At 42.7% G+C, this 288,358-nt stretch overlaps 1 protein-coding gene and 1 long non-coding RNA gene across 13 annotated transcripts; one reads left to right on the top strand and one right to left on the bottom strand.

Moving 5' to 3' along the window:
• Positions 1-58,973: 58,973 nt before the first annotated feature.
• NFIB (nuclear factor I B) lies at positions 58,974-263,832 on the bottom strand. Of its 12 annotated transcripts, none has more exons than XM_035140574.3 (12): positions 263,191-263,832; positions 246,283-246,814; positions 145,797-145,850; positions 128,116-128,184; positions 125,715-125,835; positions 124,548-124,666; positions 108,890-109,018; positions 104,683-104,861; positions 92,311-92,476; positions 88,553-88,635; positions 75,388-75,476; positions 58,974-61,433 (listed from the first exon to the last, which is right to left on the bottom strand). In XM_035140574.3, exons 1-12 carry the CDS (start codon positions 263,206-263,208, stop codon positions 61,304-61,306), a joined length of 1,689 nt encoding a protein of 562 aa, XP_034996465.3. In that variant the 5' UTR covers positions 263,209-263,832; the 3' UTR covers positions 58,974-61,303. The 12 variants fall into 12 exon arrangements, with proteins under 12 accessions (XP_034996465.3, XP_088514570.1, XP_034996464.3 ...); XM_088658444.1 differs by having other exon boundaries at positions 92,338-92,476; XM_035140573.3 differs by lacking the exon at positions 263,191-263,832 and adding an exon at positions 252,850-253,004.
• LOC148683433 (uncharacterized) lies at positions 255,583-261,920 on the top strand. Its single transcript, XR_015947204.1, has 2 exons — positions 255,583-255,744; positions 261,686-261,920. It is a non-coding gene; the product is annotated as an uncharacterized LOC148683433 (long non-coding RNA).
• Positions 263,833-288,358: the final 24,526 nt, after the last annotated feature.

Below are 288,358 nucleotides of genomic sequence, written 5' to 3'. Positions count from 1 at the left end.
TTGTAATAGAACACTGTCAGAGGATCAATGCCTCCCACTTGGAAAATAAACGTTCTTGCATTTATGCAGCAGCAGGAGACCATTAACCTATGGCAATGTTCTGTTCCATGGGCATTAACTCTTAATTGTAAATCATTTTAAAACATTCTGTCAAATTAGTGATTATGCTGAAATTATTTTGTTAGGAATAGAGCATTAGAAAGGAATCTTAATTATCAATACACCCCTGTAGCGTGCCTGTAACATTCTGTTTTCGTTGAGTGAGGCTGCAGTGATATGTTTGTAATTGAAATTGTGGGAGGTAAAAGGGTCCAATTGGTCAACAGGAAGGCAAGTAATTTATTGCACCTTCCTTATGAGGATGCCGAGATCAAGGCTATGTTACCAATTTCACTGGAGGAAAAGAGCTTGCATGGGATACATTATCTTGAAGTCTTATCATCCTATTTTCCGCTCAGTGAGAGATGGGCCTCACTCTAGTTTAACCCCGCTCATTAGTACAGCCTTTCCCAACCTGGTGCCCTCCAAACATTTGAGTATAATTCCCAGAATCCCTGACCATTGGCCATACTGGCTGCAGCTGATGGGAACTGGAGCCCAAACCATCTGGACTAGCAGGAAAAAACTATCTGCAAACCACCAACCACACCACAAACTTTGATACAGAAAGAGACTTGCCAGCCACTCTGGACGGCTCTCAACATATATAAAAGCATAAGAAAACATTAAACATGAAAATACAGCATTTCCCTATATAGGGCTGCCTTCAGGTGTCTTTAAAGGTTGTATAGATACTTGTCTCCTTGGCTTGGGGATTCCATAACTCCATATCCTCCAACATTTCTCCAAAGAAAGTAGGAACTTCTTAAGGAAAAGCAGGGCATTCTAGGATTGAATCAGAAACTGGGGCTGCTTCTGTAAATCCAGGACTTTCCCTGGAGAGTAGGGACACTTGGAGGGTCTGCTATGCTCTGCTTCCCCATTTGGAGGTTGTATGCTTCTAAATCTTAGTTGCTTGACACATGGAAACTACAACTAATCCAGAATGCGGCAGCTAGACTGGTGACTGGGAGCGTCCGCCGAGACCACATAACACCGGTCTTGAAAGACCTACATTGGCTCCCAGTACATTTCCAAGCACAATTCTGTGGGATGCAAAGGGTTAAGTGCAGTCAAGTCACAACAATCCCTAGATAGTCCACTTGGAGGACTGAGGAGGAGGATATGACTAAGCGTAGTTTCCTCTTCCTTCACATGCAAATGAGTTGAGGAAGTGGCAGATAAATCCTGAAGGAAACAGCCATTTTCCCTCTCTTGGACCAGACCTCTTGGACTACACACATCTTAGTGAGTCTCTCCCTCAAGGCCTCCAGCCTAGAGAGAGAGATGAGATGGAGTCTCACTTCTTATAAGTGAACTTCACAATGTATATATTACCTTTTAACTAAGCAAGTCTACCTCTTGAGTGTGCTGTACCTCGAGATGCTTGTAAGTAAACATCTTTTATACTTTTAAGAGCATTGTGTTGTGTCTTTTCTTTTAAGAGGGAAAAAGGGGAAATACCAGGAAAATACACTTTATTTTAGTGGCTTAAATCAAGCCTGCGCAAACGTTCTTCTGCTGTGTATTTTGCAAAAGGGGAATGTTTTACTCTGCTAAAGTTTTGTGCTTGCTAGCGCAAGCGGGGATAGGATATATTAAACAATATCTCCTCATCCACATTCCTGAACATTCCCACAAAGGGTTATTGCGGCCCAGAGTTGCGTATTTTGTGTATTTTTGAAGGATTGATTTGGATTGTGATTTTGAACTCTGTAGGATTTTTCCAGTTAGGATTTCCTGGTTGAGCACATGGTCTCTTTGTTCTGCAGTGTGCTTGGGGGATTAACTACCCCTCCCCTCCCTCAGAGTTTACAGCACTGAGAAAGCTCAGAGGTAGTGAAGATATTTTTGAGATTTTGAATTTGATTTTTGAAAGATTTTTGAATTTTGGAAATTTTTGAAGTTTTAAGATGGCAAGCTCCAGTTTTGATAGTGAGGCAAGACCAAGTTGTATGCTGCTGGATGACAATAATTTTGTGCAGTGGAAGCAGCGCGTTTTAGTTTATCTTGCTGCTAGGCGTGTTCTGCAGGCCATTAAGGAAGAAAAGCCTACAGGAACCGATGCAGAAGCTTTAGCTAAGATAGAAGCTTGGAGTATTAAAAATGATGAAGCCAAGCACATAATTTTGAGCAGTTTGAGGAATGAGCATCTATCAATGATAAATTTTGAAGATGATGCATCTAAGATCCTAGAGGACATTGAACGCATTTATGCACAATCTACAGAGAGTTCCTATAGATACTTGTTGGATAAGTTACTCAAGTTGAAGATGAATTCTAGAGAAGAGTTTACAGAGCATTTTAAGAATTTTTCTGAGATTGTTCAAAGAATTGCCCTTACTCCCAGAGCCTTTGATGATGTGACTAAAGTAACGTTTATGCTTGCATCATTGGGACCTACGTTTGCTCCATTTAAAAGTATAATGGATCACACAAAGGATTTAACTTTTAATGAGCTTATCAACCATTTAAGAGAGGAATGCAGAGATAGCCTTGATTCTCAAGAAAGGAATCCAAGGAGGAAGGATAGCAGCTATGCATCCAAGCATTTTGGAAAGTCCAGACAGACATCTAGAGAAATAATTTGTTTTAAATGCAATGGGAAAAACCACATAGCAAGGAACTGCAAGAGTCAAAATGGGGATAAAGTTGAATCCCACCCCTCAAAACCACAAGGTGTTAAGAAGGGGAGTCATGAGCAAACCATGTTGATGCAGGAGAGGAGTTTAGCTGTCCAGGATTGTGAAAATAAGCGCAATAAGTGGATTCTTGACAGTGGAGCGAGTTCTCATTTCTGTTATGAAAAGGAGTATTTTAATGAGATTAATGGGGATGAAACCTCTGAAATTGAGATTGCTGATGGCAACATTGTAAAGGCAATTGGTTCAGGAACTGTGAATTTGAAATTCAACGTAGATCATGAAACAATTAATACTAAGATAACTGAAGTTAAGTTTGCACCAAAGCTTAATTGCAACTTACTCAGCGTGTCCAGTTTGGACAGGAAAGGTTTTAAAATTACATTTGAAAAAGGACAATGTATTGTGACTAAGCATGATGAAGTTTATGTTCAAGGCACACTAAAGGATGGTGTATATGAGCTTAATGTTTCAGAGAACCAGCAGAACCAGTCTGCAAAGGTGGCGCAACCAAGTCAAAAGGACGAAGGAAGTCTGGAACTCTGGCACAAGAGACTTGGACACAGAGACACCAACGTTATTCTGGAACTACAGAAAGGTGATCTTGTGAGAGGTCTGCAGGTAAAGCAAAGCAACACAAATACACCAACATCAAAATGTATAACTTGTGTTAGTGAGAAAGCAACTAAACCTTCTTTCCCACGTTGTGCAGAGAAGAGAAGCACTAAAGTATTGGACATTGTCCATACAGATCTATGTGGACCAATGAATGTGTCTTCTCTAGGAGGTAATAAATATATTTTGATATTTTTGGACGATTTCTCGAGATTCTGCGTAGCCTACTTTATCAAGGAGAAGAGTGAGACAGTGGAATTGTTCAGGGACTATCTTAACATGGTCAAGAACAAGTTCCAGCGAGCCCCTTCCATTTTAATGTCCGATAATGGTGGGGAATTTTGTTCACATGAGATGCAGGCCGTCATGGCTAGAGAAGGCATATCACACGTGACCACAGTTGCCTACACACCCCAACAAAACTCAATTGCAGAGAGGAAATTTAGATCCATTTTGGAAATGACAAGGTGCATGCTAAAGGAAGCTAACTTGTCACACAGGCTGTGGGGTGAAGCGGCTCGTTGCTCAGTCTATCTTCAGAACAGACTGCCCACAAAAGGCGCAGAGCGCACACCATTTGAACTTTGGCATGGAAAAGCCCCAAATTTGTCACATATACGTGTATTTGGAAGTTTGTGCTACTATCATGTGCCCAAGGAGCACAGACACAAACTTGATTCCAGAGCGAAGGCAGGGATCCTAGTTGGGTACGCTTCTGGAGGAAAAGGATATAGAGTCTTGGATCCGCAAACTGGCAAGACAAGTTCGCAGCATGTAATTTACTTCGATGAGCAAGGCAAAGTTGATACAAAGGACACTGCCATTGATTGTTCCAAGGAGCCACAGGATGAGGAATTTGTGATTTTTCCTTTTGAACCAATACAAAGTACTAATCCAACTTCTAGTGTCGTAGCACCCCCTATAGGTGACACCCGAGAAGACGTGGAGGTCCAGGCCCCTGGCAGCACCAGAGACGAAGATGATGACGAGCAGCTGTATGGGGATATGCCACTGCTGGAGGAGGATGAGGAAGCTGATGCGGTCGAAAGACCAGAGGTCAGACGCTCATCCAGAACCAACAGAGGTGTTCCACCATTACGGCTGTCCTACCTTACAAGGTCGGCGTCTCCACAGGAACCTTCCAAATGGGAAGAGATAGAGAGGATGCCACCAGATGAAGCCAGTCTCTGGAGGAAAGCTGCTCAGGAGGAGATAGATGCACTTCATCGGAACAGGACCTGGACACTCACAGAACTACCTCCTGGTAAGGAAGCAATTGGAAGTAAATGGGTGTTCAAGGTTAAAAAGGGTTCAGAAGGGGAGGTGCAACGCTACAAAGCTAGGCTTGTGGCACAAGGTTTTTCCCAGAAGTATGGAGAGGATTACGATCAAGTGTTTGCACCGACAGTTCGATACAGCAGTGTCAGACTACTTTTAAGTATTGCAGCATCTAAGCAAATGTCAGTTTACCATATTGACATTGCGACAGCCTTTCTTCACGGCGAAATTTCTGAGCAGATTTATATGAAGCAGCCCAAAGGTTTCATTAAACCAAATGAGGCACATCTAGTGTGCAAGCTGCAGAAAGGACTTTATGGTTTGAAGCAAGCAGCGAGGGCTTGGAACCAGAAACTCCATGAGATGCTGGTGCAGCTTGGGTACAAGCAAGGGACTGCTGATAAGTGCTTGTACACCAAACAAAGGAATGGACAGTTTTCGTACATTTTAGCCTTTGTTGACGACCTTTTAATTTCTACGTCAAATGAGAAAGACTATAAAGACATAGTCAAACACCTCAACAGGGAAGTAGAGGTCAAGGAACTTGGAAAAGTGAAATACTACTTGGGAATTCAAGTTGAGAGAGAAGAGGATGGATCGTTCTTACTCAGCCAAAGGCAAAAGATAACTGAACTGATTGAAAGCATGCAGATGCAGGACGCACACCCAGTTGCGACACCGATGGCCACAGACTTCTTGAAGAATCAACAAGGTTCGAAGTTGCTGCCAAACAACACGCAATACAGGTCAGCGGTCGGCAAACTTTTGTATTTGGTTACCACATGCAGACCTGACCTGGCAAGTGCAGTGGGGATCCTAAGTAGGAAAGTAAGTTGTCCCACTGAGCATGATTGGGCTGGAGTTAAGAGGGTTGTTCGTTATCTAAAGGGAACCATGGACTGTAAATTAAAACTGCCAGCTGTCAGAGACCCTAAACTGCTTGGGTACACTGATGCGGATTGGGCTGGGGACAATAAGGATTATAAATCCACAAGTGGCTATGTTTTTATGTATGGGGACGGAGCTATTGCATGGGGCAGCTATAAACAGAAATGTGTAGCTTTATCGTCCACAGAATCTGAGTACATTGCGGCTTCGGAAGCTTGCAGAGAGATCCCCTGGCTGGATCAGCTCCTGAAGGACTTTGGCGTGCCAAGAACGGGACCTGTCAGCTTGATGGAGGACAATCAGAGCAGTATGAAGCTGACACAAAGTGAAAAGTTCCTTGCACGCACCAAACACATTGGGGTCAGGTACCACTACATACGCCAGGTGATCGAGGATGGACTTGTTGAAATGTGTTACTGCAACACTGACCAGATGACTGCAGATGTCCTAACAAAGCCCCTGCCAAGAGAGAAGTTCCAGGATCTTCGTGGCAAGCTGGGACTCTTGGGTGGTTGATTAAAGTTATTTATGTATGTTTTTGTGTATGTTGTGAATTGCCTGAGAAGGGGTTTGTGGGATGCAAAGGGTTAAGTGCAGTCAAGTCACAACAATCCCTAGATAGTCCACTTGGAGGACTGAGGAGGAGGATATGACTAAGCGTAGTTTCCTCTTCCTTCACATGCAAATGAGTTGAGGAAGTGGCAGATAAATCCTGAAGGAAACAGCCATTTTCCCTCTCTTGGACCAGACCTCTTGGACTACACACATCTTAGTGAGTCTCTCCCTCAAGGCCTCCAGCCTAGAGAGAGAGATGAGATGGAGTCTCACTTCTTATAAGTGAACTTCACAATGTATATATTACCTTTTAACTAAGCAAGTCTACCTCTTGAGTGTGCTGTACCTCGAGATGCTTGTAAGTAAACATCTTTTATACTTTTAAGAGCATTGTGTTGTGTCTTTTCTTTTAAGAGGGAAAAAGGGGAAATACCAGGAAAATACACTTTATTTTAGTGGCTTAAATCAAGCCTGCGCAAACGTTCTTCTGCTGTGTATTTTGCAAAAGGGGAATGTTTTACTCTGCTAAAGTTTTGTGCTTGCTAGCGCAAGCGGGGATAGGATATATTAAACAATATCTCCTCATCCACATTCCTGAACATTCCCACAAATTCAAAGTGTTGGTGCTGACCTTTAAAGCCCCAAATGGCCTCGGTCCAGTATACCTGAAGGAGCGTCTCCACCCCTATCATTCTGCCCGGACACTGAGGTCCAATGCTGAGGGCCTTCTGGTGGTTCCCTCGCTATGAGAAGCCAAGTTACAGGGAACCAGGCAGAGGGCCTTCTCAGTAGTGGCACCCGCCCTGTGGAACGCCCTCTCACCAGATGTCAAAGAGAACAACAACTACCAGACTTTTAGAAGACATCTGAAGGCAGCCCTGTTTAGGGAAGCTTTTAGTGTTTAATAGATTATTGTATTTTAATATCCTTCTGGAAGCCGCCCAGAGTGGCTAGGGAAACCCAGCCAGATGGGTGGGGTATAAATAATAAATTACTGTATTATTATTATTATTACTGCAGGAGGGGAGAATGCCCTTGCCCTGCATACAGATTTACCATGGACATCTGATTGACCACTGTAAGAACAGGATGCTGAACTAGACAGGTCATTTGCCTGATCCAACAGGCTTTTTTATGGCCTGAAAAGTGCTCTCTTAGCACACAGCAAGATTATGGCCTGTAGCAGGCCATAATCTAATACGCAGTTAAACATGCTTACTCAGCAAAGTCAAGTTAAGCAAACCGTCTCAGTTTGCAGCCTGAGCTTTCAATTTACTTCCAGTGGCGGCTTGAGGAATCCGACACGTATGTGTTTTTTTATTCCCAATCTGAAGTCTGCGATAGAATTCTAATGGATATTCTGTTCAGTCTGAACATGTGTACATGGTGCTGGGGAGGGGAGGGGGAAATTATATTGCACACCCCTAATGCTTTGGAATCAAAACCGAAGCGGCAAAAAGAATAGCAAACTCCCCTCCCCGCTTTGTAGAGGCAGAACCACATATGGTCTTTTGTCAGGGGGCCCCATAACAGTTGGTTATCTCACATGCCTTTCATGCATACCTGCAAGCTTTCATGCTTGGCTGACCCTGAGATCTTTCAGCAAAGGCGTATTCTTAAGGAGAAAAAGAGAGGCAGTCGGGCAACGGCAGACCTGTAATGAGCTTTTATAATTCAGACCATCTAAACTAAAAAAATGCCTGTTGCGGCGAATGTACTTCAGCAGGCCTCTCCCTTGAAGAAAATATGGCATTCTGAAATGGGTTTTGTTCATACATAAGGAATCTGTTTTACTTCCAAAATGCCCTTTCTCAATATACTGGCCGTGGAGGGGCAGAGGCTGGGGGGGGGGAACCACACATGTTCCACTTGCACATTCATGCACATAAGCTTCTATTGTGAGATACTGAATGCTATCTTAAGGCTCCTATACTGGTTCAGTCTGTTTTCCAGTCTGATGTTTTCCTGGTGTGGTTTTGTCCCACTTTGGTTGTGTCTCTCTGTTTTATTGTATTACCTTTTTGTAGACCGCAGTGCATAGGTTGGTGTGCTTTATGCGGCCTGTTTGCTTGCAAATTGTAGAGGCCCAGTCCAGAACACAGAAACATGTTGCTTGTTGTTGTTAATTACAACAACAGGAGGTAGTTAATGAGCATGTACTATTAGAACAAGGATTTTTGCTTGTGCAAAAATCACCCTCGCACAATCCCTAAATCCGCTGCAGAAGCTTGGAGGAATCCTTAGGAAAGATTTAGCGAGTGTATTGGAGGAAGCAAAAATCATTGTGCTGATGGAACATTCAATTAATACTACCGTATATTCCGGCATATAAGACGACTGGGCGTATAAGACGATGCCCGACTTTTGAGAAGATTTTCCTGGATTAAAGATGTCTTATACGCAGGAATATACAGTACATTGGTTACAATCCCAAAATTAACAACGTGAGGCAAAAGAGACCACTTCAAGTAGCATATATATATATATTCAAGTAATATATATATGCTACTACTGTAGCAACTAAAAAAGAATGGCAACTTAAACTGGATGGAATACGCGCAGCTCACAGATTTAATTTACAGAATAAGAGAACAAGAAGAATGTACATTTAAAGAAGACTGGAAAATGTTTACTGAATATATTAGTGAAAATTGTGTTTATTTAAAAACACTGGTAGCATTAAGATAAATTCAACGGCATAAAAAAGTTTTGATGGATGTAACATTGGATTTATCGAATGGTTTAGTTCATGTAAAATGTGCAGGGATATTTGGTATGCAGAATTAACCACAGAAAGAGAAGTCAATGATTTAAGGAGTCAATGATTTAAGGCAGGCATCCCCAAACTGCGGCCCTCCAGATGTTTTGGCCTACAACTCCCATGATCCCTAGCTAACAGGACCAGTGGTCAGGGATGTTGGGAATTGTAGTCCAAAACATCTGGAGGGTCGAAGTTTGGGGGTGCCTGATTTAAGGTTATTTAAATGAATACTTTGAAATGTAAATTAGAACATTTCATTAAAAAATTAGAGTAAGAGGGATCACTTCAAGTGTAGGCAACTCCCCATTTCCATTAGGGTTGTGTTTCAGGTCACTGAATGCTTGTTTGACACAACATATAATCAGAACACCCATTGAAAAAGCCTGCAAAGACCCTGTTCCACCCCTTTTTGGTGACATTTTTGAGTCATTTCTGGGTTTGGCACGATGCATGTGTGTGCGGTCACAGACATATTGGACACACCTAAAATCCTCTCTGCCTGTAAGGGGCCCCGTATTAAAATAACAGACTTTCAAGACACTTGTTGAAATCCTATGCACACTTACAAAGGAGTAAGTCCCCTAAAGGAAAACATGCCTAGGACTTTCTGTCTAGTTGCATTCTGGACCAAAGAGTGTCTCTCAAAATGGCGAACTCTTGCTGATTCTTCAAGGCTTCCATTTCCATCTCTTTAATTGCTAGCAATTGTATGCCAACGTGTTTGCTCTCAAGCCATTGTTACACGGCAGTGTGGCAGGGATGCTTGGAGAACTGAAAATGTGCTGGCCATAAATAACTTTATCCAAATCAGTGGTGTTACACTAATGAAGACCAAAGGGTAGCAAGGAGGCTGAGGTTCTGCTTGTATGTTTTTATCTTTATAGCTTCACTTACATTAAGAGACTGCAGGGTAATCTAAAGGTCCGCTAAAAGCTTTGCAGCTTGTTTTATAATTTTGTCATCCATCTAACATGATGGGTAGGGTCATGCGGTGCACTGCGGCTGTAAAGACAGGCATTATCCGGTGCCCTACTTTGCAATATCTGTGCAGTGCAGGGTTGACTGCTACGTTAGAGTTAGCAAACCAGAACATTAAAGAAGTAAACAGACACTGGGTTTGTGCACATGTCATGGCAAGCCAAACTATGGCTTACCAAGACTGCATAAACTCCCACAGTGGGCTCCTGGAAAGGAGCCTGAAACTGCTTGACTCCTTTTAGCTCACTGCGGTGTGGCAGCTAAGCCAGAGTTTAGCTGCTGTCCTCCTAACCTGGGCTTGTGGATAAGCTCTCTGCTTCTTCACCACAAGTTGTACCCAAGAACAGACACTTGGCTGTAGCTCATGGTTATTAAAAAGAGCATGCGTGACCTGGTTCAGGTGACATGCTAAGCCAAACTTGGCCTTAGTTTAGCATGGCATGGGAATAAAAAAAGACCAGGAGAAGCAAATTAGAGGTGAACTTCTTCTACCCACATATTTTCATGGTCCCAGAAACAGTGACATAGCATGGGTTGCCAGGACCTGAGACTGCATGGAGGTTAAACAGATGGAGGTCGCATGTGCATTCAACTACCTAACAGTGTCCACATCACCCAGGAGACTGAAGCTGCAGAGATAAGAAGTCATTCCTTTGTCCTGGTTCGCACGGAGAAGCCGTTTTCAATGGAGCCCACTTACGGAAACGCACATCTGTATTGAGGCAGCACTGAGTGATGGAATTTTGCAGCCTCTAACAATTTTGCAACAAAAAAGCCCCTCTAACCCCCGCCCCAACACTATGCCACTGTCTAGAACAGGGACATAAAAAAAAAACAAAAACGGGCAGTGATCTACCCATTGTCATTGGGTAGACCAAAGTTGGTAAGCTTTTTTTTAGGTAGTCAAATTTGTAGAGCTTTTTTTGTAAAGCCAAAGTTGTTGAGGCTTTTTTTTGGGGGGGGTCACTGAGGGTCCAGAGATCAGGGATCTACTAGGATCTACCTAGAATGCCCCGTGATCTACCAGTGGATCGCGATCTACCTGTTGGACATGCCTGGTCTAGGAAAATGTATTTGGGATTACCATGTTGGGCGAAACAGGCCATTCACAAAGAATTGGGACCTCCCCCCCCCCCCCGCCGCCCTCCCATCACCCATGCTCAGTTCAAAATCCTGTGAGGAATTCAGTATGCCCAAGCATTTGATTTCGGCGAAATCAGACATTTCACAACGGCGACGGTAACCATTATGAAAGCTTGAACAGGAGAAAATGACTAAGAGTTGACTAGGAGGTTTGGCACTTCAGTAGACATTGAAATGTTTAGCATGCTCATTTATTATTCTCATCCCATCAGTGCACCTAGCACTTTTCATAGTTAGTCAAGGCAAACAGGCAGATCCCTGCCCCAAGGAGTTTATAATCTCTTTTGACAGAGGAATTGGAGGAGAGGAAATAAAGAGGCAAAGATAACAGAGAGAGCATATGTGGAAGTGCAGTTAATACGTGGGCTTATTTTCTGTCAGGGGTGAGCAGTAAAACATTACGTCAAACGTTTCGTGCAAAAGATGGATTTGAAAGCACAGAAGTGGCACCACCTAGATAACATTAACTACAGTGGTACATCGGTTTAAGTATACAATTGGTTCCAGAAGTCTCTACTTAACCTGAAGCGAACTTTCCCATTGAAAGTAATGGAAAGTGGATTAATCTGTTCCAGAAGGGTCCGCGGAGTACTCAACCTGAAGCGTTCTTAACCCAAAGTATGAGTGTAATTAGTTCTGGAAGTCCATACTTAACCTGAGGCGTACTTAACCTGAAGCGAACTTTCCCATTGAAAGTAATGGAAAGTGGATTAATCCATTCCAGACAGGTCCGTGGAGTACTTAAGTTGAAAATACTCAAACCGAAACGTACTTAAACCGAGGTATGACTGTATATTACTCAGAGGACTTGAGGCCTGTTACCCTCTTCAGTATTGAAGAGCTTGCTACATTCTGTGCAAGCTGCAGCTTCCAGCTATCAAAAAAGAGCACAAACGCAAACACTTTTTCAAAAACAAGAAAGAAAGAGTTATACAATCTGGATAAAGTATGCAAAGCCAGAAAAATTCCATATATTTACATATGTCCACTTCCACTTGTTCTGGAGAGAGACAAATAATTAGTAGTTACAAACACTTCAGGCTACAGACTCCGCTAACCTGGAAGTAGTACCTCCGGTTAAGAACTTTGCCTCAGGATGAGAACAGAAATTGTGCAGCAGTGGCAGCGGGAGGCCCCATTAGCTAAAGTGGTACCTCAGGTTAAGAACAGTTTCAGGTTAAGAACGGACCTCCTGAACGAATTAAATTTGTAACCAGTGTATTTGGAAACTGGACTCATGGAAACCCTGCTCAGCTCAGATCAACCCAGCTACACATACACAATTTCACCAAACTTTCAAGCTTAAAAGAAAAAGAAAAAAGAATTCTGATTATGCTGGAAGCTGCCCCTGCTTATAGCAATCCCACACTTGTACTTAGGATCGCAACACACAGAGTCCTTTTGATTTATGCTACACAGAGTGGCCACTTTTTCCTGAAAGCCGCAGAATAAACTCCCCCAAATGCTAAAATAGGCATTGGTTTGCTCCTAATTTGCCCAGCCTTGTGGTACAGAACCGATGGTTCTGCGAGCTTTTGATAACGAATACTTGGTTCGTTCACAAGAGCTGTTTTTCTTCCCTTGGTTTCTTAACATTAGAACCAAACAAAGCAACATGTTTTCCAATGACTTCCACATGACCGATAGTGCAATTGAACTGAAGCACTCCATTCATTCCCACCCCCTTCCATGGAATCCTTGCCTACTGAGAACAAATACAAACATATGTGGAACCAATAGGATGCAGACCAAGGATTTAAGAGCAAGCAATAGTGCAAGCCTATGTCAGAGTGTTCTCACTGACTAGATGGTGTAATTAATGGTCAAGTTGAGTGGCTGCATCAAGGTGCCCAGGGCCCTCTTTTGTCTTGCTCTGTGTTATGCAGATGGATTCCTGCTCTCAGTAAGTGCCACATTGCACCCTAGTTGTCTTTGTGTAAATGGAAGTCTCTTCTTAACCAGTGAGTAGATGGAAAATCTAGTTCTTAGGCAGAAGACAGAATCAGAATTCAAAATGACCTTAACAGATTGGAGAACTGGGTGCGAGCTAACAAAATGGGTTTCAACAGGGACAAATGTAAAGTCCTTTTCTTAGGCAGGAAGAACCAGATGCACAAATATAGGATGGGGGACACCTGGCTTACTAGCAGTGCATGTGGAAAGGATCTAGGGGTCTTGGTGGACCACAAGCTTAACATGAGGCAACAGTGTGATGCAACAGCAAAAGAAAAAGCTAATGCTATTCTAGGCTGCATCAGCAGAAGTATAGTGTCCAGATCAAAGGAAGTAATAGCACCACTCTATTCTGCCTTGGTCACTTGGAATACTGTATCCAATTCTGGGCACCACAGTTTAAGAAGGATGTTGAGAAGCTGGAATGTGTACAGAGAAGGGCAACCAAGACAATCAAGGGTCTGGAAACTAAGCCTTATGAGGAGTGTTTGAAGGAGCTGTGTATGTTTAGCCTGGAAAAGAGGAGACTGAGAGGAGATATGATCGTTGTCACATAGAGGAGGGAGCATGCTTGTTTTCTCCTGCTCTGGAGGGTAGGACTCGAACCAATGCCTTCAAGTTGCAAGAAAGGAGATTCTGACTAAACATCAGGAAGTATTTTCTGACAGTAAGAGCTGTTCGACAGTGGAGCGGTCTCCCTCAGGAGGTTGTGGACTCTCCTTCCTTGGAGGTTTTTAAGCAGAGGTTGTATGGCCATCTGTCATGGATGCTTCAGCTGAGATTCCTGCATTGCAGGGGGTTGTACTGGATGACTCTTGGGGTTCCCTTCAGGTTCTAAGATTCTAGATGCTCTTCAGTGGGCAGCCCTGAAAGCTTGCCTTAAAAAAACTGAGTGAAGCAAAAGAGCAAGACACCATGCCCAACGCCTTCCAGTTCCATAAAATTTAATGCAGTTTGAGGAGGATCTGCAGCAAGATGACCTCAGCTTCACATGCTCATTCCGTAAAGGTAAAGGTAAAGGGACCCCTGACCATTAGGTCCAGTCGTGACCGACTCTGGGGTTGCACGCTCATCTCGCATTATTGGCCAAAGGAGCCGGCGTACAGCTTCCAGGTCATGTGGCCAGCATGACAAAGCCGCTTCTGGCAAACCAGAGCAGCACATGGAAACGCCGTTTACCTTCCCGCTATAGCGGTTCCTATTTATCTACTTGCATTTTGAAGTGCTTTAGAACTGCTAGGTTGGCAGCTCATTCCGTACAGCTTAACTAATGACCATCTACCTGTACAGCTCATTTTTTTCTTTATTACTAGACTATTTTAAAAAAGAGTAAACCCCCAAAGAACAAGTGCCAGAACATCCCAAGCCTTGGTATCTTTTCAAAGCGAAAAGAAGCCTTCATCTGCTTGGAGAAAGTAGGGTTGCCATGTGTCCTCTTTTTCCAGGACACATCCTCTTTTTAAGGAGTAAAATTTCTGTCCGGGTAGATTTTTTTAAAAAATTGCCAAAATGTCTCTGGCTATACTTTCTGGATGAGACATAGACATAACTGGTGGTTGAAGACTCTCTTCCCTCTTCTCTTCTCCTGCCCCCCTCAGCAATAGATCACAGCTTCTATAGCCTACATATAGTAAGGTATATGTAGTAAAGTTAAGGGACCCCTGACCATTAGTAATATAGTAGGGGTATTTAAAATGAGAGTCGTCATAGTGCCCTGTTTTTTGTTCTTCAAAATATGGCAACCCTAGCAGTATACTTAACAGTAAAGCGGAATTTTAAAAAAATCAAAAATAACTTCTTCTTTTACTTTATATACTAGAAAAAATGAGTTTGGGGACTCAGTTTAAAGTATTGTTTATCACTGGGGATAAAGCCATTTCCCACTCCCGGGGAGATGACATTGCAGGATGGGAGCAAGCCCTCTCCACACGCACGGGGTGGGATAGCCCCTGCGCCATTGGATGGTCCTTGGCCACATCACCCTTAGGCCGCCCAATCCAGATGGTTTGGGGGCGTGGCATGGGCTATTTAAACTGCCCGCGGCTGAGGACTTGCCCCTGTTTTCTCCCCGCTCAGTCAGTTCTTTGGATCTGCTCCGTAGAGCTCCTGGTGTTTTCCAAGAAGAAGGAGGAGGAGGAGGAGGAGGAGGAGGAGGAGGAGGAGGAGGAGTTTGGATTTGATATCCCGCTTTATCACTACCCGAAGGAGTCTCAAAGCGGCTAACATTCTCCTTTCCCTTCCTCCCCCACAACAAACACTCTGTGAGGTGAGTGGGACTGAGAGACTTCAGAGAAGTGTGACTAGCCCAAGATCACCCAGCAGCTGCATGTGGAGGAGCGGAGACGCGAACCTGGCTCCCCAGATTACGAGTCTACCGCTCTCAACCACTACACCACACTGGTTTCCATCGGCCTCCTCCTTCGGTGTGGAACAGCATGCAGCAATCGCAGCCTATCTCCTTGAGCGCTACTGATTCCCCCCTTCCAGAAAACAGCTGTAGGTTTGGGACTTTGCCACACAAAGCATACACATTCATAGATATTATGGGATTCTCACATGTTGTCTAGGAAAGACTAGAAAGAGCCAGATATTATATCATCTAACCCCTTAAATAGCCACTGGACAGATAGCATCTCGTCAGGAGGTCCACTCCATCCAATGTAAGAATCAGGCCTTTAGCATGATGGCACTTAACCCTTTGGAATTCCTTCCCATCATATATCAGACAGGCACATCTCTATTTTCTTTCGGCGCCTGTTGAATATCTTTTTCCAATAAGTACGAGAATTTTTACATACATTATATTCTCTCCTTCCAATTTTTAATTTCCCGTACCATTTTTCCTTTCCCTTCCCACCCCCTCTCCCACCCATAATCCATTGGAAGGGTTCAAACAGTTGTCCTCAGCCATGGGCACAATGTCTTTAATTTCCACTGAATGTCTTCTGGTCCAGTAGTTGTTATCCATTGAAGATAGGAGTTCCATCTGGTCCTTATCACAGTAGACTTGGCCTTCCATGTTATTTCCTGTGACGTTACTGCCACGATGTCTGACTGAATAAATTCAAACAAATAATTAGTCCAGACCTTTACTGTCCATTTTTCTCTATCTTTCCAACCTAAAGCTATTGTTGCCTTTCCTGCTAGTATCATTGCTTTGAAGGTGTGCTGGTCACCTTTCTCTATGGCAGTGTTTCCTAGTATACCCATTGTCATAAGATTGAAGTCTATAGGTAGCTTCACTTTAAAAACTTCATTAATAACCTTAAGGATTTTATTCCAAAATCCCCCTACCTCTGGGCATTCCCAATACATATGGGAGAACCATCCCTTGGCTTGTTCACAGTGCCAGCAGTTAGGGTTCAATCCTGGTATCATATTAGCTAGCTGGGCCAGAGTTTCTATACCATTTTAGAAAGAATTTTAGTTCGAGCTCCCTAAATTTGCTTACTTTAATCTCATCTATTCCTTTCATTATCCTTTCGACCTTTGATTCACTAATCTGTTCTTCTTTACTCCATATCTTTTGAATAAGTTGGGTTGTCAGTTCTTTATTTGTATTTGTATTTTTATATAAAAAAATGTATTTTATTTAATAAACAAATAAATAAATAATAAACAAATAATTTCCAATAAGTCTCTCAAATAGATTTATTTTGTGTGTGTGTATCTCAGGCTGCATCTACACTGGACTTCCAATTGTTTTTATATATGTCATCGTTGATGTTTTTATTGTTAAATTGCTTTGGGGTGTTTTATGGGAAGCGATTCATAAATGAAGTGAAATAAATTATCTACAGATCTGAGTTACTGGAAAGGGAGGGCAATTCAGAGACTAAATAAATGATTACGAGCATTAATTTAGTAAGAATTTTGAATGCGGATAGTTTGGCTTGCGGACCGAGGTTAAGGATCTGTTACTCTTCGTTGTTGTGATGTGATTTTCTTTAAAAACAAAACCTGTCACCAGCCTGGATGACGAAACCTAGAAGCAAATAAACAAGACCCAAAATAATTTCACTTTAATCAATGCAATACTTATTTCAAAAATCAAAACGGAGGCTTTTGTGATCTGACTTTGCTCACAGTTATAAAAATAACAATCTGATGGGAAATGATGTAATGATTCAGGAATAACGCGCAACTTTACTGCTCAACAGTGGCTGTCAGAATCTCAATACATGTGCAGTTAAGATTTATGTTGATTTATATCATTTGTGAACGAGCCAAATTTTCAAATAAGGCCACAAACAGCAATACACATAAGACATAGCATATGTGAACCCCATTTTTATCACTGACAAAAGTGTTCCTGCTACTTCTTTCTTCCCCTTCCTTCCTTACGGGGTGTCGCCACTGCCAATATCCTGATGCTACAATATCCTGATGCTAATATGCCAGCTGGAATCGCATAACAATATAGATCCATCCCATGTACATTAAAGATGCTATTAGGTTCATAGCCTTTTCATAACACCAGGAAGAACTTTCATTACCCAGCAATCAGCATGAAATTAATCAATATCTTGTTTCATCTCATGCTGTTCCCTTTCTTCCAGACCTGCATATAAAGCAGGGAAATCTTAATGTCCCCATACACCATAGCTGTCAAGTTTCCCCCTTTTTTAACAGAAATTCCCTTATGCTGAATAGGCTTCCTCGTGAGAAAAGGGAAAACTTGACAGCTATGCCATACACATGCCAGATCACTTGTTTTCTTTGGCCTAAAGTAAAACAGCAGAATGTGGTTGTGCTTATATCCACTTTTCGATGCTAGGTTAAAGATTGGAAAATACAGTTTCTTTTTGTCAATTCTGTAATTATTACTTACTTTAAATATGCCCAAGCACCTGCCTCATGGGTTTTGCAGTTAAATGGTACTATTTATCACTCCCTTACAGCCTCCACTAAACCTACTGTTGGTATAATTACGTTTGCCATAGCAGCGACCGTTCCCCCTCATGACCACCATCTTGTAAGTTTCAACAATGACTTTGTGAGTCATGTGTCACCACTCAGCACATAGGCCAAAGGCTAGGGGCTTCCTAAGATTCTGGTAAATGGATTCAACTGGGGGCATTCGGGCTTCGACATTTATGTGACTGGTGCTCACACAGCAACGGTTGCTTCATTGCTGTTCTGTATGGCCAGTACAGTGGTACCTCGGTTTGCGACCGCAATCCATTCCGCGGAGGTGGTTCCTCGCCGAAGCAGTTGCTCCCCGAAGGCACACTTCTGCGCGTGCGCGAAGTGCCAATAGAGCGCTTCTGCGCATGCGCGATCCCTATTGTAAACACCCCCGGGTCCGCGGCAGTCGCTCGCCGAGGTAGGTGAAAACTGAGGTTTGACGGTATTGACTACACAAGCAAGGTTGTGTCACAAGATCCTCACCGAAAGGTGAGCAGAAAGCAAGTAAATCTTGGACAAAGCTTGACATAGGTATGGTCAAGCAAGGTCAATTTAGCTTCCTTGGCAAAAGGACAAGGAACATTTTTACCTAAACAAATAATGCAGCGGTTGGGCCCACAGGAATGCAGAGGCAACATTCAGGTACCACACACTTTTACAATGGGCAACCTTTTATGTCCGACATGGGGAGGTAACAAGTTGGCCAGACTTCCCAGAACTGGGACAGATTACTAAATTTAAAAGTAACACAAGTCACCACAATGCTCACTTATCACTTCTTTACAGTGAGTACTATTCATCTGAGGGTGAGTACATGATGAGATCCACAATTTACCACATCCTAGATCCTAGATGGCAGCTTCATGCTCTGGCACCGGGGGACGGAGAGCAGACAGGGGTGGGGCTGGCTCGCGTCCCAGGGGCATGGCACGCCGCCCGTAGGCGCGTGGCACACATCCTGGGGCATGGCGTGCTGCCCATAGGGGTGTGGCGCCCAGCGCAGAGGGGGGCCAACCACAATGGCACCCTGCCGACATCGCGTTGCGGGAGGCAGTGTGCTCCCCCTGCACTCCTCTTCCTCCGCCAGTGGGCATAGGCAAACTCGGCCCTCCAGATGTTTTGGGATTACAGCTCCCATGATCCCTAGCTAACAGGATGAGTGGTCAGGGATGATGGGAGTTGTAGTCCCAAAATATCTGGAGGGCCAAGTTTGCCTATGCCTGTCCTAGATGGCTTCCATTTTAGGTGGCTCTTCAGAATGTGAAGCGGGAATCATCATGCTTAGCTGTCGCAGGGTCAGTAAACATAGCTGTCTCTACATGATTCTCAGCAGCACACATGCGCTTACCCGGAGTCTGCTGCCAGGCAGCACATATGTGGATGTACTTGCAAGAAATGGTGCCCACAGATGGGCACTGAACATTCAAGCGCTGTAGAACCAAAGCAGTCTGGAAAAGAAGTGCTCCTTGGCTCAGCGGGTCCACCACGTATTATAGAAGTAATACAGAACACAGTGAATTATGCTTTGATTCAGCCACATAAGCTGCCTTGCTGGTGGATCCTCGAAATGCAACTGCTGAGAAACAGCTCCAGATTTAGGAGCAAAATTGGGCAAAATCACTCTCCACACAGTCCTGGTGGCTTCACTCATGCCAATGCAAGCCTGCCTTTGTTCACAGTTTGCCTTGGCATGTGGGCAAAAATCACACCCGGGGGGGGGGGGAGTGCATACAAATGGCAGCCCCCACCATATCGCTTCCATTTAGTTCTGCCTCCAATACACCGCTTGCAGTTGCTTTAACTGCTGCTGTTTCCCATGTGCACATTCAAGGCGTTTGTGTTGCTAGCTGCAGTTATATTTTTCGGCTGCCCCCAGAAATATCTGTGACCCCCACACCCCCTCCTCTGAAAGAACAAGCCCCCACCCTCTCGATCTAATTAAATAGCGGCTGTGATTTTTCTATCCCGCCATTGTTTTGACAAAGAGAGTATCACTTTTATAAATGTCCATCTTCCCCTTCCCCAAACAAAGGGTTTCCTGCCAATCATCCTGGAACACAGAGTGCCAGGTTCCTCAGACAGGATGTTTGCTAAAGCTGCCTGCTCAAATTGTAAAGCTCGGTACTTAATACTGGTGTGGAACGTCCAAGCATCAGAAAAATGGTTGGAAAAAGTTATCTTAGAGCGCCTTAATGGCTGTTGTTTTTATTCTAAAATAGCAACAGCTTATCTCAGTTCTGTGGACTTGTTACCTTCTGGGACAGCTGAAGAACAGGGACAGTGCCTGCAGCTTTCACTAGTACCTAAATCCCAAACCTGTTTACAAAACAAGTCTGTGAAACCTGAAGCGCTTTGCTCGGCCACGATGATCTTCTATTTCTCTTCACTGCCATCTGTTTTTTCACACACAGCTACTCCAAGAAGATGCTCAAATCCTGGCCATGGTGCCTCTCCGGGCAATTTACAGTCATAGCTCGGTTTAAGTACGCCTCGGTTTGAGTATTTTCAGTTTAAGTACTCCGTGGACCCGTCTGGAGCGGATTAATCCACTTTCCATTACATTCAATGGGAAAGTTCACTTCAGGTTAAGTATGCTTCAGGTTAAGCACGGACTTCCGGAACCAATTACACTCATACCTCGGGTTAAGTACGCTTCAGGTTGAGTACTCCTCGGACCCGTCTAGAATGGATTAATCCACTTTCCATCACTTGCAATGGGAAAGTTCGCTTCAGGTTAAGTACACTTCAGGTTAAATACTCCACGGACTTCTGGAACCAATTGTGTTTGTAAACCGAGGTACCACTGTACAGCATTATGTACTAAGGCCTGAGCTAAATGTGTCCCAAGAAATGTTGGGGTGCCACCAAGCTCCTTGAGTCAAGCTGCACTTCTGTAACATCTAGGAAAAAGGAATCCTGTGTCCTGAAGACGGGTCCCTGACTGCTTTGGGACGAAGGTTTGGAATATAAATGGATAAATACATCACTACCACCATGTTGTGTGTTTCACTGCCAGAGCTTTCTAAAGATGTGCCATGGAAATGGGCAAACACACCCAATATGTGTGGGGAAAATTATAGATCGCATGTGGGGTCATTAATAAAAGACTTGGCTGGATTCCTAGATTCGGAGCCCAGAACTAAACCCACTCTTTAGTAAGAGAGCCCAGGGAGAGTTTAAAAGTCACAAAATGTGTAGCAACAGTGAAGCATAAGGAATATAGGGTCTTAAGACCATTTTAATATCCCATTTAGTCCGTTCGCAGCGCTTCCCACTTTCCACCTCTCTCGCAATGAGCAGACCACACAGTAAGTTTAAATGCTTTACAAACTCCAAAGGTCAGGTTCATGTGTTATTCCATGCAACAGCAAGTAGAGCACAGGTAGAAAATTCTTGGGTCACAAAATGCTGAAAAATGCTTCTGAGAACCCAGATGTATTCACATTGGCTTCACATGGTCAAAGAGACTAAACAGGGAATCTTTACTTCCTTCTTCACTGGAAGAAGGTGTGATCTAACTGAGTCTAGCAATACAATTTTATAATCCTAACCCCTCCATACATTAACTAGCCCCCAGCTTGCTTGTTATATTTGACTGAGATTTCCCACAAGATGATGATACCAGGATGCGTTAACTAAACTTTAGACGGGGATTGGGGGGTGGGGAGGTAATGTGATACAGAGATGCTGTTTTCAGCTTCACCCTGAGCAACATGGCAGTCTTTAAGCTATAGAGGGCTCAATCTCTTAAAAGCCACAAAGGTTACAAAAGAACACCCAGAATACCAGGGCCCTTCCAGACATCCTTAGTTATTTATTTTTTCATTTTAAAAAAATATATGGTTCTCCAACATGCAAGCATATATTGCATACTCTGCATTTCAAAGCACTTTGCGTTACTTATTCTTTTTTTACAAGAAGAACAATGATAAAAACTCGTGAACCCTCCCACCTAGATGCACCAAAAAAAAACTTAAAATTGGTACTATTGAAAATTCACCAAAACAATACAGAGTTCCTATAAAGTGTAGGTTGGATTGAAGAGGAACACACAGTTCTGCGCAATCAGCAGAAGTATTATTTCTGACCTATACTATTTGGCAATTAATGAGGCAATAGACGTTCATAATGCTAGAAAACCTGGTCCGTATTATAACCTCCATTTTTTTCATATGGAATTTTTTGGACTCAGGCGAGCTACAGTGATTATTGCTCTATACGTTCCCTTCAAAATAATAGAGAAGGCAGCTTTTTGTCTCTGTGCCTCAAGGGATTTTATTCTCGGAGACCTGGAGGTCACTGTCCACATTGTGCTATGAAAGCGTGATTTACTGCATACCCCAAAAAGCCATATGGGAGAAGCTACTTTCCAGCTGCAGAGCAAACTGCTTTACAAAATGAAATGAAATGCTCAAAGCCTTAAAGCTGAAAGAATCCAGTGTGTGTGTGTGTGTGTGTGTGTGTGTGTGTGTGTGTGTGTACCTGGCCCACAGCTCAAAGGAAGCCACGTGTTTAATTTTAAGCTGAAAATATGAAATCTCATCTTTAAAATATGTTCATACTGCTAGCGAGGCGGGGAGAGCAAGGGCGAAGTGTCGTTTTCTATTGTCAGTACTGGACTGTTGGGTTTACATTTCAGAAGCTACACCAATTAGCAGGGACAATAAAATAAAACATCTGTGTAGAGAAAATATGAAGAAGTGTGTTTTGTTTATATATATAAAAAAATGCAACCCAAAGGCCTTTGGCTTAATTTAGTCCTGTTCTTTACATAAGTTCTTAGCGTTGCAAAATGTGGCACGGTTTGTACTGTATGTTCCCTCAGCAAACCAAACAGAGAGTTGTCATCATGGTTTTCGAGCGCACAAGGCCTCTCCTTTCTCATGTTTCAACTAAACGGTCTCCACTTGGGCTGAGGAACGTATCATATATCATAAATCACTTTCTGATAGATATTTGGCAACTAGTCAGCACCCCAGGCTACGCAATGTACAGTATGGAACATTTTTTAAGGTGGAATATAGGGTTTGTAATTGGAAGACTTAATAGCATCTCAAAACATTTTACTACTTCCTGGTACCAATACACACACACACACACACACACACACACACACACACACACACACACACTTTAAAAAAAATAAAAAGCTGTTTTCCCCATATGGTTCAAGGTTCTGTAAGATGCAAACATACTTAATAAGCCAGGGAACTATAAACCTTGAGGTTCTCTCCATAAAGCGGGGGGCGAGGGGAGAGGGAGAAACCTAGGGCACCCAATCAAATTAGGCTGCTTAAAACAGTTGGGTAACTACCATAACATTTAACTCTTTGGTATCTTTTAATCCTTTTCTTATTCAGGTCGGCTTCTCCTAACCATTTAAAGTAAACCCTAAGGATCTGGTTGTTTTTTTCCAAAACTTGAAAAATGCTTGAACCAGGAATGTGATAAGTTGCATTCTACACATGAGTTGAAAAAATCTGAGAGGCTGGCCCGTCTTTCGTTATCACACATTTGGGGGAGGGCATCAATTTTACACAAATTATCCCCGCCCCCAACTTTTTCTTTTTTTTAATAGTGGATGTAGACTCCACTCAGCTGAGGAATTTACAGTAACCTTTTGGGAAGGAAAGCAATTAATCACAAGCTGCAATTCAGAAAAAATAATGTAATACAGTACTTACATAATGTAATGATCATGAGGTCATGGTACAATACAGCAGAAATGTTAAAACACGGGGCTACCTAGTTTGGAGGGGAAGACACTAAGCTACTCCTATTCATCCAGACATCACAGAGCTACGTTTCTCAGACTGGTTTAACAGTCCATCTCTCTTCCAAGGGAACTCTGTGATTTGTAACTCCATGAGGAAATTGTTGTCTCCTAACAAATCTCAGAACTCTTAGCATGGGGGAAGCCATGATTGTTTAAAGTGGTATGATACTATTTTAATTGTACTGCACAGATGGAGCCTGAGTCACAATGTTGTATATGAGAGTTTACTAACAATTTGCACCAGGGTTTTCTTTTTTCTTTTTGTTCTGTAGCTTCTGTTCTGCCACAGACATCCATGGTGAGATGAAATCTTTGCTTCTCTAGTTCCTTACACTTTTTATTTTATTTTAAGGATTTTGATTGACACAAAGGAAGAGAAGGCTTTGCCCTGCCAGACCTACTATGAGGCAGCTTGTTTGTGTTGGCTAAGGGAATGGATTGTACTAGAGCAGGCAAACTGTGGTCCTCCAGATGTTTTGGCCTACAACTCCCATGATCCCTAGCTAACAGGACCAGTGGTTGGGGAAGATGGGAATTGTAGTCCAAAACATATGGAGGGCAGAAGTTTGGGGATGCCTGTACTAGAGGATGCACACATTTTATATTTGGAAGACCACAATATGAAGTTCAGCTGCCATGCATGTTTTTGGTATGGGAAGGCTAAAATATGAGTTTTGTGCACCATGCTATCAGGAGAAATTTGTACAGAGTCTGAGAGAAACATGGATAGATGGTGGGTGATCTATAGAGATTAGTTGGACTTTTCAGGGAACGAACCCAGATTGAAACCACTGGAAGAAGTAAGGAGCCAAGTTACTGATTGGCTTCAGTATCACCAATTACATGATATGTTTAAATCAGATAAAAGTGGTTTTTTGGACCAAAGCTCACAATTTAAAAAAGAGTTATTGACAAGGAAAAAATATTTTCCAAAATGTATAAACTGTTGAGGTCTAGAGTGGCCTCAACATATCAGATACCACCTTTCTTAGGTCTGTGAAAACCTATTAACTGAAAATTGACCATCCATCTCTCCTGGAGCAGAGGAGAGAAGTTAATTCTCAGCAGGTTTTAAATACTCACTCGAGCGCTGGAGTCAAACCTTTGAGAGTCATTGTTAATAGCCAATGAAATAAAACCATCTAACTTGCTACTAGTGATATACTGTAATTATGTACTGTTGATTGTGACTTTTTTGGAGGCTGCATAAATCATTGGAAAAAACTTGAAACTATATCCACGAGGAAAGAGCCATTCAGAATTCTAAATGGCCCCTTTAAAGTTTTCCACGGAATGGCCTTGATCATTAAAGCAAAGATGCTGACAAGCTAATAAAAGACCTGGGGTTTTTTATTATTAAAGAATAATTCATTTGTTATTCTTTGGATTATTAAGCTAAATAAATAAATACCCAGCAAAAAACAGTGGTGTGGGAATTAACATTTCCCCCAGTGGGTTGTATGCAACTATTAGACTTTGATACTGTAATTTTTAGGGATACATTCCAAGGACAGTTATTCTGTGTAACATTGATGTCCATATGTTTGGGTTAAAAAGTTGTTTGAGGACCAAGGCGTTTGAGAACCAAGGTACCACTGTACAGGGCTGGCTCTAGGGTTAGGCTGGGTGGCGCGGGGCGGCAGGGCGGCGGGTTGGCAGGGGGCGCTGTGTGGTGGAGCCGCGCAGAAACCATGCTGTGCACTGCGCCCGCCCACCAGCCGCGGGAAGAAACGGGGCGGGGCGGGGGCGCCGGAGCGATCTTCGCACCACGGCACCAGGGCGCCCGACCTGTTTAAGACGGCCCTGCCACTGTACTTTGTTTTGTGTTCTTATTCATGAATGTCGAAAAAGTGTGACCCATTTTTGCACTTGTGTTATTTCAAGGCTGCTCCCCTTTCCTTCTTCGGCCTCACAGTCTTCAGCCTCATATGCCCGCTGCTCCTCTGTAATCCTATTTAGCTAGATTACCTAGTTTTGGTTAATGATGTCAGCATGATAATACGACTGATGATTCAATGATATCATTAGAAATCCATAAGCAAATCCATTCAACTGAATGGTGGACAAACATTGTGCGAAGAAGAAGAAGAAGGCGGCCAAGGGATGAAAAAGTGAAACGTTGTGTCTAAACCGCATGAACGTTTGGCAATACGTTTTTTGGTAATAACTTTGGCAATATATTGGTCAACATTAGCTGGAATTGCTGGTTTGTGTCCCCCCACCCCCACCCCCAATCAATATAAGAGAGGGAATGAAATTGATCAGGCAAGCCCCATTTGATGATGAGATGGTGAACACTCAACCAGCAATTTTGTTTCCCATACAATGAACCCCCACCCTGTAAAAATGCGACTGAAAGCAATCTCTCTTTGGCTGTCAAGAAATGTTGAATTAGGGCAGCAAAGGGCAGAGATGCTTGGCAGAAATTAGGAAGTAGGAGGAATTTATAATAGCCCAATAAACAGAATCCAGATTAAAGCATTTTGCAGGCTGGCACACGGGACCTAAACAATCCACGAGGGAACACACAGCTGTGTATTCGAACAGGCGCCCATATGTTTAAAACCACGGCCGTCCAACAGTAACCTTTTTTAACCGTTCCTGGTTCTCCAAGCAGTACTGAGTTTATAATTTCATTGTAAAGAGTTTGTACAAATAAATTTGGTTAAAGTCTCAACATTTGGATTTGCCAGACAAAGCTCTTGGCACAACTAATCCCGCTGAAGGTTCAAAATGGAGGAAACAGGGTGGGATGTGAGCAAATGTTCCACACATTTAATTTTGTTTTGTGTATTATTAGAGCTATTTGCATATTGTCAGTTGCATCTCTCGGCTTCCTGTCACAATGACTAATGAGTCGGCAAGAGCATCCAAACTATCAGAGGCATCTGAGAATAGAATTTCTGATTATTTTTAGGGCTTCCTTTTACTTGGGCTTGATGGAGAAGATCTTTAATAATACAAGATTTGGGCTATCATAGTGGCTGAGTTATGAGGTGCATGTTGTCAAGTCCCCAATCCAAATCTCAGACTGGCTGTAAACTCACCTGAATGCCCTAGGCTACCAGCCCAATTTAGACATAATGTTCCTGGCTTGCCTAAACCACTGTTTAGCACACTCCCCAGCCCCAAACACACATGCTAATACAGAAAAGGATTGTCCTGGGCATAGAAGAACCTAAGCTACAGAATCTTCATTCAACCATGGATGGAGCTATGTAGAGACATTGGCTGGTTTTCCCCACATTGTGATTTTTGCATAGCACAGTCACACACACACACACATTATGACTTGTGATATATTGGTCAGGTCAAAAATTATGAAACTGATATCACAATATGGACTTGTTTGATTTTAAAAAAAATAACAAAAAAACCAAGCAGCCAAAGACAGAAGAACCATCTGAAATAATAATAATGATTATTATTTATTTATACATACATACATACATACATACATACATACATACATACATACATACATACCCTTTCCTCAGCCACTCTGGACTGCTCCCAGCAGAATAGGAAAAGCATAATAAAACATCAAACATTAAAAACTTCCCTAAACAGGGCTGCCGTCAAGTGTCTTCTAAAAGTCAGATAGTTGTTTATTTCCTTGACATCTGATGGGAGGGCGTTCCACAGGACAGGTGCCACCACTGAGAAGGCCCTCTTCCTGGCTCTCTCTAACCTCACTTTTCGCAGTGAGGAAACTGACAGAAGGCCCTCAGAGCTGGACCTGAGTGAAAGGGAGGCATTGTCCAAGGAAGAGTTTGGATTTGATATCCCGCTTTATCACTACCCTAAGGAGTCTCAAAGCGGCTAACAATCTCCTTTCCCTTCCTCCCCCACAATAAACACTCTGTGGGGTGAGTGGGGCTGAGAGACTCCAGAGAAGTGTGACTAGCCCAAGGTCACCCAGCAGCTGCATGTGGAGGAGGGGGGACGCAAACCCGGTCCACTAGATTAGGAGTCCACCGCTCTTAACCACTACACCACACTGTTACATCACTAGGGCTCCTGCACTTGAACTGAAACCAAAAATGCCTGCCACCACCATAGCAGCAAAAATCTGACAATGACATCTCCTTTCAGCTCAGCTCCTTGTGATAGTTTAGTGCAACTACGATTATTCTGTATAAATTTTGGCAGATTAAAATAATCCTTGCCCACACTGAGGGACAAAAAATAAAATAAAAATGACCCTACTTTCGAGTTTGACTCACATAGTAAATAGAGTGGCTTGTTTTCAGGGTTGTCTCAGGTGTTTTTATCTGAATTGCCCTCAGCCACACAATATTTTTTAAAACAAACAAACAAACAATTTAATAATTGTATTATTTATACCCTGCCCATCTGGCTGGGTTGCCCCAGCCACTCTGGGCAGCTTCCAATACGTATTAAAAACATAATAAAACATCAAACATTAAAAACTTCCCCAAATCATCGCCACCATCATCATAAAAAGCCAATACCCCTTCACCATCCTGTTATTTGGATATTGTCAATCTTTTCTCTCTCTTAATTTTCTGTGGTGCTGTTTGCCGGCCACCAAACTGATTAACTTTAGGGTTCAAACCCCCCCCCCCCGAAATCATGCACATAAGGGGTCCAATTTGGAGATTGAAAACAAGCTCAGTCCCACAACATATGGATGGTCCCTTGTTGTTGTTTTAGTCGTAATCATGCATCTTAGTGATTAAAAAACAACTGCAAAGGCGAAGCAGCAGCTGCACTCGGGGCGAATGGCAAAGCAAGCACAAGGCCTTTTTGCCAAACACTGCTCCATTCATTCACCTAAAACACTGACCTTGAAACCTCTCCCTGGGTTTGGGATGAGGTGTGAATTTAATCTCCACCTTCACTTGGTTCCCGAATATACATCACCAACTGTGTCACACCACGTCCGATGGACTTGGAGGAGGTGGGCTTGTAATATCAACATACATCCCCTGGAAGGTAGCTTCAGGGCCCTTGGCAGACTCCTTTCAAGCATGGGCTCTACAGTGGTACCTTGGTTCTCAAACGCCTTGTTACTCCTACAACTTGGAACCCAAACACTGCAAACCCAGAAGTAAGTGTTCTGGTTTGCAAACTTTTTTCGGGAACCGAACGTGCTCCGTTTTGAGTGTTACACTTCGGATCTGAGTGCCACACATCCGTTTTGAGTGTTACTCTGAGGTCTGTCTGTTTTTGCTATTTATTTTGCATTTTTGTTTTTGCTGCTTTTTGTTTTGTTTTTGTGGCTGCGTGGAACCCAGTTGATTGATTGTGTGACTGCAGTACATTGTTTATTGCTTCCATTTTATGGATCAGTGGCCTAGTTAGATAGTAAAATTCATGTTGAATTGCTCTTTTAGGGGTTGTTTTTGAAAGTCTGGAACAGATTAATCCATTCTGCATTACTTTCTATGGGAAAGTGCACCCTGGTTTTGGAACGCTTTGGTTTTGGAACGGACTTCCGGAACGGATTAAGTTTGAGAACCAAGGTACCACTGTATTTCCATCTTGCCTGCCATTTGCAGGAATGGGACCAGGATGCTACTGGCAATACACAATTCCCAGGGCAGCTTTTTACAAAAATGTATTGCATCAATACGTGTGTGTGTGTGTGTGTGTGTGTGTGTGTGTGTGTTTGGCCCCTTCTCTTTATAAAGGCTTGTGAAAGGCATCAGGGCCATTTTCTTCACCAAGTTAATTCTTGGGCTGTGCAAATGGATGAGGCCAATAGTAGCTCCATCTAAACTTGCTTTGAAAGCTATGGGGAAAGCTCTCCCTTCATTTAAGGTCCATTAGTGGAATCAAGTGGAGTCTATTTTAACTTCATCAAATCACTGACAACAGACAAGGGATAAAGAGGAGGGAAAGTATGTAGGACAAAGGAAGAGCCAAAAACCCTACAGTGTACATGTCTATTAAAACCAGATGTGTTTGCTGGCTGCACCGAGTTGATAAATGCTGGCGTAGTAATGATGACTCTGTAGCAGCAATTTTATCTCATGGGTCCATTCAGTTGTTTTCCATTGTTTTCATTTCACAGGCTCATTCACACATTCAGAATATATGGTTTATTGCAGTGCAAAGGATGTTGTGTTTAATGTGAACTCATTGTTTATGGTTATTATTAGCCTTGAGGGCACTAGAAGAAGGGGACGACAGAGGATGAGATGGTTGGACAGTGTTCTCGAAGCTACGAACATGAGTTTGACCAAACTGCGGGAGGCAGTGGAAGACAGGAGTGCCTGGCATGCTCTGGTCCATGGGGTCATGAAGAGTCGGACACAACTAAACGACTAAACAACAACAACAATTAGCCTCTCATATACTGATTTGCTTTAATGGATCAAGTTTATGCCACACTTGGTAGTGCAGCATTTATCTGATACAAACAAAAGGCATTTCACTTCTTAGATTAATAAGCGTTGATTCAGACCTGTGATTCAACAAGAGCTATTCAAACAGTCTGAATAAACGCTGGTGTTTTAGTTGCAGCCAATTAATACAACAGCAAGACTTCCCTCTTAAGTGCTTAAAATTGCTCTGTTTGCAATGGTAATGACATCCTGTAAATATTTGGGATATTACTTGCTCTGCAATCAGTAAATTGAGACAGAAAAAAAGGTTATTTTTAATAGCTTAAAATTGCTTTCATTAAGTGCAACCTGCATTGTTGTTCTTTCTGTGTGCTGGTTCTACAGTTTTTGCTCAGGGCTCCAGAAACTGGGGGCCAAGAGTGCAATCCTGCTCTGGTTGAACTGTATAGAAAAACCTGCGGTTGGTTTAGAAGAAGGGGAGCAATTCAAAGGAAATCAATAATGACATAGGAGGTGTTAATTTTGATACCCGGGATCCCCAAATCTATCATTCTGCTTTTGCAAATACTGTAAGTTTCTTGGTATTTCTAGGATAGTTTTGTTACAAATGGTCTTCTATGTTGGTCAGATTCACCAAACTCCAATTGTATCTAAACCTTCTCTTTTACATTGTGTATCATACTAATAACATTTTGTATGATATCTCTGCAGATGTGGCAAACCTTGTATCCCCTTTCTGGGAAAGTTGAAACAATACAGTTAGTTGCAGTCTTGGGTCTTTTGAATAAAGCTTACAAACAGTTTTTGCCATTTTCTTTAGGGTCTTTGCTGAAATACTTGGAGAGATTAAAACAAAATTAAAAATGTTTCGAGTGTTGTCATTTTAGCTGACACTACTCTGCCCTTTCAGGAGATAGATCTTTTGGAGTCTTTTAAAACCCTTTTCACCCTGGTTTAAAATTTGGCTTTAAATAATTGGGTCCATGATTTTGTATTTATTTTTAAATTATTATTAAAATACTTTATTAAATATTAAACATATTAACAATAAAATCAGCATAATTCAACATAACATAAATCAATACAAATCAAAAAAATCAATATAACACAAATGCAAACGCAAGTCAAAATTATACAAAAAACCAAACTTATTAGAAAAAGTAAAAGGAGAGGGAAAAAGAAAAGAAAGGAAAAAAGAAAGAAAAAGAAAAGAGAAAGAAGAAAATACAAAAAATAAAATTACAATAAACTTCCCAGCATTTCCATATCGATTCCCTATTATAATGAACGTTTACTATGCTTTCCCTTATAAACTTATCATTTTATACTTATCCATGATTTTGTAATGTTGATTCCCAAATATTTAATATATTGTGAGCAAATGTGTTTTAGTTTGTGTTTCTGCTTGCATTTCTGGCGGGACATTCAGGCATAATAGGTCTGATTTAGTTTTATTGATAGTAAAGGGACCCCTGACCATTAGGTGCAGTCGTGACCGACTCAGGGGTTGCGGTGCTCATCTCGCTTTATTGGCCGAGGGAGCTGGCATACAGCTTCCAGGTTCATGTGGCCAGCATGACTAAGCTGCTTCTTGCGAAACCAAAGCAGCGCAAGGAAACGCTGTTTACCTTCCCGCTGTAGCGGTACCTATTAATCTACTTTCACTTTGATGTGCTTTCGAACTGCTAGGTTGGCAGGAGCAGGGATAGACAGTCTAGCTATTTTCCCAAATGATTCGATTTCCCTGATGGCATCTGACAGCATTGTCTCCAGGTCCAACAGACCATCAGGGCAATATCATCTGCAAAGAGGTTCAATAATATTCTATGTCCATTTATTAATATTCCATTTTTTTTTAGTTCTGAAGGTTATAAAGTACACCCTTGTTTCATGCCTCTTTGTATTCAGAGCCTTGACTATTCACATGTATTACTGCTCTGCTATTGCTGTACAGATTTTTAAAAAATTAATATGAAGTCATTTCAAAAGTTCATTTTAGAATAAATAAACTTTTAAACAAATACTTCCAATTATCTTTTTCAAAAGCCTTGTGGACATCTAGAGATGTTATTGCACACACTGTTCCTCAGGCTTTTCCATAGTACCCTGCATTCAGCATTTTGCCTATACTAGGATCTGATCTGCTATGTGTCTATTTTTTAACAAATCCTGCTTGATCAGTGTGGATTATGTTTGGAAGTATTTTTGCCATTTTATCCGCTAATATTCCAGTGAATTTTTTTCATCTTGTCCATTTAATTAAATAGGCCTGTATGATTCTGGATTTCCTGGATCTTTACCCACTTTAAATTCTAGAGGCTTTCCATGACTTAGGAAGTGTCTTGCCAGCCAATACACTGTTAAACAATCTTTGCAAATGGAGCAATAGCATCTCCGATCATTTTTTATAGAAATATCCAGGTAAATCATCAATGCCTGGTGCTTTACGTGGATTATGTATCCATTTGTATAGATGTAAACCTCTAGAGCATATTTTGTGTATAGCTAAACATTTAGCTCTGTCCTCAGTATATTGTGTTTTATTTTATTGCTATGGCTAGTGGCTAATGCAAATAAAGTATGTACGTATGTGGTTTAAGTTTCTTGGTTGCTTTAGTTACATCTTCCAGTGTTATTTGTGCGACCAAAGTTTGTTTTCGTTCTCTAATTTTCTCTGACACATTAGTTTCTCTGTGTTGTTGGAATTAATTCAGCACATGCGTATACCTAGATGGACCACAGAATTTACCCTGCTGCATTCCACCCAAGAGAAGTGATTGAAGAGACGCAGTTAATGTATTGCAGACATTTCCCCATTGCACTAAGCCTGACAGTAGAGGACAATGATGCGTTTCACCTGGATACTTCTATATACCTTAGTGCCCGCACAGCACAGATGGAGGTCTCCTCATTATCTTTCCTTCCCTGAGTATTGGTCACATGTGTGCTGGTGAAAAAGGTGTGGTCTGTGCTGTGCAATAATAATATAATAATAATTATTATTTATTATTTATACCCCGGCCATCTGGCCAGGCTCCCCCAGCCACTCTGAGTGGCTTCCAACAAAACATTAAAATACAGAAATACATCAAACATTAAAAGCTTCCCTAAACAGGGTTGCCTTAAGATGCCTTCTAAAGGTCTGGTCATTGTTGTTCTCTTTGACCTCTGGTGAGAGGGCATTCCACAGGGTGGGTGCCACTACCGAGAAGGCCCTCTGCCAGGTTCTCTGTAACTTGGCTTCTCAGAGCGTGGGAACCGCCAGAAGGCCCTCGGCGCTGGACCTCAGTGTCCGGGTAGAATGATGGGGGTGGAGACGCTCCTTCAGGTATACTGGACCGAGGCCGTCTAGGGATTTAAAGGTCAGCACCAACACTTTGAATTGTGCTCGGAAACGTACTGGGAGCCAATGTAGGTCTTTCAGGACCGGTGTTATGTGGTCTCGGCGGCTGTTCCCAGTCACCAGTCTAGCTGCCGCATTCTGGGTTAGTCTAGTTTCCGGGTCACCTTCAAAGGTAGCCCCACATAGAGTGCATTGCAGTAGTCCAAGCGAGAGATAACTAGAGCATGCACCACTCTGGCGAGACAGTCCGCCAGCAGGTAGGGTCTCAGCCTACGTACCAGATGGGGCTGATAAACAGCTGCCCTGGACACAGAATTGACCTGTGCCTCCATGGACAGCTGTGAGTCCAAAATGACTCCCAGGCTGCTCACCTGGTCCTTCAGGGGCACAGTTACCCCATTCAGGACCAGGGAGTCCTCCACACCTTCCGCCTCCTGTCCCCCACAAACAGTACTTCTGTCTTGTCAGGATTCAATCTCAATCTGTTAGCCGCCATCCATCCTCCAACTGCCTCCAGGCACTCACATAGGACCTTCACCGCCTTCACTGGTTCTGATTTGATTTGAAAGAGAGGTAGAGCTGGGTATCATCCGCATACTGATGAACACCCAGCCCAAACCCCCTGATGATCTCTCCCAGTGGCTGCATGTAGCATGGGGGAGAGGACAGAACCCTGAGGCACCCCACAAGTGAGAGCCCAGGGGTCTGAACACTCATCCCCCCCACCACTTTCTGAACATGGCCCAGGATGTTGGTGTCAAAAGCCACTGAGAGATCCAGCAGAACTAGGAAACAGCTCTCACCTTTGTCTCTAGCCTGCCGGAGATCATCGACCAGCGTGACCAAGGCAGTTTCAGTGCAAGGCAGAGGTGGGACACAGTCCTGGTACTGTAGCTCTTCCCCATTTGCTCCAATCTTGCCCATGAATATGAAGGAGCACCTCACATTCCCCAACCAGCCTTCCCCAATTTCCTATCCCTACAGGAGTAGTAGGGGGCGCAGGTGGCGCTGTGGTCTAATCCACAGAGCCTAGAGCTTGCCAATCAGAAGGTCGGTGGTTCAAATCCCCGCGACGGGGTGAGCTCCCATTGCTCGGTCCCTGTTCCTGCCCACCTAGCAGTTCAAAAGCGCATCAAAGTGCAAGTAGATTAATAGGTACCTCTCCTGGGGGAAGGTAAATGACGTTTCTGTGCACTGCTCTGGTTGGCCAGAAGCGCCTTTGTCATGCTGGCCACATGACCCAGAAGCTGTCTGCGGACAAACGCCAGCTCCCTCAGCCAGTAAAGCGAGATGAGCGCCACAACCCCAGAGTCGTTCGCAACTGGACTTAACTGTCAGGGGTCCCTTTACCTTTACCTTGTATGATGATGATGATGATGATGATATTTTTATTATTTGTACCCTGCCCATCTGACTGGGTTTTCCCAGCCACTCTGGGCGGCTCCCAACAGACTGTCTTCTCAAAGTCAGATAGTTGTTTATTTCCTTGACATCTGATCGGAGGGCGTTCCACAGGGCGGGCTCCACCACCAAGAAGGCCCTATGCCCAGTTCCCTGTAATCTCACTTCTCGCAGGGAGGGAACCGCCAGAAAGCCCTCGGCGCTGGACCTCAGTATGGAGTTGCAGAAATTGCAGGCTGTGCAGTCAGTTTCAAGTACAGTTCAGCACATAGCTGTTAAATCTCCCGAAACAAAGGGAGTGATTTCTGTTGTTTGCAGAGAAGTAAAGTGATGTTTGTCAGGGGTCTTTGCTCTTTCCGTGTCAGTGGAAGCAGACTCAGAATCTTGTCATTCTGGGGGAGCGATCTTCTTAGGCTGATGTGTTAGAGGCCTGAAGAGGAGTTCATCTCCACCTCCTAAATTGCAGTGTCAGTTTTTTCTCCCAAGCTTAAAGGGAGATGCAGGGTCAGAGAGAGAGGAAAGGTAATGGTTTTTTGAACACAGTGTTGATGTGTATCACAGAGTTCTTCTTTTGCCTCGTCAGGAAGTGGGCGGTGTGTGGCCAGGAAGCTTGCAATTCTAAAGTAACAGGCCAAAATATCTGTAAAAAGGTTTCACAGGTGTTTTCGTGGTTCTTTGACCATTGGCTGTGAACAGGTGTCTTTGGACGTGTCTCTGTGGTTCTTGGAACCAGGCAGTTGTTTCAAGATGTCCCTAACTTCTAAACCTGGATGCCAGTCTGCAGGTAACAACAGCTATATCTCCACCAATCAGCTAGCCAGCTGAACCTACAAATGCAGTGAATTCCATATACTGTAAGTGGTGACTCACGTTTTTATTCCATATTCCATATTACTTGGACTCATACAAGTCCAATATGGGAAGCAGATGTGATCTCACACACTCACCAGCCTTCATAAATAAAATCCTATTTATAGGTCTTCCCCACCCCCTCCATTCCAGATCTCAAACAGATTTAACTCTAGGACGGACGGACAAGGTCATTTTCTCTGACGGAGTAGCAATTCCGCTCCACAGTGAGGGTTCCAATCATAAGCAACTACTCAGCCATTCCAAGTTGTATGCAACTGACTTTTACTCAGAGTATACCCATTGAAATTAGCAGCCAGGTCTAGCTTATTTTCATTAATTCCAGTGGGTCTATTCTGAGTAAAATTTAATTGATTACAGTCATCCATATCTATAATGGCTGCTCATGGGACAGCTGGGCCCAAATGGCATCTCAAAATTTTCGACCTATTTTTTCTCTAAGGTTTTGTCTTCTGATAAATTTCAGCTTGGCACTAGGATCATTTGCTAAAAGGCCTTTAAAAATTATCCTGAGCACTCTTGTATTTTGCTAGCGATTGCAGAACCTTAGGTGATTTATCTTATGCAGAACCAGAATTTAAAGAACCAGTTGGGAATTTAGGGACCAGATAGATGGCACCTGCTTCTCAATATAACTCATATAACCATGCAGATGTGCCGAGCACAGAATTTGGCTCTATGGTGACCTGCTGAGAAACTTGCGCAATGAACACTTCCATGCGCCAAGTCAGGGAGCCAATCTGATTTCCTCAGAATTGTGGTGCTTTCCCCAACAAATATTGCACAGCCTGGATCACGCAGAGCCAACTCCATTTATACAAGAGCTGGGCCATAAACATCCACATTAGGAGGGGGAAATAAGAAAAGTCTTGCTTTTTTTACCGTGGACTTGCAGATGCAGATGCAGACTTGCAGTATTCAAATAATCAGGGTCAATTTCCTCTCTGCAAGCCTCTCAGGTTGTCTGTCTCATAAACACCACTTTTTAGGGCCTTTTGAGCAGACCTCCCCAGTTATTATATCTATTAAAGTTACATCTGGAATCACCAGCGAAGGCACTAGGTTCATTAAAGTAGACATCATGAAGATACACAATGATGTGGCCCCTGCCACCAAAAGCTTACTAAATGCTAGATAAAGCATACAGAAAAGAAGGTTTTTTACACCAAGAACTCTGGCCAGAAATTTCAATGTTGGGAATAAATCCTACTCGCGAGTTACAGTCAATTAAGCTATGTACTCTGGTAAGACTAACAGTCTTGAACAGAACAAATGAATACAAACAAGAAATGAGCTTCAAGTACACTAGTGTATATGTAGAAAATCATAGTATATTACAGTGTAAGAACACAAAAGATATCAACTAATAATATCCGCAAATATCAGTCCGATTCCAAAAGTGTTCAAAATATCACATAATAACAAATAATACATAGATTACATCAAAATTCTCAATTGGCATGGCTTACGTTTTATAGTATCACATAGCATTTTATGGCATTTGGTTCCTTACCAAATTTTGATATTTTTGATATTACCAGCTGACGAAGACGTCCACATGAAAACAGGGCCCTGTCCTGGGTTCTTTTCATAGCTGCCAAGTTATCCCTTTTTTAAAGGGATTTTCCCTTATGCTGAATAGGCTTCCTCGCGAGAAAAGGGAAAACTTGGCAGCTATGGTTCTTTTACTGAATCGACTCGGCATTCCAGCTCTATATAAAATGACCCTTTTGAACACTTTTGGAATCGGACTGATATTTACTGATATTATTAGTTGATATCTTTTGTGTTCTTACTCTGTAATATACTATGATTTTCTACATATACACTAGTGTACTTGAAGCTCATTTCTTGTTTGTATTCATTTGTTCTGCTTAAGACTGTTAGTCTTACCAGAATACATACCTTAATTAACTGTAACTCATGAGTAGGATTTTTTCCTAACATTGAAATTTCTGGCCAGAGTTCTTGGTGTAAAAAAACCCTTCTTTTCGGTCAAAACAAAATAAAAAAATTCCTTCCAGCAGCACCTTAAAGACGAACTAAGTTTTTTTTATTCTGATATCTGAAGAAGTGTGCATGCACACGAAAGCTCATACCAAAATAAAAAACTTAGTTGGTCTTTAAGGTGCTGCTGGAAGGAATTTTTTTAAATTTTGTTTTGACTACGTCACACCAACACGGCTACCTACCTGTAACTACTTCTTTTTGGTGTAGCCAATTTATTTAAAGATAAAGCACACAGGCAAAGAAGCCATCACCTCTTTATTTCTTCAGCTACTTGTTTCCCCTTTTCCAACTCTGTGGTACAACAACTTGTGGCCCAGTCAGACCCACAGGGGCCCAAGGGGAAGCCAGCCAAGGCCATAATCACTTTATATTGTAAACCGCCTTGTGATCCATGGGTGCAGGGCGGTATATAAATCAAATAAACAAATGAGCATTGCCTGCCTAGCAATGTCACTAGTTTCCTCTTCAGCATTCTCACTTCTCTGTAGAGCAGTGTTTCTCAAACTTGGGTCTCCAGCTATTTTTGGGACTACAATTCCCATCAACCATGACCACTGGTCCTGCTAGCTAGGGACGATGGGAAGTTGTAGTCCAAAAACAGCTGGAGACCTCTGTTTCCCACTCTAATAATAGCTTATACATTCTGGAAAGTAGTTTTTCTGTATTTTCTGAGTTCTCTTTCAAATTGAGAACTCATAAATCCATTTTGCTTCTCCAATTTAAACATTTCATTCAGTTGGTGGCATCGTGACCAGTCCATCACTGTGTTGTTGACGTCTTCTAATTTCTTCAATTTTATCTCTTGCTCTGAAAAGTCCAGGAGATCTCTACAGTATACGGTAAAAGGTGAAATTACAATGCTGTAATTAAGAATGACACAGGATTAATGCCAAATTTGCAAAATACAGTAACAGATGCCTTGAAGTTTGACATAACAGCTATTGTTTTTATTGTTTATGTGAATGCTAAAATTTCAATCTTCATAAAATGCTTTTTTGGCATAGAGGACGGGAGGGAAGGGGGATACAAAATTAAAGTCTCAGAGTTCTCCCTGGTGTCCTATATATATATCAGGGTTACAAACAAGCTGTAATTAAAAAGAGAGAGCCAAAGCAGTGATTTCAGCACAATACTCCAGAAATAAAAATAAAAATGATGAGTTTATTAAACACGGTGGTTTATTGATCTTGCTTGCAGCTGGGGGGAAAAGAAAAAAAGAAAACCTTAACTAGCATTCATGTTTTTTTTAAAAAAATATTGGTCCTTCAGGTATCGGTGCTTTTCTCAGTTTGCTTTACTACAGACAACATGACAGCTTCCAAACCTTGTTGGAGACTGCAACTCATTTAGCCCCACCTAGTGCAGCCAGTGATCAGGGTTCATAGCTGCCAAGTCTCCCGCCGAAAAATGCGGGATCAGCAGCGGCGCGGTACTGGAAGTCGCTTCTACGCAAAGTAGAAGAGTTTGGTAGCAAAGTCCGCTGTGGTTTTACCTTCTACCTAAAATACACAAACCAGGAAATCCAGGACGCCCCATCATCTCAGGTATTGGCACCATTACAGTGGGTGTTTCCGGCTATATGGACTCTGTTCTGAAACCATATGCTATCAGTGCTCCCAGCTACGTACGTGACACCACAGATTTTCTGAGGAAAATACAATCTTTGAACAATCTTCCTAACAATACTATACTAGCCACTATGGATGTGGAATCTCTATACACCAACATCCCACACAATGATGGTTTACAAGCCATAAGGAACACCATTTCAGATAAAACCACAGCGGACTTTGCTACCAAACTCTGCCACTTTGTCCTTACCCACAACCACTTCAAATTTGGTGATGACCTGTTCCTCCAGATCAGCGGCACAGCCATGGGCACCCGCATGGCCCCACAGTATGCCAACATCTTCATGGCAGATTTAGAACATCGTTTCCTAGACTCCTACCCACTCAAACCTCTCTTGTACCTACGATACATTGACGATATTTTTATCATCCGGACACATGGACAACAGACCCTGGAAACCTTCCACCAGACATTCAATGACTTTCACCCCACCATCAACCTAACAATGAACCAATCTATGCAAGAAATACATTTTTTGGACACTACTATAAAAATACAGGATGGACGTATAGACACCACCTTATACAGAAAACCAACTGACCGACAAACATATCTACATGCTTCTAGCTACCATCCCAAACATACCAAACAATCCATCGTATACAGCCAGGCCCTACGTTACAACCGTATCTGTTCCAACTCTACAGACAGAGAATCTCACCTAAGAGATCTACAGCAAACCTTTTTAGAACTAAAATATCCACCTGATGAAGTTAAACAACAGATCAACAGAGCCAGACTGATACCTAGGGAGAACCTGCTGCAAGACAGACCCAAAAAAGAAAATAACAGAACACCACTAGTCATCACATACAGCTCCCAAGTTAAAACAGTACAACGCATCATCAGAGATCTACAGCCTCTCCTGGACAATGACAGCTCCCTTTCTCAAGCTCTGGGAGGAAGACCTTTCATTGCCTACAGACAGCCACCCAATCTTAAACAACTCCTCACCCACAATAATACAACCACCAGACTTAACATGGACACTGGTACCAGAGCCTGCAATAAACCCAGATGCCAACTTTGCTGCCACATACACCCGGACAACATCATTACTGGCCCCAACAACATCCAACATACCATCTCAGGACTATTTAATTGCTCATCTTCTAACATTGTGTATGCCATCAAATGCCAACGGTGCCCTTCAGCTCTCTATATTGGACAAACAGGCCAAACCCTACGCCAAAGGATAAATGGACATAAATCTGACATCAGGAACCATAAGACTGAAAAACCAGTAGGAGAACACTTCAATCTCCCAGGACATTCTATACAAGATCTCAAAGCAGCTGTTTTATTACAGAGAAATTTCAGGAACAGACTGGAAAGGGAAGTTGCTGAATTGGAAATCATTACCAAGCTTAAAACCATGGAAGCACCTGGGATGAATAGAGATATCGGATTCTTATCTCATTATGCATGATCAAGCTTTCTTTAGCACCTCAGCCCAGGACTAATTGCAGCCATCAACAGCCATTAACACCCATCTACAGGTTTACCACTCCCATCAGCCCATCTCCCATTCCCACCCACCCCCACCACCCTCTGTATATATATAGGGTCTGACACTTCTGTTTCTAGTGTATCTGAAGAAGTGTGCATGCACACGAAAGCTCATACCAAAATATAAACTTAGTTGGTCTTTAAGGTGCTACTGAAGGAATTTTTTTATTTTGCTTCGACTCAGATCAACACGGCCTGTAACTAGCCCCAGGAAAGGTAAGGGAGGAATTGCTCCAACATCTCTCTCTGGAGGGGCACCCCATTGGCTAACCGTATTCTAATGAAATCTGTGTCTTGACACCATATTTCCATCATTGGCAGCTGTATATTAGCTGTTTGCTATCTCTCCTCTTCCCATGATACATACTCTGTTTTTATGAAGGATTCCAGTGTGGGCAAATTATCATTATCATTACCAATTATTATTATTATTGATACCCCGCCCATCTGGCTGGGTTTCCCCTGCCACTCTGGGTAGTTCCCAACAGAATATTAATAATGATGATGTCAGGGGATTGTTGCGGCTACTCTAGAGTAAAGACGCTCCAGTCTGCTCTGTCTTTCAGAGTTTTATTGTGCATATTATTTACAGTGCAGAGATATCAGAAAACATGACTGCCTAGTCCGATTCAGAACCCGGCAATGGCTTCCGTCGCGTCTTGGACCAGCATAAAAGCCTGGGCACCCCAAAGCGCCGCCCCCTAGCCCTGTGTGTGGGCACGCGCCTCAATTCGGGCGCCGGAAGGGGCTGCGTTCCTTCTCCCGTCCTTTGGCTGGAGCGTTGCAGAGGCTCTGGCACCTCGCTGCGCTGTCCTTCCTGCTCTGGCCAGCTGGGTCGGTGTCGAGGCTCTGACACGTCTGAGAGCCCCCTCTCCACTCTGCTCCATTCCTCATTCCCTCCTCCTGACCCGCTGCTAGTGCTATCACTGGGCAAAGTGCTGGTCAGGATGACTGGGGGAGGGTCCCTGTAGGGAGTCCCCCTGACAGATGATGATGATGATGATGATGATGATGATGATGATGATAAAGCGATAAAATAGCGAACATTAAAAAACTTTCCTAAACAGGGCTGCCTTCAGATGTCTTCTAAAAGTCAGATAGTCATTTATTTCCTTGACATCTGATGGGAGGGCATTCCACAGGGCAGGCACCACTACCAAGAAGGCCCTATATAAATAATAATAATAATAATAATTCATTATTTCTACCCTGCCCATCTGGCTGGGTTTCTGCAGCCACTCTGGGCGGCTTCCAACAGAAGGTTAAAAATACCTTGTGTCTGGTTCCCTGTAACCTCACTTTTCGCAGTGAGGGAGCCACCAGAAGGCCCTCGGAGCTGGACCTCAGTGGCCGGGCTGAACAATGGGGGTGGAGATGCTCCTTCAGGTATACTGGGCTGAGGTATATTGCACAAAGGAAGAGACCCAAGGGACACAAAGTGTAAAATCTAGAGATTCAAACTTTCCTCTTCTCCTTTAGCCCCCTTCCCGATATTTAGAGGATAAATTCTTTGTTCAAGAGGTATGGATGCACAGTGAATCAGCTGTCGAATTGCCAAGTGGTGTGCCACCATTCTGCTGTTGTTGTGGACAGTCCTGGGAGAGGGGCTTCCCTTCCTGGCAAATGGCAGCTCTAGGTGGCAGGCATGTTTCTTCGCCACAGAGTTCCAGAAGTCTAAACTAAAGAAGGCCGCCAACTGAAGCCACTATGGGCCTTGTGTTTATATATGTGTGCATGCTAGGGTGATGACTTTTTTACAACCTCATTTCCCTGTATCACAATTTGATGAGCTTTCATTAAAGATTAGATAAAATCTTACTTTCAAAGAGATTTGATTTTAAAAAACCTCATGCACAAAATGATTTTAAAAATTTTATTTGTCAGTTTTTTTAACCATTTTTGAAATCACTGTAAGTAAATATAAAATTGAACCCAAGCTTTAGAGTCACATATATACAACATTATATAGGGTCATCAAACACACAGCCTTTTTTAGCTGCAGTAACAGTATAGACGCCGCTAGAGGACGATGTTTTGCTACCTCTCCTGTAGGTTCTTTTCCCAGCATGCCCAGCAGGGTCTGCTGGCTGAGTTTTGAGGTCCCAAAAAGGGGCTTTTACCTTGCGCAGGTGTGACATTTGTATATCCTATGTTGCTAAGAACACTCCCCATTGTGGAATGTGGTGTTGTGTCCAAATTTGATACGAAATATATACAGTGGAACCTTGGTTTATGAACACCTCGGTTTACGAATTTTCGATTTATGAACGCCGCAGACCCATCTGGAATGGATTAATTCACTTTCCATTACTTTCAATGGGAAAGTTCGCTTCAGTTTATAAACGCTTCAGTTTATGAACAGACTTCCGGAACCAATTACACCCATGTTTCGGGTTAAGTACGCTTCAGGTTGAGTACTCCGCGGACCCGTCTGGAACGGATTAATCCACTTTCCATTACTTTCAATGGGAAAGTTCGCTTCAGTTTATGTACACTTCAATTTAAGTACTCCGTGGACCGCCTGGAACAGATTAATCCACTTTCCATTACTTTCAATGGGAAAGTTCACTTCAGTTTATGAACGCTTCAGTTTATGAACAGACTTCTGGAACCAATTGTGTTCATAAACCGAGGTACCACTGTATAGAATTGTTAATACAATTTTATGAAATGGTAAAACGGCATACAAAAAAACCCAAAAAACGGTTTGTGCATGACCTTTTTAAAATATTTCAATGGACTATACCTCATTTTAGTCATTAATAGGCAAAAGTTCATCCATTTGTGCTACAGGAAATAATTTTTGAGGGGAAAAAATGAAAAAGTCATCACCCTAGTGTGCCTGTTTTACGAGAGTCCAGGACATTGTGAACCACCAGGGAGCTGGAATCGCAGCAGCTGCCTGTGGACTTCAGGTGGTGGTGCCAGCTACAAGGAAAGAGTATGTGCCTTTGCAGGGCCGGCCCACCCATGAGGTAAAGTCAGGCAACCACCTCGGGTGGCAGAATCCACGGGGGCAGCAGATCTGGCTTCCAAGGAATGCTGCGCCCCACTGCAGCAGCAGCAATGGCTTCAGCACACTCTTTGGCATTGTGCGTCTTTGCCTCCCAGCAATGCTGCCTCTACAGGGGCCTCTCAGTAAACAGGAGACACTGCTTATCTCCTCCCACCACTACAGAGAGGAAATGGCGGGGGCTGCCCTCTGGGGTCTCCTGAGCTCTGTACCCGCCTGGCATGATTCAGAGTGGGCACCTTCAGTCCCCCTTACAACGGTCTTTAATTCCCACTTCAACCATTGGGTAAGTTTCATTTGATTTCTGTCCCTCCTTGTCCCCAATGTAGATATTCACTCACCCCTTCTTCACAAGGAGGGTGGGAGCACCCTTTTGTGATTCACCTCAGGTGCCAAAATGTTTTGAGGCAGCCCTGCCCCAGGGCTGTAGCTAGGGAGTGGTGAGGTAGGCCCCCACCAGGGGCGCAAGTGGGGACACACACACACACAAAATCAGCTTAAAGATATGTCCTTAAATATGTTTATAAATAAAAATGTCAATTATTGCCTCATAAGAAAAGGTTTTAAATAGAGGGTGAATTGAATGGGTGGAGGTGGGGGTTGGAGGAGAGGCGGAAAGAAGAGCTAATTTGTCTGTGGCTAGGGCGCAATCTGGATGGTTCTGCCAGGGCGCAATGTCACCTAGCTATGGCTCTGCCACTGGCCCATCTACAAATTTACTTTGACTAAATATAGTGGTTATTAAAGCTCTGTATTAGGTTTCAGTTTGAGTAAAGCAAGTGCGGACATAAATATTTCTGAACCCATTCTTAGGTACACTGACTTCGCTGGAAAACTGCTTCAAGAACCAAAATGCTTGTCTTTGTTGACTCCACAAATACGAACCGCTGCTGTTTCTTTTAATATACATGATAATTTTGTACAGGGCTAGATTAATCATGCTTGAGGTGGAACCCAGCCAGACTGAGGTCCTGCTGTAATAAGTAGAAAATGTATCTGAGTACAAAGCCGAAATAATAATAATAATATTTTTATCTCTTCATTGCTAGTACACAAATCTTTGTGGATGGTGGTTCTATCAGGCTTGTGCATAGATAGATATAGCTCTAGATATATAGATATACAGTAGTGTGTGTGTGTGTGTGTGTGTGTGTGTGTGTGTGTGTGTGTGTGTGTGTATCTACAGCTCAGAACAGTGGTTGTTTCCTCACACCATGGCAGAAGACCCGTGGCTATTTTTTCAGCCACAGGGAATTTTGAAATCTCAGTAACCTGACTGGCATGAGATACTATTGTGGGTTTCAGCATGCAAGGGGAAGCAATTTCCCAGTGTAGGCGTACGATTGCTTTCTAAGCGCCGACCACAGGCAGGAATATGTATGCGGATCAGAGAACTGCAGGGCCCCAAACATAGCTCAGCAATGAGACCCCGTATCCCCTAATGATAATCCACTGCCGATTATGATCTGTACAGTTTTGTATATGACTTAGGTACAACTGGTATAGCTCCAGCCCTGTAATGCTGCAGCTGGCAGGTTGCCTCGGAGCTGAGGCAATCTAATTCATTTTATCCCTACCTTGGTCCTGTTGCGCATTAAGTTTCCTTGCTTGCTTGCCCACAGTAATGTGCAAAGGGGTTTGGCAGCCTGCAATGCCACTAAACACAATCAATGGAGCCCATTGTTTTGCTACACGGTATGGCAGGGAGAAACCTCTGAGCTGTTCCTCCCATAGCCAGGCAATCGCTGTAAAACACGCAGGATGTTAGGACCTGTAGACTCGCAACAGGATATCTGACTCAAAGCAGAGATTCCCTATCTTTGCCACAATAAGTTTCTTGGTGTATGTGTGTAGGGGAGAGAAAGAGACAGGCAGGCAGGCAGGCAGGCAGGCAGGCAGGCAGGCAGACAGACGAGAGAGAGAGAGAGAGAGAGAGAGAGAGAGAGAGAGAGAGAGAGAGAGAGAGAGAGAGAGAGAATGTCTAAGAGGAGGAATGAAACTGAAAGAATGGACACAAAAGATAGGTTGGGAAGGATAAAAAATAAGCACACATGGAAAGGATAGGTAGAAAAAGCCAGACAGACAGTAGGACAAAGTCTGTGTAGATCAGGCATCCCCAAACTTCGGCCCTCCAGATGTTTTGGGCTACAATTCCCATCTTCCCTGACCACTGGTCCTGTTAGCTAGGGATCATGGGAGTTGTAGGCCAAAACATCTGGAGGGCCGAAGTTTGGGGGTGCCTGGTGTGGATGCATACACACAAGGACTTCAACCGTGGGCATGCATGCTTGTGCCGAAGATCCTTGAAATCCACTGAAAGGCTGACCCACAGAGTTAACAGAATTGCTGAGGTATTCCCTCATGATCTGGATCCCCAAGAATTTAGTAGTTTTCACTGGATGTATTTGACAACACCCTCCAAAAAAAAGCCTGAAAACTAGGCATTTTGACTGTTCAGCCCCCAAACACGGGACTCAAAAGCCCTCTTGGGGCACTGCTATATTTCCATATAAACTTCACATGTGAAATGGGGTTGTGGGGAGGAGCATTTCTCAGAAATCTGATTTTCCAAAGTCCCTTCCAACTATTTTTTTTATCACACTCTGTGGATGTGGCATTGCTTGCCAGGTCGGGAGACTTGCAATGTCGGGTGAGCAGCTTCAGTCGCAGGGCAGCTTCAGTTGCACAGATTCCACGTTTTGGCAAACAGACAGATCTGTGATTTAATGCCCCTCTCCCAGCGTAGAGTAGCAGCAAAGCATATAGGTACTTGAGTGAGCGTGGAAAACCCTTAACACAAAATGTTAAACCAAAAGGCCTCTTTTGTTAAGTGATAAACTTGTTTCATTTATGTTTTGAAATATTATAAGCCTCCCTGACTTTTAATAAACAAGGAGGCTCCCCGTTTGTGGCCTAGGCTAATTCAGCATCCACTCATACCTTGTGGCAACGGAGCTCCTCTGGTTCTGCATCTGAAAAACGAATTTAATCTTAGCCTCCAAAAGAGGCCTTCAGCTGTGGAAAATCAGTATATGAACTGGCAGAAAGCCCAGACTAAAAACCAAAGCTTCGATACCTACAGTCCAGGCTTGTGGCTAAAGGGATGGTGCAAAGTGGTTCTGAAGAAGGCCATCCTTGCCTGTGGGCTTAACCCATGGATTATGGTACCCATTCTGTCCACATAGATGCAGCCACCATGGCCTTGAGTTGGGACTCCCCCCAGCTCCCACCTGGTCTGGTGGGGCTCATGGTCGTTTCCACCTCTGAAATCCTATGGTTCTATGAGATGTTGTTTAGGTATCTAAAGCCATTTGCACATGCAGAATGTTGGCACCCTATATATAGAAGTGAGCAAAGCACTAATATTTTAGGGAGCAGGCTAGCAAGCAGGGCCCAGTACTTACATCATAGGACCCTACACAACACAAAACAAAACACTGCTGCTGTATGTAGGTTTTATTTTATTTTAATCTTATATTTTGGAAATGTGCATCCAGGTTTATTTTCTTTAATTTTTTTGCCCCCCCCCAAGAGAGAGGGCCCTAAGCTATAGCTTGTTTAGCTTATACGTAAATCTGGCACTGACCCCAACCAACAGTGGCCACGTTCATGACAGCTGAACTCCAACAGCATCAGGCAGACCTCATGTTGACTGGAACACCTGTATGAAGGTAAAGCTTCAAAACATAACCAAACCCCTGTTTAAAATTTGCCTTCCCGGATTAATATTGTCTTCCACAATCAAAGGTCTACTTTAGTACTTTAACAGATTCATTTAGCGATTAAAGGTCGCCGCCCTTTACACGGCTGCATCATGAAAACATGTCACAGTTGTTTGCAATATATGTTTTCCCATATATAAAGTGGATTAAGCACTTTATTGTGGCAAAAATTATGGTTCAAATGCAACCATTGATTAAATAATTGATACCACTTAATATGTTTTTAAAATATCTCCAAGCGGTGTACGAATAAACTGAAGCAGCAGCAGCAGACATCTTAAACAAAATATTGCAAGAATACACAGTTACATATAAAATTGTTACATTAATACCAAGTCTCTCTCTCTCTCTCTCTCTCTCTCTCTCTCTCTCTCTCTCTCTCTCTCTCTCTCTCTCTCACACACACACACACACACACACACACCACACTGTATATAGTGGTACCTTGGTTTCGAACATCTCCGTTTTCAAACATTTCAAACGGCGTAAACCCAGAAGTAGATGCTTCAGTTTCCTAACTCGCCTCGGAGGTCGAACATGCCACGCGGCTTCCATATTGAGTTTTCTATATTGAGTTTTCTGTATTGAGGCTTCCGTACTGAGTTTTCAGTTTTCTAACGTTTGGGTACTCGAACGGTCTTCCGGAACGGATTACGTTCGAAAACCGAGGTACCACTGTATATAAAACAAATCATTTTCCTTCTGACAAACCCTCCATCTCAGCCTCTGCGTTCTCACCAAGGGTCCAAACAAACTCGGCCACAAAAGTCTTCCAATGAGAAGAGTTCCTGGAAACAGTGGACATCACTTTAGTCTCTCATTGTAGACTTGCTTTCTATGGGCAACCCCAAGGTAGGTGGTGCTTCGTCAGGCTGACCACAACTGGGTCTCATTCAGCTGCTCTTTCCTTACCCAGTTCCAGGTGCAGCAGGTTTGCTGAGTTTCCCAGGAGGTCCAGAGGATGAGGAACGGGTCCCCATTGACTCACAGCTCTTTCTTCACCTCCTGTTCTCTCCCCCTCCTTTATGCATTCCGCTTATCAAAGTCTATCCTCCCCTCCATGTTTTCTTAGCTCCTTCAAAAGATTCTCTATTTCCCCCCCTCTCTTTCTTTCCTTTGGATTATGTTTTGTTGGATGAAAAAACCTCGCATTACTGCTTTTCCTGCATCCCAAACTATATTAATGTCTGTTCCCTGATTTAGATTGTTTTCAAAATATTCTCTTAAAGTTGTCTTCGCTTTTTCTGCCAACCCCAATTTTGATGCAATGAAACTAGTAATTTTCCCCGCAGGAACTCAGATACGAAGGACTGTTTAGGCCTCATTTTAGTTGTTCTTCAGCTGAGCCCCTCAATATCAATATCAACCCACAATCAATATCCAAACATTTATTATTTCCCCATTTTTCGTTCGCCACTCTCGTGGTCTAAATTTGATGTCCTAGTGTTGTGATTGGATTTTAAAAAAATAAATAAATCACAATACTGATTTATAGAAAGAAATACCATTTCAGAGCTTTTGACAATTAAATTAAAAACTGCTTTTCACAATTTATTAAAAATTTCATGATATCAAATCATTCATTTGCTGTCCACATGTACATGTTACCTGAATGTGCATATGTTAACACCCAGGGAAGCTGCAATGACTTAATTCCTTAACTCAGTAACAAAACCTGTCTGTATTAATTAATTTCAAATTAATTGAAATTTCAAATTAATTGAAATTTGTTCATGATAGTTACAGTGGAAACAAATAGTGTTTTCAAATTGAAATTTGTTCATGATAGTTACAGTGGAAACAAATAGTGTTTTACTTACCTTAGAGCCCTCCTCCTGGTTACTATCCTTTTACAGAATCATAGAATTGTAGAGTTAATTTGTAGATCTCTTGTGATATCTTGGTTGTGTGAACCATTTGGGCATAAGCTCTGATCAGGAAAAATGTACTTGTTTGTTGCTGTCCAGCTGTGAAATGCCCTTTCTCCAGAAGTCTAAGAATGCTTGTCAGAGCTGTTTTCTCAAGGTCAACAACACCCTACAGAACTGAGCATGGCAGTCATCAACCCAAGTCTACTGCTATTTCTCATTAGCAATGTGTCTTTGGGGAAGCTAGGTACATGGTTGTTCTCAGTGTCCCCCCCCAACCCCCCATTCTACCGTAAGCCAGTTATGGGGGACGACGACAGGGAAATGCTAAACACAATGACGTCACATGATGTGTCTGTTCAACCACAAAATCCCATGGAAAAGCAGTTGATGAATGTTGGCTTTGGCCACACGTCCCCGGAATATTGAGAGCCAGTGTGGTGTAGTGGTTAAGAGCGGTAGACTCATAATCTGGGGAACCAGGTTCGTGTCTCCGCTCCTCCACATGCAGCTGCTGGGTGACCTTGGGCTAGTCACACTTCTCTGAAGTCTCTCAGCCCCACTCACCTCACCGAGTGTTTGTTGTGGGGGAGGAAGGGAAAGGAGAATGTTAGCCGCTTTGAGACTCCTTCGGGTAGTGATAAAGCGGGATATCAAATCCAAACTCCTCTTCATCATCATCATCATCATCCTTTGGCCTTTCAGCAAGCTCTTAGTTGTCGACTATTTTAAAAAAAGGTTTTAATCTATCCTTTCCATGTGTGGTCCCCTCATTCGCCAATCTGAGCTAACAGGCATAGAATTTAAAATAAAATGCCAGCATTTATTCAAGGCTTCTGAAGCCAACCAATCGCATTTTCAGATTTGTCTATGAAAATGTCTCTTCTAGATTGGGCATTTTGTCCAGTTCCAAAGGTGTTCCTCAGTCTCTCGACTATTTGGGATAATTTTTAGCTTTGATTCAAATGATGCAAAGGAAAGTCTACACACGCACATATACCACAGCTTCTGGAAAAGACTGTTGAACCAACAAATGATGTTCTGTGTGTGTGTGTGTGTGTGTGTGTGTGCGCAGGTTAGAGGGCACAGAGAGCTGCAGTGGGAAAGAGTGGCAAGGCAGCTCAATTGCACAAGCTGATCAATGTAATTTAGGATACAACTTTTCCCATGTGCATTACATATCCGCAAAGAGATGGAAAATGTTTTCAGTGTCATGTGTGAAAAGGCTCTCAGCTTATCCCGCCTCGATCAAATGGGTGAGGAAGAGGCCTGAAACTCAACTCTTAAGAAAGCATGATATAAACCAGAACGTTGACAAAGACTTTCCCTGCAATCCCAGAATTGTGAGAATACTGGAAATATAAAATTGAATTGCCATGTTTGGTCAAAAAGGTCCATCAAGTTGGAATATTGCTTCCACGTAAGTGACGATGAAGGCAACAGGCATCCCGTTAGTTCCCAGTGTCTTTTCTTCAATCTGTACTATGCTGCGTTTGCTTGGAATTGCTTTACTCGTTTTTATAATTGCATATAAACTGCTTGACTTCTTTTACTCGTTTGTAATTATATGATTATACTGCTGTAACCCGCACTGGGACCTTTCAGGGGAGAGCAAGTAAACCAACCATTGCCATGCAACATCATTCAATGATCATGGTTGGGTTTTTCCTCCATGCATATACCTGAATTTATCTTGTAGCGAGAAGTGAGAGATGTAGGAGGACCCTGAAGCTGTTCCCAGCGGTGTCAGGAGTGCAAAAGAATTGGGATTTCCCAAGCAGGATTGTGCAAGGCTTTCTTGCTTGTAGCCTTAAACCCCTTTCTATGTGGGATAATTCTGTGTGGGTCCTGGCAGCAGGCAGAGAGCTCATATTCATGCATGTTATATGCTTTAGCTGTTTTGATTTGGAACATAGTTGGATTGAATTAGATGTTTTTAATATTTTTAGTCTTCTTTTGAGGAGTGTGCTACATATTCCTTAATTAAGCTACTAAGATTACATGGAAAAGCCTTAACAGAAATAAGTTGTTTTGTGGAATAAATACCCTGCTAAACTTTTTGGCTATGGTAATGTTTTCGAGGCCTAATCAATTACAGCTTGAGGGTCAAATGATAGACATAAGCTTTGTCCACTCACAGTTAACTCAGTATTATGAACCCAGAATTGTGGTGAACAGCTTCAAAACAAGCCAGATATATGAATGAGGCTTAGGCTGCAAGCTATACAATTGAACGGGACTTACTTCTAAGTAGATTTGTATAGGATTGCACTGTTAAGTACGTTACTCTGACTGGATCATGCCCAGTATTTCCCAAACCAGTAAATAATACCCATTTTACTCTTTTATTAAAACATGTACCATTGAGAACCTCCTCCTCATTTTCCTTTGGGAAATGCTTCAAGTGGTGAACAGATACTGACAAAACAGCATAATTCTGCCAGCATAATGTGTAACCGCTTAGGATAAAATGAGGGAGTCCAATAGTTATGGACCCACACATACATTTGCCAGGGGCAACTATAAATTTAATTATTGAAAGTAGATTTATCTCTCTCTCTCTCAAGGTAATGTTATATTTTAAACCTAATGCAAGGCATAGTGTCTCTTCACAGTAGTGCCTGATTTCAGCTCAGGTTCCCAAACTTTGCAATTTGCCCTGAAACCAGAGGTTTTGGTGGTAGAGGACCAAAAATAAAAAATCGGAAAGATTACTAATAAAAATGAAAGACACTCACCCCAAAACCCAGAGTCCTGTAAAAAGATATTTGGTTCTTTTTAGCCATTACACCAATGTCTTTTGTCTAATCCTGCATTTTAAATTGGGCCTTAATTGGGTGTGTGTAGCAGTTTGAAAGCATGTCAAAGTGCAAGTAGATAAGTAGGTACTGCTCCGGCAGGAAGGTAAACGGCGTTTCCGCACACTGCTCTGGTTCACCAGAAGCGGCTTAGTCATGCTGGCCACATGACCCGGAAGCTGTACGCTGTGGCTGAATAGTGCCTGATGACGATTCCGATTCATCATGGGTTAACCTATCACTCCCATGATAGGCAGGTGTTCCCTGGGAGGCGGAGCTAGACAGTGTTCTAAATGGAGGGGGAACAACCATTGAAAGGCAGTTGGGGGGTGGAGGGTTAGAGAGGGAGCAGGAGGTTATGTTTGGGTGGATGGGAAGAAAGGTTATAACTGTTATTATCAAGATGCAGGAGATGTATTAACAAGTCTGCATTATATGAAAATAAGATATGCACTTTTAAGAACCAGAGAAATCCATGTTTTCAAGTTAAATAATAAAGTTAAATGTGCCTAAACGTCTGTGGACTCGGGCAGTGTCTCGGTGCCTTCAGAGGTGTGACTAAGAGGCGAGAACAAAGCTTTCCTGTGGAAGAGGAAAGTGTTGGCTTTTTCTCCTGTCATACAAAGGGCTGGTTAGCGAAGCCAAGGGAGCCACATAGTTGCCTAAGGGAGAGGCAAATTGTAGCAGTAGGGACCCATGGGAGGGAGACCCCACTGGTGGCAATAGGTTTTGAACGCAGAGCCCTGAGGTACCCTGGAGACAAGTCCAATTTGGACACTGGAGGTTTACTCCTGTTTGTATAGAAGCACAGGGAGAGCCTGTTGTTAAAGCAGTGAGGGGTGGGAAACGGGGAATCCCTCACATACTCCGACTCCCTCAGCCAATAATGTGAGATGAGCGCCGCAACCCCAGAGTCATCCACGACTGGACCTAACGGTCAGGGGTCCCTTTACCTTTACACATATGCAACTAAGGAAAAGAATGAGACTTTGTAAAGGCTGGTTCTGCACCCTGAGCTCCGAGGAACCAGAGATTAAGGGTGATTTCCAAAACATTACCAACCAATTATTACTCTTAGAGGGAGAGTAAAGAAAACACACCAGTGGCCAGAGGGCTGTAGCATAGCTCATTTTATTGTTTAAACAGTTTTTGCATAGGAAATATATCTGCTTCCAGTAATTGACAGCAGTATGAGCAGCTGCTAGCAGTATAGGCTGGATATAACAGTAAATCACATTAACTCAAGCTTGATTTACACCAGTTTAAAACTTGCGGCAGCTGAGTTTTTGTAACCTACAGAAAAAAGTACCCCAACGAAAACTCCCGTCCTCCAAAACAGGCAGAACTCTCCTCCCGGACAAACCCTGGCTTGCAAACCTTTTGGCTCATAAGAGGGCCCTGGTTGCCTGAGGCCCCAGTTCTAAAAGTTAAGTTTGTAGAGTGTAAATACATCCTAGGGTAAAATGTCATTACACCAAGATTGTGCATGCTTTTTTTAAAAAAAACACGAAACAAAATAAAAAACCAGAAGTACAGCTGTCAGTATATGGGGCCTCTGGCAATGGGTGGAGGAGAGGTTGAGATTGGGGGCGGGGGGCGGGAATGCCAAAAGTTTTAAAATGGATCAACCTTGGTGTGTAGCTAGCAAGCAATAACTGACTACTCGTCACCTACAGTTGTACTAAATGTATCTAAAGAAACACACAGCCCTACAAAAGTTGTTCTCGGAGAAATATCATTGAGATTTGGGGCGTTTCTTCCCAGTTCACTAAAGTCCTATATGATATAAGCACAAATTAACAGCTTGATGAAGACATAATCTAATGTAGCTTTTGAGAAGCCTAAGCCTGGGATGAAGTTACCCCTCACATTCTACAATGTTGTAGTTTTTTTCGGTTTTTTAATTTTTTTATTTCCATTTTTGAAGTAAATGTTATCTGAAACATATTTACAACTGAACTCAACAGAGACTGTGAAACTGAACAGGCACTGGTCATTTGTTTTTTTATTTTTGTTTTTTTTTGTTTTCTTCTTTCCCCCCTCCCTCCCTCTCTCTCTCTTTCTTTTTTTGTTTTTGGTAAACATTTTTGCTGGTTTTTTTGTCGCTCTCTCTCTCTCTCGCTCTCGTTTTGCATCAACTTTTAACTAGTCCATGCAACTTCAATGCCCTCTTATGAAGAATGCATAATAAGCCATACTTCTCCCCCCCCTCTTTTAAAAAAAAGTCCTTCTGCATATAGATACACATTTGCCACATCAGTCCCTGTAGCACAGTTTTCGAAACCATTCTGTCAAAAATACAGTAATACAAAGTCCAGCTTTAGTGTCACTAGCTCACATTTTGTTTTCCATTTACAGAGGCCACGTTCTTGTTCTGTTTCGGGGTTTTTGTTGCTGTTGTCCTGGAATTGACTCATGCAAATACAAGTGTCAAAGGCTTGGGGGTTTGCTAGTGGCACTGAAGCTCCTTTCACAAATTCAACATACATTTGAATTTCAACACACAGATATTCCTAAGAGTAATAACTACGGAACCCTTTTTATTATATATATAAAAAAACTACTTACAACCATTGAAAGAGGAGAAGAGAAAAAAAATGCAACGACAACAATAACAACAACAAAAATAATGTATAAATTGACCATCTCCTACTTTGTCCCCTTTTTACTATTAACAAATGTGACCATTAGAGCTGTGGCATGGAAACAGTACAAGAGTTGTCATGGCAATAAGTTTGGCTGATGCAAAGGTCATTGTGCAGGGTCAAAGGGCAAACCCAGTGGTCCATGTTGTCCTCCAACTGCGGTGCTCCAGCACACCCACACAATTTTGAGGAAATAGGGGGGAAATAAAACAGGGGGGACTATCAGAAAGTGCAAATAAGAAGGAGGCAGGTTTCAGCTCCTTCGGCATAGAGGACATTCAATTATGAGCTTTCACTGTTCAACGTGATTAGCCTGCATTCTATTTTGTTTCATTTATTTATCCATTTTTAAGCATTTTCTATAGAAACCCAATAAAAAATAATGAGCCTAGGAAGCATGCAGCTGGTAAATGTTAACAAAAGACCTTGAAAGGAACATGTAAACTATATTCAATGTCATGCTTTTTAAAGGCATTAACTGCCAGCAATGTTGTAAGAGTCGTTTCTTTTTCTTTTTTAAAAAAAGAAGTCAATACTGTACATCAAATATGGGATAGCTCTCTGCAGCCTTTGCAATCTCACACAGTACACAAAATTTAGAGGGTTGGTGTGTTTTTTTAGGGACAGGACACAAACTCTGCTGACAAAGCTCAGTCTGTTCTTGTGCAATCTCATCCATTTAAGTCCTTACGAATGTCCTAGTTGCAAATCCAAACTTTTGCTCCCTGAGGACACAGCTATGTGAGACCTAAGTACTGTCTTAGTTTTCTGTCTGTCCTGAATGCTCTGTGAACCTACTCTTTAAATACCATCATGTAACAATCACAAAAACTTTTGCTAAAGGCCATATATACTAATAAAAAAAAATAAAAAAAATAAAACGACAGTGGTGCTTCCAACATTCTGAAATGCTCCAAAACCCAACTTTTCCAATACTAAATACAACAAAATAACCTTCATAAAATATAACTTTTCTCCATTTACAATTTCTTTTAAAAGGATTAGTAGCCTATGCTTTTCAAGCATAGCGAAATATCTCCTAACATGGACAGATTTATTTTCTCCCCGTTTTAATACATAAATTAAGAAGCTGGAGAGTTTTAACTCAAGTCCAGCTTCCAAACAAGGAATATTCTTGTTTACTTTAAAAGCGGAAATGGCACACATTTCCATTATAATTGCTAAAAATTAGCTTTACAAACGAGGGTGCTTTAAAAAAAAAAAGAAGAGAGAAAATCTTAACAAAACTATACAGTGTACAAATTACTGTCTACAAGGTAGGTGGGTCCATTAAGAAGATTCTCCATTCTTCTCAAACTGCAGCTTCACAGGTTCATTCACATATTTTAAATGGAGCTGCCCACCTGAACACACCTATATTGCTATATTTAATATTTTGCCATGTCTTTATGTACAGTCTCCTTCGCTGCCTCCCCCACCCCCTTAGTCAAGCCTCGAACGTTCACGTCACTCTAGGGGAAAACACACTTCAGTAGCACTGCCAACGGGCCGGGGCTCCAAAGCAACTGAATAAAAGGCAGAACAGTGCACATAGAACAGGGTGACTTGATTTAGTCATAGTTCCTGATGAAGGAAGGAGGCTCAGACTAGATTTGAGTTCGCGACATTTCGTTGAACAACTGAATTCTCAGCTTTAAGGAAAAATTTAAGAATAGTATGTTTTTGATGGGTACAGTCGTACCTTGGAAGTCGATCGTAATCCATTCCGGAAGTTCTGGAATTCGACTTCCAAAACGTTCGGAAACCAAAGCACGGCTTCCGATTGGCTGCAGAAAGCTCCAACAGCCAATCGGAAGCCACGGAAGCCCCGTCGGACATTTGGCTTCCAAAAATAGTTCACAAACTGGAACAGTCGCTTCCGGGTTTGCGGTGTTCGGGAGCCAAAACATTCGAGAACTAAGCTGTTCGAAAACCAAAGTACGGCTGTATTGTCAAAAAGGAAGGCAGAAAAAAACCCACAGAGATCACAGCCCTGAGATTACTAAACTTGCACATTAAGTGTTGTTAGGGGTTGGATACCAAAAAAATTCAATGGGGCAAAATTGTTTTCACAGAGCAAGTTAGCCTTCTATAAATAAGATCATCTTCCCTATTGTTATAAATTTGTTTCATTAATGCAACAATTGTTCAGGAGTTCATTTGGGAATCAAAATCTATTAAATTATTGCACTTTAAAGTCTGAAGTATATGTTTCAGTCAGCTTCACTGTTCTGGGTTTACGAAGTGTCCTGAATAGTCCATACCTGCTCATTGTTAACTGATAAGCCAGGAAAACAATAATGACCTATTTTATGGGGCCATAGCCTAAGAGATTTCAGTGAAACCTTGTACTTTTCAGTTATTTCAGATAACCACATATTTAGTCAATTAATTCTGGATTCATCAAAATATGAAGCTTACATTTTTAAAAATTGTGTTGCTGTTGTGTGGTTGTTTTTTATAAAAAAGAAAACCCCTAAGCTTTGCCACTGTCATTTGGTTTTGCTGATAGAACTCTCTTTAAAAAATGTTCTAACTGATGCTGCCTCTAAATTGGAAGTCGAGATAACTCTGGAAAAAGCCCACGTTCAATAGCTGGTCATGTTCATCACCATTTTAAAGAGAATCCGAAAGGGAGAACACAAAAGCAAGTGCAACATTCGCCATAGGTGGTGACTATCGTGCAAATTGGTCGAAACATAGCCCGTTATCCAAAAAGCCACATACAGGTAGGTAACACCATAAAGTGGGGCTTCTGAGCTATCTTTAGTCGGCTTCTTTTAGATTCAAGGCAATTTTTACACTGGTTTCCGATGCAGCGTAAGGAAGCTGCTGTGAAGAAGTGGGAAAGTGACTAACTATGGGCATATCCTACAAGGAGCACCAAAAGTGTTCACTGTGGCTCTGAGCACTTTGCGGTTGCAGAATGTTACAGTATATTCTCCCAAACTATTCTCCTTCCTATTCTGAAGGGAAATGTCACCCTGCCATAGAGTCCATCCTCTGTGGGCACGTATCTGTCAGTTCCAGGGAAAAAAGACAGGTTGGGAAACTTTTTCGAAATGGATAACATTTCTTGGTAATTTTGCTATAGTAGATAAAATTGCCTGCCCATACGAAGCCAATGGCAGACCGAAAAGCGTGGGTCTTGGGTATATACATCTTGGAACAGCTTTTCAGATGACGTTCGGTATTCAGGTATAATAGGTACCCAAGGACAAAATACATGTCTGTTGTGAAGAACACACACATTAGCCCTGTCTAGATACTAGTTTTCTATGGGGAGGGGAGAAGAGTTTGACACACGCTACTCAGCCCCCTCTTGATGCATAATGTGCAATGAGGATACTAGGCTAGGCTGGCTGGTGCCATCGTGAGCAGCTGTTACACACAGAATACTACAATCTGCACAGGGCTAACATCTCTCCCCACACTGCCCCCCAGGTAGAAAACAGGGAAACAGGGCCCAATCTTAGAGTCCCTTTAGACAAGCTGCATGGGAAGAAGTCAGTTTTGCCTCTTCAGAAGCACTGGCTCGCCCCTTGCCTGCCAGTGCTAGGAACACAATGCAAAAAGAGGGTGCCATATCACAAATTTAACAGCAGTGGCTCCTACCTACCAGTTATACCACTGCCAGAAGCAACTGCTATCAATATGAGAAGATGCCACGTATAACCAGGCTCTCAAACAGAAGGACTTCACTATGTTACAGTGGCTAGACCTTCCAAGGGTCCCTATTTTCGAAGGACAGCCCCAGATTTACAGAAGCTGTCCTGGTTTCTGTTTTGATCCCAGAATGTCCCACTTTTCCTTAGGATGTCCCTGTTTAGATCGGAGAAATGTTGGGAGGGTATGCAGTTATGCAACTCCCGAGCCAAGGAGATAAGCAACTATACAACTTTTAGGAGACACCTGAAGGCAACCCTGTATAGGGAAGTTTATTAATGTTTTATTATGTTTTTATATATGTTGGAAGCCGCCCAGAGTGACTGGGGCAACCCAGTCAGATGGGCGGCGTAAAATTATATTATTATTATTACTATTATTATTATTATTATTATTATTATTATTATTATTGACGTCCCTATTTTCACGGGAGAAATGTTGGAGTCTGTATGCATCTGTATTTTATGCTTGGGTATCTGTGTGCAATACAAAACATAGCGTAATAAGCTGACTTTGGAGAAGAAAAAAGGTTTTATTGGTACGTCAATGTGTATCTGATCCCTACTTCAAAATATGCTTTTATTCATTATTTTTATTTTGTAAAAAAAATTAATAGGCTGCTGCTCTCTGTGGGTCTTGGGGGGGGGGGAATCGAGTGTTGTTTTGTTGTTCAAGTCAAGTCTGCCTCCAACGGAATCCATTATTAGTACTTATCATTGTCATTATTTACCACTGTTGTTTTAAAACCAGAAATGACTTCAGCTTGCACCCCAGGTGGAAAGTTAAAAAGAAGACACCTTTTTGAGATATTTTTTTTATCACAGTAGGCAGAAGAGTCGCTTTGTAGCCCCCACCTGGCAGTGCCGCACTGCTTCACAGCTACACTGTTCACAAATTCTTCCCACCCGCCCAGAATAGATAGATCTATGTATGTATAAACAAAACAAAAAATTCCCCTGTCCATCTCTCAGTACACAAAAGGACCTCATTACACTGCAAAAATAGCAGTACCCACTTTGGTCAATTAAAACAAACAAAAACGAACAAACGAACAAACGAAAAAGCATACATTAATCTTTTGTCTTTTAAATCTGTGTACTTACCTAGAATAACCGATACAGCTAAAAAGCACTACCTACATAGGCAAAACTTGGTATTGCATAATTCGTATAAATTTGAATCCCCTCCCCCCAATATTAATTGGAAGATGAAAAACATGAAAGATTAATAGAAAAAACACCAAAATACTGAAAATATTGCTGGTCGATTACAATTTTCAAGCGGCAACTATACACAGCCATGATATGCTTTATAAATGTGAGATAAAGTTATAACTGCTTAAAAAATCCATGATGTCACACTTTTTTTCTTTTTTTCGTTTTCCCATCTTGGAGTACAAAATATTTTGTCATAAAAATGGTAAAGATTTTTAAATGATAAGAAATGCAGCAAAACAAGTGTAGTGATGTCACTTTTTTTTTTTTAAGATTTCAAGGCAAGGCACGTTATGTGGACATTATAACTTCGTGCAAATTAGGATTACTGGATAAAGTAGTTTTCATTAATTTTTTTTTTATAGAGACACAGAGGCAAAATGTATCTGCCCATGCACGTTCCTGTCAATATGAGAAGTGTGTCAAACAAGGCTAATTTCTGAGAGCACCATGCAAAGATTTCAGCACCCTGTTATCAGACTTTCTAAAAGAGTGCATTTTTAAAAAATATATTTCACCCCCCACCCACCCAACCTGACAACCTGGCATTCCCAGTTTGTAAACTGTAAGCTTTGTCCCTATGATGTGGATTTACCTCTCTCCCGTCTCTGTGATGAAGGTTTTATAGAACCTTTCCCATTCTCTAGGGGTTCTTCTTGATGCAACCAGTAACTTTAAATAAATAAAATGCCTCAAAGGAGGCAGAAGCTAAAATCAACATAAGTGCTGTGTTTCAATCAATTTCTTTTTTTCTCAAGTACATGATTTGTCTTGATTTAATTAATGCCTTTTAATGCCCCCCTTCAAAACTGAGGGGAAAATAGATTTGTTCAAAATACCTTTGAAATTCTTCTTCTTCTTCTTTTTAATCCCCTCAATTTAGAGTCCAAGGGCTAAAGGACTTATAACAATGATCCCCTTTAGATATACTTTTTAAAAAAATTGCACTTGCCTCTAAGTGTTTTCCTTAGTGGGGGGGGGGTAAAGTTATTTTTCGTGTCTTTCTCTTTTTTGTTTTTACGGTCATATGAGAAGATAACACATTATTTAAACCTAAAGTGAGGCATCAATTCTATAAAATGCCTGTTTGTTTCAATGACTTCCTGAACCGTTTCAAACTAGGTAACGCAGTAGGAAAAGGCTGGGTTATAAGGGCCAAAGTTAAACAAATTTGGATTGATCATTAAAGGCTAAATTGTTTGGTTTTTTTTCCTTAGAGAGAAAAAAAACTTTTAGAAATTAGAGTGCTGAGAAAAGCTGGCTCACTGGCCCCAATTCTCCTGCAGCTCTGGTGGATGTCTCCTAGCCTTTGTTTTGAGAGCTAACCAGGAATAGTGATCCCATGCGTAAACAACAAGAATACTAAACCAATAAACTAGCTTATCATGCAAATATTAAGGCATCTAGAAAGTCAGTTAAAATATATTGTCAGAGACAGAACATCTATTTCCCAGTGGATTTCATAGAACAAAGGCTACTTAGGAGGAACATCTTTCTACTCATCAGTGAAATATCGTCGACCCTTTTTTTAAAAACACCGTTACAGTTCAACCTTAAGGGAATTAGTGATTGTAAGTGCTGCAATTGCTGGTCTATGTTTCTTCGTTCTTCAGGTTCTTCTTCTTCTTCCTTCTTCTTCTTCTTTTTTTTTTTTGTCCCGTCTTCCTTTCTTTTATAGTATTTTGTTCAGTTTCAATCTCCCTCAGTTGCTTGTTTCTGCTTGAAGGAAAGGTTCTCCAATTAGGTTCAAACCATAATTTTGGACGTTTGTCGGCAGGATTGGTGTCCTGTTTGATACCTGAAAAGGGACCAAGCTAGCCCAGGTACCAGGACTGTTGAGGGAAAAGAAAAGAGAGAGCAGAATAATAGTTTAGAATATGGTAGCAGCAATAACCTAAAAAGAAAAGAAGAATTAAGATTGGAACACCACCCAGCTCCATATTCTAACAATTCTTCTTAACAGTGATCACATTTCACCGATGAACTTTAAATACAGTGGGACCTCGGTTTATGAACACAATTGATTCCTGAAGTCTGTTCATAAACTGAAGCGTTCATAAACTGAAGCGAACTTTCCCATTGAAAGTAATGGAAAGTGGATTCATCTGTTCCAGACGGTCTGCGGAGTACTTAAACTGAAGCGTTCATAAACTGAAGCGAACTTTCCCATTGAAAGTAATGGAAAGTGAATTAATCCATTCCAGATGGGTCCACGGCGTTTGTAAACTGAAAATTCATAAACCGAGGTGTTCATAAACCGAAGTTCCACTGCATGCAGATACAATTTGCTACAGGTGCTATTTACGCTAATTGACCGATCCTAAAACTAGCACCTTAGCAGTCTTGCAATCCAATGAACAAAGCTACCCGGTTGTAAGTCCCACCGAACAAAACAGGCCCTATTTCTGCATAGACATGTACAGGATCACATTGTTATTCTCGCTGTGGAGAATATATTATGCCGGTTAACAGGCAGATAAGTCACTGCCAATATTTAATTATTTACTTATTGGGTGGTCTAAGGTTTACTCAGAGTAGATCCACTGAAATTAATGTACCTAACTTAGCCATGCTCACCATTAACTGGAATAAGCCTACTCTGAATAAAACATATTTGAAAAGCACCCATAGGAAAGAGGATCATGCCTTGACAGAAATCCGGGTGAGTAGAAAAAACTGGCTGTCTGAATCCACCTCCCTTAGTTGCTTTTTAGGAGTAAAGTTGTGAACTTATCTGGGTTTTTGTTTTCTTAAGGCTCATAACTTTCTAATGTTCAACAATATTTTTGTGGATAAAAACAAACTAGTATTTCCAACAACTTTCACATCTAGTGCTTGAGTGCAAAACAGCCAGATCATTTTATGTTTGTTGTTTTCTTGGGGGGGGGGGAGAGGAATATTCAATCAAATAAATTATCGTGGTGACAAACAGGATTGTTGTTGCAGCATGACTAATAAATTTAATTTAGATGTTTATCTAAGCCTCTCAAACTTCCCAACTTATGACTCTTAGAAATGCACCATGTAATATATTTGTCAATATTGTTTATGAATCCCAAGGGAAGGATAACTCTCCTACGTTAACACTGTGCAGATACCACAAGAATTTTATAACCCTCTGACCAGAAGTGTGTTGCACAGCATTGGCCTTTCTTAGGAACAAGTTAGCACTTTTAGAAATGGTACTAGGCTAGGGAGATTAGCCTTAAGGAAATGGTGCTTAAAAATGTCAAAGCAGTAGTAGCCGAGATGCTTAAATTGTTTGATTAAAAGAATAGTTCTAGGTTAGAGCCCTAAGGCACATTAAAGACAAAGCATAGAATTGCCACAAGTTAGACCCACTGAAATAAAGAGACATGACTAACATGGGCCCATTAATTTCCATAGGTCTACTCTTGAGTAGAACTTAATTACAGTCATACCTCGGTTTAAGTTCCGGAAGTCTGTTCGGCAGTGGAATTTGCTACCAAGGAGTGTGGTGGAGTCTCCTTCTTTGGAGGTCTTTAAGCAGAGTCTTGACAGCCATATGTCAAGAATGCTTTGATGGTGTTTCCTGCTTGGCAGGGGGTTGGACTGGATGGCCCTTGTGGTCTCTTCCAACTCTATGATTCTATGATTCTAAGTACGCCTCGGTTTGAATATTTTCAGTTTAAGTACTCCGCGGACCTATCTGGAACGGATTAATCCACTTTCCATTACTTTCAATGGGAAAGTTCGCTTCAGGTTAAGTACGCTTCAGGTTAAGTACGGACTTCCGGAACCAATTACACTCATACCTTGGGTTAAGTACGCTTCAGGTTGAGTACTCTGCGGACCGTCTGGAACAGATTAATCCACTTTCCATTACTTTCAATGGGAAAGTTCGCTTCAGGTTAAGTACGGACTTCTGGAACCAATTACACTCATACCTCGGGTTAAGTATGCTTCAGGTTGAGTACTCCGCGGACCCGTCTGGAACAGATTAATCCACTTTCCATTACTTTCAATGGGAAAGTTCGCTGCAGGTTAAGTACGCTTCAGGTTAAGTACAGACTTCCGGAACCAATTGTGTTTGTAAACTGAGGTACCACTGTATCTGAAGAAGTGTGCATGCACACAAAAGCTTATATCAAGAACAAACTTAGCTGGTCTCTAAGGTGCTACTGGACAATTTTTTTATATATTTTAGTTAATTATGACACACTGATACTTCCATAGCTGCCAAGTTTTCCCTTTTCTCGCGAGGAAGCCTATTCAGCATAAGGGAAAATCCCTTAAAAAAAGGGATAACTTGGCAGCTATGGATACTTCATAAAATTCATCCATTATTTTTGAGGCAATAGTCCATGGATTATGAGTGCGGTCATGGAGATTCCACCAAAAGCAGCTTCCCTCTAGTGAGTGGTTCCTACCTTCCTGTGTAGAACACCTTACAATGCAGACAGTAGTCATCGCAATCTGTAATCTTTCCTCCCTGGGCCTGATGGATATTTATAGCAAATATACCCGCAACGTAACTGGCTGGCTGTGTTTAACTATATAAATTCTTTATACATCATATAAACATAACTCCTTTTCACATTATCTAACTGAGTAGAAGCAATTGAGGACCAACATTTAGAACACCGGCATACAACAACTATATTTTGCAAAGGCACATGTTAAGATTTTTCATATCCTTTGTCTGATACCTGCATACAACAACCATACTTTGCAAAGGCAGATGTGGAACATTACAAAGAAAAGTTCATCTTCTGCAAGTACTGCTCCTTAAAGTTGATACGCTTGACACTTGTATTTGCTAAGACATACGTGGAATGCAAAAGCTACTATTTGGACATTACGTATATATAAGAACTGATCTATTTGTATTTCCTGTTCTAAATGTTGGTCCTTAATTGCTTCTACTCAATTAGATAATGTGAAAGGAGTTATGTTTATATGATGCATAAAGAATTTATATAGTTAAACACAGCCAGTTACGTTGTGGGTATATTGATTAGCTGAATTTACGTAACTATCGGTTTGATAGTGCTGTGTGGATATTTATAGCGGCCACTGATGGAATTGTGGATATATACACGGCATATAGACAGCTTGGTTGCTTACAAGCATAGTTCTTCAAGTAGTCCTTAGTGTTGCTCTGCACAGATGCCCAGGTCGGACTGCACAGAGTCCACAAAGAAAAATGTCCCAGTTTGACCAAACCATCATTTGATGTTGTGCCTGAACTACTGAGACAGGCTCACTTACAAGCAAGCTCACTTACAAATCAGGGTCCACAAACCACCAGCCAAACTTGCAGAAATCTATGTTTTGTGGGTAATCTGTGTTCTCATCAGACCACAGTTTGTTGCATTCGAGCGCAACAGCAAACTAAGGTTTGGCCCACACAAAAAGTAAAGCACTAAATGAGGAAGGGAGTGAGTAGTAGGCTCATTTGTAATTCTCTTAAGCCATGGTTTGTAAGACTGTCTTAAAGTAACCGATGCAAGCATTTCCAAAGCATTATTACATAGGGCACATACCATTTGTTATTGGGGAGCTTTTTGAATGGAATCTCATGACAAATGTAACATGTAGACAGTTCTAGAATTATGTCTCTTCTGAATGCTTCCTGGTTATATCACCGAGATCACCAGTGGGACAGTTCAGCAAACACAAAATCTGTGCTATTTTGTCCAGAGTTACTGTCCAATTAATAAAATGTTCAGGAAAGTGGTTCCCTAATGCCATACATGTAGGCATAAATTTCTGAGCACTGTTTATAAAATACACCTATTAAAATTCATGACAAAAGAGGCAACTGTACAGAACTCTGTTCACTGAAAAGTACTAAAGGAAGTATTGATAATAACCTATTGGCATAATGGTTCTCAATGTCCTCTCCTTCCACTAACAAAAGGTCACTTCTGAAGAAATGGGAGAACAGCAGAAGGAACATGGAGAATATATGTATAATTCTTCATCCAAGCTCTGCTCTGCTTAGGGCATTTGAACATTATCTAAGGCACACACACAAAGGGTCTGATTTGAAAATTGTGCCTTTCATAAAAAGGATACCCCAGAATTATTTCAAGTTATCTGACGGCAACCTCAACTTCTACTGCTATTCATATATTTTCATTGCATAAGGGAAGAGAATAGAATTTAAAGTGAACATATTGTTTAGGTATGCACCATTTTGACTCTTGTTTTGCAAAGCTTTCTGCTTATGCACAGAGCTAGTAACCTAGCAAAAACCTGCAACACAGCCTCATCACTTTCTCTACCCTCCCTCCCAAAACTCCCTCTGTTTTGAAAAACTGAATGGTTGATTTGTATCCTTCAGCCTCTTTGGGAAGTGCCTTATGTTTCTGGCAGCCCGATTTGCACTTATAGCCGTGTGGCAGTATGTACCGTGTTTCTCATATTATAAGACATGTCTTATATTTATTTTTTCCTCAAAAAAACACACTATGGCTTATTTTCAAGGGATGTCTTATTTTTTTCCTCCTCCTCCTGCCGCGGCCAGCATTGCTGCTGCGCCTATCACTATGTCTTATTTTCGGGGTATGGCTTATATTCCTTGAATGCTTAAAAATCCTGCTATGGCTTATTTTATGGGTATGTCTTAAAATATGAGAAACAGGGTAGATTAATCATGCATGAATGACAAATGTCCTTTAGACCCCACTTCAGATCTAGCGCAGATTCTTCTATACATTCTAGAGACCAGAAGCTGAGCTCATTGGTCCCTGGCTGCTGTTGTTGCGGGATCTTACTATCCCTGATTAACATGGTGCTTAGCCCTTCCTCCTCCTGCCAGTCAGCTGCCATTGGATCCCTGTTCCCAAGCACAGCAAATGCCAGCACAAACTAAGGAACTTGGACACTGGCACTATGAGAGAGTCTGTAACACAGAAGGCAGGCATCTCCCACTCTCTCAAGCTACAAGTCTTGGAGTTTCCACTACAAACATTGAGCCACATTCAACCGCCAGCGGAATCCTGTGCCAGGACTTCTGCTAGCTCAGCGGGGCTTCCCCGGTTTCTTTCCCCCATGTGCCCCCACAACCCAGGCTTGGGGGTGTCAGGAGAATCCCCAGACAGCATTTGAGAGGAGGAGAGGTGAGATCATTCCAATAGACAGGCAGAAATGCTCACGCTGATGGAGTGAGCTCCTAAATCAGGCATAGGGAAACTCGGCCCTCCAGATGTTTTGGGACTACAATTCCCATCATCCCTGACCACTGGTCCTGTTAGCTAGGGAGCATGGGAGTTGTAGTCCCAAAACATCTGGAGGACCGAGTTTGCCTACGCCTGGCCTAAATGCTACACTGAATTCTTCTCTCTCAAAACGTTGCTTGCTCTGTTCTCACACTGCTGCTCCTGCAAATATAACAAGCGATAGATAACCCCTCAGAGGAGAATAGGTTTCCATAAATATCCTGAAGCATGGTCTACAATTTAGCACTCCCCGCATCATGGTAATAATCGTACAAGTCCAAACCAGGCTCAACTGAAAAATCTACTTCTGAGTAACGTGTCCCTCATTTTCCCATGCTTGAGCCATGAATGTACTCTAAGCCGAAGTAATGAAAACTATTATCAAGTGCTTTTCCTGATGGTCATAATCCTCATGAGAACATATCCAAGAGTGCTAAAGTAAATTTTGCCCTTTATTTAGCTGAGAAAGCAAAATGAGTGTGACAGTACATTCGGTGCTTGTAAGCTTTCATCTCCCCAAAAGACTGGAGAAGTTACAGTGGGAGAGAGAAATGGGAGCCAATAACTGTGTCAGATTTGGGGTGGTGTCCGGCCATTTTATTTAGTAAAATGTTCTTCTCACCAACTTTCCCTCTTTATGGGGTCTCTGTTGCGAAGAAACGTGAAATTAGAATTGTACAGTGATTTGTAGGAAATTTTTCCAAATGTCCACTAGCTCTTTAGATATGCAAGTACATGGGTATTCGGCAATAAATTGAAAATAGGAACCTACAGACAATGGTGTCGCAAGGGGGGCAGTGTACCCCAGGTGCCATGTCTGGAGGGGTGACAAGAAGGCACCCCACAGGGTGCTCACCCCACCACCTGGGTGTGGCAGCGCAAGCAGCCACCGCGCCACCACAGCCGCATGCGGAGGATTCTCTGTTCGTGGCTGCAGCAGCGAGCAGAGGATCCCGCAACCGTCCGTATGGCATTCGAGAGATGTACGTAGCGATGCCGCACATGCACTGTACATAGCGGTTTGTCGCCGACGGCGCCCAAGCGCCGCACGGATGGTAATGGGATCCCTCCGCCGCTGCTGCAGCCGCGAGCAGAGGATCCCACCACCGTCTGTACGGCGCTCGGGTGGCGGCAAACCGCTACGTACAACGCATGCGCGCTGTCGCACACATGCGCTGTACGTAGCGACGCTGCACATGCACCCTATGTAGCGACGCCACAACGCATATGCAGCTGGCGGTTTGCCCTGCCCCGGGTGTCCGTTAGCCTTCGTTCGCTCCTGTCTACAAACTTCTATCACAATGTTCCCCAGAAGTGTAGGTCATCTTAAGCCTACTATTCATTGTCTTTGTGTGGGCAGTGCCACACATATTTATGTAAAAAAGTTAGAAGAATTTCTATTACCAGTTCACCAAGAATGGATATATACTCTATTCCTGTGATTTCTTTTTTCAGTGACTTGGGTCATATATGCATTTGTTTGCAATGTTTTATTTTTGTGTTAGAGGGAAAACACCTAAGGTTACGTTGTAGTTTTAGGTATGAGGCAAAAATAAATTGTGGTCTAATTCCAACACAGATTTAGGGATACCTAAGCACATCTCGCCATGCTGGATTCAGGGCAAATTCTCTGTTATTTAGTTTGCTTGAAATGAGACAGTACTAAAACAAAGTAAGCTGCACTGATAAATGTTTTGCAGTTCACATTTGTAATAGCATATAAGAGGTTAACTTCAAAGCATTTCAGCTTCCAGGGTGCCAATTTCGGTTTCTGTGACAGAACCTTGCCTCGATCCTTTTCAAAAGTTATTTTTAAAGTTGGTAAGAATCACCAACTTTGGCCACCTCATGAGAAGAGAAGACTCCCTGGAAAAGACCCTGATGTTGGGAATGATTGATGTTGGGAATGATTGAGGGCACAAGGAGAAGGGGACGACAGAGGACGGGATGGTTGGACAGTGTTCTCGAAGCTACGGACATGAGTTTGACCAAACTGCGGGAGGCAGTGCAAGACAGGAGTGCCTGGCGTGCTATGGTCCATGGGGTCACGAAGAGTCGGACACGACTAAACGACTAAACAACAACAAAGAATCACACAAGTACTGACTATCTCTCTCCCCACCTTTCCTGTAACCTTTTAAATAAATTTTGCACAGTAGTTCATTGCTCAATAAACATGCCAAACACTCACTGAAAAGACAAATCACAGTATAAAAAACAGTTTCAAGGTTGAAGAAGACACTATACACACACAAACAAACAGACAAACATACATTTTAAAAATGATATTCTGAAATCATCAAGGGGTAAATGGTGTTCTTACCACTTTTTAAAGAAAAAAAACCATACTCATCCTTCTCTAAGAACACTGCTAAAATCATCTGACAGGAAACATAAGATTAAGTTTATCCTACCTAACTGAACAAAGAGTGCTTAGAACAAGCAACTGGTTTACTGCAGCGCGGGAACTTTTCTAATCCTGCTGGAATCTGCAATGCAACTCTCAAAGTACAGCTAGGGGGGGGGGGAGTTGCTTTCTTTCGAACATTTTGTCTGTGGATTCCCCTCATTTTAGCCACATTGTATGGTTTTGTGTTGTTGTGGTTTTTTTTTCTTTTTTTCTTTTTTGCCGGTTCTTCCATAAAGGTTAACTTAAAGCTTCAAACATAATCATGTGGAAAATGGACATTATTGATTCCTATGGTCCATTGTTCCTCCATTCTGAGTCCCTGAAGTTCAAGTTCAATCTGGAATTACATCATGTCTGGTTTCTCCTGGTTACCAGACGGCTTGAGACGTGACCACAGCTACAGAAAAAACAAACAGGCTTCTTCACGCTTCGGCTCCCCTATCGATTCAAACAAACTTCTCTCTCTCTCTCTCTCAAGTATGCTTCAAGTATGGAGCATGGTTAATTTAGAGATTAAGTTCCAAATTAGATTATCTAATGGCATCTTAATGGATTGCTGACCCATTTCCTGTGGGATGGCAGCATGCAAGTCTGGCTGGAATACAATTAATTTCTTAGGAAGTGTTCCGAAGATGTTTGCTTAGATGGAAAGGAAACACAATTCTCTGCACATCTTGTTTTATTAGGGAGTTGGGTGGAAAGTGTAACAGAGATAGTGACAAACTGATTTTAAAAAAACCAAATCCTTCCAGCTTTCCCCACCGCTAATGATTTTATCAGCAATGTTTTTGTTTCGTTGCTTTTGTTTGCAAAAGTTTAATTTGCATTTTTGTCCCAAGCAAGCAAACCCTTTGGCTAACTGCAGCACAAACTTTACTGCTACTACTACTACTACTACTACTACAATGTTACTTAATTTTGATTAAGTTCTTTGAAAGTTTGCCTGTTTTGTTAGAATCCGAAATCTGCAGGGCTATTCTCAGTCTCCCTTCCCCCACATGCCAAAGTTTATTCCATCTCACTGCCTTATCAGCATTATCATCACAGCTCTTTAGAGGGGTTTGGGGGGTGGGGGCAAAGAATGCCGCTCTAAAAAGTTGAACATTAAGAACACCCCTACGGCTACAGCTGAAAAGGAAATTCAGCACTCTGAGAATAAGGCTCTCCTCAGGAGCTCTAAGAACAAACCAGCTGTTGTACTGTACTTCTGTGTCAAGACAACAAAGAGAAAGAAGGAAATGCCTGGGCACAGCAAAAGTAATATTAAATTAGCAGCTATCCCCTCCAAATAGCACTGAAAAAGGTTTGCGTTTTGAAATATAAATTGCAATACCTTGACAATGAGCGCCTTAACACTGTTACCGTTTTTTGAAAGACTTGGCAGAAAACACCCAAAGTTCAAAACTGCTAACTACCCAGCCCTGCATTAATAGCAGCCTAGTAGCTGCTGAAAAATTGAGCCTCGTGAATGCTAGTCTACACTGGAGCCTACTTGTGATTTCCACATGCTTCGGATTATTCAGGAGCACACAAACGCTTTTGCTGAGGCGTTGCTGGGTTTTTTAAACTCGGTTTCGGTTTTATATTTGGTGTGTTGGCTTGAATTTTGTAACAAGGCAGTTCCTATGGCTTCCCCGCCCCGCCCCCCCCAAGCCGAGGACGTTTTCCTGCTCCGAACCGAGAAAGAATCTGGTTTGCACACTGCCAAAAAGAAATCCGCTTGCTTCGTGCATCCTGCCTTCAAACAATGAGGTGTTCAAACAACGCGACCTCCCAACACGCACACATATAGGTACAGAATGAATTAGGGGGTTTGTTTGAACATCCCTATATGTCTTCTGCACTAGGGTTGCAAAGAAGCCAGGGCACCAAATATATTTTCGGTTGTTAACTGAGTGCTTTGTTTTCTTGGGAAGTGAAATTGTTCACAGTTAAAGAAGGAAATCCAACTGTGCCTGGGTGGGGCTTCAGGAGGTCAGTCCCACTGTGAGAGTAGACAAAGCATGGGAAAACTTCTCTGATGCACTCACTGTATTCCCTTATGGACATTGTTTGTCTAATACAGAAGACAGGGGTAGGCAACCTAAGGCCCATGGGGGTCATTTAACCGGCCCACGAACCGTCTCCGAACTGAGCTGCCTACTCGGTGAGTCACCCCGCGCTGCGTTAAACCGGCACGGTGCAGCGTGGGGACTCGCTTCTGCGGTACCGGAAATCGTGCCTGCGTATGCTCAGGTGCTGAAAATCACATCTGCGCAGCCGCAGCCACCGTAAATCGTGTCTGCGCAGCCGCAGATGCTGGAAATCGCAGCCACACGCAATCTGGCCCGCGGAGGGATCTTTGCTGGAGTGAACCGGCCCAGGTGAGGTAAACCTTGCCGAGCCCGGTCCAAGACTAGTCTTGATGTTAAGAGCAGTAAAGGCTTACGTGGTGAAGTAGCACTGCAGAGTCTCCCTTCCAAAACTGGTGTTGCTTTAGCATATGCGCTGCAGGGGTGCAAAGATCCACCCAGCGCCCCTGAATTTAGTTTAGCCGCCTCCAAATTAAAATTTATTGAGCTTTTTTTGGCAGAAGCCAATGTTGACTTTGGGGGGGGGGGACGACTCAAAGTTTTTAGCTTTTTTGGGCTTGTTGTAACAACGATACAGCGGGGGGAAATGCTTTCATTTCCTGACTCATCGGAAATATTTGATGCTACGTAGTAACAGAGCGACGGTGGGGGGAGGGACTTTCACTCCATTGCTTTTCACTGCCGCTGATCGAGAGGGACTGGTATACAGTAGGTATACATATGGCACCCTCCCCAAAATTCGGCGCCCGGGTGCCCCACACCCCTTGCATCCCCAAGTAAAGATGGCCCTGTTGCTATAGTTTGCCTGGGCTACCACAGTGCTGAGCCAGCTCATGAGCCACTGCCAATTAAGAAAGACTTAAATACTGCAAGCTGTCCTGTGCTGGCTCCTTCAAGGGTACAACAATGATTTAGGGTGTTATGCCTTATTTACAGAGATCAAACCCTGTGGCAACCAAAAACAGTGCAGCCAAGACTGATTGGGAGGTAGGTAGCTGCAAGCTCAAATCATAAGCATTCTAGGACCTGTCAAGGAGCCAGGTCATCCACAGAGCTGGCACACACATGGAAGGCACAGAATGCAATTAGCTTTTTATTATCAGAAAAACAACAACGCAGCAATGTTCCTGGTTGGTCTTAACCCAATGAAGGCATTGCTGTTGCTAAGCTCTAGGCATGCCCCTCCCCTCTAGCCTCAGCCTCTCACTCTGGTTCCCACCCAAGCAGGCAAAGGCTGTGTTGAGGGGGTGAGTTCCTCCTCTGGGTCTGTCTGGCACGTTGCTCAGCAAAATGCAGGACCCTCCTGGAGTGTGGGGTCAGAGGAGAAGGAGAGTCAGCAAGACTGGGACTGCCTGCATACATGCTTCCAATCCTGTCCTGGAAGGCCCTCCCATTTCCTGTTTCTATCAGCTCCCAGCTCGTCCCTTCTGCTGACTGCTCCTCAGTGTCCCACCACCAGGCCGTCCGGGCTGTAACTTGTCATCTTTGGAGCCCTCCCTGGGGGCTCTTGGGAGACAGCCTCTGGCCACTCTTCCTCACCCAGCTGGTCCTTGACGGGACCACTGTGTGACTCTTGAGGGCAGCCACTGAAATTCTCATATCAAGTCATAGCTCATACTTCTCGTCAAACATTTCTAAAGACTCAATTCACTGAACTGCCACATGCAGAGAGCATTTTTCTGATCCCATGGTGAGCACAAATGTATATCCAAGATTCTGTGCACTTTGAACCTCTCTTCAACAGTTCCACATCCATTCCACTGTGTTTTCACTTAATGAAGAAATACAAGAAGACTTAAAACTCCTTCAAGTCTTGTATTCTTAAAATTGGGCATTTTAAATATATGGGGGGATGTTGCTTATATTTTTGGAGGGTGTGTGTGTGTGTGAAGGAAATTTATTGTTTTTCACTTAATTAAAGTGTACAATGTGATAGAACCATAAACCATACAAAACTAAAGTCTGTCTCTGTATATATTTGGGCAAGGTTTGCAATGCTTAAAAGTAGTCTATATCAAGAGGCTAATGAGTGACTTATCTTGAAATACAGTCGTACAGTGGTGCCTCGCTAGACGAATTTAATTCGTTCCACGGGTCTTTTCTTATAACGAAAAATTCATCTAGCGAATCCCATAGGAATGCATTGGAAAATTTTTGAATTTTTTTTTTTTTGCCCATAGGAACGCATTAATTGAATTTCAATGCATTCCTATGGGAAACCGCGATTCGCTAGACGAATTTTTCATAAAACGAATTCGTCTAGCGAGGCAACCTCCGCTCGAAAAATCCTTTCGTTAAGCGGAAATTTCGTTAAGCAGGGCATTTGTTAAGCGAGGCACCACTGTACCTTGGAAGCCGAATGGAATCCGTTCCCGAAGTCCGTTGCACTTCCAAAACGCTCAGAAACCAAAGCACGGCTTCTGATTGGCTGCAGGAAGCTCTTGCAGCCAACTGGAAGCCTCGTCAGACGTTCAGCTTCAAAAAATAGTTCGCAAACCGGAACAGTCACTTCCTGGTTTGTGGCGTTCGGGAGCCAACACGTTCGGGAACTAAGCTGTTTGAAAACCAAGGTACGACTGTAAAATCTAATCTAAATAAAAAGTTAGGGGCTCATAAATAATCCTGACCTCTGTAGGAAGAGAGACAGGGGCAATGTGTCCCTGTTAACCTTCCTTGATCTCTCAGTGGCTCTTGATACCATCTACAGCAGGCATCCCCAAACTTTGGCCCTCCAGATGTTTTGGGCTACAATTCCCATCTTCCCCAACACACTGGTCCTGTTAGCTAGGGATCATGGGAGTTGTAGGCCAAAACATCTGGAGGGCCGCAGTTTGGGGATGCCTGATCTACTGTATCCCCCTGGAGAGGCAATCTGAGTTTGGGGGCGGGCGGCAGCAATGCTTTGCAGTGGTTCTGGTCCTACTTAGATGGCCATCTTCAGCAGCTGATGCTTGGGGAGTGTTATTCGGCACCGGGGTGCCTTCAGTGTGGGGTCCCTAAAACCTACCTTCCCCTGCACACACACAAATAGGGAGAAATATGTTGGCTATGTATATATGATTGTGTGTGAGAAACAGGTATGTTCTGTGCGTACGGTGAGTGAATATGTGCCCTAAATGTCCCTATGCGATAGGACGTGTGGTTCCTTGGAAACCTTGTATGGTTTTCCAAGAACCGGGGAGGGATTCTTGTTGTTAGACAATACTAACATTATTGTGTGGTGTGGTGGTGGGGAATCAAGTTGTGTGATCTCGACAAGGAGGATCATCAAGACAAGGTTGACATACCTTAATATACTCTTTGCCAAGATGTGTGAAATAATCCCTGAGATAAATTCACATGTAATGCCATGCCAAAATTATAAGAAACAAGGGTTTCATATTGTGGCTTGTTGGCAGTAAGCAAACCATTGTTAAGCAGCTTAGCTTGTTCACACATAATGCTAAAGCCGTGATTTAACAAACGACCATTTAAAAAACCCTGTCTTTTGTAGAAATAGTTTTTTTCCTCACCTGCAAAGAGTAAACATCTTTATGAAAACGAAAGCTAGTTTTAAGACATGTGACTTCTAACTTACCTCGGTAAACATACTTATGTTTGAAATTCAAATCAACTGTTTTCTCTGAGTACATTGTCTAAACCAGGCACCCCCAAACTGCGGCCTTCCAGATGTTTTGGCCTACAACTCCCATGATCCCTAGCTAACAGGACCAGTGGTCGGGGAAGATGGGAATTGTAGTCCAAAACATCTGGAGGGCCGAAGTTTGGGGATGCCTGGTCTAAACTGCTCTCTTGTACCAGTTCCTCTTTGATATTTTTTAAACCCATATAATCTCTTCTTATGAACTTGCAAGCCTCAAAACATGCAGCCATAAATTTGATTCTTCCACAAACTTTTATACTTGACAGCCAACATTTTGTATCCCAAGTGCTTTAACTGATAAAAGTTCAATTTGCATCATTTCAGCTAATCTAAAACATGTAATTCAGGAGACGTTACAAAATATATACTATATATATTGTAGTTAAGATTTGACAAATATATTCCTGAAGGACACCTGAAACAGATAACGAAGAACCCAAGAGAGTTTAGGTTTGGAAATAATTAAAATTTTACCTTTGCCAAGTAATTCCCAATGTATCCTCATTGCCACTGGGGTATAAATGCCTGCCGTTTTGATTCAAGGTCCAGTCACAAATCCTCAGCTGTCAATTGAAACCTAGCAGTCAGATATGGATCGAGCAGTACTACAGTTTTTAGTATTTAAATGAATGCATGCAAACTAGTACTTTACATGGCACAAACCTTACATCCCCAAGTAGTAGTAGTACTAGTGTAAAAAACAAAACAAAACAAAAAAACAATTGCAAAAATAAAATCTTAACACATCTTGTGCAAAACAAAACCCTACTTTTTCTCACATTAAGAAAATGCTACTTGGATGTGTTGCTCCATTAATAAAAGCATAAAAGAATAACCGGTATTTAGCAATTAATTATATTATAAACTGAGCTGAGGGGGGAAAAAAAGAAATGTTAATGTTCAATAGTGAATTAAAAAAAAAAGCAAAACCACTTAAAATTATTCAATGTACAGGGGGAGGGGAAAAAATCAATATCTTGAAAGCATGCATTTGGTGATACACAGATGACATGCAATTTAAAGGAAAGAGGAGCCAAAATTACATGATGACCTTATCTTACTGTTCAAGAAGGGTGGAGGCATTTGTAATAGAGGTTGATTAATTTAGTGTTACTGAATATGGCATCACTTAACATGCAGTGGTGAAATAATCTAATCTAGCTCTAGAAGCAAAATAATACCATTTAAAAGACTTTAAAATACAGTGGAGAAGCATTACATGTAAGCTGAAACAAATTCTTCCCAGATCACCAAATCATGAGGACTGCTCTTCGCTAATTATTCCTGTAACCCTATCCAGCCATTTATATGGCAGCTGCCCCACAGTGAGCTAGCAGATTTCCTGAAAAGATGCAGTGATTATGTTTATGTTTGAGGAAAATAAGCCCATCTAGTCTTACGGAGAAAGCATAGGAAAAGCATGGTTTCAATCTCTACTCACCAGTACTATAAGAATACTGTTAAAAGAGTACCAAATCACACTTTGAATTCAATTAGCACGAATACTGTAATTAATTGCACCTAAAAGCTGTTCTTCCTCCCCATCCCCCAGTGGAAAGCTTTAAGTGCCTCTAAAAGTTAGAGGAATGACTTTCACAGCAGCTCAATTTATTATAGTCCTTTCCTGAAAAACATATATGCTGAGGACAAGAGAATATCCATGCCTTGACCCTGTCTGACTGCTACCCTCTTGGAGTTTCCTGCCCTTGAGTCTTCAGAAATGGAAAAGGACCTCCTTCCCTGACTGTTTTTTTTATTCGTTATCTGAAGAATTCAGAGGGATCTTTAAAAAAACAAAAATCGGGGGTGGGGGAGGGACACCAGGAAAATCAACCAGAAAGAGAGACATTCCTGCCCAGAATAGGAAATGCTCGAGTAATGCTACAGTACCAGAGATTATGCCTGGAGGACAGTGGGTGTCTGCTATACAATTTCTACAGGCAGTATTTTTCAGAGTGAATCTGACTGTGGGCTTGAAGGAACTCACTGAACTTCAATGATCTTAAGTAGCACACTGGTGTCGATGTGGGGCCAAACTTGGCGGGGGGCGGGGGGGCAACATATATGACACATCTTTCGACTAGCAGTTTAATGGAGCAGCATTTTAACTATAAAAGTTGCATCTGCAATATTTGTGTGCAATCATCTACTAAACCTAACCAGGCTCAATTCAAATTGTACCCCGTGCTGTCTGAATGGACAAACAATGGTTTGTAATTGATCACCAAACCAGAATCAGAAACCTAGGTTTGAAAATTGGGTTTGTAAGCTATGATGAGCGCCAGTTATGGGTGGGAATTATATGTGAACTGAAAAACGAGAGCTATAGCTGTTGTTCTGCTTCTGGAAGACACTGTAGCTAAGAGTGCTGAGCAAAGAGAAATAAAAACAGGTGAGAATCCTGAAATCATGGTTTGCCTGATTGCTGAAAACTCAAGCCATGCTTTGTGTTCTGAATTACAGTAAGGGGGGCGGGGATGGTTTGGCACAAAATATGACTAGACTCTTAGCTAAATATGTCAAAAGCTTTTAAATCAAACTAGTACAAAACCTTTATATTGATTAGAAAGTGTGCCAATACACTAGCCTTATTAAATAATTTCAGATCCTCTTACCAATTAACTATGATAAATAATACATGTGTAATAGGATCTGAATGCCTATGGTAATTTAAGAAAACGGCAAAGCTTGTAATATTTGCCACCGGTAATATGCTCTGCATACAAATACTTTTTTATATAAAAATAAAAGAATATAAAAATTAATACATACACACCCAATAACTTGCCTGCATGTAAATCGCTATACTAAGCACATGCACCAACAGGAACCTTTTCATTCAGCATATAACAGATGTGGTTTTTTAAAAAGATGATGGCCACCATTGCGAAGGGCCATTTTATAGGGCTAACTCCCTAGGTAAATACGTACAGGATTGCAGGAACTGCACTGCACATGCTGATTTAATTTTCATATAATGCTATTTATTTCATCCTCCGAATCAATTTGCTTTTTGTGCCTCTAAATATAGAATATATATAAAAAAATTGTTACCTAAGAAAGCTGGCTCATTATAGTAGCCAAGTGTGAGAGTTGTGAGCCAGAAGTCAATGGCTCAAATCTCTCTTCAGCCATGCGGCCTCAGGCATGTCACTGGCTTTCAATAATGCCCCCCCCCCCCCGCTTCAATGCATAGATAATAAATTCTGGCCTCCATTCAAAGGTTTTTAAGGATTATTGAGATAACATATAAGAATTGCTTTGATCACTCAAAAGCACTCATCATCATATTTCTGTTTCTCTCGAGTTTCCTTCAGTTGTGTTGTACCTGGGCAGTAAAAGCCGTAAAATATTCTTATCTCCTATTCTGCAAAGTGTTTCCCTTCATGGGAGCACTTTTGGAAAGACTTCTGCTGAGAAGTATGTTATGGGCTGAATCCAATGGTATGGATCCAGTAGAGGCTTCTATGAAATAAGGGGAGAGATATCACCCTTCCACCTGTGTCTCATAAAAATCTACTCACGAGGGCTACAGGATATATAGGAAGAGCCATTGGTACCTGCAAGCGGTAGGGGTAGTTGGTGAAAGTCACCTCCTCCTAACTACCGTTTGTAGAAACCTCAGCTAGAAGCAAGTGCCACCTGAAAAACAAAGACACTGTTGGATCTAACCCATAGAAAGATGTTGTGCTGCAACTGCAAAGGGAAGGTGGTAGAAATCTAGTGTTCCACCTGCAGGTCTCTTCTGGAAAGTCCACGCGATGGAATTTATATTCCAAAACGCTTCCTTGAAAGTAAACCTTTGATGAAACCACCTCACCAAAGATTGCAAAGAACGCGCTGGAGCACAGAAAGTACAGTCATACCTCGGTTTAAGTACAGTGGTACCTCTACTTATGAATTTAATGCGTTCCGAACACACATTTGTAAGTAGAAAAAATTTGTAAGTCGAATCCCATAGGAATGCATTGTGAGAAAAAATTCGTAAGTAGAAGCAACCCTATCTAAAAATTCGCAAGTAGAAAAAATCCTATCTAAACCGCATCCAAGATGGTGGACGGAGCTCTATTCGTAAGTAGAAATATTCGTAAGTAGAGGTACCACTGTACGCTTTGGTTTGAGTACTTTAATCTGTCTGGAACGGATTAATCCACTTTCCATTACTTTCAATGGGAAAGTTCGCTTCAGGTTAAGTACGCTTCAGGTTAAGAACAGGCTTCCGGAACCAATTGTTTACTTAAACTGAGGTACCACTGTAATGAATGCCCAGTGGAGTTTGTGTAGTTAAAGTGGGCTTTTGAAAATATACCGAGGCCAGCCACCTTAGCCTTACTTGCAGTTAGATCACTAACGGAGCCAAACCGTTACTGCAATTACACCAGCTCCATTTCTTGTTCCACTGAGCAACCTGTATTCTTTCCATAAATGCACATTTACTCAGTCATTGTTGCTGAATTACTTCAGAGATGGAAGACCTGATCCAGATAAGTAGCATAAGAAAAGGTTGAGGGAAAGATTTAAAAATTTCTTGTTAATGACAACAAGGACAGATCATGGAGACTTTTAGCTTGTGTCTGGATTCCTGATGCTCTAAAGGCAAGTGGACCGACACTGTTGGATAACAAACTAAATGTTTTCCAGCAAGGCTTTCCAGATTCCTTAATTCTCACACTAAAAGCTATCTTTTTCACTTTTACCAAGTCCCTAAGGATGGCATTATATACTGGCAATAATTTTTCAAAGTATCTCAATCTGTTGTTTAGCTTTACAAAAAGTTCAGTTGGAAAATATGGTGTGGCAGGCTTGTTTTAGTCTTGGTTACCGGTATTTAAACCCACCCCATTTTTAGTATACTATTTTTTTTTAAAAAAAAAATTTCAAACCTACAACTAATTTTCTTAAATACATCATGTATCATTTAATATTATTCTCCCACATCTTAACAAAGTTTCTAAGGTTAATATTCCTTCCACACCTCTTTGATCAGCAGCTTAGGTAAAAATATATATGGAAAAGGCAGCAAGTGATATGAGACCAAGCGTTGCTTTTTGTTGACTGAGGGAAGGCTATAAACATATGCATATTGTCATTGTTTTGACTGAAACTTCCTTTAAATGTGTTTCCTTTCCAACGAGAGTATATGAAATGTGACCTCTTATCCCTTTGCATGTGTCTCTGGCAGTCATGTGACTAGGTTTTACGTCAAACTGTCAATTATGATAAGAGACACAATGCGAACACCCGAAGCGTCGATAACTTGTTTCCTAAATCTATTAAAGCTTTGTTGGAGAAAAATCTCTAGTGCCTTTTCAGTCTTTGCCTGACAATATTAAGTCCATGGGCAGTATCTGCAATTATCGTTTCAGCTTCCTCTTATTCCATTTGAATAAAGAAGATTTATTCCACTATTAATGGAATCATATGAAGGCCAAAAGATGTGTCTTGAGCTATAACTTCCTGCTGGAATTGGAATGGCTGCTGTGCAATGTCAACCTTGCGTGCCAGATTTGTAGTTTTCTTTAACTACATCTCCCATTGCTGCATTGGTGCAACAACAAGCCAGCCTAAAGGTAATTCTACGTACCCCTATATAACGTATATACTCGAGTATAAGCCGACCTGAATATAAACCGAGGCACCTAATTTTACCTCCAAAGAACTGGGAAAACTTTTTGACTCGAGTATAAGCCGAGGGTGGGAAATGCAGCAGCTACTGGTAAATTTCAAAAATAAAAATAAATACCGTCCTATGCCTTTCCCAGCTGTCGGCGGTGGGGGAGAAGCGGCAAGGAAGGATCCCTTCCTCGCCGCTTCTTCCCCCCACCGCCTTGCACAAAGCAGGCATAGGACGGGGGTTCGGAAAGTCGCAGCGCAGAGCTTCTCCGAACCCCTGGTCCTGTGCCTTTCTCCGCCGCCGGCCGCCTCACTCGAGTATAAGCCGAGGGTGGCTTATTCAGCACATTTTTTTGTGCTGAAAAAGTAGGCTTATATTCGAGTATATACAGATATCTACACACTCAAAGTCCAAGCACTGGTAAAAAACCCATACCTTAATGTTATGTAGTGCTATGGTATTAAGAATGTATCAATAACTGGACCAACACCAGCACATAGAAGACTAACATTTTAAATATGATAAATAACTTCTCTTCTGCTTTCACTTCCCAAGCTTTTTAATTAGGTATATTGTCTCTGTTAAAATCATCCTCCCCGTAAGAAATTAGAATTACAACATTTAGGTCATGAAAATGCACTTGCCCCGGTGGAAAGGTGATCTATTGCAAAGCATTTTAAAATTTTAATAAATATTTAAGTTTCACGTCATTTCCTGGCCCATACTAGTGAAAAGTTTTTTTAAAAAACAGCAGTTGATAAATCAGGGGAAAATATGATTCCAGTTTCTTCTTTACAAACTAATAAACGTTTGAAATCCTGGCTATAACTCCAGCCAATGGTATGAGTTGGAAAAGAGCCTGTTCATTAGCAACTTTCACTTCATGTCATTAATAGTTCAGCCCCCCCCCCCCACCCCAGAACTAGGAGATTCTGAGATAAGCTCTGATCTTTATTTACAGCAAGTTGACAACAAGCCATGTTGAGCTCAACCACTGCCCTACACCAGGGTGGCCAACTCCCAAGAGACTGCAATCTACTCACAGAGTTAAAAACTGGCAGTGATCTACCCCCCAGGTCAAAGTTGTTCAGCTTTTGTTTAGGAAGGAAGCCCTGTTTTTTTGGGGTTCAGGTCAAAGTTGCATGTGCCTGCCCTACGCAAACTGAAAGTGTACCATAGAACCCCCCCTTCCTGTTTGGCGCCTGTCAGGGGGACTCCCTATAGGGAGCCTCCCCTCATCATCCTGACCAGCACTTTGCCCAGTGACAGCGCTAGCAGCGGGTCAGGGGGAAGCGGAATGGAGGAGGGAAGGCTCAGCGAGGCACCAGAGCCCTGGCAACGCTCTGGGGAACAGACGGTGGAGGAAGGGCTCAGCGACGTATCGGAGCCCCTGCACCACTCTGACCATCTAGGGGAGGAGGGACGGCTCAGGGAGGCATCAAAGCCCAGGCACCGTCCCAGCCAGCAAGGGGAAGAAGGGACACCGCTCCTTCCGGCGCCCGAATTGAGGCGCATGCCCAAACGCAGGGCGAAGGGGCGGCGTTTTGGGCTGCCCAGGTTATTATGCTGGCGCCAAAGCAGACGGGCGCCATTGCCGGATTCTGAGAGTGACTAGGCCGTCATGCTCTCTGCTATCTCTGCACTGTAAATAGCATGCACAATAAAACCTTTAAAGACCCAACGGACTGGAGCGTCTTTACTCGGGAGTAGCCGCAACAACTCCCTGACAGTGCCCATCAATTGTTGTTGAAGTGCAACTATCATCTCAGAGCGATGGTGATGCCGGCTGGGGCTGATGGGACTTGGCAGTGAAGACTTCAGGAGCGTGCCCGTTTCAGGAAGGCTGCCCGAGGAAAGCTAAGAAAAGGCAGACAAGGTATCTGCCAGTCTTCTCATTATGGAACCCTTTGCAGCTTCTATAGAACTAGAAGTTCCTCAATGCATTGCTCTTTGATTAACCACATCAAGGTCTGGTTGCAAAATTAAGAACGAAAAATGTTTGCTGTTTAACCAGAAAACAAAGTTAAGGAAATGAATCCAGAGTAATCGATTGATTACTAATATTAACAATATTTTGGTATTTACAATATTTTGGTATTTACAATATTTTGGTATTTGTTGGAAGCCGCCCAGAGTGGCGGGGAAAACCCAGCCAGATGGGCGGGGTATAAATAATAAATAATAATAAAATAATAATAATAATTCCATCTGTGCCACAGTTGACTCAAAGTGGTAGTCTACATTATTTAGTTATAAAAGTATTTATATACAACACCAGGGCAGTATATAGCAATTTTTTTTTAAAAAAAAAAGGTTAAAAGGAATGCACAGCAATGATTAAAATGGACTCTTAATCTGGGTGGGTTTGAGCCCCACGTTGGAAAACAAATTCCTGGATGGCAGGGGGTTTGACTAGACCTCAAGGTCCCTTCCAACTCTACAACTCTGTGACTGGCTACTCGATATAAAAATCAGCAGCTGCATAGGCCTTATCAGCATTTTAAAAAACTGTATTTATTTTTTTTAAAAAAAGTTTGATTATGCTATTGTTGTTTTAGCATGGAAATATTTAGCAATTTAAAGTAGCTAGGAGCCAATGTGTGACCGCCACAGAAAAAGGAATGGTTAGATTTATGATTCCTAATAATAACCCTGACTTTGTAGCTATCAGCATATTAAGTTACATGTTTAATAACATGCATCTCATAGTGTCCTGGTCAGTAAATTAAAATCTATCTGTCATATTGGTTCCCCATGCACATGAACTCTCGAAATTATATTTATAATGCTCCCATCGATGGAAACATTCCAGCAACTTCCAGTAATAAATTGCTTCATTGGAAATTCCACCAAACTTTTTTTTTTTTTTTTGAAGAGACTATTTTTAAGGAGAATCATCAATTATACAAGCAGCCTAAATTTATGGTCATTACTACAATTTATATAGGCTATGTTATGCTGCTTAATAATAAAAAAGCACTCAAGAATAAACGTCAATACTTCTCATAACCTGAGAGAATAAATCTCTCCAATAGCTCCTCCTGTGAAACACAGAATGTACCTGTGACAATATTTATTCCTAAGGGGTCAAAGTATATTAAAAGGAATGGTGAATGTTTAAAACACCTCTCTGGAACTAAAACCATTGGCTTTCTAATTTAGAATTTCTCTCAACTAATATAAAATGATTGATTGCCTTTATTTCATGTACCCCTTGATTTTCCTTTTCATTCATCATGGCCTACTTTAAACCAAACACATTTAGGACCTGCCACAGGAAAAGTGGTCTCTTTTAAATTGTTGTAAAGTAATGAAAGGACATAGTAAATCAATCTTATTTCTACCTTACCAAAGCATAACGTTTACTCTGTCTAAGTAATTTAGGCAATTTTTGCATGTGGGCTTCACCTTGCCCCACCACACACAAGACAATAACATTATATGCATTGTCATTTCCCAGGCATTCTTAGGAGTAAGATCCATGTATCAAATAAGTACAGTAGTACCTCGGAAGCTGAACGGAATCCATTCTGGAAGTCCGTTCGACTTCCAAAACGTTCAGAAACCAAGGCGTGGCTTCCAATTGGCTGCAGGAAGCTCCTGCAGCCAATCGGAAGCTGCATTAGATGTCTGGGTTCCAAAGAAATTTTGCAAACCAGAACTCACTTCTGGGTTTGCAGCGTTCAGGAGCCAAAATGTTTGACTCACAAGTCATTCGGGATCCAAGGTATGACTGCAGTTGGAAATCCTATTTTTTAAACATGCCTCATAAGCTTTCTAAATGCAGCATCTGACTTCTACAAAGCAGCCAGAAGTGTAACCTATTTCCTAATTAAGTATCTTTAAGAACCCAAGAATTACCGTACTTTCCCGTGTATAAGAACAGGTTTTGTTTTTACTTTAAAATAAGGTTAAAAATATGGGGGCGTCTTATACATGGATAGTGCATGTGCCCATTTTCTAAATTTGGGATCCCCCAAAGTTGGGGGCATCTTATACATGGGGGCATCTTATACACGGAAAAATACGGTATTTTCCTGGATTAGGCCATGGTCCTTTTGCTTGTTGCATTTAGCAATGTTCAACCTGGAACTCACAAAGAAGTCAGGATAGCCAAGGCCATTCCCTTTCAGAGGTGCTTGCCATGGGTATGTGATAACATGCGCCGGGAGGAGGCTGAGCCCAGAGCCCAGGGCAGCACAGTTTCAAATGCCGGCAGCTCCTCCTCTTGTGCTCAGGAGGAACCGGCCACTGAAGCTGCCCTGAGTTCAGCTCCTTAATGAGATGGCCTGGCCCCCTCCCAGATTTTTTTTTGGGGGGGAGAAGACACCTCGGCCCCATAGAGTTGGCATCCTTGTTCCCTATAGTTTGTTGTCAGCCTCTAGTACTCAGTAATAGACTGCTTCTGAACATAGCTGCCAAGTCTCCCGTTTTCCCCAGGAAACCCCCGTTTTTAAAGCTGTTTCCCGCTGTCATCCCGAATGGCGAAATATCCCGTAATTCCCCCAGATTTCTTCCGGTGCCAATCTGCCCATGTCTGGGCACCGGAGATCGGGCAGCGCCGGCACCGGAAGTCGCTTCTACGCACGTCTGGACATGCGTAGAAGTGAATTCTGGTGACCGGGACTTGGCAGCTATGCTTCTTGATAGACCTATCCTCCCATGCATTTGTTTATTCCTATATAGTCACTGAGTTTGTGATCATTATCATATACTGGGGCAAAACGTTGTACACAAAAGCACACCTAAACATATAATTAATTACAAAATGGGTGTCAGGGGGTCCCCTCAGGGTCTGCGGGAGGAGGTGGAAGGGAGATCGGGTTACAGGGAGCCACGGCCCCTGCTCTCCAGCAGCACCTCGTCCAGCTGGGAGAGCAGTCAGGATGCTAGGGGCTCCAGGATGCTGGGCTGGAGCCCTCGCACCACCTCAGCCAAGAGGGCTCAGAGAGGGAGGCGCTAGTTCCATCACCCCAGTTGTGCAGAGGCGTTAAACGCAAAGAGGGGAGGCGGAGGCTGGGGATGCCCAAGTTCTTATGCTTGGGTCGAAACCGGAAGGGGGCACTCCCGGATTTTGCGAGTGACTGAGATGGACATGAACTTGTAGCTCTGCACTGTACATAGTATGCACAATAAACCTGTAAAAAGTCAGGTCGGATTTTGGCGTTGTTACTTGTGAGCAACCACTCACCATTGTGACAGCAGGGTGGGGGGTGGGGATGGAAATGGCAAAACACCTTTTCACTATTATTATTTTTTAGTACCTCACATCTCTCCAACTGCAGTTACGTTTAAATAATAATAATAATAAGAAAATATTCTAAGCTCTCATTTTACACAATGCAGAATATTTGGGATGGCAGGGGGGCTATTGGCCCAGCTCACATACTTGCCTGATGATCCATCTGTGTGGTAGAGTGGGAACGGGGCCCCCTCCTCCTATATGCACCTACTCTGATGTGACCAGTTTCCTACATAAAACCTCTAATTTGGACATTTATCCCACCTTAAAGCGATTTTAAAAAATCAGACCATTGCACATATGGGATTCCAAGTGGCATGTTCACATCACAAGCTATTTTAGGAGCCAGGTGGGAGGTAAAACAGGGAGCCTATTCTTGCACTGTGCAAATAGATTACTGCCTGATTTCTAGGATCTATACAGTGGAACCTTGGTTCTTGAACTTAATCAGTTCCGGGAATCCGTTCGACTCCCGAAACCATTCAAAAAACCAAGGCACATCTTCAGATTGGCTGCAGGAGCTTCCTGCAGTCAATTGGAAGCCGTTGGACATTCGGCTTCTGGAAAACATTTGCAAACCGGAACACTTACTTCCGGATTTGCGGCGTTCGGGAGCTGATTTGTTTGGGAGCCAAGCCGTTTGGGAACCAAGGTACCACTGTAATGAGCTTTTTCAACTCTCAACAAGTTCATACCCATTAAAGAGTAATACTTTATGAAACTCTTCAGCTCTTTCCCCTCTCTTTACCTTTAAAGGAATATCTTTCTGCATGAACAAGATACAGACACATTTATAGCATTTTCTTAATGTCTTGATATTGGATTGTATCTCATTGTGTGCCTCTACCAGGGGAATTCTTTTTTTTTATCGGGCAAAATTTCACTTGAGTGGAAAGGGGTGGGATACTATTTTTTGTTAATACCTCATGCCCTCTGCAACCTCCTGCTGAACCCCAAAATCTGCTCTGGAGAGCTAGAGTACTTTCGAAACAGTTGGCTCTGCCATTTGCATTTACAAAAGGGTGATATGCAAAAATCACACACATCACGCATACAGACCCTTTCTGTTTATGAAAGCCAACAAAAGTAATGCTTGGTCAAAGAGCCTTCCACTGATAGAGGGACACAGTCGTATACAACCCAATCTATCAAAAATATTTTAAAATAAAAATAAATCAGAAAATGTATTGAGCAAACATGGAGTTTGTAGCATGAGGTCTGCCAATCTGCGACGAGCTTATTTACACATATTATTAAGATTGCTAAAGAGTCCTGAGGAATGTGGAATTGTGTTGCTCCCATTTTTAATTGATGGAAGGGCAAAGCAGGGACTGGGACATATTGGAGTGTAAAGTTGGGGTGTAAAGTTGGGGAGTGTGGTTTTTCTTTTTCAGTTTTGCTGTGCCAGCCAGAAGTCTGGTGCAGCAAAGCGAGCCCAAATGGTCTCCGAAGATACAAACATGGCTGGCCCTGTTCGGCTCCCCCGCTGCTAACATTCTGGGTTTTTCTTGGGGGGGGGGCTTATGTTGCATTCTGCCAGCATGAACCCTAGCAAGCGAAATCCTAATCCTCTCAAGCAGCAAAGATCAGGGGTTTGGACTGCAGCCTATCATAGCTTAAAAGAAAGTCAATACAGTACTGCAGTTCCATGAGATTTCTTAAATCCAGTGTAGGAAAGAGTGTTGGTTTTTTTTATAGAAAGGAAAGCATGTACTCAAAATCAACTGACTGCATACGGGTCAAATTATAAGCATAATATCAGAAACTTTAAATAGTTGGTTTGAAATAGCCAATCATTATCTGGTATTTTCTCTTTGCAGATGTTTTCAGTGAAGTCTCACTGGTAAAAGAACAAGAAAGCCTTTGTTGTGCATCAGCTATTTTGAGTAAAGTTTCACTGAATTCTACATAAGGTATATAACGCCACTCGGGCCTCGGCGGTTAAGGTGCAATTTACAAATGCAGCAGTATAACTATATCACCATACAAAGAATGTATGGATAGGGAACAAGTGGTGATATGAATCTATGCCCGTTAGGCTTCAGAACTGTGCAAGTTGTAAAAACAGCCTCTTGCATCATCATGAAGCACATTTTAACTCTGACGCTTCAGAATTTAGTTTTCTTCTATGCCTAACTAGCAGTATGGCAGTATCGCATGCCCCTACTATTAATTGAAGGTGGGTTGGGTTGTTTTATTAGCCACTATTAATTTTAGCTGTCATTTTGGACGAACAATTTATTTTCATTAAATTTACAGCATTAATGAGGTGTGAAATCTAAAATGCTACTTGAAATGTAAATGATGTAAAAGAAATTGGAACAAAAAGGAGCTCGTGTCACAGTAAAATCAACAATACACTCCGAATGTATTAATCTAGGAATGATGATGTTCTGCAATTGAATTTTATTGTATTGTTATTCTTTCAGAACTATAAATGTATACGTTCAAATATCAAACGATATCAAATAGCTGGAGAATCAACTATTGTATTACTTAATCCTACTTAATTCTGACTAGTCGCATTGCTTCTTCACAGAGACATTCATATATATTCAACTTCCAGGAGTTTAGAAATCACGTAACTGAAAGATTCACCGTGGAAAAGCCTTTACAAAACCCTATGGAAGCATCTTGTAGTTATGCAAATATTGAAATACAAATAGGTTTTGTTTAAGGGTAGTCATCCTGTTCTAGTTTTAAGGTCAATGGCAACACGGATGCAGGGACTTATTGCAAATACTCGTCTTTTTACTGTTTATACCTATGTGAAACTTGCCCACCTGTTGTTGGTGTAGAAAAGAAGGGTCTCTTGGACTTAGTCCCACATATCGATTGGCTTGGGATGTGCCTGAGGCTGTGTAGGCTGATTAAGGAAGAACAAAACAGATTGATGAAGATAGACACCTATCCATTTCTACCCTGTATAATTTAAACACGAGAAATTCAGAGTTATGAAGAAAGAATTTGACCGAGGGATAGTTTTATAACACCTATGGACTTCAATGGAATCTGAATGGAGGCAGGGTCACCTTCCTTGCTAGTGACAATTTCTCTACACGATACAAGAGTTCTTTGCCAGCTCACTTTAAGAGGTGTGCAGCCAGGTGCTCATTCAATGCAGCCACATAAACAACAAAATTCAGAGACTAATAATTTGCTACAGTAGAATGAGGTATATTCTTATTACCACTCGGATTTAGAACATAACTGAGCTAAGGCCAGTGTTATTTTTCCTAGAAAAAGAGGGAACGTCTCCCTTGTTCTCTTAGAATGGCAATGGCGCCTACTTGAGAGGTGCTGGAGTCGAGTTCCAGCTGATTAAAAGCCCTGGCTAAGGTTATTTTTTTAATGAGGCATAAAAGGTGTTTCCCCCCTCCTTTTCCCCCTAAAGGGAGATCTAGGAATCCCTCTTCTGGAAGTTAATATAAGCAGCATCTGATTATTGTATGAATATTGTATTTAAAATGTTCGTGCTTTGTACACCAGAAAACTGTGGAGCAAATGTATATAGTGTAAGTTCTAGAAAACTGACCTATAATGTAGAAGCTCCTAAAACATTTTTCCCCGTGTGTGTGGTTAATGGAGTGCTTCACCTTTCCCCATTTGAATTGAAAATAGTTGTGTGTTGACTGAAAGTCATTAACTTCCGATTGTGTCAAAAGAAGCTGGTTGTTCTACTCTGATTCCTAGTTTGAAAATATCTACATTACCCAAATCAATTTCATAGTAAGGGGACCTAAACTAGCCAATGCCAATTGTGTAAATAACAAATAGATAAGCACTAAAGGATCAATTTAAATGGTAGTATATTTCTATTTAAAACAAACAAACAAATGGTGTCTTGTCGATTTCCTTTTAAAAGAATATTTTACTGAATAACCACCATAAAAATTGATTACATGTTTACATGTAAAGTGATATTTCTTTGAAGGAGGAACACGTGTTATTCCATATAATTTCAGCAAAAGTAGTTTTTACTTGTGAAATGCTGTGTAAAGAGGCCATTTAAATCAACTTTGGAATGCACTGATCAGGATAAAGATATACAACTAGGAACAGATAACAGCACTGTGCATAATCTTAATATCACATTTTGGTGACACTTTTATCTTTTGGCCAGTTCTAATTCATTAGAAATAAAATTGAAAGCATCTCTTTGGAAAGTATTATAGATCAGCCAATCCCAGTTACGTAGAAGCAATTCCTCCATTGTGCATATTATTCAATGTACTAGTTTTTAACAAGGCTTAAATAGAAGTGATCAAATCTCTTACATTTTTTTCTGGTGATATGTTAAGATTAAAGAACCGTCTATTCACTGCAAGTAATACAGTTTGGAGATGTAAAACTCCTTTAATATTTAATGTTGAAATAAATGCAATTTTCATGCACAAATGGAATCCATTTGTGCATACCTTTGCTCTTTACGCTCAAAGGGAATGTTGCTAACACAATGTTCACCATGTGAATCATATCCTTTCTCAAAGACCTAAAGTAGCATCCCTCAAAGAAATGCACCTATGATGTGTATGTGATGGGTTCCCTTGCATCCTTAAATACTATTTAAGCTTTTAATATTTTGTGAATGCTTAACTAGTGCCGTATTGCTTGGAAGGCACATGAGAGATATGATGAAACAACTAATATTCAGAGTCAAATCTGAAGCTCTAGTTTCATTCCATTCTTAAGGGTAGAATAAGAATAGATCGTTAAAAACTTTACTGTTCAAGAATTGTGCACACTTAAGAAATCAGAAGAGATTACAACACTATTAATTACCGTATTTTTCCGTGTATAAGATGCTTCCATGTATAAGACGCCCCCTATTTTGGGAGGACTCCAAATTAAGAAAACACCTCTTTGTGTATAAGACGAGCCCCAATTTTAACTCTAATTTTTTGGTTAACCCCCCCCCCCCAGTCTTATGCACGGAAAAATACGGTAATTCATTACTGGTAATGACTTCTGCTTCTGCTAACAGTGTAATCCGATGAAAGTCCACTCAAAAGCCCTGCTGAGTTCATACCAGGACTTAATACCAGGTACATTTTATTTTTTATTGAATTTATATACCTCCCTCGACAGGACTGTAGCCTCCATTATTTTATACTCTGCTCTCTCTTGGTGTGGTTAGTTGAAATGGACATTATACAAAAGGGCAGCAGTCTAGATTTATCTAAGCTAACAGAAATTTTGCTACTGTCCTAACATCGTATGTAGATGGAACCATACGTGTTTAACAATATGTTGGGGTATTAACATTTAAGAATTTTTCATTTGAAACCAGTATCTAGGCAGAAAAGTCACTTGTCATTACATGATTACAGGAATACTTTTCAATTAGTGAGAGGGTATGTATATGTGTCTGTCTGTGTGCTGTTTTTTATTACAGCTGCAATGTTGAATTTCAGACTAACGTGGAGGTTAATGCAGAACCACAATGTGTTAGAACAGTAACAGGGAAGCTGCCAAGATACACTTTTAGGTAGTGGGAACGTCATGTGACATCCATAATGTAAGCAAATAAGGCATGACTTGGCCTGTGTGCAAAATTCCCATGCCACCAACCACACGTTTGTGGTGTGCCACTGTTGCCGGGAGCATTTCATTCAACGGGGACAACCTAAGTGGCAACCACTTAATTGCAGCAATTGGATGGCTACCACGGCATATGGAAGCAGTTCCCGGGACTCTCCTTGTGGCTGCTGTATTCCTGAGAAGTGGCTCTAACACTTGATACGTCTGCAAGTCTATGTCTGTGAATTCCATTGAAGGCTATAGGATAATTATATGGGCTTGTATTCAACTAAATCATTACACGTGTGGAACATCTACTCACCTCACTTCCCCCCCATTTGCTCCAGAGGTTTGGGGGAACCCCCAGAGCAACTGGAGGGGGTGAGGAGGAGGGGAGGTTGCACTGCACATGTGAAAGTTGTTCCAAGTGTGCAATTGTGTAGCCGGATACAGCCCACGGTACTCAACATAGCAAATTAGCAAATGCAAAACTATCAAACTCTCGTTAAATATAGTTAACCCACATAGATTTTTCAGTATCAACTCTAATGAATTAAAATGCTTAGGTTAATTGAGGATCATGTGTCTGATTAGGTATGTTTTGGATGAAAGCTCACTTGGGAGGAATCAGCTGAATCTCTTTTTTTCTGCCTCGCTCCCTTTTTGGATTCCAGGTGTTGGCAAATTTAAAAAGCTTCCAATCCAAGTATGCTTCTCAATGTCACAAGAATGTCCATCTTTAAATTAATAATCAAGCTTTCATTCTCTCCTGGCAATTGATGCTCAAATTAATTTGATTTCCTGCCCTGAGAGTGTGATTGCCGTGTCACAAATGTCATACAGTAACTTGAGCTATTATAACTGTAGAGAGTAAATGTCTTGTCCATGTTCTCTATTATCAAACTTTGAGCATCTGCCTGGTCAAATAGCAGGAAAGGGCACCTATATTGGCCTTAACTTGAAATGGTTTTGATTGGTTTATTTTTGATGGACAGCGTTTGTTTCCTAGAAAAATACTTACTGGTTGCTGTAGGTGAAGATGCCTCACCTTCAGTGGATGTAATGATGGGCTTAGTGTCTGTCATGTTCAGGGTCACAGGCCGCACCGTACTGTGATGGGGAGAGGGTGCCAAAACTGGAGTAAAATGGCCAGGCATTTTCCCTACTACTTGACCACTGCTGTTAGGCTACAAAACAAAACCAGAAGAACGCCTTGTGAAATATACATGTCATGCTCAAGAGAGCAATCTACTTTAGGGTTTTCCAGAACCCCAATGCGGTAGTGTGTCACTCTGGCATCTATATCCAGCTCCGAGGGCCTTCTGGCGGTTCCCTTGAGAAGCGAGGTTACAGGGAACCAGGCAGAAGGACCTTCTCGGTGGTGGCACCCACCCTGTGGAACGCCCTCCCATCAGATGTCAAGGAAATCAACAACTATCTGACTTTTAGAGGACGTCTGAAGGCAGTCCTGTTTAGGGAAGTTTTTAATGTCTGGTATTTTATTGTGTTTTAATTCTGTTGGGAGCTGCCTAGAGTGGCTGGGGAAACCCAGCCAGATGGGCAGGGTATAAATAAATTATCATCATTATCATCATCATATTTGCAAAGGAAAGAAGATTTAGGGATTTGTGATTCTCATGAAGGTAATATTTCCAAGAGCCTATTTACCTTATAAGAAACTCACCAATGAAGGCCATTATTGTATCTGACAGAAGTGTTATTGGTGGTGTTATTGTTTTCTTTTTTAAAAAAAAAAACAGTACAAATTGAGGTCCAGAGGGTGGCAACACAAGAATGGGCCTTCTCTATCATGACTCCCTATTTGTGGAATGCTCTCCCCAGGGAGGTTAGCTTGGTCCCTTCATTATATATTTTTGGGTGATGGATAGAAACGTTCTTCTTCATTCATCACCTTCGGCTGATTAATAATTGGTCTGATAACTAGAGAGTGGTTGGAAGGTGGAAATCAGCATGCTTGTTTTGCTCTGTAGCAAACAGACGAAACAATTCAGATATAAAATGAACACACTAATTCCTCTGCCCTCCAACTTCTTTTCACTTCTCTGGTAATCAGACCAATTTCATAACTGATTGCTTCAGCTATTTGCATTAGAAGGTTACTGAAATATAATTGTAAAATGCCTAAAACCTAGATAGCTCACTGGAAAATGCACTAACTAGTCAAGTTGTGTTCAGGAAGGAGAAAAGTGGCTAGATCAAGAACTGTATATAATGACTGGACACGACACAGGAGCCAGATACAAGCAAACATAATTCTGATGGGAAGAAGTCGCTGCAGAAAATCTAAGCCCATTTCTGCTACCAGCTGGAAGAGAGATAATTTATAAATCAACACATGCACACACATGCGCACATACACAGAATTCCATGCACACAGTTCAGCTGTCTTCTTGTTCTTGGATACAACAGCCTATTTGCAAGTCACATTTAAGCTTTCCCCACGACAGGAGTAGCCCACAGTTCATGCTGTTGGTTTAAACATCCAGTTTCTCTTTATTTGCTATGGGTTACCATCTAAACATTTTCCCCCAATAAAGCACTTAAAAAACAAAAATGAATCCAAATTACTTGAAGAAGAAGAAGAAGAAGAAGAAGAAGAAGAAGAAGAAGAAGTTGCAATTTCCCTGCTAAATTTGCCGAGACAAATACACCATACCCCAGGCACACCATCTAGGGAGGGCTGGGGGGGTCTGAGGGCCCCCAAAATTATCAAGGAGGGGGCCAAGCCCCCCTCAAAATTCCCCGGCAGCCATACATGTACACTGCGGGGTGTTCTCGCATCATATACGCATGGCACAAGCATGTCGTGGGGCATGCTGACTCACATGACGACGGCCCCCTCAATTGCAGGGGCAAGGTGTCACACTCGCCATACCCTTAAATTAGAAAATGTCTTATACTGTGTTGGACCACTGATCTATTTAGCTTAGTACTGGAAAGCAGCAGCTTCAGGCATAAGATATTCCTAGAGGTGCCAGATGGCTCTTCCACTGAGCTATGGCCTTTTCCTTAATTTAATTAGTTAATACAGTTGTACCTTGGTTTTCAAACAGCTTAGTTTTCAAATGTTTTGGCTGCTGAACGCAGCAAACCAGGAAGTGACTGTTCCTGTTTGCAAACTATTTTTGGAAGCCGAATGTCCGACGGGGCTTCCGATTGGCCGCAGGATAGCATCCTGCAGCCAATCTGAAGCCGTGCTTTGGTTTCCGAACATTTTCTGAACGGATTCCATTCGATTTCCAAGGTACAACAGTATGACTATTTGGGTGATTTCTAAGGCTTTAATTAACTGTTCCCAAATGTTTGGGGGGGGAATCTAAATCACAGTACTCACAGTGCTCATCTGAAATCACACCTATATCCTTTCTCAGTGAAGGTTCCAGAAAACGAAAACGTATTAATATATTCTTACTAATATACCACAAACACAATGGTAAAAGGAAGTGAATTTAGTGAAAAGTATTAATGACAGTGGGGGCTGAGTAGTACAGCAAAAACAAACCAATCCATATTCACAGATGCGAAGTGCTCATCTTAAGTTTAAAATAAATAAACAAATCACTTGTATCTTGGAAAAAACATCAGGAACTGGTGTCCCTTGGGAATAAATTTATCCCAAAGTTGGTGAGCAGCCACCAAGCCACCTGTCTGCACATGTTTGATTTATGAACTTAACGTCGAAACAGCAACACAAACAGGTTGTGTATTGACTGCAGAGGTTATGATGAGACACAGAAAATGGAACAGTGAGAGGTGCTATGGTACGGAGGCCCCATGCCTTGTTGCAACTGAATATTATTAGAATGAAATCTTGGCCATACGTAGTTTTTAAATTTACAGTATTTGTCACTGAATAAAACAGCAACAGGGGGTATTTTCAGAGCAACATTGCAAAGCTAGAGCAAGCAAAACAGTGATGAAAACAGCATGCTGAAGTGTGTAAGACAGGCAGATCTTCTAATGAGGCAGCTAGACTAGTGACTGGGAGTGGCCCCCGGGACCACATAACACCGGTCCTGAGAGATCTGCACTGGCTCCCAGTACGTTTCCGAGCACAATTCAAAGTGTTGGTACTGACCTTTAAAGCCCTAAATGGCCTCGGTCCTGTATACCTGAAGGAGCGTCTCCACCCCCATCATTCAGCCTGGACACTGAGATCCAGCACCGAGGGCCTTCCGGCGGTTCCCTCATGGCGAGAAGTGAGGTTACAGGGAACCAGACAGAGGGCCTTCTCGGTAGTGGCACCTGCCCTGTGGAACACCCTCCCAGCAGATGTCAAGGCAAAAAGCAACTATTTTACTTTTAAAAGACAACTGAAGACGGCCCTGTTTAGGGAAGTTTTAAATGTTTGATGCTGTATTGTTTTTAATATTCGGTTGGAAGCCACCCAGAATGGCTGGGGAAACCCAGCCAGATGGGTGGGGTATAAATAATAAATTATTATTATTATTATTATTATTATTATTATTATTATTATTAATTGTGTTAGTCTCACTTGCTGGATCATCACCTTGTCATGGTAAGTGGGCTTGCACGTTCCTATGACCCTTGTGACTGAACCCGTTGGGAGTCACGTACTCCCAGCAGGGTCACCCAAGGCGGTAAGGTCAAAGGGAAAGAGCTAGACAAAGAACGATCCAAGAATTCATCAATGGCAGAACAGGCAGAAGATAACAAGCGGCATGTCACAAAGGCTGTGAAGGCGGATGAAGGCTGCAGCAGATAAGAATCTACCGGTCTCTGGGTGATTTTAATACAAGAGTTGGGCGAGATTTTGATCTGTGGTCTGGGACTATTGGGAAAGAAGGAATTGGCAACAGCAACCAGAATAGAATCTTACTTTTGACTATATGCACAACCTTGTTATTACCAACACACTCTTTCGACAACAAAATAAATTTAAAACATCATAGAGGCACCCTTCGTTGAACCACTGGCACCTCTTAGAACATGTAATTGTCCAACCTTAAGACTGCTGTACTGTAATGTGTTCCTTACCAAGCTATGGCAAGTACCGAACAGATTAATATGTTCCACAATGATTAATATGTTCCACAATGGCTATCAAGATTATACCTCAACACAGGCTTCAAAAAAGGAAACCAAGGTGCAAAATGAACACTCAAGCCCTTCAAGATCCCCATTAAGCGGGATTGCTTCCAAATGACTCTTAAGGGCCATCTGCTTTCGGAGTTCCCCTATAACATCGAGGAACACTGGACCAAGCTAAACACATCCATTATTGCAGCCTCTGAACAAACTATTGGATACCAAACCTAGAAACACCAGGACTGGTTTGATGAGAATGACAGTGAGATTGAACGCATTATTGACAAGAAAAGGGAGGCCTTTCAGATCTGGCAAAGAGTTAGAAACTGTGCCACTAAAGGGGGGGGGGAACCTATGCCAACACTAAGACTGAGGTTTAAAGAAGAACCAGAAAACTAAAGAACACCTGGAGGATAAAAAAAAACAACGCTCAAGAGATCCAGCACTTAGCCGGCACAGAGTTTCTTTAAAGCCAAAAATCCATCTATGGGCAATAAATCATGGCATATGCCCCCTACGCTCAACAGACGGTACCACACTTAAAGATAAAGAAGCTATTGTAGTGCGCTGGAAAGAACATTACCGGCATCTCCTTAATCGCAACTCCCCCATAGCTGCTGAGGTCCTCTCACAAATTCTGCAAAAGCAAACTAGAGATGAGCTTGTGGTATCTCCAGATCTCGGAGAGTTGTGTACAGCTATTAACCAAATGAAAAACAACAAAGCCAGCGGACCTGATGGGATACCTGTTGAAGTCTTCAAACTTACACAACAACTTCACAAGCTAATCAAAAAAATCTGGGAGAGAAAGGAGAGCCCAGCAGACTTTAGGGACACCAAAATTCTCTCTCTCTCTCTCTCTCTCTCTCTCTCTCTCTCTCTCTCTCTCTCTTAAAGGTGATAGAATGGATTGTGGAAACAATCGAGGTATCTCTTTATTAGTTGCAGCCAGCAAAATTCTTGGAAGGACCTTAGCAAAACGTCTCCAAACAATATCTGAGGCTACTCTTCCTGAATCCCAAAATGGTTTTAATGAGCAATCATTCAAGGCGGTTATAGTTTTAAATGGGGGGGGGGGGGGTTTGCTTGTGCCGTTAGTTAGAATGGCTATGAGTACCTCATTTTCTCTACCTTCACAACTGTGTATATACATTTACACATTATACATATACATTTATGGTACCTGTGCTCTGGAAAAGTTTGATAACTGTGATAGAAGTCTTCTTCTAATTGCAGCATTGCTAATTGTTCTGTGTATTCACAGAACATTTTGTAATTCCAAAACGTCCACTAGGATTTCCTTTGCAAAACGTATTTTTTAAAACAAACAAACAAAAAAGCAAAGAATGTTTTAAGGAACACATGGGTTAATGGTGACAGAATCAACTGCTTCCTTAAGCATTCTGTTACCAAAAAGCAAGCTCAAATTAATTAAATAGACACAGCTGGAGGCCCACACTATCTGAAACAATGTATCACCTTTTACTGTTCCCAAATGATTATAGTGAACAGAAATTGAATGGTTCATATGGACCTTGGCCCTTACCAGGCACACCAAGAAAATTAACCCTCTAAATGGCTGAACTGAACCACTTTTATAGCCTACTACTGATTTGGGAAAGGCCGTATTTGGCCACCCAATTCACAACAGCTGCTGCTTTCAAACATATAAGATCTGAAACTTCTATACTGCTTAAAAACAGTAATTACTGCTTACAATATCTAAGAATTCCAGTGCTTCAAGACATTCAAAATATTTAACACACAGCTCTTTAAATCTGTTAACAAGCTCTGATTCTTATATCATGATTGTAACCTTAAAAATTCATATAAAGTTAACTGGGGGTCTTCCACTTTGCTACATGGGAATCGACAGAAAGCTGCTGTCTTAAAACCCACAACATAATAACATGTAGTAAAATAATTTCACTGAATTCAAAAAGCACCTCTTATGTAAGGAAGTTGCTACCAGCTCCTAGTACCCCTCTCTCTGCCATTCTCTTGGCCTCAGTCCCTCATCTTTAATACAAGAATAATACTGGCCTGCCTTATACAGGATTACTGAGCTAATGATCGTGAAACACTAATACATACTATTTTTAGGGTTGCCAGACTCAATAGTGGACAGGACTTCTGTGCCTTTAATTGCCCTGCTCTCTTTTGAGTCTGGAAACCTTAAAGAGAAACCAGCAGACCCTTTGCTTAGAAATTAAATAAAGGGTCTGCTGGTTTCTCTTTAAGGTTTCCAGACTCAAAAGAGAGCAGGGCAATTAAAGGCACAGAAGTCCTGTCTTCTATTGAGTCTGGCAACCCTAACTTACACTGAGAAAACAGCAGAGAGTTTCCCTTGTGGAAATCCCCTCTAGCTCTGCATCCTTAGATGATAGATAGATAGATGATAGATAGATAGATAGATAGATAGATAGATAGATAGATAGATAGATAGATAGATAGATAGATGATAGATAGATAGATAGATAGATATAGATCAGGCATCCCCAAACTTCGGCCCTCCAGATGTTTTGGACTACAATTCCCATCATCCCTGACCACTGATCCTGTTAGCTAGGGATCATGGGACTTGTAGGCCAAAACATCTGGAGGGCCACAGTTTGGGGATGCCTGATATAGATGATAGATATAATCTTTATTGTCATTGTCCTATACAGAACAACAAACTGATTTCACTTAAAATATCCAAATGAATACTGTGATTGTCTTACTGCAATGGTACCTTGTACTCGAACGGCTTGGCTCCCAAGTGTTCCAGTTTGTGAACGTTTTTCGGAAGCTGAACGTTTTTCGGAAGCCGTGCCTTGGTTTTCAAATGGTTTCAGGAGTCGAACAGACTCCCGGAACAGATTAAGTTAGAGAACCAAGGTACCACTGTATAATCAGTGCAGTGGTAAAGCAACTAGTTCCAGTGGGCAACCTTGAATGGTTGTCTTAATCTAAATTAGATAATCTAAAAAAACGTTGGGGAGGGAAAGTTCAAATTTAAGTCAATACTGCTAGGTTATCAGTTCTTTGCTACCTAAAAAATAGTACTACAGTGGTGCCTCGCTAGACGAATTTAATTCATTCCATGGGTCTTTTCTTATAACGAAAAATTCATCTAGCGAATCCCATAGGAATGCATTGAAAAAATTTTGAATTTTTTTTTGCCCATAGGAACGCATTAATTGAATTTCAATGTATTCCTATGGGAAACCGCAATTCGCTAGACAAATTTTGTGTAAAATGAATTCGTCTAGTGAGGCAACCTCTGCTAGAAAAAAACATTTCGTTAAGCGGAAATTTCGTTAAGCAGGGCATTCGTTAAGCGAGGCACCACTGTATTATCACAATACATCCCTGAAAACCAAGTGAATGAATATGCTTTGAAGTGGGAAAAGTATAACTGAATTTGAAATCACATTTGTACAGATGCAGTTTTTATAAGCTATGGTAACCAAATTTATTTAAAGAAAAAACTGTATGTTACATGTAACGAAGTGTAGTCGTCTGGCTGAAAGCATACTATTGCATAGAACAATTCCCTTTGGTTACTGAAACGTCCTATGTGGTTTTTCTTTTCTTTTTGAACAAAGAAAAAAGAATTCTTTCAATTCTACAGCCTACAGAACAAACTCCTGGCATCATTGTGTGCCGAAGGACTTTACATGCTGATGCCAATCTTGCAGAATATAACTCCAAGGCACTGAGAAATATAATTAAAAAAACAAAGCTGTTTAATATAAGGGTGGGCAGAAAGCAGATTGGGATCTACTGGTAGATCAGCAACAATTTCTGCCGCCCAGTTTAACTACTGCAATGACAAGTGACTCCCTTAATGTAAATTAGAATGCTGAAATTAAGAAAAATTGGGAGTAACCAGTAATGGATTTATGTGTGAAAGTACTGTTTTCGCAACTCAACTCTGATCTTCTAAGCTCAGCAGCTGCTCAGAGGCACCATTAAAAAAAATAAAAATTCTAAGTACATTTCTTTTGTGGGTGAATTTCAGGGAATAAGTAAAACACGAAACAAATCTCACAAGCCTGAAGTCTGTCCTTCCCAATGTTTAAAATACCAATCTCTATTCATCCAGCCTCCAAACTTATCAAAATTCAGAAAAATATCAAAGGTAACAGTGTAGAGTTCATCAACAGTCTGAGATTCACTAGAGTAAGTATCCCTTTCCTCTGTGGATAGAATGTTAATATTCAGCCCAACGCTTGCCAATGAATTTGGCTCATGTTTTCAAGAGGACAATGGTATTAAAATAGATAGATTTCTTTTCCTTTTATGCTTACCCAACTAGTTAGTGGGCACATCCAACCACTGGGCTGTAGTTTTCAAGCAACCATTACCCAAATCTGGGACGTAGTGGGGGGGGGAGCTGCCAGGGCGATGGCCCAGGGCCCATTTATCTGGGGGCCGCTGGCAGAGTGGCTTGAGGAGGATGCAACAGCTATGCACCCTTCGATACCAGCCTTCCAAAGTGGATTGGGCTGGTGTTGCAGCGAGGACTGGGCTGGCACGCCTGGCATGCACATGCCCACCTTGGGAGCCACAAAGGCACTTTCTGACGCTGCCCCAAATCCCAAATCAAAGACAACAGCGTGGTAACCAGTGTTGTAATGAGTTAGTAAGTGTATATGGAATTTTCTGCGGTTGAACAGATGTAATATTTTAAACTGTGAGATCCAGGTGAGAACAGCAATGCTTCTAACATCTAAAGCAAATGGTTCAACAATGATGGGGAATTGCTTGGGTAACAGCTAGGCCAATTTACTACTATATTTTGCAAAGGCCTATAGACTCCTTATACCAGCAGGCAGGGGTGGAGGAAGGGGGCAGTCCGCCCCGGGTGTCACCACTGAGGGGGGCGACAAAGTGCCGGGCAGCACTCACTGCGGGGCCTGCAGCACACACGAGCCACGCATCTCTCCTGGGAGTGACGTGGTGGCTTGGGTGCCTGCAGGCTCCATGCTGCCCCACATGGTCCGTCTGCCACCTCTCCCTCAGCTGTAGGGCGGCTGAGTGGGAGGAGGCAGGCAGACTCTTCGGAGGCCCTGCAGAGCATCCCGTCCTGGCTGGCCCCACCTCTGGGTGCAGGGCACTGGCGCCACCCCAGGCGCCCGATCGGCTTGTTCTACTGCTGTCAGCAGGGGAGCACTTTTAACTGGTACAGTGATTAAAATAGGATAGCTATTAAACACTACAGTGAAACATTTGCTTTGGATAACGTTTCGTGCATTACTAGCAACGTCACGTCACTTTCACAACTGCACTGCACAGAGCACTTGCAACTCTGCTCCTGCAAGGGATGTACTAGAATCTAGCAGCTAGGTGGACAATGAACTGTATTTGAAGACCCGAGTAACAAATAAATGTGAAACTCTTGCATATATTGGGGGGAGGTCAAGATTACATGAAACCAACAAGCAAGAACTAAGTAGTTATGCAATAGGGAAAAGATACTAACATTCCAATAAAGTAGCAATGGGCCAGTTTGATTGACATTCACAACCGTTATTTTTGCCCTTGCCATCTTATTCTAATGTGTCTTTATAATGAAACTTTTTTTTTAAAAAAAACTTGAAAGCAGGGGATCTTGATATTTATACAGGAAGAAAGCTGCCGCTCTCCAAAGCAAATTGTGTTTTAAGTTATTAGTAAATCATTATTTTAATTTGAGATGCTTCCTCTCGAGACACAATGGTGCTTGAGAGTTATCCCCTTAATTATATATGTTTCCCAGTATTAAAGAGGGATCCGCTGCTGTCAACAGAACATCAAAAGGGTATGAAATCAATTATAAAGTTGAAAGTTTTCTTGAAAATCTTAAGTATTATCAATTTACTAATATGTTATAGGTTTAAAAGATTATCTACAAAACTGAAATTTAAGTAAAGCAATCACTAAATAGTTGAAAAATGTACAACACTGAAAGACCCATTTTAATTTGCATATTTATGCTTAATAATGTCTAATTGAGACATCAGTTTGGAAAACAACAACAATAGAACTCTTAGATTTTCCACACTGAATTAACATTAAGGATTTCTAATGGATGCCTTAATTAGATTTTATTATTCATGGAAACTTTACACAAAATAAAATCAGTTTCTATGTGTCCCAATTCTGTTTCAGTCTAAGCGAAAAAAATAGGTGGGCGTATATGAGACTGCTGGAGATTTAATCCAGACACTGACATCAATTTCTAACTAAAATGTGGCATGCAGCATTTAGAATTAGGATTAACACTCTAAGGAAAACAACTCTCTGCATTGTTTGGGCTGTAACACAATCCACACTCTTGAAAGTAAATTCCGTAGGAATTTGAGAGACTTATGGTAATTCCAAGTATATTTAGGATCAGGCTATTAATACTTTTTATTTGCATGTAAGAGCATACATTTACTGTGGGATGAAAATGTTCCATCATTGAAATCCAATAGCTACAATGGCTTTTGGAACTGTCCAAAGGAAGCAAGTTTTCATTGAATATAGAAAAGTTTCTTTCTTTCTCAAATCCTATTGCTATAGCATACAAATCACATGCTCTGTCTTTTCACATCTGCAAATAACAGATTTACAATCAAAACAGTAAATAGGCATTTCTGCTATTATATCCTAGGTATATTGCCCAAAGTGGTGCTGGGGTATTGCTGTTGAACTTTGGCAGCTCTGTCGCACAGAGTTCCATCTTATCTGTAAGCTGAATAATGTCTACATTAAACTTATGGGATAAGGTATCATCAATATGTGGTTCATGCTCATTCCTGCTTCTTTTTCAGACAACCCAGGTGTAATGATTAAATCCTTGAGCACCAGTCTGAATTCAAGAATGGATAGCATGCGAATGAATAAACTAAAACTCGATTCTGGCAAGGCAGCGTTAGTAATTCCTGAAGGCTGAAAAGCACAGGGAATAGTGAATCTGCCTGCTAGAACTGAAACTCAAGGATAGTATTTTAGGATACTTCTAGAAGAATTCACCAGTGTGTTCTGAGTGTTAGCTGCAGTTTGCAAAGCTCTCTTCTTGCGGAAACACTTCCAACTCCAATAATCTTTAGGAGAGCAGCCATAATATTTTTATTCTGCCAGGCTTTCAAGCTGCTGGTTCTCCCCGGCCGGTACGTATTTTATGCTGCCTTGAATTAAACGCTGTATCTATGTTCTTGTTATATTAATTGTATTGCTCTAACTTTTCTTGTACACCTCTTTTGGAACCGCAAATTGGCTTACAGACTGAAGTGCCAAAAACAGAATGAAAACAATTTCAAGCTATAAAGGAAAGAGGAAATTAAAAATACATTTTCACGTGCTTTACTATCTGTTACGGAGTAGATCTGCTTGCAATTCACCTAAAATACACCCAATGTGAACTATGGGACTTGACAGGAGCACTGAGGAAAAGACAGTGAAACCAGAAACTGAACTTTGTAATAACACACTGCAGATATTTCAGTCCAACTGGATTGCATGTGACACGTTCTGATGTTGTTGCACCAAAGTCTGTTACAAATGACTTCACTACATGTGAACTGCTGCACATTTATTTGCAACTTTACATATATATATATATTAAAACAACAACTAGAAATGTAGCCTTCAGTTTTTGTGGAATGCTTATTAACTTAACTTCCCCACCACTACCACTAATTCAAAGATTTGCCGAATGCATGCAAATCACTGCAAAGCTGCATGCAACTCAAGCGGATTTTATCTAACACTGGCTAGTCTATAAATAGGATTATCTGCTCTCTCTAGTGGGGTTTACATTAGCACATTCCTTGCTTCTCCCTGAAGCAAGCACTTCATCCCTATGTTTTACCCATAGTAACTGCCATAAACGGTTGCAACTTAAACACAACGTAAGAACGCTCTCTACCAGCCACAGGCTTGAATCAAGAAAACCTTGTATACAACCCAAGCTCACATTGTCAACTACGGACGGGGTACACAGATAATTCCCTTGTCGTTTCCCCACAGTTATCATTTCACAAGACTAAAACCATGGCATAATTCTGAGTTCAGAACTCCTGGGTTAGGGGTGGGGGAAAATAAATATAGGACTACCCTCTATTTGTCATTCAAATATAATTTGTGATCCACAAAAGCAAGAGTGGTTGGAATAGGACTACAAGTGATCATTCCACGTTTATCCATCCATAGTTAATTTTAGAAGGACGCTGAACTAATTATGCTGCAAGACTCAGCTTGTAGACCACAGGTGCAACAATCAAATCTAAAAAAGAACTTTCATAGAACACACTCCTCCTAAGATTACTCACAGATTTATTTTTGTGTGTGTGCGCGCGCGCTACAGTACCTGGCTGGTTTGTGGACTGGACGGGTCATAAGAGTAATTCTTCAGAGTATCCTGAGGATTCAGGTGAGGAGGATACCGGATTGTTGGGTGAGAGAAGTAGCTAGATGGAGCAGGAGGGAGAATAGCTTGTGGTGGGAATGGCAAAGGTGAAGGTGGAGGAGGAGTTCTAGTTGAGATGACTAGAAGAGATAAGAAAAACAGAATTTGTTAAGAACCTTTCGTTGTGGTAAAACTCTGCATCCATGACATGGCAAGAGAAACCCGTATCAAGACAAATAATAATAACGATTCATTTCCTTGCCTTCTTCACATTTTTCATCTGCAACACCACCATCATCAACAACATCATCATCATCATACCACCTTTCATCTGAGGATCGCGGTGTGGTTAACAATATAAAAACACAAAAATATATATCACTGTAACAAACAACCGCTCACACATAGTTTAAAAGACTGGAGACCGCTTAATTAGCCAAAGGTCTGGGAGAAGAGGAATGTTTTTGGTGCCTAAAGCTATGCACTGTAATGAAGGCGTCAAGCAGTCCACAAATGCGGAGCCACTGCAGAAAAGGCTTGTTCTCATGTTGCTCAAAAACACTTGACTCGTAACATTTTGTTTTCTTAAAATCAAGTGTTCTATAATTTTTGTTAATTAAATATACCATTGCTGTTTTCTAAAGGCATAAAAGGCAAAATCATCACATTTCACATACTTTATTCAGACCTTTCTTTAAAAATAGAAATCATCGCCCTAAGGAAAACGTATTTTAGTTATCAAGTATGACCCAAAGTAATTTTCTATGTGGGAGGAAACAAAGAGTCGTAAGAGCCAGCAAATGATTCCACAATGCTTTGTGCTACACCCCTGCTAATGTACCAAATTGGCCCGAATATAAGCCGCACCCGTAAAATTCAGCGGCTTGGGGAGGTATGGGAACCTCGGATAGGATGGGCGCCATTACCCTACGCTTCCAGTCTGCTTTCTGGGGGGAGCTGTGCTGCTTTGTCAGCGGTCTTCCCCCCTCCCCCCCTTCTCTCATCTGATGTAGGGGAGGCTTCGAGTGGTGGGAGGCATTTTGGGCTGTTGCTCTGCGCTCCCGGGCTGCTTCCTGAGGGGGGAGAGCCGCTCCAATTTGCCGGTGGCATAAAGTTGCAAATTTTTAAAAAATTAGCCAAAGGCTTCTATTCTATTCTATTCTATTCTATTCTATTCTATTCTATTCTATTCTATTCTATTCTATTCAGGCCAATACGGTATGTTGGGGGTAGGGGAAGGATTACTAAGCAATAACACTATGAATAATTAGCTGCCCATTGTGAAAATACTAATTAATATTCAACTTTGGGCCGAGGAAAATGCCTTCCCAATGCCAATATCAGTACTGAACAAAAATAGTTATCGTATATTATACATAATTTTTTCCTTGAATTCTCCTGCACCCTCAAATTTCTCCATGAAGAGTGTATGTAATGTCTAAAACCACTGTAATACATAATATTTGGTTACTACAGAGTTGTTGCACTGGGCATGTAAATTATGTCACTTCTTCTTGTTGTTGTTGTTATTTAGTCGTGTCCGACTCTTTGTGACCCCATGCACCAGAGCACGCCAGGCACTCATGTCTTCCACTGCCTCCTGCAGTTTGGTCAAACTCATGTTCGTAGCTTCGAGAACACTGTCCAACCATCTCATCCTCTGTCGTCCCCTTCTCCTTGTGCCCTCCATCTTTCCCAGCATCAGGGTCTTTTCCAGGGAGTCTTCTCTTCTCGTGAGGTGACCAAAGTATTGGATCCCCAGCTTCAGGACCTGTCCTTCCAATGAGCACTCAGGGCTGATTTCCTTCAGAATGGGTAGGTTTGATCTTCTTGCAGTCCATGGGACTACATGTATGTCACTACATGTACACAATAATCACATTCTATTTATATAAGGGGATAATGTGTGAAGGATAACTCAGCTGGTCGAGCATGAGACTCTTCATCTCAGGATCACGGGTTCGAGCCCCATGTTGGGCAAAAAGATTCCTGCATTGCAAGGGGGTTGGACTAGAAGACCCTTGTGGAACTATACACAAAAAGTGCTCCACGGTATCTATAGATTTCCCAAGCACATCACTGCATCAAAACTCCAGCAGCTCATGAGATATTAAGTGCTTTGCTTTAAAACTTTATGATGACGCTTTCCTAAGTGCAACAATCTGTCTTCAGCATTTCAGCTAAAGACAAAGTTGATACTAATGCTGTGTACACATTGCTGCTTACACTGGCTCCAGCACACCTCCCACCTCTGGTCTTTGAAGTCAAGCGCACATGCTGTTGGCCACAATCCAGATGTATTTCCTGGAAAATACTCCTGGCCAATGTTCTGTGCCTCAAACTAGCTTCCATCCAATTGGAAAACAGAAGCTGCAGTTAGGCTGAGGTGTGTGCATTCCAGGAAGCTGTGGCACATGCGCCGATGACAACGCATGCGCAGGTGTCAGCGTCAGTGCATTTGGCACCCTGCTCCCTTTGTAGTGTGAACAGCAGCATAGATAAGAGGCTTTAAACATGGGCGGGAGGGGACACCTTGCTGTGTAATAATAATATAATAATTTATTATTTAAACCCCGCCCATCTGGCTGGGTTTCCCCAGCCACTCTGGGCGGCTTCCAACAAAGTATTAAAATACATTGGTCTGTGTATAGCCTAACAGCCTGTAAGTACTCAGGTTATGTGGCAGAGTACTATCAACATGAAGTCAGTTTTATAATATCAATTTCAGTGGTGCCTCGGTTTACAAACACAGTTGGTTCAGGAAGTCTGTACTTAACCTGAAGCGTACTTAACCTGAAGCGAACTTTCCCATTTAAAGTAATGGAAAGTGGATTAATCCGTTCCAGACAGGTCCACGGAGTACTTAAACTGCAAATACTGTATTCAAACTAAGGCATACTTAAACCGAGGTATGACTGTATGCTTGTTTCGTAGCAGACAGGGGAAAGCTTGGAAGCCATTTCAGGGTGCTTTCAATTTTTTAAAAAAGATACAAATGTGAAGTGCTGCAAGACATTTTGAAGGATCTTGTTTGGCGTTTCTTGAGCAGTTTTGTTTCCTTGGTAGTTTTTATTCTTCTGTGGGTCATATGGCTGTTCCACAAATACACATTTCTTCTATAAGTGTTCTTTTCTTTTCTCTCCTCTGCTTATGCTAATTTCCCCAACCTCTTTCCTCTAGATCCCATTCATTCTTTTCTCAGTGCAGTTATTCGGGCTATTATGTGCCCGAAGGAGAAGATTCAGATGGTTCCTAGGTCCTTCTGGGATCTCTCTTAATAAAGAAGGCGGCAATTAAAAATGCGACACTAAGGGATAGTTGTTTAAGCAAATAATAATAATAATCCTTCCATGTTTTGAGTTTAGAGTAGCAAGGAAACGGAGAGGAACTATTTTGTTATCAACTGAGGAAATCTGTGTTGGAGAAAAATCACTTCCCTATTTATAGTTCACCCTTTCAGAACACCCTTTTTTAAGCCTTTGAAATAAGCCTGTTCAAGTTGCATGCTACCTCTTTGGCTGCAATCCTAACACACATTTACATGGGTGGGCAAAATGATACTTATTTCCAAGAAAATATGCAAGAGATTGTGCTATTAATGTAATACTGCACCTATGGAACGTATTCTATGGCTTACTAATGGAAAGACCCTTGGAAAAGGCAATATTAAATTTAGGAAGTTATCAATACTGTAAGCTTTTGTGATTCATAACCTAAGCATTCCCTTATTTTTATTCTGAACTTATTTTCAAGGAAATAATTTTACTCAAGTTCTGCATGTCAATCTCCTTATCACTAGAACCTCATTGTGATAATTAATTTCCACAGGAGAACAATATTTAACAAGTAACATATAATTACAGATTCACATCCATTTTGAGATTATTTGTCATCCCAGGAAACTATATCATGTAGCAGTAAATAAACTTCTGTGACATATAATACAGATATAATGTTGGGGTGGGGTGGGATTGTGAAAGTGGTTTTTTTCCCTGGTTTCAAGAGATTTATTCTAGCTAAAGCACACTGAACTTCTCAGAATCTCTTCCTTCATATAACTTTGTGCTGAACATTAAATTGAGCATTAAGTCAATAAAAGGGGCATTATTGTGGCTGGGGAAAGACTAGCCCAGGGTTCAGAGTTTTTCCATCCCTCTTGCATCCTCACCACTGTGTGTAACTCCCGGGATCCCTGGATGGTGATGCTGGAAAGTGGTCAGTCTTGGTGAAGAATCCTGGGGAGATGTAGTGCTAAACAAAGGCTTTTCGGTTTTCTTCATTGTAGGAGAAGACATATCTGCAGTGACGACACGACATAATAGATACGTTAGCCTAGAGGTCACATAGCACCATTCTTGTTTATCAGTCACTCGGCACACGAAGAAACTCCAAGCAACGTTTAACAATTAAAAGAATACAGCATCGTATATGATAAAAAGAGAAGAACATTGCATTATATTAAAAGCCGTAGAGTGACCTATATAAAACCCAATGAAACAGCAGTAAAAACTTCAGCAATGAAAATGTACCATTAGTAGGCAGGGGGAAAAAATCATCTTAACTCATCCAATGTCTGAGAAAAGCGTTAAGTTTTTGCCTGGAACAAATGCAGTGTTAATGATGGCACCAGGCAGACTTTACTGGGGTGAGCATGCCACAAAAGCAGGGGGCTATAAAACTGAAGTGGTTCTACTCCACTGACAAAGCCCATTTTGAGATGAGCCCAGACCCCCAGCAAATTTCAGTCTGGTTTGCAATAGGATGAATCCACTGATTGCCCCTTTCCCAAACTTAACCTTGTGGTGTGTGTGTGTGTGTGTGTGTGTGTGTGTGTGTGTGTGTGTGTGTGTTGGGGGACTTGCGGCAAAATTAAGCTTCACTCTTAAGCCACCCATTACCACTGTGGCCCTGAAAACCAAAATTTTCAGTTTATCCTTGTTCTCAGTATACCAAAACAGGAAAAATGGATAGCATCACTCCCAAGGTTCCTGGCAGTAATGGAAGTTTCTAAGTATGCTCAGAATCCTTCATTGTTGCTGGAAACACTTCAATCTTTAAAAAACGATCCTGCAATCACTCGCCGCCTCTTTAAACTGAGGAGTTTTGGGGGGAGAAGGCAGAGTGATTATGGAGAACTTGGGGGCTGGCAGAAAGCTACCAAAGACTCAAGCGTCCTTTCCAGTTCTCTCTAAGGGTGCTTCCAGAAGGTTGAGCTTGGGCGTGAATCTTTCACACAATTGGGTAGATGCCAGCACATGCCATCTGCAGAATAAGAGTGCACCTTCATAGCCCACAGCAAAGATAAGTGGTGTGTTCATTGAGATAAAGCAACTTCTAGCACGATTCAGACTTTTTGCGGTAAGAAAAGTGGAGCATAACAACCACTTGACAACAACAGCGTATAACCTCCACAATTTTCGCGAAAACGAATCTGGGCGGCTGCTCAATATACGGTTCATCTGGAAGTGACCTCAGAAAACTCTTGGAAAGACTCCAAGAATTTTCTGAAAAATCTTAGAAATGTGAAGCAAATGAACAGGAAGCAAGCTGGAGGAACCCTTCCCATGATTCGTTTTCACAGACTGCCTGTCCATCCACTTGCTGGAGAGTAGACAGAGAAGGCATACAAAGAAGACACTCTTTTTGAGTGTAGTTTGACGTGTGTCTCCAATATTATTCAAGAAAAACACCTGCATGTATCAAAAGATTGGAAAAGCTCTACAAAAAGCCATTTTACAAAACTAAGTATTAATTTGCCTTGTGTAAATTTTAAAGAGTTGTGGGTTAAGAAAACATGGGCTCTTTCTCAGCCTAACTGACCTCTCTGAGCTGATGTGAGCATGATGGCCCTGAAATACTTGGAAGAGTGAGACAAAATACTGAAAAAATGAATATTCACTTTAATGTCTAACTGAAATCAGTATCTTATAACATAAACTTGCATCTACAAGAGTTGTAAGTAGCAGCACCCTTCTTCTTTGGCTAGCACCTTTTCGTTTTGCTAGACAACAACACCCTTTCTACTCCCAGCACAAAAGCCATTATACACATTCGCTTCATAAAATTAAATAAAATTTGCTTTCGGCAAGGTGACTCTTGCATACTTATATAATTTCAGCGCTAAGAAGACAGTCCGTTAAAATGGTATGTGGGGGGTGGCGGTGATGCAAGCTCCACACCCAACTGCCACCTCGAGGGCAAAAAGCACTAAAATGGTCACCTCCCCTTTAGATTACTGTAAATCTCCCTTTTTGCATGTACTCTACATGGCGCTGCCCTCGCTGATGTCCCAGAAGCTGTAGTTACGGCAAAATGCGGTGGCCAGGTTAGCGAGTCAGCCAGCTGGAATCGTGTTACTGCAATTCCACGGGATTAGCAATGGGCTTCCAGGCCCAATTCAACGTGGTAATGTTGTTCAGAATATAAGAAGAGCCTGCTGGATTGAACCAATGGCCCATCTGGGCCAGAATCCTGTTCTCACAGTGGCCAACCAGATGCTGTTTATACTGTAGATGTATAAAGCTCTATGCAACCTGAGACCCAGATATCTGAAGGAAAACCTGCCCAGCTGTTAAGTTCTGAAGGATAGGTCCTTCTTGGTGTCCCAAATCCAAGTATAGAGTATTAGGAGAACAAGTTTTCTTAGTGCCTCGAATGTGGAATGCCCTCCTCACTGAGGGTTGGCAGGCACCTACAATGTTATTCTTTCCATAGGCTCAAGTCTTCACCAAGTCTTTAAGTACTGAGATATTGTACAACCACCCGCAGCATTTGTTCATTTTACAATTTTTATTTCAGCACCGGTTTTATCAACTAATGTTCTGTAAATGACATTTCTTACAATATCTTTTTAGTGCTCTGTTAAAATGCAATAATCCATTCTTCTACATCTTCAGTTTGATATATATATATATTGATAATACTGAGTAATTGGGAAAGAATATGCAACAGGACTGTGTCAGAATGGGAACCACATATATATCTCCTTCATTTGGGATAGAGGGGAGATAAACAATTACCGGTAATGCTTCTCTACAGGATTATAAGCGCTGGCATCTTCAGCTGACACCAGTTAAAAATGAACATTGTGCTAATACAACACAAGATCGTAACATTCATACACGTCTCTGAATAAGACTGGTGTTGAGTTGGTGGTGGAATTAAACGGAAGTATGGCTAGATTAAAAGCTTGGAAGTTATTCTTGCATAATACTATAAAGGTGAAGAATATGCATGTCTGGACCGCGTTATGTTATAATTTAAAACACTAGCACATCAAAGGGATAAAGGCTTATGCAAATTGGGGGGGGGGGGAGAACGTTAGATCAACTCATCTCCCAACAACGTAATTCCATCTACAAAGGAAGGCAAGAGAGAGAGAGAGTTGCTGTGAAGCATAATGTATGTAGGCAGCTCAACGGCAGCTTGCACAAATGGCGCTCCAGATGTATATCTGTTCAAGTCAGCCCAAGGCAACTATTTTGATCAATTCTAATGTGATAAAATGCTGCGGGGAAGGAGTGCAGAAATGTGTTTACGTCAGACTTTAATTAAACTGTTGTTTGCTTCCAAAGAACCTTAGGAAACACTAATGAGACATGAGTTTCAGCAATTTCCTCATCAAAAGCACAGGCCCTCTGCCTCTGTATGGAGCTGCCTGCCATCCCAGGGGCTCCCTCGATAAATGTCACATGGCACACCCCAATCAGCGAGCCACCTGTTAATGGAACATTCCTGGAGTCAACTTGTGAGAGAGGCAGAGTTCAAGGACCCACCTGCCTGCATTGGACACCTGCTCGCCTTTCACAGGCAGCAACACAACATGTTCACTTTCCCATGAATCTACCGGAGGAGAGCCACCAAGGAATAGGGGCACAGACGCAGAAAGAATAGTTTTGCATCTACTGCAGCCAGCCCGGCTTAATTCCCAAATCCACCTCCATTTAGTCGCAGCTTCAAGCTGCTTAATTAAATGAAATCTTTCTCTGCAAGGAGCACTACATTGAAGCCAAGTAACAGTAAGCAGAAGGACTATAGTTAGGAGTTATTCCACAAACATTTGTGCAAGAGTTCAAAGTGCTGTAATAGGCGTGCCCTGTCATGGTTCTTCTGCTTCCTCTTGCATAAAAGGATGTGCATGGTGTCTTATGCAATCAGAACACCATCTATCGATTTATTTTCACTTTTTTGTGCAGTGCTCAAGTGGCGCAAAAGTAATACTTAAAAAAAACAAACCAACCACAGATTGCATCTTCTGCAAATGGACCCAACTATTTCAGGAAATGCCAGCCTGACTGAATTATTTATTCCTCTTCAGTCTTCCCTAATTAAGCAGGAAGGGAGGAATCATTCTAACACCTAAGAAAATTCTTTAAAGGGGGGGGGGACAAGTTAGTACCTGACTCTAAATGCATACAATACATAAAAAATAACCCCTCGCTGACTTAAAACAGTCATTACAAATTGGACTGTATTTTATCATTTTCAGGTGCTAGATAAAGCATTGGTGAGTTGCCAGAGGATTAATTTCCTTAACTATGAAGGGTAAAAGATGTCATCTTCATATATGCCTAGGAAAGAGATGGACTACCATACTTTGATGTAAGTTTGTTCATAGTACAGAGCTTATGCATGGGCAGAAAAGTTACTCTGCCCAAACTGGGAGACAGGTTTTTTTTGTCCCTTAATTCCCTCCTCACTCCCCGCATAAAAGCTGCACTTGGAGAAACAATCAAGGTGAAGGCAAAAGCTGACCTCAATAAGAATGCTCCACTAAAAAGGAGCATTATGAATCCATGAGCAAAGTAAGGTAAAATGTAAAGGACCCCTGCACAGTTAAGTCCAGTCAAAGGCGACTATGGGGTTGCAGTGCTCATCTCGCTTTCAGGCCGAGGGAGCTGGCGTTTGTCCACAGACAGCTTTCCGGGTCATGTGGCCAGCAGGACTAAACTGCATCTGGCGCAACAGAACACTGTGACGGAAACCAGAGCACAGGGAAACACCGTTTACCTTCCCGCCACAGCGATACTTATTTATCTACTTGCACTGGTGTGCTTTCCAACTGCTAGGTTGGCAGGAAGTGGGACAGAGCAACGGGAGCTCACCCTGGCGTGGGGATTCGATCCACCGACCTTCCGATCAGCAAGCCCAGGAGGCTCAGTGGTTTAGACCACAGCACCACAAAGTGCACACATGTGTTAATACAGTTCCAAGAGATCCTTGAATTACACAGGCCTTCACTCGGGCAGCCTCCTCAACCTGTCTGTCATGATGATGAGATCTTTCCTAATGTTCTCCAAAAATTAGAAGCATCAATATGCTGTAGAATATACCTATAATACGACTGTACTAGCAAGATCACTCTGCAATGTTAAGAACACCCGATTACAAAATCCTACCCAAAACTAACAACAGGCTATTAGATTTATACACTTACAGAAAAATGTTGTGGATTACATCATCTAGGTCATTTCTTCAGATAATTTCATAACCGACAGAGACAGAACTTTAAAAGCAAAAAGCAAAGCCTTGGTGGCTGTGAGGAAATTTAATTGTAAAAGCCAAACGTATTGCACTTGATACTGGCTAATATGTTGTTTGTCCATTAAGAACTGGCGTATCACTGAGGTTCATAATGCCTCTAGGGTAAAAAACAAAACAAAACACTAAACAAAAATGCTACTGAGTGCAGTGTATTAGTATTAAGAATCTAAGAAATATTGGTTTACAGCACAAATCAATCAAGTAAAATCAGTATTTTTTTAGTCCTGGTGTTAGCCAGTTTGAAAAACTACTAAGTCTATGACAGGATATATGCAGCTGCCCCTAGCTTAAAAATCCCTAAAAATCACAGGAGATTCTGATAACAGATCTCCCATGTCATATCTAGTTTGGTCCTCAGGTTAGACCCTAGAAAGCCATTGTTCGACTGAGTATTAGGCTATTACCAGTGCTATTTTTCTAGAAAAAGAAGTGCCGGAACTCTCCACCAACACTTCCCTTATTATTTTATAATGGCAATAGCGCCCACCTGAGAGGGGCCAGAACTGATTTCCAGCTAGTTCAGGCTGGAAAAAAGCCCTAGCTGCTGCTATTATTATTATTATTATTATTATTACTGGTGGTGGTGGTGTTTGTTAAATTTATATACTGCCCTTCATCAGAAGATATCAGGGCGGTTGATTGTAGGTTTGACTTTAAAGCAGCAGCTTCTCTGATCAGATAATTTGAGATACAGTCATACCTCAGGTTACAGACGTTTCAGTTCGTGTGTTTTCGGGTTGCGCACTGCGCTGAACCCGGAAATACCGGAATGGGTTACTTCCCGGTTTCAGCGCTCACACATGTGCCGGAGCGCTATATTACGTTTTGTGCATGCATAGACACGCCAAAACGCAACCCGCGCGTGCGCAGACGCAGCGCTGTGGGTTGCGAATGCTGCGGGTTGCGAACGTGCCTCCCACACGGATCACGTTCGCAACCCGAGCGTCCGCTGTATTGTATTTTGAGGAGAGACAGGGAAAGTATTTACAGTGCTTGGCATCTGAATCCAATGAGCCGAGAGGCAGAGGAAAATTACATTCCCAAAGCTCTCCAGGCGGCAACAGACATTGCTGAGGATGATCAGGAGTGTCCATTGCCTTAAATTCAAAGCAGCAAGAAAACAGTTAATGCCTACCTGTGCCTTTTTCCTTTCTTTTTTATTTATTTATTGAGGTTCATATCTGGATAACAACTAGCTACTGACCTGGCTATCTGATATGAACATATTTTTGAACTATATTCCAGCAACATGGAACCTCTTACATGGGTTTGTTGAAAGGATTTAACCCTTTTCTTTAGTTGGGGGGAGGGGGGGAAGGCTCCCGGAACGGCTTACAAATATCCATAATAAGACAATTCCTGCGCTCAGGCTTACCATTTAAAAAGACGCAACACAAAAGGAAAAGGGATTGGGATGGAAGAGGATGGAAAGGTAACTCAGGCACCGGTTCTTACATACAGAGCTTTTGCAACAACGAGCCTCCCAGTATTGGGAGAGCTGACCTTCCAATCCAGCAACGGCCAGAATATCTTATGGCCCTACCTGGTTGGTTGGTTTTTACTCAAGAGGTATACGGAAGGCATCCATCTGTCAGGTCATGATTACAAGGACTCTCATGTGCAAACTCTGCAATGGACAAATGCTTTGGGATGCTTTTTATACAGTACAGTGGTACCTCGACTTACGAACGACTCGACAACCGAATTTTTCGACTTACGAATGGGGCAAATGGCTGCACGCTTACGAATTTCTTGACACCCGAATGGAAACCACGGCGGTTTTAGGTAGGGTTTTTTTGACTTACGAATTTTTAGATGGGGCTGCTTCGACTTACGAATTTTTCCATTTCCAATGCATTCCTATAGGAAATCGCATTTCCAATGGCGCTTTTTGACTCACGAATTTTTCGACCTACGAAGGTGCCTTCGGAACGGATTAAATTCGTAAGTCGAGGCACCACTGTACGTATTATGGATCTTTATCGCCTAGTCCTCCCCTTGACTTGCGAGGATCCCCCTTCCTTGCACTCGTCCTCTGCCAGCTATCTTCCCCTCTCTATTCCTTCTGTTATTCCCCCGCTCTGTTTCGTTTTATGTTGTAAACCGCTCCTTTGCAGGGATTCGTTTTAGGAAAGCAAGAGCTGATGGTAAGAACTTGAAATAAAACACAATAAAGGCTGGTGTATAGTGCATGTATACATTTATTAGGATATATTGTGAGATGTTAAATATTTACAACAGTACAACAAATTGCTAGCGGAATATAGATATATAACTCTCTTAAAAGAAGCTTTTGGTCATGCTTTCGTTAGGACAGAATACACAGTTAACACAATCAAATCGGCATCCTGTAAGGACATCCTTAGGGAATAAATCAAATGGGCATCCTTAGGGAATAAATGTGTTGTCCAGGAAAAGAATGTTTCTCCAGGGGAGAAAAAATAGGGCTTAACCTTCACTGTGTGCCTTGGGAATTGCATTTTTCTGTCCTGTGTAGGTGAGCAGCTGGCCTAGCTGTCCAGTTATGGTTTTCAGTTCCTGAACAGCGCTACGTACCTCCCCTTTTAATTCTCTAAGTTCTGAAATTAAGATTTCCATTTTAGAAAAACCGTGAGACGGGGGTCTAATAAGGAAAGGCCCATCGGGAGATGGCCCCATATTTAAAGGAATTCCAGGGAAAGCAAGTCCAGAAGATGGGGAGATAGCAAAAGATGGCAGAGGTCCAGGAGGAGGATATTCTGCAGAAGATATTTGTTCCTCATCACAAGGAAGTCCGGCAGGGGGAAGGTGAAGAACAGGCGAAGGGGATCCAAGCACTTCTGTTTTAATGGAAAGCTGGGGTTGTACTAGTTTGCTGTTGTTGAACGCAGAAGAACCATAGGAAAGTGAGCATGATGAAGAAACTGTAAAATTAAAATGTATTTAATTGTACACCCTAATGTACAATTTCAAATAAATCTTTATATCTGTATTCAATGCTCGAGGAACACACCATAACACCCTATTACTTTCCACGCCCGAGTAAATATGTTGTCTTACTCTAACGTTAACAACGAGTTTAACTGCTGTTGAGCCGCGAAACTGCTGCTGTTTTCCAAGAAACGAATTTAATTAAATATATAGGGTATGGGGGCTTCTTCTTAACCCATGCCAGTTCTTTGCAGAGTCCTTTCAATGGCAAATGTTTTTTTGCATCCTGTTGCATTTTAAATTATCCCCTTTTCTAAGCAAGATCCTCTTCCCATCAAAGGGTGTTTTTTTTAAAGAATGCATTTATTTCCCACAGTAAGCAATATCAACTATAATTTCATTACTTCATAAAACTGGGTAAGGATGGAAAGGAAAAGTCGCATTGCATACCAATTTCAACCATGGAATGACTATTCGTTTTCATATCGCCTCCTAGCTTTGAATAGTGCTTTCAAGAAACACCATGTTGTGTGTGTACAGACAGGATCTTTCCTTTCCATTCTCTGTCTGCAGCTCCCTGCACTGTCTCAGTGTCCAACCCAAAAGGTGTCTTTTGGTTTTGGAATGCCTCGGCAGTACGTTGCAATTGGAAATCAGGGTTCTCAGTTTAGGACCAAGCCCACCATCCCTGAGCAAACATGGTATAGATTTCTCACTCAAGGGACAAATTACAGTCATACCTCGGGTTAAGTATGCTTCAGGTTGAGTACTTTCAAGTTAAGTACTCTGCGGACCCGTCTGGAACAGATTAATCCACTTTCCATTACTTTCAATGGGAAAGTTTGCTTCAGGTTAAGTACGCTTCAGGTTAACTACGGACTTCCAGAAAACAGGTTCTCTCCATAGGAGAGAGCATGGGTTGCGGCAGGGCTAACAAGACGACCCAGGGCCTTTGGGATGGTCTGATATTTGGCTTTGATTGGTGGTTTAATTGTTGCTGGGGATTTTTCCTTGTTGCAATTTGTTGATTGACAGTCCTTGCTTGGTTTAAGCTGAAGGAGCAGTTTGTGCTACCTCTTTGCTGCTCGCTTCGAATCTCCCGCCCACCCTCCGCTTCATTTAGGCCCCTTTGCTTGACCTTGCAGTGCCTGTCTAGGTGGTCACCTGTATTCAGGGGCCTGGTAGGGATTTTGCCACTTGACTGATTGGCTGGTGTCAGGTGGTTTTTGCCTACCATACTGCAATTAGTCACAACTTGTAAGGTTGCGGTTAGTCACTGGTTCAAATAATTGGTCGAGGGGTACAGATTTTGGCTGGGCCTGACCCTCATGTGATTGCTGCTGCCATATAGAAGTATTCCGTTAGGAATCCCGGGCTCCACATGTTTGTCTGTTTATCCCCGCTAGGGGTCAGGACCACGCATGAGCCTCGGGGAGCATCTGGGGAGAGGACAAAGAAGGGCTTGTCCCCCCTGCCCCGTCCTCTCTCAGGGGCTGCTTACTTACTGACTCCCCTACTAGGCTAGAGGGAGTCAGATCTGTCCCAGGCGGGAGACAGATGGCTGGGAACCAATGACTAAGCAACCACTCACATTTAATTGATTGTATTTTAATAAAAAAAGTTGTGGCCAAATTTTAATGCCAAAAACCTTAACAAAAATTATGGTGTCTGTGTGAGTTATTGGGGGGTCCTCTTGGTGCCTCAGCACGCAACCAATTAAGTACTTAACCTGAGATACCACTGTACTTAGCAAAGGCAGCCAGACCCTAGGAGATTTATAGAACAACTTGTTTCATTTGACAACAGTTAGGTTAGAAGTTGCAGAATTACCAAATAGCCAGCTGCATCGGTGGTGCCTGGGAAGAGGAGAGAACATCTCCCTCTTTTCTGGAAAACCATTATGGTGATTCGGGAGTGATGTGCTTGGTTCTGGTTGCCAGGATTTCTAATCTGAAATTCCAGGCACCTTCAGGTACCCCACTACTCCCCAAGCAGCTTCTGGGATCCTGGCCAAAATGTGTGTCATGCTTTGACAGATTGCTTTAAGTGCACTTTCATCTCCAAGAGATTCAGCTCGGCTCAAGCCAAGGAAGGCACCTCACGGGCAGAAACAGCACCGGATCAGTCTATTACTGTGAAATTATTGTGCTTTTGAACTTTTATTTTGTGTCAGTGCTTTGCACATTCCCTTCCAATTAAATGAACTGCAAAGTCCCCACACTAATTTTTGAGCACTTCGTGAAGAAGGCATGCGCACTGAGCTCTTGCGCTCCTGACACGTACTTACATATACTATTTCAAATTAATCTGCAAAGTAGTTAAATGAATAAATAGGGGGGTTATGTTAAAGTAATTAACATATCAGATGCCATATTTATGTGTGTGAGAGAGAGAGTGCAAAAAGGTAGCGTGGCTCAAGAGATAAAATAACATATTAACCACTGACTTTTAACTTAATAATCTTTAATAAACGGTGAAACATAAATTCCATGGAATATATATTTTTAACCCACAAAATTCTCTTTTCTCACACTGTGATAAGATTGTCATCATTTCTTTTTCTTTAAAGAAGAATTACTTACCAGTAACTGTGGTTCTGCATATTCATACTTGTGGAGCAAAGATCTCAGGTGCTGCTGAGCTTCAGGAACCTTCTAGAAAAGCTGTGCCTGCCATTAGTACATGACCGTACTCTTATGGCAACTGGATGTTGGGAACTGAGGTTACAAACAATCTCATCTTCTGCCACTAGCCTCAGAATCTTATGAAAGCAGCAATTTGGCCAATAGTGTTTCTTCTTTTTCCTTTTGTGATGTGACCCGAGTCCTCTCGTATGGAGACCCTGGGGATGAGCTGTACCAGGTCCCTTGGTACTTACCAACTCATAACATCAAAACCATAGTTCTCAATGCTGAAGTCGACACAAAACCAAACCTCAAATGTGCCTATTCATTGTAATAAACACATCTGCCCCTGAATTTCAGGAGACCGGAAAAGTATTGTTCTGATAATGCAACATAACAATGTCTTGGGTGGAAGAATGACGGACAACAGGTGAGTGTGATGGAATTCTGAGTGAAGCAAGCCCCAGATATAGAATGTCGGAGTTGAGTTTGACAGATAAAAGGGGTGTAAAAAAGAGTAAAGCTGAGCGAGGAGTGAAGGGGGTGCAATGAGGAAGAGAATGAGTGTGTTGTGTTCTGATAGGATTCTCAAACCACGTGTCTTGTGTGGATGTACACAATAAAGAATCCTATTGCTCTCTAGAACTGAGTAGGTAACGACAGGTATTTTGACGACCATTATTGGAAGTCTGGGTTCAGTGGATTGAGTGAAACTACTTAACTCCAAGGACCCAGGCCTCGGAGAGGAACCTAGAATGTGTCAAAGGTTTCCTCCGAAAGATTGATCATGCTGCCTATCCCAAACCAATCTTATTCTAAGTTGGAAACACATTTGTGTCTGCACATTCAGGATATGCTACGCCTGGCAGTCTAGTTTACAATGGGAGGCCATGCTTATCATTGAAGCACATCAACGGAAATTGTAAGTATTTAAGCCTTTGAGAGGCAAAGTGACATGACAAACATCTCTTAAAACTAAAGAGACAGGATAGGAATCAATTCAGAAACCATTTAAAACACATAGCAAGAAATTGGCTAATAACACTCCAAACACATCCATGCAGCACTATAATGACTATAAACTAATATGAATTATCAGTCAAAGGTTAGACTGCAAAAAAGTAAAACAGTCCAGTCCCTATAATAAATCTGCATGGGAAAATTATTCCTGATACAGCATAGTTCGTGATAAAGGAGCTGCAAGAGGGTGGGCAATGACCATTTTTGAAAATTGCCTCTGCAGACATAGGCACATGATGTTTACCCATTTTCTTGCCCATTTTAGCCTATGTCTTTTGTGTAATTCACATGGCAATAGCCACCAGCAATGTCTTTCATATCAACGTCTATTACAGGAGCAGGACTAAAGCAATGGAACTAAGATCCTAAAAGAATAACAAAGGTTGCTTTTTTCAATGTCTCAAGTACCATGAGAGAGAGAGAAAATGATTTATCACCCAGATATGTTTTCCTAGGGCTCGCCGATCAGAGCCTAGGGTTTGCCAATCAGAAGGTCGGCATTTCGAATCCCCACGATGGGGTGAGCTCCCGTTTTTCAGTCCCAGCTCCTACCAACCTAGCAGTTCGAAAGCACATCAAAGTGCAAGTAGATAAATAGGTACCGCTCCAGCCGGAAGGTAAATGGTGTTTCCGTGTGCTGCTCTGGTTCGCCAGAAGTGGCTTCATCATGCTGGCCACATGACCCGGAAGCTGTACACTGGCTCCCTCGGCCAGTAAAGCAAGATGAGCGCCTCAACCCCAGAGTAGGTCGCGACTGGACCTAATGGTCAGGGGTCCCATTACCTTTACGTTTTCCTATGCCTCAGTTCAAATTGTTGACTATACTTAAAATTGCCAAATAAAGAAGGGGGGGCACAGGAACTTATGCTACTCCATAACCTTGGGCCCTTAAATGATTGGTTTTTACCATGAATCCATTTAGACCCATTTTTTTCCTTAACTGTAGGTCACCAAAGCTTAGGCACCACAGAACTCTGCACTCCACAACTAGAATTATGCAGAGACCACCATGCAAAGGAACTTAAAAGATTATCCTTCATGATACAAGCATTCAAGTTTTAAGAACTGGGTGACGTTTCATGAAATCAGTACCAAAAAAATCAACGACAACAAAACAGAGCATCTGTTCAGATGGTGTTCCCATCACACATAGCATTTCCCCTTCCTGTTCCCCTCATGAAGTGATCATACAAATAGGTGAGTCTTTTTTTTATTTTAAGCCCAATCCCATGCTTGCAAATATATGTATAAAAAGATACAAATAAATATTGCATTCTTTATAGAAAATTTATGGAAGAGGGAGTACATTCTGAATTTATATTTTGTGGTAAGTGGGAAGAATGTAAAAACTGACCCAAATAAAAGATTGTTTCAACATGCAGTAAAAAGAACATTTGGGGGAACGGGGATACTGACTGGGGTGCAAAGGGGCTGAGAGATAACTAAAATGGAACTGTGCCAAAATGTGTAACATTCCCTTGAAGTAAAAACCCTGCACAGAAACCATCTTCTTAATGCTATGTTAAAAAGAAACGAGGCAAAAAAACCATGATCAATATAAATCTGAAACAAAGGCTATTGCATACCGTATACAATATGTAATTCATTTTTATGTGTAAGCTTGAAATAGTTATTAATTTCAACTGGGAAACTGGGTAACATCATAAGGCGATGAGATGAAAGATAAGGATCTTCTGAGAATGGGTAACTTTCACTGGTTCAGGAGAAGTTATATTCTTTTACCAAAAAAATACCTAATTCTAGTAACCCGTGCACTTTTCTGTGTAATATCGCAGGTCTTTCAAATAGCAAACAAGGGCATGAAATCCTGGCAGAGACAATCAGCCAGAACTAAGGAAGTTTGATTTTTGCTGATCGGATATGCTTCGCTTGCCTCTGTTATGTGCTAGGTGAGTTTCAACTCCTCAACCCCACTTCCATGCACTGATGTCAGAGGACATCAGTGATGATGTCAGAGGACATCAGTGAAAGACTTGCCGGCAACAAATGCTGATGTCGTCTAAAACAAGGCTTTGGGGCTCAGCAGGTGAAAGCCCTCCCTTGCTGGCAGTTACTAGAAAACAGCTGCCACTGATGTCCTCTAAGGCAAGACAGTGGCGCTGAGGAGGTGGAACTCAACCAGGCCTTATTACTCTTGCCACTTAGCTAGGAATATGGGGTATCACTTGTATCAAGAGAAAGTCAAATGTAAAAAACTGTTTTATTCAAGTACCCCATTTATATTTCAGATATTTCTCACATAAGGGAAGGTGGGGAAGGAACTGGTTGATAAAACCAATTAAAAATGTCCCTTTACAACAGGGGGGGTGGCTAAGCCTCTACCTGGATCTGTGCCGCTAAGCCAGGCATGTCCAAGTCCGTTTCGGGGGCCTGATCCGGCCCGCCAATCGATTTAATCTGAGCCCCGTGGCTGTATATGTCCTGGGGTAAAATCCTAAAAAAGCTCAACAACCTTGGGTAAACTTCAATCATAGAAAAGCTCAACAACTTTGGCCGGCCCTCACCCATGTTCACCTCATCAAATCTGTCCCTCTTTGAAAAAAGTTTGGGCACCCCTGCAACTAAGCCAAAGGATGCCACCAAGACTTCTCAATATGTCTGCTCTTAAAAGATACTCTAAATGACTGGCCATGCCAAGGGTGGCTGACTATCAAGGCAGTGAGCTATTCCTCCTTACAACTGAACTACCAGAAGCCATGCATTCAGTTGTTCTGGAACTCCCTCCCAACTCAGTTTCGACATGCACACTCCTTGCTGAACTTCAGGCGCATGACAAAGTGGGAATTTTAAGGAAGTATTCAAGTTTCTATTTGGTTTTAAGGTGAATTTTTATTTTATTTTCTGCCTGATTAATTTTTTATGCACGCTTTATATGGATGCCTTAAGGAAATAAAAATAATAAATGATAAACGGAAGGTCACTTTGTTATGTTTGTTACATGCAAGGACAGTGAGCGGCATGATTGCTGGCTAAATGTCTATAACTTTCAGGATAGCAGTTACTGGGCAGTAGAGGGTAAACTAGTATGTTCATTGGCTTATACGTAAAGATAAACAGAAATAATTTAAGAATGAAGCAAACTGAAAATCTCAAGACATTAGGGAGCATAAAATAGGAAGGCAAATCACCAGGGTTAAGGCTATTAGATCTTTTCTGGACCTGCTTCCGAACCTCTATTAGCAAAACAACATTGGGAAATAAAATAAGTGAAGGCATTTATTTTTCTTCATGCCATAGGCAGCTTTACTTTATTAATGTTTTCATATCAACTTGCTATTAAAGGCACAGAAACAAGGCAGAATGTTTATTCATTTTCTTATAAAATATATGGTGAAAGCTTAATAATTTATTCAATTATTTACCAGCGTTGCTGGATTGCGCTAGCCAGAGAGTCAGATGAATAAATTAATACCTATCCTGACCCCCTAATTTGACAGGTTTCGTTTCCAGTGAAAACTGTTGTTTTAGCAAAAGGATTGGTATGCATATTCACAATATCTTGGTGTTTACAAAAGGATGGTGCTAAGGTTAATGATGACTAATGAACACTACTTTGTAAGTCTGAAAAGTCTGGGAACATACTTCAGCCTAGTAGTAGATTTAGATTTGAATCTCCATTTCAAACTGCATGAATGTATTTATGAGGTAAAACAAAATTCCGCAAATGATAATGAGTCCGAAGCTCTATAAAGATATGGATTTACTCACCTTGATCTCTTTCATGCCATGTCCTGCTCCCAGCAGCTGGTGAATTGGGGGAAGGATAAAAGTCCCCTGTTGGGCTTGGTTCCATATTCTCATCTATGGATATAGTTTTGGGTCTCTTACTGTGAATATATAAGATGAAGCATTAATTTAACATGCCTTTATAGTGTATTAAAAGCAACAACAGACACCTCTATTGATCCAGATGGCATGTCAAGCCCAAAACTATTCGTGGATCGCACTAGATTTACAAAGAGCATCTCCGCCTCCCTTGTTCAGCCCGAACACTGAGGTCCAGCTCTGAGGGCCTTCTGGCAGTTCCCTCACTGCGAAAAGTAGGGTTACGGGGAGCCAGGAAGAGGGCCTTTTTGGTAGTGGCGCCCTCCTTGTGGAACACCCTCCCATCAGATGTCAAGGGAATAAACAATTATCTGACTTTTAGAGGAAATCTGAAGGCAACCCTGTTTAGGGAAGTTTTTAATGTTGGATGTTTTATTGCATTTTTAATTTTTTGTTGGGAGCCGCCTAGAGTGGCTTGGGAAACCCAGCCAGGTGGGCGGGGTATAAATTATATAATTATTATTATTATTATTAATATCTGACTTTTTATTTAAGATTTCTTGAATCACAAAGGTGTGTGGAGTGTCACTCATATTTTAACATGTATCATTAATGACTGGTGTTTTATCATGCTTTTAGTATTCTGTTGGGAGCTGCCCAGTGTGGCTGCTATTGTTTGACAAAATGATCGCTTTGAAAGCTTCCACTCTCTTTTGTTGACTTTCTTCATAATGTAAAATGTATCACACCTATTTGAACTTCCATTTTAATAGAAAGCATTGGAAATATTTAACTGTTACTAGTCTACACATAATTAAGAAGTACAATATTGCACCTCGTCATCATTTAATTTGCACGCCGCCTTTCCGCGGTTAAAAACTATGCTGAAGGCGGCATACGACATAAAAAGTGTTGCATAATCAAAATATAACAATGGTAATCTTAAGCTGTAAATAAAACACATCAATAAGTACACTGCTGAATTAAACAATTTCCACATAAAGCATAAGATATAAAAATAAAAATACAAAAAATAGCAGCAGCAACAACAAAAACAACAACAAAAACACCCTAACAATAGCTAGATCTTTTTAAAAACAATATGCTCACCTGGTTGGTGGAGAGGATAGTGACCTCTGTAAGTTTACACCCGAGTTCATGTCATGGTAGTATGGTTGACTTGGAAGTTCTCCAATGGGGAAGTTCACTCCAGCTCCCTGGGTTATAGGCGCTAAAGAACACAGCATTAAGATAGTCATACCAGGCTTTAAAGAGCAATTTAATAATAACAAAAGTAAAGGTAAAGGGACCCCTGACCATTAGGTCCAGGCGTGACTGACTCTGGGGTTGCGCCGCTCATCTCGCATTATTGGCTGAGGGAGCCGACGTATAGCTTCCAGGTCATATGGCCAGCATGACAAAGCCGCTTTTGGCAAACCAGAGCAGCACATGGAAACGCCGTTTACCTTCCCGCTGTAGCGGTTCCTATTTATCTACTTGCATTTTGATGTGCTTTCGAACTGCTAGGTTGGCAGGAGCTGGGACCGAGCAACGGGAGTTCACCCCGTCGCAGGGATTCGAACCGCCGATCTTCTGATCAGCAAGCCCTAGGCTCTGTGGTTTAACCCACAGCGCCACCTGCGTCCCTTTAACACTAACAAAAGCACACCCTTAAATGAAGTTCTCTCTATATTTTTGTCTAATGAGAAGCAAGAGGAAATTAATTTTCCTAGTTGCATAATTCGAGGAAAAATTAACCCATAACCAGGGGAAAGCTAGACAGTTATGTGATTAACCAGTTCTATGAGTTCTCCCGTTCCGTCAACATTTCATGAAAAAAGTGAAAATTACTGTCACAAGTACAATACTTCTGTTACACAATTTTAAATGTATTTATTCTGGACGCAACAACACAAAAAATGGGATTATTTTAAATGCACCATAAACACATGCTTGTTTCAGTTGATGAAACAGAATATTGATTGGAAAACAAACTCTTATTTTACATACATTAATATGTTCCATACATTATTTTCAGTTTCATTAATACAAGCATGCATTACATGACTTATTTACAACAAATGTGTGTATTTATTATTTCTTGGTGCCCTTCAATCAAATTCTTGGGGTAGTTTACATATAATTTACTTGCTAATTGGCTAAGGGCCCAGAACGTTAAACTAATTGTTTCATGTTACAGTGTAATTATCCCAAATGCACCTGAAATTGGAAGTTTTCATTGTTGCTGCATATTTTTGAATGACTTTAATGCAATTTAGAATACTAAAGGCTGTCCAACCATCTCGTCCTCTGTCGTCCCCTTCTCCTAGTGCCCTCAATCTTTCCCAACATCAGGGTCTTTTCCAGGGAGTCTTCTCTTCTCATGAGGTGCTGGAGGAGACTCTTGAGAGTCCCATGAACTGCAAGAAGATCAAACCTATCCATTCTGAAGGAAATCAGCCCTGAGCGCTCACTGGAAGGACAGATCGTGAAGCTGAGGCTCCAATACTTGGGCCACCTCATGAGAAGAGAAGACTCCCTGGAAAAGACCCTGATGTTGGGAAAGATTGAGGGCACTAGGAGAAGGGGACGACAGAGGACGAGATGGTTGGACAGTGTTCTCAAAGCTACGAACATGACTTTGACCAAACTGCAGGAGGCAGTGGAAGACAGGAGTGCCTGGCATGCTATGGTCCATGGGGTCACGAAGAGTCGGACACGACTAAACGACTAAACAACAACAACAACAACAACAACAACAACAACAACAACAACAACAACAACATTTATAACATGTCTTTCTTGCCAGCATAAGAAAGCTTATTCCTTGTTTAACTGATTTCCATGCTTTTTTTTTTTTACTTCCTCGCAATCATCAGTATAAACTAAACTTGGTATGCAAACCTTTGTAGAAAATAAATTGTCTGAACAGATCAACCTGATACTTCATTAAAACAAAGCTAATAGTATAGAACTGAAACTATTACTTAAATGTCAATCTTACCCTGGTCTTTCAACCAAAGGCTGAAATCTTTTGCAGGTTTATTCAGAAATTAGTTTGATGGCACTTATTCATAAGGAAGTGTGCATATGTTTGCAGCCATAATCGTACATATTTGGTGGACCTCATTGAATGGGATTAATTTATTAAATATACTCTGTAAACATGTAACTTATCTACAGGGCAAGTCAGAATGTTAGCCGCTTGCTCAAAGTCATTTAGTGAAATTCATAGGGTTCACTAATCAGATATATAATCAGATCCTACTGTATACACACTAAACAATGCGTATATCCCCGTGAAAACTGCCTGTATTTTTAAAAGCAGATGGTTTGTCAGAATATGCCAATTCAACAATGGGAGGCCAAGGGGGGAGAAGATTTCACTATAACTCAAGGCTAGGGTTCCACTGGCTTCAAATGTTAATGTTTCCTGTGGTTTGGAGTTCGGATTCTTAGCCAGAAACGTTGTAATACACAAAACTATAGGTTAAAAGAAGATAAAGCTTACTTCTCGACACCCGCACCAGTTCCGATACATTGAAGACTCCAGATTTTACAAAACTATCCTCAAGATACACTGGAAGGGAAAACATGAAAATACAATTAGTTACAATGGGATGAAAAAAAAATTCATAAATTCAAATCTTCACTCAAATTCTACAAAACTAAATTTTCAGAATTTGCCAATTATTATGAGACTTTCTAGATTGGTAGATTATTGCAAATAAATAGCATATAATTACTTTCTTGATCAGTTTTCTATTTGTTTTGGAAAACTGCCCCCCCCCCCCCGGACCTAGGCAACACCAAACTTGCACACAAGCAAATGTTTCAAGTATGTTTCAAAGTGGCTAAAATGGCAAACCTTTTACTCAAACAGATTTTTAAAAACTGTTATTATTTTGTTGTTATGTTACGTATTTTTGTCTCTCGATGCTGTAAACTGCCCTGTGTTCCTCAGATGAAGGGTGGTATATAAATTAAAATATAATAATAATAATAATAATAATAATAATAATAATAATAATAATAATAATAAACATCAGGAAGAACTTTCTGACAGTAAGAGCTGTTCGACTGTCGAATGGTCTGTTGTGGGCTCTCCTTCCTTGGAGATTTTTAAGCAGAGGTCGGATGGCCATCTGCCATGCATGCTTTAGCTGAGATTCCTGCATTGCAGTGGGCAGGACTAGATGCGCCTTAAAATGTGCACGTTTTACCCAGCTGAGTGGCAATGGAGAGGCAGCACCTGTTGTGTGTCGAGACCCCATAGCCACCCCCTCCTTGATGCGTAAGACACAAGGATATTAGGTTAATGGTTATTGGGCAAATTCAGGCCACAACTTTATTGGTTACCAAATGTGAGCGGTATTGGCTTAGGCACTAGAATTGACGCAACAATATCTGACTCCTGCCCATCACGCAGGGAGTCCTGTAAGGGTCAACCACCAATAGGGGGAGCCCCGTCGATGCAAACCAACTCGAGCTCCCCCTGGGTTCCTGATGGGGTCGTGGCATGGCCCTAGCCCAGCCCCAAGCTTCATACAAGAGCCACACTCCCAGATTCCTTTAACAGAATACCCTTAAGCTTGGAGGGGCAGGCGATGGCCACACCTCCCCTCCCCACCACAAGATCAACCAATGCCTAACCGCCAAACCTTACAAAGTTGTGACGATTGCTACGAGGTAGGCAAAAACCAAATGGCCCAAGCCAATTTGCCAAGTGGAAAAATTCCTACCAGGCCCTTCAATGGCGGCCAACTGAGGTCCATAGCAAGGCAAATATCAAAACCTGAAAATAGGGAGGGAGGGCAGGAGATCGAGGAAGCGAGCCAGAAGGAAACTCTCTGGCTCGCACCACGGTTTAAATGGGGCCCAGCCACGCCACGCCCCAGCCAGCGGATTGGCTGGGTGGAACAATAACATGGCCGGGGACCTCCGGGAGATGCGGGACTCTGCCCCCCACCCCCAGAGGGGAGTGGTTGGCCACGTGGTCCACCGCAAGTCCTCCCCACTAGGAAGTGGAGCGGATATCTATTTTCCCCTTACAGGCAGCCAGGTGAGATTTAGCAGCCCACCAAAAAGCACCTCAACAGAGCAAGGAATGGTCATGCAGGAGCAGATGCAAGGCCCTTTAATCTCCAGACCCTCCTCCTGACGCACAAAACTGAGTTGCAACTCGGGTTGTAAATAAGTTCAAATGCATTGCAAATAAAATTGACGACGCACATGGCCATTGCAGGATAGGGAAAGCGATTTGAGGGGAGTGTTTAAAGAGCGGACAAGCGCTGCTATTTTTCTTTCCCACTTTCCTTCCTTTCTCCTGTACCTGGTGATTTCCCCCACGCCTGAACGACCATTTTTTTTTCCTTTTTTGTATTTTCAATACAGCGATTTTGCAGTGGAGAGGTTTTGCACGAAACAGCTGTTTAAAACATTTAAGAAACTGCGCCACGGAGTTGCCTTTAGCAACAAGCAGTGAAAATAAACACACTGCATGCTTTCCTTTGGACTGATGAAATGAAATGGCTAGGTTGCGCTCAAGAAAGCAGAAGTAAGGTGATAGACAGCACTCGAGGAAACGTCACCACAAAAGTAAAGCTCTGCCCAAACAATGCACCTTAGTGTATTCACACAGTTGCGTAACGTGCAATCTGAAATTAGATTCTCTTCCTTTATTGGGTTATCTGTGGGTTGGAAAAATCCAAATTAACTGGCAGAAAAAGGGGAGAGCTTTTAATCCACTTTAAACTCACATGTGGAAACCCTAAACTGGGAAAAATAGCTGAGCTTAGAGAAAAGGAGTATTAAACTTTGTTTAGCATCCATTTTCTGTGCTTCAACAGCCCCCACAAGAAAACAAAATTGCTTCTGTTGGACAGTGGATTTAGTAGATAAGGGGGAAAAGTTGCTGGAATATACTTGCCTACGTGTTTAATTTCCACCACATGCAATCTGGAGTAAGGTTACCATATTTTTTTTCAATGAATCCAGGGACACTTTTCAACTTCAATGGATTTTGTATGGGGACGAATTTGTAAATCTGGGAACTGTCCCCGGGAAAAGGGGGACGTCTGGTAACCTTAATCTGGAGAACCAAGTTAGAAGAAGAGGGGATACTCTGCCCACCATTAAATAAATAGCAATTAACTTCATCTTAGCAATGAAAAGGAAATTGAAAACCTTTCTTCTCTTTGATCAGTGTAAAAAAAAAAAAAAGGTTTCTCCCTTTTACATAGCTTTTGTATATTCCTTGACCTGGGAAAAGGAAGCAGCCTAAACAGCCCCCCCCCCCCCCCGCTTTTCATTACACAGACAAAGCGATACTGAGAGCAAAACCAGCTCTGAAAACGCAGCAGACCAACAGTTTCTATTTAAAATATTAAACGAGTGTTTAAAAGCTTAAATGAGAGTAACCACATAGCTGGCGCCGTGCTGCGTTACACACCATCCCCAAGCACTCTGCTCTGCAAGTTGCGTTCCAAAGGTGCCTTTGAGTACAGGAAGGTAAACACAATATGTTCTAGCACCAAGAGGATTTGGTGAGGAGATCTAGTTAGCAAATCCACAGCGGCTGGGTACTTGACTTCCAGCTGTGTGATAGAAAATCATTCTATATTTGCAATCTGCTGGGACGGAAAATCACTCTATATTTGCAACCTGCTGTGATTTGGTTGTAGAGGCGGCAAAAGGTAAGCAGCGGAAAGTTCTTACCAAACTTTGAAAACAAAAAAAAAAGCTATTGTTGTTATGTATGCATGTGCTATGCTAGATGCTAGATGCTAACCTCCACTGAGAATAACATTTCATTCTTCTATCATCACATTTTGTTCAAGGGAAAAGAAAGAATTCTTCCCCCCCCCAACATTGCATGGTGATTTAACTTCAAAAATGCCGTGCATGTCTACAATGCTAAGCGTGCCTACTCAGAAATAAGTCCTACTGAGTTCAACAGGATCTATCACGGACTCCAACCTAAGTAATTCCTGCATTAACTCGTAATATACTTTTAAATAGAACTTCTTGGCAAATATTTCTCATTTACTCCTTGTCTGGTGGCCAGATTTTACAGCACTTAAACCTAATATAAGGATCTAGCATCGTTCACTGACTAAAGACTCCTTTTGCCCAAGAGATAATGTCATGTGGAATAGTATAATTCACTAATTATTATCGCTGCTAACTTTTAAATCTGGTGGAGGAAAAGAATCTTCCTGCAAAAATCTGAACAATGCCATTTGTTATCATCAAAGGAGATGCCTCCGTATTTAAAGACCAAAGAGCTGGAGAGGTTAATTGCTTTCTTCTTTTTTAAGGAGATGTGAAAACCCCTACTTTAATACTACAATTATGAGGCTGGTGTCATTGTGAATACCGGGCAAAGACCCAAGTACTGTGTGAGCCCATCTCTTAAAAGACAAGTTTGGAGCAAGTTGTCATAACAAAGCCTGTAAAAAAAGAAGTACCTGAAGGCTATGTGGACTTTCAGAATGAAAGCTAGTGCTTAAAAATGGATTTTCCTCCATTCAAATACACCAAATTACTAGCTGTAAATCTTGAAGGTTTATGATATAAAATATTTCATCCTACCAAGAACTACCTCTTTCAGAACATTTAAATCACAACAGCAACTTTTGTTAAAGGGCTTAGTTCTCCAGATACTTAAAATACCTGGTCTGGTATTTACAAATCTTCAGTCAGTGCATTAAGGATCTTTCAGTTTAATTATAAATTTTTGAATAAAGCTATACTGGTTTTTATTATTATTTCAAAGTCTAGAGTTGCCTTCTGGGCCCATTGAACACTAGCTCATCAGACTATGTCTTGATACTGGACAGATCATGAAGAAAGAAGTAATCAAATTGTGCTCAGATGCCACCTAATATGAGTTTTAGACTTAGGCATCCAACTAGTTAAAAAAATAATCAAAAAAATCTGGCCAATTGACCAGTCAAATGTAATCAAGGAAAGGTCAATCATTTTTAGCTTGACCAGAAGAAAACGATGCTTTAATTATCGAAGAAGAAGAAGAAGAAGAAGAAGAAGAAGAGAGGAGGAGGAGGAGGAGGAGGAGGAGGAGGAGGAGGAGGAGGAGGAGGAGGAGGAGGAGGAGTTTGGATTTGATATCCCACTTTATCGCTACCCGAAGGAGTCTCAAAGCGGCTAACATTCTCCTTTCCCTTCCTCTCCCACAACAAACACTCTGTGAGGTGACTGAGGCTGAGAGACTTCAGAGAAGTGTGACTAGCCCAAGGTCACCCAGCAGCTGCAACACTGGCACACCACAGGTTTGGCACACGCCGATTATGAAGGGATTCGCACATTTTGATTGGGCTTTGTAGCCACCACAAAAAAGGCCATGTTTATCAGGTCCCCTTTTCTCCCTCAACTGGCAGGGACTTGTTCCCAACATTGTGTTATGCCCCCAAAACTAAGCACAAGGTAATAACCCCCTTCTCCCTTTCCAACTGCAAGCTTTGGAGCTAGAGAGACTGCTGGAAAACTGATGGAAGAGCAAAGGTGTCCTGAGGAGGTTCTGCAGCAATTCCATCTCCAGGTTCAAAAGGAAATCTGGGAACATATGTCATGCTGTATTTCTGAGGTGTTCAGAGACCGACAGAAATACAATTGTCCAAGGCTGGGACTTGTCATCCTCTCAACAGCAAGGTGAGACAGCACAGCAGGAACTGAGAATGGACTTGGGAACTACAGAACAGAACTTTTAAAAATGGCAAATAATTGGTATAGTTTCTATAAATTGGTTTCTATGAATGTGAATTATTCAGTCACTACTGAATGGCTCTTCTCTTTGGCTTTTATTATAGAACTACAGGGTCAGCAAACACACACACACGCACACACACGCACACACACACACACACACACACACACAAACAAACTCAACTTAGAGATAAAGCCAAGAAACATATATTATGAAAAACAAAAATTGTAAAGGCGGATGTGCAATGGGCGAATAGCGAATATCCCTACAAACTTTGAGCAATCCTTTCTATCAAGTTCAAACAAAGACATGTAGCAAGTACTCTTAGAAAGCACTACACCATTAGGAGCGCCTCACATCATGAGATTTGTCAGCACCACAGCAGATGTAACTTAAACATGAAAAACATGACGTACACCCTATGAGATTGTATCACTTCAGAATCCAGGTGGGAATCGCATCTCTGAAGCTTTATATCTCTGGAATCGCACCAAAAGCTTGCGGCAAAAGGAACATTCAAACGTCACACAGAAGTGTTTTTCTTTTAGCCTTGTGTTAGCTTGCCATATGTACAGGTTTTGAACGGGGGTGGGAATCAGAGAACACTTAAAATTGTGTTTCTGCTTATCTGAATTAATTCTGAGGAAGTTTTGTTTGAGGTGGCCTTAATAGCCAAGGTGATATATCGTTAGTCATTATATTGTCTTTGTAAATGTATTTCAAAAATAATAAATGGTATTGGGGAAAGGAGGTGACAGTTGGCAATTGGGTGGTTAAATGGCCTCAGTCCAGTATACCTGAAGGAGCGCCTCTACCCCCATCATTCTGCCCGGACACTGAGGTCCAGCGCCGAGGGCCTTCTGGAGGTTCCCTCACTGCAAGAAGCCAAGTTACAGGGAACCAGGCAGAGGGCCTTCTCGGTAGTGGCGCCCGCCCTGTGGAACACCCTCCCACCAGATGTCAAAGAGAAAAACAACTACCAGACTTTTAGAAGACATCTGATGGCAGCCCTGTTTAGGGAAGCTTTTAATGTTTAACAGACAATTGTATTTTAATATTTTGTTGGAAGCCGCCCAGAGTGGCTGGGGAAACCCAGCCAGATAGGCGGGGTATAAATAATAAATAATAAATTATTACAGTATTATTATTATTATTATTATTATTATTATTATTCCTCTCAGCCCTGGCTGGCTTGGTCAATGGGCAGGAGTGATGACAGTCATTATCCGACGGCATCTGGAGGGCTAGCAAGTTGGCTATCCTTGCTCTAACACATGACATTAAAGCATAAACCCCTTTCTGGCTGGGTCTCCTACACGTACTCCTTCCTACAACCTCTCTAAGAATATGTTAGCTGTGCATTGGTATATTTTGTGAGGCGGAAGGATGCTTTCTAGGTTCTCACTAGGAAGTCTTTTCCTGTTTCTCTATTAAAGGGCTGGACCTGGGAAATTTAAGGGAGATTTTGAGTTTCAGACAGAGAAGGACTGGAATTTCTCCTTGCTCTTGAGTCAAAAAAAGTAGACTGGTGGCTTCTGTGGAAAAGGGATTTCTGAATTTCAAGAATCCTGAAATTATGCATGTAAAAATTCTGCCCTTTCCTATTCCAGGAAAAGGAAGTCTGGTTTTCAGTTACATTTTGGTACATATCTTCGTTTATGCTGTGGAATGTTGTATAGACCCAGACAAATTTTACATACAGTGGTGCCTCGCTTAACAAATGCCCTGCTTAACGAAATTTCCGCTTAACGAAAGGATTTTTCGAGCGGAGGTTGCCTCGCTAGACGAATTCGTTTTATGAAAAATTCGTCTAGCGAATCGCAGTTTCCCATAGGAATGCATTGTAATTCAATTAATGCATTCCTATGGGCAAAAAAAATTCAATGCATTCCTATGGGATTCGCTAAACAAATTTTTCATTATAAGAAAAGACCCATGGAACGAATTAAATTTGTCTAGCGAGGCACCACTGTACACCTATTTTCTTAATTAGGCATAATTGGAATGTTTCCTTTAATTGGAATTGTATACTTAATTTGGATTTGTAATATAAAGTGTAATTGGGAATAATTTCAATGTGATTTGATGTTGTTAAATTGGAAAATCTAATAAAAATTATTTTTATTTTCTTCTTATTTGTAATACTGTGGCCTTTATTTCAGGTCTTTAAACCTACGATTCTGCTATACCTCAGATAAACAGCCATGTTGGAAACTCAGAAATATAATCTAATTTCCAAATGGTGCCTTAAACCTAGGACGCGGTCACCACAACAGAAGGTCTAGACACACCTTTTTTATATTTACAATGAAAGCTATTACCATTATTATTCATTTCATTTCTATACAGCTTGATATTTGACAGAGAAGAAATCTCAAAGTGATTTACAACACATTAAAACACCAGTGTGGTGTAGTGTTTAGACTAGGACTTGGGAAGATCAGGGTTCAAATCCCCACTCAGTGGAGCTCACTGGGAGACCCTGGGCCAGTCACAACCTCTTAACCTACCTCACAGAGTCATTGTAGGGATTGACTGAGGGTGTGTGTGTGTGAACCATGTACTCCTTGGAGGAAAAGGTGGGAAATAAATAAGCACTTGTGATTACCTGCTTTGGAAAGCTGGAGGGGGCCAGCCAGATGGAGATGTAATTTACCAACCTGGCATCCACAGATCTCCACCTGGTTGCAACTGGACCTTTGCCAGTCTCAAAATGTGCCTGGCACCTGGGGAATTCCTAACACTGATAAACAGATCTGGGAGCACCGAGAAGGGAGTTAGCACAAGAATCTGGGCCATATTTAATGGTTTGGGTTACTTGAGGTGCTGGCAATGTTAACTAGGAAAGCTTCTTGGGTGTCTATGTGTTTTGATGAGAACTTGTCGAAGGTGCTAGGCAAGGAAACGGGCAAAAACCTCTGCTTGGCCACTGGGCCTGTAATACTGCATGTGGATGCTGCAGCTGTACCACCGCAAAGTTGTGATGTTGCACAACTCGAGTGCTCCTTATACCCCCTTGCTATAGCCTCCCCGACTTGCACAGGCAATGCAATGATCTCATGCAATTCCAGCTGTGCTACAATAAGTTGGTGAAACTGGGTTCCCCGACTAATACATGTGTTTATGTATAATCGATTCACATGTAGGATCTTGTAAAGTGTAGCACCTGCCTATCAACGGTAACTGAATAACAACAAATTCCTCATATGTTGCAATCATTCCAGGAAGGAACAGCTCAGTTTATAATTGAATATGGAAGGGTGCCATCAGAGTTCTTGCCCTGCAGCAACACACAACACACACACACACACACACACACACAGAGAGAGAGAGAGAGAGAGAGAGAGAGAGAGAGAGAGAGAGAGAGAGAGAGAGAGAGAACCTTCTCTCCAACAGAGATTTACCAACTGCAGCCAATATGTTTAAAAACTGGGAACTTCTTGGTCCAAAAGCCATGCAGCTTCCAATCAACGGGTTTCTCTGCCTACTGAAAGTGTTGGTCCATCTGTTAGTCAGGTGCCATGGGCAACAGTACCAAAGTCCATTTCATTAATTTATGAAAGCTTTAGGGATACCAATGGTTTGTGTGTGATCCATGGCTTATATCAGGCATCCCCAAACTTCAGCCCTCCAGATGTTTTGGACTACAATTCCCATCATCCCTGACCACTGGTCCTGTTAGTTAGGGATCATGGGAGTTGTAGGCCAAAACATCTGGAGGGCCGCAGTTTGGGGATGCCTGGCTTATATGGATTTCCAGCTTCTTCATGGTGCTACAAAGATTATGAGATCGGCGACTGACATGTGTGGCATTTCGTTTTCATAAACATTGGTTCGTCTTCCTACTACTGGCTAAACCTTAAGAATGAGCCAAGTAGCTCATTGAAATTTGTGGGACTGTTAAGATTTCAAGCATCTTCCTACAACGAGAAAATGTGCTTTTAGACACTAAACACTGGCACATAAAAAAAACCAAAAGCAGAGAAAATGCTATGCTGAGTGTTGCAAGAAAAAAAAAGTATTGTGTAGGATGGGAATGGCTTATGCAGGAACAGATTCTCTGCCTAGTACTACAGGAGTTGTGCAGGTTTTGTGCTACTGAAGTTAGTAAAATTTTGAAGTTCATCAACAAACTATTTCAGGATCTCTAAACTTGTGTTCGATTTCTCACATGAGAGGCATGAGTTTAGCAACTAATTCTGCAGAACCGGAAGATCAGTTACTTCTTAGAAATGAAAAGAAACAATGAATAAGCAAATAGTGATGTAGATAAATATAATTTATTATTATATTATTATTATGCAAGAAAATTTATACAAATAGATTCTGGTCCATTTGTTATTTACAAAAACATTGTGCCAAAGTGTTTTCAGTATTGTATCATTCAACACGTTGATTTTGCTTTAAGCAGAAGAGAGGCAAGGGACTCTCAGGCCGTATCTTTCCTATCCTTCTTGCTATACAGGTTAGTTCCCTGTCCGCAAGAGGGTAAGTTATAGTGCAGTAAAATAATACAGCCATCCATGCTCAAAACACATGCAACTCAATAAAAAACTACTAATTATATTTTCAGAAGAGCTATAAAGATTTAAGACCACCTAGTACTACTAAAAGATTAATTCTGGAGCCATGTTAATGCTTGCCCCGCCCTAAACAGCCAACAGAAAACCATTACATAGCCCGTATAGCCAGGCTCAAGGGTACGTAGCTCTTCCAAGGCTGCTGACCACATCTATCAGAGTATTCTGATAGATCCCTGGGATCCACAGCCAGAAGAGGCATTCTACTTCCAAGGCAAACACAAGCTGTTTTGAGGAAGTGAATGTTTTTTCTTCCCCTCTGCTAAGTTTCAGCAAATGATTTGGCATGCTGGACACCATGGGATGATTTTATTGGGCTCCATCTTGTAGCCAGAATTAAGAGTTTGAGAGTGGGCCAGACCCTCCAAGCATCCACAACGGCCGACATCGATGTTGAAATCTAGCATCGCCTGAGCTCTGTGAGTGCAACTTTCTCCCGTTTGAAGTGCAAAGTGTTTGAGGGCCAGGACATTCGCAAGGAAAGCAAAATGCTTGTTTAAAAAGCTATTGTACTACCAACTGTACGCTTGTGAAACATGGACCACTTATAAACCCCATCTCCAACTCCTCAAAAGACTCTACCAACGGTGTCTCAAAAAATTTTTTACACATCACTTGGGGAAGTCAGGCAAACTAATGTCAGTGTACTGGAAGAAGCAAAGATCACCAGTGTCGAAGCAATGATTCTCCAACATCAACTTTGTTGGACTGGTCATGTGGTTTGGATACTTCATTATTATCTTCCAAAGCAACTACTCTGTTCCAAACTTAATGGAAAGCACAATGCTGGTGAACAACAAAAGAAGCTTAAAGATGCTCTCAAGGCAAATCTAAAAATATGCAGTATAAGCCACAGATAATTGGGAAACACTTGGGGAGTGTTTCCCAATTCTCCAACTGGAGAATAGCCTCCACCAAAACCATCATGAAGAAGCACGAATTAAGAACGAAAGGGAGAAACGAGCTAAGAGGAAGATATGTTTGGCAAATCCTCACCATGATCAATTCCTGCCTGGAAACCTATGTCTCCACTGTGGAAGGACGTACAGATCCAGAATTGGCCTCCAGTCACTTACAGACTCACTGTTAAAACTGTGTTCATGGAAGACAATCTTACTCGGCTAAGAGTGATCGCCAAAGAAGAAAGAAAGAAGGAGCACATTATCTAACACGAAGGATTATCAGGTTTCCCTGTTTAACCAGAATTAACGCAGGTGGCGCTGTGGGTTAGACCACAGAGCTGCGGTTGAAATCCCTGCGACAGGGTGAGCTCCCGTTGCTCGGTCCCAGCTCCTGCCAACCTAGCAGTTCGAAAGCACGTCAAAGTGCAAGTAGATAAATAGGTTCGCCAGAAGCGGCTTAGTCATGCTGGCCACATGACCTGGAAGCTGTACGCCAGCTCCCTTGGCCAATAACGTGAGATGAGTGCCGCAACCCCAGAGTCGGTCATGACTGGACCTAATGGTCAGGGGTCCCTTTACATTTACCTTTAACTAGCACTTGAAGCTGGTTAGCAAACTTCCCTTTTTTCAGAAATCTAAAAATGCTTGAAATCTAATTCAGCTTCAGCTTTCCGTAAGTCTTAAAGAAAAACAGGGGAATAGCTTTCTACTACATTTCCAGAACCTGGTGTTATGTACTCACTTTGTTACATGAGCTACACTACTCTAGAACACTAATATCATCCAATATGTTAATTCAGCCGCAGAATAGCTTTAAATGGAATACTGGTAGATAGAAGCAATGCATTTTCATAGGTGCAACTTTTCCCAGCATGGAAACATGGTTGCTCAGAACCTTGCAATTACAAAAAAAAAAAAAGGGCAAGGGGGGGAGGAAGAGCAGGAGTGCTTTTAAAGAGAAGGATTTTGCAGCAAGTATTGTTCCTAAGCAGCACTGATTGTTCCTAACCCCCACCCCACCCCCCATGCTATATGGCACCTCTTTTCTTGATGGGAAATTGGCATTCTACTTGTCCTTGGTGCTGATTTCCAGGATAAAGAAAAGTAGTTTAGAGTTCTTTTGTTCTTTTTTCTTTATTGACTGCTCGCCAAGAAAGGTTATTCTCTTGGTGTTTTTGAAAAGGTACAGAACCTCAGTATTTATTTATTTAACAACCACATGTTCAGCATTTGCATAGCATCTCAAAAACCGACTTTTTCAGACATTACTGAGCATCAGTCACCAAGGTCCAGACTTGAAACATCTTAGTGCAGTGGTTGTCAACCAGTATGCCATGGCACACTGGGCTGCCTTGAATGGTGGTCAGGGGTGCCACGGGCAAAACTGGCCTCTATCCCTCTTTCCTCTGATGCCCTCTCATGTCTCTGCCTCCCAAAGGCTTGCAGGGCTGCTTGTTGCAGCAGCCCTGGCTACAAGCTCCCCGGGGGAATGGTGCCTCTGGGACTGGCCAGGGGGTGCTGGCTCAAGCCCCTGTGGGGCAGTGAGAGGAGGCACCTCTCTTTGGGGCAAGGGGGGCCAGTTCAGACACCAGGGGCAGAAGCTGTGGCTGCCCAGAGCACTCCTAAGGAGACGGGAGAAGTTAGGAGGCTGAAGGAATACCCCACAAGGGAGGGTGTTTGAGAAAGCGTGAGAGGCTGCCAGCTCTGCAAGCAAGGGGGGGACATAACTGGGCTCCTGGACCTCACAAAAGGTGCCGCAGAAAAAATGTAGTTGGTTGGGGGGGGGAGGCGTGGACCCCAAAGGTTGGAAACCTCTGTCTTAGATGTATTGTGTTTAGAGCTTGGCAATATACGGATATATCATCCAAAACAGGTTTCACCTATTGTGATGGACAGATTGTGATTTCATAATTTTTGACCTGGCAATATTTATTTTATTCATTTATTGAATTCATATACAGTGGGACCTCGACTTACGAATTTAATCCGTTCCGAATGCACACTCGTAGGTCGAAAACTTCATAAGTCGAGTTTCCCATTGGAAAAAATTTGTAAGTCGAGGAAACCGCATCTAAAAACTCGTAAGTTGAGGAAACCGCATCTAGCCACGAATGGGTTTTCCGTTCGGATGTTGAAAAAATTGTAAGCGCGCAGCCACTTTTTCCGCTCGTAACTTGAAAATGTTGGATGTCGAGTAGCTCATAAGTCGAGGTCCCACTGTACTCACCTATACCCAGAGGTCTCAGAGTGGTTTACAGAAAACATCACAATACGTATATAAAATCAAAATAAGAACAATAATCCAATAGCACCCCCACCCCAAAGGAGTCACATCTTAAAAGGGTATAGGATGTCGATCTGGTCAACCAAAGGCCTGGTTAAAAAGGAACGTTTTTGCCTGGCACCTAAAGGTATATAATGAAGGCACCAGGCGAACTTCCCTGGGGAGAGCATTCCACAGATGGGGAGCCACTGTAGAGAAGGCCCCGTTCTCGTGTTGCCACCCTCTGGAGCTCTTGAGGAGGAAGCACACAAAGGAGGAGGTCCACAGAAGATTTGCTATTGTGATTTGTGTGTGCTCTATGCAAAATTCACAATGCAGGAAAAACCACGAAGCTCCATCCTAATTTCAGACATTGCGATATATCAGTATATCACAATGTTTAGCTGGTGATATATCACAAAGTTGAAAGCCAGGTATCGCCCAGCCCTAATTGCCTAATACTGAAGAAGTATTAGTGCTAAGACAAGGACCACCTAAGTAACAGAGTCAGCAATTTTAGCCAGTTCCTATTATGCACAACTTCAACAAATGATTAAGGGGGGGGGGGGAGAGTGCAAATAAACTTTTGAGGAATAAACGTCATTTAATTCAATAACAACAGATGAAAAGCAGTGGGAAGTACTCTACCATAAAAGTATTACAATCACACTCACTGCTGTATTGGTATTACCAATACTGTACAACACTGGGTAATTTCAGGAATACATTACAAGAGAATTTTAGCAGCTGTACCTAATGTTCTTTTGTTTGGCAAAGTCAGCTGCCCTCTCCTCCTTAGTTAAGAAGGCAAATTACCAGACATCCTAAAGAATGCAGAAGTCTAGCCAAACATAGAGAAACCAACTTTCAGTGCCAGCAGCCTTGCCAACAACTACACAGTTTCCAGGCTCCCTTTCCCCCCCCTCTCCCCCTTGGCAAAGCCCTTGAGAAGGTGATGGCATCCAAAACTCAAGTAAAAAATTTCTGCCAACATACTGGCTCCTTCATAATCAGGATGCAGATCAAAGCATGGCACAGAAGTGGTCCTGCTGGGAGGCGAGGTTGCCTGCCTACCATCAGAGATGGAGGGAGGTGGGGGAAATCCAAAACTTTCATCTAATAATCTCTGTGGCCTGTCAGACCAGTGGCCGCATGGTGTTTAACATTCATGCATTACCTCTTTGTGTTTCCCTGTCTAAAGCAATAAATAATAAGGAAACCCATGCCCCCACAAGGAAATTATGGTCTGGTATGTGCACAGTGTTGAGCCATGTTTTATTTAGCTTAACCATGCTTTGTTCTACCTTGTGGGACCAGCCCAATAGCTTAGCCATGCTTTGTTTATTTCCAGCTAACCATGATCATAAGCCACGGTTTGGTTTTGGCTTATGTAACTAGACTTGTTCTACAGATGGCTTGTCATTATGTGTGAACTCAGGATGGTTTGTTAACTATCGGCTGTTTGCCTGCTCCACCTCAGATGCTCGTGTTTCAAGTGTGGTACAAAGAACAAAAACTGATCTCAATATGAAGTGGCTCTTGTGTGCTTTTCCTGAAGAACTGAATCCTGGTCTTGCTTGGCAACAGGCTCCTATCCCAATTCCATTCCTCCCCTATAACCTTCCCCTCATGAGACAGCCAGCCATTGCTGCAATTTGTTTAGAGAAATTTAACGTGACTACAGTTGAGCACCCTCTCGTTTTGAAATGCCAGTAGGAATAGGAAAGCAGAACATTCGCAGAATATCCTGATTGTTCCACGGTGGTGGACAAGGCAGAAGATGCTTGGAATGACCACGGGAAGCAGCCCTAGACTGAACAAGGACTGTGATGGGATGTAAATGCCAATGAAGAAAGACCTCAGGCAACTCTGCCCTCAACACATAGCAAAGGCCGTTGCTGCCCATTGAGGCATTAGCTCTTCCTCTTTTCTCACCAGGAGGACGGCCAAGTCATGGAGGCAGCACTAGAACAATGTCAGCAACTTCTGCTGCACCAAGATGATCACACTATCAGAGAGGCTCCTTTTAAAGTCAAATACAAACCTGCCCTACAACGAGGTGGTTTTCAGGCCATTAGGATAGGAGCAGACCAGTGGGAGAGAGACCATCAGTACAGCTGATCTTGCTCTCCCGTAGGGCCACCTTGCAGAAGCTTTGAATGAATTGGCATCCCTATTCTGGAGTGTATCCAATCTGGAGAATTCTCTCAAGCAAGGCAAGGTGCTTTCTATCCTCCTAAGCCCAACTCAAGATTTGTGCATTCTCTTCTGGAACTTTGCAAATGCTCCTTACAAAAATTCGAACAGCTAATTTCTCACTCATTTTTAAATGGAAAACCTGAACAACTTGACAAAGTGGGAAAACAGGTTCCACCCTCAGCAGCAGCTGAGAACAATTTTTATTATTTTATGTCATTTTATGTAACTCATTACATTGTTATTCCACACCGTTCCTTTCAATGCAAAGGAAACAATGTGGGCAATGCCTAGCTGAGGGTCTCCCCAAGATCCGGGCCCTGACTGGCTTACTGGCAGGGAGGTAACGCCCTGGTGGTCATGATGGCCGAGGGGAATTCCCCCACGGGTCTGGCTAGCGGTAGACAGCAAGGGTCCGCAACAGATGCCCCCTGGGGAAGCGGTGAGCATCCATTATGCATCATTTGCAGATGAAAACAACAGCGGTGAATACCAAAAATATGTGCCGGGTTTGTTTTCGTCCCAGTTCATCTTCAGAAATGCATCAGCATACAAGATTGAGCTTGTACACCTTTAAACTATAGTTCCTTCACCTCTTTGAGAGAATGTTGTTGCTTACTCTGATTAGTGAGTTCACAGTAAACAGACAGCTGTGGAAAACTGAGGCAGCATGGAAAGAGTTGCTTTTTCTTAAATTGTGTATAAAAAGCACAATATCATGAACATGACCGGAAAAATTGCCAGCCCCGTTCTCCCTCCATCATCTTTCCCAATCGCATCACCAAAACAGAAGCCCCTATTCCTCACTCACTAGCTACCAGCATCCCAAAACCATCAGTGTAACTCCAGCCCCAAACTGCCAATGTCACCATTTCTCCATACCAGGGGTCAGAAAAGCTTTTCAGCAGGGGGCCGGTCCACTGTCCCTCAGACCTTGGGGGGGGGAGCAGGACTATATATTTTTTTTGGAGGGGGAGGGAAATGAACAAATTCCTATGGCCCACAAATAACCCAGAGATGCATTTTAAATAAAAGCACACATTCTACTCATGTAAAAACATCAGGCAGGCCCCACAAATAACCCAGAGGTGCATTTTAAATAAAAGCACACATTCTACTCATGTAAAAACATCAGGCAGGCCCCACAAATAACCCAGAGGTGCATTTTAAATAAAAGCACACATTCTACTCATGTAAAAACATCAGGCAGGCCCCACAAATAACCCAGAGGTGCATTTTAAATAAAAGCACACATTCTACTCATGTAGAAACACGCTGATTCTCAGACTGTCCGTAGGCCAGATTTAGAAGGCAATTGGGCCGGATCTGGCCCCCGAGCCTTAGTTTGCCTACCCATGCTCCATACCCAATCACTAAAATGCTTGTGTCTTTTTTACATACCCAATCTCTGAAAGCTCCACACATTTCTTAACTACATCATCTTCCACAAACAGCATTGGCACCAAACTCTCTCTCCCGCCTTGTCCCATTTAAAATCTAACTGCAACGGTTACTGCTTTAAGCCCTTAAAATGGGCTTCAGAACAGGCCCGAAGTCTATCCAAGAGAGAGTTTAAGCTCTCTGCCTTGCTTGCCACGCAAGGACCTCTCAGCATGCCAGCTCTGGAAGGCTAGAGATATGCACGAGAGATCTTGCAGGAATTCAAGCGGCCCCATGAGATCTCATGAGAGCATCCCAAAAACAGCACAGAGGGCCTTGCCTCCAAAGCTAAAGGGGTCTTTTCAAGATGGGTCCACTTGAGTTACCTGGCATGAAAAGAGCTGGAGGGTTAGGGATGGTCACACAGAAGTAGCTCCAAGGGGGTCATGCACCATCCCCAAAACGTAACCCCCACACAAGGTGGGGCTATACTGTACAGTGGTACGTTGGTAGTCTTTCCCTTCCATAATGGGGCTTTCTCCCTCTCTGTGCCCTGTGCCATTCTCACATCTGCTACAGAGAGTATGGGGCAAGCCTTTCTTTCCAGCTGGAACTCAGTTCCAGCACCTCTCAGAGAATTAGGGAGGCATTCATGGCGGGTTCCAGGACCTCTTTTTCTAGAAAACAAGCACTGGTTAGGGGGACACCTAAAACACATTTAGGGAGGGTGCAGTGGTGGTGGGAGAACAGTCCCTTGTGTGCAAGAATATATCATTTCACTGACGGAACGAACATTCACCTTAAGTGCTACCTCATGTTTCATTCTCATACAGCAAACAAAAAATGCAGAATTTAATACAAGGTTTTTTCCAAAATAACATAATTTGGAATGCAACTTCCTACTTCCCCACCCCACCCCTTTTCCAATAGCAAGCTAGCTTCCATTAACCAGAATCTCGATGAAACTATGACTGAGGCATATGCTGCTCCGCAAGAACTAATTGAAACTGCAGCTTACCCTAATCACAACTGCGCTTGCCAGAACAAAATAGGTTACCGACCAATTATACACTCTTAACCATTAACAGTACGATCTTTGTTCTCAAACAATGTTCAATTGCAAAACGGCCTAGAACTCATTTTTACCTGGTGGGTTCTTGGCAGGATCATTGTGGCTTGGACTTCCTGATTGTCCAGAATCTGAAAAGAAATTGAAGAAACGTATCAGCAACTTGCTACTGATTTGTCCTGGGTTAGTTTTCTTTGAACCAACACGATCTGTATGATTTGCATTTTAAATAGCTCTTTTACACCCCTTTCCGCAAACAGCAACCTGTTGGCGTGCTCTGTGATAACTCTGCAGAGTTAGGCACATATGCATTCTACAAATCATTACAGCACTTACACTGGGTTGGGGTTTTTGTGTGTGTGTGTGTTTTGTATTTGCAAATCTCATTGAAGAAAAAATATTTTTGAAAACTCCCCAATTGGAAGGAAGGAAGGAAGGAAGGAAGGAAGGAAGGAAGGAAGGAGGAGGGAAGATCGATCCCAGCAACTTCGTTGAAGTTAGGAAGAAAAGAAACCACAGCATTTGAGAGTTTGGAACTAGTGTTCCACATTCCAGATATTTTAAGGCTGCAATCCTATACAGTGGTGCCTTGACTTACGAATTTAATCCATTCTGAAGGCAACTTCGTAAGTCGAAAAATTCGTAAGTCAAAAAACGCCATTGGAAATACAATTTCCCATAGCAATGCATTGAAAATGGAAAAATTCGTAAGTCGAAGCAACCCTATCTAAAAATTCGCAAGTCGAAAAATCCCTATCTAAAACCGCCGCGGGGTTTTTTTTTTTATGTTGAGACATTCGTAAGCACGCAGCCATTACCCCCATTCGTAAGTTGAAAAATTTGGTTGTCGAGTCGTTTGTAAGTCGAGATACCACTGTACATGCTGGCCTTGAAGCTAGCACCATTAATCTAAATGAAGGTAACTTTCTGAGGAGATATGCATAGGATTGTGGTGTAAGAAACCAAATATTGGAACAAGAATTTTATTTGCCCACACTGTATGCCAAACATTGCTGTCGCCTTCTGAAACACCTTCATATTTATTTATTAAATTTATACCCTCAGTCCAGCGGAACGCAAGGTGGAAACACTTTTTTTTTCCAGTTTTCAATTTAACAATCATCCTTTACATTTATAGCCCTAATTTCATCTTCCCTCCTCTCCTTCTCTGGTTACATAATTTAATTCATTTAATTAAACTGCAACACCCCCTTAACAACTTTTTTTTAGTTCTACTTTTCTCCCTTTTAACTGCTTGATTTTAAATTAATCCTGCCAATGTGTTTAGTTGTTTACAATGATTCTTTAATGATTCTACATAACTTTGTCATTCTTTAATAAAAAACACTTTCTTCTTGATTGCTATTTTCTTCTCGTAAGTTTTGCCATTTCTGTGTATTCCATTAGTTTGGCTTGCCACTCTTCCTTGGTTGGTACGGTATCTTCCTTCCATCTCCCAGGGCGGCAACACCTAATGCGATCTCACTGCTGTGAGCTGTATCACATGCAAATCTTCCCAGGCCCCAAAATCCAGGCACCATCCTTTGGGAAAATTCGATCTTATACTGCCAAGAAGCTATGTCATTTATGACACAGTCTGAAGACACATCATTTCAACTAGACCTTTGGGGAGAACTGAAAATGCCTCGGTAAAACTGAATTTCTTCTAGCATACAAAAATACTGAGATATGCTGGCTACCTGTCTCCTTTATTGGATTCTTCAAAATACTTAGGACCAATGCTATTTTGAGAGAAAGAGGTGCCAGAGCTCACCCATGAACTTCTTCCTTGTTCTCTTAGAATGACAATGGCACCCACCTGAAATTGAGCTCCAGCGAGTTCTGGCAAAAAGCCATGCTTAGGACTTATTTTATTCCAAGTATTTTTTATTTAATCAGAAGGCTGATCGCCGAAGAATTGATGCTTTTGAATTATGGTGCTGGAGGAGACTCTTGAGAGTCCCATGGACTGAAAGAAGATCAAACCTATGCATTCTGAAGGAAATCAGCCCTGAGTGCTCACTGGAAGGACAGATCCTGAAGCTGAGGCTCCAATACTTTGGCCACCTCATGAGAAGAGAAGACTCCCTAGAAAAGACCCTGATGCTGGGAAAGATTGAGGGCACTAGGAAAAGGGGACTACAGAGGACGAGATGGTTGGACAGTGTTCTCGAAGCTACAAACATGAGTCTGACCAAACTGCAGGAGGCAGTAGAAGACAGGAGTGCCTGGCGTGCTCTGGTCCATGGGGTCACGAAGAGTCGGACACGACTAAACAACAAAACAACAACATTTTTAATTTAAATAGTGTCAAGCTTTAGAGAAGGGATTCCAGATGTTCTTCTCTCTCTCTCCCTCCCTCCCCCCCTCTCTCATATTTTTATCTCCCATCATAAACCCTCCTTCTGGAAGTCCACTTGGCAGAAGCCACCAAGCATCTAACCACACTTGCATCAAGTCATTGTTTTGCTGCCTACCCTTTTCAGAGTTGCAACCTCAAAAGTGTAACCTGGATCTTACGGCGTGACCCTGGGTTTTTTTGTGTGTGCATTTGAAGCTCGATGGTTTTAAAACACTTCTGGCCACATCTCTTCTGAAGTTCCACCAACAGCTTTTGCAGCGGCAGCGTATTCTCCTTATGCCATTTGCCAAGCTAGCCATTGTCAAAACTGTTCACTTTTCTACAGAGTGCTTTTAATTAAGTAAATAAAAGTGGCAATTAAATCAACATTATGTAATGTGTTTTTGATTTGTAATCACATTTAAATTAATTAACTGACTCAGCCCTTGCTTAGTTTTTTAACTGCCCTACTTAAGAAGAAGCAGAGCAGTGGGAGTAAATTCAGTTTTCATATACATGAAAAGAAATTAATGGAACTACAAAAGCTTATTAGAATTCATATCCCACAAAGCAAACTTTTCAGTGTTGCACGCCATTTATGGGGTTTGTCGAAATGTTAATCCTTGCTTGTTAATTTTAAAATAGTGTCTATGCCACGTGGCGTTGCTGGGTTTTAATGGGATACATTTTTACTAAGATACGTTTTGTTTTTGTAAGATCATAAAAATAGCCTGGTAGGAATGGTCGACTCAGTCCAGTAACTTGTCCTTACATTGGCAAGCAGAATCTAAGCACAATAACTCCCCCCCCCATGGTTTCCTGCAACTGGTACAACTTTGAACTTAAGGAAATGTATACATTTTTCATGGGTCTGAAATAAACTTCAAATATCATGTAACATTAGATGATCTCTTCTCTAAGGAAAGATTTACGCAGGTCTCCTGTGCTACATGTAAAAAGATATGAAAGAATAAAGTTCGTTTGCAAAACTTGCAAGAATCTGAAGGAAAGTGGGTGATTGATGTTTAATCTTGCCCATCTGAGAAATATCGCATAGTTTCTACTACGGCCTGATCTATAGGCTCTTAGAAAGTAAGCAATCTTTTATATTCAGGGATATAACAAATTTGTGACATGTTTTTAGAAAGGGAGGCCTGGAATGCTATTATACCGAAAGACTTAATTAGGAGAGAGAGGAAGTCAATGGCTAGAAACTCAAAGAGCATATACATTTATCAGATATGGTATCGAGAAATTTAGCTGAACCAAAATAATGTCTGGAATTTAATTGCAAATTGTTCCATCAAAAACAAGTCCATGCATATTGTTGGAAACAAGAATCTAGATTCAAAAGGGCACTTTCCCATACAAGAAGACCTCTTCAATCACAGAAGAATGGCATTGCATCTTCTTATTTGGAAAAGCAAAACTTATGCCCAGAACTTTCTCCCACTTGTGCATAAGAGTGAACTGCTATAGAACTACTACATCATTAGAGGACTTATTGTCACTTGTGTTGGTTGAGCAATTGCGCCTTAATTCTTTGGGCTGCATCCAAAGATCCAGGAGTACAAGATTCCAGGATCTAGTCTGGAGGCAAGTGAGGACACTGCCTTGCAGAAGCTAAGCAAGTCTAAGTCTGGTTAGTACCTGGATGGGAATCATATGAATACAGCCTTGGGTTCCATGATGACAGAAAGGAAGGGCATAAGTGGAAGAAATAATGTTAATAATTATGAATAAATAAACAATGTAAAAACCAAATGCAGTGGTTCCTTGGTTCTCAAACGTCTTAGTACTCAAACAACCTGGAACCCAAACACTGCAAACCCGGAAGTAAGTGTTCCGGTTTGCAAACTTTTTTTGGAAGCTGAACATACTCCATTTTGAGTGCCACACTTCCGTTTTGAGTGTTACGCTGAGGTCTGTCTCTTTTTGCTATTTATTTTGCTTTTTTTGTTTTTGCGACTTTTGTTTTTGTGACTGTGCGGAACCCAGTTCAGCTACTGATTGATTGATTGATTGTGTGACTGCAATACATTGATTATTGCTTTCATTTTATGGACCAATGGTCTCGTTACATAGTAAAATTCATGCTGTTTTAGGGGTTGTTTTTAAAAGTGTGGAATGGATTAATCCACTTTGCATTACCTTCTATGGGAAAGCGTGTCTTGGTTTTGGAACGCTTTGGTTTTGGAACAGACTTCCAGAATGGATTAAGTTTGAGAACCAAGGTACCACTATAGCACTGTTCTGAAAACACATACATTACCGCTTGTGGAAGCATTTGTACAATGCTGCAAAAGGCAAGTTTCTTAGATTCTCACTACATCCCCCATGGCACATCTCATTCCTTTCCTGAACACAGGGACACAAGACAAATCAGCCAGGCGGAAGCCACTCGGGCACCCAGAACGGCGAACATGACATGCACCCGGGGCGGGGCGTCGCTACGTAGTGCGCATGCGCGGCGTCACTACGTACGATGCATGCATCAAACGTAGCAATGCCGCTGGCAAAACATTTTGGGGAGAGCATAGAGCTAGGTGCCTGGCTCTCACCTCTCCCCAAGCTCCCAGGGGCTCTTACATGGCCCTAGCCCCTTGACAGGGGTCCAGACAAGAGCATGGCGAGCCCCTGGATTCCTTTAACAGAATACCCATGCAGCAGCAGCAATGGAGGGGCAAATTAACCAATGCCTAACTGCAACCTTACAAGTTGTGATGATTTGCTACGCAGTAGGCAAAAACCAAATGGCACCGGCCAATCAGCCAAATGGCAAAATTCCTACCAGGCCCCTGCTCCGAAAGCAGATGACCCCATGACAGGCATAGCAAGGTCAATACAAACAGCCCTAAATATAGGGAGGCTGGGTGGGTGATCCGATGCGTGCAGCGAAAAGAGGAAGCTCAACGCTGTGCGCAGGGAATAAATAGCCCCTCAACAGTCACTCATAAAATTGTTACACCAAATTCTCCCCAACAACTGAGGGGCACCCAATCAGATTCGTGGCCATCTATACTAACCTGTCCAGCAACAGTATTGGTTGCCCCCACCGCAACCCGTGCTCTCCATGATGGAGAACACGCTTTCCTGGATTTCCCCCCCCCTCCCCGCCATGGACCACTTGAAAATTGCTGAGCGTCTTGACACCCCACACAATGTTTCCTCTACCTTTTTGTAGAAATTGTAATGCATTGTGCTAGATGCTGGATGGTTTTTCATTATATTTTATTGCTTCTTTTAATTCTCATATTGTTCTACAATTTGAATTGTAATGAATAATCTGCATCCTCCTAAATTAGAATTCAGATCTTGGCCTCAGTTTCATTTAGCCTCACGCTGCTTTCTTCCCTCAACACATTATATGTTACGGTAATTCCTTTCTTTATTGTACCTATTATGAAAGGCACAGGATCCCAGAAATGGATTCACAAATACCTGACCAAATGAATTTTAGTAGTGATTTGTTAGGAATATTTCAAATTGTTAATTTTTTTGTTTCATATTTGTTGTGAACTGCCTTCAGCTCCTTGCTTAAATAAAGAAATAAATATGAGATGACTCCCCAACAACTTAACATCTAAGCTGCTTAGGATAGCAACCCTCTCTCATTTCTTTCTCTTTCTCCATGACATTACTTCCTGTTTCCTGAAACTGCTTTCGACCTTAGCATAAACTTACTTCCTTGGGATAGACAAGTACAGAAACTGCTTGTAGAAAAAGGATGGCAATGTTACAAGATCTTTATGCAACAGGAGAGACAGGAGAAGTGCCAAGAGGCTTTAAAATCAAGACAGAAAGAGGGGCCACATAAGATATCTGTGTTGTTTTTCCACTTGAAATTCCACTTTCCACTTGAAATTTGCACGTATGGTGTGGTAAAATCCTCTTTTCAATTTAGCAGACTATACTGCTATACTCTCGGGCCAACTGCAAGGTTGTTGTGTTGATATACAAAGCTCTGAACAACATGGGTCCAGAATATATTTGTTGGCTCAAGGAAAAAAACTGGTATAACTTGAGAATTCCCTGGATACCAAGATCCAGGTTTAGGGCAAGTACCCTTTGGGGAGAAAAAACAAGCAGAGATTTTAAAGTCTCTAAATACGCAGCAAAGAAAGCATGTAGATATAAGCTGCAAAGCCTTAAAATGTGCCTTTTAAAATTCCTTCTAAAATTTCCCACTTCTCCTAGCATAGAAAAAAGACCACAAGTTTGGTTAAGTTAAAAATACACATTATGAACCACCCTGTAAGTTTTCTTACAGACTCTCCAAAGATCAGATTCATGTGTTTTCCCATACATCGGTCAGAAAAGTTGCACAGGCAATAATCCCCACCTTAGTTACAAGGTAAAAAGTTCCTAGATTATGTGGGAGATTGCAGTCAAACATAACTACGCACAACTGCTAGTTTGTGCATGAAGGGGATAAGCACCAGAGGGTTGTATTGCTAAATAGACTCAGTTAGGCCACGCCCCCTCATCTTAGGAAGTGAAGCTTCTTCCCCTGCCTTTCTCACTCTTTCTCTGCACATCATTAAACTAAGAAGCTTGTTCCTGAGTTTACAGCACATGTTTGGTACTAGGTCCAGGTCAGCTCTGCAGTTACCTAAAGTGAGTATGAGTAAAATTCTTCTTGCTCTCACCTGAAAAACATCCTCTCATGCTGCCACCAGTAGGGTTTTTAATTCCTGTGAACTCTAGCAAAGGCACCTCCATTTGCAGCACTCTTTGATGTGTAAAAAAGAATAATTCAAAGAATTGCTGGTTCCAGCAAGACAGAACCCATCATAGTTGAGCTTTTTCCTATAAAGTCCCTTCAAGTTAACCACACAGCACTTTGTATGCAATTATAATAAACCAAAGGGAGTTTGTTAAATATGGCAAGGACAGCTGGATTGGGGGAGGAAGAAACGGAATAATTGCAAGGCAAAAAAACAAAATATGCATGCAGTCTTCCTAGCCTACGTGGGAAACCTAGTCTAAAGATGCAATTGCTTTTGAATTCATTTATGTATTTTTGGGAAGGTGTTGTTGCTATCCTCTAACGCAGGCATCCCCAGATGTTTTGGACTGCAATTCCCATCATCCATGACCACTGGTCCTGTTAGCTAGGGATCATGGGAGTTGTAGGCCAAAACATCTGGAGGGCTGCAGTTTGGGGATGCCTGCTCTAATGTGTCATCTCATAAAGTTGGGGTCTCTCTTTCATGACATGTACTAGAATATGGACACTGGAGTGTGACCCAGCTTTTTTCCCTCCAAAAACTCTCCCATCCCACCTACTAAGATTTTGCTCTTTCTCCACTGAGGCAAAATACAAATCGATAATATTAAAAACCTGGTTTTTCTCATGTGATTCTAAGTATCAGCTAGCAGAAGAAATATAAGAATAAGATAGTCACTGGTTCATAGGGCAAGATTCCTGTACATTTAAGTACATAAAAACAGCCCTGCTCGATCAAACCAAGAGATCTTCCAGGTCAGCATTTTGTTCCCACAGGGACTTAACTAAACACCTATCAGAAGCCCGACGAACAAGACCTGAGTACGACAACACTTTTCTCCAGTGTGGAAGGGCCATAGCTCATTGGTAGAGCTTTGCATGCAGAAGATCCTACGTTCAATATCTGGAATCTCCAGGTAGGGCTAGAAAGCTTGGAAACCCTCTGATGGTCAGCATGGACAATACTAAGCCAGCTGAACCCAATGGTCTGACTCTGTAGCTTCCTATGCTCCTATGACTACCAGCAACTAAGACACAGAGGCGTATGTGTCTGAAATTGGAATGAGTAGTCCTCTTACCTGTAATTCTGCCACACCTTTTTTTTATGGCAGAACTCATACCAGGTGACAGTTCGGCTTCAGTTACAAATCTTCACATCCCCTCCCTTATGACACATGCATTCTACTTTTAATTCATCCTGTTCTCACAGAAGGAATCTCAGGCTTTTGCTTCCTTTCGTAGCGGCTGCATACTTGTTGTCCTGAGACAGTCTTCTTCAGGGCAGTCTCGAGCAGGTCAGGCGCCCTGGCGCTGAGGGGCGGAAATCGCTCCGGTGCCCCCGCCCTCGCAGGGCGCAGCATGTTTTCCGTGCGGCGCCCAGCCTACCGGCCTGGGGCCCTGGTCTTCTTTCTTCCTCCCTAAACTTCTTCACCAACCTGGGGCTAGTTCTCCGTTTGCTGGAACAGTCACTGATATGCAGGTAGTGTTGCCAGACTCAATAGAGGACAGGACTTATGTGCCTTTAATTGCCCTGCTCTCTTTCAAGTCTGGAAACCTTAAAGAGAAACCAGCAGACCCTTTGTTTAATTTCCAAGCAAAGGGTCTGCTGGTTTCTCTTTAAGGTTTCCAGACTCAAAAGAGAGCAGGGCAATTACAGTGGTACCTCGGTTTATGAACACAATTGGTTCCGGAAGTCTGTTCATAAACTGAAGTGAACTTTCCCATTGAAAGTAATGGAAAGTGGATTAATCTGTTCCAAACGGTCCGCGGAGTACTTAAACTGAAGCGTTCATAAACTAAAGCGAACTTTCCCATTGAAAGTAATGGAAAGTGGATTAATTTGTTCCAAACGGTCCGCGGAGTACTTAAACTTAAGTGTTTAATGGAAAGTGGATTAATCCGTTCCAGACAGGTCCGCGGAGTACTCAACCTGAAGCGTACTTAACCTGAAGCATGGGTGTAATTGGTTCCGGAAGTCTGTTCATGAACTGAAGCGTTCATAAACTGAAGCAAACTTTCCCATTGAAAGTAATGGAAAGTGAATTAATCCGTTCCAGATTGGTTCCTTGGCGTTCATAAACTGAACATTCGTAAACTGAGATGTTCATAAACCGAGGTTCCACTGTAAAGGCACATAAATCCTGACCTCTATTGAGTCTGGCAACCCTATATGCAGGCTAGGAACCCAGGGCAAACTTAGTTGGTCTCTAAGGTGCTGCTGGAAGGATTTTTTATATATATATTGTTTCGTACTTCCACCAGTATCTCAAACAGTGCATGATCTGATGCAAGTAGAATCTCTCTTGCTGAAAGTTATTGGTATCAACCTAAGACACATGTGAAACAATATCCTCTTGTGTTTATTAAGCGGAGTGGGGAATGGAGGGTAGGCAGGTGTGTGTGACATCAGGTGATTCAAATGTAAACCCTTCCTTCCTGTTTTGCTGTCTTAGCTTTAACTTGAGCCACAGCTGCGAAGGAAGAATTGTGTGGTCCCAGCTCATCCTTTCTGGCTCGAATTGGGCGCTTTTTGAATTTGTCACCTTCTTTTGTCATTCCCTGTTATAAAACTAAGGTGCACAAACATAGCAGGCACACACTCCACGGGAAACCAATCCTTCGCCCTTCAAAATTTAGGAAATATTCCCTGCGAAAATTACACTTTATACTAGCACACAGAACAATCCCCCAAGCCATCTTGGCTCTCCTAATGACTCTAAATATTTCCTCTGCAGAAGGAAACATCTTGGAGAAACCTTTCCCAATAGTTCTTTCACTTACAAATCCTTCAAATCCTGTCTTAAGGGCATATTTTCGGTACGAATCGGGTATGCCTGTGACCTGGATTCAAGAACTAAAGGATTTACCATCTCAAAAGAATGGCCAGACTGGCAATGTGATGGTAATGCGATCAGTGACCATTATCTGGTATCTTGTCAGCCTGGAAGCAAGCCACACTCTCAAATTTCTGTTGTAGACCGCCTCTTTCTGTGATGTATGTATGATGCTTTTGGGGTGGCCTTTGGCTAAGGGGCTGGGCAATTTCTGAAGTCTTTAAAGGTTCTTGCACACCTCTGCTCTGGGTTCTTGCCTCTTTGCAATTGGGGGGGGGGGACTCTGTTGCAACCAAAAACTAAAGATCTTCCTTTCTTGCTCTGGATCCTGCCTCCATCTATTCTTCCCTGCCTGACAATGGACATAGGGGACACTGGGTCTCTCTGTTGGGAGTTGGGCTGTAAAAGCCAACCCCATTTTTTCTACAACGCCCATGAAGGGTAGCAGGAAAAGCTGACCAATTAAAAAAGCTTGATGGTAATGACACCAGATGATGGTGTGGTTTTGGCCAATCAAAATCACTGGCCAAATGGGGAGGCCTGGCAAGACTAATTATGCTCGCCACACAACCATTATAAACCAACAAAAATCTCTTCCTTTGTGAGTTTGCAGAATAACTCCATTTTCCAATTGCCTTATTACATTTTATTTCTTACTTTACCAAGTCCTTAAAGTGAAAAAGAAGTGGTATATCTGTTTAAAATTTTCAACCTCCTAGCCATTGAAGTGATAAGAGAACCTCTTAAGTAGAGATCCTATATTTACAATTTTAGTTTGAAAATGTAATGTTGAGTTTTGAGCGTCAGCAGCTGGAAATCTACTACAGGAAGAAAACGAACTAAGAAAACAATCCAGAAATTAAGTAGGGGGGGGAAGGGAGCAGATGAGAACAACAACTTTGACAGGTTGGTAGCTTAGAGCAATGTTTCTCAATCCAAAGGGTGTAACACACAATAGAGATTCTTTTAGACACACCCCACAGGTGGAAGGAACAAAATACTCCAGACTTAAGAACCCTGGAGGGAGAAATAGAAACTTCATTCCCAACATTGCACCCTGCCCTTATCCTCTGTGATGAAGCCTGCCCTTGCTTCTTTCAGTAATATGCTGCTATAAAACTCTACTGTGTGGTGGTTGTGTTGGTGGGGACAGGGAAAGCCCAGCAAAACCTTGATTCCAGGTCATTAAGAAGGAAATGTATTGGCTGCTATTACTGAATTGTAAGAAAGAATTGAAGGTGGTCTAGCTGTACAGTGTGAACAATGGAGAACTCGTGCAAAGGGTTCCAACAGTTTGTTCTGCTCTGGGAACAGAGCATGCATTCCCAACATGGGAAAACACTTGCTCTCCTAATATGTTGCTATACTCACCGTGAGTTTTTGGGTGGCTATATACAGTGGTACCTTGGTTCTCAAATGCCTTGGTACTCAAACAACTTGGAACCCAAACACTGCAAACCCGGAAGTAAGTGTTCCGGTTTGCGAACTTTTTTTGGAAGCCAAACGTGCTCCATTTTGAGTGTTACGCTTCCGTTTTCAATGTTACACTGAGGTCTGTCTGTTTTTGCTATTTATTTTGCGTTTTTGTTTCTGCAGCTCATTTTTGTGACTGTGTGGAATGCAGTTCAGCTATTGATTGCTTGATTGTGTGACTGCAGTACATTGCTTTCATTTTATGGATCTGCAGTTTATTGCTTTCATTTTATGAATCAATGGTCTCTTTAGATCAGGCATCCCCAAACTGTGGATCTCCAGATGTTTTGGCCTACAACTCCCATGATCCCTAGCTAACAGGACCAGTGGTTGGGGAAGACGGGAATTGTAGTCCAAAACATCTGGAGGGCCGAAGTTTGGGGATGCCTGCTTTAGATAGTAAAATTCATGTTAAATTGCTGTTTTAGGGGTTGTTTTTAAAAGTCTGCAACGGATTCATCCATTTTGCATTACTTTCTATGGGAAAGCGTGCCTTGGTTTTGGAACGCTTTGGTTTGGGAACAGACTTCTGGAACGGATTAAGTTTGAGAACCAAGGTACCACTGTAATGAAGAATACAGTTCTGTGAAACTACAGGTGTTCATGGCACTGGGGCAAAGGCCAAAAATGTAAAGCTCTTTGTCTTTATCAATCTTACATTCTCTGGGAGCCTAGAGGCGTGACCACCTTACTCTGAGCAAGATACATTCATGTTGTCTTCAAACATCAGATCATCAAGCGTGGAAGTGAATGTTCTATGTCCATATTTTGTAACATAAGCAGCATTTCAACACTAACAAAGCAGGTGCCTACTAGTCATTTGTGAATGTGCACTGCAATGAGTTCTTGCAAACAACAACAACATCAAAAAACACTAATCTAGGCTGCATCAACAGAAGTATACTGTCCAGGTCAAGGGAACTAAGAGTACCATTCTACAGGTATTCTGCCTCGGTTAGACCCCACCTGGAGTACTGTGTCCAATTCTGGGCACCACAATTTAAGAAGGTTTTTGACAAGCTGTAATGTGTGCAAAGGAGGGCAGCCAAGATAATCAAGGGTCTGGAAACCAAGCCTGATTAGGAACGGTTGAAGGACCTGGGTATGTTTAGCCTGGAAAAACGGAGACTGAAAAGATATATGATAGCCGTCTTCAAATATCTCAAGGGCTGTCACATGGAAGAGGGAACAAACTTGTATTCCGTCTGGCCTTCAATTTAGCCTAATCCTCCATTCCTTTTTCCCTTCCCTTTTTCTATGAAGAAACTCTTCTGGGTCTCCACATTTAAATTCTTCCCTGGTCTCCTTGCTGGCCTTAGCGGGACTAACTTGGTCAGTTAGCCCTGGTGATGCTATATTTATGTTGTACTTTATGCTGTTTTTAAGCTAGTTTTTAAAGTCGTTTTTAATCAATGTTTTATACTGGTTGTTAGCTGCCCTGAGCCCGGTTTAATATTATTTATTATATTATCCTGCTTTGGAGGGCAGGACTCAAACCAATGCCTTCAAGTTGCAAGAAAGGAGATTCTGACTAAACATCAGGAAACATTTTCTGACAGTAAGAGCTGTTTGACAGTGGAGCAGTTTCACTCAGGGGGTTGTGGACTCTCCTTCCTTGGAGGTTTTTAAACAGAGGTTGGGTGGCCATCTATCATGGCTTCTTTAGCTGAGATTCCTGCATTGCATGGGGTTGTACTAGATGACCCTTGGGGCCCATCTAACTCTACAATTCTACGATATGAGATGCATTGGTACTGGGGTATAATTTGGGTCAAGATCACAACTCTCTCAATTCCCTTGGCTATGTATTTGCTGCAAAAATGATGGATCAGCCCCTCTTTGAACCCAGTCTTACTGTGCACACAAAAGGGGTTACCTAATGTGCAGAGCTATGAGGGCACATTACCACACACAACAGCTGCCCCTCACAAATGCTGCATTGCACCCCTAAATCGGCTGGAGAGGAAATTCTGCACAAAGTATTTCTAATAATTCCCCTGACAAACGAAAGCAACAATGTACAGCAAAATGAACACACATGAAGAAGACAGAACCTAGCTTTCGTGGCAAAACATGCTATTTTCTAGGTCAGAGTGTTCAAGTCCCATCCTTTCAAAGGGGAACATTTAAAGAGATGTGCTAGATTCCCAGGCAAAAATAAGTCAGCTGTTGGGATCTATCAGAGAATACGGTGAATTTCTATCTTATGAATCACATTTCGATGTACAGTATAATATGTCTAACTCTGGAGCATTAGTCGCAATCTTCAGATAAATTTCCATTTGTTTGTTCAACACACAATATTTACGGGAATATAATGTAGAAACTAAGTACAGAGATTTCGTCCAGCTGCCCCCACCACATATGACTTGTTTGTATGCAGAGATTATGGAAACACTTTTATTCTCCTGGAAAGAGGGGTATTTGTTATGCCATTTTCCTCCCAACCTATCAGTACATCAAGTATCATCCTCATGTAAATATAAACACAGAGTGTCAGGGATCAAGAAGTGAAGACAATAAAAACAGTAAGTGAAAGCCATGAAGCACATCTCCAGAGCAAACCGTATATCTGCAAATAGAGCATCCCTTTAGTTAGCGCATGGGTAGGCAACCTAAGGGGACGCGGGTGGCGCTGTGGGTTAAACCACAAAGCCTAGGGCTTGCCGATCGGAAGGTCGGCGGTTCGAATCCCCACGATGGGGTGAGCTCCCATTGCTCGGCCCCCGGACCTTAGTTTGGGGATCCCTGGTATAAAACAACAGGATTTCAAGTTCAGCCCAGAAGAGTTCATTTGCGCCTTGCTCCCTGTTAATGAGCGAAGGTGCCGCAGGGAGTGACAATCTGAATCTCCCTGTAAGATGTAGCCTGGAATTTGATCACATGATTTTGGTTTCAAGATGGCGCCTGAGACAGTGAGTTCCAGCACTTTTTTCCCTAGGGGGAAAAAACACTGGGGGAAAGTATCACAGGTGTGTGGCTCTCGAACAATTGAAGCGCATGGATCCTTTTGCAAAGAGCATGCCAACATACATGCCAACAGACTGTAACAACCAACTCATACGATCTATTAGCTGTGTGTGCCATTAACACATTTAAGACACAGGGGTGGGGAGCGAACATAAACTTTAAAAAGTGCTAGTATGAATTGGCACTTGCTTGTTCTCTAGCAGGCTCAACAACCTCAGCCAGAGATTAAATCTGGACACAAGGCACCACACAATAAGTCCACCCTAAATATTTCAAAATAACAAAACACGTATGGTGCTATAAAACACAGATCTTCTCGGTTATTTCCTCCTCCCAAAAAAACAGCTCAAACTATATATCGATGCCAAGTGAAGCTGTGCATCCCCTTATGTACCAAAGATGCAACATAACATACTGAGCAGCCGTTCATCTCATTTGTTATGAGAATTCATCTCACTCTTTAAGAGAAGAGATGCAACGAATGTGGTCAGTGATGGGATCAGCAATCTGTGGGTGCCCTGAAAAGAAACTAAGAACTCTCGTTAGTCATGCATCTATGTAGACATATGCAATCCACACTGCTTAAAAATTTATTACTAAATCTTCCATGAAATTACTGGCTGGGGAAAAAAGTGATCTTGCACTGAGTTATGCTCTTCTCACACTTTCAACTTCTGCAAGTCAGTTAACACTTGCAGGCAAGATTAGTCAGATGAGTCAGTAGCACAATAATAAAGGGAAAAAAACTGTAATCAAGATGAGAGCACATGTTCCCAGAAAGATATTTCCTCAAGTATGCAATAAAATGAGTTTGGCATCTTGTGAAATCTAAAACACATGGCACAGCTCTTACGAATCTCACACAGTAACAGCGACTGCATTTCTACAAATTCACTCTGCCCACGTGGGATATTGGAAGTAATAGTATGTACAGGAATTAAAGGGGTGAACATATATGTCTGAATCAGCCGTGGCAGTTAGCCACCTTTGTCTGTATATTACGACTGCAAAATGCGCAAGCAATATCAGCATCAGTTTTGTGCCTTGCAAACAAATGTCCTCTTGCAAAAGATTTATCAACACACTACCCTCTGTTTCCCTCTCCCCCAACAAATTTCATACAGTGGTACCTTGGTTTGCATACATTTTAGATTACAAACATGTCAAACCCGGAAGTGCGTGTCCCGGTTTGCAACCTTGTTTTGGATTACAACCCCTTTTTTTTGGGGGGGGGGTTTACAAAAAAAATTTGAGGCCCCATTGGCAAAAAAAAAAAGTGCGCCTTGGGTCACAACCTGTTTTGGTTTTCAAATGGACCTCCAGAACGGATTATGGTTGTAAACCAAGGTACCACTGTATATGTTTATCTCTCACTTCTCTTTCTGTTGAATCATTGGACTTGGCAGCGGTTCCAACTGACATTTTAGAAGTTACAATCGCCACAACATTGGAACTGCCTTGCCAGATCAGACCAATAGTCCAACTAATCCAAAATTCTCCTTCTAATCGAGGCTGGTCTAATTCCTTTGAGGAGGCATCCGTCAAGAGATGAGGGTAATGGCATCCCCTGTAGCATGGGGCAACTTCCGACAACTCCTGCAGCCAAGCTGGTGCCAAATGTATTGCTTTCCTTTCCTTTGGACCAAGGCTGAGGGGGGGGGGGGTCCTGTCATCTCCATACACACCGCCCAGGCTTGGCTTGCTAATGCTTAGAATTAGGATTTTTAAAAAAATGCATTTTAAAACTATTTTCACCACAGAATTTATGTGCATGCTTTCCTCCTCAGTCTCCCCTCTGAACTGTCTCCAAGGGCACTCTGCTCAGCCTCAGGAGTTTCCTTTCCAACACTTCCACCTCCTGGTTGGTGCTGGGGTTTTAGTCTTTCATCCCACCTCAAGATGGCGCCAATACAAACTCCCTGTCCAACGTAGGCTATCCATCTTTAGCCATTCCCACTCCTTCACTGTGGGCTTATAAATGGCTACATGACTGGAACATCCTTCTGGCTGAAGCAATGGTCCTGCTGGCAATATTTTAGGCTTTGCTTTCGGTTTTTCTGTATCGGGGAGAAAGATGCTACCCTCAGAAAACCCAGAAGTTCCTTACAGCATAGCTGCCAAGTTATACCCTTTTTTAAGGGATTTTCCCTTATGCTGAATAGGCTTCCTCGTGAGAAAAGGGAAAACTTGGCAGCTATGCCTTACAGGCCCCCATAAATATTTTGTGTGTGCTTGCTTGGAGCGTGCTAAAAAATAAATAATAATAATAATTCGTTGCTTGAACATGCTTTGATTGCATAACAAGGCTAAAGACCCTTTCAGGACAAATGCACAGAGTAGCATGCATTCATTGCCATTACAGGTGACTGTCCATAGTCATACCCAACCATTCCACTGTAAACAATGATCTAGAATGAATATAACTCAGGTGTTAAAAATGAGAGCATCTGCATGGAAGCATTCCAGTCTTAAAATCTGAAACCAACAAGGCTGAGTCCTAGCAAATCACAGAAATATAGACCCAACATATAGGCTAATAACTGTTAAAGCATATATAATAGAATAATGGTTTCATTCAAAAGGTAGAAATAATTCTATTAGAGTTCATATATACAATGTGGCGCAGAACGTCAAGCCATGTGTTCAAGATGGGCGTCAAAGGTCAGTCTCACAATGGTTATTCAAAGGTTTCAACAGAAGACATCTCAAAAGTCTAAAAAGTAAAGTTTTCTCAATAGTTGTTCAAAGGTTTCAACGGAAGACACCCCAAAGTCTCAAGGACAGTGTCTTCTGAAAAACTATTGAGAAATTGAATATTTCTATTGAATATGAACTATTGAATATTTACAGATATGGAATGGAATCTTTTGAGGAGTTGAAGATGGTGTTTATAAGTGGTCCATGTTTCACAAGCATATAGTAAGGATGGTAGTACAATAGCTTTGTAAACAAGCATTGTGGTTTTGAACTGTACAGTTCTACATGCTACGGTTCAACAAAAACAATGCATGCTTGTCAATCTGTATCCCTTCCTAAATACAAAATCTAATCTCAGTACCTCAAGCGTATGATACGGTAGCCACACAGACACTATTCCCTATTAATGTGACTCCTACTTAGTTGTCACAATGTATCCGCAGACACCAGAACTTTAGTTGCATTTTACTGTAGCCTACTGGGGGGGAAGCATTTTTTGCATCACTTTACTATTTCAGCAAACCTCTGCCACGACGCTGCATAATGAAAAGAGCCAAAGAGAAAACACAGGGTAAACTGGGGGTGTGTTAAGTTTTTTTCTGCATCTGGCACTGTTTTAAATAGAAGTCTAACTTCAAACACCTTATGCTGACTAACCCTAAATAGTTGGCAATGGTGCAGCACGCAAACACTATCCAAAAAGTCCTAGATACTCTTCTGGCAACTGTTTTGTACTTTTTTCATTACACTAAACATAAAAAAGATAAAAAAGAACTACAAATATTGGCACAGGTGACTCCAAACTAGTAGTTTGACCTTTCTGCAAGAAGCTTTTTGGCATTTATGACTTGGCAGTTTCAGCAAAGGCGAGGCCAGGACAAAGAGGAAGACAGGAAGTAGAGAGCTGGCCACGTCTCCTTGGCAGGCAATTCTGCAACAGGGTGAACCAGCTATCTCACTGCCAAACCAAAAACTGTGGGGGAAGCCCATATAATTGCCAAGAAAAAGACTGATGAATTGTACATCCGAAATTCTAAATGCCTGATAAACCTGAATGCTATGCCAAACCCTAATCTGTTTAAACCATATACTACTGTACCATGGAGTACTTAATTCATCCTTACTTATTATGTGTTTTCAAAAGGAAGAACACAGCAGCATTTTTAGCATTAGATACAAGGAAGAAGGAAAACTAATTTGCACCAAACCATGCAGCACTCTCAGAATACTAAAGAATACAGGCCAGACATTCAGTTTCAAATGCTGCGTATTCCCCAACAAATTATTATTATTATTGTTATTATTATTATTAGTCATTAGACTTGTATACTGCCCTTCATCTGAAGATCACAGTATGGTTCACGACATAAAAATGAGTATACAACATCATAATAAAACAAAAACGAACCAGTAACGCCCTCTCCAACAAACACATTTAAACAACTATAGAATGGTAATAACCAGAGACCTGATTACAGAGAAATGTTTTCACCTGGCACCTAAAGATATGTAATGAAGGCGCCAGGCAGGCCTGACTGGGAAGAGCAGTCCATAAACAGAGAGCCACCACTTGAGGTTACCAGAGCATACAGGACATAAGTTAGGCTATCCCTATCCAGATAGGGGTGCAGCTGGGCCACTGGCCAAAACTGATGGAAGGCCACCTGAGCCTCTAGTGACAGCAATGATTCAGAAGTACAGTCATACCTTGGTTCCCAAACAGCTTAGTTCCCGAATGTTTTGGCTCCTGTACGTCGCAAACCCGGAAGTGACTGTTCCGGTTTGCAAACTATTTTTTGAAGCAGAACGTCTGGCAGGGCTTCTGTGACTCCCGGGTGGCTGCAGGAGCTTCCTGCAGCCAATCAGAAGCTGCGGCTTGGTTTTTGAACGTTTTGGAAATCGACTTCCGAGGTACGACTGTTACGTGGCCACTCCTTCGGAGGCAGTGTAAGCCCCTGAAGAGCAGGTAGCCTCCAATCCATCCACCCTAGGGAACCATCAGCTAACCGGTCCTCAGTCTTATCTGGATTGAGTTTCCTTTTGTTGGCTCTCACCCAGTCCACTGGCGAGGCAAGACAATGGTCCAACACATCCACTGCCAAACTAGCAGGTGTAAAGGAGAAGCAGAACAGCATATTGCTGACAACGTGATCCAAAACTCTGGATAACTCCACTCAGCAGTTTCATGTGGATGCTAAAGCAGCATAGGGGATAAAACTGAACCCTGAGGAACCCTACATGGAAGGCTTCACAGGGCCAAAGGGCACTCCCCAAGCATCGCCTTCTGGAAATGACCATCCAAGTAGGACCGGTACCACTGCAAAGTGGTGCCAACCACCCCTAACTCAGATAACCCCTCCAGAAGGATACCATGGTTGATGGTATCAAAAACTGCTGAGAGGTCAAGGAGAAATAACAGGGACACATTTCCCCTCTCTCTCTCATCGTACAGGGTGACCAAAACCATGTCTAAACCCCAATTGAAATGGATGTAGAAAATCAGTTTCCTCCAAGAGCACCTGGCTCTGGTCTTCGGCTCAAAGAACCTTGCCCAAGGCTGAGCAGTAGTTACTTAGGTTTTCTGAATCTAGGGAGGGTTTCTTGAGGAGCAGTTTTACCACTGCCTCCTTCAAGCAGGATGGGAGCACACCTTCTGGGAGGGAGGCATTAATCACTTCCCTGGTCCAGCCCACCATCCTCTCGCTGCTAGTTTTTATCAGCCAAGAGGGGTCCAAAGTAGAAGGGGTCACCCTGACCGATCACCCTGACCTTATCCAAACGCTTCCTTAAAATGGCCGCATTTAACTTTCCACATCGTTTCTTTTCTAAAGTTGAGTTCCCTTACAAAACAGAGCTATCATTTTGAATCTGGCATGAATCACAGCAAACAGAGGTGTTTGTTCCGAAGCGCCGATCAAGTTTCATCATATGCTAAGAAGCTTTCACATTCAAATAAATTGCATTAATTCATACATGTATAGAAATAAACCTATCGAGACGGAAGGAGACTTCTGTTGATGCCTTGCTATCTAGTTTCACTATCGTGACTTCTGTGGGTCAAGGAAGGAAAAGACATGTTGTAGCATCAACAGCATGTTTAAGATTTACATCACTGAAGTAATTATCACTTCCGAAACTAAGAATCTTGGCATGTGTGTTATGCACAGATAAGTCGCCGTGAATTTCTCCATGGGGCATACTGCCTCGGAGCCTATATCTTTGTAGCCATCAATTTTATTTATAGCATATTGGCTGCTTAACAATCTGCAACTCTTATGTATGTACCGTATTTTTCTGTGTATAAGACGAGCCCTATTTGGGGGGACTCCAATTTAAGGAAATGGGGGGGGGAGGAGATGGCCCGGAGTTGTTGAGCTTTTGGGGGGAAGGATTGCCCAGAGTTGTTCAGCTTCTTTTGGGGGGGAGTGTTCCAAAAATCACTCACCCAATCGCATGCCCAATTGCCAACACGGCAGGCAATCCACAGCACCCGTTGTCACAGCCACCAACAACCCACCCAATTGCCGTGGACAAGCTCCAGCTCGTGGCTGCAACCAATTGCACTATCTGTGTATAAGACGCCCCCCCCCATTTAGAACATTACTTTAGAGTAAAAAAAACATTGTCTTATACAGTAAATTATATAATTATAAGTACAGTAGTACCTCTGGTCTAAACCACAGAGCCTAGGGCTTGCCGATCAGAAGGTCAGCGGTTCAAATCCCCGCAACGGGGTGAGCTCCTGTTGCTCGGTCCCAGCTCCTGCCAACCTAGCAGTTTGAAAGCACGTCAAAGTGCAAGTAGATAAATAGGTACCGCTACAGCGGGAAGGTAAACAGCGTTCTAGTCAGCATGTAATGTTGGGGAGGGAGTTACTCGAAGTGTTCATTTGAACAATTTTTGTGCAAAGTTTCCAAAATCTTCTGCATTTAGAATTTGGAATAAACATAAAGACCTTTGGACTTCCCCACTAATGTGTTGCTTTTCCTATGTGGTACAAATTATCACAGCTGTTGCCAGGGCCGGATTTAGGTTTGATGAGGCCCTAAGTTACTGAAGGTAATGGGGCCCTTTCTATGTCCAGCTGTCCTTTGTCAACAACAAATTGTCGCTGTTTTTTTGGGTTGAATATATGCTATATGGTAATTTACGGACCTAATACGTCCATACCCAACACAAAACACTGTTGCTGTATGTAGGTTTTATTGTATTTGTTTTTTTATCTTATATTTTGGAAGCGTTTCTTTTCCCCTTTAATTTTTTGGGGGGGCCCCCAAGAGAGTGGGGCCCTAAGCTATAGCTTGTTTAGCTTATACGTAAATCTGGCACTGGCTATGGCAGAATTATTATAATTACAACAGGGGAAGAACCATTAATGAAAACTTTGCACTGCAAATACCTTTATACAATGCAGGGAACTTTGTCTCTTGCAACAATCCCTGATGCAAAGCGATCTTTGGCAACTCTGATAGATTTCACCTCTTTCTAATAATATCCTTTTGTTTTCCTTGGGAGAAGCCAAAGGGAGAGACAACCCTTGCTTTTTTCGATGCCGAGTATTTTAGCGATGCCAAACCTTATGGCATTTTGAAACAGGGACACATGCTTCCCCCTTTATGGGCATCGTAACATGTTCAACCTGCTCTGCAGAATGAACAGAACCCCCACCCCCACCCCAAATCTGTGTTTCATAAACTGTACTCCAAGAGAAGTAGCAATAAAGTTTATTACAGACCTCAAGTATCTGCATAAACCCGGTTAATTGTAAAGTGGGTGAAGGAGGCTGCCAAATTAAATGTTTACATTAGCACAGCTGTATTGTAAAAACATTCTGCCCCCTGTGCTTTGTAATTATAAGATATTTCTGGACTGTGTATCTCGACAAAGTTTATCTCTACTGCCAAGAGTATTTTGGCACAGAGCGTCTGCAATTTTTGGCAGCCGGCGTGCTCTCAGCGCAGGCTGCATCTAAAATGGCTGCCAAAGAGTTTATCCTGAAATGTCGTCGACCTAGTGTGTCGTCCTGAGCAAAGGGCAAAAGCCAAACCTAATTTTAAAGCTGTGTTGATTGTACGGAATCACGTTGGGAAACCCTGCTTCTGCAGAAAGGAAGAAAAGAGTAAAATGATTCTGATGCACTGTAATATAAAAAATATAGTTTAAAAAGTTACGAGTTGTAAAAAGAAGAAGAAGGAGGAGGAGGAAGAGGAAGAGGAGGAGGAGGAGGAGGAGGAGGAGGAGGAGGAGGAGGAGAAGAAGAAGAAGAAGAAGAAGAAGAAGAAGAAGAAGAAGAAGAAGAAGAAGAAGAAGAAGAAGAATTTCCTGAACAGAACCTGAATTGTACTGCTCAGAAACTGAACCACTATACTACTTTCCATTAGATTTACACAACAGTAATCTGGAATACACCATTTTAAAACCTGTTTTTGGAAATCGCTTAAGACAAGCAGCCTTTCAGTTTATAGCAGCTGGGCATTTTTGACACATACCCTCTTATTCTGTTTAAATGGCACTTATCTTTGAAATCATTACCCAAACACCCAATATCTAAATGACAGGAAAGCACACGATTTAAGATTTCTAACACATTATTCATTTCAGTGAGAAACTGCTATTCTCCTTCGTAGAATCCCATTTCCTTCCACGTTGTAATAAAGCAATTATTCTACCCATGTGGAATCACTGTATCATAACTTTAGCGTATAAATGGACAGAGCTTCAAAGCAATGATTTTTAGACTCTTATCTGCGTTCGGTAAAAGCAAGTGATACAGAATGCACAGCTAAAACCCTTTTCTTTATGGATTAATGAACAGTTTCTTAGGTAATTTCTGCAGCATCTGGAATGTTCAGTTTGCAAGGTTTACTCCCGGAGTTTAACGGGCTAGCAAATCATAATGAGCATCGAGATTAGGATTAGATGGGAGTGCAACATGTATTTTCATTCCTTGTAAGGCAAATACTTTTGGAGGAAGAATAAATGCTTGGCCCTCTGATCCCAGAGATGTTGATAATCTGATTTCACTTTTAGATAACAATTGATTTAGAAATCACCGCAGCTGCATTGGAGCCGTTAGGACTATTCCCACATTACAACAGATGAACACAGGGTGTGTAACGAACAGTAAAGAAACATTTACCAATTTGCTCTTTTGAGTAACATTAAGATTATACGTGCCAGCTCCTCCTTCCCAGATGCCTATATCGTATGGAGATTGATAGGTAAAGGTAAAGGGACCCCTGACCATTAGGTCCAGTCGTGACCGACTCTGGGGTTGCGCGCTCATTTTGCATTATTGGTCGAGGGAGCCGGTGTATAGCTTCCAGGTCATGTGGCCAGCATGACAAAGCCACTTCTGGCGAACCAGAGCAGCACACGGAAACGCCGTTTACCTTCCCGCTGTAGCGGTTCCTATTTATCTACTTGCACTTTGAGGTGCTTTCAAACTGCTAGGTTGGCAGGAGCTGGGACCAAGCAACGGGAGCTCACCCCGTCACAGGGATTCGAACCGCCGACCTTCTGATCAGCAAGCCCTAGGCTCAGTGGTTTAACCCACAGCGCCACCTGGGTCCCATGGAGAATGGTAAGAGCATGCAATTTGGGTAGAATCACCAATCTAAAGCAACATTAATTATCTTTAATGCATTGCTGAAGAACTTCTGGACTATAATTTCAAATGTTAGCATGACTCTCAGGATACAACCCTGGCATCTTCAGATAAAGGATCAAAAGTAGCAGAGCTGGGAGAGTTCTCTGCCAGAGGTCTTTGGAGAGTTACAGAGAAAGAACTGGACTAGGTTGGCAAAGCATGTTCTCCTTCATGAAGAGCACGTGTTGCGGTGGGGGCAAACAAGACACCCCTCTGTTGCTGGGCGGGTTAGTTTGGATGGCCACAAATCTTACTGGGCACCTCTTGGTCGTTGGGGAGAATTTGATGTTGCAATTTATTAAATAGCCAAGGGACTATTTATTCCCTGTGTGCAGCATTCAGCTCAGGGGCGTAGGAAGATAGGGGCGGGAGGGGCGAGCCACCCCGAGCGGCGGGCTCCAAGGGGTGCCATCGCGGGCGCACACCACGCCCCCAAAACGCACACCACGCCCTCAGAACGCATGCCACGCCCCTCCGGGAGGCGTGCCCTGCCTCCAGAACGCGTGCCAGCCCCTCCCCCTCCCCCGGTGCCGGAGCATGAAGCTCCGCCACTGGTTGAGCTGCTTCTTTTCGCTGCACGCATCGGATCACCCACCCACCCTCCCTATATTTAGGACTGTTCACATTGACCTTGCTATTCTTGTCATGGGGTCATCTGCTTTTGGTGCAGGGGTCTAGTAGGATTTTTGCCATTTGGCTGATTGGCCAGGGCCATTTGGTTTTTGCCTACTGCGTAGCAAATCGTCACAACTTGTAAGGTTGCAGTTAGGCATTGGTTAAATTTGGTTGGTGGAGGGGGGTTTGGTTGGCTTTTCCTGCCCCTACAATGCTGCTGCTGCAAGGGTATTCCGTTAAAGGAATCCAGGGGCTCACCATGCTCTTGTCCGAACTCCTGTCAAGGGGCCAAGGCCATGTAAGAGCCCCTGGGAGCATTTGGAGAGAGGCGAGGGTCTGGCACCCAACTCTATTCTCTCCCCAAAATGTTTTCCCTTATTGACTTTTGCAGGCTTGCGGACGTCAGTTCTGTTCCTACGGTACCTCTAGTTGGGAAGAGATAGTCGCGAACAATTGCCTAAGCAACCACTCACATTCTGTAATCAATAAAGTTGTGGCCCAAAAATTATGCCAAAAACCTGAAACGAAAAATATGTGTGAATTGTGTTTTATTTGCGGGTGGCTTGGGGACCTCAACACGCAAATGTTATGACTCAATATAAAGGAGTTTCGTAAATGCATGGCTTTAAAAAAATAACACATTCTCAGTCTTCTGGTCGCAGAAACTAGTTTAACTTCTATTGGTTTTATATTTTAAAAAAACCCCAAAAAACCAAAATAGAATCCAGCACTCTGCACACTAGGTTGTTTGCCCCACAAAGCATTCTGCTGCAGAGTGATGGTCCAATCAAGACAATTATTTGTATAAAAGGACTTTAACCCTCTGTTTGATTAGTAATCGGGTTCAAAGTCACAGAGCTATCCAACTTCACCGTCCTTGTAAAGCAAGTGGCTGGTGACCTGGAGTTAAAGTCCCACAGAACACAGGGTTTCGTTGTTCCCAAATTCCTTCTAGTATTCTTCATTAATCGTTAATAAGCATTCTTTCCCCTCCTCTTCCCCACCTCTAAAATGCGACCAATCACATTTTTTTATCTGAAAAGTGGCCTTATCAGTTAGATATGCTGAGTAACTTTCACTTTTTATCGCTGACATCCATTAAAAACAGTCTGCTAATCTGTAATCTCCATCTATAAACTAAACAAGAACTGTAAATTTTTAAGTGTTAATCTTATCAAGTGGACTTCAAATGATCTCTTGCCATTTAGCAATTATCAACAAGATAAGCAAAAAGTTCCTTTAGCAAAAACTGCATATTTTCTGTGGCATCACACCATGCTGTATTTTGCATGTTCAGATATTAAACATGGTCGCCTTCTGGCAGTTCCCTCACTGCAAGAAGTGAGGCTAATAATACGTTGTTGTTGTTGTTGTTGTTGTTGTTGTTGTTGTTGTTGTTGTTGTTGTTGTTAGCCAAGGCTAGTTTAATGTCCAAATGCAACAAATGTGCTCTTCATATTCCTTGCAAACGCATCGCCGTCCCTGCCTTTACAAAGTGCAACCATTTCAAAACCCTGAGACCATTCCAAGCACAAGGAGCACGAGGGAGCTTCCATCGAGAATAAGCAACATTTCAGAAGGGTCTGTTTGAAGTTTCTAGAACCCTGAAAGCCTCCAAGAAAAAGGTGTCAAGGGAAATCTGACGAATGCTACCTTAAAAGGTCAATTTTCCTTGTGTGGGAAAGGAAAGGGACATCTCAACCTTCCGGCTTAAAAAGATGGCAGCAGACATTGCAAAGAAAGGACCTAGGAATATTGTCAATAACGTGGATGATAGTTTAAAATTTCCATATGCCAGATGCAAACAAGGACTCCTGCTATGCCCCAAGTGGTGTACAGAAGAGGGAAATTTAGGAGGCTTCACTTGTCATGCCATTGTGCTGAAGTGGTGAGAAACAGACAAATGACAAACATTTATCTCACATTTTGTCACCCGACGTGAACTTTGCTGTGTCTGTTTCCTACACAGCACTGCTAAGACTCTTAACAGTGGTTATCAGTAGAAGTACTCAAATGATCCATCTCAAATATTAAAAAAAAGTTGAAGACTGTCCTTTAAAATAGCACACACACCTCTGGGACAAAGACAAAAGCTTGAGTTGCAAATGAAACAACAGGCCAAGGACCAAGGCGGACCAAACATTTACTAGAAGGCAACTACTTGATAATACGACTTTAATTGTACACACATATTTTTATTCATTAAGATGAATAATCAAATTAAATCCCCCACTATGGTGTCCCGAACTCATAATACATTAATAAAGTTTCCTAAAAGCTTTGGCGGGGGGCCAGCACAGTCCATTAACTCCTTGCAAGTTGTAAAAAGAAGTAAAGTCATTTCAGGCTGCTTTGTGGTTAAGAATGAAACAGCAGGCTGCCTGTATGGAAACGTCACTTTGGATAGGGAACTGGTTAACGGATGCGTTGATGCTCAGTCAAAGCACGATGGGGATAAGTTCTGATTCACAATCTAAAACCCTGACGCTTTGCAAAACTAATGTAGTTAAAAGTGGGAAGGAAACGGCAAAATATTCCAAGTGATGAAGACCGGTTTATTTCGCTAATAGGCTGTCACACTGCATCTGGGTTAACGTGCCCACATCGAAAACCAGAAATTACACAATGCATTTTCAATGATTACAAACTGTTTTGCTACAACTGCTTAAGCTATGCTAAGCCTACTTTAAATGCAAAACAATGCACTTTCTCTCCCCCCCCCCCGGTGTGTGTGTGTGTGTGTGTGTGTGTGTGGTTTTTTTAAGTGAATCCTACCTTTCTGCAATAGTCTTATTATGAAGACATAAATAATTTCAACAATTGGTAGCTAAGTGGCTGTCTTTACATTTGGCTAACAATTTGTATTAAAGTACTATACTTCCCCCCTAAGCTTTATAATACCATCTGCTCGCTCTCTCCTAATTTGTTTCATGACATTAGAAATATCTCCCTTTGGAAAATGGATTTTGTGTTTTGGGTCCTTTAAGTGAAAAGGCAACACCGAATGGAACTTTACATAGACAAAGGCACAGCCAGGTCTAGATTTAATCCCCCCCCCAAAAAAAAGAATTATAGATCTCTTATCACAATATAATAAAGGATAACAATCAGTTATTTTAAAAAAAGTATTTTGATGAGTGGAAAGGATTAAATGATAAAATTGTTCACACAGTTTTCCTGCCACACACCACCCCCCCAGTGTAATGTAATGTAATGTAATATTGTGTCATACAAATCTGAAGAAAGCGCATTTTCAAAACTAAAAACATAGTGAAAAGGACAGAGGACCTTATAAAGTGTCACACAATACTGATCATTCACCTTTATGACCTGAATTATAGGTGTGATTTCATTTAAAAATGTAAAAATTCTATCTACTGGCAATCTCCGTATAAAACTATTTCAATATTTATCCAGTGCAGCTTTCATGTAAGGCAAATTTGGGGGGGGGGTGCTCATTAAAGGCCTGGAATGTGGAGTGCTAGGGTGCAGTGGGAAGAACAATGCTCAAGAGAGAACTGGAGGGGGGAATCTAGAGCAAGGTTTCTCTGCAGAACGCAAGTTTCTGCTCTAATCAGACATATGTTAGCCTGCGCTGAAGCCATGAATAAACCCTTTTTTCTATAGGCAGTTGCAAATACTATAGTTAAAATGTGAGAAGTGCAGGAGGATCATTTTCAAAATTACTTTATTTTTACGTTTATCCACCTTTCCTTCCATGAGTTCGAGGTGGCCCTCCTCCACATTTCATTCCCCAAACAACCCTATGAGGTAGGTGAGGCTGAAGGTAAGTGACTGGCAGAAGATCAGCCATTGAGCTGAGTTGGGATTTGAACCCAGGTTTCCCAGGTCCAGATCTCTAGTTACTACACTGCAACTGCACTGGTTCTCCTGAAATGTGTGTTCATGAAATGCATTCTCAAGATGCATTCTGCAAAGCAGTACAGTGTAAATTAACCAGCTGACCATTGCAACAAGGGGCCAACAGCCTTAACTTGGGGGGGGGGCTTGGATTCCCATTCCCATGACACACATCAGAACCTACATAAGATGTACTTCTCCAGTGATCATCTGCCAATTAGGTCGCCCAAGCCAAATGAAATACTTGCATGAATATTCTACGGTATCATTACCGCTTCTGTACCTGGACACATATGGTGCTGCACTTGGTATTACAGTGGTCCCTTGGTTTGCAACTGTTTTGTATTACAACCGTTTTGGATTACAACTACGTCAAACCTGGAAGTGCATGTCCCTTTTTTTGGATTACAACCCTTCCCCCCCCTTTTTTGGGGGGGAGGCCCCATTGGCGAAAGCGCACCTTGGGTTACAACCTGTTTTGGTTTACAACTGGACCTCGGGAATGGATTATGGTTGTAAACCAAGGTACCAGTGTAATCAGATTTCCTCCCCTGGCAAGCCTCTTTAAAGGCACAGTGTTGTGTGTCTTCCTAGTGACCTTAAAAAGCAGGGATAGGGGAATCGAGACTGCCTTCCGAGATACAATCCTACTGTCTCAAATTACGCCCCTTATTTTAGGGTTTCCCCATCTAAAATTTCATGCACAAATTTCACAAAATTTTTGAATTAACTGAAAGTTCCAAATGTACGCTTGCATTCCTTTTTGAGCTGCTAATTCGAGTTGGTTAAAATGATACAACTATCTGCATAAGTGGGAAACGTCTGCGAACGTGTATGTGTGCATTGCTTTTAGCCGTCCTCTTGCTATGGGCAGCATTCCAGCCGAAGCTTATGTCTTAAGATACAGATGTTATAAAGGCTTGTGGTTTGGCTCACTTCGTGTTTGAGTTTTGAGAGCATGACTTCGGCAAGCACTAATTTATTTTGAACCTTTCAACATGAGTATACAGTAAAGCTCGGAATAAATTAGCATTGTTCACAACTTAGCCCAATAGGCAAGTAAGGGTGACTTACCATTTTATTCAAGAAATTCAAAAGGACATCATTATAGCTATACAAGCTATAACTTCCCGTTATTTGTAAGGGGAAATGAAGTCCCGAGTGTTTATAGGTTGCATCCAATGAGGTCCCTCTTCCACTGACACTTTGAAGCTACTTTCGGTGGAACCTGGAAGGATGAATTTTTCAAAGACTCTCCCTCCCTCCTGTAGCCCCCACCCCAAAGCAGCTCCCATGCTCTTCTGAAGGGTGCCTCTGAAATGGTCTCCCTGGAGCAGATATTGGGGCTGTAGGGAGGAGAAATAAGCAAATATAGCCTCCCTCTCTGTTCCACTGACAAAAACCTCCCCTGGATAAATGCAGCTTCCAACAGCAGAGGGACACAAACTTACAAAAAAAAATTTAAAAAAATGGAACAGAGCATTCACTGTTTGATTTATATATCATGAGGCCAGGCCTAGCAGAAAACCATGTTCAAATTTTACTCAACAGAATTGCTTTCTGAGTGCATCCAGTTTTCAATGGTATCATGTCACCTAAGCTAGGCTAACCAAAATGGTTTCACAGAAGCCTTCAGAACTAAGCAGGTCATCAACGTGAAGCCGGCAAAAGCGAATTTGCTGCGGTTGGGGTGGGCAGGTTAGAAGAATTTTTCAAAACACAACTATGCTTCAACAGAATAGAAGTATTGCTACTGATCTAAATCTGGAGAGAGTGAGGTGGCCCACCCTTTAACGTTTAAGGAAGTCCTGTGATTTAGTTGTGCTTGTCTCCTAAATATTCTGCCAAATACTCAAAGCAAGTTCACACACAATTCGGACCACCTTAAATCGTGTGATTATTGAACTTACGCGTTTCTTCCCATTTCATTAACTCATCACAGTGCTAAACAAGCACAGACTAAAGAGTGCGCTTGCCCTCAGTTGCTGTTGGCAGTTCGAATTCCCGTGACAGAGTGAGCTCCTGTTGCTTGGTCCCTGCTCCTGCCAACCTAGCAGTTCGAAAGCACGTCAAAGTGCAAGTAGATAAATAGGTACTGCTCTGGCGGGAAGGTAAATGGCGTTTCTGTGTGCTGCTCTGGTTCACCAGAAACAGCTTAGTCATGCTGGTCACATGACCCAGAAGCTGTACGCCGGCTCCCTCGGCCAGTAAAGCGAGATGAGCGCCGCAACCCCAGAGTTGTCCGCGACTGAACTTAACGGTCAGGGGTCCCTTTACCTTTACTTTGGTTACAAAAACAAAAAAGGGGGAGAGCGGATTCTTCCCCACTCCACATGAACAAGCATGTGTACTACCAGAAAACTTGGGGATACTCATTGCCTTGTGTTGCCAAAAATGGCACCAGGCGAACCTTCCTGGGGAGAGCATTCCACAGACGGGGAGCCACTGCAGAAAAGGCCCCGTTTTTGTGTTGCCATCCTCAGTCAGAGGAGGCACAGGAAGAAGGGCCTCAGAGGATGATCTCAGGGTCTGGGAATACAGCTATGCCTGTATGCCATTTTAATAGTAATACAGAAGAACAGCAAGCTCTGTTATTTATCCATGACCATGAACATCGCTAATCATAGCAAACAACTGAACTGGCTCCAGTCTAGCATAAGTTACCTGCAACTTGTACCATTGGTTTCAATATGTGTTGGCCAGAGTTAACTGTAGCTGGAAAAGAGCCTCATGGCTTATGCAACCCTTCATACCAAATGTGAAATATTAACTGCATATAAAGAAAAGGCCTAACAGTGCTAGCAGAGACGTACCCCAACGAGGGCATTTTCCCGTTAGCAATGGAATGCTCCATTCCGCTTAGAAATAGCACATACAGTCGTACCTTGCATCCCAAACGCCTTGGTACTCGGACGTTTTGGCTCCCAAACGCCGCAAACCCGGAAGTGAGTGTTCCAGTTTGCGAACTATTTTGGGAAGCTGGACGTCCATCAGGGGTTCCACGGCCTCCGATTGGCTGCAGGAGCTTCCTGCAGCCAATCAGAAGCCGTGCTTTGGTTTCCGAACATTCTAGAATTTGAACGGACCTCCAGAACGGATTGACTTCCTAGTGTATTACAACTGTAATTTTGCTGAATTATAAAGGCGATCATTAGCTTCTGGTCTTTTCGCCTACCTTCCAAGATATGCAGGATTAACTCTGTCCAAAAGGTCTGGTAGTATTTCTTCAGACTGAAGCCACCTGGAAAATGGTCGCTGATAGAGGTCTCGGCCCTCCTTTACTGAGAAGGGCTGGCTAGGTAAAGCTGGCCACAAAGTTTTGCAAGGCGGTGTGGTGCAATCTAACCCTTTTGTCATATCTTTGGCTACAGGTACACATGGTGGGAGACGGCCTCAGTCTCACTGAGTATTTTAAAAAAGGTATTTACCTGCATTACTAGGGTAAACCTGAATAGGGAGCAAAATATGCTTGTTATATCCTGAATTCTTCCTCTAAGCTATTTGAATTGTCTGGAAATGACTCGCCTTGGGCATCCTTTCGTGTTTTTATTTGTATTTTCAAATCTACTCAAATGTGCAATACAAAAATTAATTAAAATGCTGCTTTTTTCCCCCACCCCAAAGGTGTGTTTTCCATCTTCTTTGTATGATTCCCCTGCTTAAATTGGTAAGAGCTAAAGATTGGTTGCAACTAAAGAATGACTGCTGGTGGTGAAATACAGCTAATTATATGTTTTATGACAAGCCGTGTGAAGGTGCATACAGCAGAGCTATATGCATAAAAGCAGGGTATGTAAACTGACAACTTAATCTCTTGCACATTAAGAGGCTATACTCTAGAAGGCGGCAGATCTTCCGTTCTTGTTAACAAAACCCTATTCTATTTCTACCATGAACCAAAAAAAAAAAAAAAGGAAAATAAATGGAGTTAACAAAAGCAAATGACTAAATTCTTTTCCCTTTTATTACTCGCTAAATATAGTATTACGGGAACGTAAGTGCTTTTTTTTTTTTAATGTCGGGATATGCCTGAAAGCTGTATCAAAGTTTTACCTCTCTTTGTGTTTTTTTAAAAAAAGCTGTGTCAAAATATCATCACGAATCCCGCTGTGAAACGAAATAGCTACTCCGGTAAGACATCACCTTCTTGAGAAAAAACATTATATTTTCAAGTTTCCCTGGGTACGAAATCTCAGATGCACATTGTTTTGAAGTTAACGATAGACCGGACACCTTTCCACAGTCAGTTGTTTGTGCTACTTCTGCTCGGCTGAATTCTCTCGCACTTGGACCACTTCTGAACTATAATGAGACGGTTTTGAAGGCATCTGCCTGGGATTAGAGGCCCTACAACTCTGAATGGCAAGATCAATGTGAACCAATTTCCTGTTTAACTCTGTGCTTGCCGTATTGCCCAAGCACGTGGGCCAAGGCAAAGTTTGTTGTTTAACTACAGTATAACGGGTGCTGAGATTCAGAAACATTCCCTGCTCTTTGGAATGAGCTTATTAAGCAATCGGAATAAAGAAAAAAAAGTGAGATTAGCCAAGGGCTAAGTAAGAAGGGTCACAATTGTCTGGGTTGCATGGCATTTCTTCTGCTCCTCGGAAGGTAACGGGCTTTGAGAAATCAACAAATATTTCATATTATCTGAACTTTTGGACTTCAGGCAAACGGGGTCCCTGAGTACTAATGTATGTTTAACCAGCAAGGCAGCTGTTTATGCTCTTGCTGGTAATATGTTGTTGGACTCTGAGTTACATCAGCTGTAGCGATCCTAGGGAACGTGGGCATAGCCAGGGGCAGCTGCCCCAAGCTGAACGCCATGTGTTAGGAGAAGAAGCTCAGCAAAGAGCAGTTTAAAGAGCTGAACATAGCAGACCTCGATTCAGGTAGGTAGCCGCGTTGGTCTGACGCAGTCGAAATAAATAAATAAAATGTCCAGTAGCACCTTAGAGAGCAACTCTGGGTAGAAGATTTCGTGTGCATGCACACTTCTTCAGATACACTCAAAGGCAAAGGTAAAGGTACCCCTGACTGTTAGGTCCAGGCGCAAACGACTCTGGGGTTGCGCGCTCATCTCGCTCTAAAGGCCGAGGGAGCCTGCATTTGTCCGCAGACAGCTTCCAGGTCATGTGGCCAGCATGACAAAGCTGCTTCTGGCGAGCCAGAGCAGTGCATGGAAACGTCGTTTACCTTCCCGCCAGAGAGGTAACATAAATCCTGGCTATGCCCATGATAGTGAATTGTCATGGATGATGTGAACTGGAGTCCTACAACCTCTCAGGGCCATGAGTTAACCACCCGTTTTGCTTATTTAAAACATATTTATACTTCCCTTCATTTAAAATTTCACAGGCATTTACGATGGAAAAAAGAAATAGTAGCCAAATGATTCTCAATGGCTTAGTATCCACAACCAGCGATGGCCTAGGTGAATGGGTACATTTTCAGAGAGCACAAAAACACAGCAGAGTTGGTGCCCATCTCATTTCAGGGGAGAGGTGACTGCAGAAGCTAGGCACCACAAGACAAAATGTTCTCCCTTAGTTGCTGCGATGTGACCTTCCTGAGACTGTACACACCCAGAAGAGCCTTCTTCTGAGATCTCAACAAGATGAGCAAAGGCTAAATTGTGTTACTAGGGTTCTGATATCAGAATACTAAATACTGTATGTATTGCACCAATTGTTTATACATGGTATAAACTGCAGTTTTCCCACCCTGTGATCTTCAGCTGAAGGGCAGTAGACAAAGTTAATAAACCATCTCCCATCCTAATCATTGTTCCAGTGATAGTTACAGGTAGGTAAACGTGTTGGTCTGATGTAATCAAAACGAAATAAAAAAATTCTTTCCAGTAGCACCTTAGGGACCAACTAAGTTTGTCATTGGTATGAGCTTTCGTGTGCATGCACACTTGGTATCTGAAAAAGTGTGCATGCACACGAAAGCTCATACCAATGACAAACTTAGTTGGTCTCTAAGGTGCTACTGGAAAGAATTTTTTAATATTGTTCCAGTGAGTCAGCACTGTTCCATGGCTCGATAAGTCCCCCTCTTTTATTGTCAGTGATTACAGCAGGTATCTCTCAGCGCCTATGGTGTATCTAAGCAATCTGGATCTGCCTAAATATCATAGGGCATTCACCCTGACTCAACGCCAGGTTCTTGAAGAAGTATATCTGATGAAGAAGAGGTATCTGAAGAAGTGTGCATGCACACGAAAGCTCATACCAATGACAAACTTAGTTGGTCGCTGAGGTGCTACTGGAAAGAATTTTTTAATATTGTTCCAGTGAGTCAGCCATGCCCTTTTCTAGAATACACCTTTCTATTTCCTCCTAAATTCTCCCACCTCTCAGAGCCAGTCTTTATTTCTTGGTACTAAACAAGCTCAGTCCTCATAGGATTGCCTCACATCTGCTGATAACTCTTCTGCATGGATGGTGCCATTGGGTTATTCAAACTGCTTAGTGATTTCCTTGCAACCAAGTGGTACATTGATTTAGTTAAGTAAAATGAATAACATAATAATCCTCAAGTCACCGCAGAACTTCAAAAATAAGAGAGAATGGTATGACACCTTCCCCATTCACATTGCCAGAATCCCAAACTCGAACACTGAAAAGCGGGTAATTTGCAAGGCAAGCTCAGCCATTTTTCCTGCAAATGACTCTTCAAGCTGAAGAAGAAAGACACTGACAAACCAGTAAAACTGAGGTAGGAAATGAGAAGCGACATTGGGCAAGCTCCTCACAACTGGACACTAAAAAGATATCTGAAAGGGCTGTTTCATTGGAACAAAAAAAGAGGTTAACAGGTTACGAAGTAATGAACGCTCACGTCTTTCACAACTACAGATCGTAACATATCCATTTTCCCCTCCTATGAACCGACATGACATTCTGCTTTCGCAACCAAATTGCATGAAAATCTTGGTGGACTTTCATGAATGAGGATGTATTTTCTTATAGTGTCATTGTTTCACGACTTCCCATGTTTATTTGGACAGATTCATAGCGCCGGGTAGGAAATGTATTGGTTGGCAACTTAAAAGTTTTGGAAGAGAACGTAAACACATGGCGATTAGCAAACAGTAAACTCCACTGTGTTTAATTTTGTCTTTAAAAAACAGAAAAGCCAGACAGAAAGCAAAAAAAAAAAGTGGGTGGGGAAGGACAATTTGGCATTATACATTCAAAACATGAGCTTTTGCTCCTCAGTAGCTTCCTAGCTCTTCACCGCATGGCTTCCAGATCTATGCTTGCAACTTTGTTTTATCCTCTACCCCCCATCTATTAAATAATAATTTAATAATAAGTACTGGTAACTTACTTTTGATTTACACAACACAAATACAGCACAATCTATACTATTAGCTGTGTGGTTAGGAAATAAAAGCTATGATGAGGGTTGGTTGTTGTTGTTGCTGCTGTTTAAAAAAAACACCTTGCTTTTTATGTCTCAATTAGGTGGGCTGTGTTATCGCAAGTTTGAAACGCTTTAAAATAAACGTAAACAAGCAAATAAGTTCCTGAATGAAAGCCATGAACGCTCTTGCCACTGAACTTAGTAGAAGTTAAGCGGACAACAGAAAAAGAAAAACTGAAGGAAGAAAACAGGGTAACTTAAGAAATAACAACACAGACCGCCTGATGGGTTAGGAGAAAAAGAGGAACAATTTGGTAGAGAGAGACCTGTGGGCAGGGAGATATTTAAAAGGGGGACAGCTAAGGAATAGCCTTGCAGAGGTGTGTGTAGTGGAAAAAAAGAAATTGAGGTGCAACAGAGATGGGAATGTAAAGTCAGCTAGGGTGGTACAAAAAGATGCAAAAGAAAATTCTACAGAATACCAAGAGAAAGGGAGGGTGCAACATAAGTGTAGTGATAGGTTGCACAAAGGAAGGAAGGAAGGAAGGAAGGAAGGAAGGAAGGAAGGAAGGAAGGAAGGAAGGAAGGAAGGAAGGAAGGAAGGAAGGAAGAGCATTGCAGGGGGTTGGACTAGAGGACCTCTGGTGTACCTTCCAATTCTACAGTTCTATTACACTTTGTGCAGAGAACAAGAAAAAAGATTGCATTCTGGATTGCAGAGTGGAGAATGGGTCCACACACAGATCTGCAGTGACAGGCAGAGCAGAAAGGAAGATAAGAACGAACGAACTATGGAGCAGAGAGGAAAAAGAGGTTGTCTTAAAAAGAAAACAGTGCGTAAGAATTGTAACAAAAATGCTTTTCTGTGGTTAACTTGAGTTGTATGTGTCCAGCCTACATAGTATGCCCAGATCTGCCTGAAATTCTCGTGAGAAATACACTGTACTCCTGCCATCCCAAAGCAAGCTTCGCTTTTCCGATCACCTTCTGATCGCTACGGGTTGCTGCAATATCCACGCACGCACACCGAAAGCAATGTGGCTCATTGTTTACCACTTACAAGCACAAAATACTGAGTAAATAGTATTCAGTAATCGATAAAGACGAAAAGCATTTCCTTCCGCAAGGCCCTGCAGCTGAGAACTTGCATCCGCCAGGCGCAGTGAGTTCATTTTGAAACAAAAGTAGGAAATGGCTGTATCCCTAGTACTTTGCTGCGGCCACATGAGTCAGTGCCTTGGAACTACATCTCTATTCCTCACTCAAAAAAGAAAAAAAGCTGATAAATACCACCGGCTATTGAGATAAAGCCTTAGCTCCAAAGCTTTTCCAGCCTTTATTTTTTCGCTGCTGTCGTGAAGAGAGTGTGCTTAGGAGCCAGAAGGTGTAAGATTGGGAACTGCCCAGTTAAAATCCTAGCCCGGCCATCAACACACAAAGTGCTGATAGACATGGCCCTGTCACTCAGCCCTTATCCCCACATCTGGAATATGATGTGGGACAGAATGCCAAGAGGCCTGTTTTCAAAGCCCTACTCAGCCACTAAGCTCCCTGGAATGTGCCTCACCATTTATGAAGCATAATCTAACTCATAAGGTTATTTGGAGGATAAAACGAGATACAGTAATATTATCATAAGCTCCAGGCCTCTGAGACAGGGCAGGGAAGAAATCTAAATTAAAAAATACAGATTTGCTGCAAATATATCCTGCAACGGAATGATTTGTTATCTGAGAGGCTGTTTTTCTCTGAACTGCCTATGAAATTCCTTAAGTTGGGTGAGGTGGGTGTTCCTCCATCTCCTACAGCTACGATTCTTCTCACTTCCCCTCTTGAGACTCACCCAGATTCACCCCTGCCCTTACTATACCCTTTCCCCTTTGGTCCTTTTTGGTGGATTAAGGACCCAACAGGGGTATCTAGGCAATATGAAACACACTGACCAGATCCGAACCTAATGCTAAGCCAGGGTTAAATAGTCAAGTTTATTTCTTTGTTTGTATCTGAACTCGGTCCAGAACGCTGACTGGGGCTTATTTCGCGGAAACAAAACGATGGTGTGAAACCACGATTTGTTGTTGGCTTACAAAACTAAAGCTTGTTTTAACTATAGCTTGCTGTTATGTCTGAACCAAACAGCCTTGGTAAACTACGGTTTGGCTGGCTGCCCTGCTGCAGACACTCAACAAGCAACCAAGACAGAAGGCAAGAGCATCTGGAAAACAAACCAAGCTTTGAAGAAGCAAGCTATGGCTTCTTTGCTTGTCTGTGAGACAACTCGTGGTTTGTTCAATAAACCATGGCTTTAAAAAAACCACAGCTTAGCGGTGGTGCTCAAGGCATATCAAAAACCCACATGGATTCATGTGGTTATTTCTAGTCATGACTTTAGGTGGCAGAGATGGGAGCAGAAAGAGAGAAATGGCAATACACTCACCTCCTAACATGAATATTGCTCTTTGAGGTTCCAACCAGTCTAGGATACCCCATTGTAAACATATATCTTCTGGTTTTCTTTTCCAGTTAACACTCAAGTTCATGGTTTAGGCAGTGGTGTCCAAACTTTTTTCAAAGAGGGCCAGATTTGATGATGTGAAGGGCCGTGAGGGCCGACCAAAGGGCCAACTAAAGTTGTTAACCTTTTTTTAGGACTGAAGTAGTTGAGCTTTTTTATGATTTTACCCCAGGAAATAAACCACCACAAGGGCTGGATTAAACCATCCAGAGGGCTGGAATAGCCCTACCCCCCAAAAGACTTTGGACATGCCTGGTTTACTGGGAATGCTCAGTCTTCATTTAGCTATTTTGGAAAGCTTGGGGATTTATTTACCACCTGAGGTTTTGTTTTTCTTTTTTTAAATATTTACTGAACAACCAAAAACCTCAGGGGTTCCCTGAGCAGGTCTCTACATACCTCTGATTAGTCAGTTATGCAATCCCATCAGCACTTTCCGCCTGAGCTCAGAATTAGATGTAATGATATACGGATATGGAAATGGAAATGGATAGTTATTATAAAAACATCATATTGTTTTATCATTTATAAAAATCCCCCCCCCACACACACACACCTAAAATGCAGTTTTACTGAGGTAAAATATATAAGCGGTGTAGATTTGCAGAGGAAATTGGCATGGGTACTTAGGACAGGAAGTTAAGAATATCACATTTAACTAACACAGCAAGATAATTAATGTTGACAGAATATAATTATCTAATTGACATATAGCCAAAAGTGGGTAGCTAAGAATCTTTTTAATTAATGCAATTTCACCTTGTGAAAGGTATCATGAGATCTTTAATGATTTAAGTTATCACTGCTAGATCCAATTATTTATTTCAAAAGATTAAAAATTCAGTAAACGCAAACTACTTCCAGAAGTAATTTTAATTGTGCATACTACACATTTGTTAAATTAAAGTTTTGTTTATGTGAGGTGATCTTACGAAAACCACCGCGCTGCCTGCATTCCTTTTCAGTTCAGTATCTGAGTTTGGTTAACTATGTGAAATTCTTTCACTGAATGTTAACAGAATCTTATGTAACAGCACATATCTCTTTCATCATGTGGGAGAGACTATTGAAAGAAAGGAGTAAACAAGAACTAACCAGGATTTCTCCACTCATGGTGAGCTTTTCCTGTTTTGAAACAAAACAAAACATGGAAACCCTGAATTCTGCTAACAAGCCACAATCTCCTCCACACCATAAATTACAACGGGATTGTTCAACTTTGCGCTGTGGCAGCGAAATTCGGTTGACGGCGAAATTAAGAGATCAAAATGATGAGCTTTATAGAAGAATGGAGGCGTTTTGTGGACTATTTTTTTTAAAAAAAATTACAGTCAAATGAAATCACGGGCAGGATTTCAAGAAAAAAATAAAAATGGTAAAATAATTGTAATGGAGAAACTTTTCGTAATAAATATATAATGCAGTGGGAAAGGTATAAAAACACTGTGGAGGTGATGGTGGAAAGTAAACAATGTAACATTGGATTTGAAGTATTTTGTGAAAATGTTTGAAAAATCATAGATAGATGATAGATTGGGCTGGGTGTCCATCAGTATGCAGATGATACTCAGCTCTACCTCTATTTCAAATCAGAACCAGTGAAGGCGGTGAAGGTCCTGTGTGAGTGCCTGGAGGCGGTTGGAGGTTGGATGGTGGCTAACAGATTGAGGTTGAATCCTGACAAGACAGAAGTACTGTTTGTGGGGGACAGGAGGTGGGCAGGTATGGAAGATTCCCTGGTCCTGAATGGGGTAACTGTGCCCCTGAAGGACCAGGTGTGCAGCCTGGGAGTCATTTTGAACTCACAGTTGTCCATGGAGGCGCAGGTCAATTCTGTGTCCAGGGCAGCTGTCTATCAGCTCCATCTTGTATGCAGGCTGAGACCCTACCTGCCTGCAGACTGTCTCGCCAGAGTGGTGCATGCTCTAGTTATCTCTCGCTGGAACTACTGCAATGCGCTCTACGTGGAGCTACCTTTGAAGGTGACCCGGAAACTAAAACTAATCCAGAATGCGGCAGCTATACTGGTGACTGGGAGCGGCCGCCAAGACCACATAACACTGGTATTGTTGGTTGATACCTACCACCAAAATGCCTGATTATTTTATAGGTGCATATGGATGATAAGAAGGAGCGTCTCCACCCCCATCGTTTAGCCCGAACACTGAGATCCAGCGCCGAGGGCCTTCTGGCAGTTCCCTCCCTGCGAGAAGCAAAGCTACAGGGAACCAGGCAGAGGGCCTTCTCGGTAGTGGCGCCCGCCCTGTGGAACGCCCTCCCATCAGAAAAACAACTACCAGATTTTTAGAAGACATCTGAAGGTAGCCCTGTTTAGGGAGGCTTTTAATGTTTAATAGATTATTGTATTGTATTTTTTTTTGGAAGCCGCCCAGAGTGGCTAGGGAAATCCAGCCAGATGGGTGAGGTATACATAATAAATATTATTATTATTATTATTATTATTATTATTATTATTATTATTATTATTATAGATGAAAGATAGATAGATGATAGATACATAGACAGAGATGATAGAGAGATGATAGAGAGATAGAGAGATAGATAGAGAGATAGATAGGTAGGTAGGTAGGTAGATAGTAGATAGATAGATGATAGATAGATAGATAGATAGATAGATAGATAGATAGATAGATAGATAGATAGATAGACGGCTCTAATGTCTCATATTTCAAATGATGGACTGACTGTGATTGATTCTCAGTTAAACATCTGGCTAGTTCAGATGTCTATCTTGAGCTAGGTAAGAGCTTTCAGAACTTCCAAGAAGAAAGGTCACTTGAAGCAGGAACAGTCCAAATATATTTGTTGTTGTTTAGTCGTTTAGTCGTGTCCGACTCTTCGTGACCCCATGGACCATAGCACGCCAGGCACTCCTGTCTTGCACTGCCTCCCGCAGTTTGGTCAAACTCATGTTCGTAGCTTCGAGAACACTGTCCAACCATCTCATCCTCTGTCGTCCCCTTCTCCCTGTGCCCTCCATCTTTCCCAACATCAGGCTCTTTTCCAAGGATTCTTCTCTTCTCATGAGGTGGCCAAAGTATTGGAGCCTCAGCTCCAAATATATACATTGGTCTATTTCTACCTTTCTTAACAGTGACAGGGACAATGCATAATGTAGGAATATTCTCCACAACTTTGAGCAGGGCAGCAGGGTGGGATGGGGTAAGTGAAGTCAAGCTGCAACCATTAACTATAATGTTCTTCACTGCTCCTGCTCAGGCTGCTGTTAATTAATATTGACCTAAAATAATGAGTGGAAGCCCGAGTTCTTTTACACTGACGTAATAGAAATGTCTGCTTGCCGTGACTGCAATTGCACAAAGCGATAAATCTCTCTCTCTCTCTTTTAAAATGAGATACACAGAAGTTTTGCACAAATCTCTACTTCGTTTTTACTCTGGGGAGTGCTGTGCAGGAGAAGTGCTTTGAAATAAAATCACGTGGAAGGGCAGCTCGCGGAGGACTTCGGGTCCCTCTCAAGTTACAAGTCTGAATTGTTTACACAAGTACAAAAAGTATGCAGTGCATTGTTTATAGAATAGGAAAGAAATGTAGAGTATGCAAAAGGAAAGTTGAAAAACCAAATAACAGTAACAGCTCTATCTTGTTACAAACGCTTGGCAGTATGTCTAAGGCAGTACAGTATTGTCAAACGCTGATACAGTATGTACTGTCCGCCTGCCGGAAACACACAAACACACCCCTCCAAACTTGAAGGCTCTTCTTTGGCCATCATCACCCCCGGTTTGGAGAGAGTTTCAAAAACTCAAGACATCTCCATACTAAAATACGTACCAACCTTATTAGAACTACATTATACGATCACATAAGATTCACAAGAGGAATACTAAAAAATCCATTCGCCACAGAATTTGGGTGCACTGAGGAAAAACACTGTAAACTCTCACTTTAAAAAAGGGACAGTCCAACTTGGAAGATCAGTCAACTGTGTGTGCCTACTACAATTTAGCTTTTGCAGAACATAGACTCATAAAATTGGAAGGGATCCCAAGGGTCCTCTAACCCAAACCAGGAATCTTTTGCCCAGTGCGGGTCTCGAACCCACAAGTGCAAAATTAATGACAGTCTCCCAACTGAGCTATCCCAATTGTTGCACTAGTCTAGATTCAAAGGCAAGAAAAACGAATAGCCTTGCTGCAAGGGGAGTCTGAGGCAAATGAGGAAATGCAATACAGGTTGACTCAGAAGTAAACCCCGTTGTATGCAGTAGGGATTACTCCCTCGTAAGCATACACAAGGGTGCAAAAAAAACCAACCCAATCTTTTCCATACACACGAGCTTGACTAGTCTATCTGGTTACAAGTCCTTATATTGGTTTGATTAGAACCATACCGGATCTCAGTTTGATGCATTTTTAAACTTCATGCTTTGCAACTTACAAGTCATGTGCCCTTGGCTATATTACCAACTGAAAGTTCCCTGCATTTTAGAGAGTATGGTTTGCACAACTCCAAGGAAGACATGAGGACGAGTTCATGCTTAAAGCTACCACGAAGCTCTAATTAGTACAACCGCACATTATGAATGCCCGTAAAAAGCCCTTTCAGGACTGTTATTTTTAAGCAACACTTAAAAGGAGGTTCTCAGGGGAAATTATTTACCAACAGTATTTTAACTGCTCTTCGATACGCCGCAATGCAAACAGACATTTCAAAGGAGCTCCTGAAAAATGACTGAAGTCCCTCTGAAATAAAATTTAGCAGGACTCTGCCACCTCTATTTATACTTTTGAAGCCATCGTGATCCTTCTTCCAGTTCCATATTTCAGAGAACAACTAAGGGGAGGGGCGGAGACTATGAAAGCCAAATTTTAATTTAGAATTTAATAAAAACTGATTAAGCCTCATAGAGCACAAAACAAAGCTACTCAAATATTTCAGCTCCTTCTTTTTGCAGGAATGAAAGAAATGCTGTCTGCTGAAGCAGATGACAGATGCTGTCTTAAAGATAAGTATTATTTATATTTCTGTACCAGATTTCTAGTTATGCCTTTATCGTGCATTGGTATACAATCAACAAAGCATTTCTTCATTATTAGTCACAGACTGTACAACTTACAGTTTCTATGAGAATTTGGTTTACCTAAAATGTTGAGAGACTTGAACAAAAATCATATATAGAAGTTTTAAGGAACCGTTCAAAGAATTCTTTGACATTATTTCCCAACGATTCTGACAGAAACAATGCAGAGGGACTGAAAAGACTATGGCCATAAAAGTACCAGTTCTCTCTGTGACTAAAAGAATGTGAGAACTCGAGAATTTTGGGGAGCACAACCTCTTGGCAGAAAGGGAGCCTTCTTGTTCTTATGTGAAGGCAGAGGTCTTCTTCACGTGCTCAGGTAAGTATGTGTAAGAACAGGCTTTCTGCAATAATAAAAGCATTACTAATAATGAAGGACTGGCAGTGAGTGGAAGCATATACATTAAAATATTTAAAAATTATACCGGCAGTTAATTTGCAAGGTTTTCCCCTTTTTATTTTTCGAGAATGAGAAACACACAACTAGGATAGACTACATAAAACATTAATTGAACACAGGGCATACATTTCCTTCACCCAACGATAAGCAAAAGCACATTTAGAATAATATAGTAAACCCACAGTGGTAGCTAATCAGTAATTATACAGTGGTACCTCGGGTTACAAACACTTCAGGTTACAAACGCTTCAGGTTACAGTCTCGGCTAACCCAGAAATAGTACCTCAGGTTAAGAACTTTGCTTCAGGATGAGAACAGAAATCGTGCGGTGGCAGCGTGGCGGCAGCAGGAGGCCCCATTAGCTAAAGTGCTGCTTCAGGTTCAGAACGGTTTCAGCTTAAGAACAGACCTCTGGAATGAATTAAGTTCTTAACCAGAGGTACCACTGTAATGTAGTTCTCTTAACTCCCCCCACCCCCGGTCAACAAATACAAAACATGAGAATGACAGTTCACCAAATCTCACAACTAATTTAACCTATTTTCTATTTTCCAAATGTACAGGCAACAACTGATTTAGGCACGTTCAAATGACATGCTGTCGCAAGCACGCACGGTGTTGAATCCAGAAGTGACCCCAAGACTCCGAAAAGACGCCACAAAAAGGGGCAGAACTGAGACATGTGCAGGGGTCCTGGACATGAACCCCGTGCAAAAACAAGGATGCCCTGTATCACATTCATATGGCATGCAACAGGCATGCATGCATTAACAGGACTTAGTTTTTCAGGTTTATTGCAAATTAACCCAGATTTGAGATTTAAGGTGACCTATCTACTCTCTCAATTTTCACAAGTCACAAAACTCTAAATCACTATTTTAATGAATTTTTGTCAATTTATTTTACAAATACAAAGTGTAAATGAACAAACTAATATTTACATATCTATATAGAGAGATTCTCCAAATCCCGGGACTTCCCCCCCACCCCACCCCCATGGAGTCTCAGTTTAAGCATCTGCAGCTGCATATTCATCCATACTCCAAATTTTCCATCAAACCTTGTTATCCCTAGTAATTTTTACACCACAGGTGATTCAGAATCCTGATCTTGTTTCCATCTGCTTACAGTGGTCACCTAAATAACTTATAAAAATTTCCCATTCTTTAATAAAAAATTTGTCCTCTTGGTTTCTGAGTTTTCCAGTCAGTTATGCCATTTCGGCATAGTCCATCGGCTTGGTTTGCCATTCTTCTCTGCTAGGGACAAAACTCTAAATCACGATTCAGTCTCCATGTGGGTACTAAGGTGATCTGACCATTTGCCATTTGCAGCTTTCTGTACCTATTCATCTTCCATTCTAGTAGCTGCACAACGTGACAACGGCATCGATGTTGTGAGGACTGAGAAGGAAGTGGGGAAGAGTATCCCAGGATTTGTTAAAGCCTGGCAAGGAGGCCACCTTCACAACACCAGGAGGCAAACTGCTCATTATCTGGCTTTGCAGGTGCAAAAGATCTGGAGCCAACTAACAGGATTTGCTCCAAATATTTCCAATAATTTCCGCCGCTTTCATCCCTTAAGTAATCTCCAAAAATAATTTGCATGCAAATAGCAAGGCTATCTTTTCTGCTCAGCAAATAATGAATCACCGGCACATGTGTGCATGTATGCACAAGTCAAGAAAGTGCCACGTCAAGTGTAGAAATGCTTTGGAAACAAATCGTAGTTCTATTCTAGTACTATGGGCTAAAGAGTTTCTCTTCTATTCCAATGTGCTCCACTTTTATATATATATATATAACTAATAGGGTGCAAAGTTAAATAAGGGAAATAAGTAGCCGAAAACTAAAAAATTGCAATAACATGGGAAATAATCCAAAATGATTGCCCCCTGTTGATGACTTATCATGGCTTTCTATCACTCTGCAAAGGAAGAACTTGCCAAAAGAACGATATAAGATTACTATATGAAATCATTTAATTCCAATGGGAGTTTCCATTCAGAGAGAAAGAGTGTTGCATTTATATAAGCCTCCTTGACCACAACACTTTTGTCGTGAAAGGAGTGAACAGTTAGGATCCAAGCCTACAAACAGACAAGTTGTGCCGTTTACGATTCAAAACAACATGCTGCAAACAATATCAAGTAATGAAGAAATAAAAGGTAGCTGTCAGTTTAAAAAACCCAGTAGCTAAAAATCAGAGATGACAAGACTATTGAAAGCATGAGCTGGGTTGGTGCCTCAAAATGATGTTTTCTGCCAACAGATTTCCCCAATGTGCAGATACAGAGGCAGAACATTAAAAGTACTCTCCATAGCATGATTTTCATGAGAGAGAGAAAAGACACTTAATTGTCAATAAGAATATAGAAACTTAAGAAGCCACCATATACCAAGTCAAACCATCAGTCCATCTAACCTAGTACAATGGTACCTTGGTTCTCGAATGGCTTGGCTACCAAACAAATCGGTTCCCGAATGCCGCAATCCCACAAGTGAGTGTTCCGGTTTGCAAACATTTTTTTGGAAGCTGAATGTCCAACGCGGCTTCCGATTGAGTGCAGGAAGCTCCTGCAGCCAATCAGAAGCCGTGCCTTGGTTTTCGAACGGTTCTGGGAGTCGAACGGACTCCCAGAACGGATTAGGTTCGACAACCAAGGTACCATTGTATCCCTATACCGGAGAAATAAAAAACATAACCCGTCAAGCAAGATTTCCTCCGAGCATTATTGTATGACAATCATATCTAGTCAACAACACTGGGGAAAAGTGAAGGATGGAGTTCAAGATAGAAAAGGAGCGGTTTAAGCTACCTGGTGGATATATCATACCATATCACACCGTTTGCCTTAAGCAGTTCAGAAAAGAAAACAGTTTTGAAACTTGCAAGAAACTTGCCTCTAAAAACCAGCCTTTGTTAAATCGGAAAGCTTACAAGTCCAAACAGCCCCGGCCAACGAGGCCACGTTGACTGGAGCTGGTGAGAACATCCTAGTGAAAGCTAATCTAAAGGCTCACCTCTCCTTATAGGAACCTTGTCCTCACTTCACAATCATCCTCAGAGGCCCTGCTCTGGATCCCCTGAGTGTGTCAAGTAGACCGGATGGAGTCTTCTCAACTGGGCCACAGATGCTTTGAACTCTCTCCTGGAGGAGTACATCTTACCTCGTTGCAGTTGATTTTGCCGAATGTTCCACACAGCACATTTGAGGCTCTCTGAGTTGGAAGATATCTCCTTCCCTGGGACACTGCTGGGCAAAAGGCGCCAGGTTGCCCCCAAGATTGAAGTGGCCCAGCCTGCGTCAGTCATGCGCATTTCCCAACAGGCAGGTGCAGCCGTCCGCTAGGCTAGGTCGGTCCCCGCAACACTGAAGGAGCCAGGTTCCTTTCAAACACATATGGGGGTGGGGAGGGGCAAAGACACCTTCGATCCCTAGCGTTTGCACACCTGCTGCTGGGTTTCTGTCTTTGCTACTGCTCAGCTGTTTGATTTGTTTTGATTTCTTTTACAAAATAGGTTTGAATATTGTTTCAGTTGCTGCTTTATTATTCGCTTGATTTTCATTTCATTTGCCTCATAGAGTCTCAGCTGAAAAGGTGTGAGCCGAATCAGCCGGTAAAACATGAGACACTTAATAACAGGGTCGTGGGTTTGAGCCTCACTTTGGGGGGGGGGGGAGTTTCCTGCATTGCAGGGGGTTGGACTATCAGGGGTCAGTAAACTTTTTTAGCAGGGGGCCGGTTCACTGTCCCTCAGACCTTCTGAGGGGGGGGGGCAGACTATATATTGGGGGGGGTGAACGAATTCCTATGCCCCACAAATATCCCAGAGATGCATTTTAAGTAAAAGAACACATTCTACTCATGTAAAAATACACTGATTCCCGGACCGTCCACAGGCCGGATTTAGAAGGCGGTTGGGCCGGATCCGGCCCCCAGGCCTTAGTTTGCCTACACATGGACTAGATGATCCTCACGGTCCCAACTCAACTCTGCATTCTATGAAATATAAAATGCAAATCTACAAGCTAAAAAGAACTAATCCTCTGGTGCTTCTTTCCAAATAGCTTCCTCCCCCAATGATTTTCGCCACGCAGAATTTTTAACAGCCTGAGCAATGAGCAGATTGCAAGATTTAAATATTAAACGACAACAGCGGTTAAAAAAATATATAAAAGAAACTTTGGAGAAAGGAATCAGCCGGAAGTTCTAACCTAATGTTATTAAATGTATTTGTTTAAGATAAAGTCATTCAAGAAGTGACAGGAGGGGAAAGGCTTTTTTTCCCGTTTCACAATATTTCCTTTGTTTAGGAGGAGAAGCAGCTAAACAGTTAATCTCCAGCAACTGATCTAGGAAGAATACTAGTGGCTCACTGCCCATCATTCTTTGAGACAGAGCTTGTAAAAAGAGGGGAAAAATAAAATAAAACCGGGTATCTTGTCCAGCTCAGCAGTTAACTGATTATACTAGTGAGCTCAATGGGGCTCTCAGCCAACCACTGAGACTGCTGCCAGCCCCCTTGGGTATCTGGAGGCTAAGTTCCAATGTGGCTTTTATTCTGCCAGGATCACATGATGTCAGTGCTATTTTCTCCTGACCAGAATAACCAGTCATTCAGGTTTCAGCAAATGATATGCAAACAACCTATCAGATCAACAAGCCTTGTGCTTAACTTCAAGAGGTTACACACACAAAAGGTGCTGCTGCGTACTCCCCCCCCCTCCATCCAGTGTACTTGGGGAAGGGAGGAAGTCTCTTGAAGCCTCCTTAGTACTTATCTAGGCTTACCCTAACAGGACGAAAATGGCAAATGAATCCAGCTACTGGCGGGGGGGACGGGGACGGGACCCATCTCCCTTCGGTTTGCAAGGATCGGGCAAGCGTGTTAGCGCGGGAAGAGCCGGAAAAACAAATAAAACTAGGCTTCAGTCCTATGCAGACTTATACCTGGGAACAAGTCCAATACTCACAGTGACACCTTTGCAAGCTCCCAAGCTAAAACAGTACAACGCATCATCAGAGATCTACAGCCTCTCCTGGACAATGACCGCTCCCTTTCTCAAGCTCTGGGAGGAAGACCTTTCATTGCCTACAGACAGCCACCCAATCTTAAACAACTCCTCACCCACAATAATACAACCACCAGACTTAACATGGACTCTGGTACCAGAGCCTGCAATAAACCCAGATGCCAACTTTGCTGCCACATACACCCAGACAACACCATTACTGGCCCCAACAACATCCAACACACCATCTCAGGACTATTTAATTGCTCATCATGCAAAACCATTTGCAGTCGTTTGCAGTCATCAACAGCTATCAGTCAGTCAATCACCCATTTCCACCACCCTTCTGAGTGATCCCCCCTCCCCATCCCCACCCCTCCCCACCCCTTCTCTACATAAGTGCCTGGAAACTTCCATTTCACTGTATCTGAAGAAGTGTGCATGCACACGAAAGCTCATACCAAAATAAAAACTTAGTTGGTCTTTAAGGTGCTACTGAAGGAATTTTTTTATTTTACCTTTGCAAGATTAGACTCTATATGTCAAGTGCTAACAGGCAGAGATATCTGTGCAGAAGTGAGCCACATTTCTATGTTGTCCTAGAAACTACTTTCTTCCGACGCTCAAGGGATTTTGCAATCTGCGAGGGATCAAAAACTCCCATAAAATGTCAAACTGCAAAGATCCCATAAAATCCCATAAAATGCCTCTCTTTAATAAACATTAGCAAGAATACCTGCAGGTGGTTGCAGCCAAATTCTCATTAAATAGGTAACTTTAAAAAAGCAAAAAGCAAAAGAAACCCACTGCAACACGACAAGTTGCATCAAAACACACGATTCTCTAAATGCAGGTGGATTTTCCTCGTAAAGTCTTACACATCTCTGGCTGTCCACCTCAGAGCAATGTGCAATAACCGAGTGAAGGAGGGGAAGTCTGACTGATCACTACCTCCTAACAACTTCAATGGTAATTTTATAGTAATATAGAAAGGCAGGATACAAATCAAAAGTGAAATGAAATGAAATATGAACAGATGTGTGTTTCCAGTTTATCTGACTGGCATGCTTGAAGAAGAAATGTCTCATGGGCTTTTTATTTCTCTGCTAGTTCTTCACAGTAAGAATTTAGAATCCACTAGCTCCCTGATGTTCCTTCTCTTTGCTTTTATCTATCTCTGAATGCTGACAATCCAAGTTACATTCTTTTATCCAGATAACTCTAAGACTTGGTTATCTAAACAAGTTGTGTGTGTGTGTGTGTGTGTGTGTGTGTGTGTGTGTGTGTGTGTGTTTCCCCTCATTAAAAATCTTGGAAGTGACAGTTTGAAGTGCCTTCCCTTACACATAACTGCTATGCCAATTGACAGAACTTGGCTGAAGACTGTAAACTATAGTGGGCAATTTATCTCAAGCTACATGCCATTGTCTTATGTGACTGAGCCAGATGAGTGATCATTATTATGGAGGGGAATCCCCAGTTGGCAAACGGCTGGTTTAGTTGGCTCCAACCACATTGTCAGAGGAAGGAACTTGGGAAAGCCTAGAACGAAAATTCCAAAGTTGTAGAAATAGATTCCAAGGCATAGGCAAGAAGTCGGTTTATGAGAAATTACAGGTCCAAACTCATTCGGTTTGATCCAAGCTAAAAAATTGCACCAGTGCAATACAGTTCTTACTTGGCAAGGCAGGATAGCTGATTTTCACTGATCTCCTGTAGCTGTGGGTTTTCGCAACCTGGTGACTTCCAGATATTTTGGTTCCAAAATGTCTGGAGAACACCAAGTTAGGGAAGGGTGCATGAAGTTCCTGAAAAGCTGTTCATGTGGGTTGGGAAACTCTCTGGAATAGCAGGTAGGGAGAAGGGTGGGAACTTAAGGCTCCAACTTGCATGAGCAGAAGCCCTTTCTCCAAACTCAGTGTTGGACACAACCCATTGGACGCAGCAGTATCTATAGAACATCTGAAGCAAAATATATATGAACTTCCTGAGCCTGTTTCGCTTTAGAGGGTGTCCTGTATCCATAAAACCTAGAAGCGTTTCAGGTAGAATGAGCCTATTCTTTGCACTAATGTGCTATTTTTCCACCTGCAGAAAGTTCCTTTATTGCTATTTTTTTAACATGAGGAGCATTCAAAACAGCAATTATGCATGGGTCAAACACAAAAACTGAAACCTATACAGCCCTACCTTGGTTTTCGAACAGCTTAGTTCTCAAACGTTTTGGCTCCCAAACACTGCAAACTTAGAAGTGACTGTTCCAGTTTGTGAACTATTTTTGGAAGCCGAACGTCCGACGGGGCTTCCGCAGCTTCCGATTGGCTGCAGAAGCTTCCTGCAGCCAATCAGAAGCTGTGTTTCAGTTTCCGAACATTTTGGAAATCTAACGGACTTCCGGAATGGATTCCGTTCGACTTTCAAGGTACGACTGTATTCTGAAGTTACCCCATCTCAAAGGATTCTAAAATAATTGTATTGCTTTTTGTGAGAGTTGAATCACAATAATATCAAACAAAAAACACCCAGCTCTGAAAGAACACATGTGCAAATTTATCTGGTTTATGTGAATCAGGCTGGGGGTCCGCAGATATATGCTCGTACAGGACTCCTAATTTCCAATAAGTCGAGCGCAACCAGCAAGAGCCATCATAAAGTAGCAAACACTCACCTTCCCAAAATGTTAACTAACATGGCCAGGTACAACTGAACAACTCACAAAGGATTCTTCACAAACAATCTTTTTAAAAAACATACACATGATAGTTTCAACATTCTCCAACTTCTTGTTCCCCAGATGTTACTGAATTACAATGCTCATCAGCCCTACTGAACATGGCCAATGATAAGAGTGATGGAAATTGTGGTCCAACAGCACCTCAAAGGAACCTGGTTGAGGAAGGCTTGTTCTTATGTCTCCTTACCGTGTTTCTCATATTATAAGACATGTCTTATATTTATTTTTTCCTCAAAAAACCACACTATGGCTTATTTTCAAGGGATGTCTTATTTTTTTCCTCCTCCTCCTGCCGCGGCTGGCATTGCTGCTGCGCCTATCACTATGTCTTATTTTCGGGGTATGGCTTATATTCCTTGAATGCTTAAAAATCCTGCTATGACTTATTTTATGGGTATGTCTTAAAATATGAGAAACAGGGTAAATACCGGGATCATATTGATACATTAATTAGGGGACCAGATTAACTGTGTGACACTCCGTTGAGGGTAAAGTCAGTGGCAAGTCCAGGTTTTATTTATTTAAAAGATTTACAATCTGCTTTTTGAGAACATGTTCCACAAAGCAGCTTACAATTCTTATAAAAATACAAATCGCATAATGATTGGCAGCCACACACAACAGTTACTTAACATGTGCAAAGTTCAAAAACAATATTTTGGACTTTGGGGTAAAGTTTCTTGTCTTGCCAAAGACACCTTGCCATGTGTAAGGTTATTTGTCATGTTTCTCATATATTTTATTACAGAGGCCATAGGAATGTAGCTGGTGTGGAGCATTGCCACGATTCTCATTCATTCTGACAAAGCTACAAACATCAATTAGTTCTCTGAGCAATACCTAGTGTATCACTAATGTTTGGGTCTTGCCTTAGGTATTGTTAGGTACCAGCCACTGAGCTGCAATTAATTACTAGCACAATGCTTAGGGTTAATTCCTAAGTGACAAATACCATTTGCTATCTACCTGTGATAACAACCTATGAACAATAAAAATATTTTTATGACATCTAGTGATAACAATCCAACTCTTATACATCAAAGGAAGAACAAGGTGTGCATGTTAAACAATGTTAAGCAGGTTTTCTCCTAATGACACTATAGTTTCGATAACACAACATGGTCTCATCTCTGGAAGAACCAATTTCTTGGACATCTCATCTTTCCTGGTAGATCACATGACAATTGTTGTTTTCTACAAATATAATTTCCAGAAAAGTATTCTCCAACCTACAAGAGAAAAGAGGGCCAAAGCCAATATGCACATTCTGCATAATCTTCCCAAGACGACACACAAAAACTGCACGTTTCCAATTAGTTAAAGGCAATGCCATGAAATCTCAGACTGGTCACTCCCTCAGGAACAGCAAATCAGAGACAGGAAAACTCAAGTGACCTTGGAATAATGAAACGGCTGGATCAAGGGATACATTTGTTCTGTTGCATGGTAGCTTATTATAACGTAGCACAAGACTTTTGACTATTTAGCTTGTACATAACAATACCACCCACAGACTCCAGAAAGGAGCTGGACAACATTGTGCCAGGCAGTGTTCTAAGTGCCCCAGGAAACCTAGTATGAAACACAGTCATCTAAGGAGCAAAACAGAGAATGTGACAAATCACAACCATCAAGAAAGAAAACGTGGCAAAAGCAACAACCCCGTGTTATTAAAGTCTGTGTAAACTGTCCACGGTCACAAAAGATGAAATGAAATACATGTGTAGAGTATTAGGAAAGGGGAAAGGAAAGCAAATTCATCAACACAGGCCTGAAGAAGCCATCTGGGCAGCTGAACGGCAAATAATAATGAATGAAAAGAACTAAGAGGTGTAATGTGGAATCTCAAGCTCAACATGCAGCAGCGTTAAGGAGGAAGCAGCGCTTTACAAAAACATCTGCACGGAAGCAATTGTATTAGCAGAACCAGCAGAACCAGATACTAACAGCCGGTTTACACATACAACCGGAACACTTACAACTGGGACGTGGGTAGTGCTGTGGTCTAAACCACCGAGCCTCTTGGGCTTGCCGATCAGAAGGTCAGCGGTTCAAATCTCTACGATGGGCTGAGCTACCATTGCTTTGTCCCAGCTCCTGCCAACCTAGCAGTTCAAAAGCATGCCAGTGCAAGTAGATAAATAGGTACCGCTGCAGCGGGAAGGTAAACGGCATTTCCGTGGGTTCTGGCACTCGTCAGTGCCCTGTTGCACTAGAAGGGGTTTGGAGTCATGCTGGCCACATGACCTGGAAAGCTGTCTGTAGACAAACACCGGCTGGCTCCCTCGGCCTGAAAGCGAGATGAGCGCCACACCCCATAGTCGCCTTTGATTGGACTTCACCATCCAGGGGTCCTTTACCTTTTTATCTTTACAACCGGGCCACTTCTTTTCTCTGGGTAACCCCTCCTACCGCTTCCCACATGCAGAACTGTGCGGATATGAGAAACACCACAGCAGAATTGCCCCTCTGTCGGATCCAAGAAACAGCAGCACTTTTCTGTGATGATGGCAGCAGAACAAAATGCACACCTGTGTCCATGCAAAGTGGTCCAAGGATACAATTCATCGTGCACATAAGGAAAGCAAGGGCAAGCGACAGATCTGGATTTCAATTTAAGGCTGGCTGCTTGTGTCACTCCAGTAAAATGGGAGCCCCTGCACTAACTGTGCTGGCTTTTGTTTGCCTAGGGACTACACTTGCTCCATATAGCTTCACAGAATCATAGAACTGCAGTGCTGAAAGGGACCTCGGAGGTCATCTAGTCCAACCCCCTGCAATGCAGGAATCGTTTCCCCAATGTGGGGCTCGAACCCACACCCCTGAGATTAAGAGTCTCGTGCTCTACCAACTGAAATTAGCAACACCGGCGGGGGTCTCAACTGGCAGCAATTTTTCTCCGTTGAAATTACACTCTCGCAAATGTACCGAAATGCAATCTTCAATCAAATAATTTAGCAGCGCCTGCTCGGGCTTTTCTTTTTCTTTTTTCTGTGCGGTTTTAGTGGGATAAGAAGCCTGCTTGTGAATGAACTCTCCTCCACCCCCACCCTCACGAGGGGCCATTTCAAATCGCTGTATTACTTAAGGAGGACATTTTGTCATGCAGGTAATCTGCTTCCCGATTAAGAACATTTACTTTCTTCCTGCCGGATTGTTCCTACAGATACCGACACAATGCAACCTCTGCAATTAGTTTTCACAGGTGGCCTGTTTCGCCTCCAGTAAAACTGCTCTCTTTCTCCTCCTGCAAGTCATAGCAGAGCAAATGTATATTAAAAACATTTCAGATATGAAATAAACACTTTCATAAAGGCAGCTGTGATGCAATGCATCATTTCTGTCTGACCTGAGTTATGGAATGAACTTTAGTTGCCAGGATCAAAGCTGATGGGGAGAGGGAGGGTTTCGGAGGGGGGGGGGCTGGAGTTCAGAATAGCACAGCAGTTAGGTAAGTCTCGAGAAGTCAGAGCCAGCTCAATTAGAAACCCTCGGGTTTCTTCCTCTGCATTCTGTCGGCCGGCCTAGAAAGCCACACTTCTCAAATCAAGATATCTCACATTAAAATTAAAATTAAAGTGTATCTTGAGGGGAGGGCAAGTCTCCACAGCCCATGCCATGAAAGCCTGCAAAAGACTGCCTGATCACTGGCTCTGGGCAAGTTATGAATGGCTGTAGATGAACTAAATAGGTTGTTGTTGTTGTTAAATAAATGGGTTCTCCTGATAGTCCAGAAGCACACTTCCAAGAGTGGGGGGAAAGAATTACAGTGTCAACACATATCTCTTCAACGAAACATCTGTTAAAACTGTTCGTAGGTCAAGGGTCTCAAACTGTTAAACACTGGGGGTCCTGCCACAGCTTTTTTTCCCAAGGCCTTCCAGAAGTGTGCATTTCTGAATGCTACCATATTGCTTAAACATCAGGCGCGCTGGTCTTAAAAGGAAAAGGAAAAGGAAAAAGATTTATTTTAATTCATGTATACTCCATTTATCTGATTTTTTAAAAACGACTTGAATTTGATTCCTCCATACTTGAAAAGCAAAGCAAGTCTCCACTAGCACGTTCCGCAACGCCCAAGGAACAATAGATTCATAGAATCACCCACAAGCAACCAATCCCAGCACTTGTAACGTAACAGCTCTAGAGTAACAATTCAGGAAACATCCCCTAGGGGATGTTTTTGCTATCTTGTTTCCTGAAAGGTTTCTGAAATTCTCCTCCACTGAGATATAATTATACAATCATAAAATTATAAAAAGCATTTATTCATTTCCCTCCCTTTTCTTTCTTACTGTTCCCAGCTCCCTCTTCTCTTCAGTCCTTGTAAAAGCTTCCACTGCCACCAGTGGAAGCCCCCTCCCTTTTTTTTAGCCAAATTGTTGTGGAGGGAGATTTTGGGGCAGATCACAGAACAGGGGAACTCTTTCCTCCCCAGCTACAACCCCCCCCCACCCGCTGGTTCCCACATAGCAATATCGCCCCCTGGACCCTGGGAGGGGAACCTCCATGAGTCTGCAATTCCTGCACCCCTTTCTTACTCATATACCGATTTGTCTATTCGAGTAATATATTGAACAATACAGGAAGGTTGAAAAGGGAAAACTGGAAAAAAATGACAAAGAAAAAGAGAAACAAAACCCTATGTTGATGGTGCAGACAGGTGGTTGAGGAACTCATATTATATTCCTCTGTCTACAATGAGTTGTAGGAAGCTATGTCTGATATTTGGAAATTTATCTTATTTTCCCCCCTCTTAATTTAAACTATTTGCTCATGAGCTGTAAAATCTAAGAGGTGCTTCATCTACTGAGCCACAATAAGGAGACCAGGTGACTTTTCTGCATTATGACGGATTTGCGAGAACAGTTCTGTTGGAAGGCAGACACTGTCGCTCATACCCTGGTGGTATATTCCAAATAGTGCAGTTTTTGAAGCTTCAGCTGGTGCAAAATACCACCAATTGTCAGGTAGAGGTAAGCAGGAACATCACCACGTCCTCTGACAGGTGGTGAGTAGCAATGGGACGATATGTGGTCACTGAAACAAAGAGATATCAGCATTCTGGAGAGAACCGCAAGGTTTAAAAGCCTAAGGGGGTAAAAGACACCAAAAAGACAGACCAATGGAAACTGAGGGTGTCCAACAGCCACAGAATGACGAGTGTCAATTGGAACAGAAGAGCTGATAACTGGTATGAGTGTGGATGGACTGGTAGCATCGAAAACGGATGGCTGGTTGGAAACTTGAACAACAGCACTGCTGTTATGTGGTGAGGACGTGCTGCAACATTTTGATGTAGGAGCCCCAACTCAAGTGCCCACATGTCAATCACCTTGGAAGCAGAATGGGTTCTATGAACAAAGCAGACCTTCTAAAAGAAGGAAAATCTACCCCAAAATTGGGGACTGCAGACTCATCCCACAAAGCATAGCAGAGAGAATGTAAGCAGTTACGTATGTGTTACCTCTCGTCTAGGATGTGGCTTGAACATGCAACAGCATGGCATGAGTTGCTCGCCTTTTTTAACCACTATGCTACAGAGGAGGGGGGAGAAAGGTTCTGTAGGCTCTCCGCTGAGTCTTAGGTCTTGCTGACTGTCCCTTCCAAAGCCTTGCACAAGACAGTGGTTTGAAAGGCACTTCCCAAGGCCCAACCATCACATGGCTGTCAGGTCCTGAGAAGCCCCTTGCAAAGCATTATGTTGCATTTCACTTTGCAAAGTACTCTGCAAGAGTCGTGCAAGAAAAAGAAAGTCATTGTGATATTAGGCAATTGACAGCTGAGTGGCTCTGCCAGCATCTCAGTCTTGGCCCATGACGGGTGGTGGAGATAATGATTTGGCCCGCTGGCCATATCCAGTTTCCCACCCCAGCAACTACACACATACACTGCAACCACCACCATCCTCAAACATAAAAACAGAACAGACCCACAACACTGTCCTTTCTCTAGTCTCCCTCCAGTTTCTTTCAATATCCAATACAGTGGAACCTTGGTTCTCAAATGGCTTAGTTGACGAACAAATCGGCGCCCGAATACCAAAAACCCAGAAGTGTTACAGTTTTCAAACATTTTTCGGAAGCTGAACATCCAATGCGTCTGTCGGCTATTGTTTCCGGGGCGCCTGCACCAATCAGAAGCCGCTCCTTGGTTTTCAGACGTTTTGGGAGTCAAACAGACTTCTGAAACGGATTAAGTTCAAGAACCAAGGTTCCACTGTATCCCTATTGCCTGATCCCTACTGCTAGGAGAACTATCTCCTGTATGAACTTCCCAAGGATTTAATATCTGCCAAAAAGTTTCTCCTGCAGCTGGTAAAACTGATTTCCACCAAGAGTAAGACCTTTTCAGTTGTGGCTACCAAGCTCACAAATGATCAGAACCAGACCTCCTTAGCTTCAGCAAAGTGGTGGCCTCTCTCTGAACATTTTAAATGGGGTTGTACTGGTTTCTCCTGTTATTGTCTACAGAACTTCTAACATTTGTTATAGTCTAGAAATAGATACATCTATAATATCACATTGTAACAAAAAAAAATACTGTTATGAAGTTCAATAAAGCAACTTAAAACAATGGACAAACCCTTCAAGTGTCCCTATTTTCTAGGGACAGTCAAGGAATTACAGAAGCCATCCCAGTTTCTGATTTAATCCAGGGATGTCCTCCTTTTCCTTAAAAGGTAAAGGTACCCCTGACCATCAGGTCCAGTCGTGGACGACTCTGGGGTTGCGGCGCTCATCTCACTCTATAGGCCGAGGGAGCCAGCGTTTGTCCGCAGACAGCTTCCAGGTCATGTGGCCAGCATGACTAAGCCGCTTCTGGTGAACCAGAGCAGTGCACGGAAACGCTGTTTACCTTCCCGTCGGAGCAGTCCCTATTTATCTACTTGCACTTTGATGTGCTTTCAAACTGCTAGGTGGGCAGGAGCTGGGACAGAGCAACGGGAGCTCATCCCGTCGCGGGGATTCAAACCGCCAACCTTCTGATCAGCAAGCCCAAGAGGCTCGGTGGTTTAGACCACAGCACCACCCGGGTCCTATTCCTTAGGATGTCCCTATTTACATCGGATAACTGTTGGAGGATATGGAGCTATGCGACCCCCCCCAAGCCAAGGAGACAAGCATCTATACAACCTTTAGAAGACATCTGAAGGCAACCTTGTATAGGGAAGCTTTTAGTGTTGAATGTTGTATTATTATTTTTATACAAGTTGGAAGCCAGAGTAGCTGGGGCAACCCAGTGAGATGGGCAGATGATGATGATGATGATCTCTCCCATCATCATGATTGAATAGGACGTCCCTATGTTCATCAGAGAAATATTGGAGGGTATGAATTTACTGGTCATCAAATAAGGGAGCAATCCAAACCCAAGATCTCCAGGATGAGTAAGTTAGGATCCAGCAGATCTCAGCAACATTCACCCTGCATTTTAAATTCCCGGACAAACGATATTATAGAAATGAAGGAAAAGAGAGTGAGAGGGGTGCTTTTTAACCTGAAAGCACCCAGAGGGGACAATGCGAGGCCAGAAACAGATCAGCTTCATTTTCAGCCCGGTCTATTTGTCTCTTCCATGCAATCCCCCTCTTTCTTCCAACCTCCAGCTGTCCAACCGTAACAAATTAGTCTAACACTTGATATTTGTCATATCTTAATAAGGAAGAAAAGCCTCAACAGGAAAAAAATAAAAATAAAGCAAGAGGTGACAGGAAACATAACACAATTTTGTCTTGAATTTGCACAACCTAATTTATAGTAATGCAACAGAACCTATGAGTTCTGGTAAATGTCAGAGCAGCAGCACTCATTACATATGTTGATAGGTATGAAGCTAAGTCTCTGTAGGCCTTTCAAAAATTGCACATAGCCAATTTAATGCAAACCAGAAGTCTCTGGCTGCTGGGTGAACGTTCAGATTCATTCCCATATGGATATGCTGGGGGGTGGGGGGGTGGGGGTTGGAGTGAGCTTTTTCCCATCTCATTTATTTACAGTTGAGGGGCGGGTCTTCGAGAGTGAGCATGAAGCCGGCTAACTATGGATTTGGTTTGTGGGAAGACACCTCCCATTTCCACAAAAATTATTCAACCGCTGCAAAGAAAGTGTCTCGGTTATAAGTAACCTCTTCTCTTCCCCCACCCCACCCCACCTCGCATCTGCCTTGCCCAATCTCTTCTGGGCCAGCTCCAATAACAACATCTGCTTGGCAGCTTTTCAAACCCATGCATAGTTATCTAACTGAGGCTTTTGTGCGGCAGTGTTTATTCTGCGTGCAGAAATGCCTCTTTAGTTGAAAGAGTACTTTAGAAAAGCTGTGCAGCTATTAGCAAGTGAAGCACAGGGCTAATAACCCCCACCTGCTCATCAAATTAATTATGACATCTGAGTCATTTTAACTCAGAGAGAACACACGACTGAAGGCTCGTCACATGCAGGAATAAACATACTGTACATTGCAACCCCAAAAAGAAATTACAACCAGGCTATAAAGCCAGCAGGGGACAATGACCTTCAAGATTAATAATAATCTGGTTGTTCATTTATTTTCCAATGAAACCACGGTGAAAGAGAGAGGGTGGGAGGCTCTAATTCTCCATTATAACACTGTGGCAACTTTAAGAGGAAGAACGGGAAATGATCAACACCAATGCTTTAACCACAGCAGTGCACTTTGGGGGAAACTATACCAATAATAGATGCCCTTAAGCTCCGTATAGTTTTCTCCTGTGTTTTCTGAATGATATGAGCATGTGATTCCAAAACAAAAGGGAATGTTAAGACATATGCACATGAAAATTATAACCAAAATACATGTCCCTATGTTTTTCTTAAGCTATCTCCAAAAAAGAAAGAGTCAGATGAGACTATCCTTTTTAGAACCTAAGTTTACTCTAGGTACCTAAATTTCTAGTATACTTTGATTAAGGTTTTTTAATATATAAAAGACATAACTCCTTTCGTTCTGCAGATCTGAATTGTGATCACAGTGTGCATCTAATTTTTCATGTCAAAATAAAGCAACCCTCAGGCGTACCGATGCTTTGACTTTAACACAACCAAATTCAAAGCTCTGAAACCGTAAAAATTAACCAGAGTATAGCTTACTGCAACGGAAAGCCACATAAAGTTCAGTAAACTTTACTTTTCTTTGGAATATTTCACCTTTCGGTCCGCTCGTTTATAGATATATACTATTTGGAGCACACATCATTCATGTCATCCGGTAGTCATACGTGCACAATTCCCCGTGTTACGAAATATGGGTAAGCAGCAGCCCTTGCTGTCCTGTAAAATAAAACTTTGCAGCAATTTGCTCATTCAAAGCACTGCTAGAACGAAAACATGCCTGTGTGTCTGTTTTGCTGTACAGTAAGAGATGAACCTCAGGACACCGGGAGCTGAATGCAAACTTCCAGACCTCTTTGTCCCAAGCGGCATTCCTTATCTGTTCTGCACCCTCCTCAACCGTCTGCTGCATTTCATGTGGTTTAGGATGGGGCAAGAGTAGCTGCTGAGTCAGGAAAGTCTTTTCCAGAGATGCAGGAGAATGCAAGAGGAACTATGGAATTTCCTTGCACGAGGCTCTGATCTGCTTGCACCAGCAGTGGTGTCAACCCAAAGCATTTTTATATCAGGATTGCATGGATGTTTTCATGCCAGTACCAGCAAAGTGAGCATGGTCCAAGCTACCCAATTCTTGCAGGATATCTCTACACAACCAATGCAACATAGGAGTTGGCTATGGGGAATGGTTCTGCGGCGGCAAACTGCCGAGGGTAACATTTGGGCACTGGGTCTTGCACATTGTAAAATGCAGAAAGCAAAACCAAGCACAAAATTACCTATTTTTAGTGGTAAAAGCATCGGTTGTGTTTGATTTCTTCTCTAGTTTAGAAATGCTTTCAAGTTCTAGGTCGACAAAGAGGAGCTAAACAAAAAAACAGTCCTGTTACAAAGTGCAAATGTACATGGAGTTGCATTGAAAAGTGGTAAAAAAAGAGTTGTGTGTAATTCGCACTAAGCACCTAAGATATCGAGAAAGAATGAAGAGGCAAACAAAAATGGCACATCCTGGAACTGCTAGCTTGAGCAATCGATTTAGAGGTCAGCTTGTTGTTTGGGACGGAAACCCTAAATTTATCTCCGAAACAACCCTCAAAATTCTTGAAGCCTTTAGAAATCAGACGGTCATGCTCCAACCTGCATGATAAATCTGGAATCCATTTCCAGCGCACAATCTCCCCTTGTTCCCATAATGCTTAAATATTCATAATGGCAAGAGGTCACAAGTATCAGCTTATAAAGTTCTTAATTCCCCTCCCCCTTAAATTTATTCATCAAAGTAAACCATATGTGCAGAATTCATGTGCCTTAACTGTAAAATAGGACTCCCACTTTTAAACACAGTAGGGGGTGTAGGAAGAATAACTGTCACACCCTTCAAAATATTTTTAAAGCCTTTTTAATGGCTGGTTCCCACAAATTATTGAATTCTTTCACAATGGTTTATGACAACTATGTAGTCCACAGAAAAAGAATCAAGGGACATTTCACAGCTTCTACCCCTTCCTATGTCTGCACTTTTGGTCTCTGACAAGCTGACAATAGATATCATTTGAAGGGGGGGGAACCCCTTTCTCATATGGAAAGCAATTTCACATTTTTCCAAGTCTGACTGAAGGGATTATGGAGAGCAAAAACAGAGAGCATGAAAAGAGTTCAGCACCCACAACCTGCTGTTGGTATATTTGCAGACACAGTGGTCTGGTACTGCCACATGTAGCTCTGCATATGGGAGGGAGAATCTTTCTATTATACAGTTTACCTCTCCAAACATCATTCAGAAAAATTACAGGATGCTAATGTGTATTGTTGATTCTGCTTAGCTGAATAAAGGGGACCCAGATGGCGCTGTGGTCTAAACCACCGAGCCTCTTGGGCTTGCTGATCAGAAGGTCAGTGGTTCGAATCCCCACGACGGGGTGAGCTCCCGTTGCTCTGTCCCAGCTCCTGCCCACCTAGCAGTTCGAAAGCACGTCAAAGTGCAAGTAGATAAATAGGGACCGCTCCGGCGGGAAGGTAAACGGCATTTCCGTGCGCTGCTCTGGTTCGCCAGGAGCAGCTTTGTCATGCTGGCCACATGACCTGGAAGCTGTCTGCGGACAAACGCTTGCTCCCTCGGCCTATAGAGCGAGATGAGCGCAGCAACCCCAGAGTCGGACGCAACTGGACCTGATGGTCAGGGGCCTTTTAATGTGTATTGTGGGTTGAAATCTTTAAACTATGTGATCTGTTGGTGCAATAAAGATTACCTTCTCATCGATTCTTTATTTCTTGCTTTCTATTTTGGCTATGTGTAATGCTGTGTGTGTGTGTGCGCGCGCGTGCGCGCGCGCGCATGAATGCCAAGGCATCTTTTGATAGATTATACTCTCTCCCTCTTTTAAGATGAATCACTTTGCAGCTATTGTCTGCATACTTTTTAAGAAACCAGAACGCATGCCAGAAGGAGTGAGTGTTTCATAAAATTCTGCAGATCCTAGATCACACACAACAAACTTATTCTCATATCCACTTAATCTCAGTACACATCTCCACCCCTGCTTCCTTCCCAATGGTATGCAGGCTTGAAAACACAAATGTTCAAGTTTCCTGGAGCTAAGCTAAAGAGGAAAAGTCCCATTCTCAAGGGAGAGAGCTACATGATCTTGGCGCCCTGGAGCTATTAAATGCAGTAAAATATAAGGTGGCACTTCACCACAATTAACTATGGGGGAAACAGCCCTTTTTTCACCTTTGATGACATTCAGCAGATAAGACCATGAACTACAGATGTTATCTGCAAACACACCAAAAGCATGTACATATTTTGTACGGAGAGGGAATTATACACACAAAACTAGCAAAACAAAGTCTTTTGAGACAACGTGAACATTAACAATCAGAAGTAAAACCAGCCATCGCAGAGGTAGTGCAAGATCGGTAGGCAAAGTAAAGACTACTTGGTGTTTTTAAAAACATAAATGCTGCGCATAAAAATTTAATTACAAAATGTATGGGAAATCCATATGTGCAGCAGAATATAATTTAGGACATTTCTGAGAAGCTTGTGATAAAAGCTGCCATGCATTTTTAATGCGCAGAAAGTAGTTAAAGCAGATTTAAGGTCTGCAATATACAAAAGTATATTTCACTTCTCCTTTCATCTGAATATGTAATATCAAAGGATTAGCAGACAATGTTGAACAGAGGGAATTAAATCTCTCAGACCAAATTAGGTTGTGGCCAATATCCACTATTAAGCCATAGTAAGTAAGTCATTTTTTATTTTATTTTTTGCGGTCAATGACCAATTACAAACTTTAAAATCTCAGAACATATTAAAATAAATAAAAGTACATATAGTTAAAAAAGCATTCTAGTTGTTCATTTATCCGTCAGAAGGGAAACCCTTTTGAACTAGGGATGACCATCCGTCGATATATACTACTCCTGAGTACTAGCCATATATGTCACACTTTAATTGCTGGCATGCAGAATTTGGCCACCTTATGTGCTAAGCCAGTGTTGTTATCTAAGAGCAGCAGAGTAGCAAGAAACTGTTCAGGACTCCCACTACAGCCGTACCTCGGAAGTCGAATGGAATCTGTTCTGGAAGTCCATTCGACTTCCAAAACATTCAGAAACCAAGGCGCGGCTTCTGATTGGCTGTAGGAAGCTCCTGCAGCCAATCGCAATCCCAATCAGATGTTCGGGTTTCAAAGAACGTTCGCAAACCAGAACACTCACTTCCGGGTTTGCACCATTCGGGAGCCAAAACGTTCGACTTGCAAGGCGTTCGTGAACCAAGGTACGGCTGTATATTTCTGGAGTATAAGCAAAATAAGGCCAGAGCGTAGATTGGAGGAGCATGCGTTCTACAGTTTCAATTTGGCCAGAGTCACAGGTACAGCATCTCTTCAGATATGGGATTTTTCTATAGCGACCTTCAAGAACCTTAATAAACAAAATTCCTTCCGGTAGCACCTTAGAAACCAACTAAGTCTGTCATTGGTATGAGCTTTCGTGTGCATGCACACTTCTACAGATACCTCTTCTTCGTCAGATATACTTCTTCAAGAACCTGGCGTTGAGTCAGGGTGAATGCCCTATGATATTTAGGCAGATCCAGATTGCTTAGATACACCATAGGCGCTGAGAGATACTTGCTGTAATCACTGACAATAAAAGAGGGGGACTTATCGAGCCATAGAACAGTGCTTCTAAAACTATCTGATGTGGTAGACCTGCATTTTTCTCTCTTTCAATGCGCCAGGGACCAGTAACATATCTGGTCTCTTGGCTATGATGGGAGACACTGGGGACTCATAAAACCACAGAATCGTAGAGTCGGAAGGGAAACTGAGGATCATCTAGTCCTTATGGTCAATGTTTCATTCAGTCAATCTGTCCAAGGATCACCACTTTGAGTAGGGGACATTTTGATAAAACATGAAAACAAAATAATAAGCACTGTTTCTTAAATATGTCAGAAGGAAAACACTCAGGCCAGTGCAGAAATGTGAGAAATGATTACTGAAGGACTAGATAGATGGCAGGAAATTTAACTGAATTCTTTATGACAGTTTTTAACTTTGGAAAAGAGGCAAAGGGGGGGGGAGGTTGGGTGTTTTTTGCCAAGGAAGGCAAGAGATGAAGTTCAAGTGATAAAAATGAACAAATCACTGAGTCTGGACAGTACATATAAGAGTTCTAAAAGAGCTCAAATATTGAATTGTTCTTCTAACAAAAATATTCAGTTTGCTTCCTTACCAAAGGGCTGGAACAGAGTCAACATAACACTTTCTTAAAAATAAATAGAAGTTATGGGAGGGAGGGAGGGAGGGAGGGAGGGAGGGAGGGAGGGAGGGAGGGAGGGAGATGGAATAACAAGCCTGTTAATCTTATTTTTGTTTTGGGTTTTAGACAAAAAGCCTTTTAGACAAAAATAAGTCATCAAAGATGGAATCCTAGATGCATATACTAAAGAGTACCCCCCACACACACTGGAGACAATGGGGTAAACATATGTAGGATTGCACTGTCAAATAATAAAAATATACTAATTGTTAAAAGCAAAAATTAGTAAGCATACAGAACGAGCTTGACTGAGGAAGTATCAACAGTATCTTCTGCAGAGGGAAGTCTTGCCTCACCAACCTTTTACAGACCCCTGTAAAACCTTTGTTTTCTATGGGCCATTCCATTCCATTCCATATAAATAAATGTTGTACTTACTCTCTAACATTCTGGCCTGTTGAAGTAAGTTCAACAGTTCGGGTCCAATGTGTGGACCTCGTACACATAATTTACCCATGGGAGAAATACAACTGCAATGCGCATGGGCAACCTTTGAATTCTTGCCTGGTTGGTTTTGCCCCTTGGTTTCACGTGACGTAGCTATCTATATTTTACAGGCCCTTAAACTCAGGGCCGCTTTCCTGGCCAACCAGCCAGGCCCTAGTCCTATGTAACTTCCTGTTATATTTTTAGCCAACACACATTGCTTTCGCCTTTACCTAACCAGTTGCATTTACCTGGATTTTATATTTAATGTTCTAATTGTATTTGTTGTATTTTATGAGAAGAGAAGACTCCCTGGAAAAGACCCTGATGTTGGGAAAGATTGAGGGCACTAGGAGAAAGGGACGACAGAGGACGAGATGGTTGGACAGTGTTCTCGAAGCTACGAACATGAGTTTGACCAAACTGCGGGAGGCAGTGCAAGACAGGAGTGCCTGGCGTGCTCTGGTCCATGGGGTCACAAAGAGTCGGACACGACTAAATGACTAAACAACAACAACAATTGCTGTGCAACAGTTGCCTGTCTGTTTGTACTTGTGCTATGGCCATACAGCTAATGCAATAAATGTTGTTGTTGTTGTTTTGTTGTTGGTTTTGTTTTTGTTTTTGCACCAAAGGGCGGAGCACAGAAAGAATAAAATTGCACTTACTGCGACACAGGCCAAGTTCAAGACCTGGATTTCTTTCGCAATATATTATGTGTCTCTATATGCTATGTATGCTTGAATGAATTTAAATGCCTAAACCGTTTCAGGTATATCGCAATAACTGTATGTTTGTTTATACTAAAAGCAAGCCTCTGGACAATGAGCCTCTTGAATGGGTAAATTGCAGGCAATTTTTTTCAAAGATTGGGAATGAATGTCTTCTAACCTGCTGGGGGGTCCTTTGTCCTTGTTAAGTATTTACACGAAATGTTCAAGAAGCAGTATACCTTTAGGACAGAGAGCCACATCACAAAGAAGGAATTTATTGTAAGTTCATTGCAGAGTGAGATAAGTGTATCCAAGAGCCCTTGGGATTCATGGCTTTTCATGTGAATACATCAAAAACGGATGGGACTAACAATTAATGGCTGTAATTAAGAAGAAAAACCTTTGCTCTGGACTGTTTGAGTTCGTGATATATGCATTACGTATTTTGTGCTTGATGAAAAATCATGTGAACTAAGCATGTATCGACCATTCAACATTAGCGTATTCCATGTTTGTTTGTTTGTTTGTAATTTTAAGGTACCAAGTTTTATATCACTGAGTAGTACAAGAGGAAGCTACGCAGTGAAATTAACCCAGTAGCGACTTGCAGAATCACTATTGAAATATACTCGGGGTCAAGAGTGAATTTCATGCTCTTTATTCAGCTCATAGTCATCAAGGAGGAGAAGAGAAGACGAATGGCTCTTTCCCCAAAACCGTCTGCTTATATACATTATTTACACAATGGGCCTTGCGTGATTGGCTACTTCAGGGCTACACCTGTGGGCCAATTATATTGTGGATTGACTTCTGCCTGCAGCCTGATTGGCTGCTCCTACAGGCCAATCAGGTAGCAGATTCACTTCTGCCAGCCGCCTGATTGGCTGCTCCAGCAGGCCAATCAGGTTGAGGATTCACTTCCACCTGGAGTTGGATTGGGTAGCTCCCGCTGATTCTGAATCCTATTGTTCTAGGATTCAGCTCAGTACATAACAACTATCAAAATGACCAAATCACAAGTTCAAACATACGTCGCTGTACGTAATTTTTGGGCATAATCATTTTAAAATCTACTCAAGCTCACATGTATGCACATGTACACACACAGACAACACAACACAATCATTTAGAAGAATCTCCAGAAGTGTGCCAAGACATGTTTTTGGTGTTGTGCCATATTATGTGCTTCTGTTTCTGGCATTCGAATGGGGATTAGACAGATGCGCGAGGACGGAAGATTTGGCAAGTGGTGACAATAGTCTAGTCTGAATTTGGTAATTAAAGTTTTTCATGAGGCTTACTAGGTGAAATAATTAAGAGTAACTTATCTGAGCTGTATATCAGCCCGTCATTCAGCCACAGATCAGAAACCACTGAATTTTCAAGTGTCTTTGATTAGTACTACTGAATCAAAGTTTCCTGACAAAGGCTCAGATATGAAGTACCATATTTTTCCATGTATAAGACTCCCCCATGTACAGTATAAGACAACCCCTATTTTTTCTAACCCAAAATTAAGAAATTAAGTTGTTTATCTTTTGGGGTGGGGGTGGGGGAGGTCACTTCTGCCAATCGCTTACCTGCCTGCCCGCCACTGCCGATCGCTTCCCACAGCCACTGCCAATCGCACACCTCGCTGCAGCCGCCAATTCTCTGCCCACTCACCGCCACCAACCGCCCAACCGCCCACTTTCCACAGCCGCCAACCGCCTGCCCAATTGCTGCATCCACAGCCAATCGCCAGCAGGCCTTGCCACAGCCGCCAATCACCCGCCCAGTCACGGCTGCCAATCTCCTGCTGCCAATCTCAATTCACTATCTGTGTATAAGACGACACCCAATTTTTGCCTTTTTATTTTATTTTTTATTTTTTACAAAAAGCACAGAAAAATATGGTACATTTAAGCTGCACACAACCTTTACATTCAGTGTTACTTTAAGAATGATAACCCTCAAGGAATTATGGTATACCCTCTACTTCTTGACAGCTACGGAACTGAATACATACCAGGGAATTAAAGGGTCGATTAGGGCTGCACCAGAATTGTCAGATGCAAAGGAGGACAGGGATCCTGTACCTTTAACAGTTGTGTAGAAGACAGACATTCAGCAGGTGCAGCTTGTCATGCAGGGCCGACCCTACGGCCAGGCTGGATGTCGCAGGGCGCCAGGGCGCCTGCCGCAGAGTTGCGCCCGCCCACCCGCCGCAGAGCTGTGCCCCGGCAGCCGCACTGTGTGCTGCGCCCACCGGCCCGGTCGCGCAGCTCCGGCCGCCCACCGCGCTGGGAAACGGGGCGGGGCGGGGGCGCCGGAGGGATCCGTCGCACCAAGGCGCCAGGGCACCAAATATACTTAAGACGGCCCTGTTGTCATGCCACAAGTTTACATTCTGAAAGAGAGCACCCTCTCCACTTTTGCATCTAGCCACTCTAGCCAACATTTGTAGAGTGTGCATCCATTCCTGTTTCTGGCCTGAAGTGAGAGTCACAGTCTTTTAAAGAGCTAGCTCTATATGAATTTCTAAAGGGAACTGGTTTAAGATACAGGCGTTGCTACACCACCTGCAAATCACAGGCTTTTCATTTTGAAATCTTAAAATGGGTTTTAAGATTCTTCGTGGAGACAGAAAGGCCAAAACCTAAATGCCGCTTACAAAATGCTAAGGAAACATAAACCACTTGCAGTCTTAAATCCCCCTCTGTTTATAGGCAGGAATAAATAATAATTATAATAAAGTTACACGTGGAAAAAGTGCAATAGATCTAGAAACTTTTTCGTAAGTTGGAACAACACTGACAATGGTCTATTGTTAATTGGCTCCCATGTGTGAAAGCTACAGAAAAAAATTGTTTATACAGCTGCTGCTATTTGTCATGGCGCTGCTAAAAAGGTACATGTGGTAAATCTGGGCATTCTTTTAGAACACGGAACAGAAATACCATTACTAAATTCTGGGGCACGTGTTAATAGAAAATAATTGTCTTATTGAGAGTTTAATTTGTTTTCCTCACTAGCATGACAATGAATTCAGCAAGAATGCAAAACAAGTTCTACAGTGTGGGCAGTACTGATTCTGTGGGATTTAGAATTCAAACCATTTATACTCTTCACATCTTCAGAATTTCAACACCCAGTACTGCCTCAATACTGTTGTGCACTTCCGTCTCTGGGCTCCATTGAGAAACAGCTTCTCCATGCGAAACCGGAAGCGACGTCTCCAGACAACGGAACAACTCTCTTTCTCTTATCTCAGCAGCTGCAATCTCCTGGGTGATGTGGATGCCGCCAGGCAGTTGAATGCACGCAGCAGCGGAGCAAGCCGATCTTGAGCATGGGGTGGCACGTGTGCCCTGTGCCCAGGGGCGGGACCAGCCAGGGCAGGACGCTCCGCAGGGCCTCCGAGGAGTCTCCCTGCCTCCTCCCACTCAGCCGCCATACAGCTGAGGGGGAGGTGGCGGGCAGACTGTTTGGAGCAGCGCAGAGCCTGCGTGCGCCCAAGCCACCGCGTCTCTCCTAGGAGAGACGCATGGCCCAGGCACACTGCAGGCCCCGCGATGAGTACCACCCGCCATTTTGTCAACCCCCTCAGTGGTGACACCCGGGGCAGTCTGCCCCCCCCCGCACCCCCTTACTCTGCTCCTGAATGCACGTGCGTACTCCGTCCGTTTCCCTCCCACTGCTCCGCATGGCCCTGGGCACTGGCAACCTACGCTACGTCACTGTGTACATGCAGAATGCTACACACAGCCCCTTGGATTCCGGCCAATATACTACATCCACAGATTTTCATTGTGGGTATTTTAAACAGCCTGTGTACTACAAACTAATTCATTTAGCAACCTGGATATTTTCCCTTCACTCCTACCCAGTAGTTCATATTATTCTTATGCATTATTCATCTCTTTCATTTGTGTTTTGCATAACTCCTTCCTTCATCAATGATTGTTTTTTTCCCCCAAGTATTGGTCTGTTAACAGTTTTTTAGTGGATTAAACATTTGCCAAAAAGATACCCCACCATATGCAAAACTTCACAAAGCATTTAAATCATTTCTTTCACTGTTCGCAATGAATGTTTGGATAGAGCGGCAGAATAGTAATTTCCGTTATACTTTTAACTGCATCTCCGTCTCACAAAAATAATACATTTTCATCCCAGTGACGACCATAGCTGCCAAGTTATCCCTTTTTTTAGGGGAAATTCCCTTATGCTGAATAGGCTTCCTCGTGAGAAAAGGGAAAACTTGGCAGCTATGGTGACGACACTATCACAGTGATAGGTAACACAATGTTATTTCCTTTCATTGCATAAAAACATACACAGACAAAAAAAAGTCTTCAACTATAGATGTTCAATATATTACATAGCAATCCTGTGGGAAGTCTACTCAGGAGTAGTTTGAGGACTGCAGCCAGCCCAGAACCTGCATTTCATGTCTTTGCTCGATCACATGGTTAGGAATGAGAGGGTAAAGATACATTCATACATACATCAATATAGAAAGGGAAAGCAGTCCAGAATGACAGGACTTAACTGCTCTTTATGTGGTCACATAAACACAACAGGCAGTAGTAAAATCCTCAAAACCAAATTTAAGTTACAGTCATTGCAAAACCAAAAGAATGTGTTGCGAGAATTCCGCCCTGTAATTCAGATTGACTACACGGCACCGACTGCTTACGACAACTTCTTTTTTCTTAGCTCGCTACTACATTAAAAAACATGGATATAATTATAGTTGTTGGCTTTTAAACTGTCTGCAAGGCAGGCAAAGATAAACTGCTATTAGTAAGCATACCCAATCTCAATAATTGTGTTTTGACATTATAGGTAAAAGATACAACAAACATAATGAGGAGGGAAAACTTGGATACAGCTACAGGCATACCAGGTCAATTGTGGCTGTGACCAAGGTGCTTCCACACTTCCTAAATGCACACACACTTTTTAATTCCTGTTTAGGCTCACTTGTTGGGGGCAAGTTCCATTTTATGCAAAAGCTTACTATTACGTAAGCATCTATTGGATTAAGGCTGTTAGTTTTTGACTTTAAAAATACATACAGAATCAAAGGTCGTTTTTTATTGTTCCCTATTCTGGTCTTATCTGCAAAATAGTTTCTTACTTGCATGTGGAGACCCTTTAACCCGGCCTAGAAATAAATTCAGACATGACTCAAATTTTGGTTTGGTTTTTGGCAGAATTTAGGCCACAACTTTATTGATTACCGTAGAAATCAAATGAGTGGTTGCATAGGCTCTGGGCGCACCATGAGTCAGCCTTGGTGAATATCTGGGCCGGGGGCCCTCGCGCAGCCCGGCCCATGATTCCCCCAGTTGTGCCCCTGAACTCTGGAGAGGGGCATGGAGAGGGGCACAACCCCATTTGGGGAAGACAAACCAGAAGTCCTAGGATTCCACTTAAAGGAATACCCAAGGATAGGGTTGGCTAGGCATCCTGCCACCCCTATCAGCATGAACCAGAGCCTATCCGCCAACCTTACAAGTTGTGACGATTTCCTACACGGCAGGCGAAACCCAAGTGGCAACAGCCAATCAGCCAAGTGGGGGAAATTCCTGTCGTGCCCCTGTCCTAATGACAGACGACACACAACGGCATAGCAAGGTCAAGCGCAAGCCCTAAATTAGGGAGAGGTGGGCGGGTGTTTCGGTGCACAGTGACCCGAGAAGAGGGTCTCGAGAGTCACGCGCAGCGCTTAAGTAGTGGTCTCTCTGCCTCTTATGACTGGCATGCCCTTAGCCCAAGTGCACCCCGTCAGAGAGATCAGCAATAGGGTGTTGTGGCTGCTCCAATAGTCCCCGTCCCAACACCTAGGCCTGATTGTCGGGCCCCACCGCAACATGTGCCCTCTCTTGCAGGGAGGACCCAATTTATCAAAGACATTCAAAGAAGCTTCCACCAAGCTATGCATCAAATCATATAATTCCAACATGGGGACCCTAAAGGGTACTCCGTTGTTCATTCTGACATCCTGAGACGCCTCTGGGGCTTGGCGATATATTGATATATCGTCCAAAGCCAGTCCGAAGTCCATATTGTGATATCGGTTTGGTAGTTTTTCAGCTGGCAATATATTGTGAATCATTTTGTGTGTGTGTGTGTGTGTGTGTGTAGCCAGCCAATGCCTAAAGCGTGGGTAACTTTATCTGGCTTCAACCCATGTAACTGGCCATGCATTACCGGTTTCCTGAAAAACAGGTTGCCTAGATTATCGGCATGGAATCAGTTTAAGGTGAGCATGGTTTTAGAGAATGGGTGCCAATTCCAAGCAGGCCGGCCCATTTGAACTGGGGCACAGTTTAAGGCCAGAGCAGTAGTCATTCTGCATATTAAAACAAATAAATGTCTATCTGGCCACCAAGACCTCTATTCTATGCATGTAACAATATCCTGGGAGATGTTTCATTTATGGAACCAACTGTCATTCACTGCTTCTCAAATAGTTGGTACAGATGGCATGGGCTGGGCCAACCCTAAATGTGGGCTTTCTGGCTTTTTGAGCTGCTACTAATATTTAACTTCTATTAAATACCAGCTGCTAAATGCTATTACTGAAAATGGATGTGGTGTTACCACAGCCCGGGGCAAACAACTGAGAGCAGGAAACCCTAAAAACAGATCTCGGCATCTTCTAAAAAGATGGCCCAATTATTACTATTTCCAGTATTAACAGGCATAGAGTCCAAGGCTTTAAATATATGAATTAAAGGTATTTACAAGTATCTGCTATATTTGATGTAATGATTTCAGAGCTCCAGCAGGAATTAAAACACAAATAGTCGTTTATGAAATTATCACGGAAAACATCTTCCAGAATATAAAGTAACTTTCTATTATAGACTTTCTAATTATAGTGGTGTTGCTGCAAGAAGATATATGGAAAGGTTATTTATGACCATGGAATTATAACAGCTTGAATAGCACAGCTAGGAAGATTAACAAAAGGCTTATGTTGATTTCCATGGTCCAAAGAGGCATTTTTTAAAAAATTAAAAAGTAATTATTATGTGGAGTTCTGGGGAATTTTTTTTTGAAATGGTACTTCACAATAACTTTTAAATGTTCAGTTACTTCGGGCAAAATTACGTGCTTACCTGTGCTTAACCACTTCAATCCATTAGCAACAAAACCAAAAGGAGTACAGAACACATTTTGAATGGACAAATTTGAAGGTTAAATTTCAGGTGAAAAGGCTGAAAAGATTTTTGCCCAAGTAAAATAATTAAATAGTGCCATATGGAACTTCTACAAATGTATCAGATTGTCTAAGAAACAACTACATTATGCTGCTAATTAAGCAAACATTGTATATCGGTTCTTAGAGTCTTAAGAACACAAGACGATCCTGCTGTGCAAGTTGGTTCCTTTGCAAGCTGGCTCTAAATTTATCCTCTTGGCTAGTTCCTCCAAGCTAAAAGACGCCTGCTTCTTGGGAGAAAAGCAATGACAAACCTAGACAGCATCTTAAACAGCAGAGACATCACCTTGCCGACAAAGGTCCGTATAGTTAAAGCTATGGTTTTCCCAGTAGTGATGTATGGAAGTGAGAGCTGGACCATAAAGAAGGCTGATCGCCGAAGAATTGATGCTTTTGAATTATGGTGCTGGAGGAGACTCTTGAGAGTCCCATGGACTGCAAGAAGATCAAACCTATCCATTCTTCAGGAAATCAGCCCTGAGTGCTCCCTGGAAGGACAGATCGTGAAGCTGAGGCTCCAATACTTTGGCCACCTCATGAGAAGAGAAGAATCCTTGGAAAAGACCCTGATGTTGGGAAAGATGGAGGGCACTAGGAGAAGGGGACGACAGAGGACGAGATGGTTGGACAGTGTTCTCGAAGCTACGAACATGAGTTTGACCAAACTGCAGGAGGCAGTGGAAGACAGGAGTGCCTGGCGTGCTATGGTCCATGGGGTCACGAAGAGTCAGACACGACTAAACGACTAAACCACAACACTGTGGTAGCCAATCAGGTCAGGAGGTGTGGCTCAAATTCACTTAGCCCCCTGCGGATGGGGAGCGAACAATGGCTGTTGATTGAATGGAAAGTGGGCAATGGCTGGTGAGTCAACTGTGCTTTGGAGAATGGGCCTTTCCCATTAGATCCACAGAGTCAAACTAAACATTCGTGTTCAAGGATGCGAAGATCTGCGGTCCAAGAAACATTCTTTTCAAAAAAGGCAGAGAAATTTCAACATTTGGCACTGGATTTGTAATTTTGGGTTTGGATGCTTTTGTTCCCTGAACACTGCCTGTAACCTCAGCTGTAGCAGTAGAACTGGGGATTCTTCTTATTGAGTGACGTCCGTCTCTCTCTCTATCTCCCTCTCTTCACTGTTGCATCCCAGGATTGTTAAGGCCATGTCGCTCATAGCATTTCTGAGTCAACATGACTGTCTTTAGAGATGGGTGAATTCCGAAGCCTCCCTAGGTCCATACAAGGTTTGCATTCAAATGACAGTTGAAACAAATGCACAGCAACACTTTTAGAAAGCCAGTTGGTACTTATTGCAGTGCTGACAATATCTGGTACAGTGGTGTCTCGCAAGACGGATTTAATTCGTTCCGCGAGTCAATTCGTTTTGCGAAAAATTCGTCTTGCAAATCACAGTTTCCCATAGGAATGCATTGAAACTTCTTTTTTTGCCCATAAATTTCAATGCATTCCTATGATCACCATCAGATCGCAAGACGCATTTGTCTTGCAAAAAATTCGTCTTGCGGGGCATTCGTCTTGTGAGGTACCACTGTACTAAGAAATACTAGTCACACTAAAAACAGGTCCTCTATGATGCATTCTCCCGAGGAATGCAATCAAATCTCAGGGGGGCTTAGATTCATAGATTCATTTCGCACTCCACTTTGGATAAAAGTGATTTGGGATTTACCTTGCTTTTGGGTTGACAACTTTGCATGTGTGTGTTCCCCCCCCCCTTTCTGATTACAGTATTTTTGTGCTTTCTAAGCATTTGGGCAAAGCCTGGGGTTGTATTGCATAAGAAAGAAAAAGGAGCCATATGCAGGGTGAAAGATGCCTGTATTTGGCCTTGCCTGGAAATTATAAATAGGAATCAGGTGGAAAGGAAGGCAGTTTGGATATCCCAGAACACAAGAGGAAGGTGATGGAAAAGACTCGCGCAGGTTTTTCTTTTTTTGTTTTATTCAGAACTCTGCACAAGGTGAAACACAACTACACCCCTCCCTCAAATCCTGTGCACCCGCTAGGCTGGGGCTCGGGCATTCTGTTTTGCACAGTGCTTTTGCATAAGCTTGCTGTTCTAGCCTTCTGCCAAATCAGCATGAAGCAAAACAGCCTTCCTCTCCACTCCAAGTTCTTTGGTACACACAGATGACGCTGCTTCCACAAATAATATCCGGCCACAAAGTCAAGCCAAGATTTGTGGAACCAGCAATAACACACTTGCTTGTTTCTTAAAGAAACCGTTTAAATGAGACTTCTCTCCAAATCACCTATTAAAAATCCTACAAACGACCCTCAGCTTTATAGGCCCTCTATAACAGAACCTAAACAATAGGAAGGACTAATAGGGATCCCTAGAATACAGTCTTCTTTTCCCCACAAAAAGAAAACTGGCTGCAGAGGTAGTAGATGCAGCGTTCGAAATTCCCATTATTCTAGGCGCGTTCTGCAACGCTTTCATTAGTGCGAGCCATTTCTAAGCTCTGGGCGCAGTGCTGGGTATAAGATTTCAGATTAAAACTGCAGAGTGGAAGGAAAGGAGGGTCTTTTTCTGCCTCCCCACTTCTCGCCACTATCTGAAGACTGGAGAAGGGACCCTCTTAAGAATATTAGGGGGCCGGGCAAGGGGAAGCACGGCCTTGTTTTTGTTTTTTGCAGTCTTCAGATGACGAAAAATGAACATAAGATTTTAGCAGCAGTTCATTCATTTTCAGCTTCTTGTATTCTTGTTATTAAAAAAAAAAAGTGCGCCTAGACATTCCGTTGTTGCGCCCTTAACCTAGATTTAAGGTGCCATTTAGCTCCTAACTCTCATATCTCAGTTTCTAACACTGGGTAGATGCTTAAAATACAATATGCAGGAAAAGGAGAATAGATAGAGGGGGAGCTTTTTTGACCTCTCAACAACAAACCACAAGCGACAAATCAAGGTTTGTTCTAGGTTTAATGCTTAGTTTGTTTTGAGGGAAATAAACCACAAAACCAGATTTGGTGCTTCAGTAGGCAGGAACAGAGCAAGAAGTTTTCAGCAGCATGCACGAGCAACCTGGACATTCACATCAAACCATAGCTTCTCTGAGTTATAGCTATATTTTAATGTGATGCTTGAGCCATGCCATAGAATGAGACTCTAGTGAATGATCAAGCCCAGCCCATGTCCTGAGATATGATATCCTAACCCTGAATCTGCCCTCTCCAGTTCTTGTCCAGTATTCTTTTTGGAAAAAACAAAAGATTCAGCCCTGAGGCTTGACTTCAGTGAAGCAATGAATGGGAAACTGCTGCACTGTCTGAATTCAAAATGCTTACAAATTAAATTACTATTTATCACGAGCATCTTGTCCTGCTCTCATTTTAAAAAAAATAAAAAGCCAAGAGGAGTATAAAATGGTTTTACTCTACGGGGTGTCTTTTCAGATCCTCTAACAGGATTAAACAACAAAATTCTAAATGGTTTTGTTTGTAGTTTCTTTCTGATATGTAGATAACTATTAAATTCAGTTTGGGACACTTTGACATCTGTTTCCAGTGCATTACAATGAAATCAAGGGACTTCATACATACATTTGCAGCAATAAAACTGTCACTAAATTGGTGTTTTCCAAAATATTGCCCATAACTATTACTATTCAGTAGTCTCATTTGCATGATCCAGCTCAATTCCCTTACAGCGTTGCTTCTGGCTGTGCTGACTGGTCCAAGGCACATGGCCTAAAATAGTATCAGACATTTAGAAAGGAATGGAGGTGGTTTATTGGGTATTTACAAACAAGCTGTAAACAGATCAAGACACTGGCAGGATTACTGTAACAAAACTGCAGTTTTTAATATATAATGTGTGTGTGTGTGTGTGTGTGTGTGTTCCCACTGCGTGCACGGATGTAACACCCTTCCTCCGTAACCACTGAACTGAATTCCAACAAATTAGGACACAACATACCTTGCCCATCAGGGAGGGATCTGGCATAAAAAATTTTCCCAAAAAAGCACACCTTTCACACCTAAAATAATGATTAAACACAAAAATTGGCGCCAAAATTAGACATCACCAGCAGAAGGTCTGAAGACTCCAGCAGCATCCAATAGAAAGGCAGATCACGTGCTGCTGCCTCCAAAGCCGCGCCACCAGATGACATCACAAAATTCCACAGCAACCAACTGAAAACAGGCCTTTTGTAGCAACAAGGCCCAACATTGCCCAGCAGATTGAATAGGCTGCAGCAGACTAGGCCGCTTTCCAGACTAGGCCAAGTGGAGGTAGGGGCCTGCCTGGGATGGATGGGGGGTGAATAGGGGGCAGGGATAGGTAATGGGTCAGAACACGGGGGGGGAGAGACACAGGGATGAAACCTGCCCTCTCCACAGTATCTCGCCTCGGCTTTGCAGACTAGGCCACTTTCCAGACTAGGCCAAGTGGAGGTAGGGGCCTGCCTGGGTGGGGGATGGGGGGCTGAATAGGTCACAGGTTGGGACAGGGTGGGCCCAATCACAGGGATGAACCGGTGGGGGGGGAGGGACAGAACAGAGTGGGGGGAGACACAGGGATGTGCCTATGTAAACATAACACACGAAAAACAGGGGGACTCTGAAGGTGAGGGGAGTCTGAAGTGGGACTCTGAGACTCCATTTAACAAACTGAGCCACTGCAATGTGTGGCAGGGCCAACGTGTGTGTGTGTGTGTGTGTACACACACACACACACACAGAGAGAGAGAGAGAGAGAGAGAGAGAGAGAGAGAGAGAGAGAGAGAGAGAGAGAGAGAGAGAGAGACGATTAAAAGAATAAGTTAAGGCAATTTAGAGTATGCCTGCAGGAAAGGACAAAATTAAATGCAAGGAACCACAGAAAAGGGGGAGGGGGAAGAGTTGAAATTGAAAATGTTAAAACTTGGTAAAATAATTCTTGTAGCATATATAAATGAAAATTATAAATAAAATTTAAAATAGTATCAAACTGTACAAAACAGAACAGCATTACAACTGGTCAGGGGAAAGACGCAACATGCTGCCAATGTCTAAAACAAGATCCAAAACAATTACATGGTCACAACTTGGTTTTAAGGATATCTGTCGACACCAAGAAGAGTACAAATAGAGAAAGAAGAGGATTTTAAATGTAAAATGCTTGAACTCTCGTTATACCCACCAGATTAAAGTTCATTTCCTTACACGCTTATGTAAAACTCATAGTAAATCGTCCCTGGTCAGTTAAACAAGGAATGTGTTTGCACCGCAGCAGCAACATATCCAAGGGGGAGGGGGGAAATGGAGCAATGGCAAATCCAGATTCTCGCCACTGGTTACTTGCTCACTTTCAGGGAAAGCTGCAAATTCTTCAAACCATGCAGATAACGCAACTGAAGATGCAGGGACAAAACTTCCAACACTGGTACACCAAGGAAGGAGAAACTCATGCCTCGAAATAAGACTGGTGCAAAAGTCTCCCATGCCCCCATCCAATGTGTGCAAGCTGCTTGCTAACTAATCCTTCCTCCATCCAAAACTAGTAGTAGCAGTGTCTTGAACAGAGGGCAAATATATGCTCTGCAGAAAGGGAAGCCTGCATTGTGGACCCGACATGCAGGGACAAACTGTTGGTGAATGTTAGGCAATTACCGACTGCTAACACTCATTATCTCTTTTGCTTTGCAAGATCATAGCCTAGGCACATGCAAAAGAACAAACAATTGAGAAGCACAGCTCCACTGCAAGCGATTAGGCTCTCTACTCACAACAGGGGGCGGGGAGGCCAAGGCAGAAACGAGGGCACTGGGCGAGCATCTAGAAGGTAGAATACTTCCTCATTCATTCATTCCCTACTGAGCATCTGAACTATGTGTTTCAGAGGCTAACTATTGTTTAACCCAACTTGCATTTCCTGTTTCCCAAACCCATGTCCGTCTACGGAATAAGCTGATGGAGCTCGGTCTTGTGAGTACGCGATTATGGCTTCCCTCGCCGTTTCCTCCCTTTTCCTGCCTGGCAAAAAGCTTTTTCTCGCAAAAAGGCTCCTTTCACCTTAGATGGAATTTGCTTTATTCAAGGGAATGGTCTGTGTGTTCCTCAAACAGGGATCATTTCAAGGGAAGTACTGCTATACTATATTGCCCCTCCTTCGCCCGCTAGGTGAAACGAGTGAAAAGGGCGGATATTTAAAGGGTTGGGTGCATTTTGTGATATAAAGTGATGCAAACTCCTGTCCACAAGGATTTTTGAAGCATGTCACCTGATGAACCATCAGTGGGTTCACCATAGTGTCTTTTTTCCACTGTTGAGGGTATCCTTGAAGTACACTTCAGGGTGTGTTTTGTACATGCAGCAGAGAATAAGGACATCACGGATCAGTTCCAACATCACCGTGAATAATACAGCTTGCTAGAAGCGACACAATGTCCAGTGTAATGTTGTGATTGAGAGTGTCAGGCTAGCATCCGGGAGATCCAGGTTCAAATTCCTACTCCGCCCATGAAGCTCATTGGGGGACACTCTATGTCAGCCTTGCCAACCTAATAGGGTGGTTGTGAAGATAAGACAAGGGGGAGCTCCTTGGAGACAAGGCAAGGTGAAGTGTAATAAATGACTAAACCTTGCCTAGTGTCCTGTTTCCCCACACTGGCCAATGAACACCTGAAAAGACATGAAGCCAGTAGACTTCACCCATCGTTCCTTTCCACCAGCTGGTACTCAGTGGTGTTTTGCTTCTGCACCCCAACATTCAATATGCAATTGATTATCTTTAAGATACTTTCATTTTATGTGTTTTTATGCTTTTACTGTTCATCTTACTATTATTATTAATATAGGACACGGGTGGCGCTGTGGTCTAAACCACTGAGCCTCTTGGGCTTGCTGATCAGATGGTCAGAAGTTCGAATCCCTGTAACAGGGTGCTCTGTCCCAGCTCCTGCCAACTTAGCAGTTCGAAAGCACACCAGCGCAAGTAGATAAATAGGTACCGCTGCATCGGGAAGGTAAATGGCATTTCCATGCACTCTGGTTTCCGTCACGGTGTTCCACTGCACCAGAAGCAGTTTAGTCATGCTGGCCACATGACCCGGAAAGCTGTCTGCATACAAACACTGGCTTCTCCTTCGGCCTGAAAGCAAGATGCCTTTAACTGGACTTAACCGTCCAGGGGTCCTTTACCTTTTTCCCTTTTATTAATATTAATTAAATTTCTATACAGCCCTTCATTCGAGAATCAGAGGCCTGTTTACAACATAAAAGCACAAAAATGTGTGCCATAGTAACAAACCAAAGCCAAAACCCCAAAGGCCTGGGAGGAAAGGAATGGTTTTCCCTGGGCACCTAAAGATATGTAACAAAGGTGCCAGGCAACCCTCCCTGGGGAGAGCATCCCACAAGTGTGGAGCCACAGAAAAGGCCGGTTCTTGTGTTGCCATCCTCCAGATTTCTCATAGAGAAGGCACACAAAAAAGGGCCTCGGAAGATGATTTCAGGATCCACATCAGTTCATATGGGGAGGAGAGGCAGTGCTGCAGTCCTGACCCGTTTCAGGCGGTAGCAATCAAAACTGCCACTTTGAATTGGGCCCGAATCGGTGGGCCCAGACCTGTGTAATATACTCAAACCGTCTTGATCCAGTGAGCAACTTGGCTGCCAAATTCTGCACCAGCTGAAGCTTCTGAACCGTCTTCACAGGCGGCCCTATGTATAACTCATTGCAGTAATCCAGCCTAGAAATTACCGGAGCATAGACAACAGAATTTAGGCTATCCCTGTCCAGATAGGGGTACAGCTGGGTCACCAGCTAAGGCTGGTGGAAGGTACTCTGCACCCCTGAAGCCACAGCAATGATCCAGAAGTGCCCTCAAGCTATGTATTATCTGTTCAGGCAACCTCCCACTTAAAGTGCCTCAGCCTTATCTGGATTGAGTTTCAATCTGTTGGCTCTCATCCAGTCCATTACCAAGGCAAGACATTGGTCCAGCACTTCCACTGCCACACCTGCAGAGGTAAAGCTGATTGCTGACAACTCCAAAACTCCGGGCGACCCTACTCAGCCTTTTCATGTAGATGTTAAGCAACATGGGAGATAAAGTTGAACCTCAAGAAACCCCACACTGAAGGCCCCTTCTTGTTGTTACTGAACTTTAAATTGCTTTATTTCTTCTTATAAGCTGTCTTAAGAACTTGGTTACTGCAAGTACAATAAACAAACCATGAGTGGTAGCCATTGATATACTTGAATTTATAAATTCTGCAGGAATTTCTCTAATCCTCTTTGAGAGACAACTTATCTAATAGTCACCACCCCGCTTTGTAGCAGTGAACTTCATAAATTGTGTTGCATGAAGATATAACCCACAACTTCTTTTGTTTATACTGACCCTCCTGAAAATCAGTACCATTGGATGACCCCAAGTTGGCAGTATTCCACGAGGAAAGGTGGATTCTTTCCACTGTCTTCACCCTATGCATACTGTAATTATATAAACTTTTACCATGTCTCCCTGTCAATAGCTTTTTTTGGGGGGGAAGAAACTAAGAAAACCCCAAACATTGCAGCCTTTTCTCACAGAGAGTTGCTCCAGCCTCAAGACAGATACTTCCCAGCCTTCCCCACACGCCAATAAGCCTGTTTAAAAATTGCCCTGTGACCTTTTTGATATTTAGTGCCATGAGGCTGGTTCCATTTTGGTTCAAGTGGATCCAATCCCTTTCGTACAGGCTTGACTCATTCCAAAATATTTCCCTGGTGCCTAATAAATCTAAACCCCTCCTTCAGACACCACAGTCTCTCACAGCTCCGCTTGCCTATCTGACCTGCATAGCTAGTAACAGGGGTGTCCTTGGCACACTGCTCAAACGATTGGGGGAAGTCAATGGTGTTGGGGAGCGAATCTTGGAGTTACTATGTTTTGTACTGTTAGTGACAACATTTTGATGCTAAGAGTCCGTAAGAACCCAACTATGTTCCACCGACGTCCGCAGTTGTTGGTGCACTTGAAACCGTAAGACTGCTGTCGAACTTATTCCCCTAACGCACTCCAACTGGTAAACAACTGATAGATAAGGTTTTCACACTCCTTATAAAGAGACACACTTTGTTATTTACCAGAATCTGAAAGTTCCCCTGCCCATTCTGCAACTCATAGTATTCAATAGCTCTGTGTGGCAATTTAAATTTTGATCTGATCTCCAAGTACAACTTCCCGGGTTCCTGCTTTGTATTAGACAAATGTTGAAGGAGAAAGAGAGATTAATTGAAGGCCCTAATACCGTGCCTGTTAGTGCTAAGAAGTCATTCCAAATGTTCCAAAAAGGATTAATGCAGTATAACAAGTCTATTTAATTACTGAGAGACCAGTGATCCTCATATTACTATAAGCAGCTTTCCCCTTTATGTAGTGTCTATAAATAGAGCAAAAAATTGTTTAAGCATAACTATAGATCATGTAAAAAGGGGAAAAAAGAATCTAGGTTAAACGTCACTTACAAATAATTGTATAAGGTAACAGATATGAGATATGTGTCTCTAGGTATTCTGCAGAAATGCTACTTAACCTACATAGTTCAAAATTGTAATAATGTTATATTTGCATCCTTTATTCATGATTTCAACTGCAAGCCTAAGAACAATTAAGAATCAATAGGATGCGCACAGTCTAAGTTGCACAGGGCTGCATCCTTTGGTTACCATGATAACAACTCTGGTAAATAATTTATATACTTCCTTTAAATATTTTTGTAATGTATACTTTAATCACACAAATATACCACTCAGATTTCAGGATTGAAACTCGCTTCTGAAGGTGAGGGAGGGGGGGGCGGGAAATTACAAATTATTTTAAAAGCTGTGGCTTCATCCCGGCAGCCAAATAACTATTCGAATTCTCTTTTCTGAACAGTGCAAGTTACTCTTTAACTACCAAGAAAACAATGGCATAATTTTTCACATTAACTCTTTGGCTGCAACTAACTGAACAGAAGCAGTTACAGGTAGGTGGCCGTAATGGTCTGACATAGTCGAAACAAAATAAAAAATTCCTTCCAGTCGCACCTTAGAGACCAACTAAGTTTGTCATTGGTATGAGCTTTCATGTGCATGCACACTTACAAACTTAGTTAGTCTCTAAGGTGCTACTGGAAGGAATTTTTTTATATTTTGAACAGAAGCAGTTATGATAGGAAAGGAAAGAAGGTCCCATTTCAATGTTCGTGTGTGTGTGTGTGTGTGTGTGTGTGTGTGTGTCTTATATCTTTTTTTTAACTTTCACACGTTAACTTATTAAGAATCCCAAAACACTGTTTTGGAGGAAGGAATTAAAAGGGGAGAGTTACCGTAGATGAGAAAGAAGCCAAATGGCCCAAGCCCCCCACACTTCAAGTTCCTAATTAGAGTCTTATGTTTCACTTCCAATTTTTATTAATTTATTTGCTGGAGAAAATTGGGGGGGGGGCAAATTCCTGTTAGGAAAGCCCAACAGCAAAGTACAACACCCAGATCCTAAAGTTGTAAGAAGTTTCACAGCTGCTTACTAAAGTCTATCAAGTTGTTAAGTGCAATAACCAAATGTATCCTTTACTTGGGATTTCTAGCTATAGGGCATGATGCAATAGCTAGTTTAGGCATGCCCAGTGTAGCTTCAAATGGCCTTCAGTGGGCAAACTTCTTTTGAAACACCTTTCCGTGTGTGCATATGCTGTTTGTGCATGTGCAAGATAGTGTGGTGTGTATATGCTTTGGATATTTTCCAGGTATACATCATCATTGCGTATGGGGTGGGGAGGAGAATCAACATTGCATGATCTCCACAATAAGGACCAGCAGGGCGCAGGTGACTTCCCATGACATTTCTCTGATGAAAATTGTTGTTGTTTAGTCGTTTAGTCTTGTCCGGCTCTTCGTGACCCCATGGACCAGAGCACGCCAGGCACTCCTGTCTTGCACTGCCTCCCGCAGTTTGGTCAAACTCATGTTGGTAGCTTCGAGAACACTGTCCAACCATCTCGTCCTCTGTCATCCTCTTCTCCTTGTGCCCTTAATCTTTCCCAACATCAGGGTCTTTTCCAGGGAGTCTTCTCTTCTCATGAGGTGGCCAAAGTATTGGAGCCTCAGCTTCAGGATCTGTCCTTCCAGTGAGCACTCAGGGCTGATTTTTTTCAGAATAGATAGGTTTGATCTTCTTGCAGTCCATGGGACTCTCTGATGAAAATAGCGACATCCTATTCCATCATCATCATCATCATCATTGTATTTATACCCCGCCCATCTGACTGGGTTGCCCCAGCCACTCAGAGCATTTAGCAGCTATTTAATGAATGTTAAATACTTGTAGCAGTTCAAAAAGCTAGAAAGCCCATACAGGGCTGCCCGCAAGTGCCTCGGGGGTTGGATAACTCCATACCCTCCAACATTTCTCCAATGAAAATAGGGGTGCCCTACCCTCCAGTGTTCACTGGCTATCTCATAAGATCAGGGCCATTAGACGGGGCAAAGCAGCCCACCACAGGCAATAGGTTTCACGATGCTATTAAAAAGCAATCGAGGGCTGGGAGGACAGCCAGAGAAGCTAGACTCCCTACCTCTGGGCATCGAGTTGCCACGTCATCTCTGCATGGATCGCTTAGGAATAGTGCCAACAACTAATTCCACCAGGCGTACAAGACACCTTCGTCACTCAATGACTCTTTTATCGCAGGCTTGCAGTTTGCCACTAGCCTGCAGCAAGCGTCACCTGCTCTCAGGCAAGCGCTTAAATAGCAAACTGTATAAACTGGGGGAGGGGGTTCCCTGGGTAGGTACTCACACTTTCCTAGCTTTAAGGGGTTGCAAAAGCAGGGGGGGGCTGTGAGCAAAATCAGGCCTGGCCAGCACCTTGAAGTGACCAACAGTCTCTGGAAAAGCCAGTAAAATTGTTTCTTCCTCTTGCAAATGTTATTCTTCCAACCCACCCCTCTTACACACGCAAAGGAAGAAGAGGGTTTTGCACAGGGATGTGGGGAGAGGTGACTCTCCTAATATGCGATGCGGGGGGGGGGAAATAACTCTGCACACTGTTGTGAGGGGAAGCTAAAGCGCTCTCTTTACTCTCCAGAAATCACTCTCCAAAGGGCAGTAAGAGTGCTTTATCTCCCTATCATAGCACAGGGCATTAAGAAGAGATCCAGACCCTCCTAGTGTCCCTTATTTTCCAGGGACAGTCCCGGATTTACAGAAGCCATCCTGGTTTCTGACGTGATCCCGGAATGCTTCGCTTTTCCTTAGGATGTCCCTGTTTTCATCAGAGAAATGTTAGAGGGTGTGGAGTTATGCAACTCCCGAGCCAAGAAGAGTAGTAACTATACAACCTTTAGAAGACATCCGAAGGCAGCCCTGTATAGGGAATATTTTTAAGCTTTAACGCTTTGTTATGTTTTTATATATGTTGGTAGCCACCCAGAGTGGTTGAGGCAACCCAATTAGATGGGAAGGGTATAAATATTATTATTATTATTATTATTATTGAATAGGACATCCCTGTTTTCATCAGAGAAATGTTGGAGGGTATGATCTCCTCCCAGCTCAGTGCTATAGTGGGCTGCCTGTCAGCTACTGGGCATGTTCAAGGTCTTGTTAACAAAGAAAAGTCCTGAAGAACTCAGGACCAAGTTACCTGAAAGACTACCTGCCCCTGAACAGACCTGTAGGATCACTTAGATCACCTGGGCAAATTCTACTCATTGCACTGTACCCTACAGAAAATCATAGGTTAGTGATCCCCAAATGGGCATTTTTTATTTTCTATTACTCCATACTGTGAAATGGCATTCCTTCAGTCACACATGGAGTAGCAATCATCAGTTCAGCATCGGGCTCAGGTGCCATATGAAGATGTGTCTTTTTGTCCAGGCTTTCTCTGAAACACAAGGTTGGACCCTGTTTTATGTGTTTGAATCCTCTGAATTTCAATGTTATTTGCTTTCATATGCTTATACAGTGGTACCTCAGAAATCGAACGTAATCTGTTCCAGGAAGACCGTTCGAGTTCCAAGGCGCAGCTTCTGACTGGCCGACAGCTAGGTTTTTGCAGAAGCTGCATCGGACATTCGTGTTCCAAGGAACGTTCGAAAACAGAAGCAATTCTGGGTTTTTGCCGTTCGGGAGCCGAAATGTTCAAGCAGGGAGCCGTTAAAGTTCCGAGGTACCACTGTATGTGTTTTTTATCCTGCTGTTTTATTGTTTTTAGGTCCTGTTTTTCGTTTTAATGATATACTGCTTGTTTTTCAGAATGTACACTGCTTAGAGGTTTTCAAAGTATTAAGCATCTTATACTTTTAAAACAAAGAAACAAATTACTGCCTCTGCTCTTCAGCAATTGCCCTCAGAAGGCTGGCCAACAGCAAAGGGGCCCAAAGTGGTCAAGCATGTATATATCTGAGTAGTAACCTGTTAGTAGCACAGAGCTCAATGAGATGCTCAAGTGGTTCAGGATGAAGCCCCCTCTTCTATCCAGTGGAAACCGCAGCGCTGAGGCAATGCTAAATAATTCTTAAAGAGAACCAAGATTAGGAACAAACAATCCAATGTGTAAGTTACATATCTGAACTCTTAAATCAGGGGTGGGAAATCTCCAGCCTGCAGGAGGTTTATAAAAATATTTATTTATGAGAAGTATTTATAGGCCACTTTGTCGTTTTTTAATAAAAAAAAATAAAAGTGGCTTAAGGAAACGAAACATAAAGCAGTACAATAAAAATCATATAATAAAGTTAGAAAACGGATACCTGTTAAATATTGGAAATACGTGTTCTTAATTGCCTGTGTACACCTGGCAGAAAAGTTTTCAACAGGCGTTTAAAATCTGGCACAGAAGGCATCTGCCAAGCCCAGCACAGGCCTTGAGTTGGCCCGAAAGGTTTGTTTCCTAAACCATGCCCACCTGCAGCTACAAAGGAACAATTCAGGAGCTTAAAGTGAGTTTGAAATTGTTCCTTTGCAAGAGTAGCTCGCTGACGGTGCCAACTGGCTGAGCGCTGCCAGCCTGTCCCTTCAATGGGAGATTTTCCCAGTGCAAATTGCAAACATGCAGGCAGGGACATTTCTAAAAGGGGGCCATTAAATTGTGGGAGGAGGTAAAAGTGCCCCGCCAACCTCACACCAGGGTCTGAATCCAGATAAGGGAGCCGCCCTGGCAATTTGGGTTTCGTCACTTTGCACCTAAGGGTACAAATACCCCGCTGCCGTGCCATCCATTTCAGGCTGAAGATCCATTTCTCTCCCTCTCTCGTCCTGTTTAAAAGCGGCTACAACATTAAATCGCGTCCTCCTCCCAGAGAGCATACGTTGCGGTGAGATCACCAAGCCTGACCTCACGGACGTTGTGGGTGGGAGCGACTGGATAGCCACAACAACCCAATCGGTGGTATCTCAGTTGCTGGGGTAAATCTGGCCAATGGGATCGTTTTCATGCATTAACCGAGGAACCCATATATATCGCTGCATGTTGCGTTGAGCTTCCTCTTTTTCGCCTCGTGCATCGGATCACCCGCCCAACCTCCCTATATTTAGGGTTCATTATGACCTTGCTAGGCTGTCATGGGTTGTCTGCTTTTGGGGCAGGGATCCAGTAGGAATTTTCCCATTTGGCTGATTGGCTGGTGCCACTTGGGTTTCGCTTGCCGCGTAGCAAATAGTCACAACTTTGTAAGGTTTGACAGTTAGGTATTGGTTCAAGGTGGAGGGGAGGGGAGGTTGTCCGTGAAAGGGTATTCCGTTAAAGGAATCCAGGGGCTCGCCTTGCTTTTGTCCAATCCCCTTCCAAGGGTTAGGGCCACACCAGAGCCCCTGAGAGTCTGAGCCTGGTCCAATGTTCCCCCAGGATGTTTTCCCTTACTGACCTCTGCCGGAGTCCAAGCGTCAGTGCTGCCCTGCTGAGGTCAGGTGCAGCTAGTCGAAAACCAATGCGTAAGCAAACCACTCACGATCTGTAATCAATAAAGTTGTGGCCAAAATTATGCCAATAACCTTAAACTAAATTCTGTGTCAATTGCATCTTTATTTATTGGGGGAGGTCTTGGGATCTTAACACGCAATGCAAAAGAAAAGGCTTGTGCATGTAGACTGCCACAGGATCATCTTTATTGTCACAGGCCAAAGGAAGAGACAGGCGCGTTTGACTGAAAGTAGGAAATAATAATTTAACTATGCAGTCTCCACGTAAACCAAGAGCATAAACAGATTCTCCAACCCGTTAAACAGATTCAACACGTAGCAGAAGGGCGACTAACCCCTAGCACAAGGGCCTCGTTGGGCCCCATAATCAATTTTTTTCTGCTCCACTCTCAATGGCAGACGGATTTTTGACAGAGGCAATCTGCCAAAAGTAAACAATAGGCAGAGAACTGCAGTGAGCAAAGAGCTCTCTGTGTGTTCCTTAAACCATGGTTACAGTTGCCAGAACAAGAATGCCTAGTTGCCATTTGGGGGCCAGGCGGCTCAAATGCGACTTTTTGGTCCCTGAAATTCATTCTGGTTGCGCAGATAAAATATAACAGGATGTGTTGCTGGTGTGTGAAAACGGTCAAGATCCGAGGATCCCCAGGCATGCACTTCCAGAGGGTGGAGACATCGAGTGGCATCCCGGCGCCCAGGCATCTTTACTTGGTCGCAAGTGGCTGATAGCATGGCACCTGGTGGATTTCGAACGCTGAGCATGTCCTGTCTGTGTGGGAGCATGTGGTGGCTACACCCACTGGTGCAGCACCACTTATCATGTGGATTCTCTGCTTTGCACAGTCTCGAGGTCATGGAAAGGATCCATGCATCTGCCAGAAACCAGCTATTTAAGCAGGACTTCAATGGCTGAAATGACAGGTAAACAGCTGAAGTCTTTCCAAAGGCAGGAAAATAAATACTGCCTACACCTTTCTATAGAGGGACACGGTTGGCGCGGTGGGTTAAACCACAGAGTCTAGGGCTTGCCAATCAGAAGGTCGGCGGTTTGAATCCCCGTGACGGGGTGAGCCCCCGTTGCTCGGTCCCAGCTCCTGCCAACCTAGCAGTTCGAAAGCACGTCAAAGTGCAAGTAGATAAATAGGTACCGCTGCAGCGGGAAGGTAAACGGCGTTTCCGTGTGCTGCTCTGGTTCACCAGAAGCGGCTTTGTCATGCTGGCCACATGACCTGGAAGTTGTACGCTGGCTCCCTCGGCCAATAAAGCGAGATGAGCACCGCAACCCCAGAGTCGGTCACGACTGGACCTAATGGTCAGGGGTCCCTTTACCCTTTACCTTTTACACCTTTCTATAGATTTCAAACAAGGGCTGAAATATATTATTGCTGGTCACTAATATGAAATCCAACATAAGAAAATTCAGGTTTATTTTAAATTGTGTAAGAATATTCATGACCTAAGCCTCCCCATTTGATGCTACCTTAACTTGTATCACCACAGCTATGTTTAGGTATTGTTTTTAAAGCATTCCATCATTTTTCCCCAAGCCAATGTCCCATGAAGCTCTAATTACTAGCTCTGTATTTGATAATCACCTTATACACTAATCCCAAATTCATTTGACTACTAAACTTGAAGTGATGCAAACACTTGCAGAAGCCTTTAAAAGATGGAATCTTTTTGAAGATTGACTAGTTTCTGACCATATTTGACTGCGCAGTTATGAAACACAGATGATTATGACAATGTGCACAAAAGAGAATTCAAAACACCTAACTGCTTCCCTCCCGCCCACAAAAATGCACATCTTAAAATTGTGCCAGATTGTAGGGTGGGGGGAACAAAGCGACGTCCACATCCCTCCAGGAGGAAGAATTTCCTTTTCCTATCCCTTCTGCACAAACAAGGGCTGCCAATTTGTCCCCGCCATTGTCAGCAGACAAAAGCAAACTTAAAGACTGCGGCCAGGCCCACATCAAATAGGAGACACAGCAATACCAGAGGCTGCCTTGAAGCCCACTGGGGTGTGAAGTCAGGGCTGAAGCCTTCTTGTCAGCTATTACCATAAAAGAAGCAGAAGAAATAGCGACACTTCCACACAAACGGAAAGGTCAACGAGTTCGTAGCCATTTCGTGACCCAGACAAGTCAAGGTCAAAAGATTCAGGTAGCAATTTGGTCTGGGCATAAGTTACTTGCTCAAATGAATTGTTTTAACAAATCAGCTTTGGTCAATTAAACCTAACGCGACATGTTGCATCACATAGCAGGGTTCCTGACACTGAGGCCAGGAACTGAGACTGGCCTCGTAAAACAAGGCTTTTAACATGGCATAACAAATCTAAGGTAATCCATCTAGAAACTGCAGATGTCAACATGATGAAATGCAAGTTGCCCTGACTAAGAATGGTTTTCACACTTTTTAATCTCAAAAGTACTGAGCAGGGCTCTCACCCCCGCAATTGCATGTAACAAGAATTCGACCCATATATGACGCAGAGCAAAACTTCTTTTTCCCTGCAAACTAGTTAACTACAGGTTTCTGCGCCGTTATATTTGAACAGAAGATTGACCTGATAGATAGCTTGGTAGTTTATCATTTATTAAAATATATTTGTTAGCAGAAATGCCTCTCAATTATTGAGATTACTTTTGGTAACCTTTATTGAACTACTTTTCTCCCAGGCATGAATCTATTAAATTTAATCCCTCACATACTTCATTAAAAAAAAAGTTTTATTACTAAACTTCAAAAGAATAGACTAAACGTAAGATATCAGTGCTATACCTCTGACATTCCTCCCTCCCACTTACTTAAATAAATAATTAAAATGCAATTATTTCAATTCAATTCTGTGTAAAGTCTGAATATGCAACAAAATCATATGGAGGGTTGGCAGAATTGGGTGGAGATCTGCCATTAATTTCAACACCAAAAGTAGGATAAAGCATGGCCACAATCCTATGCAAGTTTACTCTAAAATAAGTCCCATTGTGTCTGGTAGTGCTTACTAACTAGTAGGTATTTTCGGATTATAGTGTTAACAGTGCATAACTTATCAAAAGTAAGGTCCGCTGAATTAAGTTAGATTTACCTCTTAGTAAGTGTGCAGATTCTGCTACCCATCGAAATTCTTACTGTCCTCACACACAAAAATAAAAGGCTAAGGGACCTCTGACAGTTAAGTCCAGCCAAAGGCAACTATGGTGTTATGGCACTCATCTTGTTTTCAGGCCGACGGAGCCGGCATTTGTCCACGGACAGCTTTCCGGGTCATGTGGCCAGCAGGACTAAACCGCTTCTGGCGCAACGGGACACCCTGATGGAAACCAGAGCGCACGGAAACCCCATTTACCTTCCTGCCACAGAGGTACGGTACCTATTTATCTACTTGCACTTTTTGACGTGCTTTCGAACTGCTAGGTTGGCAGGAGCTGGGACAGAGCAATGGGAGCTCACCCCGTTGCGGGATTCAAACCGCTGACCTTCTGATCGGCAAAGCCCAAGAGGCTCAGTGGTTTAGACCACAGCACCACCCACGCCACATTGGACTGGATCCAGAGAAGACCGAGTAGAATTCAAGCTCTGCAACGGGCTTTTCCTGGCCCCTCCCTCCCCTCCGCTAAACCCCGCTGTACCCCTCTGGAAAAGCATGGAAAGGGGCCCAGGGGTCTGCAAGATGTGAACATCAGAGGACTACACCCTGTGCAAGCAGAAGTACTATTCCGCTCATGCAAGGCATCTCTGGATCTAAGCCATTCCGTATAAACAGTCTTCTTCCTTTCAAAACACAATTATGCAAATTGTTTCTTCGTATCATAGCTTTCAAGCCACTAAAGATGACAGCCTGACTTGTCTAATGAACCCTTAAAACCTTCACCCACTTGCAGTTATGTCTGTTTAGCCCCACTGTCTTTAAGTACATGGAATGAGCATAAGATTGTACTCAGACTATGCAAGCTGCTAACATTTTTTTTAAAATGTGAATTTTTCAAAATTCGCAGTATTGTATTACTGTCCAAAAATCGGTATCGTCTAGTCCCTCCTCCAAATTAAGAAATCTGCATGTGCGTGCCCATATTCATAGTAGAGGGAGTGCTTTGAACTTCCTGCAAATGCAGATCTTGAAAGGGCCAGGTCATCCCTCGAATGCCTTGTCACAATTATTTGGGGCCAATTTGTTGTCGTGTTTCTTAGATGAATGCATAAAATACGAACGGCGCATGCTCGCAGATATGTGTGCATGGCACAAGCGATCTAGCGTGGGCCGTAACTCCCTATCTGTGTGTTCACCATCATATCACGCTTCCCATTTATGGAAGAAAAAAAAAGTTATGCAGCATTCTAAAAATTATCGAATTATTCAGAATGCAACTGTGTAGCACACATCGTATTTCAAATGCAAAGGGAATAAGATGCATCTTGTCTACAGAGTTGATTGGACTGACACCGTTAGATATCTCAAGAACTAAGGGCCAAACTTGATGCTTTAAATACATATTTTCATTTAACATACAGGGGGGGTTTAAATGCAAATTGCATCAGCTTGGAGGGGCTGATAATTAACAGCATCAGAGCAGGCATGAAATTTAACCCTCCCCTCCCCTTATTTGTATTGAGAGCGAATTTGGCACTGGCGCCAAGTTCCCTCTCGGTGCCTTCTCTGATCCTACTAATTATCAGCAAACACCACCCCCCCCCCCTGCTGATGCAACTTGCATTTTTTTTAGGGGGGGAAATCTGCATGTAGATGCATTTAACATTATGTGTAGTTTGACCCTAAGCATCCTCTGGAGCAGGAAGCAAAATCAATATATGTTCCTTGGAAACACATATTTCTTAGTTGCTGAAAGACCAGCTCCATTAAACTCCTCTATCAAATGTCACCAGCAGTCACTCAATCAGGTTACCAGAGATGGAACTGCATGGTCTCTCCATTCAGCATGGTGAATGACCTGCAACTTTTGGTTTCTCCTAATAATAATAATAATAATAATAATAATAATAATAATATATACCCCACCCATCTGGCTGGGTTTCCCCAGCCACTCTGGGCAACTTACAGCTTATATAAAAACATAGTAAAACATCAAGCATTAAAAACTTCCCAATACAGGGCTGCCTTCAGATGTCTTCCAAAAGTTGTACAGTATAGTTCTTTATATATAGCTTCTTGGGGTATAGCTTCTTGGGAGAAAAGCAATGACAAACCTAGACAGCATTTTAAAAAGGAGAGACATCACCTTGCCTACAAAGGTCCGTATAGTTAAAGCTATGGTTTTCCCAGTAGTGATGTATGGAAGTGAGAGCTGGACCATAAAGAAGGCTGATCATCGAAGAATTGATGCTTTTGAATTATGGTGCTGGAGGAGACTCTTGAGAGTCCCATGGACTGCAAGAAGATCAAACCTATCCATTCTTAAGGAAATCAGCGCTGAGTGCTCACTGGAAGGAGAGATCGTGAAGCTGAGGCTCCAATATTTTGGCCACCTCATGAGAAGAGAAGACTCCCTGGAAAAGACCCTGATGTTGGGAAAGATTGAGGGCACTAGGAGAAGGGGACGACAGAGGACAAGATGGTTGGACAGTGTTCTCGAAGCTACGAACATGAGTTTGACCAAACTGCGGGAGGCAGTGCAAGACAGGAGTGTCTGGCGTGCTATGGTCCATGGGGTCACGAAGAGTCGGACACGACTAAACGACTAAACAACAACATAGTTCTTTATCTCCTTGACACTTGAAGGGAGGGAGTTTCACAGGGAGGGCACCACTACCAAGAAGGCCCTCTGCCTGGTTTCCTGTAACCGCTTCTCGCAGCGAGGGAAGCGGAAGAAAACCCTTGGATGAGGACCTCAGTGTCCAGGCTGAGCAATGTGGGTAGAGATGCACCTTCAGGCATACAGGGCCAAGACCGTTGAGGGCTTTAAAGCTCATCACTGACACTTTGAATTGTATTCGGAAACGTACCGGGAGCCAATGAAGATCATTCAGGACTGGTGTTTTATGGTCCCAGTGGCTGCTCCCAGCCACCAGTCTAGCTACTTCCCATCCTATGGCACTGTGGTCTAAACCACTGAGCCTCTTGGGCTTGCAGATCGTAAAGTCGGTGCTTCGAATCCCTGCGACGGGGTGAGCTCCCGTTGCTCTGTCCCAGCTCCCACCTACCTAGCAGTTGGAAAGCACAGCAGTGCAAGTAGATAAGTAGGTACCACTGCACCCCAACATTCAATATGCAATTGATTATCTTTAAGATACTTTCATTTTATGTGTTTTTATGCTTTTACTGTTCATCTTACTATTATTATTAATATAGGACACGGGTGGTGCTGTGGTCTAAACCACTGAGCCTCTTGGGCTTGCTGATCAGACGGTCAGCAGTTCGAATCCCCGTGACAGGGTGAGCTCCCATTGCTCTGTCCCAGCTCCTGCCAACCGCGCAAGTAGATAAATAGGTACCACTGTGGCGGGAAGGCAAACGGCATTTCTGTGCGCTCTGGTTTCCGTCATGGGATTCCATTGCGCCAGAAGTGGTTTAGTCCTGCTGGCCACATGACCCGGAAAGCTGTCTGTGGACAAATGCCAGCTCCCTCGGCTTGAAAGCAAAATGAGTTCCGCAACCCCAGTCGCCTTTGACTGGACTTAACCGTTCAGGGGTCCTATACCTTTTAACTTTGCTTCCCATGCTCAGGAGTGGTGGCTGAGACCAGATCAGATGGTCATCTAGGCATGTCAGCCTTGCCTTCAACGCCGAGGACACTGTGATGATGGTGACAGCAGAAGCAGACTCAGCCCACTTACTTGCTTACTTGCTTGCCTAGTCCTGTGGCTCAGGACAACAACTGCATGAACGATTGAGCCCACACGGCTCTTCAGAAATGGAACACAGGGGGATATCAGTGGCTGGGCCAATGTCTTAGCCGATATCTACCCATGCAACCTTACTCTGTTGTGAACTTCTGAAATGTGTGATCTGATCTATGTTTGGGCATTGCAGTGAAGTTTGGAATCAAGCCCTTTACAATAATGGTGCTGTGTTCAAGTACTGTGTCTACAAGTGGGAGGGAGGTAGACTATGGTTTTCCATGTTGGAATCAGCCCCAACTAGCATGGCCAATGGTCATGGAAAATGAGAGCTGCAGTGCAATAACCTTCTGAGAGCCATAGGTTACCCGCCACTATTTTGAAGACTGCATTGGGTTTAAAAAGTTTTGTTTCACTTCACACTCATTGTCAAGCCAAATTTATTTTTTAAAATGCGATTCCCAAAAAGAAATGCCCAAAACAAAACATAGATAACTGTATTGCCTGGGTTTTCCAAAGATGCTGCCAATTTCGCAGCAATCTACTGGTCACTTAAAAAGGACCCCTGGACAGTTAAGTCCAGTCGCAGACAACTCTGGGGTTGTGGCGCTCATCTCGCTTTACAGGCTGAGGGAGCCGGCATTTGTCCAAAAACAGTTTTTCCAGGTCATGTGGCCAGCAGGACTAAGCCGCTTCTGGTACAACATAACACCGAAACCAGCAGAGCACACGGAAACGCCATTTACCTTCCTGCCACAGCAGTACCTATTTATCTACTTGCACTTATTGGCGTGCTTTCAAACTGCTAGGTTGGCAGGAGCTGGGACTGAGCAACGGGAGCTCACCCCGTCGCAGGGATTCAAACCGTCAACCTTCTGATCAGCAAGCCCAAAAGGCTCAGTGGTTTAGACCACAGCTCCTGGAAGCAAATCTCATTAAACTCAGAGTTCGCTAAGTTTTGAATAAGCACCGTTGAATAAGCAAGACTGAATACCAGCGAAGGGCGAGTTAATGCAAAACTTGTATGCCGCTGAAACTTCAGCTCTGAGTAAAATGGTCAGGAAAAAATGCCTTTATGCTGTCAGGTACTGCCACTCCTCCAAGATAATGTTGAAGTAGCTTGCCAACCCAGAAGAGTTGCTGTCTGTGCAGTTCCTCGGTCCACCATTCTCTCCCCCCCCCCCCAGCAATCACCCTCTTCCCCTCCCTTTTTTAATACCAGACAGGACACAGTCTGGCGATTCAGGGGCTCACGCAAGCCAGACTTCCTTTAGTGCAGCCCTTTGGGTAGAACTGCTAATCCATCTTACTAATTAACAAGATAATGGTGGTTAGTCAGAAAACAGTATTAATGCTAACCATCTAGGAAACATCAACAGAAATGACTTGGCCTTTTCACTGGTCTCCGCTAGCCAACCCGTGCAGCTAAACAGAACGGTATTTTGAGGTTTTAAAATCTGGACATTCAAGTGCATCAGAAGTAAACACACTTGGCAGAACTACTTCTATTTGTTGGAAAGTCTGGCGAGTTTCTGCTGAACTCTTAGTTTGGAAATGAAAGCTTTTTCACAACTCTCTTCATATCTTACTTTTAAACAATGTGCGAAAATAGGAACAGTGTAATATAACCAGAACGAAAAACATGTGGCAATTATGTGGCACATACCAAGACCTACACAAGCTTAGAAAGATAGATGATAGATAGATATAGATGATGTCATTGTTTTTAGTCATCAGTATCAGTATCAAACTTTATTTCGCGCACAGACCAACAAAAGATAAACTGAGCACATCGATAATTTCAAGCTGTACAATACAGCTTACAGTATGTATAATAATGCCATGCAATGTATTTTGAGTGTCAAAAGTATAGCAGACAACGGAAGAATTAAATTCTGTAGAAGAGAAATACAAACAAAAAAGTGTGCTTCGGGGGAGAAAGAACTGGAACTTTAACAATCTGCTACTACAGAACTGGGGGGGGAAGAGTTATCTATTAGACGAAGGGTTTCTATTATCTGAAGTTCTACTGCGGCAAACAAATACAACAGCTTTCATTCAGCGATTGTCAAAAAAACTTTCCAATGTGCCCACTGCAATGCAGATGCCAACCAACGAATCAAAGGCATTCAGCAACTAGACAAAGAGGGTTTGATGCCAACCTCGGTGCCACTGGCAACCATTATTGGCATCAAGCACATTGTCTGCTTTATCCTCCCCCCACTCTGCCGGCACTTGACAAACAAAATGGCGGTTCATGTAGAAACGGAACACAGCACAAGGGCTGCACTGATTGAATCAAATACTACCAAATGATTTTATGGACTGAAACACAGCCTGAACCAAACATCAGAAACAAGCCCACGGAACCTGTTTCCTTCAAGCAATATATAGCTTTCACAACATTTAACATTAAGATGAATCCAAGGAACACTAGAACAAGGGGGGAAACCTTTCTTTAATAAAAAAATTAAGTATTTATTCCGTGCTGCGTGTTTCGAACACCTGTGGACTAGGAAATCATTTTATCCTCATTTGTTTCCCCATAAAAGTGGTACGAACGCAAGCAAGCATATCAAGTAACGTTTAATTTCGCTTGTGTCCTGCAAATTCTAAGAGTAGACCCATAGCGAAAAAACGAAAAAGGAAGTGAGGGAGAGAGAGAGGCAGAGTTTTGAGAGAAATGGCTGGGAAGGAGAGTCAGATAAAGCTAGTCAATGACAAAAAAACTTGATAGACTGGTCTATATTTCTTCTTCCAGTACAGATCTGGGTCGCAAGTAGAAGAAATCCTCTTTGTCAAAGCACACACAAAAAAAGGGACTGGCATTTCTAGATCAGGAAATTCTCAATATATTGTAACATTGCTCTCTGCTCTGCAATGCGGATGCCAACCAACAAATCACAGGCATTCTAGGCTAAACAAAGAGGGTTCGATGCCAATCTTGGTGCCACTGGCAACCATTACTGGCACTCAGACTGTTCTTCCACATGCTTTTCGCCAACATTTAAACATGCGCCTTATTTTATCCTTTCATTCATTTAAGAACTTTGTCTTTTTTTAAAAAAAAAAAACCCACCCTGTCCAACAAACTGATTTGATTGCTACGCCTTATTGATGAGGCATTACCAAATAGATTTTTCATATACCAAAATAGAAGACCAATCCGCTATAAAAGAGATCATTACTCTGACTGACATTGTGCTTATACCTTTTGCAAGCCTAGCAGCCCTTGGTGCCTTGCCTGGCAAAACACAGAAATGAGATTGAGAGCGCGGACTATTCTGAGAACAATTTTAAAAAGAAAGAAAAAGAATCTTTTATATATATAAAGGAAAACAGCTAAGGACATATTATTCCAAGCATAGAAATACTAGTCGTTTAGCAGATTTCTCTCCCTCCCACAAAAAAAACAAAACAAAACCCTGATAGCATATAAAGAAGACACATAGTATGCAATGAATGGAATGTTCTCCCCAAGGTGAATTGGTGCAAAGATATGTACCAACTTTACATCCACTGTTATTTTTCGCAGTAACTGCAGAAAGGCTGAAAAATTCACAATGATTGCGTGTTTCAGGCTTATTTAGTGAAAACTGAAAACATCTACTAGGTATCACTAGCAAAATGGTGTCTTCCATCCCAACCCTGCTCTCAGTTCAAGGGGAATATGTATCAACTTCAAAGCACAGCATCTTAAGAAAGAAGAACAGATAGGCAGGTACAATAGATGCTATAGCTACATTTGCAGAAAGTCTGCATTTGTCTTTCCAGTGATGCAAACATCACCTGGTTATAGCCTTCCTTAAAAACCACTTTTGAGGTGCAAAAAAAACCCCAAACCATTTTTAACACAATGCATTTGTGTTAGCATATATATAACAAAATGCATATGAAAACACCATAGCTTATTTCCTCCTTCTTCCAAGATTAATTTGCAGCACAATCCTAAAGATGTTTACTCTTTTGCAACCCTGCATAGGATTGTATCATAATCTTCAGGTGAAAATCACAGCTAAACAGCTGGGCCACAACTGGAAGGAAGCTAACTGTCTTTAAAACATTTCACTGTATCTGAAGAAGTGTGCATGCACACGAAAGCTCATACCAAAATAAAAACTTAGTTGGTCTTTAAGGTGCTACTGAAGGAATTTTTTTATTTTACTGTCTTTAAAACGCATTGAAACCAATGGGATTGAAATCGGAGGTAACTTAAGTCCAGTTATTTCAATGGGACTTTTATCAATTGAAGTTGCTCTGAATTGGGGCCCTTAATTCTCTTTATGTTTCTTACTGCTAGAAATGAGAACAGGAAAGTATTTTCATTAGTACACATTAATCCTACAATAGATACTTAATCATATTTTATTATATAACGATTCCATGTGAGGTTAGTACTAAGCCTGGCAGACCAGAATGGAAACATGGAAACTGAACCAGAACATTCAATTTTCGAAGTATTTTAAATTGTAGGTGAAAATCACAGGCCAAACCACCACCACCCATTTTATTTACTTTTAATTTCATCATTGAGTTACATAACATATCCTTCTTTTATACTTGGACCAAAAATATGGCCTCCTGACTGTCTTTCTTTTAACTTCCTTCCAACACCAGGCCGATTTATGCAAAAAGCCACCATCTCCAAACATTATGGGATGTAGGTTCTCTTCTCAAAACATGTCTGTTGTACGACTTGAAAACAAAACATTCATTTACCTGGGATTTATTACCGAAAATATGTAAAATGGAAAGCAATAATCTAAGTATGCAAACAGTTCCGATAGCGACTGCTTATGTGTTTTGTTACATTTTAATGTAACTTCACATTTCCATATTGAAGCAACATTTTTAAAGTTTGTGTATGTTATGGAAATTATAATTTTCAGAAATATTTGGAGGAAGACCAAGCTACGAACACCAATTGTGCCTTGAAGAACACGAGATGTTCATACAACGAGCACTCTTAGTGCATATTAATATATAGATGCTACATAGGCCATACTCTAAAACTGAATCTTTTTTGTAGTGGTTAGAGCGTTTCCTTGCTAAAACCATGAAAGAGATAGGAGGCAAGATTTGAAATAAACAGATATGAATATGTTTAAATAAGTGCATATAGCTTTTGCTCATTTGCTCGTATCAATAGATTTACCAACGTTATCAGACATGCATGCCACTTAAATGTACAAATATGCAAATTAGCATGCACCTGTGTACATGTATGCAGGGATATATATATATATATGTTTGTGCATATTCTTTGGCTTAAAGGAGAAAGATCTAAAAGGGTTCAACATATTCATACACGGAAGGGAACCTACCTTGATCCTGGACGTAGTATGCCAGAAACAAATCAAGCTCCTTGACCGATACTGTTATATGATGTGGCTGGACACAAAGTGCTGGATTTGTGCAATGGGGGGATTTCATGAGCCGCTCTCCGTCCGTACTTTCCAAAGGGATACCTTTAAAGAGGATCACCATGACTAGATCCAGACGCCAGACTTTGTCTGCCTGTCGCAGGCAGTCGATTCTCCTAATCTTACCCTTCTGGTCAGGATTGGACAACACACAGCACGGGTGCTTCTTCCCGGTAACAGTTAGCACAAAATCCTCCCGGTACTCTTGGCGGATATCTTTGCGCAGCTTGGCAAGAAGCCTGGAAGCCCACTTCTGTTTAATTTCAGGCTTTTCACTAAGTAGCTCATCCTTGACCGCTCTTTCCTCGTCCTTTGACATTCGCTTTTCATGTTTCTTAAAGTACTTGCGTTTTCGAGCCTGAAGGTTGAACCAAGTGTAAGCGATTGCACGGACGTGTGGGAGAAGTGCCTCAATGAATGGGTGAAATTCATCCTGTTGGGAGAAGAACAGGGTGAGGTAGGGGCGAGAGAGAAAACAGAAAGATCAGTTCTGTTTGCACGGTGAAGGCAAGAGCAACAGTTCCCTCCCCTCCATTTCTAAAGTAAAAAATGAATAAAAATAAAAAAGAGGCTTTAATACCATGAGCGCTAGGCCCTTTTTGTTTTATTTAACCACACTTCCAACTTCCAAAAAAATATAAATAACTGCTCCAAAAATACTTCCACATTTAATTTCTGGAATTCGCATGGAGTTTTGGTTTGCATCAGATTCCCCCCCCCCCAACGCACACACCCCTTCATCTTTGGTCCCCAAATGACAACTCAAATATAACTGCTTCTTAAAATAAAATAGAGCAGTAAGTGGCTTCTAACATTTGCAGTTCAGATGTGCGACAAGCCACAGTACCATTTTTGCTAAGACATCCCAACAGAACCCTTAAGAACGTAGGTGTGAATTCCACCACACATTTCTCTTCCCCGTGGCACAGGAACACAAAGCGTATGCGTGATAAGTGTGGTGCTATACACTTCCCACTTTTGGAGCATGTTGTCGGCGCGAGACTGATAGCTCAGCAAAGAGCATGCGCTCATAAAATTTGATCCATTCTCTTATCAATCGCCCAACATTCCAGCGCTGAAACAGGGTCATTCCAGCGCTGATGATGCCTTCGGAAAACATGGGGAAATTAAGGAAAGGAGGCAAGAAGGAACATCATGTACAACAAGAGCCCAACCACTTAAGTTTTATGCACTGCACAATTCTACCTTTCCTTTCATAACTTTGTGAAACAAAACTTGACGCACTTAAGAATTAAAATCGCATCATTATTGCTGTCCCAGCAATTTTGCTCCACTTTACTGTGGGGGGGGGGGGTTCAAAGCCTTACAGTGTTAGTTAATTTGTTAGCTGGTCACGAGTATGTGGCAACTATTTGGGCCTCCCCCCCCCAAAAAAAAATCTATCTCAGGCGTACAATGAAAATGGACAACTTGGCACAAACTTTGCATTCTTTGTGCTTCAGCAGTCTGTGGCACAGTGACATTCACACTGCATCGTTGGGTAAATCCTGCTTTTCTAAAATACATGTTATTTATTTATAGTTCTAGAGAGCTCTTCCTATCATCAGGCTATGGATAAAGATTCATACATTGTTTTCCTAATTTTGATATTTATTGCAATTTAGATTCTATTCATTACTTTCAGCAATTATGTTACTTTGTGAAGCGGAAGATGCTCACCTCAAGGTTGTATCTTATAGACATTTCTTTCTGTCATGTATGTAATTGTTTTGTAACCAAAACAGCCTAAACACACATGGCAAGTTGCTGTATGGTTTTGAAAGAAAACTGTGCCAAAATAAGGGGAATATTATTGCTTCCCAGCCTTTGGTATATGCATTTCTGAGTGGTTTTAAAGGCGTGTTTTTTTTCTTAGACTGTTTTTAATTTTTTTAAAAATCACTCAATGTACTTTCAAACTAAATGCCGAAGTCATGTTACAAGGAATATAATGCTGATGCTACAATTGTTCCCTTAGAAATTCAAATTGTATTTTTCAGAAGGGCAAAATATTAATACACACTGGTAGTAACACATGTTAAATTTGAAAGCAGGTCAAACTGATTTAAATGAACTATTTTATATACAATATATATATATATATAGGATGCAGGTGCACATTAGATTAAAAGATTGAGTATATTTTACTGCTTTTATAATTACTGCATAGATTGTGCAAGCTGCTGGTTCTCAACCCAAGGAGTTTAGTACTTAACAAATAAAGCTATGCTTGTATTTTTGTTACTTAATGTTCTTTATACTAAGGCCTTGCATTTTTAGAAGTAAAGAAAACAGAGGTCTTCCGAATTACTGCAGGTTTGGTTTTTTAAAAACATAAACCTTCCCCTTCTATAGAGAGGGAAATGAACTAAGACAGAAAGGATAGTATAAAACTCAAAAATCATCACAATATAAAGTGAAGCAAAGTGGCAAAAGAATCATAGTTTCCTTGCAGAGTTTTGAAGATTTCTGTCACTTTGAGGGCTACACCATGGAAAGAGTTAAACCACAAACTGCTCTTTGTGTGGGAAGGCAGCATAGCTCAAGAGCAACCACAGCCCATGATAAGACTTCCTTATCTCAATGCTTTTTTCTTTTTCTTTCTTTTTCTTTTTGTTAACTACTACAGTTTATTTCTTTGCTTCAGAAAAGAATTGACTATGCAAAACAGCTATTACAGAACTCTGGACTTTAATAATACATATACAGTAGAAGGAAAGTGGCAAAGCAGGCCGATTTGCAAGGGATGAGTGAAGCGGTGGTATCTGGTAGTTTTAAAATTACTGTGCAAAATAGATTTTAGATCGCGTAACACTGACGCCAAGGAAGTGCCCTATTCTGTCAGTGATATAGTCCAAGTATAGTGTTGTGGATCTTACCAAGAAAATTGTGAAGCCTCGGACTTCAGCTTGACTTTTAGGCACGCACCAAATATTGCCATAAAGCACCATTCTAAGCATGTTTAAGTAAACCCCATCCAATTCAATGGAACTTACTATTTCGGTCCAGACAATACACCTAAATTTTGCATATTTCAGCTATGCAAGGAACTGCTAAAATCAGGAGCATAATGGATGCAAAGCTATGGGGAAACATATCTACTGTCATGAAAGTGGAAGTAAGAACAGCAGTTATTTAAATAAAATAAAAATTAAACCCTAATACCAAACCATGTCATTTTTGTCGTAGCATAGAATAACTCTATAACCTTCAATATATACCTGCGATATTTTTTTAAAAAAATGCTTGAAAATAAACAACTCAAAGTTTAACCAGCTGAGATCTGACATCACAGACATTCTCCTCAAAACTGTTTAAAGGGTCATTTATGAAAGTTGGTATTTTGCGGAGGGTACTGACAGACGAAACATTGCAAATAAAGATGCATGTTGCAATTGCATGTGGCAAGAATTAACATGAATAATCAGTGATCATAATTGCATTTTGCAACGAAGATACGGTTAGAAAAAGCTTTTCAAATGTTCTAACGTGCATTGGCAATTTGTACATTGTACGCATTGTATGACAACTTGTATGCATGGACAGTTTGTACAAAAATTGTTTATTTAAAATGGTTTATATCTATTCTGCAACTGTAGTATAAAATGGTCAAGTTCTCTGTCCAGAATAGGAACATGGAAAAGTATTTTCACATAACACCTTCTGTCCTTCCCATCGATTCATTTTCTAGTAGATGTAGGAGACTATTCCCCCCCCCCAAAAAAAGATGACTCCATAACAATATGTTTAAAGGTATGCAAGCTGCTATAATTGACTTTTCTGTTCTAAACTGAATCATAAGCAATGTAGGAAGAGAAATAAATTATAGCAAAACCTTTAGGTTTGCTGGACAACTTATGCAGCCAAACTATTAAAAAGTTTCCTAGAATGTGAGCGTTAAAAAGCATCTAGCATCTATGCCACAGACCTCAGCAAAGAAAAGCTTTTATTAATTGTACAAAACTGAGGAGGGAAGTATTCTATTACTAATCCTCCATTCTGCATAACAAATATAGATCTCATAGGTACGAAATTCCAGCTGACATCTCACTTACTGTTCTGTCCTACTGAGTGTAGCTGAGTGTGATCCAAAGTTGGTGTGCTTCGGATCACATTCTTAAAACACACTAACATTTCCACTTCAAAGAAAAAGAGGAAAAGTCAGACATACTTAATTTTTTTACTCCAATAGCTCCTAAGATTACTGTGCACAGATATTCTATGAAGCACTGTCGGGACTACAACCACAACAAACATCAATCGCTGTGCAAGTGTGGGGGGAACGCTAGTTTTGGGGTGCCTTTTTGCTAGATTTCCCCCCCACAAATGTATATTTGGCACAGCAATATGCCATTCAGTATTCAGAAATTAGTGACTTGCAAATTGACAGAGCAAATAGGACTTAGAAAAACGCTGGACGTACAAAACTTCATTTCAAAACTTGGAGGTATGTCTTTAAACCACTCGAGAAGTATTAAAACAATGTATTGCTAGGTTTGCCATGAAACTGTTCGGAGCAGTGGGCTGTATACAAACTGAACCTGAACAAACTACTTATCTTGCATAAACCAAAAGTGATATTTAACGATGCTTATGTCACACAACTGATAGAACTCACTCAACAGCATTTGTGAAAATATTGTAAAAAACTAAACCAAACAAACACACACACACAGGAAAGGAGGCAAATAGGCGGGAAATAACAACAAACCATAACATATACATTATAACTGGAGGTGCCTTTTATAGTTTCAACTTTGAAGGTAAATTATGATACATATTTTGTATCAGCACAGAGTACCAAATAATGAAATCAAGGCAACGTTCCTGTATTTTTTAAGTAAATTCCACTTAAAGTAGCCAAACTTATTTCTATGCAAATGTTCCCAATACAGAGGTGGAAGTATCAAATTTTGCACGCAGCAGAGTACCTAGTGAATGAAAAAAATCTGGTAATGCTGTATGTCTAAATCTATTACAATATACCTATATGCTGGGATGTTGACTTTTTTTTGACATGTTTCAAATATCTTACAACACCTTTTCCCACCTGTTTTGCACCAATGAAGTTTACATTCCCTTGCCGAAAAGATCCCCAAGTTAATCACACTTTGATGCCAAACAAAATATAAACAATAAAAAACGTGTCAGCCAAAAAGCTACATGACTGTATCCAATCACTGAATAAGCCTTATCATTGTTTAAATCTTCATTCACAATGCTGTGAATGCCTCAGTCCTTTGGAACCACAATGGCTTCTAATTGTCAAATGAAATCTTAATTATTTAACTATATCACAATGTATGCCACAGAAATATTAAACAACTCAGAGCCTTCTTTTCTTTCCACACCTATTAGTCATATAATTGCAGATTAAACCATTCAAATTGCACCCTGCTAAGATTTTAACTAGAACTGTTCAGAACTGACCTAGAGCTTCACATTTTACCTGAAATATACTCTGACCACTTAACAATAATGTTACTAACGTTACATGCTGTAGACCCTTAACATCTCACATGGCACTATGCTGCAATTTATATCGGATCAGAATCTGCAATCTTTTTCTTTTATTTATTTATTCTAAAGCTTTTATCCTGCCAATCATCACAAAAGACTCACCATATGTTAAAACTATAAATACCTTCTTTGCATCAAAGCTATTTGCAGTTAAAACTTTTTTAAAACATTATTTGTCCAAATGCTCTACCAAGTAGTAGAATTTATATGCAGTACATAAAATGACTCTTTCTAACATCCAAAAGAATACGCAAGCCTGCAGGCCAAAAGTGACAGCAAAAGTTTAATTTTGTTTTTGACCTTGGACATCGACTTTATAAAGTTACAAAAAACCGAAGTAAAGCAGGAAAAATGTACTGGATAGCCAAATGAGAACTCCTACTGCTCAGAGACCTTTTCTTTTCTTTTCCAACGAACCTCACATTACTGGAAAGGCTATACACTAGTATATGATAAAATTCAGCATGGGATCCTATTATGTTGCCACTGTCAATGGTTAATTAAAGATAATGGAACACTTTCTCCTTTTTTCACGGAGATACCTAAACAGAAGAGCTGGTAGCAGCAATAGTATTTTCTGGTCTAGATCAATACGATTCGTACCTACGTTTTCATTATAGACTTTTCTCATATATAACCACTGGGATTATTTCCTCCAGAAACAATTTAACAATATTTAACAACACCGGCATTTAAATAAAATAAAATAAAACATTGCATTCCTTCTTCCGCCCCGCGTCCTTCCCGCACACACACACACCTCGAAGAGATAAGATTTCACAACTTAACAAAACGCATGCAACACAGTTGAGCCCCCCCCCCCATAAAGTCCCGAGCGGCTCGAACAGTTTGCAACTCCTACAAACCCACCCGCCTGCCGAGCGCAAGTTTCGTGTTTTGTTTTGGGGGTTTTTTTTGGATTTGTAAGAAAAAGCGATTAATATATACCTGAGTGAGACAGATGGGAGAATACATCATGACTTCGCTCTGAGAATGCGCTTCTGCGGAGAGAAAAAGTATCAAAAGCGCAACGGTCTCATCTGTTCATGTTAAGAGTCATCGGGCGAAATCGGAATCAAGAAGGAGCGACCGCGGAGCGCCGCGAGTTCCCGACAAACCCCAGTCCTCCTTAAATAGCCAAAAGAGATTCAAGTTCACTCCGAGCGCTGGATTTCCCGGGGTGAAATCCAATCTGCACTTTTTAACCCTCTTGTGTCTCGGAGACTCCGGCTTGGTGCTGCTGCTGCTGCTGCTGCAGTTGCTGCTGGTGGATTGGGGCTGGGGGGGGGGAGAGAGAGAGAAACCGGATGGTGTGCGGGGGGGGGGGGCTGAATGGATGGAATGCAGCAGGAGTTAAGGAGGAGGGGGGGTTGGCGAGACTTTTCCCTTCCCTCGCTCGCGCTGCGTTTTGCACCACCACCGCCACTTCTTTCTTTCCCGGATCTGCAATCGCTCTTGGAGAAGCTGTCGCGGCGCGGGGGTTGATACACCACGGTACTGTCAAACCCCGTTGCCAAAGTTCAAGGTTGCTGCGGCGGCTGCGGAGGAGGAGGAGGAGCGGAGCGGGAAAGAAATCCTGGCGCGCGCGGTGATGGCAAGGCGAAAGTTTTGCAAAGGAAGAGAAGCCCTGTGCGCTCGAGCGCCAGCCCGGGAGTGTGCGCGCGCGCGTCCCCCCAAGGCTGCAAAACACTTCGCAGCAGCGGCAGCAGCAGCGCGCAACCGCCGGGCTCCTCTCGCGGCGGCAGCAGCAGCAGCCTGTGCCTCCCTCTCTCCCCTCCCAACCCTCCACCCCCTTTCTCTGTGGATAATGTTCAGAGCCTGCTTTCCAAACGCCCACTGTAATAAAAATGATCTCTTGAAAATTCAAAACGATCAATCTCTTTCTTCTCCCCCCCCTTCTTCTTCTTCCCGTCCTCCTCCTCCTCCTCCCTCTTCCCCCTCCCTCCTTTATGATCTCCTTTCTGCAAGACCTGGACGTTCAAGAAGGGGAGGGTGTGTGCGTGTGCGTGTTTTTGGTGGGGTTTTTTTGCATTGCACCGAGCGCACTTCTCCGGGTCCGTCCCGTCCCCCGCGCTCAAGCTCTGCTTCCCCGTCCCCCCGTCAGACTCCAGGATTTCGGTTTATTATTTCATTACACCATCGATGCTCGCCCTCCTCCTCCCCCAGCTGCTGCTGCTGCCGCCGCCGCCGCTGCTGCAAACACATTCCTTTCCAAGCCCCCTCCCCTCGCCGTGCCTTTTTCCTCTTTATTAATCATCATCTCGCACTGTACGAGAGCTCGGCTGCTGCCCATTTCGCAAACATGCTTTTGCACTTTCTCCCGCTCTCACCCTCCCGCCCCATGGTTAACCGTTAGGGGGAACTCTGTGCTGGGGGAAAGGAGAGAGGGGGGGCGTCTGGGTTTGGGAGAGGAGGACGCACACTGGGGAGAGGTGGACAGGGGGGGGGTTGGACGGCGGCGGGGAGATTATTTGCAAAGCGCAAGTTCCCCGAGAGCGCCAAAAGAAGGGAACAGCCCAACTTCGCTCCTGAAAAGCTCCCGCTGGAAAATTCCCGCACAGAAAAAAGTGGGGAGGAGGAAGAGGGAACAAAAAAGAAAAGGGAAAGTGCGGGGGGGAAGCAACCCCCCCTTAAAAAAAAGTCCGCCGCTCTGTGGACATTCGATCTCGCAGATGCGGGGGAGACGTGCGGGGGCTACAAAGCCGGAAACTTTGCCAGCTCGCCACTAATTAGCCAAACAAGAATGGAGAGGGGTGGGGGCAAGGAAATGTGCGCCGGAGGGTCTTCCTTTGCAAGAGGCATTCCCAGCACGGGCAGCGTCTACAAACCTCGCTACCCTGTCGCCTTGCATGTGGAGCCAAGGTCACTGCATTGTGTAGCTAGTGCTTGGGGGGGGGCAAAGTGGGGGGGGGTCTCTCTCTCTCTCTCCCCCCGTTGCAATATGGGGCTGGGCGTGCTCTTGCAGACACCCTGTGACGGAACGGAGTTGGGAGGGGGGAAGGAGAGGAGACGCCCTCCTCCCGGGGAGCCCCTTCCACGTGGCCCCTATCCCCCGCCCGGCGGCAGAGGAGCCGCCGCGCTCACGCGCGTGTGCGCTGCTCGGATAGGCTGGTTTCCCGTCCCTCTCCGGCGGGCTTTTTTTCTCCCCTCAGCTCAAGGAGGGAATGGGTGGCGGATTCCTCCTGAGGGGGGAGGAAAGGAAAAAAGCCCGCGGTAGCAGCACACTAGTCTGCTTTCAATCTCGCCAGCCAGTCCGTGCCAGGGAACTGAAAAGAGTTCGCGCGCCCGCGCGCGGGGGTTGCAGCCTTTTTTCGCTTCAAGGAATGCAAGCGAACTATAAAAAAAAAAAAAACACGCAGGCCGACCAGGTTCTCACACGGTGCGAAGATCCGGGAATATAACTTTTGGGAACGTGTCCCCTTTTCATTCTGCATCCAGGTATACACACATATATATTAACTCCTGAGGACAGCTGCTCCGTGCACGGTCTAGCCTAGTCCATGAAAGCTTGTGTGCCATAAGATTTATTATTTTTTGCATTTAAGGTGTTGCAGGGCTCTTCGCTCTTTTCCTGCAACAGACTCGAAGTAACCCCCCTCGCGGGTTGACAACATAAAGGGGAGGTTGCAAAAGGACAGCCTTCTAAGGTTGCCAACTGGGAAATTTATTTTCCAACTTATTGCACTAGAACATTGCAGCTGTATAAGGGGCATTCCTTTGCTTAAACGCGCCCAACGCTCACCCTGCCCTGCCTCAAATTCTGCAGTCTTTGACCTGATGAACCAAAACAGGCAAAAGCGAGACTCTTCCACCAGGCCAGCGCCTGCCTGCCTCCTGCCTCAGGTAAACTTTCCTCCTTGGCCTCTCCCTCCAGCCCCTTCCCCCCGCTGTGTAAACTGTCCTGAAGGGACCAGTGACTTTTCCTTTTTCCCTTTTTCTTTTTTTCTTTTTTGCAAAGTGGGATTTATTCACGTCAGGCATTTCACAACGACACATCAAGAGAAGCAGGCAGGTTCAAGTCAACCATGAAATGGTCACTTTTTAACCCCGTCCTGTCCTCATTAGGGAAATACTCAAACACAACCCTTTCTCAAAGGGGTCTCTTAATGAGGGGAGCTTGCCAAGTCGAGCAGCTGCAATTGCCATAAATTTACAAGCCAGAGGGAGGGGGAGGAAACAGAGGGGTTGGTACAAAGCAGGTAATGTCAAAGCAAATGGCTATGTCCAACAGATTAACCCTTCAAAGGCAGCCCACCTCAACTGTACCGGTAGGTGCACTTCCCATTGGTGTAAACCCATAGAAATAACACTTTTCCTCTCTTATTAAGGAGTGCTGTAAAGTGACTACTTTAGAGTACCGTTCTTCACTTTAGATAGAGTGAATCACACACAATTTTTTAAAAAATATCCGAAAATGCTCTAAGGCCTACAGGCAGGGTGGGGAGGGGCGACAATTCTGGTTTAAAGACCTGAAGTTTCCCTTGTGAATAAACATTCAGCATGTCCTCCATTAAACTGCCATAAAAGACAAATTCACCAACATACCTGAACATACCTTTTTCCAACTGCTGGGACTCTTGAACAACAAGAGTCTTTATAAAAAACACACACACACACACACACACACACACACACAAACCACTGAACTATAGACATAGCAATTTTGTGAATGACCCAGATTAAATATGTATACAAAGCAGCCAAAATCTTTATATATCTATTTAATAGATAAAATAGTGACCTGCAGCACCCCATAACGTAGCTACCAGGGGGCTGAAAAGCGTTCTCCCAATGGTACTCTCTGGAAACGGACCCAAAGGTAGAGTCAGAAGGAACTACTTTGTATTACAAGGCTCCCCCTTTCCATTCTCCAGAGCTGGTTGGAGAGGGTACCACGGTCAATGGAAAGCTGAAGAGAGGTCAAGAAGCAGAAGATTGGTCACACTTCCCTGACCCTCTCTGTAATGGTCATCCATTAGGGCAACCAAGGCTGACTTAGTCTCATGGTCAGGCCTGAACCCAGACTTAAGACCAATGGGTTTCATTGGAACTGATGTTCCATAAGAGCATAAGAAAACCCTCCTGGACCGGCTCAATGACCCATCTAATCCATCACCCTGTTCTTATGGTAGCCAACCAGATGCCGAATGGGATCCCCAGGTAAACACTCACGATCACGCTGCACTTGTGTGATCTCAGAAGTCTCGGGTTGTAGCATCCCTTTCAAGCTATGAACTTTTCAGTGGCCTTGGACAAGCTACTGTCCAGCAGAGATAATACTGCAGACTTACCTCTTTACAGGGTTGTTGGAAAGACTGTTGCAATGTGAAGAACATTTGGTAGTCTGAAGTGCTCTTTGCTCACACATTACTCACATTTAGGAGTCTCTATGTGATCAAGGGGAAGTAGGGTTGTGCAGATGTCCTCACCCTCAAGGGTGAACAGGCCCCACATCTGACACACGTGTTAAGACACAGAGGGTCTAAGTGAAGGTCTTCGTAATACCTCTGCACAGTCAGGGTCCCAACTCCTGGGGAGCTCTATACATGTAGGCATAGCCTTCACCTGTACAGATGTCCACACCTAACATGTGAATGTCAGGGTCAAAGGAGATCACAGGACTGCAAGGGGCCAGCAGCACACCCCTGTAATTTTTTGATCACCTAACCGGGGCTTGGGCAGAGTACTTCCATTTACATGGTTCCATTGTTTCATAATTATCTGCCACTGTTCACCGCCTCACATGCACCATGTGCACAGAATTCTGTTTTTCCATGTAACTGAACTTTCGCAGCAAGTCCATCAGTTTTGTGTAATAACAATGAATACATTTTAAATGTCTCCTTCCTTTCATCTCTGAAAGCGGGCGGTGGACCAAGTTAGCTTTCAATCTTAGAATTACGTTCTCAATGTGAACATCAAGCTTCATGGTACATAAAATCATAGAGTTGGAAGGGACCCTGAGGGTCATCTAGTCCAACCCCCTGCAATGCAGGAATCTCAGCTAAAGCACCCAGAATAGATGGCCATCCAACCACTGCTTAAAAATCTTCAAGGAAGGAGAGTCCACCTCCTCTTGTGGGAGTCAACTCCATTTTCGAACAGCTCTTACTGTGGAAAGTTCTTCTGTATGTTTAGCCAGAATCTCCTTTCTTGTAACGTGAAGCCATTGGTTCAAATCCTACCCTCTAGAGCAGACTCTAGAGCAGAAGAAAACAAGCTTGTTCCCTCTTCCATGCAACAGCCATTGAGATATTTGAAGATGGCGATCATACCTATCCAAACTGTCCAAAACTATCGTGAATCAGTACAAAACTGATTTTGAAGGGAGATCTCAAACCGCTAACAAACAGAAAACACCACAACATAGAAACTAAATTGAAAGCTTCACTTGGTTTTGAGAATAAATATCCAGACTTGCACTGGATCAGTCCCACCTGCAATCGTATATCACACTGCATTGGCTAGTTTGATCCTTTCCAAGGGCTGGAGCACCCATACTGTTTTTATTGTAGCACTGGTCACTCAATGATAACTTAGCCCAGTTTGCTTGCACAATTTAGAAGCACTTGAGGTGTTGTACTCAACTATCATAGCCCAGCTCCTCATCCTTGCTGGACACTTAGAGAGGGTGAACAGCTTTGTAACATGAAGGCTGTATAGGTTAAGTCAGGCTTCCTCAAACTCAGCCCACCAGATGTTTTTGGCCTACAACTCCCATGATCCCTAGCTATGGTAGCAGGACCAGTGGTCAGGGATGATGGGAATTGTAGTCTCAAAACATCTGGAGGGCCGAGTTTGAGGAAGCCTGGGTTAAGTCATTCAAACTGTTATAACCTAAGGATAGGCCATTTTCATAGGTAGTGACAGCAACATGTGTTCTGGTCCGTAATCACCATAGATGCTACACACACAAGAACCCAATGCCACCAGTGGCAAGAACAGCATCCATAGCATGTTTTTTGGTCATGTCAAGAGAAGTAAATTAAATAAGCTAATTGCTATGGCTCACAGCTGATAGGTGCACAGCTGCTGGCATTATCACAATACATAAAAGGGGGGCAGAGTCACCTATGGAAGCGACCCTTTTACACACACGTAGCATACATATTCATAGTGCAAGGAAGCTGTGAAAACACAGATAACCAATCTTCATTTCCCATAAGAGGAAATAAAGTAAGAGACGAGAACTCAATGACTTCTGGCGCAGTGATGGGGAGCCTCCTGAAAACTTTGATTGTATGTCTGTCCTCAGGTGCCCGACAGATACAGATTCACTCACTGAGACACCGACAAACCAGCAATACGAGCTTAACAAACAGCAGTGCAACTGCAGGCTTTTCCAGGAACAAGACTGAAAGCAAAGAGCAAACAAGCCCATTCCATAAAGACATCCTTCAGAAGGGAGGGGAAATTATTTTGTGATTCATCAAAATGAATGCCCATCTTTAATAATCTAAGCATAATAACCACATGCTAGCAACATTCACCAGCTCCAGAAAGTTTCTCCCGAGGATATAGAGTACAGTAATTACTTAAGAATATACAGAAGCATAAACAGGTATCACACACATGCCAACCCCAAACATGCTCCTGGAGGATATTTTACTGTAGAGTGTCATTTGCTGAATTAACGCAATAGGTTTTGTGAGAAATAGCTCCTCTGCAGAAGGCAAAACATAGCAAATTGCCCTTAAGTAGGCATAATTCAACACAGGAAGGCAAGACAAATATGAGGAATACACTGCCAGAAAATATAGAAGAAGTCCTCCTTTAATTCTACACAAATGTACCATATGACTTAAAGAAACCAATTGTACAGCTCTCAGTACATTTCCTTTTCTTATGCACGTCTGTTTCTGAATATTTATCTTTTGATGGTGCTCAAAACACATGGAAACCCTGCAACTGTTTCCCTCATGTCCACAATTCTGTAATGATTTCTGATAGCAAGTTTTAATTTTGACTTCTGTGGAGGGATATAAGCAGTCACTTAGCTGGTCCGTTTGAGAATGAAACATATAGCATTGTCTTAAATAGTACTTGAAAGTATGCCCTCAGAACCCAAGAATCAGACAGCACAGAATACTGAGAGAGAGAGAGAGAGAGAGAGAGAGAGAGAGAGAGAGAGAGCGAATCCACTTAAGAGTCTTGCATTGCCTGCACTACAGTGGAACACTTCCAGTCTTCCTGAGATGGGAAGGATTAGACATTTGTGAATAAGAGAAGGGGGGGGAGTTAAAATAGGCCACAGAGAGCTTTCCATAGTACAAAAAGTACCTTTTTAACATAGCCACATACCTTATTTGTATCTAATTATATGTCTAGATAGCAAAGAATACTGGGCTACTTAGACTTGCTCTTCACCCCTGCTCCCGACATCCCAGACATATGTATATATTTATATTTGTCTTGGGGGACAACATTAAGTTAAGAAATTACAATGTTAATTATGTTACTGCCAGTATAAACATGCACAGTTATTAAAGACGTCGCATACCAATCTGTCTGCCTAGATTTCAAGCGTATGTACAGTTGAAACTCACCGAGCAAGCAGCACTGATTTCAGTGCAACGTACGAGGTTAGCCAGCTCAACTGTATGCTTAATCAAAAACTAGAAACTCTGAAAGGTCTGGTTAGCTCTCTCCACCCCACACCCCAGCCACTATTAGACGACAATTCAGTGTTTCATTCTATTGGGCTCAGAAACAAAATGCTCTTATTCTTTCTGCCTTAACGCACGATGCTGCAAAACTTTGCACGCACATTCCAAAGTGCTTTGGCAATTATATTTCTAAGAGGGCAGAGAAAGCAGAATGGGAAAGCCCTATGTCTGGATCACTGATAACATGGGAGTCTGTCCATTGTGTGACAAAGCTCTACTTTATTTATAACAGCACTGTAAAACCCAGATGCAACATGTACATTATCTCAGCAAATTCTATTACGGTACATAAAGATGTGTTTCCTCCCCTCTATACATTAAAACATATTTTAGTTTTTTTTGCATTTTAGTTCATTCCTATTTACATACTGCTGTTATTATCCCCATATAACATTAGGACGAAGCTACCATTCACTCATGATACTTTAAAAAAAAATTAAATCTGTATCTTGTTCAAAAAATCTTTATTTGTGTTCTAAAGCTATTCCTGTGTGAGGAATCAGTCTTCCAACTAAACTTAAGAGTGTTTAAAAACATTTACAAGCATTGTAGTTTCACACCATGCAGATTCGTAACACAGCAATACTGTACATTTTAAATCAGGAACACAGTCAGTGTTCCTTGGAACAATAAAATAAAAAGCAAGTTAAATACTGTGCTACAAATCTTCGCCAAACTGTTTCTCTGGGCATGGGTGTGTTTTTGCATGTGCAAGCGCACATGTGCTCACCTATTCAGCAAAAAGGATTTTAATTTTAACCCGAATTAGAAAATGACTGCAATTGGAAAAAATAAATGGAATTGCCATGATTTCTAAATGCACATCAGATTTTTATGCGTTTACATTTCGGCGCTACTCTTTATTTTATTTTATTTAAAAACGCCACTGAGCGAAACTGCACCCTGGCTACTAAGCTGCGAATTAATGTCCTCGCTTAGTAAAAGTTTTCCTAGTCAAAGAACTGTGTGCACATAATTCATGCATACTTCTGAGTACGCAGCTATTTAAATGTCTGTGGTGTGCGCACACATATCTCCCTCACAGCCTGTGTGCTTGACCTCTGTCCACATATGGTTTGATGGTGTCTCTTAATAACCGAGCTTCCTCCATTTCGCAGACCAGAAAATGCAAACATCAGACCTCAAATATAAAACTGAAAACCACAACGTCTTACGTTACACAACTTAAGAAGTTTCTGCCCTGGCTGCAAAAAAAAGGTCAAGTTCACTCAACCCTCACTTTCACCAAGTAAGAACAAAGGAAACACTAATGTATTGATCCGAAACTACCTAAAGAACCAGTTATAACATTTTTTCTAAAACTGCTGCATTAAAAAAAAGTTTCTAATTGTAGTTGCTTTTTTATTTTATTTTTATTCCTGGGCTTCCTAGTTAAAAGTTGCTCAGGATCACTTCAAAGAATTGCTCGCGTTAATCTTGTGTATTTTGGCGCCTTTTGCTCTACCAGCTACTGCACTGCACTGCAAGCGGGGCGGGGCGGGGGGGGGATCCGAGAGATCTTGTCTGTCCCGTCTCAAGTTCAATGGCAGCATTTCCGCAGGAGGAGGAGGCGGAGGAGGAAAAGATGGCCATGTTCGCAGCCCTCATAATAATTCAGATCACGCCACATCGGCATCTTGTGTCAAAGTCGAACTGGCTTCCCCGCCCCCTTCAAGCCAAGAGCTGCCAAGTCTTCACACACTCCGCATTCAACCACAACTTAATGGATGGGATATTGTGCATTAAAATGTGGCCCAGACACAGGCGGAGAGACGACAAGCGGGAAGAGGCAGGCACAGACCCGGGGAATAGGAAGGAAAAGCATAAAAGGAAAATGCACAACCTCCCAGGAAAAAAAAAAAAACAAAACCCAACAACAACAACAGTTGAGAACTGCGGAGGGATACAGCGAGCAAAGACCCAAACACACACACAATAAATAGTATTTCAGAGGTGCAAAATAAACAATACTGTTGGATACTGTATCTCCATATTAGCTTGGAGTCAAACAAAATGCAGATGCATGCATGCTTTTGCTAATAAAAAGCTACGTTTGTATTAATTGGGGGAGGGCACACACCATGGGTAGGAAAGACCAGATTAGCAAAAGGACGCAACAGCACACATCTACAACAAGCAAAAAAAAAAAAAGGACTACAGAGCTGCAAAATGAATCAAACCCACAATTCGTGTTTAATCTTTCCAAGTGTTTAACGGAGACCCGTCAGCGAAAGGTTAGGAGGGAGGGGAGAAAGTTGGAAACAGGAAATGTTACCAAGTTCAGCACTTTTGTACACAAAACTCCCACCGACAGTTTCAAAGTGTGACCCACATACAAAAGCTGCCAAGACTTTGGGGGGTGGGGGGTGGAGGGGGGGAGATAAGGGGGAGCAGCAGCAAAACACAACACACAACACAACTACTTTTAGAGCTCATCCGATAAACCCAGAAATGATCTACGTTGACAAAAGGGGGCGAATATACGGCCTCCCCACTTTGCAAACCAAAAGACACAATAATCTCAAAGGGGTTGGGGAGGGGAAAGGAGAACAGCCAACAAGCAAGTTCGGAAGGAAAAAAGGAAAAAAAGAAGAAACACAGTATCGTTTCCAATGCCACATACCATTGTACTGTATTGCATTAAACGTATGGGATCCTGAATTCTGTAACTCAACACGGGACCGTTGGCTTCACATTTCTCAGTGAACAAATGGCCTGCGTTTCTCAAGGGGTGCTGTTTTTTTTTTAGTTTTGTTTGTTTAGTTTGGATTTCCCCAGAGTAAAACCTCTTGTCTTTTTTTTTTAACGTATGGATAGGTAGATCGACAGAGATTTTTGTTTTTTTTAAAAAAAAAAACAAAATTTTAAAAAAATCGAAGAAAGAGAAGTATTTGCTCTTGTATTTTGTTTTTAAGGCAATCGGAGAGAGGGAAGAAGAAAAATCTTGATGAGTTTTTTTGCGGGGGGGATAGGTAAGGAGGAGAAGCAGCCAAGGCACACAAAAAAAGAGAGATGAAAAAAAAAGTCTACAGGCAGTGAGCGGCCCCCTCCTCCTCCTCCTCCTCCTTTCCCTCTTTTTCAATCTTCCTTCCTCTTTTGAGTTGCAAGGCTGGAGAGAGTACGCTGTGGTTGCTGACTTGAACGTGGTCCAGGAGAGGCTGAGCCCTTTTTTTTTCCAGCGGGGCTGGTCTCTATGTGTGTGTGCGTGTGTGTGCGTGTGCGTGTGTGTGTTTGTGTGTGCGCCTGTGCGTGTGTTGCTGCCTCTTTCTCCCCTTTTCTCTCCCCCCCCCTTGCGCGTCTTGGCCTCCTTCCACCGCGCTCCTATTGGCCAGCGCCGCGGCGGCTTCCCCTGAAGCACCGCCCTCTCAAGCTGCCTTTCGCCTCCTCCTCCTCCTCCCTCCTCCTCCCGCCTTCCTTTCCTCCCCTCCTCCCTCCTTCGGAACCCGTGGGAAGCAGCGGCTCTTCGCTTCCGCCTGGCGGCTGCATGAAACCGACCGAGGGAGGGAAGGGAGAAGAAAAGGGAGGGCATGGGAGAGGTTTTTTTGCATATTCATATCCGAGCAGCCAATCAGCGCCGGAGAACCGGAGCCGGGGACCCGCAATAAAGTATGCCGTTCCAGACAGGTCAGAGACCCTGAAATCACCGCATGTCAAAGAAGTCTGCAGACTCTTAAACAAAAGTGTGTGTGTGTGCGTGCGCAAACGGGTGCGCGCTTGCTGGAGAGAAAAAGAACCGAGGCATTTTCCCCTCTCCTAAAAGTTAAATTACGTTAAATCCCAGTATTGCTTTGTGGGAGTGCAGAATACAGTATTTGTTTAAAAACAACAACCTGATTACTTGATAACAGCAGAACAACGCCTGCTGTAAACGGAAAATGAGAATGGTAAGAAAAGAACAAAAAAACCCATCTTTGAATAAATAGGTTTTTTTTGTAGTGGTAGTACTTTTAAACAATAACACACAGTTATCTCTCCCCCCTTCTTTAATTGATTAAATAAAAGTTAACACAGTCTCTGCAAATAATAATAATAATAATAATAATAATAATAATAATAATAATAATAATAATAATAATAAACATAGCATTGAGTTTGCAGCATCATTTTCCATAATCTTAAAACATAAATGGTCAGTGGAGAGCTGACACTAAGTTAGCATTCATGAAACTGGTACCTGTCTGTAAGAGTCTGGGTCACCCACCTCCTAGCTAAGTTAATGGAAAGATCAGATGTGCAAGGAATACAGAATTAGCTTCATTGTAGAAATACACCCGGCCAGAGCTTTTGCAAACTGCCAATTCATTTACGCAGCTAAATTTGGAAACAAGAGGCAAACCTCTAAAGGCATCCAATTTTTTTAACAATTGCATTTTATGTTTCCTCCTTTCTAGCAGTCTGGCATAGTATAATAGCTTTACTTGACCTATCTTTGGTTTCCAACATATTTCATTTGAGTAGAACTGTATGAATATGTTCTTTCCAGCAAAAACAAAAACAAAAACCAGCCGGGTCAATACAAAAGAGAGAAATAATGATTTAAAAAACAAATTATAATGTCTTTTCGTATTGCAAATGTTTCAAGCTATAAATATTGAACTGTAACATAAACGGATATTTGAATTATAAATTTCTTCTTGCACCATTTAAAAAGACTTTTTAGGCTGGAGCATGGCCTATGGTACTGTATAGACAACAGAGGAATAAAACACTCCTTTTAAAGCTATCAACTTATATTATTATAAGCAATAATATAAAATATCCAGATGCTCATGCATTAGCTCAGTCACAATGACTTCAGAGGCTTCGCCTTTCAAATTAAACTGGTCTTTTGTTGTTGTTTTACTGTTGAAAATTATTTGTGAAATGGGCAAATACTGTCAGTGTAGCACAAGACCTTACAATCAATTTATCCAACGTTATACTCAGAGTAGACTCACTGAAATAAATGGCCACGACTAACTTTGGTCAATTAACTCCAGCGATTCTAATCTGAGCGGAGCGGAGCTGGATACAACCCTTTGGTTATTAATTTAAACTAAACTTCTAAAAAAATTATGAGTGTTCACATGAACAATTCATTAGCAAAACTTCGGGGGCGGAGAGCAGCTTGAAATACTCAGAAAATTGCTTGGGTCTTATTCCTCCCCCCCCCAGCCACCCACATTAAAAATATCTGCGGGGGGGGGGCGGGGAATTTGCACTGTACAGTGTTTGCATTCCCTTTGTTTAGTGAAAGTGATTGCTCAGGCGGTCTGTGCCATGGACTTTGCAAACTACATAACATCCAGTCAATTATCTGGTTTGCAGGCCTTTTTCCATGCCAGGGGGAACCTGTGGTTTTCCCCCCCCCCCCCGGTTTATAGAAGTTTAAAAGCCACAGACCAAGAATGCTGTACATTATATAGCACACTTTATTAAAATGACTGCAAATACATTACAGAGATTTGGGGCTTTAGGACTTTTTTATACTTTTTTTTTAAAGGCAAAGCCTGAAACCTCATCAGTGATGAGAATCCTGCAAGTCAAAAGGGAGAACATTGATGAGTGTCATATATGGTGACCTTGTATTCATATAACCTGGCCTAGCAATGCACTAACAGAATGGACTAAAGAGACACAGGCTCCTTAAAGAGAGAGACTTTTATTCGGCAAGCCCAGAATAAATGCAAGCTTGCATTTATATATCATTTTACCAAGAGCCTTAAAAAAAAGTTTCATGCCATGACCCTAATTTTGACACCCAGATTCCTGAATTTCATAGCATTCATGTGCAAGAAGCCTACAAACACAGGGCCATGCATTTGAGTTGAATGTAAAAACAATGCAGTTGCAGAGTGAAATGAAATATTTAAACAAACAATACGATCAGAAAAAAAATCTCCTTATTATATAATTCAACTTGCCACCCTGAGAAGAATGAGCTTTGATGTGGACAAATGTACACTACTTCCTTGTGCTTTTTAAAAATTAAACAGATTATAGTGAGGTTATTGATATGTAGGCTGCAAACTTCAGAAATATATTTTGTATTATGGGAGTATCTTCGGAATAAATGATCCGGAGAACAAAGCAGCCAGTTTGTAATTTTAAATTTCAGTTGAATCTACTTAACTGTGCTTCAACACAACCTCCACAAATTTAACATTCCACAACAACAAATATTCACATCAACAGATCTAATTCCCCCTCCCCACCTCATCATCGCTTCAGTAAGGGCAGCACTCTCCAAAATAGAGAGATTGAGGCTGCAATCCTATACACCTTTACACCCCATTAATCTGAACTGGGTTTTCTTCTGTGTGTCACAGAATAATAGAGTTGGAAGGAACCCTGAAAGTCATCTAGACCAACCCCCTGCAATGCACATGGTTCCCCGTCCAATTTGAAGCCGTATCAGACCCTGCTTCGCTTTGCAAACATGCTAGCAATTTCTTTGCTGCACTAAATCATACAATAATTTAGAGTGAACTTGTGTAGGATTGCACTGTGAAATGTCTCTTATGGAATAACCAGTGAACACAGGGCTACTATAGAGAGAAGGTAGAAAATGGATAAACGTAGGTAATTAGAAGAAACCTCTTTTGTTCAGGAGGTTGCTCTAAACTTTTTTTCACCTGCTGTTAACAATCGGTTAACTTGAAAAATATATAGTATTATTGAGCTGAAACCTGTTTGTCAATTTACAATGCAAGCCTTTGCTTGTCTGCTCAGAGGTAAGTCCCACTAAGTTCAAGGGGACTTACTCCCAGGTAAACAGAACACAGGATAGTAACTTCACTTCGCCAAACCATTATTGTCATTTTCAACCAAGTTCTAATAGTCTGTAATGCTTCACAGAAACAAATGAATTTTAAACTGTTGTTATTTATTGTAATATGATCTCTTTACAGCTTGACCTTTAATTTTCACTTGGAATCTTAAGTGGTACAACATGAAACTTATACCACTAAAACTCCTTTTGTTTTATAGGACACATTAGCACATCTGAAGTTGCTTTGGTTTTACATTACATTCAATGTGTTTGATATAATGTACAAAGACCTATATTGTTTAATACATGATTGCCTTTTCCCCCTCCCCCACATCTTCCTAGGAACTATGTTCTCAGCTACAGAGATTCCTTAGAACAATCCCAAGGACTTGTTTTGAATTTATGACATTAAAACCCATATAGGAAATAATTTACATCAAAATAGATAAAGGACATGTTAAAAACTATAGCAAGTTAAGACAGCTGGAATTCAATCTCTACATGTCTATATATAAACCAGCCTAGAAAAAAAAGAAAAATCATCTAAAGAGTCCGAAGATCTCAATTGTGGAGAGCCTGGGCACTTTTTATAGTTGCAATTAAGGATTTAAGAGTTGGGAAATGCCTTTAACATAAAAGAAGGGTATTTAAAGCGACTATTTAGGCTCACATCTCACCAAAAGAGGCAGGACAAAAAGTTAATATTTTTGTGACTTCCTTTACCTGGCAACATTTTATTATCAAGTCAGGTGATCGGCAGAGCACCATTGTGATGGACTTCACAAAAGAAAACAAAGGAAAGAGACTGGGAAATCACACAAGTTTAATAATTTTGTCCTCCTACTTTCTTCCAGGTAAAATTGCAGGTTGTGATGGCTCCACTGTTTGACCAAAGCTGAGAATTTTCACTCCTCTGCTCTCCTGTACTGGAGAAATGGAGCGACCCCAAAATTCAGGTATTTTTCTGGCACTGGGTAACTGCCCAGTAGGTCATAGTGGTTGAGGCAAGCTTCCTGGTGATTGTGTATGTGCTGATTGTCTTGTAGCAGATACAGAGTAGACTTCTCTTGAATTGGAGAGATAAAAATCTACACAGATGAAATGCAGACAGACACATGTGAAACCTTTGAAGACAGGGTACCCCGAGGCACTTTAATACTCCAGGTTCATTTTTTTCAGTTTCCTATTAAAACTATCTGCACCTTTATATGGTCTTCTTTGACGATTTCCTAGAGCGAGACAGTTCTTAATCTGGCATAAAGTGTGTCAGCCCCAAAGGCCACGTTTCCAGAAAGAACCGAGCAGATAAAGTAAGGTGATGCAATCTTAATTTGCTACACACAGGGAGGCTGGCTAATATGTTAACAACCCTAATTTTGTAATAGACCGTCACATGATAAGCTGTAACATGCATCTGTTCTTGCATCTTGTTATCATCAAGCAGTCAACACAGCAAAAGGCAGCGTGGGGAAGAGTTCAGAGCCATCAGCCAAAGGTCAGACTGGGTCAAGCAAAGGAAAGCTGCGTCAGTCCAGGGTCTGAATTGTGATGAAGGAAAACTAGAAAAAGATACTTCTGTTTTTCCAAAGTGAAATTTATGAGACTGAAGAAGGATCTATCTATCTATCTATCATCATCTATCTATCTATCTCAGGAGCAACATTAGGCAGGATTGGGAAACTGTCCCCAAATATCTTATGTAAACAAGAAGCACACATATATAAATAATCTTTTTATTATTATTATTGAAAGGTTTTGGAGTTTGTCACAATAAAAGAACCTCCCCTCCCCTTCCCATTTATATAAATAATCTTAAAGGAAAAGTGATCAACAAATGTTCAGAAGTTTGCTCTATTTTCATTTTTCTATTGCTTAGTGCAACCATCTCTCCCCCCCCCTTTTAGTAGGATTTGAAATGTAAATGTGTAGTTGTGCTTTTCCTCACATGCTTTGCAAGATGACGACGTATTATCGTAATTTTAATTCTGGAAAAACTAAACAAAAAATCCCATTAAAATGATTACGGTCCACTTCGAATTCAGACAAAGACTATTATCCATTAATCCCTATGTGTGTACATTCTCACTTCCAAGTATCAAATGTGTGCTGCAAATAAAAAATATGTTTTTTTATTTAAAATAAAACCCATAGAATATTGTTTTTAAAAGTTTTTGTTTGTTTAGGATAGCATGGATAAGATGAAACTGCTATAGCAATATCAATGAATGCACAGTATACAATTTTGCATTAAAAAAATTTGCACCAGTTTTGCATTAAAAAACTTTGTCCTGCAGTAGGCACCTGCAGGCATTTTGAAATCTGTGTTGAAATCTGTGGTTTAATTTTTTTTTTTTGAAATAAAAACAGGGCAAAAACCTCCTACTTAAACACCTTATGTCATCACAGTGATTACTGATGGTATGTGGGCACTGTTGAAGCAAGTAACCGACTAGAAGCTAGCATCCGTATACAATACCAAACAAAGATTAAAAAAAAGAATACAGAATTGAATTGCAATATAAGGGCACTGCATTCAGTCCTGCACACTGAAGAAATAGCCCAACCTGAAATAATATATCCACAGTCCAACAAGCGATCAAAGTATTGGCACAAGCCCTATTGATGCATGGCTTCCAGCAACAAAATTCTCATTGGCTGGAGTGATAATCAATTCTAACCAGGCCTCTCCATGAAAAAGTGAATGCCAAAGACCACAAAGGAAAGGACTTGCCACATTTCTTGATCCAGACCACAGCAACACCTTAGGCTTGAATCCAGAGGCCTTCATTTCCTCTACACTTCTGCTCTGCAGAATGCCACTTTGCAAAACGCGAGAGCAAAGTGCATATTCTAGGACAGACAGTCATCTCCCTCTGTTGTTTGTTTTTTGAAAACCTGACATCTCCAGCCATTGGATAGTGACACTCTCCCCTGCCGGCCTGCACTCCAAAAGGCGGCAGTAGCTGGAACTCTCACAGAAGGGGAAAGACTTTGGGAATCACTGCAGATCAATCTCATTGGTCCCTGGGAGTATCTCCCTTTCCCTGCCTGACACCTGCTGCCCAAAGCCTGCCAAACATGCCAATGTCTGAGGAGCAGATGCAGATGTGGCAGGAGATGTTACAACAAAAGGGCTTGTTCCTACAGACGTGTGGAAGGAATGGGCTGCTGCTGGCACACAAGGCTCGGTTTCCATGCACACGCCTCGGCTGTTTGGGTTGTCCTGTTTGCTTGGCTCTCTCTCTCCCCTCCCACCATCGCCTCCTTCCTCCTCCCCCCCCCCCCACCGCCACCCCAGGCAGGCTGCAGATTCTGTAGGATATGTTGCTCTCTTTACACACACACACACACAGAGAGAGAGAGAGAGAGGGAGAGGCTGCCCCACTGCACTGCATGCAGTTTTGAGATGCACTGCTTCAGCCAAGCTGAACTTTGCCATGAACCGGCAACTTCTGCAGGCCTGCAGTGACTTTAATATGCTGCAATGGCCACCAAGGAGTGCAAGCTGCTGGCAGATGGACCCCCTAATCATGAGAAAGGCTGTGTAGAAGCAAGCTGCTAAACTCCCCATGTATATGACAAGGACGACAGGCTAAAGGGTGCTGCAAGCAAGCTCTGTTATGGGAGCAGAGAAGAACTGCTTTTCCACGTCAGATGTTATTTCTTAACATATATTTGTTCTCTCCTGTTCCTTGTGCTTTGAAAATGCTGCCCCCCAAAGGGAGAGACTAACAACAGACAAGTTTGCACTTCTTGCCATCCTCACATGCGTTAAATCCCCTCCTAAGCTCAGGTATGATCTCTGGGCCACTGCAAAGTACAATTTCTCCCTTCCATTTTATGGGACCCTCAACATTTTATGGAAGCCCAACAATTTCTCAAGAGCATTTCCCAAAAGCGTGTGCGCGCGTGTGTGTGCGTGTAGTCACCACCCCCTTGTCACAGACTAACAAAATACTGGCAGGAGCTCCGTTTTCTGGTTCTTTGTTATTTGATCCACCTCCTGAAACTCCCATTTCTCTTGCCGGAAAGCTGTCGTCGATAAACGGTGGCAGCCTATGAGAGTGTATGGAGAGGGAGGGAAAAGGGAATGCCGTCGGGGAAAGGTTTAAAGCGACTATGGGCTGTGAGGGGAAGGCGAGAGGTGATGCGATGGTCTGGTGTCTTCTTCCTACACCGAGCAGTTTCCTCAAGTCTTCCGGCCTAAGCAAGACTGTGCCATCATGTTCACAAAAACAAAAAAGGCGGCACTCACCTGTCCCCTGTGTGACACCACCAGGGAGCCCGATCCCGCCCCAAGGAAGAGAGGAGCAGCCCCAAAGGAAACGAGGCTCGGGGCTGGAGACCCTCCTGCCTGTGGGTAGACCTGAGCCCTATAGGGAGAAGATTCCATAGGGAACGAGGCTTTAGGGGGCAGGACGCCCAGTTCAGTCAGAATAAAGAGGCTCAGCAGGAGCTAGGGGAAGAACGGTGGGGCTCCTCCAAACCCCCCACGAACGCAACTTGAGCCTTAGGAAACTGTTCCAGCAGGGGAAGCCCTTCTTCCTCCCTCCCCATAGGGCCGCGAAGAGGGCGAACTGCAACAGCCTTTCCCTCCTCCTCCTCTTCTTCTTCTTCCTCCTCTTCTGGGCGCCCTAGACCTCTCCGTCCCATCGTCCTGTTCTCCTTCGCTTTGCCCCGCTAGGCACCGGCATGGCTCTTTCCCCAGCGCCAGGCTAGCGAGGGATCTGCCTCACTTCGGACAGGCAGCTGGCTGCCTAGTGCGGGGATCTGCTGAGGTTGGCTGCAAAATGCAGCAGTTTGGGGATCAGCGCGGCGGCGAAACTCCTCCCTTCAGGAGCCTCAATGTGGTGTATGTGTAGATAGAGGGGGGGGTCATTTTAACACTCCCCCTCCTCTCCCTGATACTCCAAGACCACGGATCAGGAATCCTGCTTTGCCACGCGCCACACGGCGATCCTCCGTCTCTTCCAGCAAATGCCTTTCCCAGGGCCTTGCAGAAAAGGAAAAGCCGGATCCAGCTCGCTGAAACTTCGGCTTCAGGCAAAAAGGAGCCGGCAGCAAAGACTTTGAGGCCGCTGCAAAGCCCGAGCAGAGCCGCTTTTTCATTTCCTCTTTGCTCTTTAAGTGCCATTTTATCCCACCAAGTGCAAGTTCCGTTAAAGGTCATACCGTGCCAGGGGAGAGAAGAGAGATTTGGGCCTCCAATGCGGAGTGACTCCGCAGCAACCCCAAAGCCAAATTCAGCCCCATTCATTTGCCTGAGATTTCCTTTCTGCTGCTGCGGTTCCTGCGCGCTCTGGCAAGGGAGCAAGCCTCACTGGATTCAGCGGGACTTTCTCCCCCATAGTAAACGTGCATTGGATCGGGCTCTGCAATGTTGTTGATTTTTTTTGGGGGGGGGAGCCACGGGGCTAGTCTATACCTCCGGGAATCCCTTGGGGTCCTGCCCCCTTGCCACTGAGGGTGGGGGTGCTACCTAAGCGCACCCCCACGTGCGTCGCACCCCAGTTCTGAATGCCGACGAAGGTGCCCAACGCGTAATAGACGCGATGCAAACGCAGTTGCGGCGGGGTAGGGAAGGGCCAGAGGAGGGAAAGGAGGACCTGAAGTTCCCCTTGCTGGAGCCGAGGTCCCTTCGCAACCTATAAAACACTTGAGGGGGCCTACCCGCTCCCCAAAAAAGTTGGAGACGATTGGAATTCAAATGGTGCCCGTGTGCCGCATCTTGTGATCGATTATGTGTGACGAACGGGGCTTACCTGGGCTCCCCAATATGTTACTCAAGTGGGCTCCCCTGCTACTTTGGAGAGCGGGCTAGGCTCTTTGGGGGCCCGCCTCTGCGAGCAGCTGCGAGCGAGCCCCGGTTGGCTGTTTGAATGCCACCGTCCACAGTCTGCGCGAAGCAGAAATGCAGCGCAGCAGCCGCTCCTCCAAGGAGCCCCTCGAAGGCGAGAGCCGGCACTGCCTCCAGGCCTCTTCGGCCTGCGCTGCTGCCGCCCATCTTTTGCCAGGAGGAGCAGCTCGCCGGGCCCTGCTTCGGCCTCTCCGCTCGCCAAGCGCATCCCAGCCGTGGCCATCCATGGAGGGGTCCCGTGGCCGGCTGGCCCCTGGTTCAGAGCAGGCGAGCGAGGGCGGTGGGTGGCGCTGCCCCCGCAGGGAAAGAGGACCCTCGAGAGGCGTCCTCCTCTTGCACCTCCTGGGGCTGGGCGGTTCATTGCTGCCTTGCGAGACTTCAGCTCCTGCAGACTTCGCTCCTGGAGATGGAGAAGGGAGTGGAAGGCAGGGCAGGGCAGGGCAGGGCAGGGGGAGACAGGTCGCCCCGCTGCAGGCGCACAAGGTGCTTGTCGTGGCCACGAGGAAGCTACTGTGCAGGGCCAAAAGGGAACCCCAGACATCACGAGAGCCCAAGCTCCTCCCGCGGCTCGGTGCGAACCAGCTAGACAGCAACTTAGACAGGCACGTTCCCCAACAGCCCGAGCGAGACGCGGGGAAGTGGGGCGCGCAGGGAGGGGGCGAAGCTGCCTAAGCAACGACCCACAACTCGCACTGTCCCAAGAGCGGCTGGAGGGGCTGCAGGAGAGGCGCCGGAGCCGGAGATGCGCTTCTCCCGCACGTGGGAACGGGTGCCAGGCGAGACTCAGGCTGGCGAAAAGGGGCGAGGGCGACAGGAGCGCATCAGCACCAAGTTGCTGCTGGGGAAACTTCGCTGGGCAGGCGCCTCGGTCGAAGCAAGCCGAGGAGCGCATCTTCTTGGGGCGCATCCCAAGGAAAACCCCTCTACCTCTCCTTTCCTCCCCGCCGACGCAAGCTGATCCTCGCTACTCAAATCGTCGGGGTACTCTAAGCGAGGTTTAAGATGGCCCTTCAAGCAGGTGGAATAATAATAATAATAATAATAATAATAATAATAATAATAATAGAAGAAGAAGAAGAGGCGCCATTTAAAACATGTTAATGGTGCGTAAAGGAAACCGGAGGAGGCGTTAGTTTGGCCTCGGACTGAACAAATGGCGAGGAAGTGAACGAAGACAACTCTCCCCGCGCGTTTGCGCTTAAGCGGAGTGGAGAGGCTGCTTGGGTCGCCCTCGGCTCCTCTTTCTCCTGCTAGGAGACTTGGCAAAGGCGGGCCGGAGGAGTCCTGTAGGTATCCGAGGCGGCGAAGGGGCGCCCCTTTGTCGCCCTGCGAAAACAGGATAGGCGGGGAGGGGGTGCTCCCCCCTAGCTGCAAACAGGGTGTGTGTCTTTCCGCTTGTCTCCAGCGAAGCTTCCTTGCCGTGTCGCCCCCAACCCCCAGCTCTCTAGCACTCCGATCCCAGCCGTGTTTACACGGGAGCAAGTCCCGTTTCATTCCCAAGGAAATGCCTCCCACAGGGAAGCTCGAGGAGACGCGCTGCCTAGGGAAACAACTTCAAGCAGAAAGACGCAGAGGAGCCTCAACACGTTTATTTGGGAGTAAATTCCAGGGGCGGGGGGTCAAGGGGGGGGGGCTTCCTTCCAGGCGGGCAGAGAGAGCTGCCTTAGCAGCGGGATGTTCCTTCTCAACCCCGCCCCGCCGCTTCGGATCTTCTTGACTATAGCAAAGTTACTCGCTGAGCCGAGTTGGACTACCGTATTTCAGCTCGTAGTTTTACTTCCAGGTAGCGGCGGGAGGGGAGCCGAGGCTCTTTCCCACGCTTAGCCTGGCGTTGTTCTCTTCGGCCCCATAACTCGGGGACGAGTCCCAGAGAAAGGACAGACAGAAAGACAGACACCCGCCCCCCCTCCATGGGACGGGGAGGGCTGCTACTGGGGCACAGCCTCCTCCTCCGACCTGCTTCTTGCTTCGGGATCCGCGCTCGTGTTCCGACCCGCTTCCGCGTCTTGACGGGAGACGGAGAGGCCACGAACCAGGCTCTGGGCGTGGGTAGCCCCGTCCAGGCGTGTTCGCTCGACGGGGTTGAGGGAGAGGAAGGGCGGCGCCTATTTTTAACCGGGACAAAATGTTTCCCCACAACTTCTCCGCTGCTGCTGCTGCTGCTGCTGCCGCCGCCTGCCTGCCTGTCCCGGCTCCGGATATTTAAAGACTGCAGGTTTGGCCTGTCGTCGAGGCAATAGTCCGACAGCCTGATAACTATTTTTTTTTTGGGGGGGGGGAGATAAAGAATAAAAGGGAATCTGCGTGGGAAGGGGGGGTGGCTGTCACAAGAAGGGAACTTTGATTGGCATTGTCCCGTGTCAAAAATAATAATAAACTCGTCTCCCTCTCGCGTCACCTGCCGTCGGTTTTAAAGAGGGGCTGGGGTTGGGTTTTGCACAGGGCTGCATCTCTGTGACAAGATCTCAACGGATCATTGTATTATTCCCGCCTGAAAACGGCACCTCTCGTCGTCTACTCTACAAACCTCCCCGTGGGGCTTCCCCTCCCCCCCCTCAAACTAGGCAGTCACCGTCAATTAAACATTTCCGGTAAACTGGAGGCCCCCTCCCTTTTAAGCAATAATACGTCTCCCCACGTTTTTTTCTCCACATCCCACGTTGGAGTAAGTTGGAGTAAACATTTCTCGTCCCCCACTCCGGGAATTCGATTATTATATACAGATATTATTGTCATATGCAGATATGGACTGGACACATTTTGGGACAGATATTTGTGTGTTCCCGGAAACAAACTATTCCGCAAGGATACTAGTTGGGAGCCCTAAATACCCCGCCCAAGTGGTAAAAAAGGACATTTAGACGTCCGGATCCGCAGCCTACTTAAGCCAGAATCATCACTAGCGACGCATTTACACAACGTGCTCGATAACTTCGAAGTAAGCGCTGTAAGTTTCCGTGGAGTTTGCGCCCGTGAGCATTTTTAGAGGGGGCTGGGAATGATTTCCAACTAAGTCTATTCGTCCTGAGGGTCGCAGCCCAAGACCCCCGTGCTTGGAAACAAGGACCGTTGTTTTCAGAGTAATTTGTTGAAGTCCCAGTGATAAATCCCACGGAAGGGAATGGATGGGTTTTTTTTAAGGTGTTTTACCAAATATTTCTGCCTTACAACCTGCTTCTCAATAAATTCATCCAGGGGAATTTTTCACAGATTTGCTTAGTGAGTTTACACAGCCTTATTCCACGCGATGCGCAGGATCCCACGCGCTTGGGTGGAGTTCAGCGCAACTCGCCATTGACTCTCGCTTTTAGGTGGCGGGCGATCAACTTCGAGGTCATAAGGCCTCGAAGGATGCTTCGGACCCCTCCCATCCGGTCACCCACACCCGCGACGCGTTGTCGGTGGGAAGCGAGACCCCCGGGTCCATTGCTTGGGGGGCAGTCGGAGGTCTCGCCGCGGCCGGGTCAGCATCGGCCGCTGCTTGCCTCCTGCGATTCCCGCCAGCCTCCTCGTCCCGTCGCTCGGCTCAGGGAAAAGAAGCAAGCAAGATCGCCGAAAGGGAAGCGCCACTTCTTCGACGCCACTTTCCCTCTCGAGAAAAACCGCTCCCGAGGTTGCAACTCCGCGCACACGGACTTGGGAGCAAGGCCCCTCTACCCCCCAACAACTCAACGCAGGGGATCTAGCTGGAAGAACCCAACATGTTTACTCGGGAGTAAGCCGCAAGGGCGCCAGGAGGCACTGACTCCCCAGGCGGCCGGCACAGGGGCGAAGCCGTCCAGTCCCGTCTCTTTCTCGCAGCTAGGCCACCCAACCGCGCCGCTCTGCCTTTGGGGCTTGGGTGCGAATCACAGCTGCGGGCTGCGAAGCCTTGAGGGAGCTTGCCTGACTTCAGAGAAAGCAGGCGTCCACGGAGGCTGCCGTAGCCTTGCCGCCTATCTGCTCCTAAACGAAATGGAGACGGGTCTGTGCCCTTTGGTCTGCCTCTATACTCTGCCCGTGGTCAGAGACGCGCCACCGGAACGCATTCTCTGCAAGAACAGGAGACGCGGGCAAGGAGAGCCCTGGTGCTGGATCAGGCCCGTGGCTCCCACTTGGCGAAGCAGACAGTCGCCTCGCCCTCCGTGGAAACCGCACGTCGGCGAATAGCTTTCGGGAGCCTTTAGGATGCAGCAGCGCGCAAACCCCTCCGCCGGGGGCCTGCTCGGCCGCGGCGTTTCCCAAGGCTGTAGCCCGGGCCGGACGGCCTCCGAGGCAAGCAGGAGAGAACCTCTTAAGCCACGGGGATCCCGCAGACTTAGTGGGCTTTAGCAGGGGGATAAACCGAGAAGCTCTTGCCCAAAGCAACTCTGTCGGGGGCTCAACAGAAGCTTCCTCCTGCGCCCAGGGCATAGGACCCCCACGCTGCAGCCGTGCCCAGGTCCTGCATCTCCTCCCCAGAGCCTCGTAGTTTGGGGTCAGAGAAACTGGAGCCGGTGCTTGTCTCCTTCCTTGGCTGCCCGGGAGTCTCCCGTGGCCTGCCAGGCAGCCGTCTTCCTCTTAGGCTCGCCTGCCAGGAAAAAGGGCGTCGCCTCTCCTCCAGGCCGCCGTTATTTATTCGCCAGAAACGGAGAGGACCCAGCGGTGCCTTCCCTGGGCGAAGGCTTCCCCAAGCAGCCTGGCATTCGTGGCGAGCCTGCCTTTGGAGGGTGCCCTCTACCAACCCTCCTGGGGCAGCAGGCAGCACCGTCGGGGGGCACCCATACTGCATGTCAAACCCCTGGAGCATAGGAGCCCCCCCAATAAAATATTGATGGGTATTGCCATTCAAACAGTGTGCGTGCACCACCTTATGTTATCGATTATGCGGAGCAGGGCTTACCTGGGCACCCCGCAATATTTTATTCAAGTTGGCACCCCTGCCCTGCAGCGACCCTATTTCAGATCACGAGAGAGAGAGAAAGATTTCACAAAGTGTAGCTAGTGAAATAATCTTTCAGAGAAAGAGGATGCATGTGGTTTTTTAAATTTATTATTATTATTATTCCAAATCACAGTTCCGTAGGAGTTAAATATGTTTAGGCTCGTTGGCATTCTCCCTTTTTATGCGAGACGCTGGGTAGGTTCGAGCGTGGTGTTGATAACGCCTAGGTTGCAGCAGGTTCCACTAAGCTGCATATCCCTGCATTTCAGGGGGTTGGGCTAATTGATCCTTGGGGGTCCCTTCCCACCCCATGATTTCGGTGCTTCAGGTGCCGTGCTTGGATATGGGCACGTTCGCATCCGAATACCCGAAGGGCATGCACCAAGTTGGTACAGTATGCTGGAGCTCACCAACATACAACAGTTTGTGTGCTGAAGGCAGGCGAACCGGGGAAGGAAATAGCCCTGCGGCTCCCCCCCCCCGTATCCAAAAGGGGGCTGCCCTGAAAACAGCCCCGCTTCTCCTTCAAGAAAGGGGTGGCATTAAACGTTCCTACGACGAGGAAGCCTCTTGGGACGTCGCTCTCTCCCCAGCTATCCTGCAAATGATTGCGCCCAAGCGATGCACATCTGCGAGCGAAGTTTTTTAGTGCGTCTCCTATTTTTTCCACAGAACGCCTGACTTCCAAGGGAGATCTTAGAAAGAATAAGGAAAAACAAAACAAAACAAAACAAAACTGGACAACCCCGTCTTCTTCCTGCACTCTTGCCATATTTCACACCATATTCTTGATGGAAAGGAAAGCTTCCTCACCCCACGGCCGGTTTTGGAGTCGCTCAGAGTCGACGGAAGAGGCAAAAGTTGTCCTGGAAGAGAGAAGGATGCGTGCAGCAGAGAAGCAGCAGCGCAGGCGCCCCTTTCTCTCTGTGCCCGGCGTCGAGGAACCAACGGGGCTTTTGCTAAACCCTGGAAGGTGGCACAGGTAGCAAGTGGGCAGAGGGTCCCTCTGCAAGGAGGCGGCCGGGGACCCCGTCTGGGAACCCCCGAAGCTCAAGGTTTGGGCCAGCTACCGCGCACCGCTTCTCTTGCAGGCCTAGGGAAAGGGACCCCCCCGCCCCCTGGTGTCAGAGAATTGAAATGCTCGCGGCTGCGGAGCGACAGGGAAGCGGCGCGTTTCCCTTCCGAGGAATTCAAACAAACAAATTACCGATGTTTCACGCGCAGTCCAGAAGCTCGGGGTCGGCCAGAGACACACTGGCAAACTAGGCAAGAAAATGTGAAGGCAGGCTAGCCGTTTTCATTAAAAAAAACAAACCACCTTGTAGATTGCAATGGGGGAATGGAAGGAAATTGCTGTTTTAAGGTGCCAGATCTACACCCCGGAAATGCACGTCTCTCTACCTGTGCAGATTTTTTTTCTCCATCCTGCTGGCTCCCCCACTCCGAAGATCAAACCCGCTTTTCTCAGCCCTTGTGAAAGCAAACTAAGCACAAAGCTCCAAACTTTCCAAGAACCCCTCCCCTTCCCACAGGTATGCAAAGCAAACGAGTCAAAGGGAGGAAAACATGCAAACGTTTTATATAAATTTACTGTGCAATTAATTTCAACTGAAGAACGTAGATTCTGTGATAACAGCATTTATGTTTTTTTTTAAAAAAGAAAAACAGCAAGCAACCCCCCCCCCTGAACAAGCAGAAACCAACAACTGACTTATTTTGGGATTATATTATTTATATCCCACCTTCCCCCCCTCAAGGTGGCAAATGTGGCCTCTCCTGCTCCCCCATTTTATCTTCACAACAAACCCCTGAGATTCTCTCCTCCTCTGCCTCCTGAAGGTATAGGAGCCCGCTTTAATATATTCCAGAATGATCATAAGATTATAATGTAGCCCATCACACCAAGGCTGGCACCCTATGCATAGTTTCATAGGAGTAAGGCCCACTGAAAACAATGGGATTTTCTTCTGAGTAAACGTGTAAGGGGTTTTACTGCAAAAGCTTCTATTTCCCGCTTGTTGAATTTCTGGATTTAATAGAAAGGCAAATAAGAGGCTTATTGAGCTGTGTTTGAAGGGAGTCACTTTACCTTGAAAAAATAGTAGTGTCTCAGTCTTAAAAGCATTTCTTTTGAATTAGGTCCCATTGACTTTAATGAAACATATATCCTCATTTGTGTGTTTTGGATTTCTGCCTTAGCTTATTACTAATGGCACTGTTATTGTTGTAAATTATCACCAACACATACAAGGTTCATAAACTGTGAGTCATGCTATTGTGTTTGGCAAAGTGGAGAGATGACTCTGTTCCTACTACCGGTATTGGCATGGCCTGGAAATTCATGGGTGACAGTAACCACTAGAGGGCAGTTTGCTTTTCAATTATCTGGAAATTAATAATAATAATAATAATAATAATAATAATAATAATAATAATAATAATAATATACTGCCCATCATCCGAACATCACAGGGCGGTTCACAACATAAAAATACAAAATGAGAACACAAAATACATAACAAAAGTAAACAAAAACAAACCAATAGCCCCCCCCCCCACAAACACATTTAAAAGGCCATAGAATTTTAATCTACCTAAGGCCTGGTTACAGAGAGACATTTTTGCCTGGTGCCTAAATATATGTAGTGAAGGCTCCAGGCGAGCCTCGCTGGGGAGAGTGTTCCACACATGGGGAGCCACCACAGAAAAGGCTCGTTTTCGAACTGTCACCCACCGAACGTCTCATGGGGGAAGCACACAAAGAAGAGCCTCAGAAGATGACCACCTGGCCTGAGTCTCTTCTCAGTTGGTCCCACCTGCTTGCCACCTTACATACAGCCAGCCTAGGGGGTGGCACTGCCTATTGGTGTCCTCCTCCTCCTGAGTTGCAATATTGCTCTTGCAAAGCTCAGCGTAGAGCAGGATGCGTATAAAATTAGAATATGTTGGCTCCACCTGTAGTTGGCTCTGACGCCACCTACTGTTGACTTCCCTGACTCTCAATGGACAACAGCAGCCACTGTTACCGTACCTACTTTGAGCAATCCCTATTCTGGTGTCCTGCAGATGCTTTGAACTACAACTCCCATCATCCCTGACCATTGGCTGACGAGAGCTGTAATCTAAAACATACGGGAAAAGCACTATGTTTGAAGATTGCTAATCAAATCCACAAGCAGAGTGTGCAGTAGCAATAATTTAAATCTGACTGATAGCTGATTTGGAAACTTTGTGGGGGACTAACATTCTGTTGGTACTAGGATTTCCTGCCTCTGGTTTCACACACGTGTGATATTTGCTTAGCCAATACTTTTGCAGAGAAACAAATTATTGCACGGTCACCCCAAACCTCCAGCACTCTCTCCTCCAAATGCCATTGACCCCTTGAACTTCCCATTGTTTGGCGAAGGGAGAGTGTGAAACAGGCCTTCTCAGTGGTGGCGCCTGCCCTGTGGAACACCCTCCCAACAGATGTCAAAGAGGAAAACAACTACCAGACTTTTAGAAGACATCTGAAGGCAGCCCTGTTCAGGGAGGCTTTTAATGTTTAATAGATTACTGTGTTTTATTTTTCTGTTGGAAGCCACCCAGAGTGGCTGGGGAAACCCAGCCAGATGGGCGGGGTATAAATTATTATTATTATTATTATTATTATTATTATTATTATTATTACTACTACTACTACTACAATACCCTACCTTGGGAAGAGAGTCTGTAGCATGGTCTTCCTGTTCTCAAACGAATTTTTTTTATATAAAAAAAGATTGCATCTACATTTATAATTGTGCTGCTCTTTTATGCAGTCTTTGGACCAGAAATATTTTTCCCTTTAGAAATACAAGCATCTGTAATTGTCAGGTCCAATTTTTTAAAAAAGCACTCCATTAGTATTGCAATATCTCATTACACAAACACACATTTTATCTACCCAGAGGGGTTCAAGTAAAGGTTAGTTGTGTGTGCTAATTCCTAATGGGTCCGATTCTGGCAACAAGTAACCATTTTCTAGGATCTCAGCATGGCCAAGAGCACTGGGGGTTGTTTGAACTGTCTCTTCAGACTGAATCATCACAAAAATATAAGCCAGTTCTCACAATAATTTCCTAAGAATCACATCATTGTAGTGAGTTTCTCGTTATCCAAAAATCCACCATAAGGTGAAAATTTATGCCTTAAGCCACCAGCTCAAATATTTTGAGGGTGTCCAACCCTTCTCCATTTCCATGTACATTGTATAAGGTCAGATCAGATTATGTTGTAATTTCATATTTCTGCTTATAAAGAAATAAGTGCATAATCTGATCTGACCTTATATAATGTACATGGAAATAGAGAAGGGTTGGACATCCTCAAAATATTTGAGGTGGTGGTTTAAGGCAGTGTTTCCCAACCTTGTGCCTCCAGCTGTTTTCGGACTACAATTCCCATCATCCCTGACCAGTGGTCTTGCTAGCTAGGGATGATGGGAGTTGTAGTCCCAAAACATCTGGAGGCACAAGGTTGGGAAACACTGTCTTAAGGCATAAGCTTTCATTTTATGGTGGATTGTGATTATGAGCACATGTCCACATTCACACTGCACTAATTAGAGGACTTCGCAAGGACTCATTCTGCCTCTGCCATCCCAGCATATTCCCATTTATATAGCAGGATAATCTGCAACAGCTACAGCAGTTTACACAAGAGAGGGGGTCCTCTTTCAGCAATAGGATGCTGAAGTGAGCCTATCAGCCTCAAAGGCTAAAACATGGCTCTTTGTTAAGGTCAAAAAGCTACATGGATTTCTCCTCTTGCCTTTTGATGTGACACACATGAGGGACAGCAGTTCCCAGTTTTCTCACTTGGTCCACCTGACTGCGTCGAACACATGCATCCTTCCTGGATTCCTGGCCAAGCTCCCATCTTTGGTAAATGGCGACGGCAACCTGTGGGGCTGAGATCCTTCTGTTTCAGCTTATACATTTCAGTTCCCGAAGAAAGAACGTGACAGAGACCAGGATGCAACCACCACGGCCAAAATTACATTGCTGTGTTGTATACCAGATTTTCACTTTTGTTACCCCCCAATAAAAGAAGAGAATAGTGCAAATTTGCAAATCTGTCTTGAGAATAAGGAAAAGCAGTGTGAGACCAGGGGTCATTATTTGCACCATGGAGCTGTTTAACCCTGAGACATGCATTTGCATATCATTCTTTAATAAAATTATAGCACCACGTAGGAGTTAACTTAAATCTGATCTAGGCCTTCGAGGCTAGTATGTGAAAATGAGCTATTTATTGTGTTTGGTATACTATATAAAGAAAGTATACATATGTACTTAAAATACTAATGTGCACAGTCGACTTTTGGGAATGTAAAAGTGCATAATAATACATAATTCACATTTAGTACTATTATAATAGATAATATTTTTATTGTTGTTTCTACGTCAACCAGGACAAGTCATTTTGACTTTCCAGTTCAAATAAACATCTACTTCATTTATGAGAAAAATGAAAAAAAGCTGGCTTTGTTCCTGCTAAAAATATATTCTTTTTCTATTTTTAAAATAATTTTTATTATTAAGATTTAAAAAGGACAACAACACTAATAAATCACAATGCAGAACATGGGAATGTAAGATGAAATGCAATGAACTTTTCTTTTTTTATTTTATTTGGAAAATTTAATAATTTTTTAAAAAAAAAAATACTAAAGGGAGGGGAAGCCCCCAGAATGGCTTTGTAGAAAACCAAGGCAGCTACGGGAGACACAGGGAAATAAATGAAAAGGAGGGGTGGCATCTTGTTAAGCACTGGCTGAAGGGGGCATGATTGATACCTATCAGTCAAACGAAGTCATATGTCATAGATACCGGTATTGCCGAATAAAGTTATATTTCACTGGGATAATTGGCTCCATATGTTGTTTGTTCATGTGCATCACAAAAGTCCTCTGAGTGGCAACAAAGTCCATTGGTTTAGCAGCCCGCTTCAAAACCTTAAGATGATGGGTTGATTTTTCTGAGATGGCTAAGAACAAAGCTTTCTGATCTCAGCAGTTCACATTAACAACAGAAACATCCTTGAAACCCAGTGTTACAACCAGTCTAACGGCAACTAAAAGGGAAATTATCAAAGGTTGTGAAGGGAGATCAGCATGAATTCCCAAGGAAATAGAGAGAAGACAACATTTGGGGGTCCAAGGCTGGTGAACAGCCAATGCTGCTTCCGATTTCCTTAAGAATTTGTGCCCAGAAAGCAGTCACATGGGGGCAAACGCACCATGTGTGTCAATATGTACCAGTAGCACCACACAGATTTAAAGGCCATATCCTGGCAGCAGTTGACGGAGTATCCATTACGCTCATTCTTTAGCCTGAAATGGCAAACTTATGGCAAAAAATAAAATAAAATGTCGGCTCAGGCGCTCTTCAGTCCCTACATAAGTGTGCAAGTTTCTAGAAAGCAGTAATCTGGATCGTAAGGATCTATGACGTTTTCACATATCGTTTTATCAGGGATCGTCACAGTGGGGCTCCCTGAATCTAGAAGTCAGGATCCTAGGCATTTCCCGCAGCAAAGCGGCAAACAATATCAATTTAAATGGTTGAAACAAAATAAAATAAAATAAATTCCTTCCAGTAGCACCTTAGAGACCAACTAAGTTTGTCATTGGTATGAGCTTCCGTGTGCATGCACACTTCTTCAGATTAAATTGTGACTAATGTACTAACACTGACAGGCACTGCCTCATTATCTATGGCAACACTGTCATTTCTAAGCAATCGTGGTACTACATATTTACGATGCCCTTGTATCAGGGACCAATCCATGCATGGTGGCAGAAGAGCATTTCCACTCGTTCTTTCACATAGCCAAGGCACAACCCACCAGAAACAAACCACAGTTCCCATGCCAGTTTGGTTCACTGGGGATGCCCCCAACACAAGCACAGCTACCATGCCTACACCCTGGGAATCCCTGAAGTTGGAGGAATACCCTTACATCACACACAGCTTTGCAAGAAAACACACAGGGCACCTGTTCCATAGCTTAACAAGAGGAAAGTTCCATTGGGAACAATGCCTTTAGAGCAGGCACGCCCAAACTTCAGCCCTCCAGATGTTTTGGACTACAATTCCCATATTCCCCGACCACTGGTCCCGTTAGCTAGGGATCATGGGAGTTGTAGGCCAAAAAATCTGGAGGGCTGCAGTTTGGGGATGCCTGCCTTAGAGAAATAGCTCCTGTAAGAGAGAAAGGATTTTGGTTTCCGCCATTAAACATCATTGGGAAACACTTGCCTGCTAGTGCTCCAATTGGAGAACAGCCTTTACTAAAGGTGTCATGGGATTTGAAGACACTTGAACTCAGGACACAAGGAAGAAATGTGCTAAGAGGAAGGCACGCTTGGCAAACCCTCACTGTGATCAACTCCCGCCCGGAAACCAATGCCCCCCCCCCTGTGGAAGGACGTTGGTGCCCTTTACCTCTCCAGCCAGTGTAAGTGGAGTACCAGATTGCACTGTAAAGTCTCCAAGTAAAAAAGCAACAATCAAACAGAGGGTTAAATCTGCGAGCCCATTTTTGTTCCCAACTTGGGAACAAGCAGGTTTAATAAAAAGGAAAGTAGAAAGTAGTGTTGGGTTACATGAGCCTGTATTAAAGAGCCTGAACAAAAAACTGATGGAGGGAAAGGCTTACACCTTTGATCCTTAACACTTTCAGTACTAATATAAAACCATATTTAGTTATTTACCTTTCAAGAATATCCAAAATAACATATAAAATATACAAACTGGCTGCTTTAAACCAAATGGAATACATGGATAACGCTGCTGGAAGAGTGTGCTTTGCTGAGCTGTTTTTCATGCAATGAACAAATGTTAGTCCACCTTCTTTTGTTCTTACAAAATACGTTAAATAGCATACCTGTGCATCTTATTTCCCCATTCTTCTATTGTGGACATCTTTCTTATTCACAACATACAACATCCTTTCTGCTCCAGCTCCTAACATATCAAGCAGTTATCAGGAACCTGTATGATATTCCTATCAATCATTCAAAATATCAAATGCTTGGAATTCGTAAGTATCCTAGTCATTTTAATACAGGTTGTTTGGTTGTTGTTTTTTGCTATGCAAATAGCTATGTGCTATACAGGAATAAAACTGAGAAGGCCCTGCCACAGGCCCACAGCATAATAAAAGGTAACGGACCTCTGGATGGTTAAGTCCAGTCAAAGGCGACTATGGGGTTACAGCGCTCATCTCACTTTCAGTTCGAGGGAGCTGGCATTTGTCTGCAGACAGCTTTCTGGGTCATGTGGCCAGCATGACTAAACTGCTTCTGGCGCAATGGAACACCATAACAGAAACCAGAGCACACAGAAATGCCGTTTACCTTCCCGCCACAGTGGTACCTATTTATCTACTTGCACTGGTGTGCTTTCAAACTGCTAGGTTGGCAGGAGCTGGACAGAGCAACAGGAGCTCACGCCATCCCGGGAATCCGAACCTCTGACCTTCCAATCAGCAAGCCCAAGAGGCTCAGTGGTTTAGACCACAGCGCCATGCACACCATACCCTCCAACATTTCTCTGATGAAAATAGGGAAGTCAACGTCAACGTCAACAACAACAACAACAACAACAACATTTATACCCTGCCCATCTGACTGGGTTGCGCCAGCCACTCTGGGCAGCTTCCAACATATATGAAAACAGAATAAAGCATTAAACATTAAAAAAACTTCCCTTTACAGGGCTGCCGTCAGATGTCTTCTAAAAGTTTTATAGCAGTTACTTATCTCCTTGGCTCAGGGGTCACATAACTCCAAACTGTCCAGCATTTCTCTAATGGAAATAGGGACGTCACACTCAACATTAGGAGGCAAGGCTCTGAAGGCTGCTCTGTGTTTAAAGTTATCTATGAGGCGGAGGCTTCTCATGGGGATCTCCAGTGTTCAATCGTAACATTTAGCATGGCCTGCTTTATATGGATCCTCTCAATTGCATAGAAGGGTTTTTTTTTTGTACCAGTGCCTGACACTTTTTTTGGAAAGAGTGGCCAACTGCACTAGAGATTACAGTGGGGATGTGAAGTGTCACTGTTCTGAAGGGGCTTCCCATGTGGATAAGGAAGACTCATGATACACTCTGGAAGGGATGAGCGTCTGAAAGAAGAATCTGAGCCTCTTTTGGCAAGCGGTCTCAACGTGCTAAGGGAAACCCAACGCAGCTGTAGATGATACCTCAATTTGTCATCGGAACAAACTATCACACAGAGAAGAAACAACATATTGTGTCTTCTCTAATAATCCCACGGCATATGCACAAACACATGTGCCCAAACACAAAACACAAAATGACAGAAAAGTCTCACAACCACTAAAAAAAAATGTTCTGTCTCATTTAGAGCCCCAAAAGCACTATGACCTACTAACGACAGAGAGATCGAGAAAGGAAATTTTCATCCTCACACCCATCCAAAAAAGACTAAGAAGTCAGCTATGCCGTAAATGGTTAATATGTTTTACTGCTCAATTTCCTCTAGCAGTGATTCTATCTCCCAGTGCATAAAAGAAATGAGGGGTGGTAGGGGAGGGCCCTTCATACCTCTCTGCCATTAGTAGTGAAAGCTCTGTGGCAAGCAAAAAGAACTGTATATATAAACATATCGGAATTATGGATTGGGAGTGTGGGGCTGCGGGGGACGGGGGACGGGGGCTTCTACTGATATGTCTCCCTTTAGATGCTCATGATCAAAGTCTAGCACTGCCATTAGATAATCAATCTGCAGTTGCCTACATAAAAACCTGGCCAGCAGGCAGTCTCCATCGCTTTCAACAGAGGCTTTAGACATCTGAAACTGGGCACTCACCCAAACATTTAGATCTACTCGCAATATTACATACCAGAAAAGACAGCATAAAATCTGAGGCCCTCCATTTTATTTGCAGCGAAGAAAAAGTGAAGGGCTGCCTTCTGAGAAAGGCAGCGAAGCCAACCACCCTTTCATGCTATCGAGACGTGAATAAAAATCTAGGCGACTTGGAAGCCATGTGACTTTTCCTCAGCTGAAAAAGGGCCTCAGAGACCTTCACACCTTCTGATTCTAATGCAGGGTTCCCCAAACTAAGGCCCGAGGGCCGGATGCGGCCCAATTGCCTTTTCAATTCGGCCTGCGGACGGTCCGGGAATCAGCATGTTTTTACATTAGTAGAATGTGTCCTTTTATTTAAAATGCATCTCTGGGTTCTTTGTGGGCATAGGAATTCGTTCATTTTCCCCCCCAAA

This window comes from Zootoca vivipara, chromosome 15, assembly GCF_965207765.1.
Source record: "Zootoca vivipara chromosome 15, rZooViv2.hap1.1, whole genome shotgun sequence".
NCBI lineage: Eukaryota > Metazoa > Chordata > Lepidosauria > Squamata > Lacertidae > Zootoca > Zootoca vivipara.
Note: the sequence above shows the minus strand (reverse complement) of the source record. Positions and strands in the feature narration are given on the sequence as shown.

Coding starts and splice junctions, on each gene's coding strand:
- NFIB (XM_035140573.3), bottom strand. CDS start 252,879: ATGATGTATTCTCCCATCTGTCTCACTCAG. Junction 109,019..124,547: donor ATGGCATGAAAGAGATCAAG/GTGAGTAAATCC, acceptor TCGTCACTGCAG/ATATGTCTTCTCCTACAATG. Junction 75,477..88,552: donor CTTTTCTACACCAACAACAG/GTGGGCAAGTTT, acceptor TTCAATTGACAG/CTGAGGATTTGTGACTGGAC.